General features: G+C 41.2%; 14 protein-coding genes and 1 long non-coding RNA gene across 34 annotated transcripts in view; 7 read left to right on the forward strand and 8 right to left on the reverse strand.

The window, feature by feature from the left end:
- Positions 1-3,432: 3,432 nt before the first annotated feature.
- Positions 3,433-19,150, reverse strand: LOC133410001 (E3 ubiquitin-protein ligase TRIM8-like). 4 transcript variants are annotated; one of them, XM_061690682.1, is made up of 8 exons: positions 18,850-19,150; positions 17,279-17,359; positions 15,839-16,468; positions 7,164-7,259; positions 6,248-6,481; positions 5,390-5,421; positions 5,126-5,241; positions 3,433-5,006 (listed from the first exon to the last, which is right to left on the reverse strand). In XM_061690682.1, exons 3-8 carry the CDS (start codon positions 16,430-16,432, stop codon positions 4,414-4,416), a joined length of 1,665 nt encoding a protein of 554 aa, XP_061546666.1. In that variant the 5' UTR covers positions 16,433-16,468; positions 17,279-17,359; positions 18,850-19,150; the 3' UTR covers positions 3,433-4,413. The 4 variants fall into 4 exon arrangements, with proteins under 4 accessions (XP_061546666.1, XP_061546665.1, XP_061546664.1 ...); XM_061690681.1 differs by lacking the exon at positions 17,279-17,359; XM_061690680.1 differs by lacking the exon at positions 17,279-17,359 and having other exon boundaries at positions 18,809-19,150.
- A 1,582-nt stretch (positions 19,151-20,732) lies between these two features.
- sufu (suppressor of fused homolog (Drosophila)) lies at positions 20,733-33,466 on the reverse strand. 2 transcript variants are annotated; one of them, XM_061690655.1, is made up of 12 exons: positions 31,472-33,466; positions 31,016-31,150; positions 30,562-30,698; positions 28,607-28,749; positions 28,052-28,137; positions 27,688-27,760; positions 25,740-25,893; positions 25,571-25,667; positions 23,632-23,766; positions 22,646-22,784; positions 22,092-22,160; positions 20,733-22,010 (listed from the first exon to the last, which is right to left on the reverse strand). In XM_061690655.1, exons 1-12 carry the CDS (start codon positions 31,618-31,620, stop codon positions 21,921-21,923), a joined length of 1,407 nt encoding a protein of 468 aa, XP_061546639.1. In that variant the 5' UTR covers positions 31,621-33,466; the 3' UTR covers positions 20,733-21,920. The 2 variants fall into 2 exon arrangements, with proteins under 2 accessions (XP_061546639.1, XP_061546638.1); XM_061690654.1 differs by having other exon boundaries at positions 25,740-25,896; positions 31,472-33,465.
- A 5,541-nt stretch (positions 33,467-39,007) lies between these two features.
- On the reverse strand, positions 39,008-42,755 carry mettl18 (methyltransferase 18, RPL3 N3-histidine). The gene is made up of 2 exons (XM_061689425.1): positions 42,407-42,755; positions 39,008-41,291 (listed from the first exon to the last, which is right to left on the reverse strand). Exons 1-2 carry the CDS (start codon positions 42,491-42,493, stop codon positions 40,356-40,358), a joined length of 1,023 nt encoding a protein of 340 aa, XP_061545409.1. The 5' UTR covers positions 42,494-42,755; the 3' UTR covers positions 39,008-40,355.
- A 76-nt stretch (positions 42,756-42,831) lies between these two features.
- Positions 42,832-51,771, forward strand: zdhhc16a (zinc finger DHHC-type palmitoyltransferase 16a). Of its 3 annotated transcripts, XM_061689422.1 has the most exons (11): positions 42,832-42,977; positions 46,356-46,616; positions 46,786-46,980; positions 47,062-47,150; positions 49,198-49,226; positions 49,303-49,436; positions 49,588-49,671; positions 49,772-49,854; positions 50,268-50,391; positions 50,497-50,567; positions 50,666-51,771. In XM_061689422.1, the coding sequence occupies exons 1-11, from the start codon at positions 42,945-42,947 to the stop codon at positions 50,766-50,768; spliced, it is 1,206 nt and encodes a 401-aa protein (XP_061545406.1). In that variant the 5' UTR covers positions 42,832-42,944; the 3' UTR covers positions 50,769-51,771. The 3 variants fall into 3 exon arrangements, with proteins under 3 accessions (XP_061545406.1, XP_061545407.1, XP_061545408.1); XM_061689423.1 differs by lacking the exon at positions 49,588-49,671; XM_061689424.1 differs by lacking the exons at positions 49,303-49,436; positions 49,588-49,671 and having other exon boundaries at positions 49,198-49,240.
- Positions 50,726-64,710, forward strand: ubtd1a (ubiquitin domain containing 1a). Of its 4 annotated transcripts, none has more exons than XM_061689428.1 (5): positions 50,726-50,807; positions 54,073-54,162; positions 61,627-61,854; positions 63,531-63,716; positions 63,785-64,710. In XM_061689428.1, exons 1-5 carry the CDS (start codon positions 50,798-50,800, stop codon positions 63,997-63,999), a joined length of 729 nt encoding a protein of 242 aa, XP_061545412.1. In that variant the 5' UTR covers positions 50,726-50,797; the 3' UTR covers positions 64,000-64,710. The 4 variants fall into 4 exon arrangements, with proteins under 4 accessions (XP_061545412.1, XP_061545413.1, XP_061545410.1 ...); XM_061689429.1 differs by lacking the exon at positions 50,726-50,807 and adding an exon at positions 51,464-51,540; XM_061689426.1 differs by lacking the exon at positions 50,726-50,807 and adding an exon at positions 52,251-53,704.
- Positions 64,711-65,026: 316 nt separating this feature from the next.
- On the forward strand, positions 65,027-87,980 carry rrp12 (ribosomal RNA processing 12 homolog). Its single transcript, XM_061689543.1, is given in 35 exon segments — positions 65,027-65,226; positions 67,206-67,435; positions 67,556-67,639; positions 68,819-68,895; positions 68,974-69,079; positions 69,157-69,273; positions 69,476-69,523; positions 69,525-69,615; positions 69,681-69,808; positions 70,819-70,917; positions 71,003-71,094; positions 71,830-71,941; positions 74,536-74,636; positions 74,737-74,851; positions 75,826-75,968; positions 76,050-76,171; positions 76,254-76,318; positions 77,154-77,316; positions 77,393-77,547; positions 77,649-77,716; positions 78,235-78,328; positions 78,403-78,561; positions 79,100-79,180; positions 79,255-79,360; positions 80,455-80,562; positions 80,802-80,959; positions 81,049-81,140; positions 81,740-81,895; positions 81,972-82,141; positions 82,856-82,966; positions 85,154-85,200; positions 85,298-85,373; positions 87,281-87,348; positions 87,437-87,519; positions 87,613-87,980. Coding segments are annotated over 35 exon segments (3,867 nt in total). The 5' UTR covers positions 65,027-65,087; the 3' UTR covers positions 87,716-87,980.
- A 622-nt stretch (positions 87,981-88,602) lies between these two features.
- antxr1d (ANTXR cell adhesion molecule 1d) lies at positions 88,603-126,716 on the reverse strand. 3 transcript variants are annotated; one of them, XM_061689545.1, is made up of 18 exons: positions 126,374-126,716; positions 117,399-117,470; positions 115,860-115,931; positions 112,773-112,854; positions 112,631-112,649; positions 112,479-112,552; positions 111,923-111,991; positions 111,761-111,841; positions 111,621-111,681; positions 105,625-105,723; positions 104,637-104,706; positions 100,878-100,956; positions 100,545-100,640; positions 100,415-100,453; positions 99,086-99,184; positions 98,839-99,003; positions 98,672-98,752; positions 88,603-89,965 (listed from the first exon to the last, which is right to left on the reverse strand). In XM_061689545.1, the coding sequence occupies exons 1-18, from the start codon at positions 126,532-126,534 to the stop codon at positions 89,690-89,692; spliced, it is 1,695 nt and encodes a 564-aa protein (XP_061545529.1). In that variant the 5' UTR covers positions 126,535-126,716; the 3' UTR covers positions 88,603-89,689. The 3 variants fall into 3 exon arrangements, with proteins under 3 accessions (XP_061545529.1, XP_061545528.1, XP_061545530.1); XM_061689544.1 differs by having other exon boundaries at positions 112,631-112,661; XM_061689546.1 differs by lacking the exons at positions 88,603-89,965; positions 98,672-98,752; positions 98,839-99,003; positions 99,086-99,184; positions 100,415-100,453 and adding an exon at positions 100,738-100,795 and having other exon boundaries at positions 100,572-100,640; positions 112,631-112,661.
- Positions 126,717-130,896: 4,180 nt separating this feature from the next.
- On the forward strand, positions 130,897-134,140 carry znf488 (zinc finger protein 488). Its single transcript, XM_061690856.1, has 4 exons — positions 130,897-131,010; positions 131,627-131,846; positions 131,917-132,145; positions 133,060-134,140. The coding sequence occupies exons 1-4, from the start codon at positions 130,931-130,933 to the stop codon at positions 134,130-134,132; spliced, it is 1,602 nt and encodes a 533-aa protein (XP_061546840.1). The 5' UTR covers positions 130,897-130,930; the 3' UTR covers positions 134,133-134,140.
- A 2,234-nt stretch (positions 134,141-136,374) lies between these two features.
- gdf10a (growth differentiation factor 10a) lies at positions 136,375-143,399 on the reverse strand. The gene is made up of 3 exons (XM_061690088.1): positions 142,895-143,399; positions 138,349-139,472; positions 136,375-138,258 (listed from the first exon to the last, which is right to left on the reverse strand). Exons 1-3 carry the CDS (start codon positions 143,133-143,135, stop codon positions 138,067-138,069), a joined length of 1,557 nt encoding a protein of 518 aa, XP_061546072.1. The 5' UTR covers positions 143,136-143,399; the 3' UTR covers positions 136,375-138,066.
- Positions 143,400-185,933: 42,534 nt separating this feature from the next.
- ptpn20 (protein tyrosine phosphatase non-receptor type 20) lies at positions 185,934-220,770 on the reverse strand. Its single transcript, XM_061689942.1, is given in 49 exon segments — positions 185,934-186,422; positions 186,511-186,573; positions 187,341-187,556; positions 188,046-188,380; positions 189,461-189,551; positions 189,640-189,788; positions 190,194-190,330; positions 192,152-192,234; positions 192,932-193,068; positions 193,158-193,374; positions 193,467-193,628; positions 194,336-194,397; positions 195,027-195,113; positions 195,335-195,372; positions 195,473-195,683; positions 198,176-198,350; positions 198,423-198,593; positions 198,739-199,489; positions 200,060-200,571; positions 200,671-200,769; positions 201,651-201,862; positions 202,723-202,894; positions 203,843-203,928; positions 204,198-204,291; positions 204,428-204,529; positions 206,082-206,290; positions 206,381-206,497; positions 206,574-206,681; positions 206,801-206,834; positions 206,836-206,879; positions 207,654-207,730; positions 207,811-208,066; positions 208,140-208,302; positions 209,495-209,710; positions 209,786-209,938; positions 210,014-210,070; positions 210,072-210,153; positions 210,235-210,370; positions 211,370-211,544; positions 212,893-212,964; positions 213,218-213,371; positions 213,509-213,584; positions 214,036-214,116; positions 214,915-215,038; positions 215,040-215,234; positions 215,949-216,014; positions 217,362-217,525; positions 217,650-217,798; positions 220,419-220,770. Coding segments are annotated over 48 exon segments (7,356 nt in total). The 5' UTR covers positions 217,774-217,798; positions 220,419-220,770; the 3' UTR covers positions 185,934-186,311.
- On the forward strand, positions 195,460-216,136 carry LOC133409639 (uncharacterized). 3 transcript variants are annotated; one of them, XR_009769436.1, is made up of 9 exons: positions 195,460-195,670; positions 200,185-200,309; positions 200,387-200,471; positions 206,604-206,735; positions 212,901-212,967; positions 213,046-213,134; positions 213,223-213,392; positions 213,998-214,127; positions 214,881-216,136. It is a non-coding gene; the product is annotated as an uncharacterized LOC133409639 (long non-coding RNA). The 3 variants fall into 3 exon arrangements; XR_009769434.1 differs by having other exon boundaries at positions 213,998-216,136; XR_009769435.1 differs by having other exon boundaries at positions 213,239-213,392; positions 213,998-216,136.
- Positions 220,771-220,801: 31 nt separating the features above from the next.
- On the forward strand, positions 220,802-241,703 carry mapk8a (mitogen-activated protein kinase 8a). Its single transcript, XM_061689940.1, is given in 13 exon segments — positions 220,802-220,921; positions 228,702-228,848; positions 228,850-228,869; positions 229,224-229,353; positions 229,730-229,788; positions 229,900-230,038; positions 233,858-234,023; positions 235,563-235,634; positions 236,737-236,919; positions 237,037-237,161; positions 237,248-237,311; positions 238,916-238,993; positions 239,222-241,703. Coding segments are annotated over 13 exon segments (1,404 nt in total). The 5' UTR covers positions 220,802-220,885; the 3' UTR covers positions 239,407-241,703.
- Positions 241,704-242,823: 1,120 nt separating this feature from the next.
- On the reverse strand, positions 242,824-253,188 carry arhgap22 (Rho GTPase activating protein 22). 4 transcript variants are annotated; one of them, XM_061690321.1, is made up of 10 exons: positions 252,008-252,112; positions 249,413-249,609; positions 248,956-249,043; positions 247,527-247,646; positions 247,124-247,334; positions 246,910-247,042; positions 245,648-245,721; positions 245,244-245,365; positions 244,233-245,151; positions 242,824-244,153 (listed from the first exon to the last, which is right to left on the reverse strand). In XM_061690321.1, exons 1-10 carry the CDS (start codon positions 252,090-252,092, stop codon positions 243,943-243,945), a joined length of 2,160 nt encoding a protein of 719 aa, XP_061546305.1. In that variant the 5' UTR covers positions 252,093-252,112; the 3' UTR covers positions 242,824-243,942. The 4 variants fall into 4 exon arrangements, with proteins under 4 accessions (XP_061546305.1, XP_061546308.1, XP_061546306.1 ...); XM_061690322.1 differs by lacking the exon at positions 252,008-252,112 and adding an exon at positions 252,784-253,188 and having other exon boundaries at positions 242,825-244,153; XM_061690323.1 differs by having other exon boundaries at positions 244,047-244,153; positions 244,259-245,151.
- Positions 253,189-255,015: 1,827 nt separating this feature from the next.
- Positions 255,016-260,946, reverse strand: si:ch211-223a10.1 (uncharacterized). Its single transcript, XM_061690325.1, is given in 11 exon segments — positions 255,016-256,590; positions 256,745-256,935; positions 258,312-258,394; positions 258,489-258,651; positions 258,760-258,833; positions 259,410-259,588; positions 259,871-260,003; positions 260,084-260,194; positions 260,273-260,408; positions 260,670-260,712; positions 260,714-260,946. Coding segments are annotated over 11 exon segments (1,671 nt in total). The 5' UTR covers positions 260,792-260,946; the 3' UTR covers positions 255,016-256,110.
- Positions 260,947-262,707: 1,761 nt separating this feature from the next.
- Positions 262,708-288,358, forward strand: part of wdfy4 (WDFY family member 4) — a 51,058-nt gene continuing 25,407 nt past the window's right edge. For 2 of the 4 annotated variants that reach the window (XM_061689457.1, XM_061689460.1), the window contains exons 1-37: positions 262,708-263,050; positions 264,033-264,290; positions 265,994-266,105; positions 267,918-268,027; positions 268,463-268,588; positions 268,683-268,872; positions 269,668-269,857; positions 270,046-270,206; positions 271,128-271,360; positions 271,436-271,575; positions 274,462-274,592; positions 274,794-274,895; positions 275,212-275,402; positions 276,531-277,222; positions 277,306-277,399; positions 277,470-277,684; positions 277,775-277,869; positions 278,723-278,951; positions 279,046-279,122; positions 279,210-279,428; positions 279,606-279,784; positions 279,871-280,102; positions 281,019-281,164; positions 281,236-281,347; positions 281,435-281,625; positions 282,950-283,102; positions 283,180-283,253; positions 283,571-283,732; positions 284,551-284,645; positions 284,723-284,819; positions 284,926-285,128; positions 286,091-286,257; positions 286,651-286,770; positions 286,855-287,016; positions 287,093-287,251; positions 287,534-287,660; positions 287,753-287,916. In XM_061689457.1, coding sequence (XP_061545441.1) covers positions 263,030-263,050; positions 264,033-264,290; positions 265,994-266,105; positions 267,918-268,027; positions 268,463-268,588; positions 268,683-268,872; positions 269,668-269,857; positions 270,046-270,206; positions 271,128-271,360; positions 271,436-271,575; positions 274,462-274,592; positions 274,794-274,895; positions 275,212-275,402; positions 276,531-277,222; positions 277,306-277,399; positions 277,470-277,684; positions 277,775-277,869; positions 278,723-278,951; positions 279,046-279,122; positions 279,210-279,428; positions 279,606-279,784; positions 279,871-280,102; positions 281,019-281,164; positions 281,236-281,347; positions 281,435-281,625; positions 282,950-283,102; positions 283,180-283,253; positions 283,571-283,732; positions 284,551-284,645; positions 284,723-284,819; positions 284,926-285,128; positions 286,091-286,257; positions 286,651-286,770; positions 286,855-287,016; positions 287,093-287,251; positions 287,534-287,660; positions 287,753-287,916 — 6,129 coding nt within the window. In that variant the 5' untranslated portion in view covers positions 262,708-263,029. The remainder of the gene's footprint in view (positions 263,051-264,032; positions 264,291-265,993; positions 266,106-267,917; positions 268,028-268,462; positions 268,589-268,682; positions 268,873-269,667; positions 269,858-270,045; positions 270,207-271,127; positions 271,361-271,435; positions 271,576-274,461; positions 274,593-274,793; positions 274,896-275,211; positions 275,403-276,530; positions 277,223-277,305; positions 277,400-277,469; positions 277,685-277,774; positions 277,870-278,722; positions 278,952-279,045; positions 279,123-279,209; positions 279,429-279,605; positions 279,785-279,870; positions 280,103-281,018; positions 281,165-281,235; positions 281,348-281,434; positions 281,626-282,949; positions 283,103-283,179; positions 283,254-283,570; positions 283,733-284,550; positions 284,646-284,722; positions 284,820-284,925; positions 285,129-286,090; positions 286,258-286,650; positions 286,771-286,854; positions 287,017-287,092; positions 287,252-287,533; positions 287,661-287,752; positions 287,917-288,358) is intronic. The other 2 variants (XM_061689459.1, XM_061689458.1) reach the window with 2 other exon arrangements.

A 288,358-nucleotide genomic window follows, 5' to 3' on the forward strand; every position in this document is an offset into this window, starting at 1 on the left:
ATTCGACTCGCACCAGGCCAGAGCCAAACGCCCGTACACACACACACACACACACACACACACACACACACGTACGCTGTGATAATGCGCACCTGCCCTGGAGCTTTCATTCCTGTAAGAAAGGTCATATGAAGCCTCCAATGAAATTCAATCTTTCTGCATAGAGTATGTATTTAAACCTTTATAAATGCAACACTTTAGTTGGACCTTTTTGAATTTTTAAAATGACAACTTTTGATGAGATCTTGAACCTTTTGAGAAACGATCCACCACCAGAATGGATTTGAACTAAAATAATATTGTCTCCCTGTGTCATTTCATATTATTACACACAACTTAATTCCTGAGCATATTTGTTCCACTTTCTTTGTATGTATGCATTACTTGGGTTGTTCCCAACATCTAGTGAAATGTTCACATCAATGGCACCGTTGGAAATATATATTAGTGAGAAAAACGGACCACTGCTTTCAGCAAGTGATTTTTTTAACACAAAAGTGCAATTTTTCTTAACACATTACAAAATATTTCGTTGTTTTGGGAGGCTGGAACAGATGAATTGCACTTCCATTCATTTCAATGGAGAAAGATGATTTGAGATACAAGTGATTTGAGTTACTAGCGTTGTCACGGGATGAATTTAACTCAGATCTCAAGGCAGCACTGTAGTTCTAAAACAATAAATGATGGATTTGGGCACAGTCCACGGCCTTCATCGTACCATATTATGGCCTGCCCATAAATATCCACTGTATGTTTTATTAACAACAGACTGGTGGAACAGTACACAAGAGGAATACTAATGGGCTGACACACACACACACACACACACACATGTGCACAATACGTGTCAGGTTGATGTCACACTGTAACTAAATCAGCCCCGCCCATTCTTTCGCCTCATATATATATATATATATATATATATATATATATATATATATATGTGTGTGTGTGAATTTGAATGAAGAGATAGGAGGAAAAAGGGATAGTGGGGAAAAGAACATTTTAGAGCATATGAATAAGTGATGTGTGCCATGCTCTCATCATTTTTTTCTCCTCCCCTTTCATCACTGTATGGAGGGGTGATGATGAAAGGAGGATGAGTGACAGATAAGTAGATGGGTGTACTAGCCGAGCCCTCATTAAAATGTCTACACCTAGATCGCCCGCCGGCTCTGCCCCTCCTCCTTTTCCTGCAACGAGGCCTAGTAAATGATACCCCGGGAGAGAGAATGAGAGGTGGGGGTGTACATCTCATCAGTTATTCACACTCTGACATACAGTAACTTGACAAGCAGCTCCAATAATGAGACTGAGACACGATTCTGCCAAGAGCAGGATGTTGGCTAGAAGTCCTATTTTTGTTGTTTTCACCTCCTAAAAGAGAGCAAGTGTTAAGGTGGAGTGACTTTCTAATGAGGCCAAGCAAGTCAAAATGGAAATGCCCCAGATAAATCGGAAATCACAGGCAAATCCCAAAGTACGCAAAAATAAAACTCCAATAAAATAGTAAAATAACCCGTAGAGTGATCGGGCTACTTGCCAAAGCACCCCTTCATGTCGGTGTTAAGACGAACATTGCGATGTGATACGACATTCACAAAGTGATTACAGACGAGTCTTCTAATAGGAGCCAGTGTGGTACAGTGGATATACAGTGGGTACGGAAAGTATTCAGACCCCCTTAAATTGTTCACTCTTTGTTATAGTGCAGCCATTTGCTAAAATATTTTAAGTTAATTTTTTTCCGCATCAATGTACACAAAGCACCCCATATTGACGGCAAAAAACAAACAAACAACGGAATTGTTGAAATTTGCCACTCCTTCGGTATTTTAGCTGTATGCTTAGGGTCCTTGTCTTTTTCGACGGTGAACCTTCGGCCCAGTCTGAGGTTCTGAGCACTCTGGAGAAGGTTTTCGTCCAGGATATCCTTGTACTTAGCCGCATTCATCTTTCCTTCGATTGCAACCGGTCGTCCTGTCCCTGCAGCTGAAAAACACCTCCACAGCATAATGCTGCCACTACCATGCTTCACTGTGTGGACTGTATTGGACAGGTGATGTGTAGTGGAGAAAGTGGCTTCCACTAAGAATTAAGGCCAACAATTTCTATCTTGGTCTCATCAGACCAGAGAATCTTATGTCTCACCATCTTGGAGTCCTTCAGGTTTTTTTTTTTTTGTTTTGTTTTTTTTACGCAAACTCCATGCAGGCTTTCATGTGTCTTGCACTGAGGAGAGGCTTCCGTCGGGCCACTCTGCCACAAAGCCCCGACTGGTGGAGGGCTGCAGTGATGGTTGACTGTCGAGAACTTTCTCCCATCTCCCGACTGCATCTCTGGAGCTCAGCCACAGTGATCTTTGGGTTCTTCTTTACCTCTCTCACCAAGGCTCTTCTCCCCTGATTGCTCAGTTTGGCCGGACAGCCAGCTCGAGGAAGGGTTCTGGTTGTCCCAAACGTCTTCCATTTAAGGATCACGGAGGCCACTGTGCTCTTAGGAACCTTAAGTGCAGCAGAAATGTTTTCGCAACCTTGGCCAGATCTGTGCCTTGCCACAATTCTGTCTCTGAGCTTTTCAGGCAGTTCCTTTGACCTCTATTTCTCAGTCGCTCTGACACTGTGAGCTGTAAGGTCTCATATAGACAGGTGTGTGGCTTTCCTAATCAAGTCCAATCAGTATAATCAAACACAGCTGGACTCCAATGAAGGTGTAGAACCATTTTAAGGATGATCAGAAGAAATGGACAGCACCCGAGTTAAATATATGAGTGTCACATCAAAGGGTCTCAATACTTATGGTTGTGTGATATTTCAGTTTTTCTTTTTTAATAAATCAGCAAAAATGTCTACAATTACGTTTTTTTCTGTCAACATGTGGTGCTGTGGGTACATTGAGGGGAAAAAATTAACCTAAATGATTTTAACAAATGGCTGCAATATAACAAAGAGTGAAAAAAATTAAGGGGGTCTAAATACTTTCCTTTACCCACTGTAAAAAGTCTGCACACCCCTTTTCAAGTGTTGTCTTTGGGTCAAACATACCTTTTGGAATTATGGCCAAAAAGTGCAACCTTGGTTCCCCCCCCCGAAGGTCAAAGACCATCAAAAACGAATCAGCCGAGCGTCTTCATGTCCATGTCTTACAATCAGATAGCAATTTGTGAGCTTAATGACTGGTAGAAAATGTCGATATTTCCAAGAAAGAAACATTGTGTCATATGCTGACATATTGACAAAATAACAGATCTTGAAAGTTCCCATCAGGGTCTTGATGAGCTTCTGTTACAAATGTATTTTTCACCTCCCTTACTAGTCAACCTTTCTTCCTCAAGGACATGGTCAGCTGCCATCAAAAACTAATCAGCTGAATTGGCAAGATAATGTTCGAAAAACACAAGTTAAGGAAGAAAATCCCCACACACTGACAATTGATATTTATTTCCACTGATTCTGGTTTCTTGAAACCTTTACAAATGTGTTCAAATCCTGACAAACATCTGTGGTCCATTGTTTGATTCAAGCCACGTGGACATTTTTTTAGGCACTGATGTCTGTTCAGTCACTGCAGTTTCTTTAAATGATTTCACCTCCTTTGACATACACTTGACTGACTGCATTGATCTAGGAATATATTATCCACATTATAATGTCAACATGAGTTGACAGTATAAGATAAAGCTGTAGATGGGAATAGAACAGATTTTAAAAATATAATAGGGGAAAATAAGTTTAATCATATTACTTTAACATAAAAGTGCCAATCTCATTACTTTATGTAATCATTTAACCATCAAACTGGGGACTTCAATGGGTACACTTGGACAATTAGAACCAGTAAAAATACTCCAGCCATCCTTTTCAGTACCGCTTGTTGTCATTAGGATACCGGGTGTGCTGCAGCCGATCCCAGCTGACTTTGGGCAAGAGGCGGGCTACACCCAGGATTTGTCACCAGGAAATCGCGTGACACATATGGACAAAGAACCATTCATACCTATAGACAATTTAGAGTCCTCAATTAACCTATAAAACAAGCTTTTGGAATGTGGGAGGAAGCCAGAGAAACCCCACACACGCACAAGGAGAACATGCAAACTCCACAGAGGAAGGTCGAACTACTGCTAATGATTTTAACAATATGTTTATTAATGTGGAGCATAAAATATTAGAAACATATACACATGAACATTGCCGTTCTACACAACTGTAAACTACAGCCACAATAATAAATATATTGTTAAATTATTAATTAGTGCGCAGTATCATCATTGTAAAAGCAGAATTGTTTAACCAGCTCTTATATTGGATCTCATTGGGTCGTGGATGCATTAATAAGAAGAGAACGCTGAATGTATTCTTAATCCAAAATGAAGAAAAAAGTGAAGCTCGTGTTGATTTGACCACATTGTTACTTGGTGCCGTAATGCTTGGTTGAAGACTGGCCGTACAGGCCAAAATAGTCAGGGCGCCTGGATGCCTGTGAGGCTTCCATCAGTCCCCTCATGGGTAAATGCTGCAGGGGCTGGCTGCCAGGTATGGTGCCAAACTCCTGAGAGGTGATGGGGGCGAACGAGTCATGTGTCGGGTAAAGGGGCTGGGCAGCTGCAGGCCTGGAGCACATCAAGACTTTCCTGCCGTCGTACACAGCCTGTTGGGACGCGCCGCCGCCGCCGCGGAGGTGTGATGGGAAAATGGCCTCAGAGTGTTGGCCCACCACGTGATGGTCCGAAGTGTCCAGGAAGAGACTGTGGCCTTGACCAGAGTGAGCGTTCTGCCCCAGAGCATCAGAGGAGAACATGTTTGAGCTGCGTTGGCTGTGTTCAGTCAGGAGAGGCATTTTGTTGGTGTAGAGCAAAGCTGGAATATGCTGCGAAGTGGCGTTTTCTGTGGCACTCTCCAGGAAAGCCATGCCATATTTCCTCTTATTGAGTCCGGAGCGAGCACCAACAGGGCTTAACTGTGTCTGGACTATCTCGAGGATAGACACCTCATTGACAGGTTCTGATAATGACAAGACAGGATTAAGCTATTTCGGTCAGACCAGACAGAAACCTAGGAATTACTTGCCAAAGAATATAAAAAAAAAAAAGAAAAAGAAAAAGAAATAAGATCCATCCTACCGTCCAGGATTTTGCGCAGATTCTTTTCCTGTGTTGAGAGGCCAGAGGAGAAATGATGAGCGCTGATTTGGCCCACCGAGACTGGAGGCACAGAACTGCTCAGCTGCAAATTGGACCTGAAATGATCATTTCAATTGAAATACCCAATTTATTTTAAATTAATTCTAACAAATGTTTTATGCTTTACTCTTTTGCTGATGCTAAAACAAATATCAACAAAACTATCCGGTATGGTTGAAACCAAATTGAAAATATCACGCTTACCTATCAGTTAGTAGTTGGTAAGGTTTTGTGTTCTGGAAAGGAAAATACACGTGTCAATTTGATAGAAAATCTGCTTTTATATTTTCAAGACAAATGTAAGACTGCAACGTGAGCAAGAGCATTGACTTCATGGCTGAATATGTTCACGTTTAAGACGATGTGAAGCTAAATTATGATACAACAGCAAACGATATGCAAACTACAGATAAAAGCGATGATGTGACAGGAAACAAAATGTTAGGACATGATGAAATTTAAGAAAGATATCACACAATATGAAAGGAGACCATACAGTGGGACCCAATACGACGGTATTAGATACGATAAGCAAAGAAAATATGATATATAGATAAAACCCGATATGAAACAATAAGGTAGGACACAATAGGATATGATACAATAGGATAGAATACGATGCGATAAAACAATACGACAAAATCGCATAAGATAGGAAGATGAGAGGATAACACTGTAGGAAAGAATATGACAGGATGATATGATATGATAAGGTAGGTAAAAGGTAAATTGAAGAATTGTAGGTAAATAACATTTCATAACTTTCATCTGGCAACTAGAATTAAAATCAATACAAGAGAATTAGCGCCAGCTCTTGCATGGTTTAATGGATTTAATTATGCAAGAGCATCATTTCTTCAATCATGTTGGCATTTCAAGTAGATACATAAATGAGATTAGATAAGAAAGACCAAGAGTTACATTCCTCATTTCTCTTAAGCATGCTCAATCACGATCTTGCTCGTCTTTGTTTGATGCCAAATGGTGGTTGCGACTGACACACACACACACACACACAAAAATAATTAAAAAAAAAAACAAAACAAAAAAACCGAAAAGAACCTTCATAAAGTTGATGTTGTCGGCTCTTTGAAAGAAGGCTTGAACTGAGCTCAGGAGTTTTTCCGCTTGCTGCCGCCGCTCGTTGAGGTGCAAAACCTGCTGGGAGTTTTTCCTCCTGTACGAGCTGTACGCTCTCTCCAGCATCTGAATACTTTCACACTGTTTGGCTTCCAGCAAGCTGTGCATCCTCTGGTACTGGTCCCTGACTCTCTCCTTCAGGTCTGAAACTGCGTCCTGTGGAGAGTTGACAGGTTGTTATTTGAGGCCATGGTGTAAAATGGCCGCGAGATGATAAAACACGGCAGAGCTACTGAGCAGTGCAAGCCATTTGTTTTTGTGATTACTTCATCACTACCATCATGACCAACTATAAAATACAGTAGCGCAGAGGAAAAATGAGACAGGTTGTATTCCTAAAAAAACATTTCATAGTTTTGTAAGCTACTGTAACATTGCGCACATTTTGAACATTAATACGGCGCTTTAACGTAGCAAAGACAATTTTAAATGGTCAATTACAATGTACTGCACATAGAAATAATACCTACATAAAAAGGTTTAAAAACAAACAGTTCTGGTTAAATGCAAATGTATTGAACTTAGACGTTAAATACAGCTGAACTGTACTTAGGCAGTGATTCTTTTGCATGAACAATAGATGGAGCCCATGTACCACAAGCAGTACTCGTACCACACTTTTGAGAATCACTGCTGTACTGTACGTAACAGATAGAGGTGCAATCAAGAAAATCTTGTCATCTCATTCAAAATTAACAAGATTCTTAGTCGCACCGTGACAACCAATTCAGCAAATGTCTTGTCATTCCGACAAACACGCAGGAGCACACACTAGGACGCCAAAGTGAGGACGTTGACTATTGTCTCCCCCCGTAGGAACGTGTGCAGCGTGGTGTACCTTCATCAGTGTCTTGTCGGACTCCAGCTTGGTAATGTGCTCATCGATGTTCTGAACACGACCCTCCAGTCTGTCTTGTTGTCTCATTAGCGCGGCCTGTAGAAAGACGACCAACAGGAGATGGATAAGACGGACAAATGCGTAATACAAGGAACCGCAAACGGAATCAACCCTTTCACCATTTGCTGCTTTAGAACCACAATCCGGATTGTGGTTTCATCAGCTATTTTTGGATTTGGATTTCTTCCTATTGCATTTCTCTCGTTGCACTAAGTTGATAATACAATATGCAGACAGCAGTGTTAACCTTCCACTTGGGTAGAGTACACACCAAGAAAACTTGCCCAGATTCTTCTTCCAGGTCATGTTTCAATCTGCTTGGCAGATCTCACAGGACACATACAGATAGTCATCGCCTCTTATATTTCAACATGGTGTGACCTGCCTAGAACTCAAGTGGGAATCATAATGTCTAAACCCCTCTCTGAGCTCATCAGTACAGCACTAATATTAGTCATTCTGTGCAGAGGATAAAGATTATATGACTGTGGATATTGTTAGGTTGTCTGTCTACATGTTATGTCAAACAGTGTCAAATAGACACTTTGCTTTTGTCTCCAATCAGTAAAAAAGGTCATAACTGTAACAATCCTCCCATAGATGTTCTTCACATACACAGACATTAAATACTATATGTACATACAGTACATATTGATTCCCTTTGAACTTGAGATAACCAAAAACAGCAGAACTTACCGCAGCACATAAACACTGTCACAGATTAATTAAAGTGCGGAGAATACTTCCACAGTATTAAAGATGATTTTGGGTTATGCGGCAGCAGGGTCTTAAAATGACAATTAGTAGAATCTTTGATTTGTGTTTGTCTGTGTTTATATTACGGCAAGCTACTGTACGTGACTTATTCGTTCCGTTCTGTCTGCGTGAGTTCCTGCCAATTTGCTGCATTTCTTCATAATAGTCATTTTTATCTTCTTTTAAACTCTAGTTTACTGTGACAGAAATTGTAACAACAACACTTTAAAGGCCTCCCCTATAATGCATTCATATGCGTCGTGAAAATGCGGTATTTTGAAACCCTTCTTAATTTTTGACAACGGAACCAATCTGAAAAGAACTAAACAGAACTGCCTGGCTTATGAGTCACATCAGCAACCGCCTCCAAAATCCCCAGTGGACAGAGGAAGCAACTGCTGCCAGGCACAACAGCAAACATTCATCTATGAGAACACTGACAACTGCACAAATCCACCTGACCCCAGCTGTCCACTGTTGGGAACCGTCCCACTTCCTGTGTGTGGAGTACAGAGAGTCCCACAGGGCTTGAAGAACTAAATAGAATTCTTCTCAGTTTAGTGCTGCAGATGGAAATCAATGTAGAGTCTCAGGCTGATTGATGACAGAGAGCATAGGGGCACTCTTTAATGATCTTGGTAGTGCATGGAAAAGCCACTTGTGCACAAAGTATAAGAGAGGGCAACAAAGCCTGCTGGATTATCTAATGTGCATGTGGGGGAGGAGACGCTCACTAGCCCCGCTCTGCTTTCTCCTCTCGCTCGCCACATGCATCGCTTCCGTCATTGTTGTTTGCATTGGCCTCTGCAGCAGCGACACAGTGTCACGTCTGTGTGCGGACCGCCGGGGACCAAGAGGGAAAGTGCTGAATGAAAGTGAGAAAACTCACAAAAAGGAAGCAAGGGAGAGAAGATTTGAGCTCAAAAATGGGAGAGAAAGAGGACATTCCTGCGGTTTCCAGCAAACGTTGTATCACAGCAACCAGCCTCTTCAGCTGCCTACAACAAGCCACTAGATTCAACTACAACAACACTGCAACTCATCTCAGTGATGACGAGTGCTTGGAGCGCTCCAAGGAGACTGCATTCACAAGTCTTTCATTATTTGAAATAAATTGCAGTTTGACAAGCAGGACTCAGGGAGAGCTACTCTCCTAGACAACATGCTACAACGTGCATGCACCTGCACAATCTAATGAGACAATTTAAAATTCTGTTGAAATATTCCAGCGGTTCTTAGTTAGCAGTGTTTCGAGTACGGTTATAAACTGGTTCTGGTTATAAGCTGTGATTACCAATTGACCACGGAGAGAGATGGTGATAGATAGAAAGAAAAAAAAAAAAAAAAAAAAAAAAAAGTTGGAAACGACCACACAGGCTACTTTATTAGGTACACTTGCACTATTGAAAATAATCTAATACAACTACACTTAATTCTTTATATCCTATTTAATTATCTTATTACACTAGGTTTTATAAAGTACAATATTATAGAGTCCTATTTTTCTTAATTAAAAACAAAAACAACCATTTGTGTTTTCTGGGGGGAGGCTCTAACGGATTGATGGCATTTCAATTAATTTCAATAGGGAAAGATGATTTCGGATAAGAGTGTTTTCAACTACAAACGTGGGGGTCACAGAACGAGTTCCACCCGTATCTCAAGGCACCACTGTATGTTGAAGTGATACATCTCGATCTTTGTGTGTCGGGGAGGGGCCAAGTTAAGCCTGGGCTGTTGGTGGAAATTACAGAGAGTCTCTGCCACATGGAATCCTAGTGTGTGGCATATGTATGGTTGGAAATAATAAAGTCAATTATACACTTTTCTAGGAGCCCGCGTCAATTATTCGCGGCACGGCTCAGGCCCTATCCCCCGCGAATTACAGTCAGTGTTCGCGCTGCCCACTCACTACCTCGCCAATGGCGAAATAAAACCGGGTGTGGCGATGTGAATATTGCCCACGTTAGCAATGCTGGGGAATCAATATCGCCTGCGTTAAAAACCCTGACAGATAAAAGTTAAAGTGAGCACGCTCATTCTGGCTTGTGTGGAAGTTATTAGCCACTTGTGGCTTTCCCAGCTGCAGGGAGCGGCCCATCGGGGAAGAGAAGACCCGATGCTGCCTGCTCGGCACTGACGTGAATCAAATTATCGCGACGTACATCTGAAGTGTTACTGGTCAGTGTGTCCTGCAATTCACATTAGTACTCGCAGCTAACTAGCTGCCTTCTTCATCAATGCGCGAGCCGCCAATCCCAGTTACGTTGTGTCATGGGGGTGTCACTGGCTATGTAATTCAGTGGAAGTCCAAGGGGAGGACCAGCGGGACTTTGTGCCCCTTAACACGGTGCTTAAACCACATACAGTATCATAGAGTAACCGAGTGAGATCTTGCAATGACTCAATCATGAGGAGTTTGAGTCACAAAATGGGAACAGCTTTTCTGCATGTCTTCCTGTTTCCTACAGTTCCCTTTGGTCTGGTATCGTGCTTGAAACGTAGCACAAGGTTGCTGATCCTCTCCAAAGCAGTGTGAAAGCCTACCTTTATCAAGATTAAATCCAACAATTGTCACTTTCCCCACTGTCCTATTAAAGCATCCGCACAGCCACCGGTTGCCAGGAAGCTCATGTTAAAATGCAGAGCCTCTGGGTCAATGAACAGAGAGCCTCTTTCACAATCAAAAGACAGCTGATGTCAACCCACAGACTGATTCATTGCCACGCACATACAAGATACTGGGGGAAAAAAAAAAAAATGTTGCCTGCTGAGAAAAGTAAGGTGCGGTTGCGTGGGAGGACTCCTCTGTCCCTGGAATGACATTAGTCTTTTATTACTCTGCCTTTCTTCTATCTAGCCACTCTCAAAGTCTCCTTTGAGAGCCGCTGTCCCAAAGATAACCAAAGATATGAACACAGTCACGTTGGTATTTCCATCTTTGTTTATCCCAAAAGCAACAAGGCAGCTGCCAAGGGAATTGGAAAGATTTTCTACCAAAATAGACCACAGCTCCCTCTAGGACAGGGGTGGGGAACAGTTTTCCTATCAGGGGCCATTTCAGTTTTTCCCCTAACAGGTCCTCTTAGGTTTTATTTGTTTTTAGAATTACATGGTAGGGCAGATCAAATGCTGAGGCGCCCTGTATATGGCCCAGGGGCTGTACGTTTTCCACCCTGCTCTTGGGGGGCTTCTTCACATGGATCCACTCCTGATACTTTATTAAATAACCCTGCGAGCAAAACTCCAACCTTTGTAGCATGTGACAATATCAGGACAGTGTTAATGTGGGAAGTGAATGAGCAGTGAATCCTGGACGGATCTCTTTACCGTTTAGCATATACAGCTGTGAGAGAATAGATGGTGTGCATGTGTGTGTATGTGTGTGTGTCTGTGTATGCATGCATGTGTGGTGAGCAGCTGTGGAAAGGGCTGAACAGACATCTTTTGTCCCAATAATAGCTCTCCGCGCCGAACAACAATTTGCACCAAAAAACGTCTAATTTAGAACTCTGTGAACTTCATGTGAGCCTGCGACTTTCTCATCAGGAATGGGGAAACCTGTCCCACCCCCATACATGGGTCAGATACTAAAACCAACCTGATTTTAAACCCAAATCCCCACTTTGGGCTTGTAGGCTGTAACAAAAGATCACCCAAGCCATCTTGTGCAGCTTTACGGTTTTGGTAGTTTGGTACATTAGGGCTTTTATTGCTCTCCCATTGTAAAGGGTCCCAAATATCAGACCTGAAGTGTTCCATTTTTCGAAAGGGTGACTGGGCGGAACAAATAAGCTGCATTGCGCCCTGGAAAACAACATTGCGGAGTGATCACATCAGAGTCTACTGGAATGTCCTTCAAGATGCTGTCTCCACCTATTTCCAAGATCATCTTTAATACTGCACAGGAAACTTGCTTTTAACAAGCCTTACGACTCCACACTTTCACAAAAATGTTTTTACTTTGGTACTCTTGATTTGGTTAGCAACAAAGTTCAAATTGTCCAAGCAGTTAAATATTCGTGCGTGTACAATAGCATCTATGGACTGAGGTAATTACAGTTATTTCAGATTAGAAAATGGAGGAGTTTGTTTGTCTTCAGTGGATGACACCCGAGTAGACTAATTGAGGCATGCGTGTGTATTAAAAGAACGCACATTATATGGGGAAACACTGTAGTTAGTGTCATAGCTTTCTATGTGTCATCCCTGTCATTGACAGGCTCTCAGTCCAGGCACCCCATCTGCCAACTCTAATCAGTTGGGAAAGCCTGAACATGATGATAGAGTCAATACCACTATGAAGTGCCTTTGGTTTCCTCATCAGAATCACTGCGTCATCCTGAAAATGTAGCTCCACGTAGATTGAAACTCTGACGTCTTATCATAAGTGGCCTAACATTTCTTTTTATTGAATGTATGTGATAGGGGCATTTCTCACACACTGCTCCGCTACACTTTTCCAGTGTGTGTGTGAGATAAGTGGTTAAATGATACTAAATCTTTTTTAACCTGGTCTTATTGTCCACAACCAGTTATTTGATAAAACAAGTCATTTTGATCATGCGTAATCTACTTTCATGATCATATTGAACATTTTGTGTGTCCCTGAAATTGCTGTCATTATGGGGTAACTACCCTCTTTAAGAAACCCTCAGATTTTTTCAGTGACATTATGACCAGTATTTTGTCTCATTAAATGCTAACATTAGCCAAAAATCTCCACCCTGTCATTGTCCACCCTGTCAGCAAGCACACATTTTCCTGTTTGCATGTACATTGTCTTCTTGCAGTTAATTAATGCATTTATTTTTTTTAAGTGTGGGAGCCAGATATACACGATATATTTTCCTAGAAAAATATTTTGATCAACCATAATATCGTTGTTTTTTTCTTATCCCGCTAAAATAATGAAAAATAAGGCCCGCAGGTTGCAAGACTGTGTGGTTGGTCAACTGAAGATGAGCCCTTTAGCTGTCAATCAAATATACATTCGCTAACTTCACTGTAGTCAACTACTGGCTGAATAACATGTGCCTCCGAGGTTATGCTTAAGAAACATTGACCTTTCCCGCGTTTGTGTTAATTGGGGACTAACACACAGAACAACTCGGAGTGAGGTACCACTGCTGAGGTACCACTGCGTCTCCACGGTGCAGCACGGTGTTTAGCTTCTAAGCTAGCTAGCCTGTTACCTCATAGGCTAGCGAACATGATAAAACAGTTAACTTCCCATTGTGTGTGTTAATTGGGGACTACACACACACACACACACACACACACACACACACAACTTGGAGCAGGGTGCGTACATTTCTTACGACGTCTCTGCGGTGGAGCGAGCTTTTCAACTGTTGGCATGTTAGCTCGCGGGCTAATTCATTAGCATGCGGGCTAGCAAACATAATAAACAGTTAACTTTCCCTTAAGTGTGTCTGTTGAGTGCTACGCACTGCACATGGAGCAAGGCTGTGGAATATTGGACAGAGCCGACACCCGTTGAGCAACATTCCATGAGCCCACGAGTGGCTAATGGCACAGCCGTCCCACTCTCCATCGGCTCACCACAACAGGTTCCGCGGTAAAACTGTAATTCGCAGTTCTGCTTTTCAATGTGTTTTTTTGGGGCGCAAAATGTGAATTTTAACTCGCAAACTGCGATGTGAGACTGCTTAATTCGAGCCTTGCACTTACAAGTTTTTTGAGATAGAGTAATTTGGATGATTTTTTTTGCTTTGACTCGCGAGCCCAGCTTTGAGATACGAGCGCTGGATGGTGTCAGTGAAAATTCAACTCACTTCACGATAACAGTGGACAATTCATAAAAAAAAAACATTCAAACTATTTACTCCCACTCCCAGTGTCCTTAATGTCAAACTTAACACAGAACAAAGAGAATTACATGTGTAGTTAAAACAACCACAGCTTTGCTTTAGGAAAGTCCGCTTAGCTTAATGCTAACAAACAATGCAAAACACCATTGACATGCTCATGGTTAGCATCGATAGTCATGGTTTTAGTCGCAACGGCTATTTGAACACAAACAGCGGAACAACACACATAGACAGATAATGAAGAAGCTCGCAAACTCCTCCATAGGATATGTCATACAGCGGCTAAAATAAGTATTTAACACCTCACCATTTTTCTCACTAAATATACATCCAAAGGTGCTAGCAACCTGAAAATTTCACCAGATGTTGGGAACAACCCAAGTAATCCATCCACATAAAGAAAGTAGAACAAATAATTTCAGACATTAAGTCGTGTGTAAAAATGTGAGATGACACAGGAAAAAAAGTATTGAACACAAAGAAAGGGATGTGCAAAAAGGCATGGAAAGCAACAACAACTAAAATCTATCAATAATCACACAGCAATCGAGCTCCATGTCAGTGCAAATGAATATCAGCTGGTTCAGTCCTAATTGATAGCCTACAAAAAGGTCTCATTGCCAAGGTGTGAGTCAAGACACATCTCATGGTGGGTAAGAGCAAAGAGCTGCCTCAAGACCATCACAAAGTAATTGTTACAAAACATAACGAGGGCATTGGTTACAGGCGCATATGTAGGCTTCTGAACGTCCCAGTAAGCACGGTTGGGGCCATAATATGTAAGTGGAAAGCTAATCATACCACCATAAATTTGCCTCGATCAGGTGCTCCTCGCAAGATTTCTGACAGAGGGGTGCAAAGAATAATCAGAAGAGTTGTCCAAGAGCCAAGGACCACCTGTGAAGAGCTTCAAAAAGACCAGGAATTAGCAGGTACTGTTGGCACAAGGAAAACAGTGAGTAATCCAGTCCGCCAGCCGCCATGGCGTGTATGCACGCTCGCCACGCAAGACCCCATTGCTAAAAAAAAAAAAACATCTCAAAGTTTGTTTAAAGTTTGCTGAACAGCATTTGGAAAAGCCAGTTAAATACTGTAAGAATATAGTCTGATGAGAGCAAAATTGAACTGTTTGGATCCCATAATGCACACCACCTTTGGAAGAGAAATGGCACTGCACATCACCCTAAAAACACCACACCAACAGTGAGGTTCGGAGGTGGGAACATGATGGTGTGGGGCTGCTTTTCGGAAAATGGTACTGGTAAACTTCACATTATTGAAGGAAGGGTGAATGGGAAAATGTACAGAGACATTCTTGACAAAAATCTGCTGCCGTCTACGAGGATGATGAAAATGAAACGAGGGCGGACATTTCAGCAGGATAATGATCCAAAACATACTGCCAAGCAAACTCTCAATTGGTTTCAAAGAAAAAAATAAATGCTAGAATGGCCCAGGCCAATCACCTGACTTGAATCCAATCAAAAATCTATGGAAAGAACGGAAACTCACGGTCCATAAAAGAAGCCCACAGAACCTTCAAGATTTGAAGACTGCTTGTGTGGAGGAAGGGGCCAAACTCACACCAGAGAAATGCATGCGACTAGTTTCTCCAAACAGGAGGCGTCTTGAAGCTGTCATTGCAAACAAAGACCTTTGGACAAAGTATTAAATAAACACCAGTTGTCGTGTGCAATACTTTTTTACCGGTGTCATTTTACATGTTTACACAAAACTTAATTTCTGATCTTATTTGTCTGTATGGATTACTTGGGTTGTTCCCAACATCTGGTGAAATTTCCATGTCAATAGCACCTTTGGAAATATATTTAGTGAGAAAAATGGTCACGTGTTAAATACTTATTTCAGCCGCTGTATGACATATCCTATCGAAATAGCATCTTCGTATAATCTTGACGCTCATCACTTCTGACGGTCGTGGAGCACTTCAAGCCTCGGCTAATGTGAAAGGTATGGGCGGCATGACCAAGGTTAGACGCGTGCGCTCTCGTGGGTGTTGTTTACCTGCATGTGCATGTGTTGTGTGTCCACGTCGCAGACCGTGTGCCTTTGGGCGCTGCAATGGGAGATGCAGCAGAAGGGACACAAAGCCACCTGCTCTTCCTCGCAGTGAAGCAGCCTGTATTCATCGTGGCTGGGACACGTCCAGGCGCTCAACTCCTCGGCATCCACCAGCAGGTGACCGGGCGCCACGCACGGCTGCTGCAGGTGCGTGTGCACATGCATCTGGCAGCATGGCTCCTTGCAGCGCAGGCACACCTTCCTGACGGGCAGCGGCGGGCCTCGTCTGCACAAAACGCAGTGCAGTGCCACCGGGGACTTCTCAGAGTCCAACACATTGAATCTCTTGACGATATTGGCCAATTTGAAGTTCTTCTCCAGTAACGGCTTCTGTTCGTACTCATGGTTGCATTCGGGGCAGCGAACCCCTGCGCCGTTGTCTTTGGCCCACGCCTCTGAGATGCAACCTTTGCAGAAGTTGTGTTTGCATGGCAGCTGGATTGGCTCCTCGAACACATTCAGGCAGATAGGACACAGAAGCTCCTCCTCGAAACAGTTCCTCCAACTCGCATCCATGGCTGGAACTGCTCCAAACATTGACGGCAAGTAGAGTAAGTTCCTTGGAATACCTCGCTGTTGTAAAAAGAAAAAATTATCTTATGACAAACATGAAAAAAACAACAACTCTGAAATTGCCTTTATCTCCAGATATAGCGACTTGGTAAAATAGAATCCCAACAGATTCCAGTAATTTAAAGGGTTGAAGGTAAGAAATTACTGTAAGTAACCGACGTTAAAACACAATTGAGTTTCCAAGACATTGCTCATAAATTTGTAAATCTGACTCGAATGTTAAAGCTTCACCAGCCATAAACATCGCTGCACATCAATGAATAGAACGCCAATACACTCCAGTAATTCATAAAATAAAGGGTCGATGGTAATAAATAATATACAGTAGGTAACTCACAATAAAACAATACAATAGAATAAGGTTTCAGTAATGCAAACTTCAATTGTGGATGGTAAGAAACTATCCAGGGAACCTACAATCAAATACAATAAAAATAAAAAAAAAACATCATTTTTTAGGAAAACAAAAAGGGACAGTAAGTTTTTAAGTTAGCAAGATTTTAATCTAGCCATTTAAAGGCAGCAGGGTATGAAACTATACAGGTAACCTATAACAGAATGTAATGAAATAGAATAATGTTGCAGTAATGCAAATTTAATGGGTGGGTGTAAATATAGTATCCATGTAACCCGCAATAGAATACCTGTATAATATCAGTACACTCCAGCAATGCAAATTTAAAGGGTAAATAGTAAGAAACTATAGCAGTAACCCACAATAGAACAGAACAGAATAGCAACAGACCTTTTTCATAATGTTTGGAAACAGTAGGACGCCAGGGTGGCAGAAAGCTATTGACAACTGCTCACCTGAACTGAAAACGATGACAAAAACTTGTGTTTGGGGTTACACCACCAGCTATTCCCCCAAAGTTGTTGGGCCCCCCCACCCTGTCAAAATGTTTTTGATTAATCCAGCGAAACGTGGGTTGGGAGGATAAATCGAGGAGATGTTGTAAATAGTTGTACATTGCAAGACTGCCTCAATGCTTCTGCCATCCGGAAGTACGTGTGTTGTCATGGTGAAAAGGCTTAAAGAATGTCGATATGTCCCAGTAATGCAAATTTAAAGGGTGGTTGGGAAGAAACTAATCATAACCAACATTACATTAGAAGAGAACAAAATGGAAAACTCACCATGCTAGAGTCATGGAAATTTAGTGGTTGGTTTATAAAAAAAAAAAAAAAAAAAAAAAAAAAAAAAAAAAAAAGGCTTCTCAAAACCTTGAAAACAAATCAGTTTTTCAATTATTTTAAAATAAATGAAGTAACTCCATAGAGTTAATGGTGCATTGTTGTTGGTTCAAGTGTCATTAGGCAATCCAAGCAGGGGTTTACCAAAAAAAAAAAATAAAGTGTCAATTTGCTACAAAAGCAGAAATGTCACGCTCAGCTATGCTGACATTTTGTTTGTTATTATTTGAATGCCACATCTTAGCTTCCTGTCAGCGAACATTAGTGTTGGAATTCTCCTGGATATAATCGATTAGAATTAAATGCCAACAATTTTCAATACTGTACATTTTAAGGAGTGTGTGGTAAGAAACTATAAAACAATTGTAGGTTACCTGGCCAGTAGAGTACTTTGTACTGGAACACATCACATTGCCATTCTAGGTTCTTTTTTCGGTTGTTGTTTTTAATTATACTTATTATAATCCCTCAAGGGGAAGAATGGCAGTATGTTCCAGAAATTCAGAGTTAAAGAGTGGATGGTAAGAAACTCTCCAGTCAACCGACACTAGAATAGCGAATAGAATGTCAATATGTTCCAGTATTTCCGATTTAAAGAGTGAGTGAACTTTGCCATGTAGCCCACAATGACATACAATAGAAAGTCCACACATTTCAAGCAAATTTAAATTGTGGATGGTAAAATAAGAAACTATCCACGTAATCCAAAATAGAGCAGAATTAAATTGAATAAAGTTCCTGCAATGCAAATTTAAAGGGTGTATGTATTGTATTCCCTATTCTATTCCAACCCAAAATAGGAGAATAAAACATAATTCAATTGTCATGCTTTAGAAGGTGGTTGGGGAGAAATGGGCAATGTATTTTCATAGCTATAAATACGAATCAAAGTATTTAAATTGTTATTTTTTCAAATGAATTATAGAACTACGTACATTCAATTAATGACGTATTTTGTTGGTCGAGTGTCATTAAGCAATCCAAGCAGTTGCTTGTCGAAGAAAGGGGGGGGGGGTGTCAATTTGCTTTCAAGCAGAAATGTCACGCTGGCGTTTTTATTTGTTATTATTGGAACGCCACATCTTAGCTTCCCGTCGGCGAACATTAGTGTTGCAATTCTGCTAGATAAAACCAAAAGCGACGTACCAACTATCGGCTTTCCATGTCCTCCGCACACTCCAGCTCACCTTCTCGGCTTCTACGCTGTCCAAGCCCCGCGAGGAGAGCCCAGCTCCCCCGCTGCCAAGATCGCAGTTCGCCCCGACCAAACGAGCACCAGCCTCGAGCTTTTGTTTTATGTATTTTTTTTTCTTTTGCAAACGACATCCGTTGCTTTCCTCTACGCTCTAGTAACTGTTGCGTTGTATCGTCAACAAACCATCAAAGAACACGAAACCCGGGGGGGGGGGGGGGGGAGAAGAAAAAGAAAGAGAGAAAAAAAGAGTAGTAATCGGAGCTCTATTCGTCCACGCAGAGCGGCCCCTCTTGCTAATGTGACCCGTCCGAGTTGATACATACACGGGGAGGGGAGGGGAGGAGCCTCGGAGGAGGGCGGGCGCAGAGCCCAGCAGGCTGGGAGTCAGCAGCAATTACTTTTATGAGCTGAGGCCCCCTGGGGCCCGTGAAATATTGACAATAAATTTATAAGCACAACATAAAGCGTGGCAATGTGTAAATCTCAAAGATAACAGAAGCTGGGCATATTTTTGCGAGGCTAATATTTGCAAATTAGTAATCATGCACGTTTCCTTTAGTCCGGAACGATTTTGCATCCACCAATAATATTTCAAAGTTGAACTCATAGCAAATTAATTGAACTCCCCCCCTCACCCCCCCTCATAGGTATGTAAGGGAAACCATGTGATCTATCTAGGTTGCAGTTTTGTAAGTTGCAACACGATTTCAATTTTCATTAACATTCCAGCAAACATCCACGGTACTGGCCTGGCTGATTTAATTAAGATCTGTGAAGTCTTGTGTTCTCTCTCCCTTTTTAGTTCGAATTGTACAAAAGTAGAATGCATAAACCGAAGGCAAATTCAACATAATTCCATTAATTACACTGGGGAACAATTTGAAAAAATTTTTTTTGCTGATTAAAACTAAAATTGGGATGCTGATTCCAAAATTGCAGTTAGTTTTATTCTAGCATTCTGGAGTTTTTTTCTCCCCAGTTTACCCTCCAGATAAGCAAAAATCCACTGATTAGCTGTAGTAAGACTTGCCAGCTGATTACGATTGGACTCATCGACAGCTACGTGCCAACTTGTTTGTGCAGTCACAATTGAGACAGTGCGGTGAGAGGTGTGTGCAGCTCCCAATGGTCAGTACTATCAATATCTGCAAACAGAAAGCTAGCATAGTAGGAATTAAGAGGATTTTTGCCATATCCATTGTAAAACATAATAGTGTTAAAGAAACATTGCAGCCACGCCTGTTTCTTTCATATTTCATTGTATGTAAATATTTGAAAAGTTTGATAAAGAAAGGTTAGGGTTAAGTACAGTATTTTTTCATATTTAAAAAAAACAAACAGGGATCTATAGTTCAAAAACTTGACGTGCTAGAGAAAAACTGAGATCAGTTTTGGATTCCGCACCAAAACAATTGTTAAAAACTGTCAGACTTGTGTTCCCCAGTGATCTGTAGTGTCTGTCCTCATTTGGATCACAAGGGTGGATTTTGTTGTTGGGATGTAGGGTGGCAGGGCACATAAAAACACATTCTCACTCACATTCACACCTATGGGCTATTTAGCCTTTAACTGAATATGCATATTTTTGTAAGTCAGCAGAGTACCCACAAAAAACAAGCATGAGAACATGCAAAGCCTGACCTTAATTCAAATTGTGAACCTTAGAACTGTGAGACATAAATGCTAACCGGTGGTTACCGTGCTGCCAGAAGAAGATTACAACAGCCTAAATTAAAGACCTTATTTTGTCCAATTGGAACATGGTCATGCCTAATATTTTAGCAAGCATATAAATCAAACCCATATAGTGCTCATTCTTTAACATGTGCTTTAATGATTGGTGTATTTTTAATCAGGCAAAAATATATCAGATGCTTGTTAATTAGTGTTCCATCTTTATTTGTGTAAATACCTACTCTGCATTTGGGATTATAATCGGCAAATTCAGTCCAATAAAATGGCAAATAACAAAACCATGTTATCTAAAATGTACCACTCAATAAAAAAGACTGACAAAAAATATATATATCATGTCATTACATACAGTATAGTGTAACAGTAAACATTCTAAAAAGACAATGTAGTAAAATTAGTCTTTTCAGTTTTGGTGGTATTGATATTAAAATCCAAGCAGTTTATGATGCTGTAACAATTAACGATGACTAAGTCAACATAGTTTAGTGTGTGTGGTCCTTTTCAACTCGAGGCACTGAGGAGTTTTACTCTAATTCATTGTCAAACTGCTGATACAAACGACAACACAAAAAATCCAAACCTTTTCATCTCCACTGGCCCCTACAGATAACGCTGGAGAGATTGCCATTTTAAAACACTAAAATAGACCAGTTATTACAAAATAAGTCAATGGAGACATTATAAACAGAACTGGCTCTATGTAACAAGATGAGGAACCTATGGCCATAAACAGTTTGATCTGGCAAGGCTCAAAACAAATCAAACCTCAGAGGAAATGCTTATATTTTGTACATTTAGGATGGTCCTTGGGAGGACTTTATTCAAAAGAAATATATAGATTTAAAAAAATCAAATGGCCCTTGATAAGAAAAAGGCTCCCCACCCCTGTGATGCATAATCTTGGCACAGGGGGGGCATGTATCTGCAGCATTAGTCAGATATACAAGAAAGAAATAGTTGAAAAGTTGGATTATGTCACTGAGTCAAAAACATTGGCATTGAATGACAGACATTACTTTGGCATCATAACAGGAAAAATGTCCAGCATTTGTTAAATGTACACATCAAGGCAATATCAAATAAAACATTTTTTTAAATTGATCAGTAGCTGAGTTTTTTTTCCCTCTTTAATGTGTCCACTGGAATAAATAGAACACAAGTTATTGCTTGTGACGTGACGACTGTATGCGCGACCACCGTTTCTAATTTGGACCTGAGACTGAGCGGCCCAGATCGCCTGATAGTCTTTTGGAGTTCACGTTTCTTTAGCGAGGACACCTCAACGTCACTGTGTCCTCTGAGCATGTGGATGTGCAGGTTTTGACATTGTGTTTTTTGTTTTGTTTGTAGTGATTAAGCATCTCTGCCTCATTGCAGAGGATTATCAAACACAGAGTCTGGTAGAACGGAGATCGTCAGCTTCTTCTCTGGCCAACTGTACTCCTTTGGTAGTTTTGTCTATCAGAAGAGGAAAAGTGGGTCAAGTCAGTCAAAACAAAACTAAGGCAAAAAAGTTGGAACTTGGTCAAATTTACCCACATCCTCACGGGTGTTAAGATCGTGTAAATCCCCGAGCATCTGATCCACAAACTCTTCAGTCAACAATATCTAAACATGAAGCACAGAAACTCATTCATTAAAATAAGCAATTTACAATATGTCAAGGTAAACTGGAGTTAACAACAAACTAAAAAAAGACTATTATGCCAAACGGGGGACAAACAAATTTAGTTACATAGTCCCCTAAGGAACATAAAACATGGATGGACACACACAAAATTGTGGAGTAATATGTCAGATTCTGCGGGAGCGCTAATCCTGATAAGAAAAAGTTAAAGATGTCAAAATGCCATTAATCTGTTCTAGACACCCACAAAAAAAATAATCACTTGTATTTTAATGAGAAAAATAGCACAAATACCGTACTTTATAAAAACATAGTAATGATAGAATTAAAAATAATTCTACAATTTTGTCACACTGGAGGTATCTAGGTTCCTCGGAAGGTGCTGCTGTTTTGATTAACAATGGAGTCCTAGCTACTAAATGGGCAATGGCAACTATTTGAGGAAAAACAATATTTGTGTGTGTACCTGAAGCCAGGGCCCATGTGCTGCGTATGGATGCTCCTCAGTAGCAAAGGCTCCCTCCACCCCCGTTGACACAAACGTAATGGCCGTGTCGCCATTGATACTTTTGAAAGTAAAATGTCTGCCGTGCAGCAAGCGGCCCCTGTAAGACATTCATTCAAATTCTGTTATGCAACTCAGGAAGCAGTGTGAACACTCAGACTAAGTGCACACATGGGAAGGCCTACAAGTAAACCTGAAAGCTTACATTTCTACCTTGTTGGATAACCATTTGTTTAATGACATTACGCACGTCATCGAGCTCATCATGACAAAACATTTTTCATGTTCAACTGCGGCACAAAATAGTGTGAATACACGGTGCTCTAATGCAGATTTTAATATGAATCATGTTTACATTTTGTTACTATGTAGTAGGGCTGTGCGATATGGCCTTGATATAAAATATTAGATTGTTTTTTCTACACAAAAACCCAATTTTAATAAATTTTGCCCCCTTCGCCTTACAGAAAAAGCAAACGACAATGATAATCAAGTTTTGCCTTTGTTTCGCCTTTCCTGATTTATTTCTCCTGATAGCCATGAGACAGTTTCCCCCCCAGCATCAACTTTGACAGAAATTGTGTCTTGGAAGCACACGCCTGGGATATAAAGGTTTCCATCATATCAATAAATCACTGCTTTTCTAATTGATAAATTGGCACCATGCTTTTAGAAAAAGCATTCTGACAAAAAAAAACAGAAAAAAACTTGAATTAATCACCCAGCCCAACTGTGTAGTTTACGTAATATACGTAATACAATAGAACCTCTAGACTGAAATGCTTATACAGAGTCATCAAATTAAGTCTTATGATGGTGACAGTTTGACCCAGAAAAAGTGGGCATTGTTTTTCATGAGGAAAAACAGATTTTAAATGAGAATACTAATTGAAAGTTGACCAGTATATTGGTACCAAATGTATTGCAACCAGGTAAATGTGAGGTACCGTAAGCAGAGGGGAAGCAGCGTGCCGGATTCTTGGTTAAATTTCAAATGGACACTTTCCAACTGTCGCGTTCGGACTAACTCGTGAGGAACGATAGCCGTTGAGCTCTCGCTTTCCAAACTGTCCTTTCGACTTCTGAGAACAAACAAAGACACAAAAAAGGGAAATATAAGTGAGGAAGTGTGATGTGCTTTAATAAACAGGGAGGAAGTTGCTGTGCGACAAAAACAACTTGTGTGCAGGAAATGCTCCTGTGCTAATGGGAATGTTTGATGAAATTTCCTGTAAGAAAGAAGCAATGCAATACAGTGGTGTCTTGACTTACAAGCTTAATTTGTTCTGTGACCATGCTTGTAACTCAAAACACATCTCAAATCAGCTTTCCACACTGGAAATTCTATTAATCTGTTCCCACCCCAGCAAAAACATAAAAAATTAATGAAAATTATCATATGGTATTTTACTTCATAAAAACATACAGAAATAACTAAATAGAATGTAAAGAATTAAACAGCTTTTGCTCGCATGCTGCCCTTTCGGAGTGCGTGCCATGGCCACCAGGGTGCAGCATAATGGATGCAAACATAGCACATGTAGATTTGATGATGAAACACAGAAGGAATAATAGTAGTAATTTTTCATCACAGTAAAGGCCTGTGAGTATTCGTATAGTGTTTGTCTATATGCGCTGCTGCTAATCCAACTTTTTCACTTTCACACTGATGCTACTTTCCTTAGCCCACCTTTGGCATTTCCCGTACAGTGTTAGGATGAAGCCAGTGAACTTTCAGAAGGCAAACTTAGGTGGTTTGGTTAAATACACGATGTGTAATTCTCTTTTTTTTGTAATGTTTTGTTTTATAGTAAACTTCAATTGAAATTGTCAAACAGCTTGAAGCAAGCACTTGGCCTCTTTTTTGAAAAATTGTTCACCATCTGCCAAACTGCTGCTTGTTGTAAAGTTTACTGCCACCATTTAACACTCGTAAAATTGTCCAACCGATGGCTCATATTGCGAAACACTGGAGTTGCAAATACACATGATGATGTCAGATGTCAGGGCCAGTGACCATTTGAAGCCTGCGAAAGCACTTGATCCAACCAGTCATGCAATACTAAAAACAAATACAATCTCAGAGGAACTGTGAGAACATTTAACCCACAGGTGCTCATAACATAGTAAATGGTTGTTCCATCGCTGCATCATAATGTTTCAATAACACTGGAGAACAATTTTTGTTGAGTTAGGTCTGCCAGCTGTTTTTAACAAATTTTTGGGGCGGAAACTGATCTCAGTTTTTCTCTATCACGTCATGTTTTTTAACTATAGATCCCTGTTTTCTTAAAAAATGTGAAACTGTACTCAACAGACGTGCTTATTTGATAAAACTTACTGTACTTAACCCTAACCTTTCTTTATCAAACTTTTCAAATATTGACATACAATGAAATATGAAAGAAACAGGCATGACTGCAATGTTTATTTAGCACTATTATGTTTTACAAAGGATATGGCACAAATCCTCTTAATTCCTACTATGCTAGCTTTCTGTTTGCAGATATTGATAGTACTGAGTATTGGGAGCTGCACACACCTCTCACTGCACTGTCTCAATTGTGACTGCACAAACAAGTTGGCACGTAGCTGTCGATGAGTCCAATCGTAATCAGCTGGCAAGTCTTACTACAGCTAATCAGTGGAATTTTGCTTATCTGGAGGGTAGGCTGTGGAGAAAAAACGGTGCTAGAAAAAAAACTGACTGCAATTTTGCAATCAGCATGGTAATTTTAGTTTTCATCAGTATAAAAATCTAACTCAAAAGAAATGTTTTTTTCAAATTGTTCCCCAGTGTATTTTAATATGGCCCTCGTAAGACTAGAAAAACTGAAATAGCCCTTGGTGTAAGAAGAGTGTGTGTGTGTATATCTATATACTCACTGAGATCTGTCATGTCTCTGGCTGCTGATGGGGGGCAGTGCTGCCTTGGTGTTAAACTCCAGGCCTTTCCTTAAGGTCTCCCTGATCTGTTCCGTGTCTGTCAATACACACGTCAGCATGGAATGATCCCATCATGCGCTGCATACACACTCCCAAGAACTGGAAGCACCTTTATCGGAGAGTCTGCGAGGCTGTGAGCCAATGCAGATGGATCGACTGTCCTCCTCGTCGTCGGGCGGTCGACTCAGGTCGTCCCACACGCACTTGGCGCTCACCCCGCTCAGGTTGGAGCCCTCTGTCTCGATGCCGTGGTCCACTCTCTCCTGCTTGGATGAGCAAGACAGACGCAATCATCAACACTAGGCCTGCAGGGTGGTTACAGCACCAACAGGGGGGGGGGGGGGGGCTTCAGACTCATAGATTCACAAACAAGGCTTGAAAACAGAAGGTGACCCTTTTTCCTATAAAGGGACCATTTCAGTTTTTATTAAGTCACGCTACATCGATTAAGCAATGATAAAACAATTTTAAAAAGCTTAATATTGTATATACTATCACCATTGGTGGGTTAAATGATTATGGCCTGTTTAAAACAGTTCCTCCAACGTTTTGTTTTTTTGAATGTATATAGTGAGCCAGATCAAATGCTTTTGCATCCTAGCCCCTGATCTGAGAGGACACTGAAACCCTAGCTTGAAATAGATGCTAGAGCCAATCTTCTTACCCCATTACCAAAAGTGTAAATGAAACAGTTCCCTACTAGGATACCAATACACTATTTCATAAGTTGTCTGTGAATATTCTCATTCATCCAGGTCATTTCATTTTCAGGGCACTGACTCGATCGATTCAATGCCCTGAGTATTTCACCAGTTCTATTACAGCATCTAAAAAGTTATAATTTCATAGTAACTAATGATGCGGTAGTGGTAAAAATAATACCACGAAACAGCCATTATGTAATAATCATTAAACAGTGAACCCCTGCCTATTACCAAAAGTGTAAATGAAACAGTTCCCTACTAGGACACCAATACACTATTTCATAAGTTGCCTGTGGATATTCTCATTCATCCAGGTCATTTCATTTTCAGGGCACTGAATAGATCGATTCAATGCCCTGAGTATTTCACAAGTTCTATTACAGCATCTAAAAAGTTATAATTTCATAGTAACTAATGATGCGGTAGCGGTAAAAATAATACCACGAAACAGCCATTATGTAATAATCATTAAACAGTGAACCCCCTGCCTATTCGTGGTTCACTATTTACGAATTCTCCGAAATGTGTTTTTTTTTCTTTGGAACCTACACCTCAGCTATTTGGTGAAAGAATCACCTATTTCCTCATTTTTGTGCTCTTTCTGTAAATCTCTTAAGGTGCCACAATTGATCTCAATGTAACCCACATACAAAAAAATGCAATTATGGTAAAAGTATTTATAAATAATATAAATCTACATATACACAAATACATACACGTTACATGTCACGTGACTAAACGATGCCTTCATGGACTTGCATGAATGAGAATGAATATTTATCCATCCATCCATTTTCTGAGTCGCTTCTCCTCACTAGGGTCGCGGGCGTGCTTGGAGCCTATCCCAGCTGTCATCGGGCAGGAGACTGGTTGCCAGCCAATCGCAGGGCACATAGAAACAAACAACCATTCGCACTCACAGTTACACCTACGGGCAATTTAGAGTCACCAATTAATGCATGTTTTTGGGATGTGGGAGGAAACCGGAGTGCCCGGAGAAAACCCACGCAGGCACGGGGAGAACATGCAAACTCCACACAGCCGGGGGTTACAGTTTAACTATAATTATTGCAATGTATTTATTTATTTTGAATGTGGGTATCAATTACTCGCGTTTTCTTTCATGCCAGGGCTCAGATCCTATCCCCTGCAAATAACAAATAGGGAATTAGGGAAAACATCTGTTCATCACAATAACCATTATAAAAAGAGGGAAAACTTGTACTTGAACGTTGACAGTATCAATAGCTCAACCTGTGAAATATATTACAATATACATATTTTGTCACACCCTTAATTTTTATATAACTCTTAATTACTTTAGCGAGTGGTCAGAACGTAATTAAGCCTTACTTGTAGGTGTGGATCGATGTCAAAGATGGTTTCCCCTCTCCTCATGTCTGTGATCAGCCAGGGACCGCCGGCTCTGTATACACAACAGCTGTCATTAATTAGTTAGACAACACAACATTTTTAACACAAGGGATGTGTTTTTCTCCACTGTGGTCGGAAAATGTGTGAAAATATAACTTTTGTTTTTATTCCCTTAAATTAGTTACAGTGGTTAAATTTAAATAACTTTATGCTACTGTGTCAAAACATTTGAATATTCTAAATCACATTGACTGGCAAAGATGGTCAAAACAATTTTTTTTTTTTTTAATTCCGTTTTCAGCAGAAAATGATGTGTTGTAAGCAGCCCTTAAGTTGAACTCACATTCCAACCCCTCGCATCAGTTCCAGGATGCCTTGGCCATTCCATTGCTGTGCTGCCTGCAACTCCTCTGTACAAACGCCAACAATCTGCAGGCGACAGTACAACATTTAAGAATGATGTGTCCTTAATGTTAACTCATTAATAGGCAATACAACCTTAAAATTAAATTTCTTATTCCCCCCCAAAAAGATTTTTGATTTTAATAAAATTTCCCCCCTTTGCTTTTCGAAAAAGCAAATTACAATGACAATATTCAAAACAAGTACCTGCAGTTCTGTTTTTTGTTTTTCACTCCTGGGATGTATTTATCAACCCACACAAAAGTAATATAAATAAATACTTTTTTAAATAAATGGATTACCCCTACCGTGCTCCTTTCTTTTCATATGCAAAACAATGTGAAGAGGATTTATATATTAACTTTTGTCTCATGTTCATCTTTTGATCTTGATCTTAGAACTACTGAAACCTAAAAAAAACCCTCTCTCTCTCTCTCTGACAAACAATTGATAAAATGAATTTATTGCTGATATGGTATGAAACATTTGAACCCACCTGCAAGAAGCTGACAGTGCCAAAAGGCGTTTGAATGGGATGCATTTGAGGGTCCTCTGTGAGCAACATATGCTGGATGCGAGACTCGCTGTTGTCCAGCGGATTGTGCCATGATATGTGGTCACCACTACAAAATGTGTTTTCTGTGGGGACATGAAAAGGTAAATTATAATCCCTCGTGTGTTAGTTTGGATTTGGACCACCAGTGAGAGGCTGCGGGCAAACTTCAAAGTCACCGTCTATACAATGCAGAGTAAAGAGGACAGTGAAAGTAAAGTTGACGCCTCATGGTGACAAGTGTCAATCTACATCTACATTTGCTTGGGAGGTAACATGCACCCAGTTTAGTTTGGCTGCGACGTACTCTAAATGTGTGTATGTTTGGTAGTGTGGGGGTGAGAAATCAGCTCAGACGCCAGGCCCACCCACGAGCAAATTGATCCCAGCTGGAGGGCTGAGAGATGGGGAGACTGGAGAGAACAGGCTTCTTTGAGAATTGATCAAAAAGTCTCTTAGTCCCTTCCAATATAAGGACATACAGTGCCATGAAAAAGTATTGGGCCCCCTTCTCAAATTCTTATATTTTTTGCTTATGTTTAAGCTCATCAAATGTAAATATCAGACAAATATAATTCAAGTGAACTTAAAATGCTGTTTTTAAATGGTGAGTTCAGCAAATATCGAGCATGAACAGCCTTTTTAAGGTAATGCCACTGCATTTTAATCGGATTCAAGTCTGGACTTCGACTAGGCCACTCCCAAACCATTTTGTTTTCACACAGCGCCAGGTTACGATGAATAGATTTTTTCCCTTAATACATGAAATCACCATGTAAAAACCTAATTTTATGTTCACTTGGGTTATATTTGTCTGATATTGACATTTGTTTGATGATCTTAAACAAAGTGGGGAAACTATGCACAAATATAAACATTTGAGAAGGGGGCCAATACTTTTTTAACAGATTTTAAGTCCTAAAAAGAGACCTAACTAAACAAATAAATACAATAATAATGATTTTTAAAAAACACTATAACTGTGATCCTATAGTGCAAGTATAGAAATCAACTAAACATAACAGACTACACTCAAATAGACAGTCTACTAACAAACTATACTAAAATAGAAACTAACTAATCATAACAAACAACCACTAAATGAAAGCCCAGTTCAGCACTTTTATTTAGTTTGGGTTGTTGAAAAGAAAATATGCCATAGGTGCTAATGTGGCTAATGCAATAAAAACTGGCACTGTGATACCATTATACATTTACAAGTGACGGTGTGTGAGGTCTTTAATAACATCACATGACATTCGTCATTCGTAATTACAGTGAATACTGTGTTTTGCTATTTTTAAATGTTATTAGGAGTGGTTAAATTTTTACACTTGTATGACAGTTAAGGATGTTAGTTAAATGTTATTTGCCTGTATAGTTAATAAAATGTTAACACCATTTAACACGAGAATGAATTACTTCAATTCCCATTACTTCCTATGGGAAACATTTTTTGTCCTGACAGTGTTCGACCTTAACCGTTCCACTACATTCAATAATAAATAAGTTACAAAAACCCTGACAGAACATTCATCGGAAGTACAGTAAATACAAAATTAGACTTCCTATTGGCAGTTCCATTTCCAATATATTCGTCTACTATGGAAAACAGAAACAGGCACTTCTACTCATACACATTTGGATGAAATAGAGACTGCAATTACAAAGAGCAAATTCTTAACATTTGGCAAAAGGTGACATGGCAACAGCAGTCAAAGGGAGGCTGTCAAATAAAGACCAGTGCGGGTAATAACTTACCTGACTACAGTTGAGCTAAAATAGTGAAGAATACCAAATAAGGAGAACACCCCAAAAAGTTTAACAATTTAGAATTAATGCATATTATTAATTATGCCTCATTGTAAATTCACTCATCAGTGTGTTTTGTTTCTCACCTGACTGGAAAACGTAGCGAGCCAACCCTTGCATGAGTTCAGCGGGCCAAGTCGGTGGGGCAGTCTCCCCCATCTCTCTTTTCAGCCTAAAGGTGAGCTCGAAGCCAAAGCCGCTGGGTTTGTCTATTCCTGTGAATCTGACCCAAATACAAATGGTGAGATGCAAAACAACAGTGGCGCTCTCATATGCATGCGTCTTGTCAGAGGCACAATGCTAATAAAAATAAACTGCTTGGGGTTAGATGATGAGGAACATGATAATTAGGAGGGCATAGGTGTTGAGAACTGGGGAATGATAGTAATGTGGTTGGGAGGATGTATGATGACATATTGACCAATTATACACCCAATATGTAAAATAATTTATGGGCTTAATCATTCCAACGCATCTCCAACGTTACAAGCCATGTTAGCACATGGCCAAAATAGTAAACAATGGTACTTTACTACTCACTCGTGGACCCTGTTGTCTCCATACAGGTCGCTTAGGCCAAAACTGACATAGTGCCAATGCTCTTGGACGTCCTGAGCTGAACAGCCCATATTTCGATACATACTAATGTAGTCTAACGGGTCTGGACCACCTAACCTGCACACACACACACACACACACACACAAATCATCATTGTCACACACTGCTCCGGCCGGGTTTACACTTTCACTACAAAGGGGACCAACACATATGATCATACAAAGGGCTTGGACAAACAACGAACCTAGCACGTTGTGTGTTGCACAGGTATTAATTGTTCGGCTTGCGTGAAACTGTAAAGTCCTACGCTCTGAAACAGCTCACGACGAGTGTGTCGCTAAAGTTAGCTTCGAAGCTAACTATTTTCATTTACAATCGCTACACACAGTTCAAGCAGAGTAAACATATCAACAACAAAATGGAGAGTGTTTACTTACCAATATTTTACAATGGCTGTAACTTGAAGCGGGTTTGCCTGATCGGGATAAAGTCGCCGACATTCCCCGTAGATAGCCTGCAGTCCTGGGGGAAACAGCGACGATAGCCCGTGCGCTTGGGCACCGCTGCTAGGCCGTACTTCGTCCATGCCACGGCCTCGAAACGAGCCGTAATTAACTACAATCCGCAACGGGAGTGCTACTATTCTCCGCAAACCACCTGTCTTCGCAGAAATCCGTTCAACTAAACCATAAGCTTCACATAAGCACAGCTATCGACCTAAACTGAATCGTTGTGCTTCGCCCAGATGGGGCCCGAGCCTGTTCGGCATCCTCTCCAAAAACGGTACCGATTGGTCAGGAGAGCATTCTGACGTCATTGATTGACGTCGTCATTAACCAATGAGGTCCGATTGTAGTTTTGCACTATCCTTACGCTTATTATTTATTAATGCTGATCATTTTGATCAGTGTAAATATTTGGGGGTGGTAGCTGTCCAACACCTACTGCATACTTTTGGGATTTTTAAGTTATTTTGAATGCGGTAGCACAGTAGCTAATTGCTTAGCACATCTGCCTCATGTTAGATTTATTGAAGACTATAAATTAAATTGTTCATTGTGTGAGTAGTAGTTTGCTTTGGTAGTTTCTGGTATGTGCAATATGTGCTGCCGCACAGGGCAGCAGCACCCCCCCACCCATCACCACCAAAATAATGCTACATTAAATAGTTTTCTATTGGAATCATGACATAAAATAAACGTTAGAGTATGTATGGAGAATTTGCATCCCCTTGCAGAGTCAATGTAAGGGTTTGTTAATGATGTCAACGGAAGTATGATATTTTCATTGTTCGAGATTCTCTGTACTTGGTGAGGAGCCAAGGTTAGCTAGTTGTTGGTAGAAACTGACTGAGAGTGTCACATGGCCATATGTGTATGTGGTTAATTAAAATCAAAAGCTATAATCAGCGATAGAGGTCTCGTTATTGCTTGGCAATTGACAAATCCAAGTTGGAATGTTCTTTACCTTTTTGGGTTCAAATGAATTGACATTAATTCAAAGCAACGGCAAATTAATATTCTCAGAAAAATGTCAGTAGTAGTGTGTAGGTCTACTTAAAGTTTAACAGTAAAAGTACTCAATGTGCATTTAAACGGGCCCTTTGTTTTACTGTTTATTGACACTATTCCTGTATTGATAGTTGAATTAATAACACATAACAACGTGGTAATTTACATGCTCAGTCCATGCATGTTTCACGTGAAAATCATATTGTATTTGAATGAAACATCAGGAGCGTTCTTTAAATATTTTTTCTGTCACTGAAGATGATGCATATCCATCTACCTCCACAGCTCATAAATCCTATTATTAAAATAAGGTTCCTGTTGTGCAATGCAAGAGTTGTGTTTTTTAAGGTCCACTTCAGTGTTTTCATCAGCGTGTGTGTGTGTGTGTGTGTGTGTGTGTGTTTGTGTGGTGGGGTGTATTGGTGTTGGGTGGGCACCAAAGAGTGGTCTCGAACAGGGTGAACACTTGCCCTAAGTGTCAGCTGGGATCAGCTCCAGTTCAACCGCGACATTAATGAGGACATAAGCGTACAGAAAGTGGATGAATGGAAATTTCATGTTGACTGATGGGTTGTTTTTCCAATGCAGTACAGTATTTTACCCAGCCACATTTCACAGACAATAAATACATTTGGTTACCACTTCATTATTATTTAATTATGAGATATACTTTATTATGGATGACGTGCGAATCCAGTATTAGGAATATTATTACGGAAGAGAGAAGACATGCATTTACCTAAACTTCCACATGTTGTTTAGATACATAAGAGCACCGTTTTCTTTTGAACGTTTGGCCCAGTAGCTTCACTAACTCAGTGGGTGTTGTCTGTTTATAATCTAGATAAATATACCCGGAGGCACGGTGAATGACTGCTTAGAGCGTCTGACTCACAGTTCTGAGGACCGGGGTTCAATCCCCGGCCCTGCTGTGTGGAGTTTGCATGTTCTCCCCGTGCCTGCGTGGGTTTTCTCCGGGCACTCCAATTTCCTCCCACATCCCAAAAACATGCATGTAGGTAAATTGATGACTCTAAATTGCCCGTAGGTATGAATGTGAGTGCAAATGTTTGTTTGTTTATATGTGCCCTGGAATTGTCTGGCAACCAGTTCAGGGTGTACCCCGCCTCCTGCCCGATGATAGCTGGGATAGGCTCCAGCAGCCCGCGACCCTAGTGAGGAGAAGCGTCTCAGAAAATGGATGGATGGATGGATAAATATACCCAACACATCACCAATTGCGCAATTTAAGAAGGCCGAATGGTTTCACTTTTAAATATCATTAAATCCTTTGTGAAACTTAAATATTGTGATAGTATTGTAAATTTCACACATGAGACAATCAAACGCAGAGAAAGTGATAACATTTATTTAACTAACATCAATATACAACAGATTATTACATTACTTCTATGGTATTTTTCGCACAATACAGTACTTCTATTGTGGATTTCCATTCTTTGCTGCCATGTAGTTGTTAGTGCCATGCCAAAAGAACTGAGCCCATAGATGACACCTGAAGATGCCACCATCTATGGAATTCAGTTCTCATAGTGGAGCACATTTCAAAATTAGGTCTTCATACATTAGATAACAGTATTTCAAGGTTACAGAGACAGTAACAAGATCAATAGTGCAGGTCATTATACATATGAGAGGTATCATAACATCAACAAAGAAATTCTTAAAAAAATAAATAAATACATTTGAAATTGATTGGCTCACGACCACTCCAGGATGTAGCCCGATTCTTGCCCAATGTTAGCTGTGGGTGGCCCCAGCTCACCTATGACCCTAATGAGGATAAGTGGTATAGAAAATGGTTTGATGCATGGACATTTTACCGATACGGTTGTCCATCCATCCATTGTCAATATCACTTATCCTTATTAGGGTGGTGGGTGAGCTGGAGCCTACCCAGTTTGATTTTGGGCGAGAGGAGGGGTACACCCTGGACTGGTTGCCAGCCATTCCCAGGATGAATTTAGACGAACAACCATTCACACTCAAGTTCACACCTAAGGACCATTTAGAGTCTTCAATTTACCTAAAAACATGTTTTGGGAATGTTGGTGGATGCCAAAGTACTCTGAGAAAATCCACGCAAGCATGGGGGAAACACGCAAACTCCACAAGGAAAGGCCGGAGCCTGCATTTGAACCCTCAACCTCAGAGCTGTCAGGCGTATGTGCTAACCTATCATCAATAGTGCTGCCCCATGTTTTCATGTGGAATTGAAAATTTAAAATTATCACACAAGCTGAGACAAGTAATACCTACCCTCACTAAACTGTAGGTCAGGGTTTCCTCTACATTTTAGCTGAAGACCTAAATTAAAGAAATGCTCTTCCTTTCCTGCATCCAAATTTACTAAATTATATCATATATTGCTATACGTTGACCATTAACTTATGGCAATGTTTTTTTTGCAACATGAATTGAAAAACACATTCCCAATACAATGTGTGCCTGATTGATGATCAATAAAAATAGTTTACAGCAGCCCAATAAAATCCTGATTTACTGAATATATCAACTAAATTGTGACTCAAAAGTGCCAAATAAATGACAATAAATGATACATTAAGTTGTATAACAGCCCTTACAGTATATTACACAGCCAGACTGTCATTTTAAACATCCTCATTTTAGATGTAAAACGAACGTGAACTCTAACCTCTACAAAGCTTACTGAGCGTGTTGGGATCAAGTGAGGAACCTTTTTCCTCTTTATTCCTTGAAATGGTTCACTAGCACGGAAAGGACGGTCTCTGCCTGACAGGCTGATACAAGCACTGATAGCACTCTCGTCACAGATGTGACTCACCAGTGGCAAGCACCTCACTCTCATTAACATATAATAAGGAAGTTTAAAATTTACAAACACTGCCATGGCTGCTTCTTCCTTCTTCGACATTCATTGACCTGATTGGCTTCAGAGTGATCTAGTTCCTGATAAAATAAGATTCATTTCAAAACACTTTTAAGTATACATTAAATCTATACAATTGACGAAAGGCCACAGCTGAGCATGCCTAGGAAACGACAAATATTCTTAAGCAGAAGTGACAAACAACCGGTCCGACTGCCTAAATCCTCTATGAGGACATTGGCAATGTGTCAACGCAGACGTCATGGCAAAGTTTATGTTCAGGCTTTGTATGAGCTCGACTGAACTTGTTTCTCTGCCTGTTTCAAATGACTGTAGTTTAGTTTTCACCCTTTAATACTTGCCTCTCTTGATCAAGTGCATCCTACTAATAATGTCTTGGATAGTCCAAAAATAAATAAATAAAATAAAATAAAATAAAATAAAAACAAATGATTATTTCAGTGCTCAACAGGATCTGCTCTCCAAAAACGAATGAAGATAAGCCCTCTCTGCGCCGTGTCCCAATGTAGAGAGTACAGTGCGCTGTCTTGACATCCTGCTCCGACCTTAAATAGCGTCATCTTTCACATCACCCGCCGGTTTACCTTTCTCCGAGCCCGCCCTCCTCGCAATCGGTTATTCACGCACTCCCTCCGTTCGGTAAACTCGCAAGTCACTTCCCAGTAAGAAGGAAACAGTGGGAGTCAGCAGCACGCCCCCACGCCATGAATCAACACATAATAGTTTCTGGCGAAAACCATCTGACTGGCCCTGCCCCCCTCTGTTCTCATAAAGCAAAGAAGGGAAAAGGCTGCGTCTAACGTCGGAGCCAGGAATTCCCCCACAGGCTTGCGTACAACTGTTGGCATGACGCAACGATGACGAAGCGGATGCAAACAGAAACTCGAGACTCGCGTTGGGAAAGCTACATATTCACATCGTGGCCATTTGGAAACGATAGCAGCCAATTGGACTTGTGTCATGTTGGCGTTAGCTTGGTCGTATGTTATGTTTTCGGTGAGGCGGGAAAGTATTTTCACGGTAGCGCTTTATGGTGGCAGCAAACTCAATTCAACTCGCATCACAATACGCAGCAGTTTGGCAAATAGTGAACAGTTCATCGAAAAAAAAAGGTTTCAAGATGTTTGATCTCATTCCCAGTTGAAGGTCACTGACAACCCAAACATAAGCAAGGAGATTTACACATTGTGAATTTTAAATAACTACATAACTCAGCTATTACGAGAGTCATGTTAGCTTAATGCTAACATGAATGGAAAATGCTGTTGACATGCTAATGTTAGCATTGGTAGTTGCAATGAAATGGATATTTTAATGCATATGGTGGAACAACACATGGACAGATAGTATAACAATACTCGCAGGCATATATTCTTCAGTTTGCTATGAAAAAATTACTATTACAGCAACTTACTGAGCAGTACAGTAGAAGAAGTAAATTTTTCTTTGTTAGTCTGCACGACTGCATTATGCAGGACTGCCTCCCGGTGGCCAAGGCAGGCACACCAGAAGGAGCAGTGCAATGAATTGGATGCAATATTAGATCATGATGCGCAAACTGTAAAATGATTTACATTCTATTAATTCATAATTGTATTCTATATAATCGAGTGTTATTTTTCCTAATTAAAAACAAAAACAAAATTTGGGTTTTATTTTGGGGGGATGGAACAGATTAATGTAATTTTCATTCATTTCAATGGGCAAAAATTATTTGAGATCTAGAGAGCTTGTATGTCAAAGCATCACTTTATATGATTGGGACAGTTGACCACCATGCAACCCAAGATAGATAAACATTTGTATTTAATAAATAATTTTTGGACAAATTAGGCGAATTCAGATAATTGTGGCACTGGCACCCCTGAAGCTCTCTCATAGCACAGTAATGCGCCACGCCACTCTTTTTGGCAAAAACTGACCTATATCGCAGCCTTAAGCTGGAATGTAGGACTAATTCAAGTATGTGTGATATGTGCATCTTTATACCAATGTACTCAATAGACCGAATTTTACGCCGCTTTTGAGACCATCAGCATAAAAATGTACTTCGCACCAGCTTTCTTAAATCTGATGCACTTATTTGCGGGTCAGTTTTGATTTGTACAGTACTAATTGTAATGTGCAGGCTGGGTGGGCGGATGGGATATTAAAAATCCATCCACCCATCCATCCATCCATTTTCCATACCGCTTATCCTCACTAGGATCGGAAAACAAAAATAATCTGCGCAGGTCTAGTTTGCGGTACAAAGAACAACATGTTGATGACATCAGGTGTGGAAAAACTGAGTTGCATCCATTCATATCTCTGCTTTGGCAGAACTCCAGCAGCAACATTATTGCTCAATATGATAGTGACATGGAAACAAGAATTGGTTAAGTTAAGATCATCGCCTGCCGCCGTGGGGGACCTAGGTTCAAGACCCCGACTGGACCATCCGCCAACATCCCCCGGACTCACGCCTGTGGTGTTCTTGAGCAAGACACTGATACCCCGAAATGTTCCCCGGGCGCTTCAGCTGCGCCCTGCTCCAGTGTGTTCCACTAACATGTATATGTTCACTGTGATGGGTAAAATGCAGAGAACAAATTTCATGTGCATGCATGGATTTTCATGACAATAAAAAGTCATTCTTCTTCTTCAGAATACCCAACAAAAATGAATTGATCCATAAATCTTAATCAAAAACCCATCCTCAGATCCTGAAAATTTGATCAGAGTAACTAAGTAAGGGTATCTGGTAATTATCTTCCAATGCCTTTTACACGGAACCCAGCAAAGTGGGTCATTCCTCAACAGTGTATACTTTTACACCGTGACACAGCATATCGTAACTAACGTCAGTGCCATCATCTCGTATGATGTGCTTTACTTATCGGATAGCTACGATTGCTTTTGACACAACAGGGTGAGAGAAGTGAGTATAGGTTGTTAAACTACACATCCCTGTCCCGGCATCCCTTATAAACAGGTGCCGTGCCGTCCCACCTATGTTAAGCCTCTATGAAGGCTGAATATTGCAGAGACGACTTTGTGCCTGCCATTTCTTGACAGGGCTGTTAAGACAGACCAGTAACCCATCACAAGGCAGAAAAAATACAGCTTTTGCGAATAAAATATTAGCCAGACAGCAACAGTATAAAGAAGTGATTCTTGAGTGTTAAATTTTACATCCCAGTCCTGACATTTTTTGGCTTAAACACATACAGTATGTACATACACAGAAACATACAGAAATGTGAACCAAAAAAAAAAAAAAAACAGTATTTACAGGCTGTATTGTTTTTTTATTCAGGTCTTGGTCACTTTTGTTCCCTATTAAGTCATATGTTGATTTTGGTATGTCAGCGGGACCAAACAAGGGAGAGGATTTTCAAGTCTAAAAACATTTCCTCATGTCTGTTAACAAGACCAGTCTTGATACGTTTCCAAACAAAAGGCTTTAACAGGTTACTTCACTGCATTTCCCGTTTGTCTATTTTGCAATTTTTCCAGGAGGTAGCCAGCATTGGCACGTGTCACATCTCGTGGCTTCTAAACAAACCACACCCAAAAATAGGGATTTTTTTAAACTTTTTATTTCTACTTTCTTTTTTTTCCACAGAAGCAGATGACGAAAAGCAGAGGTCCTTTTCCAGAATGAGACTTACAGAGACCCCACAGAGACCGACCACTGACGTACCGTGACGCCCGAATCCACTTTCAAGCTACATCCTCGGGCAGCCGGGATAAGTTGCAATTGACATTTCGTGTTGGACTTCAGAAACAAGCCTGGCTTTCATGCTGCTGTTTGAACACGGGGGAAATCACTCGCAAAGGTCACTGAGCCCATTTCCTTTTCTTTCCTCCCGGTGCGTCTAAATAGACCTGGAACAGCCCGCTTTCAACTGCTCCTCACTTACTGGAACATGTCTATATAGGGAGGAAATATGGAAGAAGAAACAAGGGAGGGATGAGTTTACTGAGGGATGAGAAAGAATTACTTTATTAATACAGTTTTAATATCACAGGCAGGTGAGGTTCCTTGTGGCCTTGAAACTTCAAGATGATGCAGAGAAAGGTCCATATCACTATTGTTAGTGATGGAAGGTCACAGCTGATCAGATGGTAACGATAAGCCACTCAATTTACTGTACAGTAAGTGCCAGACTAAAAATATAGCCATTTGCGGTATACACTACTGTCCAAAAATTCGGGGTCAGCTAGATAATTTCATGTTGTTTATTAAAACACACTATTGTGTTTATATACACACATACACGAGGTTTCAAAACTTTGAAGGTCACTTAGAAAAGTCCTTATTATTGAAAGCATTGTTTTTCTTTTTTTTAAACTACATTTACGATGTCAAGACCAGGGGTCACCAACCTTTTTGAAACTGAAAGCAACTTCCTAGGTACTGATTAATGCTAAGGGCTACCACTTTCATACACACTTCTGAAATAACTAATTTGCTTGAATCATCTTTAAATCATTAGTAATAATGATATCCATTTATGTGAAGACACCGATTGTGTTAATGATTTCTCACAAAGATCAACAATGATTTAACAAGGTGGGAAAGAGATGCAGTAAATTTCAACATTCAACACTGTTTTTATAAATCTCTGCAACTGATTACATTTTAGATGGTCATTTCTACAACATTGCATCAGTCACAATTTCTCATCACTGCTGAGCTATTTTGAGAACAGGTGCGGGCTCCCCATGTAGTACTTTGGGGCTACCTGGTGCCTGCGGGCACCCTGTGGATGACCCTTGGTCTAGCATGTATTTCTGATTGATTCTATGTCATCTTCACTGGAGAGAGAGAGAGAGAGAGAGAGAGAAAGAAAAGATTTACTTTCAACATTAAGGACATTTCCAAGTGACCCATAACTTTGAACAGTAGTAATTGGTATTTAGTTTTACTGGTTAGTAGTGTATTGACCCGTGAGCTAGTGTGATTATTTTTTTAAAACGCAGGACAACAACATGTCTCTGAAGTCCATCTTTGCTATCCCACAGGTGATTGATAGTGAAAACCCCCCTCTCTGCCACAAACGCCTCAAACAGGTGCAGACCGCCACCCACACCAAAGTAGTGGGTCTTGGTGGCCATGTAGACGTGTCCGTCCGATGCTAAAAGTTTGTGGAGGGTGTCATGTAGCGCAGGGTAATAAGCCGTGTTGTAGATCGTCTCTGAAGTCATGATAATGTCGTATTTCAATGGCGAGTCCTGACTTGAGGCCAAAGTAAGAAAGGTGCGCCAGTCACCAGAGAAGAACTGGCACCTTGGCAGTAACATATCTCGTCTGTCATGTATTGGTTTCATTTTACACTCTTCTTCCTTGTCGGTTGTTCCTTTACCCTTCCTTTTTCTGTCATCATCATCATCACTGTCATCATCTTGGCAATTGAGAATGACATTAGACACAGTGAGCTGCTCAATCACTGTACTGTTGTAGTCTTGGAAATGGACTTTCCTGGCTCCTCTTTTCAGGGACAAAATCCCCAAGAGCCCGGCGCCACAGCCGAGATCCAAGACGGCCTTGCCGCCGAACGTCTCGCCTTCCCTCTCGATTACCTCCAGGAGGTCGTATGTGCACTCCCACACCTTCAGTCCTCCCTCGTACACTCCCGAGATGAGGTCAGACCTCTGCTCGGCCGTGCGGGACAGAACGTTCTCCGTGTCCTCCCTCTCACAGACGGTCTTCTCGAAAATAGTCTCGTTGAGGAAGTGCAGGGGAGGAAGAGTGCCGATGTTGAGGGTTTCCCAAATGGCGTCATCGAGTAGGTGCAGAGGATCAGAGGGTGGAAAGTGCTCTTTGGCCTCTTTTACTGCAACTGCTGGGTTGCCAGTTTCATTCGCCTGAAAAGTCAAAGCAGTACGTCAGTATTGTGGAACATTGATTCAGTTCCAAGTCTCTTTTACAAAGCATTCCTGCAGAATTGTGGTAAGAAAAAGATAGATTCATTACTACTCACACATGAATTGTCTTCCCAAGACACAAAAGAGTGATTACAAATACAGGAACAGATTTGTCACATTAATAATTACATAATATGAATAATTTGTTTTATTATTTAATCATATTTTTTGGCAAATAAGATTTTTAAATGGACATATTTTCATTACATGCAAAATGTTGCACTTTTGCCACATAGTTTAAACCTCAGCAATATATAGTACTGTTCATCTTAGTAGGTATTGGGACAGGGGGGGCGATATACCAGTAAAAAAATAAAGAAAAAAAAATCAGAGTTTTTAGATAAAGGAGACGACTTATAAAATATGCATCAGGTGAATAAATCAAGTCAAGTCTACTGGTATAGACTCACCTGCAACTCAAATGATGAGTGCTATTGAAATGGATGAATACATGTTTTGATCACTTTAGGATTAACAACAGCATTACAAATCGTCCATGTGATTGAATGAATGACCAGCACAGTCAACACGTCACGTGTTGATGATTTGTCGACCAGTCAGAATAATTGGGATTTTTTTTTTTAATCCCTCATGACATCGATCCCTTCCAAAGAGAGTACTTGTCAGCCTAACAGTAAAATAGCTCACTTCCTCTCAACTATTCATTCATTTGATGCTTATCACGAGTCATTGACAGACACCTTATTATGGGGACTGGAGAGTATCTTGCAGGTTACTGACTGTGAGTGGACGCTCTCTACCGGATGACAGTTTAATTTGTGGATCTAAATATACACTGGAAATCCAATTGCAATGAAGCAATTTCTTTGTTTGGATTTAGTTAACATTAACAAGTCTAAAGATTTACTCTATTACAATAACATAGGTCTATCCCCACAGCCACCTTTGAACAAACATTTTAAAGTCAAAGACATTACAAGCACAGATTGCATAATGGGAATAATAAAAAAATGTATTCCACCTGGAAGGACACTTGTATGATACCAGTCAATCATATGCGAACAACTTAAAAAAATAGTTTGGATTTTACTTACGGGTTTAGAAACAATGTTTAACGATGCATTGCCCTGTACGTCGTCCGTGTTTTTTATTCCAGTTACGTCGAAATTAAAACAAAACATCTCTGACACACAAAGTTAAATTGGATCTAGAAAGCTACCTGGTTTGTAGCCACGTTACTAGCTAGCTGCACATGCCGAGCGAAAGCACGCGGCGGCACTTCAATTCCCAGAATTCCTTGCGATAATAGTGACAAATCCTGACTCCGCATATGCGAAATAGTAAAATACGTCGTTAGGCAATTCATGTAATACTTCGTTCGTATATATGTCAAGTTTAAGAAGTGTGTTGGTTCTAGTTGTGTTGAAATAAGGTCAACAAGACTGTACATCCGGACTCAAACGACCATAATGCTTTTCGCCGCCCTCGCCTCACTCTCGCGCATGCGCACTAACACACGGGCTCAAGCTCCAGCTCAACTGTCGCACGAGCTGTTCTCTATCTGACGCCCCGTCGCTTCTTCTATCAACATAATACTGATCTTGTCGCCCTTTTGAAAATGTCGACGAGAGGATGTATTTCACCAGGTTTTTCATTCATAAGAAAGTGAGTACACCTGCACACAAAAAAAAGGCACTTGCGAGACCTCACTATGCGCACCTATTTATTTGACAACACAAGAATGACATCTATAAAGAGGCCAGCGAGGGATTTGGGTTTACTGTAAAAATCTGCGGTAATGGCTTCAAAATGTTTTGGCTGTATGGGACAAAAGCAAAGCTGACCGCTTCCCAATTGTCATTGTAATTATCCAACTCTACGACTATAGTGTATTTTCATTGTACAAATGTCAATAGTCGGCCATCCTTCCAGGAAATTCTGCACAGATAACCGTAAAAGCCTCCGACCTCACCCTATCTGGAATGCTGTTAAACATGATGATGTCTTTGTCAGACTTTTGTTTATGTCATTAATGACCTCGCCCTACCACAGCCACACTTCATTTGATCATTGAAACCAGTGCTTATCAAACGTTTTACTCCAAGTAACACCTTAAAAATACTTGACCTCTCCAAGTATCACCATAATGACCAACATTAAAATACAGTACCTCAGTAGGTCTAAGTGGTCATTAAACGAGGTGGAGGTTTTATTCCTAAAAGGTATATCTAGAATTATTTTAAACCCCTGTAACATGCACAGTTTGAACATTAGCACTGTCCTTAACTATAGGAAGATAAAACAATTTACATCAGAAATTATTTAATTAAAATGTGTTGTACATTAATCAATCGATCCATTTTCTGTACCGCTTATCCTTACGAGGGTCGCGGGTGTGCTGGAGCCTATCCCAGCTATCTCCGGGCGAGAGGCGGAGTACATCCTGAACTGGTCGCCAGCCAATCGCAGGGCACATACTGTATAAACAAACAACCATTCGCACTTACATTCACACCTACGGGCAATTTAGAGGTTGCACATTAATATTTGTTGAAAAAAAACTGTTTTAAGAGATTGACTGCAAATATATTCATCCATCCAATCATTTTCTTTACCGCTTATCCTCACTAGGGTCGCAGGCTGCTGGAGCCTATATGTAAAAGTTAAATACAACGGAACTATACTTATTAACAAATGTACTGTACTGGATTAAAAACACTATGTACAGTTTGAAATTTTAATTCAGTGATGCTCGCACCACACTTTGCGAACCACTGATTTAAACAATATGTTTCGCAAACCTGAATATAGAATGTCACATAATGACTAAACAGGAGTTGAACCAAAACACCAAACAATAAAATGTAAAAAACAAACAAAATAACCAAATTGGTATGTGCCTCATCAACAGACTAATTTGGCATTGAGTTGATGATCAGTCAGTTGAAAGAGCTTGGTTCTGTCTTATTGATGTTATTTTAGAGACAATTTTTGAAAGTATTTTTAAGATGCTTCTTAGGGTTTAAGTAGATTTGGTGACATTGTTTTGAAAATCCACTTTACGACAGTGGCTTTGACAGTAGTGTCTGTGTGGGAGTTTATTTAAGACACTTTTCAACTGGTCTCAACTTCTCAAGGTTGTCAGGTTCTTTGCAGTGGAGCTCAAACACAACCTGACAAGTGAAAGCTGTTGAAAAGTTTATTAACTACACTGTGCAGACAGTGTTTTAAGTATCTTAATCGGAATGTTTTGACTCAAATACAGCATAAAGGTAGGGCGATACGGCCTTAAAATATTTTTTTCCCACAAAAAACAAATTTTAGTCATTTTATTCCCCTTTGCTTGTAGAAAAAGCAAAAGACAAATGATAATTACTTCATTTAAAACACATTTTTCTTTTTTATTTTCCAATTTGCTTTATTTCTCCTAATACCAAAAAAAACTCGGAAACCGTAATTTGTAGCTTGAAAGCTCAGGTCAATGGTTTCCAACATGTCGATAAATCACTGCAAAGTGTCAGCAATATTCAGCCTGATTGACTCTGATTGCCTTCCAGTGATCCTTGTGACTAGACTTAACACCGATCTGAACGGCCTGACCGGTATCGGCCGATAATTAGCATTTTATGCTGGTCGGCTTTAAAGTCATATTTCGCCGATCCGATCAATGACGTCATTGATCGGCTCCTCAAAAGACATTTACTCGGTGTCGCTATCGTGTACAGTATATTTGAATCCAAAAGCTATTTTTAGCCTTGTCGTGTGTCTTTCGACATAGTACTGTAAATCTCGGACCACCAATAAAGTTATTTAAAAAAATGTGTGTGACAGACAACACGTCTGAGACAGACAACATGAAATGCATGGATCAGACTACAAGACAAATTTGATCTTTCATGATTGCACTATGTCAGACTACTCCAATAAAATCTTGTATTCCGATACCACCGCATCCCGTCTTTTATGATCACTGGGCTTTATCTTGTCAACTCAAACGCGACCGGATACACTCGTTACCATGGCGACGACAACAACACTGGATTGCGTCATGTGTAATATAAGCACAAAATGGAGAAAAACGTGTGCTGGTGGTCACCGGTGCTCCGGAGAGGACTTAAATTCAAGGATTGTTTGGTGTATGTTACCGTACTTTTAACAGCACTCGCAAGCAGGCAATAAAACGTTATATAACCTAGCAGGCTAGTGCTAGCACTCACGGTTTGTACGGAAACACGCGTTATGCTGACTCATGCTCGAAAGTTTCGGTGTGTGTGAAGTAAGTTAATTGCAATAAAGTAATTTAATCACAGTAAGTTAAAACCCATTATTTCTGTCATGTTGGTTTGACCTGACTGATTAGAATACATGAACTGAATACAGAATCCCTTAAGATACTCAGTAGACAGTGAACAAGTATATACAGTAAATTAACAAGTAATTTAAATAGACAGATTGCTCCACCTTATGATCGGATCGGTTATCGTTTTTTTAAACTCGGTGATCGGCCCCAAAAATCCTGATCGTGTAAAGCCTACTTGTGATATGGAAAACAATGTGGAATTGATTAATCTGCCTCCCCTTGTCTTAAGGGTGCCATATTTTACCAAAGCATCTTTTTCTTGTTTTTGTGATGTAATATTGTCTATGGTGTCTCAGTAAACATGAAATATGAATTAAAATCGCTAATGCATTCCAAAGTGGCTACAAAACTGGCTCAAACAGAAGTAGCTGTCAGAGGGGCCTTTACTGGACACTCATATGACAAAAACAAGGTGTTGTTTGACACTTTTATACTAAGACCATGTTAGAAACTCACTCTATGGTGGTCTAAATAGCCAAAATATGGGACCTTTAATTGTCCTACGAGTACAAGCAGACATTAACCAGTCTAATATTGTATTTAAAATAAGAAACAACTCTAAAGACAGTCTCAAGCCATGGGAACAAAATCAAGAAGTAGAAAAGTTACCAAATAAAACCAGTAACATAATTAAATCTCCTAAAATAATCTCCAGTGTATTTTTGGGTGTTTCTTTCGTATAGGTGATTGCCTGTTACAAGTGCAGGATGCGGTGGTGGTGTCCCTCCTCTGTTGTGCACCTGTTGCGCTGCATGCTATTGCAGCTGTGTCCCAGGAGAAGGGGATGCCGGCTGCCTCTGTGGATGGCGAAAACCCAGGCCTACTTGAAACTGCTGCTGCACTCACTTTTCTATAATTCGCTCACGGACTCAGATGTGGTTTTTGACTCTCTGTTTGAGCCTTTGTTATGGACTGTGGATTATTTGACACGCTGGTTTGGGCTGGTAAATATGTGCATGCTCATATATTTGTATCCAACAAATACACTCAACTTAAATTTGTAGTGAGAGCTGTTTCCTGTTTTTGGTGCTGTTTTGTAGCTAAATTAGGTAATCACTAATAATGAACAACCGCAATAGGAAGTATTGGTGCTCTTGTGTTTTTGTACCATAGGTGTTTGTGTGGATGGTGGCGGTACTGACCACCTCCATCTTGCTGGTCATCTACGTTGTCCTTCTGCCTAACGCATTCATGACATATTCTACCGCGTGGCTTGCTTGGCACCTTTGTTACGGGCACTGGAACCTCGTCATGATCGTCTTTCATTACTACAAGGCCGTCAAGACCTCCCCGGGGTATCCTCCTACTGTAAGACTGACGCTCAAGGCACAAGTCATTTGTATTCATTTATTAGAGCAATCATTCTTGAATATCTTGGATTTCTTTTAGGAAAAAAATGACATTCCTTTTGTATCTGTCTGCAAAAAATGTGTCATTCCCAAACCAGCAAGGGCACATCACTGTGGTATCTGCAACAGGTCAGTCATTGTTTTATAAAGTACCCAAATACAAATACTATTATTAATTTTTAAAAATCCAGTAATTTAATTAGACTTTACATCGATCTGATCGGTTTGATCGGTATCGGCCAATAATTAGCATTTTATGCTGATTGGCTGATCGGCTTTCATGTCATAATTCGCCGATCCAATCAACGACATCATCGATCGGCTCTGCAAGAGACATTTACTCCGCGTCGCCATCGCGTATGAATCCAAAAGCTAATTTATTTTTAGCCTTGTTCCGTGTCTTGTGGCATACTACTGTAATTATCTGACGGCCAATAAAGTTCTTTTTCAATCTTGTCGGTGAAAAACACGTCGTCAGTTGTGGGAGTATTTTGCGGTGTCTCAGACAAATCACGGAAATTATTTGCAGTCTGTGCACAACAGAAGTACGTCAGCTAAATGCTTCAACACAACAAATTTGATCGGGGACCTGAAGAATGTACACAAGGAGGAGCATGCCACGTTCAAGCAATGCAGCGTGAAAAAAAAAAAAAAAGGGAAAAGCCAAACCAAGGCAAACTCTGGACAACACTCGTTCATATAGTCTGGACAGTGAGAAAATTAGAGTAAGCATGTCATTTACAATATTTGTTCAGGTAATTTCATTGCAATAAATAGGCTCCAGCACACCCGCGACCCTAGTGAGGAGAAGCGGCTCAGAAAATGGATGGATGGATGGATGGAAGTTAGCACCCATTATTTCTCTTATGTCGATGTAATGTTGATTTTACCTAAACTTGTGTCAGTGGCCAATCCTTCAATTCCCCCTAGAGGTCATTGATGTTTTAACTTTGTCTAAAATGCTAGAGAATACGTTTGAAGATACTCAATATACAGTACACAAGTATATACAATAAATGAACAAGTCATGTAAATAGACACATTGCTCCATCTTGTGATCGGATCGGTGATCGGTTATCGTTTTTCTTAAACTTGCTGATCGGTGATTGACCCCAAGAATCCTGATCGTGTAAAGCCTAAATTCAATAAGATTTGATTAAAATCCTCATAGTCCCTGTAAAGTGAAAATAAATGTTTTGTGAATTTGACATACCACAGAGAAAAGTGTTGTTACAAACCCTACCAAATGGGAATGATTAAAAAAAAAATCGCCCTTACCCTCCTCTTCTGCCTTTCTCAGCGTGACCTGCGCATGGTGCAAGGTGCGCGGCTGACAACGAGGCGCTCAAAAGCGCCATGCCAGCGTGAAGCTTTCCCACCCCCTTCGCTATTCTGCCTTTCTCTCTGTGACATACACACACTCACAGCCGACAACGAGATGCGATGCGGACAAAAGTGCTCAAGTTCTTATATAGTCCGTCACAGGCCCCATTTTTGCTGCGCCCCAAAAAAATCAGGAAGACTGAAATGGTGGAAAAACAATTTAACGTGATATCCCCACAATTGAGTATGACAAAGTTCTCAGTATTTGCACGTTTTCAACAATAATTTTTTTTTCAATTATTTGTTTTGGTATATTTTCAAATACATATAATATATTTAGAAACAAACCTCTTAATTCACTTTACAGGGTCTTTTATTTCCCTCACTAGAATCTATTCATATTAAATATCCATTGATATAAATTAAAAAATGAAATGAACAATGCAGTATTTTACAAACTGCAGTTATTCCGACTTCCTCCCACATTCTAAAGGTATGCATGTTAGGTTAATTAAAGACTCTAAATTGTCCATTGGTGTTATTGGTTGTGTCCACTGGTGACCAATCCAGGATGTACCCCACCCACCCTTTGCCCAAATTCAGCTGGGATCGACTCCAGCTCACCCACAAACCCTAATGAGTATAGGTGCTATTAAAAAATGGATGAATGGATGATTTATTTTCTATCAATCAATGCAACTTATATTTCGACACAAGCCCATTTGTGAGACAAATAAATTTGATATTATATTAACAATATCTTCCAAAGCCTATAAATGTTTGCTGTCATTCGCCATCTTATTTGATCAAGCATGAAAATAACTGAGACTGACATATTCTTTTCCATGTACAGGTGCATTCTTAAAATGGACCATCACTGTCGTATCCTTTCTCATGTACGTTGTTTAGCATCTTGCAGTGGCACGTGTTGTTTTGATCCTAAATGTCTTCCAATCAGCTTGGCTGAATAATTGTGTGGGTCATTTGAACCACCGTTACTTCTTTTCCTTTTGCGTCTTCATGACATTGGGCTGTGTGTACAGCAGCTTGAGCGGCAGAATCCGTTTCCTGGCTGCGTACAATGCCCTCGAGGTGAGTGCATGGCACTCGTAATGCGACGTTTCATCTTATTGAACTGCTTGGCGCTTGTGATTCTGTCCTGTAATGCTTTTCTATTGTTGCTACCTTTCTTTGTGGGGTCTCTTTAAACCATGCGCTTGGTGTACGTGGGCTGCTGCTGTAGCGTTTTAAGCATTTGGAAATGGAAAAACCGGGGGTACCCGTAACAGGGATGGGACCTTTAATAGGGCTTCTCCCCACTGGCCAGGTACTAACTCAGTAATAATATGTGTCTCTGATTGTATTCAGATAACTGATCCTACTGCTTTTATGTTTTTTTTTTTTTTTTGTTTTTTTTTTGTACTAAGACTGACTACGTGACACCTGCGCCATACTCTTTTAAGGAAAAGATCATGGATAAGAGCATCATCTACATGTGGGTGCTCACCAGGTAAAACATTTTCATTATACAAGTATTAAAGTAGCATTGCAATTGTTGTAGTGGTACGTTCGCCTGACTTTGGTGCAGCCAGCGTGGGTCCAGTTCTTATTCAGTGAAGGTGTGAATGTGAGTATGAATGGTTGCCCCTCTCCAAATGTGCCCTGCGACTGACTGCCGACCAGTTCAGGGTGTAGTCGGCCTTTCAGTGAGTGTAACCAATCTCCCCTCTCCCGGCATTATGGAATTCACCGACACACAGCACTTCTGTGACAACTCTACAACAACCTCAAAAGGTGGAAAATTTGCTAGGCCGACTTCATCCCTCCCTTCTGTGTCATTGCCATCTGTAGAAGCGCACGGACAAATACCGGCTTTTAAAGGCAGTGTTAAAGGGCTAATTAAAATGTGTTGTATAATTTCAGCACAGTGGCAGTGGTCCTGGGAGCACTGACTACGTGGCATGCACTTCTCATATCCAGAGGTGAAACCAGCATAGAAAAGCACACCAACTCAAAAGAAAAGAGTCGAATGGAAAAAATGGGACAGGTGAGTGTTTTGCATAATCGAGGTGTCGTGATGAAGCTAAGGGCTGTTTTTCCAATCGTTTAAATGTATAGAACTGTAAACGTATCTCTTCACCTTGTGTGTCAGGTTTACAAAAACCCATTTAACTATGGCAAGCTGCATAACTGGAAACTCTTCCTCGGCGTGGAAAAGAGACGGTGTGTTTTCGCTGACATTTTTATCTTCAGCTGCAGTTGTTGTTATTATTTGTATGAAACCATTTGATCTAACCTCTGTTTGCATGTCACCTTTGCAGTCACTGGTTCACACGTGTTCTGCTGCCCTCCGCTCACTCGCCACTTGGCGATGGCTTGACGTGGGACAGCTTCCCTGTCAAAAAGGAGCCAATACAAGTTTAAGCAGTCAAGCTGCTCCAAGCCTACTTGGCATGAAGTGGGGTACACACACACCAATTTTTACCATCTTAACTGATTTTCAAAATGAGAGACCCTACATGAAATGGGGGGGAAAAAATCACCTTGTGTGGTCTTACTGCTCTTATAGTTTGTGTTACACACATAAGAATATTGCTGTAGGGCTTTGCCATTTACCCGAGCCGGAAGGAAGTGCTTCGGCCCGTTTGGCCGAATGCTGAAGTTGGTTGCGCGTATACCGTATTGTAAGTTTCCTTGCCCAAACCAGATGTCTGTCGTAGTACCAAGACTCACCTGTGAGAGGTGGAATGGTGCCAGAGGGCATCCAGACTGCTGGAAAATGCAAAGAAGAAAGCGTAGTAGTAGTATTAGTAGTAGTAGTAGTAGTAGTAGTCGAAGAAATGGAGGAAGCTAAGCTAATTCTTAGCTTATCTGCTAACTCTATTGCGGTTGCAAACTCTTCGCTTTGTCATTTTTATTGCAATGAATGACTAATGAGACAAGTTATACAAACATTCAACTCAACAACTTGCTCCTCTATTTGTGTCCGGCAACAGCGTTACATTTACATTTCACATCACAATATTTACAATCGTAGCATGTTTAACATTTACGATTGTCATCCCCGACCGTTTTCGGAGAAGATTGGGAAGGAAAAAAAATCACTCGTAACACACAAAATGTTCAAATTCGGCCTGGCCTTCGGTATGTGTGTACCCCGCTGGCTTCAAGCTGGATCCTGATGGTAGTCAAGAAAGTGGGTGAAAACAACCTCCATTACCTCAAAAACACTGCGGAATCTCAACCGAGTTCGATATTTTATCAGTCGCTTTGATTGAATTGAAGCAAATAATTTAAGGACATTAACTGCTCATATTCTACCTGAGCTAATACTTGATGAGGCTGATCTACACCCCAGTAAACACTATTATTTATCTGTATTTTTTAATCTGTCTAACTTAATAAATCTTGTTTAATTAACTTCAAACGTGGTTACTCTTAATCAGATTCCCTCTAAATACATAACACGTGCACCCGGCCAATGGTAAACAACTGTGTCCTGCTTTTTATTTGGTTTCAGGGTCTCATCTCATCTGTTACATCACAACATTGTTTGGGCAGACTGACTGCACGCACACACAAGATGCAATGTCAGTCTGGGATTAATTCAAACGCATGTCAGATTTGAGTTTTATTTGAACACATGGTATTGGAACTAGCGGCACGGTGAGTGACTGGTTAGACCGTCTGCTTCACAGTTCTGAGGACCAGGGTTCAATCCCCGGCCCCGCCTGTGTGGAGTTAGCATGTTCTCCCTGTGCCTGTGTGGGTTTTCTCCGGGCACTCCGGTTTCCTTCCACATCCCAAAAACATGCATGGTAGGTTAATTGAAGTCACTAAATTGCCCCTAGGTGTGAATGTGAGTGTGAATAGTTGTTTGTTTATGTGTGCCCTGCGATTGGCTGGCAACCAGTTCAGGGTGTACCCCGCCTCCTGCCCGATGATAGCTGGGATAGGCTCCAGCACTCCCGCGACCCCTGTGAGGATAAGCGGCTCAGAAAATGGATGGATGGATGATATTAGAACTAAGAGATATGATGAATGTGTTGCAACAGATTTTGTCACTGTTGTCAAATATTTTGGCTTAGATGGGATTCTGAATGAATTGGCTATATAAGAAGATAAAATTAATACCTAACTTAATAATTAACAGGACAGGAATACAAAATATAAAATAAAAAAATTAAAGGTCTCCATTCTCCGACAAATGCACACACACACACATGCGTGTCATATGAATATAGTATATGAATAATTTCCGTATCGTTTATCCTCACTTGGGTCTCGGATGTGTTGGCTCAGCTGACCTTGGGCGAGAGGTAGGGTGCACCCTGAACTGGTCGCCAGCCAATCGCAGGGCACATATAGACAATCATTCACACTCAGATGCACAACTAAGTGCAATTTAGAGTCTTCAATCATGCATTATTTTAGAATGTGGGAGGAAACAGGAGCACCCGGAGAAAACCCACGCAGCATGGGGAGAACATGCAAACTCCACTCAGTCCTAACCAGTCGCCTACCGTGCCGCCATATACGGATCAATTACTGTTATTATAAACATTCTTTTCACAGTTCTGTAACCTGATTCATTCACATTTCTGTTGAGAATAATAATCTAAGCAAATAAGCGTAGGCCTAGCAGTAGTTTTAATCATTATCTGTTGAATTCACCCAAAAACACTGTCAATATTGTAATAATTGTTTTATAATATATTATTAGGTTTGATTATTATTACAGTAGAATCAAAATGAGGACTCCTTGCAGCCTCGAACGTGTGCATATAGCAGATGGCGTGCTCATGATGCTATGTAGAGAAAGGACAAATGCTACGTAATCAGACACGCGTTGCTCTTAAAAATAAGACTTCCAGTATGTAGTTATGAAATCAATACACTGGTAGGTTAACATATGCGCATTTTGTTGTAGTATGTCTTTATAGTATGATTATTTGTAATCTCCACCGCTTCGAAGCTACGTTCACGTTTGATACCTGGTACATTTAGTTAGCCATTGTAAGTTTTATTTTGAAAGGCATGCTGTTCTAGTTTCAGCGTTAACAGCGTCTGAAGAGATGGTCTTGGCAGCGCATGCGCGAAGGCTGATTGGGCTTTAATTCTCGAATGCAAACCTCTTGCACTCTTTCAGGTCTGTTTTGTTCTGCAGGATTCGGTGGTGAATTAATTTCCGTTTTTTATTCCATTATTTTTAATTGGTGGATAATTTATAGTGCTTATTGGAAGGTTTCTGTAGCACAACCGGACCTTTTTTGACAGTCGTGGTCTCTTGAGAAAACTCGAAGTTCGGATGTGGCAAGCAAACTGCCGACGAATGCATCATTTAGCAGATTGGATCTCAGGTGGGTAATTAGATAGAGGAACTTTAAAAAAAAAAAAAAAAAAAAAATTGCAATAATTGTTTTTTTCCCCAACACTCGTCGTAAATTTACAAATTAAATGTTTTTCTTTCCTTCTTTCTTTTTTAAATATACATCTATCATGTAATAATTAACAAAAATGATTGATAGTGGCGCGTGGACCTGGCGCGTGTTCTGGTCAGCTGGCAGTACACGTGACGTAAACATGGCAGATCTAGCAGGAACACGCTGAGCTGTCACAATAATTCCCTCACATAATGCTTTTATTTCACGACGAACACCTACCGTACATCGTATTTTAACACCGTATTTTTGTATTTATTTAGCATGTGGACGTGATTTATGTGCAGGTACAGTGATGGGGGGCTGCGTGGGGAGGAGGAGCAGGAGCGACGGCCACGGGAGTGTCCGTAGCTTGACAAGGGGCAAAAAACGTGGAGGTAAGCAACTACATTTGTGGAATATTCATATGCAGTATTAGGAGTGTCAAAGAGCAGAGCGCCGAGCAAGAGGTTATTTCCGAGATTCTGGTTTCAGGCCTTCCTGTGTCAAGTTGCATGTTCTCCTTCCTCCTACACCCCCAAAAAATACTTGCCAGTTTCACTGAAGATTCACAATTGTCCACAATTATGAATGGGCGCATGAATGGTTGTTTGTCTGCCTCTGTATGTGTCCTGCGATTGGCTGGAGACCAGTCCAGGGTGTACCTCGCCTCTCGCCCAAAGTCAGCTAGGTTTGGCTCCAGCTCGACCCCTGAGCAACACAGGCAATTGCGCTCGGCCCCGAAATTTCCTAGGGTCCACAAACATCTAAAGAAGAAGAAGAAGAAAAAAAAAAGATAGGTTTCTTCGATAAAAATCATTTTTTGTGTGTGTCTGAATTCACGCCCTTAAAAACACATCAAAATGCTTAATCTATTATGATAATTTCGACTGCCCAATACAACAATACTGCATGTAGTATTTATCAAAAAATGACTAATATTACAGCATCTTACTGAGTCAGTCACAGTGGTAGTCATAGTAGAGGTAGTATTCTTCTTTGTTTGTCTCTGCATGATTGTATTATCTATTTATATTGCCTCCCAGTGGTCAAGGTGCGCACCTTAAGGAGCAGCAAAATGAATTGAATTGCAGCATTAAATTATGATGCACAAAATAATTCTTTAAATTGCATTTAATTATGTTATTACTCCATGTTTTTATAATGTACATTATAGAGTGCTATTTTTCCTTTTTTTTTAAATCCCATAACACAACCATTTTGTTTTGGGGAGGCTGCAACGCATTAATGGCATTTCCATTTATTTCAATGGAGAAAGATGGTTTGAGATACAGTATAAATGTTTTGAGTTATGAGTGTGGTTACAGAATGAATTAAATTTGTATCTCAAGGCACCACTGTATTGCACATTAAAGTTAAATAAAATGTATACCTAGATAAGTTTTAAAAACAGTTAATGATTGATAGCAAATGTCTTGCACATAAAATATAAAAACAACTGAACTGTACTGAGGCAGTGATTCTTTCGTGTACCACAAGAGGCAGCACGCATACCACTGCCATAAAAAATGGATGGATGGATGGATGGATACTGCAATGATGAGGAAAATCTTTATTTTTATTATTATACATTAATGTCCTCTGAGGCTTTATTCATTTTTAGAATTGCACGTTTGGCTGGATCAAAGGCTCTTGAGGGCCATCAATAGCCCAGGGGGCGTAGGTTGCCCTCCCCTGATATAGAGGGTGTTTTAATCCTCTTGTCGGCTTGGCATCGTATTATATGTTGGCTGCATTCGAGTGGATTACTATTCGTTGTGTCTGAAGGGAGATTAGGACACTTTGAAGGGACATGTTGGTAGACATCATAAGAGATAACTAGGAGGTATAATAATATGTAGTAATATTATAATCTAAATGATGCAGATGGGAATGAAATACAAATGTGGCATTTACAAGTCTTTAAGTCGGAGAACAATGAGCACATTCTGTTGAACTGAATCAAATACAGTACGTATCCAAATACTGTATTTACAATTTACATCTATAATACCTTAGCAGGTAACACTATAGTTGGTTACAATTAAAAGTTACCCAGTTGAAGATGTAATAGTAGTGTAACTATTTCAATTACTCCCTCAAGGTAATATACCTACTGTAACTAATTACGTGTGATTACATTTCGAGTACTCCATTTTGAATGCATCAACGGGACCCTTAAATGTTTCCTAAAAAAAATAAAACAACTGAATTAAAACCATAGATCTTTATTTAGCCATATATTTGTTCTTTACACAAATAATTAACTATAACAAAAAATGATCAAATCTAAATACATAATAAAATTGTTGCATTATACGGCTACAGTATATACTGTACATAAACATATATGTGTACAGCATGTGGAAAACATAAAACTATGTTGACCTAATGTGCACAATTTAGACAATATCGCTTCATATGAGTGAATGTTCTATAAAAAAAAAAAGTCCAAAATTATAAAGATGAAACTTCTCAAAAGTCAATGTTCAAAAGTGTAACTAAAGTCCAACCATTTCCAAAATCTCAGAGAAATTAGGTCATATTTGGAAAAATATGCCATGTTTGGATTATGGCAAAATGGAACGTGACCAAAGAGAGCCAATCACAAGCGTCAGTTTTAGAAGGAGGAAGTGATATGAAAAAAAACCTGATCTTTTTTTCAAATGTACGGTAACTGCAATTGTAATCATGGAAATTTCCAAAAGCAGCTATAATTTAATCACACATTTTCTCCCCATAATGTAATGGATTACAATGACATAAATTCAGAGGTGGCTAGAGTAGCCAAATATTGTACTCAAGTGGGAGTACTGCTAATTTACAATAATATGACTCAAGTAAAAGTAAAAAGTAGTCCACCAAATATTTACTTAGTACTCAGTGAAAAATAAAAATAACTAAATATGAATGTGCAAATTCAGATACTGCCGAACAATACCACTTAATCTAAAAGATAAATAAAGTATTTATGAAATAAACACATTGCAAAAGAGATGTTCCATCTCAACTGATCTTTTACTTGGTTAAATAAAGTTAAAAAAAAAATAATAGTAATAAAATAAATCTGGCTGCACAAGGGCACACTCTCTCTTATAACTCTCATGTGGCTGTGTTCAGTAGTAACCAATCACATTCAAACTCATTAAATGGGAGTTCACACACACTTGCCAGGCTGCCACCATTTTAATTGTTAAGTTGTCCAAAACACATGCATGCCTTACAGAAACACTCTTTGCTTTATTTACTGAACTGACCAAATGTAGAAGCAATTTGTTGACCAGATCTATTAATGGTGTGTTCATGCATGCGTGCGTGCATGTGCATGCGTGCGTGTCCGAGCAAGTGAGGAAGTGAGAGATGACAGAACGTCCCCCAAAGACGCATGTTTTACAGTTACTTATGACCATAAAATAGGGCTAATGTTGCACAGCCAAAACAATAACAAAAACATCTGCAATTTACCCCAAGGTGTTTTCTCAAGTCCCTCCTGGAAGCCTTCACCTTATCGTGGTGGAGGGGTTTGTGTGTCCCAATGATCCTAGGAGCAAAACGTCACGCCCCTGATAGGGTCGCCCATGGCAAACAGGTCCGAGACCAGACAAAGCACGGCTCCATAAACCCCTACGAAGAAGCCTATGGTCACGAGCTATGGGTCGTGACCGAAAGAACAAGATCCCGGATACAAGTGGCCGAAATGAGTTTCCTCCGCAGGGTGTCCGGGCTCTCCCTTAGAGATAGGGCGAGAAGCTCGGTCATCCGGGAGGATCTCAGAGTAGAGCCGCTCTTCCTCCACATCGAGAGGAGCCAGATGAGGTGGCTGGGGCATCTGATTCGGATGCCTCCCGGACGCCTCCGTGGTGAGGTGTTCCGGCCATATCCCACTGGGAGGAGACCCCGGGGACGACCCAGGACACGCTGGAGAGGCTACGTCTTGTGCACCACCGGATTCGGATTCTAATGCGGAAGTCGAAGACTAAGTTTAAAAATAGATCGTGCATCCAATAATTGGTAAATAAAGGTAGAGAGCGGCATATAGACCATTCTTCTCAGCATATAACATTCAGTCATTCATTTTCCGAACCGCTTATAATCACTCGGGTCTCCGGGCGTGCTGGAGCCTAAAAAATATGATGCATTAAAACTACTTTGACAAGTACAATATATCCAGAATGTTACTTGAATAAACGGTGGACGACTGGTGTCTGCCTCACAGTTCTGAGGACCGGGGTTCAATTCCCGGCCCCGCCTGTTTGCACGTTCTCCCCGTGCCAGCGTGGGTTTTCTCCAGGCACTCCGGTTTCCTCCCACATCCCAAAAACGTGCATGGTAGGTGAATTGAAGACTCTAAATTGTCCGTAGGTATGAATGTGAGTGCGAATGGTTGTTTGTTGATATGTCCCCTGCGATTGGCTGGCAACCAGTTCAGGGTGTACCCTGCCTCCTGCCTGATGATAGCTGGGATAGGCTCCAGCAGTCCCGTGACCCTTGTGAGGATAAAGTGGTACAGAAAATGGATGGATGGATGGGTAACAATACCAAAACCACTGCTAAGATTCTACCGCAGATTTTAAAGACGGATGCCCACACTTACTCCAACCCACCCTCTTTATCCAAGCATGAGAGCGGCACAGAGTTAGGCTGGTTTGCCACGCCAGAGGCTAGGTTGCATGAATGAGTAAGGATATTAAAAGTAAAAATGGAAGTGTATTGGTACCCATGCTATTCTGACTGTTCTGAGTCAGGCCTCAAATCTGTGTCCTGATTTTCACTCAAATATCCAAAAGGTGTCTTCATGCTTGGATGTGTCATACATAATGCATTATGCTGAAGATGGAGCCTGCACAGAAAGCCCTCTTATCACTCCTAACCTACTCAGTGTCTAACAGTCACACAATGTAAATTTGAGAGACATGACGTCAAAGGCCCAGAAGTTAGCATTTGACAAGAATACACACTGGTGCTGGCTGTTCACAGAATTCCATCCTATGGAATGTTGACGGGGTTTTATTGGCTGCTAATAGGTTTGCCATGCTAGCAGCCTAGCGTCGGTCATTTTTATCCTTTCTCTAAATAGAAGTGATAGGATTAGGCCTCTTGTGTAGAGATACAACCTTCAGGACAACCAGGACCCTGGATTTACTCCACCCAGTTTGAACTCTTGTTCCATGAAGAGCAGGGAGAGGATATTTATGGTTTGTCATTAGAACACATAAGTGGAGGCTGTAGGGTGTTTATATCCAAGAACTTGGGTTAGGTGGTGGTGCACATGGTCAACTAAACAATACAGACCGATTTGTTGTTGTCAGACACGACTGTGGATGTAGCCGCGTTCACAATAACAAAACGGCTATGGGAGTTCCCAACTCCAGGGAATACAACTACTATCACTCTTCAAATCCACCTTTGAGGATACTGCTGACAAGTAAGTTGGATTGATTGATTGATTGTTTGATTGATTGATTGATTGATTGATTGATTGATTGATTGACAGCTGGGCAGATAGAGAGGTCAATAGATGGATTGATGAAATCAGGTTACAATACAAAAAGCTGTTTGCAGCTACATACAACGTTGTGTTTTTAAGATATGTTCTTTATTTTTAATTAAAAATTAATTTACAGATACTGTGCATGCTTTTTAGGCTACTTTGACAATTACAGTATGAATAGTGCCTATGACAACAAAAAACCTCTTTCACCTTGTTGACTCTTATAGAAATGTTTTATTTATGAATATCTATTCCCTCCTGTTCTGCAGAAAACAAACTCACAATTGCACCAATATAATCTTATTTCCACTTGAATGTTGTATTTATTTATGTTTGGACTCCACAGTCTTAGTTATTAATGTAGCATGTAATAACTCTTCTACAAGTAGAATGTCACACAGTAGAGCAAAGATCTCTTCTAGACAAACGTAACTGTGATCAGCACAAAATTGTACTTCACAGATGCACCTTTTACATTGCCTGAATTCAGTATTTCAGATGAATGCATTATTCATTGAGAAATAAAAGAAAATGTCAAATTGTGAAATGTTAATGGCTTCTTCCTCGCAGATTGCCAAACGAAATAGGAAGAAAAAATATGAATTTTAATATAATACTGTGGACGGTTATAGCTTTTTAAGCTCATCATGCGACACACAGACTAGAATAAGCCTCACAATAGGGAAACAGGTGGATAAAATAATATTGCGTATATTGTACAAATCATTTCAGCCCTTGCAGTACATGTGCTGATGTTGACTGTCATTGGCTGAAGTGTGCTCCTCTGTCCAGCCAATGCCCTTTGAGGATAGCCACAGAGAGCTAAATCCTGTTATGTGGCACCTGATTACCGCCTATAATCCAGCAGCGTCCACCCGTGTGTGGCTCACATGTACAGTATGTGTCACTACTCACGCTACTAATCCACACACATGAGAATGCATCACTTTAATTATACCTCCTATCTCGGTGTGAGTTAAATTAGATTTTTCTGTATACTCACGCCGATAAATGCTCCCTTTATCAGGTCTGATGAGACGAGCAGCTATGCGCCTCGTAGCACTGCTCACTGATCACAACATTAGGTTCACCTATGAGATCTTTGTACTGGCGGTATCAAATAATCTGCCTTTACAAAGATAAGGCCTATTTATTGATTGACAGGGTCAAAGAGGTACGGTATTCATTTAATAATGTTCATTATCTGTTTAATGAAGAATGTGTGATAGAGCTCTTCTATTTCTGTAGGTGGGATTAATTTTGTGTGGCTGTAGTAAATCAGTTATCAGATGCTGCAGGCTGGGAGGCTACCATGCTGGATGATTGAATTAAATCATATTACATTTTTAGCTTGATCTTTGAAATGAACTGTTACGCATAATTGTCGATTACTAATGAGATGATCCTGTCTATTTAATTGTATTGTAGTGGGCATATTTGACTCACCTGAATATAACCTACAGTACTCACAAAATGTTAGGAATGTTTGGCTTTTGGGTCAAATTTGAGCATGAACCTAAAATGCACTAGAGTGTAACCTTTCCAGGCCAACTTAATTTGACATTCTAATTTGACTTGCTGTTCTTTAACAAGGTGCAAAATACAGAACAGGTGTTTGATCCATGAGTCAACCATTACATTTCCTGATTCAATTAGAATGGGTATTTATTCAAACAGTCCTCTTCATCATGCTGCTCACATTTTGACATCACAAGATGATCAACAGTAGCTCACAACTGCGGGGCGAGGCTTCAAACAGGGTGTTCTCAAAGAGAGAAGTGGCCACAGTGCTTGAAGTGTCACAGAGTGTCATCAGCAGGTTGCAACAGAGAATCTGGAAGAGTCATAGAAAGGCGTAGAGGTGGGAATTTTCATGAATAAGGATTTAAACCAATGACGCTTCAGTCCCTGGACAACCCGTTCTACCTACTGAGCCACAGCTGCCCAGTAGGCCGTGCGGCTGTACTGAAACATTGAACAGACATGCATTAAAAAGTCACGATACAGCAATCAAACCTGTGCAAGGGTGTGGGAGGCGAAAGTTCTCTTTGCAATCTGTGTTGTCTTAGTTTCCCCCCCCCCAGTCTTTCTATATTTGGTTATGTTTGTAATATTGATAGTAGAGATTCAGGGGTAGGATTAAATGAAGTTTAATAAGTCTCTTAGCTTTTTTCTTTTCTTTTTATTTTTTTAATTCTTTGTTTTGGGGACTTATGTGTAATGTTTATAAATGAATGAATTCAAAATAATGCTGTTCAACTAAGAGTTACTGTAAGATTTTTTTTTTTTTTTTTTACTATAAATTTCATTTCAACATTCGTCATGATGAATTCACTCGTATTAACTGAAAGTTTTCTGTGTTTGCCTACAGGACGGAACGAACCTCTCAAGAAGGAGCGTCCCAAGTGGAAAAGTGAGTATCCGATGACCGAGGGCCAGCTCAGGAGCAAGCGGGACGAGTTTTGGGACACGGCTCCGGCTTTTGATGGACGCAAAGAGATCTGGGACGCGCTACGAGCGGCAGCCCTGGCCGCCGAGCGCAATGACCTGGAGCTAGCGCAGGCCATCGTGGACGGAGCCTGCATCACTCTGCCTCATGGTACGCACACGCGCCTCATGCGCCTCATCTTGCTCGGGAATGCAAAGTGTTTACATTTTTTAGCATGAGCGCATAAGTCGCTTGACATCTAAAAATGTCAGAGGGCAGTTTCCGACGGCCGGGCAACACTTGTTTAAAGATTACGGCACTAATAGTTATTACATAATTGTCCTGCATGACCACTGCCACTGGATTGGTTCACCCAGAGACATGGAAATAAAAACACTGGCATGTCAAGTGCATATTCATCTACAAACAAAAATTTATTGCTTGTTGGTAGAAGTGAAGAAAAATGTTATTTTATTTCATTTTGTTCTCTACTACTGCTCTGCTACAAGTATGGTTTGTCTCGTCTACTTCCCTGCACTAAGTCACAGTAACAATGCAAATTTCACCCAGGGATCTTAAAATATTCTGATTTTGATCCTGATTGTGAAAAACAGATTTTTAAAAAAGCCACATTTTTATCCAGATTTGCAGACAATTTTAATGGGTATGAGCTACCCCTTCACAAAGCTTGATAGAAATCAGTTGCCGTACTCCATCAAATAGGTGGTTTTGGTTTTGGCGTCATGTCCGCTTGATGCGCCACATGCATGGAGCTGAATGATTGAATAGTTATTATTACACAACTACTGGTTATCACATATTTAATGACAAAGGTTATTTTGATGTCAGATGGCGTCCCAGTGGCTTGTCAACATATTGACAGTGGAAACTGTCATGCCATGTCACCGGCTTCCTTAATGCGTTGCTGTGCATATACAGCAGTTCATTTGGCAGCTTGGAGATTGAAGTGCTTCACAGTTCACACTCACTGTTTTAGGCTCGAGACTCAATAAGTAGCCACTCCTTACTTAGCTCAGCTCCTATTCATCATGGAAACCCATTCCGTAGTCGACATTGGCCCAGGCGAACAAGTGAGTCTTTCGCATGAGACAGCTCAGGAGCTGTCAAAACAAGCTGATTTCAACAAGGCTAGAAAAATAGAGGGTGTACTATGCTGTAATACTTGATCCTTGGGGTATTTTGATGACAGAATGGCACAGACTAGGGACATTTTTTAAATGGTGAAGAAAAATGCAGAGTCCGGTGGATATAAAAGTCCACACACCTCTGTTCAAATGCAAGGTTTTTGTGATTAAAAAAAGAGACCAATATAAATAATGTTAAACCTTTTTTCACCATTAATGTGAGCTATAACCTGTACAACTCAACTGAAAAAAACAACAAAATATTTTAGAGGAGAATAGTAAAAATAACCAACTGAGAAAATGTAGTTGCAAAAGTGTGCTCACCCACTAATAAGTGCGGTTGTAGATGTGTTCAAAATTAACTAGTCACATTGAAACTCGTTAAATGGGAGTCAGAACACAACTGTCACCATTTAAAGTGCCTCTGATTAACCACAAATAAAAGACATCTGTTCTAGTCGGCTTTCTGTTGGGGTTTGAAGATTATTTGAGTTATGGTTTGTTAATTTAACTTCCAGATGCAGCTGTAAGTGAAGGAAATAAGTATGATTCCCACTACAGTATTTGCAGAATTAATACCTCAGTTTATTGTCATTTTTAGAAATGTCGACACTTTCACTGACATTCGTTATGTGGAAAATTATGCAATGACTTCTTTTCCAAAGTATTTGTATTTGAATCGTTTATTTTGTATCCATACAGGCACTCTCATGGAGAGTTACGATGAGCTGGGTAACCGCTACCAGCTTCCAGCATACACTTTGGTACCGCCAGTCAACCTGATCAATGAAACGTGCAGCGAGAGCAAAGTCTGTGAATCCACACAAAAGCAAATGCAGCCGCCTCCTTGCAGGCAAGAGTTCCAGCTGCGTGTGCGACTGTCCTCAGGTAAGAACAGAAGAGAAAAAGAAAACACGGTAAAAAGTAAGTTGATACACAACTTTTGTATTCTTTAGGCGAGGATGTGCGTCTGATAGCCAGCTTGGCTGACTCCGTCGGCGAGCTGAAGAAGCAGCTGGAGGATCAGGAGGCCATCGACGTGTGCCACCAGAGGTGGTTCTTCTCTGGGAAACTCCTCACTGACAAGACTCAGCTGCAGGATGCTAAAATCCAGAAAGACTTTGTTGTCCAAGTCATCGTCAACAAGAAGCCTCCACTTATAGCCAACTGAGAGGGGTGCAATGATTGGGGGAAGTCGCCAAAGAGAAAGATCGAGAGTGGGAGAGACAAAGAGAGAGAAGCTTAGCTTGAAAGGTTTATGCACTGGAACCTTCTGTACAATTTTCTATAAGAGTATTGCTTTTATAATGTTCCTGTTTGTATTTGTTCTCCCTCTTTTTCCAAATAATAATCCTAAATAAGCACTGAAACACTTTAGAGCAGGGGCGGTCAACCTACGGCCTGTGGGCCACACTGTATACAAAAGCCAAGAGCACTTCAACCCTCCAATGCCCATAACATAATCATAAACTTGGTTGCATCATAATCTGTTTTCATTAATTTAGTATGGCCCTCAGAGGACTTTACAAAAACTGAAATGGTCCTTGATAGGGCAGAGGTTTTCCACCCCTATGTTAGATGAAAAGCAATACCCCAAAATGCACATCCCTATTTGCGTAAGTGAACGTCTGATTTTCACCTCCACTGGTGACAACCCTCTTTGTTTTGTGTGTTTGTCTTTGTTCTCAGTGGCAAACTCAATAATGTTTGCTCAAGGGTCCAAATATAGAAAATCCATTCTCTCATTGTTTTTCATGTGTAATTTGAGAGGTTAACAGGGAGTGGGAAGATAAATATAAATATTTGTATCTTTGTGTGTTGTTTGGTCAATTGACTTTGTGCTCAGTCGTTGTTATTCTATGACTGTTTCCCAAATAAAGACATGAATACCATTTACTATCAGATGATTTGTTCTTTTTATACAGTCACTCTGAATGAGTCAACAAATTTTTAAACATTTAATGTACATTTAAAAATTTTTTTTACATGAAACAATCATTATGGAAATGTAAATGATTGTACACTAGGCCTTTGTTCATGAAAAATAGAGCATGAGCAATACGTTTACATTTTTGTTCAGTATAGAACTAAAAAAATATAACAAATCAGCAAGCTATCCATGAGGCATGCGGGAATGTTCATTTTAAGGTAGACAGCGCCCTCTGCAGGCAAAATAACCAGAAACAATGTGACGTCATCAGATGAGCGACAGAGTCATCTGGAGGTTGCGTGTACACAGCTGGCAAGGCGAGCGTGAAAATGGCCAAATCGGGGAAACTTCGATCTGGGACTGCTTCGAAACTCAAACGATGGAAGAAAGGACACAGCAGCGACTCCAACCCGCAGACGAATCGACATCGACATGCCGCTAAAAGTCGCTTTTTCAGCCGACCCTCCGGTAAAGCTCTCCATTTATGTGGCACGTGGGTTTAGGGGCTGGGCGAACATGAGCTAGTGCTAGCCAGTTAGCTTCAATTCACAACTTTGTCATTTATTTGCAAAGCCCTGGAAATATTATGCGTTAAAGTTTCCTCGTTTTATACACGGAAAGTCAGTACGTTAATGAGCTCAAAATTAAAATTAAAATGGTTTCGTATATAATTCCAACTCTAACAGACCAATTCTTAACACCAAGGTAACCAACATATACACATGATAGACAACATAAACATATTGCTGTAACAATATCAGAATCATCTTTATTTGTCAAGTATGTCCAAAAACACACAACAGACAGTCAATTGACAGAGAACACTTTGAGACATAAAGACATTGACAAAAAACAGTCAGGGTTGCTAGTTTTCTGGTAATGCCGGTACATTTTTATTTGACAATTGCGCATATCACATCACATGTGCATATTTATATGCTCATTTAATTGTGCATATATGGGTGACATATCCCACTCACCTAAAACTGAGCCTTATTATCTCCGTATAGGTAGATCAGTGCAAGTTTGCTTTGTGTTTTGGTCTGGTGCGTGTTATTTTCATCTCAAATTTCCTGCGCATATGGTGGAAAATTGGGAAACAGTACTGTGGTAATAACAGCGACCTGTCCATTTTGTTTGCTTGGTGCTTAGTGCATTATCTTCCTAAAATATCAGTGTATTTTGTAATTGCCACTATTTTTGTTTTCATTTTAATCTGTCATTTCACCTGATTTGTACAAATTAGCCATCCATCCATTTTCGATACAGTTTATCCTCACTAGAGTAATGGGGGTGCTGGAGCCAATCCCAGCTGACTGGGCGAGAGGCGGGATACACCCTGAACTGGTCGCCAGTCAATCGCAGGGCACATAAGGAAAAACAACCATTCGCACTCACATTCACACCTACATGCAATTTAGAGTTTTCAGTCAACCTACCATGCATGCAGGAAACCCACCCAGGCACGGGGAGAACATGCAAACTCCACACAGACACGGTCGGATTTGAACCCGGGTCCTCAGAACTGTGAGGCAGATGTGCTAACCAGTCGATCACCGTGCCGCCCTATTGTACAAATTAAATAAAACTGAGTGGTCGACAAATTCAGTTTACTGTCGTCACATTTTTTCCAACATAAACCCGCAGGGAGGTTTCATGCTTGCATTATACTGTACATTCTTTTAAATGTGTTACTATGATATAATGGCCTTAACATAAAATCTGATGTATTTTTTCACAAAAAATATTATCTTAATTAGGGCTGCACAGTATTGGAAATAATGAAATTACATTTTTTTTTTTTTTTAAATCTGCAATGTGAAGTAATACAGGTTCAGTGTTGGGAAAGTTCATTTTCTACGCCAACTACTTCAAAGTTCAGTTCACTGGTCCAAAAATTCTTTTTTTTTTCAATATGTTGCTGACAGGACTTTACCCTCAAAACACTGGCATTTCATTTCCCCATTGTTGCCACCCATCCAGTCCACACTAGTTGCCAGCTGCAGCTTTCACCCTACAATCTTGAAAACATGAGGACTGTTGCTTGTTTTTATTTTTATTTTTTTTAAATGAGGAATTAAATCAAAAACAGGACTTTGGTCCTTAATGTGCAAACAAAGCACACAACAAAGTATGACATAAATTTACATTTCTTGGAACTCTGGTTGATTATATTAACAAAGTAATTTAATCTATTTTTATATTACAAAACAAAATAAATTCCATATTATCACAGTGTCATCACACAGTGCTTTAACTAAAGCATTCTGATACAAATGATAATGTTCCTAAAAATAAATTATTACAATGATGTACTGTATTACAAAAGATCACATTCACTCCCATTTACGTAGTGTCCCTGAACAAACATTGCGCACTCACGCAGCTGCCCACATGCCTGCCTAGTTTAATTCTGAAGAGTGAATTTTTTCCTTTTTTTGTAAAAGGAAAAAGTGATCTGACAGTTGATGCGCTCAAGCTCCACAATGAGCTGCAGACGGGTCCGCTGGAGATCAAAACGGCAAGCCTGAAAGATGCATGCATGGAGGACGAGCCGGATCAGGCATTGTCGGATAGGACGTCGGGCACCTTCCTCAGCGGCCTCTCGGACTGCTCCAACCTGACCTTCAAGAAGGTACAACGCTTCTGGGAGTCCAACTCAGCTGCTCACAAAGAGGTAAGAAGAGAGGTGGATGGCTATCATCCAAAAGGAACAAACATTGTTCCTTGTGGATTCCATGTTGAGGTTTCTGTGATCAACTGTAACAGCAACATTGTTTCTAAATGTGTCTTGTAGATCTGCGCTGTGTTGGCAGCTGTTACGGAGGTGATTCGCAGCCAGGGAGGGAAGGAGACAGAAACAGAGTATTATGCTGCTTTGGTAATTGTGCTAAACTTTCAATATACAATGATACTTCAAAGGTCAACCGCAGCCCATGCTGTGGCACATGGATCAATTATCGTCAAACTGTTTCCATCGTATAACTGTTATTAACCGTACAGGCAATGTATTAAGTAACATTTTAACATTAACATTACTGTCCTTACAACTGTCAGCAGACTTTTCCAAGTTGAATATGAATAACTTAAGCACAATAAAACATGCTTTAAACAAGTGTTTTTGCGTGGTACGTGGAAAAAAAAATCACAGAATAAAATTTTCAAACTTTGCATATTACAGGGGCTTACACTTTTCTTTTTTTAAGTACAGTTTAGTTGTATTTAACTGAAGTGCAATTAATTTGCATTTAATTTTTTAAAAACTGTTTGTTTCCAAGCATTATTTAAATAATTTTTTTTCATTCTATATTTAAGCCCCGTGTTAGTTAAACACTGCATTTTGTTACATTGGATTACAATAATATTAAACATACTTTAAAAAAAAAAGCTTTTGCCTTGTTTTTTTTAATTTTTGGGGGGGGAACACTTAGGCCTACTATGCTGTTGTATTTGAATGTTCGTGATGGTGTTACATGAGTGAATTATTTGGTTTAAAAAGTATGAGATCCATTGCTTTCAACACTTGTAGCTATAATGATGAATGAGGAGGGTTAAAGATGCATAGTTCACATTTCATTTTTTAAAACATTCTAAAATAATATCAACCACAAATGTACTGCAAAGTTCAGAGTACTATAAGGCGCAACTTTCCCCCCCAGCTCTAACCCCGTTGCTTAAACAAAGATGCAAACAACATCAAACAAAAATTTGCAGATTTTCCCCGTCTTCATGGAGCTTCATGTTTTCATCTATATTTAGCTTCTTTTTAACTAAAAAAAACTAGTATTTAGTGTTCATGTAATTTACACCTTTGATCCTGGAAAAGCCACCTTTATGCTAAAAAAAGGATATAGAACATTATATAGTATAGTAATTGCTTTATTATGTGTTTGATTAGCACGCCAGTCCACACAATGTATGTATATAGGTACACACTTCTTTAAATGATACAACATGATGACTTATTGCGAATTATTTTGCAGACCACCAGTTTGAGAACCACTGATCTGCTGTATATGACTATTTGAATATCTTCAGCAAGTGTGTTGTGTGTGTGTAGATGACCACTCTGGAGGTGGTGGATTCAGCAGAATCACAGGCTGCAGTTGCGTACCTCCTCAACCTCACCATGAAAAGGTTTTCCCTTACACAAATGGACACATTCATGTCAATTTCTTGAAGAATGAAATCAATGAATGTATTGGCTGCTGTCAGGGTTCCAGCCCCAGTGCTCATTTCCAAATTCTCAGACACCGCTAAGGTTCTGATGGACGTGATGTCCCAGCAGGCCTCGTCTGAAAGCGCATCATCTCTCAGATGGGTGAATACATTCTCTTTATTTTTTCTTAATTGTGTCAAAACATATTGGATTGATTGTCTTGTTGTTGTCTTTGTTAGACTGTGTCATGTTTGGCCATTCTGTTGAGGAAACAGGACACGACTGTGTGGACTTACCCGTCCACTCTTCAGGCATACCACGGTCTGCTCAGCTTCACCGTGCACAGCAAACCCAAGGTCAGCTCGCTTCTCTCCTTTTTTTGTGTGGAGGAAACATCCATCCATTTTCTATAGCGCTTTTCCTTATTAAAGTTGCGGTTGAGCAGGAGCGAATCTGGACTGACTTTAGGCGACTGGCGTGGTATACCCTGGACTGATCTTGAGTCAATTGCAGGGCAACTGTTTAACATGACATTGCTATTTGTATATCTCCGTGTAGGTGCGTAAAGCGGCACAGCAAGGCGTGTGTGCCATACTACGAGGGAGCCGACTTCCTGTTCACAGACAAAGCACCCGCCCATCACCCCGCTGCCGCGTCCACGGCCAAGTTCTGCATCAAGGAGATGGAGCAGGCAGGAGGTAGGCTACTTCTTCAACCTACAGATTATAAACGAGTCTTAATTTATGCGTTTTTGTGCATACAGGGAGCAGAGAAGACACCACCACGCTCCACGTGCTGGGCCTCCTGAAGGAGCTGATGTTGACTTTCCCCCACGGGGCAATCAAGTCGTGTTGTGAGATGCTGTTGCGTGTCATGACGCTCAGCCATGTGGTGAGAAGGTGGTGGAAGCTGTTAAAAAAAAAGAAAAGAAACTGAGGGCTTGATTTACAAAAGGTTTGGGGACTCGGTTGCACGTGTAAAAAGATGTGGAAGCTGATTTACTAACAGGGTGCAACCAGGACTGCGTCTGCCAAACGCGCTATGTTGCAGCGCAGTTCATTTTGCATATTGTTGGAGGGGTATATGCAAATAAATTAGCGCATGCTCTTTGATTTGGTGCCAGCGTAGCGCAGGCAAAATGAGAGATGGCGGGGACAACTTTGTAAACATTTTTGAAATGCCAACAAAAATGATCACCGCATATCGTCTGTTCAGCAATGCAGTTTTTAAAATTACATATATTGAACAAAACTATATATTTGCAACACTCCCTTTTTGCTTTTTTATGAGCTTAACCCATAATCACCTATTTTCTGGGGGGGGGGGGGGGATTATTGCGTGGAACTGTCTTGACAAGTGTAGAGCTGTCAATTCAGTGAAAAAAGTCTGTTGACAAATTAAACAAAATATATAATATCTCTGTATTCTTTCTCAAGGGGATTGATGAAGATAACACAACAATAAAAATGAAAAAGGAACTTGATGACAACAGTACTCATTTACAGAGGAGTGCGGGACACTGAAGAAAGTTGTTTTAATATAAAGTCGGATATTTTTAAACAAGTGAATTTCAAAATCCTCCCAATGTAATGTATCCTTCTAAGACAAGCAGCTGCTTAATTTTCTTGTGAGGACTGAATACAAATACAGACGACAGTAATAATAAAGTCTTGATACTGATGACGTGCCAAAATACTGAATATTTAATTTTTTTATTTTCACTGTGGCCCTAATACCCCATTGTACACATCAATGGCAAAGTTCATAACATGTTCTCATATTAACAAGTTTTTTTTTTTTTTTGTACTTTACATTGATCGCAGATTTTCTCTATATTTGATCTACCGGTAATTTATTTTGATGCAACAAAATGACAAAAGCTGTCGTTTTTCTGTGTGCAGCTGGTTACTGCCAGCGCCATGCAGACCTTTCACAGACTCTTCAGCGGGAAGTCCAGCACCTCAAACCTGTCACCTGAACTCAATGCACAAATCATCACCGTAAGACTGGGGCAACGTTAAAACAAAATGTTGTCCTACTGTGGAATTAAATACGATTAATAATTGTGTGTGACTTTCTCTGTAGGCGCTGTACGACTACCAGCCCAGTGAGAGTGACCTGCAGCCTCTGCTGGCCTGGCTTGCCGTCATGGAGAAGGCGCACGTTCACTTGGCAAGGTAACACCCACTTAGGGAATGATCTCTGGCGTTTTCAAGTGTGTTGCCATTAGGGCTTTGAAAAATAAATCGGCTGAGTTGACCACAAAAATTGGTTGATGCTAAAATTTATCACTCGAGGCAATAAAAATATTAATAAAAGCATATTTGCGCTTCCCGGAACCATTTGGCCACTATCCATGTTTACCGTATGGGCATTTGTTGCAGACTGATGAGCTGTTGGGCCAGTGAATAACATTGCCCAAAACGATAGAGGAGCGTCTGTAAGTGATTTCTAAGACATTATTAGATGTGTAATGTACATGTATGAATGAGCTGAGTAGTAGTAGTTAGTGTTTTTAATTATTATTATTATTTTTTTTTTTACCTAAAATGAGAAACGCTAGCGCGCTAATTCTAATCGTGAATGCTAACCATTTAGCAAAGGCTAATTTTGTTGTCTCCAATTCTGGACACAGTCTATACCATACACTCATTACCAGCATATGCAATTTAAGGATATAAGTCCAGCCCTCATAAATGAGAATAAAATGCATGCTAGTAGCAGTAAAGGAAAAAAAAATATATATATTTTTTTCCTTTACTGCTAGTACTAAAAATATTTTTTTTTCGGGTGGGGGAGGCGATTACTTGAATACTGGACGTAATATCTATAGGATAATCAATTCTAATAAGATTCGATAGTGACACCCGCAGTTGCCATTGGGTTCAAATGAGTGAATGTCTTTTGTGCAGTTTGCAGAGTTCTCTGAGTCTGGGCCACCTGCCTCGCCTCTTCTCTGCTGCCATGTCCTGCTTGTTGTCCCCTCACATGCAGGTGGTCTCTGCAGCCGCCAGCATGCTCAAGGTAATGCAGTGTCCAATAAATGTTAAAACTCATCAATGTGCCACTCGGTTCATAAAAACACATTTGGTTTAATCACAGTATATAGGGCGCTCATGCTGCATTCAACACTGCCAGGAATTTTTGGAACTAAGTCATCTTTTATGGCAGACTTGATCATTTCTTAAATTAAACTTTATACATTTGAAAACATCTTGCAGAAAATATTTTGTGATTAATCTATGCAGCAGTTTCTCATTTAACTGCTGTTGCGTTAAGTGGTAGTACTGTAAATACACATTTATATAATCTGTTATGATACTGTATCCCCAGTTGCTCCTGATACTCCGTCATCAGTAGTTAAATGAGGAGACAGTGTTAAAGCGCTTTAAGTACCGTACGTAGAAAAGCGCTATGCAAGTGAAAACCCATTTACCATATAATCTGTTATATAGTAATTATTTTAGAGTGTCTCCCTTTTACGGTCCTCTGGTTTTTCCTAGTTGGACTTGGTCTGAAATATCTGTTTCCTGGAATGCAGTATAATTGTGACTGTTTTTCTCAATATCTTTATGTCTCAAAAGTGTTCTCTGTCAATTGACTGTCTGTTGTCGTACTAGAGCGGCTCCAACTACCGGAGACAAATTCCTTGTGTGGTTTTTGGACATTCTTGGCAAAGAAAGATGATTCTAATTCTCATTTAAATACAGTGGTTCTGAAAGTGTGGTACATGTAGCATTAGTGGTACGCATGGCTCTCTCTAGTAGTACACAAAACAATCACTGAAATAAATTTTAAAACTGCATGTTTTTACGATGGCTCAAACCTTATTTAATCCTGTACAGTACTTTTAATTAAAGTTAAGATGTATTATACTTTAAAGTACAGTACATTTGCATTTAACCTTTTAGAACTGTTTGTTTATAAAGATTTAGGTACAATTTTATTTAACTTTTATTTGCAATGCATTTTAATTGAGAACCACTGTACAATAATATTTTAAACGTTAACGTTCGACAATTATTGGTGTAAATTAAAAGATATTTTCCTAAAAGGCTGTATATAATGTCAGTTTATTGTAAAGCCATTTCATTATGAATGATGATTATTATTATTTTTATTGTTCTCATTTTTCCTCAATAATTCAAATATGTTTTTGAATCTTTATGAACGAATTGCAGTGTCCTGAATACTGACCGGCAGCACGGCAGAAGAGTGGTTAGGACTAGTGATGTTACGAGATGTGCCGAGTCTTCGAAGCGTGTGTCGGGTAATGAAGGGGGTGTTCCCGCAAAGCGTGTATCGATGCTTCCTTCATTTATGGGAGGAGCTCGAAGTGATGACATCTGAAGTCTCTGTGCCCGGCTGAACCACGTGATTGATTCGGAAAGTGCTTCAGATTTTGTCACAAGTTTTGACAGCAGTATAAATCCCTCATGCATTCAATTATTTATTTATTTATTTTTTTAAATAGCGCCGGGTTCAGCTCAGAGTTTGGATAAAGATGTTATACTTTGTATAGGCTACTAGGGTTTGGAGTGTGTTTATCGCGTTTGGAGATAGCTTGGACAGTAGAGAGAGTGAGTGACTGTAACGGATTACAGCTCACATGGTGCCGTTTCTCCTTGGAATCTTTGGAAATTGGCTGCTGGTCACGGAACCAGCACTGTGGGTAATAGCCTAGCGGTTGGTGGTTGCGTCAATTCGAGCTTCAGGCAGGACCGTGCTGGATAAATATCTATCACGACTTGAGGCTTATTAATTAGGTTTGTTTATCAAGTAACTGTATTTTCCACTGTTTATGTTCCAAGAAAATAGGGTACAATAAAACCTCAGTGGGAGAGAAAAAAATACTGTACCCCAAATTATATTATCTTGCTCTTGAATGAATCACTTTTAAAACAAATAGTGTTACTAAACAGTTATTTCTGAATAAGCACGTTCAAAGTCCTCCGCCTGCTTTTAAGCCCATGCCATTTTCTGTAAGTGACAGAAAAACATTATACAGCCTGCCACATCATACGATACATTAATGATGAATATTTTATGCACAAGGTACATTGAAAAATAATTCATTATACACTTTGTATGGAAATTACTTGGTCAAACATTGTTTTGTAATACATAGTTGGTCACAAGTGCCAAAAAGACTGCAATGCATGGTTAAGATACAGCTCCCTGTAATTATACACATGGCCAGCAGGTGGATTTGTGTGCACATGAAGCATCAAGAAATTAACTATTACTCGAACCAACTGACTGAAGTGTTACGATGCCTCATGAAGCTTCATCTCGCCATCAGGAATTATCACCTTTGCTTCACAGTGGTCGGTTCTGGCCTTTTTGTGTGTAGTTTGGATGTTCTCCCCACTGCTTGCGTGGGGTTTTCTCTGGGTACTCCAACGTCCTCCCACTTTCCAAAAACATGCATATTAGGTTCACTGAAGCCTCAAAATTGACCATGGGTGTTAATGTGAGCATTAATGGTTGTTTGTCAATATGTGCCCTGTGAGTGGCTGGCGACTAGTACAGGGTGTACTTCATCTGCTACCCTAATCAGGACAAATGCTGTAGAAAATGGATGGATTCATTCTGACTGGTTTATGTTCATGTTTCAGACGCTGTTGACTGAGTGTGTGGGTCCTCGCATGGAGGAAATTGGCATGGTGTCAGCCACAGCCTCTGCAGGGAACCCGTCCTATGTCTGCAAAATGTTCCGGTATTCGATTCGAGCTGTTTTCATTTTGAAACAATTTGCCGGCTGTGTCGCGATGCTAATATGTGTGTGGTGTTTGTGTGTGCGTGTGTGTTTGTTTCAGTATCGTAGAGGTAGGCTTGTCCTATCGCTTCCATGCCTCCTGGCCCTTTGTTTTGCAAATACTTGGTTGCTTCTACAAGGTTGCGGGGAAACGTGCGCATCCCGTCATGACCAAGGTACAGTCATACCTCAGTGAAAATTATCTAATTAAATTATATATATTTCAAAATTAAATTGTTGACGTAGACTGAGGGTAATTTAAGGTAATTTGGGCAAATTTGTTATTTAAGAATTACTCAGGACCCAAGAAGTAGCTCACTTTCAAAAATGTTGGTAACCCCTGCTATACAATACTACTATAGCCTCAATTAGACACCCGGTAGTAACTATAATATTTCAGTTCAGTCAGTTGCATTAGATGAATGAAATTGTGCAGTTTTATTGCATGTTATTAAAGATGTACTAATGATGCTCACGTTATGAGCAGATGGTGATGGTCATTAAAGATAATGACCTTTAGCATAGTTGCAGCTGCGATGAAAGATTTTAATTGTCGATTAATCGGTAGAAATAGAAAAACTTTTTTTTTTTCATCACGTTTATTCAAAAACAGGACATTATTTCAAATTGACAGTGTAGAAATTGCGCAAACTATGACCGACTCAGTTTGTTGGTTTGATCCACATGATTTGTTATTTTTAATCACTCCAAAGTGTTGTGTGTTCATGTTTGTTTGCATGACGTGTATGTGACTTCAGCTGCTTCTTTTTGATGCATTTCTACACAATATTAATTAAAATTTTCACATGACATAAATTGTAATACTACAGTAAAAATTTTCAAAAGTACTCCAAAAATTTCTTTGTACCGATAAAGGCCTCCCACATAATACACAGCTGATTCTGTGTTTGGGTAATTAAATATCGCTCACTATAGGAGGAAATGTAAATTGATAATCAGTATTTTGAGGGGGATCCAATGCTTTCTGGCAAGCTATTGACTCACTTGGTGATAAAATTTGTAGTCAATGTCCTTGAAAGTCTTTTGTCCTGGAAAATGATTCTCTTGGAGCTCTTCTTAAAAGGGCTAAAAATGCACTATACTTAATGTGTGATATATATATATATTTTTTTTTATGCCTTCCTTGTAGTCTTTGCAGTCTCTTGCCGACCTGCGTGCCACTCCTCGATTCCCATATAGTGGCGAGCTGGATCTGGCGGTTGGGGGCGCTGTGGAGAGCATGGGCCCCGAGGTTGTGTTGGGGGTCGTGCCTCTCAACATCACTGGTGATGAGTAAGTGCTCAATGCTCACACATAATATAATGTATTTTTTGGGCATAACTGCACTGTTTGTGTCTTTTTGGTCCTCACTAGCGATGACCTGGACTTCCCACGGAGCTGGCTTGTCCCGGTCATCCGCGATCATGTGAAGAACACTCATCTGGGCTTCTTCACTTCCTATTTCCTCCCTCTGGCCTCTACGCTCAAGCAGAGAGGTACATCTGAATCTCTGTAAAAAGATCTATAAGACACTTAAATATGACACTGGCAAATGATTTGCATCTCGTTGTGTTGTAGCTGAAGATTTTGAGCAAGCGGGTCAGAAACTGGAAGCCAAAGTCTATCAGACCTTACAGCTTCAGGTAACTCCTTTGGGATGCATTCAGGGAAAAAAAACACCATGTTATGCCCACTTTGTTGGAACATGGAGCAGTGAAAATTCAAAGCTAAATGTCATGTCTTAATGTTGTAGGGCTGAGAATGACAGAGTAACTCACAATACAATTTTATGCTAAAAAAATACAATATTAGACTCAAAGCATTGCATTGAAACCGGCATGATTCACATGCTATTGGCTAATTTAGTCACCCGATTTGACCTGCATTAATCAGTCAGCCTTTCAGTGTTCAGTCATAGCTCCAAATGTTACGTTCATCATCATCCAAAGTTGTTGGCGGTTGGTTTAGTAAAGCAAAGTAACAGCGATCGGCTCTGGTCTTCACTGTCTTCCGCAAAACAAAGTGAATAAGTCCCATGCAGTATATTGTGACGGTAAGGGTTTGATGGACACTTCAGTAAAAATATATTAATGGATCTCAATGAATAAGATTATCATGGAAAATGAATTTATTTCAGTAGTTCAATTTAAAAAGTGAGATGCACTATACACAGAGTGAAGTATTTAATGATTCAGGTATAATTTTGGTGATTATTTTGAGGCGGTGGTGTATTGTATTTGCTGGTTGACAAATAGTGTACCCAATTCACCAAATTTGAATACGACATCAAAAAAACAATAAAAATTAGGTAGGAATTGACCTTCTAAGATATTTTAATTTATTGAGGTGCACCTGTATGTTGAAAGCAATGATTGGCTGTTTGTCAATGCGTACGTAATAAAAATGTAGGACAATATGGGCATTAGTGAGTGCGTGTACAGTGCGTGGATGCACTTTAAAGCAGCATGTGCCTTTCAGATTTGGACCATGCTTCCTGGTTTTTGCATGTGTCCCGTGGACCTGGTAACGTCTTTCAAAGGCGTCGCCCGCTCCCTCGGCACGGCCATCAACGAGCGGCCCGACCTGAGGCTCACCGTCTGCCAGGCTCTGCGCACCATCATCAATAAGAGCTGCACGATTGGTGCGATGTTGTTTTGTGTGGTTAGTCTTACACTTCGGTGACACTGCCACCTCTGATCACCTGTCCATGTCTGCAGAGGAGGAAAAGGACGAAATGGGTCGTTTCTCCAAGAACTTCCTGCCCATCCTCTTCAATGTGTACAGCCAGCAACCTGCCGAGGGAGAGTCTGGGGCATACAGAATGGCCGTCTTGGACACCATTAAAGTCTACTTGACTATAACTGAACAGCAGGTTAGCTAAAATGCATACATACATACACGCATACACACACACACACACACATTGTTTTCATTATAGCAGCTCCTGCTAATTAAACCCTATATCACCCTCAGATGATCAACGCGTTCCTGCAAAAAGCCACAGAGAGATTGACTCGTGCAGAAAGCACAGAGTTCACACGGTAAGTTGACTATTATAAAATTATGTAATATTGTTTCAATTATGTTGTAAGAACATGAAACTACCGTGCCCAGTTTATTTACTCAACTGCAGATGACATATCTATTGGGGGGAGGCATTTATTTGTACAAACACATTTTTCTAATTTTAAATAACGTTAGGTGTATATAAAGTATCTACATTGTGCCCCGATCACGTCTGAGTCTACTGGAATGCTACTTGTCACTAAAGATGCTTTCTCCACGTACTCTAAGACTTGCCACACATTCATGGAAAGAGTTGCCACAGTCGGGTTCGGCCCCGTCGCTCCGTGTACGGCAGCCTTTAGATTGTCTTTAATACTGCACAGGGAACACATTTTTAATAAGAAGCCACAAACGTGCCTCGGTAGGTGCTAAGTATTTGAGGGATATATTTAATTGTTCAAGTGCATGAAGGACCCATCCACTAATTGGGGCACTGTTTGAGGAAATAGGCAATAGAAGATCAGGAATTATATCGCTGTCCACTACTTCTTAGGTTGTCGATGATGGACCTTGTTGTTGCCATGGCGCCCTTCTTGGATCAGCTAACCATGACGAAGACTTTTGAGCTCATCAGGCCATATTTGGAGGTTTGTTTGCACGTGCGGTCAAAGCTGTGCAGGCTCCAAACATTGTTCCTGTTCCCATCCATGCTCTTGTTCAGATTAAAGAACCGGGCATGCAGAAGAAGGCATACCGCGTACTCGAGGAGATGTGCGCGGGCGAGCGAGACGAGTGCAGCTCGTTCGTCTTGGCCAACTTTGAGACTCTGAAGGCGGTCTTGGTGGAGACTCTGAAAAATGCTTCGTCCCCAGCAAAAAGGGTGAGAAAAGAGTACAAAACACACTAGTGGGACATCACATTAGGCACACCTGCACAATGTGACAGCCCCCAAAAATTGTGCCTCTATAAAGATAATGTTGTGTTTTGATTCACACTGTCAGAAATGTGGCAATATTGATTATTGTGGTTGCCGTTCCTTTTGGTGGACAACTTGACTACTGAGGACTGTTCATAATATTTTGGTTACCTTTAGAGCAAACTAGGACAGCAACTACGATAGCTCTGTGTGATACAGTAATAATGATGTTTATTTACTTGTTTCATGCTACTAAATACAATATTACTACCAATAATAAATGAACATAATTATTAAATAAATACCACCTTGCCAGTGTCTATCAAAATGGAGCTAAACAATTGCAGGAAGCCTGGTGGGATGCATTGTTGTCATCATGCAGTTTTACTACAGTTTGTGTAGTGTGTGTGTGTATGTACCTAATTAATTGACCGATGAGTTCATTATTATCGATTAAGCCTCCTTGTAGTGATGTATAATGTTACACTATCGTTGTCCTCAGCCGCGACTGAAGTGTCTGATCCACATCATGAGAAGACTTGACGACGAGCACAAAGACTTCATTGCCTCGCTGCTGCCAGAGGTACCCAAACATACGCCAACATAGTGTCCCGGCACCGACTCCTGACATTTACACAAGGATGCTTTCTTCTTTAGGTGATCGTATGCACCAAGGAAATGTCAGTCGGCACTCGCAAGAACGCGTACACCCTGCTGCTGGAAATAGGAAACGTGTTTGTGCGCTTCTGTGGGAATGCTAAAGGTAAACGAACAAAGGCAAGAAAAGAACATTTGAGGAAAAATGGAGTGCACTACGTGGCTCCAACAAACAGCTGTTGATTTAGTCTCATTGACGTTTGCTTTCCAATGAAGTCCAACATGATGTCAACTACGGAAGCTGAATTACAACACACAAAATGACACAAACCCAGGAAGCATTATTTTGATCCCTATGATGATGAAACAAGAGTTTGGAACATTGAGATGCAATTAAATATATAATTAAAATTAAGTCATGGTTTGATTTTCCAGTAGTCAATGTAGTCAATGAAGGAATGAAATATAATCAAATGCCCATTCCTAAGGTAACTTGTTGTTTTTTTTATTATTATTATTAAACAATTCTTGCAAAATGTAATGCGTTGGATGGACAACAAAGTGAGTGTTCAGAGTGGCTTAGGTAAAAGATCTTAGTTTCTATAATATTCCTGAATTACATTGTTTTAATTAATAATCATAAAAATAGTTCAATCACAGGATTGGTGAAGCATTAACAATGTAGCTATCTAGAGGGAAAAAAAAAGCTTTTGGTGGCTGTAGTAAGTCACCAGGTTCGGAAAGAACTAAAAGGTGCAGCTCCATTAATAACCTTGCTGAAATATGAGCGTTTATATTGACTGGTTATAATTAAATTGAATAATAATGCTTAAATTAAGAAGGGAGACGCTCACTAGAAGGTAATGTGACGTTTTTAATCTCCACGCGTTTAACTTGTGGCAGTCATCCATGTCCACCAAAATAAAGAAATTATTTTCAAAAAATATAATGACTATGAGTCTCCTCAAGTTTAACCTTTTATCCGTAAATTTTACACACATTTTATAGCATTATTTAAAACATCCAATTCTTTTATTACTGAATTCAATAATCAGTTAATTGTATTGCTTAACATCTGGGATCTTAGGTTAGATAAAAAAAGGTTACTATACCCAGTCAGCTCTACCATTTTACTCAATCTTCCAGGTATTGTTGTCCTGTCACAAGCAAGCACCATAGCATAACAAACCATGTAGTTAAAATTTTTATAACAATACGTGTGTGGTTTTTTTCATTTTATTTTTTTTTGTTTTGTTTTAGAGGCCATGGAGCAGTATCTGGTGATGGTGTACGCAGGCCTCACAGGCTCCATCACCATGATCACCTGTACCGTGTTGGCCCTCACACGACTGGTGTTCGAGTATAAAGGTGGGACACGTGACATATAACCTGTTTGTATTTTTACTTCCCTTCTCTAAAATATTAGAGTTTTTTTCACTTGGGTTGGATTGGTTATAGTTCACATTTATGGTGGAAAAAGGTTTAGTTATTTATCTTGGTCTCTTTTTATATCACAAATACCTGGCATTTGAACACGGGTGTGTAAACTTATTATATCTACTGTATCGACTGAAGTGAAGTCTTAATGTTGTTGTTATTTCTGTCAGACTCCATTGAGGTGTCCACCATGGAGCAGCTTCTGCACAACGTGTGTCTGCTGCTGACCTCTCGCACCAGAGAGGTGGTCAAAGCGGCGCTGAGCTTCATCAAGGTCATCCTTTTTGTCATGGAGCCCAAGAGGTTGGCGTCGCACGTCACTGTCATGGTATGCAGCGGACATGCCGTGCATAACACACTATGAATAACATGGAGTCCTCTGTGGTAGACATTAGTTCATGTTTGTTTTCGTGCCAGATGGAAGGCATCGGGAATCTCACCGATGACGCGAGGAGACACTTCAGAACCAAACTCAAGAATATCTTCACCAAGTTTATCAGGAAGTTTGGGTAAGCCCTGGAGGAATCTTTCTTTTTTCCCGTGTGTATTTTCTCAATTAATGCAGTGAGAGCATTCCATCCTTGAAATTGGAGAACTGTGTATAGTGTAGATATTTCTGGGAAATGAAGAGAAGTGTACTCTTTGTACAGCTGTGTTTACCAACCTCAACTGTGCAGTCTCATACTTCAAATTAGAAAAACAATCTCACTGCACATGACCAAACTGTCTCTAAAGGTGAATACACAGGTTAATTGCCCCTTTTGCCATCTAATAGAAGAGTTAATTAATTGTTAATTGTTGTACGATTGATCAATCGATTTTTTTCGATGAATTGGGTAAAATAAAAAAGGCATAAGTTCTTTATCCTTTGTGAAAAATAGATATTACTGCAGCATAGTTGTGATCATCTTCATGTTACACAATCAAATGTAATATGTCTGTATTTCACTGTCCCCTGCTGGCCAAGGTGCATACACCAAAAGGAGGGCTTTTGAATTAAAAGCATGAAATTGTGCTGGAGCCCATCCCAGCTATCATCGGGCAGGAGGCGGGCTACACCCTGAACTGGTTGCCAGTCCTGTATGCTGTCGTGTGTAATTGTGTGCAGGTTTGAGCTGGTGAAGAGCATGCTGCCTGTTGAACACCACAAGGTTCTGGCCAACATTCGCAAGGCGGATGCTCATGATAAGAGAAAGAAACAAGCGGCGGAGCAGCAGGAATACTCTGACAGCGAAGAGGAGGCTCCTAAAGCTGCCAATAACAGGTACAACACCTTTTTTTGTCCATACGCGGCACTGACCGGTCTTTCAACCTGAAACCTTGTTGTTTTGTCTTCTCAGTATTGAGGACATCCTGGCAGGGTCAGACAGCGATCTGTCAGACGATGAAGGCAAGGCCGGGAGGAAGAAGAAAGGTGGGAAGCAGCAGAAGGGTCGGGCCTGGCTGAAAGAGGGAGAAGATGACGACCCTCTCAACTTCTTGGACCCCAAAGTTTCACAAAGAGTGCTTGGTAAAAGAGAAAATATCAATATTTTCATAATTTCATTGATGTATATTTTTAGGGGCAGTGTTTTGTACAGTATTTGTACAATGTTTAATGTATTTCTTTTAAATGTTGTAATACAAGTGGTCCCTTGAGATAGAAGTGAGCAGGCTTGCAAGTTTTTTTGATACAGGCCGATTGGCCGGTTTTTTTTCTTTCTCTTTTTTGCTTCAACTTGCGAGTGAACTCAACTCACTTCACAATGGGCAGCAGTTTGACAGATGTCTTCTAGCTGTTTATTGCAAAAGTTTGGATTGACAAAATGACTTATTTTGATTCAATACAAAGATAATCAGCCTGCTTTCATGGAAGACTACACAAATCAGAGAATTGACTATTTTAATTTAAACAATGCCTAAATGATTAATCGATTATCAAAATAGTTGTCGATAAATTTGATATTCGATAAGTTGTCGATTAGTCAAGTAATTTTTCCACCACTAAACACAACATTGAAACACGAACCATTGAAAATTTCCAAAATGCGCAAACAACATTTGCTCTGCATAATCTTCTATGTTCATAGTGGCGCTATGCTACGAAAGCACTTGGACTGGTTTTTACACAGCATAACAGAGTAGTGCACAATGAAACATCCAAACAAGGTGACCCCTCATTTAGTGCATGTACAATCGTGACCACTGGGATGTGTATTCAACAATATTATTTTCACTTTGGCAGCCACCAACCCCGAGAAGAAAAAGAAGAGTGCCAAGGCGGCGCACGGCTTCAAAATGACGTCAGACGGCCGGCTGATCATCAGGGGAGAGGACGACGAAGACGACCAGAAAGGTAACAGTCAGGATCTTTTTTTATTTGGAAGCACCCGAAAATGTCCTGCATACATGCAAATCAGTCGCCTTTCGGCGAAATTACCATCTTGAACTTAAAATAGGCCCTTTACGTGAATCGTACGGATCCGATGAGTTTTTCCTTCGGGGCGCCGTCATCGTCATCATAGGCTGCTTTCGTACTCCTCGAACACACATCCACCATCCACACACAGATGTATTTTCTGAATATTACTCTGCGGCGGACTAATATGCGAAAGCGCATCGGCCTGAGGTTCCGCCTGTGCGCTCGGGACCTGCTTTGGAGTCACAGGAGTTGACGACACCAGAAAAAACACGTCCGCCGCTTCAGCTGTTAAGAAGTAACTGTACTTTTACTCCGTTTCAATTATTTAAGTGTCGCTCGCTACTTTTATTTATCAATTATTTCTTATTTATTAACTATTTCGTGCAAGACTTCAACTTCCGCATTGGGCGCTGTTTGCGCCAATCCAGTTTAAGCGCTAGTGAGGGTTAAGTCTAGTTCACCAATCAAACGACTCAAGAAAGCCTCATGACCTCACACAACGTCTTCTATTGGGCTTCCCGGGCATAGGTATTAACACTGGATAAGCCAGGTGGCTAATTGTCGTGCCTACATGGCGGCCATTTTGGGAAGGTAGTCGTTACCATGAAGGCAACGGCGTGCTATTCGTGTTTACATTTAGATGCACAAAAAAACAGCTTTCATGTATTGTAGTATTTGTCTGGCACTATCTGCCCAAATGCACGGTAGAGCGTCAGCCTCACAGTTCTGAGGACCGGGGTTCAATCCCCGGCCCCGCCTGTGTGGAGTTTGCATGTTCTCCCCGTGCCTGCGTGGGTTTTCTCCGGGCACTCCGGTTTCCTCCCACATCCCAAAAACATGCATTAATTGGAGACTCTAAATTGCCATTAGGTGTGACTGTGAGTGGGAATGGTTGTTTGTTTGTATGAGCCCTGGAATTGGCTGGCAACCAGTTCAGGGTGTACCCCGCCTCCTGCCCGATGATAGCTGGGATAGGCTCCAGCATGCCCGCGACCCTAGTGAGGAGAAGCGGCTCAGAAAATGGATGAATGGATGGATATCTGCCCAAATGTGGATGTTTCAGCCCACTTATAACTTGAGAAAACACCTTGCAGTAAAAAACATTTTATTTTGATATTTTTATTATATTAATGTTCATGCTGTGGTTAAAAAGGAAATCAGAAGTTACTCACTATTTATACTCAATACTTGAGTAATTATTTCACTGTGTACTTTTTCCCCATACTAAATTTTTTTTGGAGAACTACCTTTTACTTTTACTTGCGTCACATTATCGTCAAGTAACAGTACTCTTCCTTGACTACAATATTTGGTTCCTCTACCCACATCTGTAGCGGACATCCTCTCTGCTAATCTTACGTTTAAGCAACATTTTTTGCTCATCAGATCAGCCAGTGTCGTATTTGTTGCGCTGGTCTTTTGTATTTTTGCATTGAGGTGCTGCGGGTCGTGGCCCTGGTTGTGGTCCCAGCGGAACCGCAAAGCACACGTAACATCGGCGACAAGAGTTGATCTGCTAGTACATCTTGTATTCATTAGGAAATGCGCCTACATTTATCTAATTAGTTTACGGATGTTAAAGTTAAATGTATTAAGCGACAGAGCAATGTTAGTGATTGTCACAATACAGAATGAACTAATTTAGCAATGGCCAAAAAAAAAAACCAAATACTTAATATTTTCCTGGATGATGCATTTGGGATTAGCCTTTGAAGTTGGTAATAGTGAAAAATGACGTGGAACAGGCAATGACTGTTGTCAATTCTTTTCCGGAATGAGAGTGCTTAAAGAGGGGGATGCTATTCATGTGGCACAGTTTGAAGCAGGCATCAGGTGCAGGTGGAGATGGGCCTGGCTCAAGTTGGAGGCCAAAACAAAAAAGCAAAGAAATGAGGCATATTTAATTTGAATCTTAAATATGTACATCAATCTACTTGAGCGGTGTAAATAAATGTTTTTCTGCTTGAAGTCTTCCAGATTTAATTTGTTAAAATCTAAAACATTCTCTGCGGGGGCCCGGGGATTCCCCCCAGACTCCCAATGTTTTTTTTTGGGTCTGTCACCCTTTTCATGCCTTTGGTGTTTGCATGTCTGGTCCTGACAACTCATCATGCTTCACAGATGAGGGCGAGATGAATGATATTCTGGAAGACGTTGGAGTGAAGAACGTGAGTCGTCTTACCAATGATGACCCTCCAAAGTTCAACACAATTGGCTATATATTGGTAATGTTCATTATGTTTTTCACTTTTTGTTTTGTTTTAGAAAAAGGCACAAAAGAGGAAACTTCGAGATGACAACTTTGACGATATGGACACAGAACCACAGCACAAATATAAAGGTACACTAGAATATAAACTACATGTAAAATTTAAGTAGGACTGCATAGGTTTAGGGGTAGGCGAAGCAGCAAGTTGGGAGGAGAGAAAAAATGTCCGTGAATTCGCGATGGTGTACTCCCTAATACCTCCCTGAGCGCCTCCATGGCATGTAACGAGTAACGTTTATGAAACTGTTGTCACTAAAGGAGGACATGAAGTAATTAACAAAAAAAAGAAAGATTCATCATCACCTAGTTTTTATGGCGACTTATCACAGTCTGCAAGTTGGTTGCCAGCTAATGGCAAGCAAAGATACGCAGCCAAGCTTTTTGAACACATCTTGTCCAGCCTGCAGCATCCAGGCCCATGTTAAGATTTTATTGTAAAAGATTTGTACATGCATAACAATGAATTCCTCATGAATTAAATCTAAATGCAACTTGCGTTTATATTATCTACAATATCATATATTACATGTATATTTATCCCGCGACCCTTGTGAGGGTAAGCGGCTCAGAAAATGGATGGATGGACATGTATATTTACATATGGAGTGTAGTCAAAGCTGCTTTTGTCGTTGCTATTTGTGCCTAATATGAATAATATTAAAGATTCAAGATAATTGTCATTCACAATGAAATTCCCACTTTGCTCATCTCCCTCAACTCAAAGATAATATAAAAATTCAATGAGAACACCATGATATTTGTCAAAATGTATCCACTTGTTAAGCTTAATTGCTGCGATTCAAAGCTTTCATCGAGCTTCAGGTTTCTTTGGTGAGCTCCTAGGATCAATCTCATCAACGCAACACCGTGCTACAATTACAATATTAACGTAAACAACAACTAATTCATAAATGTTTCCATGATCATTTTAACACTGACTTAACCGATGATGTCAAAACTTTCTATTATATTTGATATGCATATCTTTATCAGCTTCTGTTTAGTTAAATCTCTGTATTTATAAAAAAAAAAAAGTTTAAAACATCACATCTACCTACTCATGAGGTGCGAGAGTGCGTATTCTCGAGAATGTGACGTGCATTTGCCAGTTACGGCTTGTTACGAAGTTTCATTTACTAAGAAAACCATGCAAAATTCAGCAACGAAAAGCTACATATCGTCACTGTCGGCCATTTCCAAAATCACTACTTTTCAGGGTATCAATAACGCCATTTTGCTTGAGTTACCATTACCAAACACGCATCATTGAAGTTCGTATTATAACTTATATTGATATCATATACCGTTTTGCACCAACATCTGCACATTACATTTCAACTAAAATGAAGATGCCAATTTATATACTATGCATTTTCATCTATCAATCAAGGGAAATATTATGCTCGATATCCTTGAAAAGAATATTACTTAAATTACTCCTATGATTACTTAATTAGATTCTTAATTTTTACGATAATCTAAAATGATGCTACAAATTAATGCAACACATTTTTGGATCATCAATCAAGGAAATGTATTTGCCCATCATTATAGATGATAGGTATTATTTTAATTAGCAGTGATTAATCATAAAAACATTATTGCCGGTCATCTAAAAAAATACCGATGAACATTCTTGGGTACCTTGGTAATTGCTATATACGTACAAGTTTCATGTCTCTGTCAATTGACGGTCTGTTGTCGTACTAGAGCGGCTCCAACTACCGAAGACAAATTCCTTGTGTGTTTTTTGGACATACTTGGCAAATAAAGATGATTCTGATTGTATTATTACTTTCATCTTATTAAATAATAATCTATTTATTTATTTATTTATTTATTCTATGGGGGCAGTCTGGCTTAGTATTTCAGCTAATAATTTCTATATATGTTTGGTATTTTATATGAAATATTTTTTAAAATTAATTTCGATCACCAGAATTGATTGAATTAATTGAAGTTTCCTTTGTTTTGCTCAGCTGGTGGGTCGGGCATCCACAGATCTCTGGGAGGTAGCAGAGACTTTGGAGCAGACTACAAGTCCAAGGTGAAGTGAGCATCATGTGAAAACACAAAGATGGCATAAATATATGCATGGATACTGTATATATACTGTGTATATATATTTTTGACAGAAAGGGAAAGGGGACGTTAAGAAGACGGGCAAACTGGACCCTTATGCTTATATCCCTCTTAAGAAGGCCCAGCTCAATCGAAGGTGTGAACGTCATTTTCTAAACCATTTTGTTCATTGAAGATGTCCATTTTAGTAACATTGCGTGCACGTGTGTGTTTTTGTCTCATCAAACAGGAAGCGGGCCAAGCTGCAGGGCCAGTTCAAGGGCATGGTGAGAGGAGCCCAGAAGGGGGCGCTGTCAGGTAGAAAAATGCAGAAGAGTAAGAGGAGAGCCTGAAGATGAATCAGAATCATCTTTATTTGGTAATGGACTCTTTGGAGAAGATTCAAGTGTGTGTGTGTGTGTGTGTCTGTGACATTGTGTACAGCTTGTGTGCATGTCTAGAGGACATCAGTTTTTTTTTAAAACTGCCTCGAACTAATTCTGCTCTTCACATTGAGATACAAAGACAAAGTAACAAGTACTTCCTTTATCGCCCACGTGAGGGCAGTGTTGGGTTGTGGATGAGATCAAGAGTCAATAAAAGATACTTTAAACGAGACATTTGCAATTTTTTTTCACAAAACAGTTCCCATTTGTCTTACTAACATGTCTGTGACATGCTGTCTTCAAAATACCCGTGTTGACGACTTCACCCAGCAATAAAGTATGTCGTGCTTATTAGAAGCTAATCTGTGCATCCCCAAATACACTGCAGTTCTACTTACATTGTAGTTTTAACCATAACTCCCTAACATTTAACAACTAAAAATATGACTTTGAATACACTCCAAAATAATTACAAAATCTGACAATAAATGTTATGGATGGATTATTAGTGTCCTGACAGCAGTTAAAAGCCAATTTAATTCAAGCAAAGCACTGCAGCACTAAATAATAAATGTCATAAATCGTCTTGTAAGCATATTTCTGCAAGAACATCTGAATATTGCAGAAATTGATCACTTTTATTAGATGAAAGAGGTGACTCATAAAAAAACAAATTAGTTTATTGAAGTTGTTAATACAGAAATAATGCAGATGATCATTTCAGTCAGTAAATGAAGTGAAAGGTACAAGGCAATCTTTGGTACTAAACTTTTAAAAAGACCACAAATGGATATCAGTCTGAAGGGCTTGCTTGTATAATAATAATAATAATAATAAAAAAAAAAACACCTTGACATTCCCCGAAAAAGAAAGGCCCTAGTGTTGAACTCAGCCAAGGCTAATAAAATAAATAAAATCTGTAGAAACTGCCCTGCAGTTGCAAAAATAATTTTAGCAGGTTGTGAAATGTAAATAGGACCATGGGCCTAATTTGAAGCAACTCGGAAGGTAGTCTACATTTTTCCCCCAAAAAAATTCAAAAATCTTTTAATTACAATGCTCAATTATTATTTGATGGATGTTGGATACCCCCATTCAGAACGATACAGGTATGAGTATTCACTGATACCTAGTACTGACACCACCAGTACTTTTGCAACATAAAATTTCAATTAACACAATGACAGATAATTGTGAACAAATATATTCCTTTCTTTCCGACTCACATGATGGTTCGCCAATGTGTCAACCGGGCACAGTGTGGCGCCAACTACTGGCGAAGTGAATTTATTGTCAGATTTTTGTGTCGTATGTATAGGTGCTTGGTATCAGCAGCCTTCACAAGTACCGGCTACCTTGAAATAAGGCCAGTATCGGCCAGATACCTGGTATCAGTACTCGCCCATTCCTGTATTTAAAAAAAGAAATTACAATCTCCTGTAATAAAACCAAAAGCAAAGTCTACAGACAAAGTCTACATTCTAGAACATGGGTGGGGAACCATTTTGCTGTGAGAGGCCATACTGTCATGCAACAATACTATTCTTTATTCTTATACAGTATATTATAAGCATTGAGCAGCATGGTGGCTTAGTGGTTAGCACCTCGCAGTTCTGAGGTTCTTGGTTCAAATCTATCCCACGTTCCAAAAACATGCATGTTAGCTTCATTGAAGACTTTAAATTGTAGGAGTGAATGGTTACCCCGCCTCTCACCCAAAGGTCATATAGGTTCACCAGCCCTGTTCTAGAATCTAACATGGATCCTTACACTTCTACAAGCTTTCTTATTTCTATTAGTCACCATGTGAGTACTAAAGTAACAACATGTGGCTGATTTGCATGTGAGGATAAATATAGTATGTTTTTGCTGTCCAGCAACAAAGCCCACAGGCTTGCAAGAGTTGGACCACGTGTATCATCATCATCATCATCATCATCATCACAGCCTAGGAGGGGGTCTGGAAGGCGGGGGTGCACGGGATGGGGGCGGCCCGGGAGGGGGCGTGCGTGATGGAGGCGTGGCACGGGGCCCTCTGGACGGGGGCTTGGTGCGGGGGACCGAGTTGGAGACCAGGGGTCGCTGCTCGGCGGGCGCGGGGGGAAGGGGAGCGGTGGGAAGGGGCGACGAGGGAGGAGAGGGGGGTGCACGGGGGGCGGCACGGGCGTAGGTGGCCGACTCTCCTTCTTTGACCCTGTGGAAGCGAATGCAGCGACCCTGGAAACACAACAGAAACATCGAGAAAACAACACTTTTGTATCATCTAACTGCCTGTGCATTTGTTTATCATCTACTGTATTTGTCCCTCTGTCCTTCCGTCCGTCCATCCATCCATCCATCCATCCAATGTGGAATAAATAATTCTTGATCCCCTGCTGAATTTCTTTACTTTTCTTACTTTTTTCTTTACCATCCATCCATTTTCTGAGCCGCTTCTCCTCACGAGAGTCGCGGGCGTGCTGGAGCCTGTCCCAGCTATCATCGGGTAGGAGGCGGGGTACAACCTGAACTTGTTGCCAGCCAATCGCAGGGCACATACAAACAAACAACCAGTCGCACTGACATTCACACCTACGAGTGAATGACCGAGAGTCGTCAATTAACCTACCATGCACGTTTTTGGGATGTGGGAGAAAACTAGAGTGCCCGGAGAAAACCCACGCAGGCACGGGGAGAACATGCAAACTCCACACAGGCGAGGCCGGGGATGGAACCCCGCTCCTCAGAACTGTGAGGCAGACGGTCTAACCAGTCGTCCAGAGTGCCGCCCTTACTTTTCTCATTTACAAATAAATTAGCAGTTTCCAATTTTATGGTTATGAATTAGGGTAATAGTTGGAATATTAGTCAAAATCACACAGTATAAAAGCATTTTCAAAAAAGTATTTGATCCCATACAGTTGACAACCCACAGTTTGGCTGGTGCTCAACCAATGACCAACGCTCCTGATCTCATATCGTCATGCGTATTTTAAAGCCCAGCTGTTCTGGGAATCTAATATTACCTATAAATCTCTATACCACCATGGGCGACACAAGCAAGCTGTCAAAGGATCTCAGGGACAAGATTTTAGACCTGTGCGAGGCTGGTATGTGTTAAAAAAAAAAACTTTGTCAAATAGCACCCCATAAAACTATATATTATAAAAATAAGCAGTATTGACATAATTAAATAGAATTAAAAAAGAATTAAACTGTTTTTGTCACAGTGCATCAATTGAATGACCATTGTGTTGCTCATTCTGGTGTGCCCACCTTGGCCACCTGGGGGCAGTATAAGACATACAGACAGCTATACTGTTTACTGAGACGTCACAACTCTTCTCAACTCATCAGTACGGATCAAACATTAGTCATTCTTCACAGAGGATAAAGAATGTCTGTGAGTACAGTTATATTGCTGCACTGTCTCTGTTCAATCTGTTGCTGAAAGGGTTATAAAACCGCAACGTAGATACTAATTTGCATTAGCACTAAGCTAGCCGACTGAAGGCGAAGCTATATGGTTGCTTTAACTACACAAGGTGTAATAATTTTTGTTTTATGTTTAGGCTGGCCAGTAAACTTCAACTGGGAGTCTTTCACTCTGTCAAAGTGCTTCTTATTTGGAAGAGTTTAATTCACTGGCACCATAGAGCGCTCGTATCTGAAGTCTGTACTTGCAAGGCAAAGCAAAAAATTGGCTGAATGATGGCTCGTATCTTGAAAAACTGAAGTCAAGTGACTCGTATCGCAAGGCACCACTGTATTTCGATTATTTCTGTGGACGTTGAAGCGGGTTAATAATGACAAAACAACTTGTTTGGTATAAGGAGAAATAATGGGAATCCCAGAAGGGAAAACGAGCAAAACTTGTTTTAAATGAAGACAATTATTTTGTTTGTTTTCTTTTTTTTTTTTTTACAAGCGAAAGGGAAACATCGATTCGTGTCGAGATTTTATCTTAAAGGCCATATTGTCCAGCGCTAGTTTTGACATTCTTATTTGTACGCTTGTGTGACAGTTAAGAATGTTCAAATGTTACCTACATTCACAACAATTGCATTGTTTGGCATTTAAGGTTTTAGTGTTTTGCGTTTTTGAGTGAATGAACGGCGGCGCAGCTAAAAGACGGCCTAAGCGAGTCGTGTCCCAGCTTGTGCTGACAGAGGCGAGAGTGTTCGAGGGCGGACAGAGATGCGCCTGTCTTCGCTTCACACCTGCACCACTATAACAGGGATGCTCGCAACATTAGGCACACACACTTACACCGGCTTCCCCTTTCCTCCTTGTGCTGTGACACCAAACAGAAAGTGCTTTATGTCTTATTATGTGTTTGGAACATAAAGGGGCATTTCTAAATATGCCCACAATAGTTAACAGGGGGCGCTAATCATGATTTACAAGGCAGCAAAGAGTGGGTCGCTTCTCTTATTGTTCTCATTGATGGCTGGTTGCAAAGTCGGTGTTGTTGTGAAGGATGGAGAGGGGGCTCTCTGTGTCCTTGGTGGTCTGATTATAACACCTTATGAAACAGAGAGGCCCTAAAGTCACACAGGGGCCATTTAGATGGCCCGACCAGCAGTAGCTTTGTGGCTTGAGGGGCGCCATTGTGCGAGTGCATGTATATGAGGGGGAGGGGTGTGGGGGGCGTAATTGATTGGGGTCAGCCTGCTCAGGGAGAGGAGGGCTGTCAGGGGGGTGACTGCCGGGGTCTTGTCACCGGGCTGCGGAGAATGGGCCAGTTTGGGAGCAGCAGAGCAGCAGCACAAAACCAGTGAGAGCATATGGACACAATGAGAAGACAAGCTCATGAATATGAGTGTGAGCATGCCTCCACCACAACATATGGCCTGAATGGACCCTTTGGCTCATGAATAAACAGAGACAGCAAGGTTCGGGAGGAGGCGGTATAAAGAGCACTAAGAAAAAGAAATTAGTCTTTAAAAGAAAATTATTCATACCCTGACAACATTTTGAGTGAAAGTGAACTTTGTTGAATGTCTGGAAATGACACTTGTTCAAGAGATGATTGAACATTTTGAATATTGTGAAACAGTAATCCATGACAATATCACATCTTGGCTGGATTATTATACTGCACTTTATTTTGAAGTCAGCCAGTCCTTCCTCAAACCTCTCCAGTAGTCTTAAAATGCTGCTGCTCGTCTCTAACTGGAACACGTAAGAGGGAGCACATAACCGCTGGCCTCCCTGCGCTGCCTGCCTGTGCACGTTAGAGTTCTTTTAACATGCTTTTATTTGTCAGCTGACTAGCCTAGCTGCTTCTTGAGGTATCGAAGTCTAAATGGAAGTTCTGAGGGGACAGAGATTTTTCTGTTGCTGGTTCCACACGTTGGAATGACCTCACTCTGCACACTAGGCAACTCACCATTCATTTTCAAAACTCATCTTGAGCCCCATTTTTATTCTTTGCCTTTCAACTACGCATGAGACACTGCTTTTGTTTTTCTATTTTATTGTTTTTTTACTTCCATCCATCCATCCATTTTCTGAGCTGCTTCTCCTCACTAGGGTCGCGGGCGTGCTGGAGCCTGTCCAAGCTGTTATCGGGCAGGAGGCGGGGTACACCCTGGACTGGTTGCCAGCCAATCGCAGGGCACATAGAAACAAACAACCATTCGCAGTCACAGTCATGCCTACGGGCAATTTAGAGTCTCCAATTAATGCATGTTTTTGGGATGTGGGAAGAAACCGGAGTGCCCGGAGAAAACCCACGCAGGCTTGATTTATTGTTTTATGTTTTCATGTTTTATATCTCACGTTTGATTTTAATTTGTGTACAGCACTTTGTTTCAGCTGTGGTTGTTTTTTAGTACTCTATATAAAAAAAGCTGAATATTCACCATATGAACCTCAGAGGAACTAAACAGCTCCAAATGTTCCACACTAAAATAAATCAGTATTTGTAGTATTTAGTATTATTTTTATTATTTTCCCCCAAAATGAGTGGGTTGCCGCATCAGGATGGCCATGCGAGTGAGTGTGGCAAGCTAAAAGTCACAGCAATGTGTAATCTTATTAAAGTGGATTGTAATTCAATAATTTAATTAATATCTCTAAACACAACTTCTTACAGTCTTTCTTGTGATTTCCAGCTAAAAGACACCTATGCAGCCCATAAAAAATCATACATTGAGAATTTGAGCTCAACTGCACATCACACTATGCTTCCCTGTTGCTTTGTCAATGTTTGTCACAGATTTATTTCTCCAGTCTACTTCCAAATCTCAATTTGTTATTTTAGGAAAAAACCCAGAAACACCTCCAGCATTCCTCGCGCCACACAGTCTGTTTCCAGGCCTCAGGACTTTGTCCTTCACACATACATTCACACACAGGCGTGCACATACACACACACGTGATCCAGTCAATATGCTTTGCGTACACATTGGTGGCCATTACAGTAAAGACGAACTTGAGAGCGGAGACACGCATCTGACCTGACAGCTCTGCCTGTCACCAAGCATGCACGTAAGCAAGCTGTTCCACACTACACTGTACTGGCCTCCAACCTAAGATGACATATTTACAGTCGTGCTCAAAAATATTGGCACCCCTCTCGTTGCCGTTATTCATGTTTACATCCGGGCTTCTACTAGTAACAGAAAGCCCGGATGTAAACATGAACCATGAATGACAGCATTGACTCTGAACATTCTGTGGATTCTACAATGTAACCCCCCACAGGCAATCACGCTTGCGGGATATCAACCGATGCAGTTGGGAAGCCAGCATGATTGTCAGTCATGATTGTCAATGACTGTACAAACGGACAGACAACAGGTTGAAAGGACAGGCAGTTAGCAAGTCCACCTGTGTCTCCTAGCACCGTGTAAAGAGTGTGTTAAAGGTACCAGGAGACAGGCCAGCACACCAGTAGAGATGTAAAGCAACCCTAAATCAGTAAGTCCGCTAATCAAATGTGTTGGGCTCTTTTCTTTTGGCTAGCACAAATCCAACGTTGCACTTGGCATAACACTGAGAGGAGGTGGGCTAGACTAGTTTTGGTAATTTCGTGGACCGGCGTACACCCAGCGAATTTAAAAGTTGAACGTCTGCGCTGGGCTGGGTCCTACCTAATCGAAGCGGCTCGTCTCACTCCCTTTAAAAGCGTGGCGACATCTCTATATGCAGAAGAGATCCACGTGATCCGTACGTGACTGGAGCTTGAACGTTAGCGGGTACCCTTATTGAATACAGAATGAGCTGGTGAAAACCACTTGGTGACCTAAATATGTCCGCGGACCTCATGATTCTATCAATCACTACCTAAGTACAGTTCAGTTGTATTTAACTTTTAAGTTCAATACATTTGCATTTGATCGTTGAGAACTGTTTCTTTTTAAACATTAATATAGGAACAATTTTAATATTACATTTAAATTGAATCATTATCCAAGTACATTTTTGTAATTTTCCTATATTTAAGCTCAGTATTAATGTTCAAACTGTCCAAAATTCTACGGTGACATACAATAATAATAAATATACTCTTTAGGAATAAAACCTGCGCCTCATTTTCGATGAACACTTAGCCCAACTATGGTACTGGATGTTGGTCATGATGGTGATACTTGAAAAGCTAAGTATTTTTTTAGATGGTACCCTGTGTAAAAAGTCTGGGAACCCTTGCTCTAAGGGAAGCAGTCGCTGGGTGCGTGGAAATACGGTATGTCCATTGCCAAAGAATGATCTGGATCATTATGAGTTAAGCATTTTTTGAGTATCCAGAACCAAAATCAGATCATAATCGAAACTTAAACAACATTTCTTTTGGTTATGTGCAAATTCAAACTTTTTAAGTTACACGAGTAACAAACATAATGTACATGAAAGATTACAAAATTAAACACAGATTTGATGATGTTTGACAACTATCATTTAATCAGCCAATTGGGCTGGTTTTGTGATTGTCTAGCGAGCAGTCCAAAATCAGCTGGGAGAGACTCCATCTTTACCCTGAATAGGTTAAGCGATGGATGGATGGATGCTTTGGACGTGTGGCAGACATTAAAAGTCGGGCCTTAAACGCTACAAGAGGTGAGTGATAAAATGTGTTGGATGAAATTAGGGCGAAGTGAGGCATTGAAGCAAAGTGATTGGTTGACAGACAGAGGGAGGGGTAGGAGGCAGAATGGCAGGATGGCGGTGGACCCTCTGGTCTCTGCCGTGCTGTGTGACGGAGCATCCGTGCCATCAGCTGTGGGACAAAAGAAGGGAATCTCTTGTGTCACAATATGGCTCGTGGCCTTTAAACTGCCCATCTGTTTGTGTGACGCTCACTCGGCAGTGCTGACACAAAACTTACATTGACAAGCACACGCACACACACACACACGCACACACATATGCAACACAGACATAAAATGCAAAGACAACAGTGTGTGGCAGAAAGTGGCAGCACGCTGATGGCCGTTTGCAGATGCAGCGAGGTAAAAGTAATTCGGGGAGAAAGCGGGACAAGCACTCCCCTGAATAGACGCTCAATAATAGATCCAGTTTTGCTGGGCTTTTTGCCACCTTAGTTTATCCGTCTTTTAAAAAAGCCATCTTTTCACCAAGTAAATAGTGTCTGGGGGCTTGTGGAGGTTTCTGACATGTGCATTATGTGTGACTGCACAGGGTGGCATTACTTGGGGAGGGGCAATGTGTCCCAAAATAATAATAAAAAAAATCATTCCATGAAATAGTTTTGTATGGGGAATTTGCACCCCCTTGTGGAGTCCCGGGAACATTTAATTGGCCTCAGCATCACAAGCCTCAACCACACAGTTGGGGAGCACATATCATACAAGGACCTTATAGATAATTGTGCATCAAGCGAGGCCAGAAGGCAACACTTTGGAAATAATTCAACAATCTCATCAAAGAAAACAAAGCCAAAATTATTGTAATAAAGTTCCCTTCAGTTTTTTTTTCATTTGTGCAATGCAAGATGTTTTTTAAATTCTCTGTTTGTTTCCTTAATTCTGCAGTCATTATTCTTTGCTGTTGTTGTAATCTTATTTGTTTATAATTCAATATATTGTAAAAATAATATATGGTCCAGTCATTTTTTCATCTTCAGTATGTGTGTGTGTGTTAGTAGGTTGCGGGGGGAGACGTCAAAGGGGGGCCTCAAACAGCATCCCAATCTAGCCAGGACCACCGGTGCCTGGGGAATTTATTCAACTTCAGATTGGGACGGTGTTTGTAAAATAATTTTTGGAATAATATTATTTAAACAATGATACCCGTATATTCCAATTTATGTGTAAAAGTGGAACCTCGGTTTACTAAGGATGACGTTTTTACGAATGACGAAGTTAACAACTCAATTGTTGTTGTTGACACACTATTTCCACGAACAGTCTTTTCATAGCAGCGGAAGGCTCAGTTTTGCTTTTTCTTGCGCCGCGTAAAGATCATTGGCTCTGTGTGTCACAAATTGCAGGCATTTTTTTTTTTTTTTTTTTTTTTTGCTCTATATTAGCCCACAGTATGGCTCCAAAGAAAGTAAAAAACTGCTAGCAATAGGTGCTTTTGCAAGGCTTACCCGCTTTGAAGGGCCTCATTTACGGGATTGGTTCTGTCAGTGCCACAGAGAAAAGCTTCTATCAAAGAAGGAGGCACCGGTCCCAGTACGAGCGTGTTTCAGGAGAGATTAAAGTCTGCCCGGGTTCCACCTTCGGCTACGGTACGAGAGCTGGCTGGTGATAGTTAGTGAGGCTTTGTGGTCTTCGTGCCAAACATTGGTAAGCTATGTAAAATGTTTGGTCGAAATTTATTTGTGGTTAACACTCCGTGTTCACAGAAGCGACATTTTTTTTTTTTTTTTTTTTAAATGCATATATTTGTATAGAATCAGAAAGGGTTATAGTTTAAAGTAGTTTTGGTATTTGAATTTAATGCATGCAAGCGCTTTACAATGTCAGACGAATGTCGTTTAATGATTTTGCCGCCATATTTGTCACCACTCGACGCTTAACTGACAGCAGCTCTTTGAACAGAAGTCATTACAGTCTTCTATGTATGCTACGCCATTCAGCAGAATCCTGGTCTCACTTGCAGCAGAAGTGCACACCCCCTCCCCTTTCTTCTCCTTTTGTATATATGTGAAGAGTAGTTTCATTTTTCTCAGTTAATGGGGCATGAAGGCAGTTGTGCTCATTGTTGGGGAATCTCTGTGAAGTGACTGTGAAAACCTCTAGAAACTTCTGTCCTCACAAAGATGAATTGTGCAGCTCAGAAGATGGAAAAAAATGTGACAAACTGGGGATGAAGCTACTGATGATGACTTCTTTTATAGACTATAGACGCAGACTGTTACATGCTGAAGAAGAAGTGACACTGGGGACAAATTGATACATTTTCCAATGTTGACTAACAATGACACTATTGACAACTGCAGATGTTACGCCATGGCAACCACCATGATGTTGAAAACATGTCCTCAGGGTTATAGGGGTGCATTATGAGGGTCCAAGGTTAGAAAACAAGCAACGCTTTGCTCTAGCCAGTTGTGTTACACTTTTGTGTGACACACAATGATGTCACTGCGGCAATGGTGGCCGACAAGTATGGAAAAGCTTTAGAAATGTTAAGTAAAAAGTGAATGTTTTCACAACAATGGGAGCATTGATGACATGAGCAGGATCAGAAGGCCATTTACACACATTCAATGTGTAAGAATGAGCTGCTGCTGTTGTGTGTGCATGTTGCACACCGTCACATTGTCTCTCTGCAACGGGACCACAGATGTTGTCTATCTTTGTGAGCATGATGAAAACACTGTCTGCCGCAGAGCTTTTAAGTGGTTGCTACCCACCCCCCAAAATATCCATAATTATAGTCATGCATCAGTCATAATGGCTGTGTCTGGTGCACACATTTTGTTTTTGTCGCATGCTAAATGAAGAAGGAAAGCAAGCGAGCACTCACCTGGTCTCCAGGGTGAGGCCGCATGAGAGAGACTTGGTCGTAGCCTCTTCTAAACAGAGCCCACAGAGCGTCTAGCTTCCCCTGGAAGGGGGGAGGGGCACACGCACATAATTCATTAAAATACTAAACATGCCTAAATACAGTTCATGCATAATTTGAAGACAAACCTGAATGGGCGTGTACCACCTCCTCTGCTGGGTGGGCCGGCGGTTGGGTTTGCGAGGCTTGGGCTCATAAGGCTCAAATTCCTGCTCTGGCATCTTGACGACAGCGTTTTTTGGTTTGTCCAACTTCGCACCTTCCTCAGTGGAGCCCTTCTCTCCCCAGCGCACCTGCATGAAACACATCAACAACAAATTACATGCGTTACACCTAAGAAGTGCTGAATATGTCCAAGTGTGTATGTGTGTGTACCTCCATGCGTTTAATGCCCCCCACTCCTCGTCCTCCGTAGTAAGAAGCATCCACTGTAGGCCACCTCTTTTTGGGCATCCCATCTTCATCGTCCGATTCCTTTGAGAGGAAAACTCACTTATAGCATTCCCAAATCACAGTCTCCAATTAAATAAAATACAGTATGTTTGCGATAATCCTTGAATGTTCGAAAATTGTGAAAGCAGTGAAAATGAGCATATCAAGTCTTAAACGTCTTGGGTGGGGTAGCATTTAAAATAAATAGCATTTTTCTTTTATCATCTAACATTTTCCGAAAGTTTATGCCTATCCTTTAATAAGGCACTCACTGAAATACAAAGCGCCCGAAGATAGCTGGGACAGGCTCCAGCATGCCCGCGACTCTAGTGAGGATAAGCGGTAAGGAAAATGAATGAATGAATGAAATACAAAGCCCTATTCCAAAAGAGTTAGGATGTTGTGTAAAATGTTAATAAAATCAGAATACAATGATTGGCAAATCCTTTTCAACCTATATTCAACTGAATACATAGCATTCATTCATTCATTTTTCATACTGCTTATCCTCAATTGGGTCGTGGGCGTGCTGGAGCCTATCCCAGCTATCTTTGGGCAAGAGGCGGGGTACACCCTGAACTGGTCGCCAGCCAATTGCAGGGCACATATAAACAACCAACCATTCGCACTCACATTCACACCTCCGGACAATTTACAGTCTTCAATTAACCTACAATGTATGTTTTTGGAATGTGGGAGGAAACCGGGGTATCTGGAGAAAACCCATGCAGGCATGGGGAGAACATGCAAACTCCACACAGGCGAGGCCAGATTTGAACCCGGGTCCTCAGAATTGTGAACCGGATGTCCTAACCATTCGTCCATCGTGCCGCCAATACATAACAAATATAAGATATTTCATGTTCAAACTTAATAGTTTTTTTCTGCACATATTCACTCATTTTGAATTTGATGGCAGCAACACCTTAATTGGTTGGGCCCTAGTTTTAATATTACAGTGGTTAACCTATTTATATACTTGTACGATCCGTCAAATCCCAGCTCCGTGTGACTGCTGTCAAAGTGTCCTTGGGCAAGACAGTGAACCCTAAATTTCTCCCAGTGGGCCTGGCAGTGCCTTGCATGGCAGCAGCCCCCCACTGGTGTATCAATGTGTGGGTGAACAGGTGAATATGAGCCTCTATAAAGTGCTTTGGGCACCCTGATGGTGTAAATAAAGCGCTCTCCATTTACCATGTTCAATTGCACAAATAATAATAATATTTTTTTTAGATAGATAATAATAAGGATCAGCATACTGTATATACTTACAGGTTCTGGGGGAGGTGGTGGGGGAGGTTCTTTGATGACCTGAAGGTTAAAGAAATAAAAATCATATTAATGGAATGGGCCAAAAAGAGTTGTTTTCAAATGAAGCTAAAATGCTGATGTGTGAACTTACCACAGTGCAGCAGAGAGGCCAAAACCACCACATAAGCAGCAGGGCCAACAGCAAGAACACCACCAGCAGTGAAATCAGCACGATGGTGCCGTCAAACTGTACAAATAACACACACAGCACGACAGCGGTGCCATTAGCCCAAGAGAAAGTGAAATGGAGCCAAACTTATGCCGCTGTGCATTCTAGTACTCACAGCCTCCTCTGATGACACACGCAACAGAGGAGACGTCAGAAAGAAGAGAGGAAGAGGACTGGAGGAAATCCAAAAGAAGTTTTGAAAGGAAAAGTGAAGTTTATTAAATAATAGGTCAAAGGTGCGCGTAATGTACTCACACATTCAGTAGTTGTGATGTGAACCGAGCTGGTGATGTAGGAGATGCCCTCATTCATGCTCACCTGCAGGTAGATCACCCTGCAAAACACAGACGCAACACACCCATCACAACTAGGTCTACTGTTCATGCTTGTCTGAGGCACCCTGCAGATTCTACCAAGTGCTCTGTCCATACTTGCACTCTCTAAAACCCTGACAGGGACACTTTCCCAAAATCCACAAAGAGGTCAAGGGAGTTGTCTGCTTTACAGACTTAATCTACTCCGCACAGAAACCACAAACCTGAAATTTGAATGATGTCTTATTTATTTGCAGCTATGATATACTTTTGGGCGGGTGAATTAATGATTTATTTTTTATTTTTTTGCAGACGCTCGATCTTGGTGAGAATTTACGTATGAATGATGAACTAAAACTGTTCATCTTTAAGAATGGATTAAATGGCCTTTACAGTACAAGAGAATCATCCAAAATTCTGTCTTTGCATTGAAAAATGATCACCATTAGATTTGCAGTCTTTCAGATTGCCAACCTGCATTTTAGGACATCTAAATTTGAAAAAAAGGTCTTAATATTGTAAAACAAAATGATTTCAAAAAAAGGTCTTAATCCTATTTTGTTCAAAAGTATTCTGTGCATGTAAAATCAGAAATTTTATCCAGATTTGATCTAGATTGGACTAAAATTACAAATATGATTACATCCCAGGATGCACACTTACTTACTATATATAATGTATTGCTATCACAACCTTCATACATGAATGATAAGAAACATAAATGTAATAATAATACAACAAACATGAATCAAAAACCTACACAATTGTGTCTGCTTGAAAAATCAATAAAATAGCCTGGAGCTTTTTAAACTGACATTTAGAAACACAAATAAAACTGTCTAACGAAGTTTGTGAAACGATGTAGATTGCACATTAGGCAACAGTTTTAATATAATACAAACAATTGGATTCGACATTGAGAGAGAAAACACAGAGGTAAAACAAATAGCTCTTTTTTGATGGCTGAATGGATGGATTTGTTTGTCAGAGACCAAAACAAAAGATGCTAGCAGCCAAATTGACAAGTCGTGAAGGAGGCAGCTGCAGATTGTAGTTCTTGGTTAAGGGAAAAGAGGGGAGAAAGGCTTCTTGTGCCTTGCTTATGGTTTAGGGGGACAGAGACAAGGGGGGCATTGAGCTTTGGGTCCACATTTGAGGAGAGGGCGGTGATGTGGGGGGGAGGTCACTGCAAAGTGGGGTGTGGATAGAGAGCGTGTGGGGGGATGGGATGAAGAGGACCTTTTCTGTCTGAAATCCCTTCAGCACTATCACTCCCTTCTGAGACCCCATAAGACCCCCCTTTTCACCATCACCCATTGACTTCCTCACCCACCAACACTATGTTTGCCCTATACATACCCTCTATAAAACTCTGCCTTGACTGGTGCTGTCACCAACTTGAGAGGAGGAAATCGGCAGTGCAGGTGCCACTCCTAGATTTCCCCCGATCAAATGGTCAGGGGACATGCTGCTATCAATGTCTATCAATCATCATCTCCCCACTATACAGTATGTGTCTTTGCCCTGTGTTTGTGTGTGTGTTTGTGTCGTCGCATCCGGAAGGATTGCAGTCAACACAGATTTGTGTGAAGACAGCATCAATGACTTCATTCTAAGAGACAAGGCTCGGATAGAAGAGGAGATTGAGGGGCTTTGAGGTTTGGTTGGCAGCCTAAAGATCTTCCCAAAAGAGTGGAAGCGGATATAGCTGTAGAGGTGGGGACGTATTCATTCTTTCACTTCCTGTAGGTGAAATGAATCTGACTGCAGTTGTACTTAATGTTGTGAGAGCACTATGAGTATTCCTCCACACCCCATCAGGCAGCTGTTGGGCTCCTCTCTGGGCCCTTTAGCCATTCACAGCTGACTACCTCTTTAGAAGAACGCAAGGGTGTCAAACAGTGCTGACTGTGCACTAATGGGCTTCAGCTAAGTGGAAATATTTATGCCTTCAGGCAGTGTGTGATGACGCACCACATTCTCATCTGTTCTCCCCCCAAAAAAAGCTATTACGACAACAGTGGAAGTGGCTTCAATCTAAAGGCATGGTTATTTTCTGTCTGGCCATTTTTGTAGATTAATGTACCAAACAGAGTACTATTTCTAACAGCACATGGATATGTGAAATATATCTCGGTGTAACCTCAGTTCAATAACAAATCGTTTTATGAAAAATTTTTCGGGCAAATATTTCGTCGGTTCCCAAATTATGCTTCCTTACATCTATGTGGAAGGAACGCTCTCTTGTGCTTTCTCTCACACCGTGTAAACATCGTTCACTCTGCACGTCAGGTATATTAGTTTTTTTTTTTTTACTGGAAATTAGTCCTTAGTATGGCCAACAAGAAAGTGAAAAGTGCCACTGATTGTGCTATTAAGAAGCTAAAATTTGTGGAATGTAACATCTGCTAAAGAATGAGAGACTTCAGCTGCTGTGCACGGCTGGTTGAGAGACAGGAGTGTGAGCTACAAGGAGAGTCAACACTCACTCGACCAAGCCATTTAAAGGCATATCACGTCAATGTACTACAATGTGTGTGCGTGTGTGTGTGAGAGAGACAAAGTAAGAGAGAGAGACTTTTCTTAATTGCGCTTCATAAAACTAGTTTATTTCTTTACATTCTCTTGTGTGAATGATTAGTCACTGGTGCAGCGATTCATTTGGCCAACTTGCAGACTGTGTGGGATCAGCTGCCACTCTGTGAAGGTGCGAATATAAGTGTGAATGGTTGTCTGTCTCTGTGTGCCCTGCCATTGGTTGGCAACCAGTCCAAGCGGGCGTAGTCTGTCTTTTGCAGGATGTCAGCTGGGATAGGCTGGAGCCTATCCAGCCTTTGCGCGACCCTGAACAGGATAAGCTTCGAGGAATTGAACTGATCCCAAGTGACTTCTTTCACATTCCATGTGTCACATGTTAGTATACAGTATTATATACGTTAGTATAAAGTTTTGCAGTAAAAGACATATAATGCAGAATGTAGGAGTCTTCATGGGCCACAGTGAAAAATCTAATTTCTCTTTCCAATTTCAATGTGTGAGGAGTGTTTCCCTGTGAACAAACTACTTTGCAGACGAGCTCAAAATCACACAAGAAATCTGAGTGACAGCACCAAGACAGATGATGTCTGGGAGGTGTCTGAAGCCGCAGGGCAGCAGTGTATAATTATGCACAGGACTCCGGGGCAGCAGGGCTGGGAATGCTGCTGGGCCTCGGTCCACTTGGAGCTCAGCCCAAAGCCGAGCTCTGTCTTCCCCACTAGAAAATGTCCACTCGCAATCACAGAGGGCAGGGCTGCAAACGCTTGGAGGAAACTTTACACTCGCCGGACACCTCTTCTCACACTTTCTCTCTCCTTAAAGTGTCAGCCACAGTTTTGGGTTACTACACAGATAGGCACACACACTCATATTTACACACATACACAAAGGGGTGCTCTGAAGGTCTAAACCAGGAGGCGCTCATTAAGTCGTGTTCCTGGGCTCTCCTCCTGTGATTGGTGTCTGCCTTCGTTAGCTGTGACAAACTCTGATTGATCGCACACGCTCAGTGACTTTGGCCAAGATTTTTTGAAGGACAAGTGGTGTGGCGTCTACATCAGCCTCACGCAAGGAACTGGCAAAGATACGGATAGCTAAGTTTGGCCTCACTATATATATAAAAAAGTCTGAGGGAAAAAATCCCAAATGATGTGCAACTCACCTCCCCGCCTCTTCGATAACAGGAGCAGGACAGAGAAGGAATGTATCCTCTATTCCGGCTGGTCTCTCATCTGCATAGAAATTAAATCATCTTGTTTAGACAAGGAATATGTTCCCACTTTGCTGGTAGCCTACTGTAGGGTGAAAAATCCCAAATTGAAGGCCCTGAGGTTAGACTATTTTGAATTTGACCAAAGTTTAAATAAAAAAAAAAAAAAAAAAAAAGAAAAAAAACTTCTGAGTTCATGATGTCAAATGAGACGTTACCATGTTCCACAGTGAATTTTTGTGGCGCTTACTCCAAAAGATGGACTGACGACAACAAGGAGAACATTGTTTATTTATGTAAAGATGCCTGTCACCAAAAATATACCAACCTTTAACAAGGGAAATCATAAACAGCGGAAACCCGAAAATCTGCGAATAACTGATACTCATTTTAATTGCACTGAAAAAAAAGTAAAAAAAAAAAATATATATATATATACATACACACACACACACACACACACGCATATATATTTTCTTATCCACAAAAATACTTGAATAAACAGGGAAATGCCACCATCAAGTGTTTCTCATGAAAATCATGAGTTGGTCAAATAGGTGAATCTGTGGGTGCTGAACCACAAATATGCAGGAATCCACTCAAACAACCAACCAACAAACAAACTTTGGTGTATGTATGCAGGATCAGAATCTGACACTAAATTGAATCTGGATCTTATCCAGTTTAAATCTAACATGGAAAATCCAGTTAAGTGTGACGTTTATCATTGCCAAATCTCATCAGATTGTTGTTTTGGGAGTCTCTCCTAGGACCTTTTTACATAATGCTCCCGGATAAAAGATGGTGGTCTTGGTCCTAAATTGGAGCAATTGATTTGTTGTTTTTGCAGGTGAAAATTCATATACATTTTTTTCCCGTATTCTTTCAGTCATGCCCAACGGTGATGTTGACTTTGAATGCGTCTGCCACCACAACTTACCTACAGTGTGTGTGTCATTTAGTTTGAAGCTGCAGAGGACCTGGTCAATATTTCTGGCATGGAGAAAACCATTTCCTCTCACCACCACCTGAAAGCTCTCTGAGAGAAGAACACTGCCGTTATTTTATTTCATATACAGTGGGTATGGAAAGTTTTTCAGACCCCCTTAAATTTTTCATTCTTTTTTATATTGCAGCCATTTGCTAAAATCATTAAAGTTCATTTTTTTCTCCCATTAATGTACATACAGCACCCCATATTGACAGAAAAAAAACTGAATTGTTGAAATCTTTGCAGATTTATTAAACCTTGGCCAGATATGTGCCTTGCCACAATTCTGTCTCTGAACTCTTCAGGCAGTTCCTTTGACCTTTCTCATTTGCTCTGACATGCACTGTGAGCTGTAAGGTCTTATATAGACAGGTGTGTGGCTTTCCTCATCAAGTCCAATCAGTATAATCAAACACAGCTGGACTCCAATGAAGGTGTAGAACCATTTTAAGGATGATCAGAAGAAATGGACAGAACTCGAGTTAAATATGAGTGTCACAGCAAAGGGTCTGAATACTTATGGCTGTGTGATATTTCAGTTTTTCTTTTTTAATAAATCTGCAAAAATTTCTACAATTATGTTTTTTTCTGTCAATATGGAGTGCTGTGTGTACATTAATGAGGAAAAAACTAACTTAAATTATTTTAACAAATAGCTGCAATATAAAAAAGAGTGAAAAATGTAAGGGGGTCTGAAAACTTTCTGTACCCACTGTACATCAACAACATGAAGACATTTTTTAGTAATAAAAGAACTGAACAGTTCAGCAACTTAAGTTTTCAAAAGATTCAGGTTCAAAGGGAAATGGTCACTTATTAAGCTGAGTGCTTTCAGCCATTTCCTTTCTCTGGTGCACTCAAACTTGTGCATGCCTCATTACGGTTTGTTTATAAGTGTGTGTACGTGCAGAAAATCCATAATACGCTACAATGGTGCTAATGCTAAAACTTCTCCTATATTGTCTCCTATATTGGTGTGTGTGTGTGTATGTGTGTGTGGTAGCCACAAAGTGTGTGTGCATGGTGCGTGTGCGTCTTTGACCTTTACTTTGCCTCGGGCGCTGTTAAAGTGCACTGACAGGGCCTTGCCAGCATATGCTGCGGTGTCTATGTGGCTGCTTCTCAGCATACTGTATGTTGGCGAGCGGGAAAAAAAACACTTGGTTAAAAAACATGGCTGCGGGGCTGACAACAGCACAGTGCCGTCAAAGTGGGTCTGACCTTACCTAGGCCACCACGCATGGCGTCTTCACATGTTGTGTATTTGTGTGCAAGTGGCTTGTCCAGTACTTATTTCTTTGCCTTTTCCATCGTAATGTGTAAGCATATAGTGTGTTTGTGCACCTCTTGCATCCTCCCGGCTAAAAGGAGTGAACATCGGTCACACCTTTAACATTTAAAAGTGCCAGCGTGAAGATCACTGCATAAAAACACAGTAGGGTGTTGGCGTATACGTGACAGTACTTTTTGAAAGGTCACACCAGCCACTACACAAGTCTCTGCTGCAAATCGAGACATGCTTTAGATGTGAAAATGTTGATGGTTTTATACTACTGTGCTAATGTAAATGGTGAAGTTAAGTTCTATTCTATTTCGTTTTAACAGGCAGTTAGTTTCCTGCAATTTTACGTTTTTGTGCAATTTGTTTTTTGCCCAAGTTTTCAGTTTTCTTTTTTGATTCAGTTGTGTGTACTGTATCTCTGCAAATAGAGGATAGGGAAATCCATCCATCCATCCATCCATTTTCTGAGCCGCTTCTCCTCACTAGGGTCGTGGGCGTGATGGAGCCTATCCCAGCTGTCATCGGGCAGGAGGCGGGGTACACCCTGAACTGGTTGCCAGCCAATCGCAGCAATATTTATAAAAATGCATCTTTGGAGGAATATTAAACAATGTTACCAGTATATTAGGAACTGTGGAGAAATCCAGCAAAATGGCAAGAACCGAGGCAGACCATGGACGGAACCAATAAGCTGCGTAGATGCCCACAACATAAACTTGGATGTCAGAGTCTACTGGAATGCCAGTCATTATAAACATTGTCGCCACATAATGTAAGATCTTCCTTATTATTTCACATGGACATCTTTTACAACACGCGCTAAATCCATATTTGCATCCACAAGATAGCTTTTGCGCCTTAGTAGGTGTTGCTGTTTTGGTGAGCAATTGAAACAGGCTTAATGGTTAAAATTTTAATGTTTGTGTGTGAACAATAGATTCTATGAACTGATGTCATTACTTCCCCCTTTTAGTTCTCTGATAAAGAAAGGGAGGCATTCATTTTCAGTTCTCTTAACTGGATGACGCAGGTAGTGACTAATTGGGAGTACATGCTATACAAGTAACGTGAGGTCACACAAAACATTTGCGACTTTTAAAATTATTATTATTTTTTACTGTATTACAAATTGATACAACTCTACTAAGAAATACACCAAATACAATACACTGCGTCTCGATATATCCTTGCCAGGAAGCCAAAAGTGTCTTAGGCTGCTTAATTGAAGTTGAGATATCAGAGTGCTGAGGGAGCATTATACATAAACATATGCATGCACGCACGCACGCACGCACGCACGCACACACACGCACACAATTGCACGCAACACAACACATGATGCTCATTTCCTGTTTGGCCCGCCCTCCCTTTGGGCTCTATTTTAAGTTTAGACCTTAATCACAACAATCAGAGGCATTGCTGACCTAACATACTGTATTTGTACCAGATCCCTGGATGGTACTTAACAACATGACTTATAACACAGTAACACACAGCTGACTGACTACAGTAACTGGAGGTTTGTTTTTTCTTTTTCTTTTTTTATGGCTTTTTAAACACATCCCAAAGAGTGGAACATAATGGTACAAAGCATGTACCGCTCCAAAGATTGTTAAATATAATGAATAGTGACTATCCACAATTTTTTGTCATGATAATTTAAATAATGAATAAGGTATAATAGGTTAGTTCCCTGTATTATCACATGGTGAGTATATTAGTCTCCACACACACAAACATTCTGTCACATACAGTGGCAGGCTAAAAGGTTAATGTCATCACAATCATGGTGGGCCTGGACTGGTGGCACCCTGCTGACTCATAGCATACATACGGTATGTTGCTGCCCGCCACTGTACCCGCTTGTCCATGTCCAGCTTCACCTGAATGTTTGACGAGCATGTGTGTGACTGTCCACATGAGACATGCATGTTGTTTTTTTGGAGTTGTGATGCCACGACACTTGTGTGCGCAGAGAAAGTGGGGTAAGGCTTGTCCAAACGATGGCTCTTCAATCATGTTAGTGCGACGGGACAGCGAAAGGCAGGGAGGGGGCCATGCAGGAAGGAACAACGGGGAGGAACGGGTCAGACTCTAATGAAAGCAGCAATCTCTGCTGTCATGTTAAATCTCAGGTTCAACGTCTGCTTGAGTGTGTGCGTGTGTGTGTGTGTGTGTGTGTGTGTGTGTGGAATCAGTGCTGTCATGTCTGATAGTGTGGCCCAATGTTCACTGTCCAGTCTGATGGCCTGTTTGCAGGCAGCTCAGCCTGGTCACTTCACATCAGTGTGAGGGACCGTGTGTGTGTATGTGTCTGCGTGTGTGTGTATGCGTGCGTGCGTGTGTGCTTAAAGAATAACTATACATGTTAAAAAGACTGTCTTGCATACATGGAGACAATAGTATTAATGCAATATGTCGAGATGATGGTTATAAGATGCTGACCAGTGCTTGACAATCACATTATCTTGCATCACGCTACAACAATAATGTGCGTGTAAAGCACACATGCTGGGATTATTTCTACACGGCTTCATTTAATAACAAAGGATGCACACTGGAGTAATAAGCTCAGTGCATTAGAGTGGCTGCCCTTCATTAATTAGGCCAGAGTCAAGTTTTGGTTGGAGTGAGTTTCTTAGTTCACTGACCATTAAGATGCTCATCAATCGTATAACAAATGAGGCTGTTGGAAAATATTTGGGAACATGTCGGCTGATACACTGGCAACAACCCAAAGATAATTATCACGAGGATGCTGATTATTGTCCTGCTCATTGCTCTAATTATTGTCTTCTCCTCCTCTCTTTTCCTCCTTACTTAACCATTACTGTACAACAGTAAATAGTAGCAAATCACATTCATTACGGTTCCATTCTATTTAACTTTTAGAGAGGTGGGCTCCTGCAACTTTACATTGTGTGCAATTTGCTGTTTCATTGCTTGTATTACAGTATTTAGGTAATTGTTCACATTGTTATGCACAGTCCTGTTAAATGTTTCTGATGTATTTTATTGCATTTTTTTTGGTGACTGAGAAATAATTCCCTCCACCAAAACAATGGTGGATTGAATTTTGTTAGGATTACACAAAACCAGCACAACAAATTTTCCTGAAGCTTTGTGGAGGGTCTGCACGCATGGTGTGCAAGAACTCATTCAATTTTGATGAGGATGCAAATAATAAGAGTTGCATTTTGACCATCTACATTGGGGCCAATTAGGGCAGTGACCAACCAAATGTACCAAATGGAGCTGCATCTATAGCACTGGAGTAGTACAATATGGGCTTGCATTTCTTGAATTGCTACTGTCATTAAATATTAGAGATGAGAGTTAACTTTGTCATTGTGCACGATATGATATACAATATATATAGATCTAATGAAATTAACTAGAAGTTTAACCAGAAGTTCAGATGTAAGACCATCGACAAGTATCATTCAAGGTGTTCTATATACATAAAAACTGTAGGATACACTGCATATCGGGTAATTAAGGTATTATCCACATATCGTTGCTGTCGGGCGAAATTCTCGCATCTCAAAAATCTTGTTTTACAAGAAATAAAAAAAAAAAAAAAAAATTTTCAAGCTATTAAAATAGAGCTTTGATGAGTGGTTAGCACATCTACCTCACATTTCTGAGTACCGGGGTTCAAATCACAGCCTCGTGTGTGGAGTTTGCATGTTCTCCCCGTGCCTGCGTGCTTTTTTCCCGGGCACTCCGGTTTCCTCCCACATCCCCAGAACATGCGCAGTAGGTTGATTGAAGACTCTAAATTGCCCGTAGGCGTGAATGTGAGTGCGAATGGGTGTACCCCGCCTCTCTACCGAAGATAGCTGGGATAGGCTCCAGCACGCCCGCGACCATAGTGAGGATGAGCGGTACAGAAAATGGATGGATGAAGGTATATAATTCGCAAAAATAACAGAACAGTGTGGGTACTGAACAATAGTCAGCATCAAATTGACCAAATTTGAACATAGGTTTCCACCTAACAGCTACAATATGTAGGCTACAGTCATGTAAATGTACTAGGTGAATGAGTTGGTGCAAAAGTATGACCAATATTTAAGTGTGACAAAAAAAACCAAATGATTTAATGTACTGTCTCATAATGGAACATTTTCTCCATTGGTCAACCTGGTATCAAGGCTACTCTCCTAAGTGATTCCTAATAAGGTCATGTCAAACCTCATCCATCCCATGGACTCACAAAAAGGCTTTTGCACCATCTCATTTGGTATTTGTTGCCCTTTTCACTTCCTTAATGTGGCATCCAAAGGCCACCCATGCAAAGATGAAGAGGCCTAAGTAGAGGTTGAAGGAGCCAGACTGGCTATTTAGCATATACGATGTGGCAAACTAGGCCAGGGAGGAAGCCATGCTTAAAGATTCATGGCTAATTCCTCCGACCAATTCCAATTCCTCCTCCACCCCTTTTGGCCCACTTGCAGGGGCCAAGCGACTATGCTAATCTCCCCCGGCCGTGAATGACAATACGCTGTGTGTCACCGTGCGGCCATAGGCATCTGTGTGATTACTCAACTTCACGGTCCACTCCAGAGGCTTTGGATGCCTGTCATCTGACACAATCACACCCACACATTACTGTTTCAGTGTCTGAACGAGGGAACCTTTCTCACCGCACAGCCCTTACCTCCTGCACACACACTGGATGGCTCAGCTGCGAGGATCTCAATGCAGGACTTCTTGATGATCTAAAGTACGAGACAGTTTGACGAGATAACCCAATTTAGTGTGTTTCTTTGTGTATATACGTGTGTGTGTGTGTGTTACCGAATCAATGATTCCCCTGAGGGCTTGGAAGCCCCCCAACACAGGAAACACATGTTCCATAGTGTCCGCAATGGTCGCAAGCTAGAAAAAACATACACATAGAATGTTGTATTTGCTTTGTTACATGTTTATATACATTTGATTTGCTTCTGTGCTTCCTACCTGGGTCTGGTTAAACTCTTTGACCCCTACACAGTAAACAATGGCTCCCATAGACCTGGCCCTCTGAGCCTGTGAGGATGGAACACAAACAAAAAATGCAGTGAAGCCAAAAGGGACTCCAGCGGTGTTGCTGTGACTTTTGCACCACCTGAAAGAGCGATTAGAACCTGGAAGCGCCAAAATAAAAGGCTTGGTTGCTACAATGTTATAGAGGTGTCATATTGACACCTATTTATGAGTAAAGCAAGAGTAAATGACTTATGAAACTGCATGGAACCTACTGATTAGCTTCAGCAAAAAAAGACCTTACCATTATCTTTTGTTATGGCACAATTATTTGCTCACATGAGCATTTGTGGATCAAATGTTTTTGGGGGCTTTTGAAAACAGTTTCTCTGAGGTTTTATTTGTTTTTAGAAGTACATGGCAAACTGGAAATTAAATGCTTTCACAGGCTGCATATGGTCCGGAGGCCGTAGGTTACCTATTGCTCATATAATACCTCAAAAGTAGCTGTGAAATATTTGCAGAACTGCAACTCCTCATCCCATATTACCTCTCGTTGAGCCGTGTCAAACTGCCACTCGTTCAGCTCCCCGTCAGTCAACGCGATGATAACACTGGCTGTCCCTGTGAAACACACAAAGTTGAAGGTCTATGAAACAATGTACTTAAGGGTAAGGTACATTGGTAGAAGAAAGAGTTTACCTTGATTCTCTTGATATATCTGTGCATTTGCCTGCCAACACAGACACATGATTGGTCTGAGAATTTTACTGGTTGTGTAATACCTATTTAATTCTGTGCTATTTGTAGATATTGAATTAAATCATTTTCAAGTTGACGCTACCATCTCCAGGCCAAGGTTCATAAATGTGTCTCCTCCCGCAATCACACTTTTTAGAGCTCTGAGTCCTCCAGTGATGGCCTCCCTGAGGGGTAAAAAAAGAAAGTATCATTACAAATCACGCTGGAAGGAATATGAAAAACTCAGTAGAAGAAATTGAGAAATATTCCCAGTGAAACAAATGTGACCTTCTACGGTATAGAGAATGTCCAGCAGAGTAGGAGATAGGTGAGCACATAAGAGGACTACCTGTTGACATCAGGTGAACAGTGAAAATGAAATCACATTGCTTTCCGGCAAATGGCTACAATGAATCATTGCAGTGTCTGTAAGTCCTTTATTGCTGTTATGCTTTTGTTGGTTTAAGGTACAATGTACAGTGAGTACAGAAAGTATTCAGACCCCCTTAAATTTTTCACTCTTTGTTAAATTGCAGCCATTTGCTAAAATCGTTTAAGTTTTTTTTTTTCGTCATTAATGTACACACGGCACCCCATATTGACAGAAAATGTTTTTTGCAGCTTTATTAAAAAAAAGAAAAACTGAAATATCACACAGCCATAGATATTCAGACCCTTTGGTCAGTATTTAGTACAAGCACCCTTTTGAGCTAATACAGCCAAGAGTCTTTTTTTGGGAATAATGCAGATGCAAAGATTTACACAGCTGGATTTGGGGATCCTCTGCCATTCCTCTTTGCAGATCATCTCCAGTTCTGTCAGTTTGGATGGTGAACGTTGGTGGGCAGCCATTTTCTGGTCTTTTCAGAGATCCTCAATTGGGTTTAAGTCAGGGCTCTGGCTGGGCTATTCAAGAACAGTCACGGAGTTGTTCTGAAGCCACTCCATCGTTATTTTAGCTGTGTGCTTAGGGTAATTGTCTGGTTGGAAGGTGAACCTTCGGCCCAGTCTGAGGTGCTGAGCACTCTGGAGAAGGTTTTCTTCCAGGATATCCCTGTACTTGGCCGCATTCATCTTTCCTTCGATTGCAACCAGTCATCCTGTCCCTGCATCTGAAAAACACCCCCACAGCCTGATGCTGCCATCACCATGCTTCACTGTTGGGACTGTATTGGAAAGGTGATGAGCTGTGGCTGGTTTTCTCCATACATACCGCTTAGAATTAAGGCCAAAAAGTTCTATCTTGGTCTCATCAGACCAGAGAATATTATGTCTCACCATCTCGGAGTCCTTCAGGTGTTTTTTAGCAAACTCCATGCGGGCTTTCATGGGCCACAAAGCCCCGACTGGTGGAGGGCTGCAGTGTTGGTTGACTTTCTAGAACTTTCTCCCATCTCCCGACTGCATCTCTGGAGCTCAGCCACAGTGATCTTTGGGTTCTTCTTTACCTCGCTCACCAAGGTTCTTCTCAGTTTGGCCGGACGGCCAGCTCTAGGAAGGGTTCTAGTCGTTCCAAACGTCTTCCATTTAAGGATTATGGAGGCCACTGTCCTCTTAGGAATCTTAAAGTTCAGAGGACAAAGATTTTTATTTTTTTCTTGATAACTCTAGAACCCCTTTACAAACCACATCTGCCATTTCAAAGTGGTTATATGGCAGATATACAGCAGTTAAATTGATAAATATGATGCAGAATGCGCCTTCTGCTTTTTGCATCCCGCGCTTTCTGGTCTTCGTCTCTTTCCGGCTCTGTGACGTCACACAAGCCAAACATCCTGTTCATACAGCGTTGTGTGCTATTGTTACATGCTGTTGTTCTAAATTACTTGTTCATTTACTGTATATACTTTTGTTCTGTATATTGAGTATCTTCAAAAATATTCTCTCGTCAGGTCATGTATTCTAATCAGTCATGTCAAACCAACATTACAAAATGACAAATCAACATTACAAAATGAAACTAATGGGTGCTAAGTTACTGTAATTAAATTACTTTATTGTAATTAATTAACTTCACACACACCGAAACGTTAGAGCATGATTCAACAGAACGCTGGCATTATTACGTACAACTGTTAGTGCTAGCACTAGCTTGCTAGGCTACATAACGTTTTGTTGGCTGCTTGTGAGCCGTATCGAGCAATCCTTGAACGAAAGTCTTCTGCCGACCACCACCACCACCACACGTTTTTCCCCATTTTGTTCTTTTTTGACCAACACAATACATGCGCAATCCATAGTTGTTGTCGTGGTCGTGGTAACGAGTGTATCCGGTCGCATTTGATTTGACAAAGCCCAGTGACCGTGAATGACGTCAAAAGACACACGACAAGGCTAAAAATAAACTAGCTTTTCAATTCAAATATACTGTATATGACGGCGACACAGAGTAAATGTCTTTTGCGGAGCTGATCAATGACGTCATTGATCGGATTGGCGAATCATGACATTAAAGCCAATCAGCATAAAATGCTAATTATCGCCCAATACCAATCAAGGTGATCAGATCGGTCTAAAGTCTAATATAAATGTTATATTTTGGGTTATTTAATAATGAATAGTATGAAAAAAAATTACTTTAATTTAGATTGAGAAATTGTTCTTGCCATTGCCCAGTGTGCAATGTAATAACAACAAAATATAGCATTGTGCAGCATGTACAAAAGTTTGGGAGTGTGTCACTGGGGGTTGCAGTCAATTTAGAATATGATATAGTGTTTACAATTAAATGCAAAAACAAACCCAACCCATGTATATTTGATTCTGTGGTGCAGTTGGTTCTTATTTCTTATAGTGTCATGAGGCAACGTGTATCAGGCTTTTTGCTTTGGATATATTGTGAAAAAGAAAACATCTTTGGCCATGTTAAGACAGAAAAATTGGATGATTAGTGAAACTTGTGGTCAAGGGGCGAATGACTTCAACAGAAACGGGATGTCTCTCGCCTCTGAGCATTCCATCAGCTAAAAGCCAGAGGTTTGAAGAAAATGAAGGGGGGGCGGGGGGGGAGCAGGCCTGTAATTTGCTCAGTACCCAAAATGTATTAGACTCATTTTGGACTATGCTAAATCCAATTTTTCATGAAAATTGGCACAGTATTTTCTACAAAATAAACAAATGGCACAAAAAAAACACAACCCCCTGGGAGATAAAGCTAAACATACAATACAGATGTGTACTGTGTCTTTACCTGTTCTCAGTTAACTCCATGATGATTTTGCCATGTGTGGAGAAGACGATGAAGGACATTCTCAACATGGGGCTATGAACACACAGTTGTTTGACATTCACATTCTCAAGTCACAAATCTGACGCATTCCATAAATGACAATAATTGCATATATTGTGTTCAGAATTTTTTCATTTGTGACCCACAACCCTAGTGAGGATAAGCAGTATGGAAAATGGATGGGTGGATAATACAGAAGCTCCCTAAGGCCAAACTAAACAAAATGGATGCCCCACTTTGACCCAATGGACTCATGATTCCTTCCAGCTATTAAGTAAAAAATATAAAGGTGATAAAAATGCCAACACAATAATATGGTTAGGTTAAATAAAACTATAATCATATCATTGAAATGAAATTGTTTTTATTTAAATTATTGTAAATGCCCATGATTTTCCACTGTTTTGTTTTTATTTTTAGTCAGGCACTTTGGTGGATAGCTAAGGGTCCTAAAAAAGATGATTGGGAGGGAGTTGGTAAGTTTACTGAAAACACTCATCATAAAATTAATTAAATGCGTTCAAGAGCAAGTTAAGTACTTAACAAACTACTATTCTGAGAAATTGTGACTTTATTAAGCATTATGTTGTTTGTGTAACGATACAACTTATTGATTACTTTGATTTAATGGTAGTTCTGATGCCAGTCAACCTAATGCTATACAGTACCTCTGCTGTTTTTGGGCTCGTGTGTTGATGAAACCCATTTGAATTAACTTATTTGTTAACTGCATTGTCATTTTCATGTACATTTGGATTGTGCTGTATGATGTTTATTTCTTAAATGCTTTGAGTTCAATGAATGCACATACTGTAAATTCATTAAGACTGCACTGTATTACAGATGTGTTGATAACGGTGTGCGATACTGCCAGATTTGGTATCAGTCCGATAGCAATTGCAGGGGCAGCATCGCCGATACTGTGATGCTTTGATGAATTTCAAATTAATGTTAAGTGACTTTTTTATTTGGGGTCATTAATTAGTTAAACCCAACAAAGCATTTAGGCAACATTTACAAGTAAATAGAAAATACTTAATTAAATAAATTATTTCTCTGCAATCCTTCAGGTCCGTATTTTTATGTATGCTGCTGGCCGGGCCACGCTGGTAGAGCGTAGTTGTTTGTTGACCCGAGTCACATGACTGGCGGCACAACATCAAAACAAAAGATAAGGATCAATCTCATGACACTAATATCAAAACCAATGTTGGTATCTATATTATCAATATTTTCAATCTATCAGCCCAACACGAGTTGACGAGTTTTGGAAGTTGTACTCTAAATGCAAAGAGCACTTCTTTAAAAGTTGTTTATTTACATTGCCAGCAGATACCATTTTTGCCAGCAGATAAAATTTTTCTGACTTCTGTAATTAACATTCAAAAAAATGTGTTAAGTTTCATGGTATTTTTGACTGAGTTCTCAAAGGTTTAAGCCACTTTCAGACTATCCAGTGCTTGGCAATTGGCAAAGTGAAAGTGACAGTAATGACTGTACCTGATATATTTCTCTGCCAGCTGCTCCACAAAAGAGTAAATCTCTATCCAGTGATGCTTCACACTTCCAGATCTGTAAAAGAAAAAAAAACATACTGTTGGTAGGGATTTATTTTGTTCTAATGTATTTTTATTATATGGAAAACAACACAAATAGTCTATTATTCATAATTGGAAACACGCTTCCAATGAAACCTTAACCCACAATATTTATTCACAGAGACAAATAAAAAAATACAACTTCAGAGCAAATGTATAAACAATCGTTAGCATTAGCGTGTTTCAGTTTTGTATAATGCAAGACTGGTGAGACTGTTTGACATTCTTTGGTCACATTCCATTATGTTGCACTGTAACCTGTTAGCCTTGCTCCTACACCTGCTATATGCTGCTACTGTTTACATGACCATCTCCTTAATGAAGCCCAGTCCCAGGGGGCTGCTAATGGGGGCTAATTGCTGTCGGGCCAGAGGGTTGAGGTTAGACTGGGACAGATGCACCAGCCTGTAGCAGTGAACATGTAGCAGGCAGCTGGCCTGCGTCTGTTCATGCGCATGTGTGTGTATGCCTGTTTGGTTGTTTGTGTGTGGCAGTGAGGGGGAACAGATGGTGATAAGCACAGGCAGCCCAACAGCAGGTTGAGGGAGTAAAAAGGCAGTGACATGAACAACAGAGGGGTGCACAAGTAGCACTCAGCAGGGGGTTTGCAATGACATCAAACAGCAGACATGGACAGAGGATGGTGGTCTGAAGAGTGTAACAGTCTCATCAAATGAAGAAAGGTCCGAGCTGTTTTGATTCAAGATGCCTTTCTTTTGTGCCACCTGTTTAACCAGTCACTTCCTGCTCCACTTATCCTTTCTCTAGAAAAGGAGGACATGCTAAAGGATTCAAGAGGGGTCTGCCAAGGACGCAGTCTTCACAATACCATATAAGGGTTTTGAAGTCCTCCTTCCGTTTTAAGATTCAGAATCACCTCAAATAAACAAAAGAGACTCAAATACAGTACTGTCTATTTGTAGGCAATCATCTCTGCTGGTACTTAATTCGTTTTGGATTATAAAGCAAAAGCCAAGCATTACTTTCTAGTAGCTTCTCAAAAGTCAGGGTTAATGCAGTTAATACAAGTATGCTAATGTTAGATAGTCAAACATTAAGGCCTTCATACAAAGAACAGTTTTTTAAGTCAATGTTTTAAAATACAGTGGAACACAAGTCTTACAATTCAGAATTTCAGCCACAAATCTGAAAGTATAATTAAAGTTTGAATTCCGAACACCTCAGCTCAGGAAGCATCAAAGGAGTCATTCTTGATGTTTTCTGCTTTTTCTTTGGATTTGTGTGCCTTTTTTGCAACACTTACTATATTACAAAAGGAAGGATCAGCCTCGTAAAGTGGTTTTATGAGAAGAAGAATGTGAGAAGACAAGAGAGGAAGAAGACTATATGCCTGAAGTAAGCGGATTCGAGTTGTGTCCTTCCTTACGGGTTTAATTCGTTATATAACCAAGCTTGTAAGTCAAAACACTCGTATATCAAATCATCTTTTCCCATTGAAATGAATGGAAATGCCTTTAATCCGTCCGAGACCTTGTTCTCCTGGTGTGCGCACCTTGGCTACAGGAGGGCAGTATAATCCAGTCATATAGACACAAACGAAGAAGAGTTTCACAACTAAGTGAATCAGTAAGTAATATTTAGAGTTTACACCGATTTTATTGGGCTGCTCGGTATCGGCCGATATTTAGCATTTTATGCTGATCGGCTTTAATGTCATAATTCACCGATCGGATCAATGACGTCATTGATTGGCTCCGCAAAAGACATTTACTGCGCATCGCCGGGTGAACAGTATATTTGAATCCAAAAGCTAGTTTATTTTTAGCCTTGTCGTGTGTCTTTTGACGTAGTACTGTAAATATCTGATGGCCAATGAAGTTATTTAAAAAAAAAAAAAGAAAGTGGGTCTTTTGACGCAGTACTGTAAATATCTGACAGCCAATGAAGTTATTAAAAAATAAATAAATAAATAAATAAAATAACGTCGGCGGTGTGGGACAGACAACACGTCGGAGACAGGCAACACGTAATCAAGACAAATTTGCTCTTTCACGATTGCACTGTCAGACTACTGCAATAAAATCTTGGTTTCCGATACCACCGCATCCCGTTTTTTACGATCATTGGGCTTTATCTTGTCAACTCAAATGCGACCGGATACAATCGTTACCGTGGCGACGACAAAAAGAGTGGAGCGCGCCGACTTTGTATTATAAGGACAAAATGGGGAAAAACGTATGTTGGTGGTCACCGTTGCTCAGGACAAGAGAGGACGTTCGTTTAAGGCTTGCTTGAGGTATGTTCACATACTTTTAATACGATACCGCTCACAAGCAGGCAGTAAAATGTTAGGTAGCCTAGCAAGCTAGTGATACCACGAACGGTTGGACGTAAACATGCCGCCGTTCTGTCGAATCATGCGCTAAGGTTTCGGTATGGGTTAAGTAATTTAATTAAAAATAAAGTAATTTAGGCAAGGTGAACGACTGGTTAGAGCTTCTGCCTCACAGTTCGAAGGACCGGGGTTCAATCCCCCGGCCCTGCCTGTGTGGAGTTTGTATGTTCTCCCCATGCCTGCATGGGTTTTCTCCGGGCACTCCGGTTTCCTCCCACATCCCAAAAACATGCATGCTAGGTTAATTGAACACTCTAAATTGCCCGTAGATGTGAATGTGAGTACAAATGGATGTTTGTTTGTTTCTATGTGCCCTGCGACTGGCTGGCAACCAGTTCAGGGTGTACCCCGCCTCCTGCCCGATGATAGCTGGGATAGGCTCCACGACCCTTGTGAGGATATGCGGCTCAGAAAATGGATGGATGGATGGATGGATGGATGGATGGATAAAGTAATTTAATTACAGTAAGTTAGCACCTATTATTTCTGTCACGTAATGTTGGTTTGACCTGACTGATTAGAATACACGATCTGACGAGAGCAATGATTTCCCACCTTTATGGCGCCAAGGAACATATTTTACAATTGAAAAATCTCACAGCACGCCAACAAACAAAAATGTCACAAAAAGTGGATACATTAATTACTGTATTTACATCCTGCAATCAAATAGAAGACCATTCATTTGTTCTGGCTGTCACTATGCCTCACTGGCATAAATAGGGGAACAAAGGTACATTATTTATTGTAAATATAATTATTTGAGCAATGAAGTACACAAATATATACAGTAAATTAACAGGTCATTTAAATAGACACATTCCTCTATCTTGTGATCGGTCATCATTTTTTTTTTAAACTCGCTGATCGGCCCCAAAAATCCTGATGGTGTAAAGCCTAGTAATATTAGTCATTTTTCGCAGAGGGTAAACAAAATATGCCTTTGAGTATTGTTGTATTTTCTGTCTATATGTATTGTTACACTGTTTGTGTTCAAATATCTGTTACTTAAAGCGTTATGACACCGCTACATAGATGCTATTTGTTAGCCCACCTATGGAATTTTACATTTTGTGTTAGCATTATGCTAGTGGCCATTCAAAATGATGTGATTGTTTTAAATACGTAATGTGTAACTCTTTGTTTTATGTTAAGTCTGACAGTAAATGTCAACTGGGAATGGCAAAAAATGTTAAAGCCTCTTTCATAAAGAATATTTCACTATGTACCAAACTGCTGCTTGTCGAGAAATTAGTTGCGTTCGCTGCCACCATCTAGTATTTGTATCTCATCTTTTTGCCTGCAAATCAAAGCAAAGAAAAATCTGCAAAGCAATGGCTCATATCGCTAAAAAACTCGTAAGGTACCACTTTACTTTTACCCAGGGTACGTCATCACTTGACACAGTTAAGATTATTATTATTATTTTTTTAGGTTTTACAGTGGTTAGCTTCTTTTTACACTTATATGTCAAATAGGAATGTTAAATTCAGATTAATCTTAATAAGTTTATTGATTTTGTCTTAATAACAGTGGTTAGCTTATTTTTACAATAGTATGGCAAAAATACAGTTAAAGGTGTTTTTAGGTTAACACTGACGTTGTAACAGATAAGTGCCAATTCCATTACATCCTTTTCGACATTTCATGACAAAATCAGAACAAATCACATGTTGACTGGTGTCATGGAATGGATTGTGTTTGACCTTTGAGGGTCCACTTAATATTTGGCACTAATCCCATCTTCTCTCTACATGCTCTGTGAAGGTTCCAGGTGTTCCACATTATTTCCATCAGATTTCCATCTGAAATACTAATCCTAAATCTCTTACCCATATTCACACACTTTTACAAAAACAACAGATTGAAGGTTTTTAGTACTTGAGCACAAAACTCCAAATTCCATCACAACCGACAACACTCATTACTCTATTTGTGGGTTAGAGAGGAAATAGTCAGACTGCTATTTGGTGTAGGTTTGATATTGAGTGTCGGAATGCAGGAAGCTAATGGTTCTTTTTTCATTTTGTCTATCTCGATCTAGTCTCGCAACATGTTGGACGCCATAGTTCTCTCCCACTGAGGCACTGCTGAATGGGTCACCGTGTGGCATTAAAGAAGGGAAAAAAGGCCAATCAGATGGTTGGGGGAAAAAAGAAGAGCAGCAGCTTCCTGGAGGCCTGTGGAGACATCCAGAAGTCCAAGCACCGGGAGAACTGGCCATGCGTGACGCACACTCCTCAGGCTCCTCTTAAACTTTTGGAAGCAAAGGGTAAAGAGTGAAGACCGGCTGACAGATGTTGCCGTGGACGCCCCAAAGAGTGAAATGTCATTCAAAGTGTTCGCTTCACAGCTCCTATGGTGAGTACAAGGGAAACTGAGGACATGCAACAACAAGTTACACAAATCACTAGCTGGCTGCTTAAACAAAATTAATGCATAACTTACGATTTACTCTGAACAAATAAGAACATGACATTTAACCATATACCCTCTAAAGTCTTATTTGCACTCCGGTCTGCTAGTAGCATGTTTTGGCATGTCTAATCGCTCTGCAGCCCTGAGCATCATTTTGCAGTTGGACCCAAGACATGACAAAAATGTCGATTATCATGTCTGAGCAGCTCCCAATGTCCACACTGTCCTATGCACACTTGTACAGTAAATTACACAACTCCTACAGTAAACGGCCAACAATATCCTTACTGGCCGTTTAACCGAAAGAAAATCATTCTGTTATGGCACAGAATAACAGTTTGTTTACTACAGCAGTGGTTCTCAATCTTTTTACACAAAGTACCACCTCAAGAAATACTGGGGTTCTCCAAGTACCACTATAAGTAGCATAGTCGGCCCAAGTGGTCATCAATAATGAGGCAATGGTTTTATGCCTAAAAAAGTACAGTTAATATTATTGTAAGCCTCACTAGCATTATGCATAGTTTGAACAACTTAAAAATAGGAAAATTAAAACATGTACTTCAATTATGATTCAATTAAAATGTCATGGACACAACTTAAATAAGAAAAAATAATAAATGACAGGTGAAGGTCAAGCAGGAGGTGTTTTCTGTGCAATCAGTCGACAGGGTTAGCACTGGGTCATGAAACCTCTTAGCCTATGTGGCTAAACAGTATAGAAATCTCCTACCCACACTTGTGTGTAGTTAGCCACAACATCATGTGTGTTTATGTGGCTGAACCTTTCGTCGCACGTAGCCATAAGCTTTAACGACGTGGGCCCAATTAAAACTACCAAGTCATCAATCAGGAGTAGGGCTGAAGGATATGGGAAAATACTCTTAATTGCGAGGGTTTTTGTTTGTTTCTTTTAAACAAATCCTGCCATTGCGATTTAGCATCTGATTTTTCGAGGAAGTTTGTTTTCGTCAGCATTATTCCCTAAATACAATAAATAAATTATTCTAGAGTATGACCAACACAACACTGGATTTAGCCCAAAAATAAACAACTCTTTTCTGTAGGCCAGGCCTAAATTTTATGATGAATTGATAGGAAGAACCAATCTTTATTTTATTATTGAATTGTAAAAAACTAAATGCTTCAATCACAGTAGAATATTGACTTATTTATTTAACCTCATGCCTTGTAAAAATGTAATACTGTATAATGACACTCCTCCCAGTAGCAGTAGCACTGTTGTCAGTGTCAGCTGAGTACAGAAATAAAGTGGAGAGTGACATGAGTAACGCTTTTCATCACCAAGATGTGAGTATAAAAGCGGTTCAAATAGTAAACTATATTAAGTGTTAATTATTGTTCTTATCTATTACAGTTAAAGTGTTAAATTTATTCACTTGTTATTTAATAAGCCTCAAGAAGGATCTTAAGGACTTTATATAGAATTTTCTCAAATTCAAACTTTTTAGTTGAAGATAAACATTAATTCATTCATCTTCCGTTCCGCTTATCCTCACTAGGGTCGTGGGCGTGCTGGAGCCTATCCCACCTATCTTCAGGCGAGAGGCGGGGTACACCCTGAACTGGTCGCCAGCCAATCGCAGGGCACATAGAAACAAACAAACATCCATTTGCACTCACATTCACATCTACGGGCAATTTAGAGTGTTCAATTAACCTACCCTGCATGTTTTGGAGATGTGGGAGGAAACCGGAGTACCCGGAGAAAACCCATGCAGGCAGGGGGAAAGCATGCAAACTCCACACAGGCGGGGCCAGGGTTTGAACTCCGGTCCTCAGAACTGTGAGGCAGATTCGGTAACCAGTCGCCCACCGTGCTGCCAAGATAACTATTAATATTCTAAATCTTTGGTGGTAAATATGAGTATGCTAACTAACTGTCAGATAATTGTAACAGATTTCAAGACAAAGTTGTCTAAATGATATAAGTGGGATGGGGGAGGCCCTGACTATGTTTGCTGTGGGCCCCCAAATGACAAGCTAGCTGCGTACGTACATTTTAAATGTGCAAATCTTTATCAGCTACTGTTTACTTAAATTTACAAAGTATTTATTTAAAAAAATATATTAAAACATCGCATCTGCCTTTGGGTACAGTACTCGCTTATGGGAACCACCATTTTCAGGAGTGTTCACTCTCACGAGAGTGCGAATTTGCAAGAATGTGACATGCATTTGAAAGTTCCGGCTCATAATCAGCTTTCTTGACTAACAAAAAAAATACAGGTTTAGTAAGTAATCAGTAACGACAAGCAGCTCCTCGCATCTCCATAGTCACTACTTTTCAGGGGAAATAAAAACGTCATCTTGCTTGAGTTACCAAACACCACACATTGTTCAAGTTGGTATATATATTTATTCTACCTTATATTGCTATCATATACTGTTCCTCAACAACATCAACACCACCCCTAAATCATTTTAAATCACTAATCTAATGCAGAAATTGATTTAAAATGGCAGAATATGGTGCTGATATCTTACATCATCTTACCAAACTCTTTTCAAACGTCTTTGAGTCTTGAGTGATGCAATAAGTAAAATGATGTGTTGACGAAGCACTTCATCCATCCATCCATCGAGCATGAGGCGGGGTACACCCTGAACTGGTTGCCAACCAGTCGCAGGGCACCATTAAACAAACCACCATTCGCACCAACGGACAATTTAGAGTCTTCAATTACCCTACCATGCATGTTTTTGGGATGTGGGAGGAAACCAGCGTACCCGTAGAAGACCCACGCAAGCACGGGGAGCACACGCAAGCTCCACCCAGGCTTGGCTGGATTTGAACCCCGGTCCTCAGAACTGTGAGGCAGATGTGCTAACCAGTCGCCCACAATGCCGCCATGAAGCATTTTAATATAATGAAATGAATCTGCACGCATGTACCTTTGTGGCTGACACTTCACTGTAGCATTACAGTGAACCATTTATAACAAAGCAGTCTCAGTCAAATGTATCAACCTACAAATGTTCACTTATTATTGTATTAAAAAAAACATCCAGACTCTCAATCTTGAGGCGACAATCAAGCCGTACACAGAACTCTGCAGACTGAGGGAAGAGACAGTTTTACAACACACACACACACAGACAGCAGATAGTTCAAAAGCATTAATGGATTGTACCAAAGCTATTTTCAACACATTAAAATGGTTAATAACGTGTATAAATAACAGACGACGTTGGTTAGAAAGCAATAGAATAGCATCTTCAAAATCACTCTCTGCAATTCAATAGGACGCCTTTTTCAAAGGTAACTCTACCAGCGTCTATCAACGTCACTTCCGGTCTGCGGTGCTAATGATTTTGCCCAAGCGGCCCCCTTTTGTTGATTAATTATTCTGTTTAAATCTTATTTAACGAATGCAGTGTTAATCAGAATAGCGTGGTTTGACTAGTGTTGGTGCATACAATGTATTCTTGCTTTAAAAAGTTTGTGTTTATGTTCCCCTCTATGATTGTTCTGCTGAATAAAAACAAATATTTCATCACTCTAATGATGAGAAATGTGAAACATTTGTCAAAATTGAAAATTTTAGCCTGTGTTAATATATCTCCAGTGTAGTTACAAATGTAAAAAAGAAAAAGTCTTGAAGCATACACAGAGCACAGAACAGAACTTGCATGTGGCTGCCTGCAGCTGTGTCCGCCAGGCAGGCAGGCAGGCAGGCTTGAGTTTCAGGCTGATGACGCCTCCCTGCCTGCCCGGCCCAGCCCACATCCCGTGGCTCTGCTTGCGCTATGAACCCGGCTAACCGAATAACACGACCCAATTTAAAAAAACAAAAAACACATCAAGTCTGTGCAGAAATGCGCACTTGATGATCCGACGAAGTCATCTTCAACGCCTGCCCAGCTGAGCGCTTCATTGTTTTGGTATCATTGTCATTATTCATGAACAAACAAAGGGACTTCCCAGTTCGGCTCAACTGTATCCTGATTCGCATTCGTCTAAAAATGACGCCGAACCACCAGGCCGGTGTGCCACGCGTTTCCCAGCCGACGAGGCGGTTGCGCGGCAAAGCGCAGCCATGAGAAAGTAACAAAAGCCATAAATAATAAGAGACACTCACTTGTCGAGGACAAAGTAGAGGTCGAAAGCGCCCTGACAGGACCTTTCCTCCTCACCCTCCTCCTCCTGCTCCTCTTGTTGCACTCCTTTTACCGACATACGGAGGAGGAAAAGTCCCAGCAGAAGCGAAGCGAGGAGCGTGTGGATGCGCCTCCTCGCCATCTTTCCCCGCTTGTCTTCGAGCTTTCCAGCAACAGCGCCGCTAGTCGCTGCAAGTCTTCACATTGTCCCTCCAACATCCGCTAATACGTGATCGATGTGTCTCAAGTTCTGCTACGTGTGATCCGGGTCGTGTCGCCCCGCACAGGCGTTGACTGGAAGCCGGCCTCCTTAAATCTTGCCTCTTTGGGTCGGGGGGTGGGGGGGGCATGAGGCTTATACAGGATGGAAGAGAGGAGCGACACCCGAGGAGAGACTCCAAACTTCACTTTCCCCCGCAAGGAAATAGAACAGTGATTAAATAACCTCAAATCACAATACTTTATACTTTACCCTGGAGAGGAAATCTGTGTTCTCCAGCGAGTCAATGCGGGGACGGCAAAGCAACAAGCGAAAGCTATGGGCCAAGTAAACTAATCGCTTCGTATAAGAGAAACATAAACAAGACCAAATGGTTGCAATTCTAGCCCAAATGTGTTGTAAAAGCTATCATAAAATGCATTTTCTATGCTCAGTACGCCAGAATTGTGATGCAGCATAAATGCAGTGCAGTATATAAGCACACAGTATATACCTCATTCTAAACTACAGTAGCTCTAAAAATATATTCTAATACAATACAAATCACCATGCAAGTTTTGTTAGTAAATTCGGATTTCTTGTCATGTAAACCATTTGTGTCACTTTTAATGTATCATTAATTTGATTTAATGTGGCTATTGGCAGCTGGGGACCCAAATTTTCCTTTCTTTTAGTTGCGACCTAAATGTATTCAGGTTAACAACAATACAAATGTGTTGTTCAAAAATAGCCTTTGAAAACATATTTTTAAACATAAATACACTATGCTTACATCTTCAAAGTGGCTTTCAGTGCACCTTATTAAAAAAATGAGGATTAATATGATGACTGCACATGCGCACAAATGAATAAGAGTAAAACTAAATATCACAACTGCACAAAATACAGTCAAAAAATTTCACTTGTATTTTGGGATTGATCTCTTCTTTTTAGTACAGTACCCTTACCCAATATTTTCCATGTACAATGCCAATTCCAATGAAGTTGGGCTGTTGTGTTAAACATAAATAAAAACAGAATACAAAGATTTGCAAATCATGTTTGACCTATATTTAATTGAATACACTACAAAGACAAGATATTTAATGTTCAAACTAATAAACGGTATTGTTTTTAGCAAATAATCATTAACTTAGAATTTTATGGCTGCAACACGTTCCAATAAAGCTGGGGCAGGGTCATGTTTACCACTGTGTTACATCACCTTTTTTTTTTAACAACATTCAATTAACGTTTGGGAACTGAGGACACAAATTGTTGAAGCTTTGTCGGTGTAAGTCTTTCCCATTCTTGCTTGATGTACAGCTTCAGCTGTTCAACAGTCCGGTGTCTCCGTTGTCGTATTTTACGATTCATAATGCGCCACACATTTTCAATGGGAGACAGGTCTGGACTGCAGGCAGGCCAGTCTAGTACCCGCACTCTTTTACTACGAAGCCACACTGTTTTAACACGTGCAGAATGTGGTTTGGCTTTGTCTTGCTGAAATAAGCAGGGGCGTCCATGAAAAAGACATTGCTTGGATGGCAGCATATGTTTCTCCAAAACCTGTATGTACCTTTTAGCATTAATGGTGCCTTCACAGATGTGTAAGTAGTAATCCATAATAGTCCGGATGGTTCTTTTCCTCTGGCCCGGAAGACACAATGTCCACAATTTCAATTATTCCACATTAACGTACACACAGCACCCCATATTGACAGGGAAAAAAAACGGAATTGTTGAAATTTTTGCATATTTATTAAAAAAGAAATAACTGAAATATCACACAGCCATAAGTATTCAGACCCTTTACTCAGCATTGAGTAGAAGCACCCTTTTAAACTAATACAGCCATGAGTCTTTTTGGGAATGATGCAACAAGATTTTCACACCTGGATTTGAGGATCATCTGCCATTCCTCCTTGCAGATCGTCTCCAGTTCTGTCAGGTTGGATGGTGAACGTTGGTGGGCAGCCATTTTCAGGTCTTTCCAGAGATGCTCAATTGGGTTTAAAGTCAGGGCTCTGGCTAAGCGATTCAAAAACAGTCACGGAGTTGTTCTGAAGCCACTCCTTCGCTATTTTACCTGTGTGCTTAGGGTCATTGTCTTTTTTTAAGGTGACCCTTTGGCCCAGTCTGAGGTTCTGTGCACTCTGGAGAAGGTTTTCGTCCAGGATATCCCTGTACTTGGCCGCATTCATCTTTTCTTCGATTGCAACCAGTCTCCCTGTCCCTGCAGCTGAAAAACACCCCGCAGCATGATGCTGCCACCACCATGCTTCACTGTTGGGACAGTATTGGACAGGTGATGAGCAGTGCCTGGTGTTCTCCACACATACCGCTTAGAATTAAGGCCAAAAGTTTCTATCTTATTCTCATCAGACCAGAGAATATTATGTCTCACCATCTTGGAGTCCCTCAGGTCTTTTTTTAGCAAACTCCATGCGGACTTTCATGTGTCTTTCACTGATGAGAGGCTTCCGTCGGGCCACTCTGCCATAAATTTTGTCAGGTGCAGCGAGCAAAGAAAGAAATGTAAAATAACGATATAGAGGTTTATATCAAACAGTAGACATTTTTACATTGTGCTAGAATGTATCATAACACCGCACAGCTCTACAGAAGAAAAAGAATATGTCGTCACACGCCACAGAAAGGCATACTCAGTTATCACCATATTTTATGTTTTTCCATTTAATAGTTTTATATTTATGGCCTAGAAGAAGAAGAAGAAGAAGAAGAATCATCTTTTATTGTCATGAACATGCATGCATGCACACGAAATTTGTTCTCTGTATTTAGCCCATCACAGTGAACACAACATAACAAGTGTTTACTGTAATGTAACGTAATGTGTTAGTATTAATCTGTGTGTTAGACTAATGTGTATTCTGACGTCTGTACAAATTTGGCTTATATGCTACCGTGGAAATGGAACTCCATCCATGTTTTGTTGGTTGGCATAACACTGATTGTGCTTTCATCCATTTGTATTCTAAAATGTTTTTTAAACATTTCTATGATGTCAGGTGGGATACATCATGCTCATCGAGAACCTAATATTTCTAGTTTGTTGCACGTTGGAATGTAAGATGTTCATAACATTTCAGGCACTTTGCCCCCTAATCAAATTTCATAGCACTGCAACAACAAAGCTGAATTCTATAATGAATGCTAATAATTTGATGAAATATTATCAAGAACTATCAAACCCTCTTTCTGCTTAACTGAATTTGAGACCCTCTAACCACTAGTATCTCTATCCAAACCGACGTTGTGATGCAGAATAATCCATTAAATGCTCATTAGACAGAAACGTTTAGACTTTATGAATATTAAATTCGCCCAGTGGCAAACCTGACACACATCGCATCTTGCCATGCATGAATGTAACATTGCCAAATTTAAAGGCTCAACAATGCAAACTAGTCAAGTCTTACAATATGATTCGGGCTTCCTTGTAATAGCTTCCCTTATGGTTTTTAATATGACACTGTTTATTATCGTAGTGTAGTGGTTACCCTGTTTAGCTATAAATGAGAGGCACATCAGAAATAAATCTCAGTAGTTCCAATACTGCTGATTGGCAGTCAGAACCACTCCAGCTATGGTGTTCCAAGTGCCCAATTCCAATTAATGACTGTTTCCTTTTTTTGTTTTGTTTTTGTTTCAAGTGACATATCATTTAATATGCTTAATTAACTAATTCACTGCCATTGACGGCTGTTGAATTCAAATATCCATGTTAACACGGAGGACTGGCAGTGAAATATGTTGCCGTGTATATGATCCATTGTAGTGAAACGCTTGACCGTTTTAGTCTAAGTTTAACTTCTTTGTTTGTTTTGAAGATGCGGCAAGTAGTCATCCAATCAGCTATCCAACATTTCCAAAATCTTTCGAGAATTCTATTCCCTTAACATGGTCTTCTTTTGGTACAGCTAAATTACCCTAGAATTAAATTTAGACCATCATTTCATGTGCCACATGCTGCATTGCAGTCCAGCACTACAGTACTGCAAATCTAAATAATAAACACATTGTTAGAGGAATACATAAAAACTGAGCATTTGTATCTTAATATTGTATTATTTCATTCGGTGCCCCAATGTTGTGGGCTGTGACCTAACATCACCATCATATGATTGCTTACTATTGGCCACTTGTCTCCTCCTCCTGGAAAGGCACACAAACCAATCAGTAGATAATTTGGAGGAGGGTGGGTTGTGTTGGGAGTGAAATCGTCTGCGCGTTTGCATCATTGCGCCACGCACCAGCGGGTGTCGTGACGGACCGTGATAAGTGGGAGTGGGATCTTGGAGGGGCGACAGTGCACATGAATGCTCGATCGGATAACTTGCTCGTCGTGGGACCACCAGGGAGCACATCGCCACAGAACACCATCATGTCCAGCAGGTGAGCCACGGACCATCTGCACACTTTTCCTCTTTAGAGAAAATTGTCAGTGTGTATTTTATTATTTAATGTATGCAACAACGTTTGCTATTTTTCCAATATGTCTACTGTCAGAATGCTGCCTTTTAATATTATGATTTTTGCGAGGAAACCTGCAATTGAACTTAATGCGCGCACAGAGGAGACAGTTGACGGCAGATGGGGGTGGGGGGTGGGGGTGGTTGGGCGCAACAGAAGGAGAAACCGAGTGAAAAACCTGAGACAAAGGACGTTAGTCCTGAATCATTTCGTCTGCATCGGCTGCGACTGCTTGATTCAATATTGACGAGCTACATACGACAATTGCACAAATATGACCAATGGCTCAACATCGCGTCTTTTCACCATTGCAATCAGTACAGAAGATGTCGTATAGGCCTATCGATATGAATCACATTTTTTTTTCTGACATGCTAAAGGAACTTGCTTAGTTTTGATCAAAAACAAAACAATTGTTGATTAAATGATAAGGCTTTACATATTAATGTGGAAAGATATGCGTGCACAAAAATGACCAGAATGTTGTGAACCTGCATTTTAATCTATAATGTTTGAACTTTATTTATTTATTTCACAGTTTAACGATGGATCACGCCTTTGTAGCTCGGTCCATGTGGCCGGTTGACGGTAAATTTGTCCAGCATCCCACCGAGCTTCACACCAGCGTGGTGGTGACGCGCAGCATCCCCGCTGGGACCATCTTCGGTCCGTGTGTGCTCCAACACACTTTTTACGACACCATCGCTTTCATCGCGCAGAAATCCACTGACATGAGATCCAAATCCTGCGTATTCAGGGTGAGTTGGCTTTAAAATAAAATCCAACACAGGAGGCTTTTGTTGTGTGACAACTGAATCGTGCCAACAGGTGGACCCAGAGGCCATGCGTAATTCCGCGTTGGTACTGTCGTGGCTGCGACTGGTGCAGGCTGCGCGCAACGGAGAGGAGCAGAACACCGAGGCCTTTTTAAAAGGAGGTCAGCTCTACGTGCGGACCACCAGAGACGTCCACCAGGAGGAGGAACTGCTGGTGTGGTACGACCAGGAGCTGTGTCATCTTCTGAGCTTCACAGACACGAGGAGAGGCTCGAGTGAGGGTAAGACATATGAGCCTTGGCATTTCCATAACACAAGACATGCAGGGACAGGCATGTCAAACGATTATGGCGTGTACCAACCACCCAATCAGCTCTTCACTACTATTTTGAATGCTATCTGGATGGCAATTATATGTTGGGATGTAAAAAGTATCCCGAATTTGATTACAGCATTTTATCGGTATTTTGTATTATTCACAACATACATCCATAACACAATTGTAATTAGAAATGTAGTTAGTCATTTGTATAGCATAACGTTCCCATTTCTCAATGGATACAATTCAATCAAAGAACGAAACGTTTTTGGTTTTTTTAAATCTCAAGACGTATTAGATATTACTTTTCTAAATCGAAACTCAAAAAGACACGAGTAAATATATAATCTGCTCAAAATGCTGCTGTGCACCTCTTAACTGGAACATGTAAGAGGGAGCTTATAACTCAGATTTTGGCAACCCTCTAATGGCTGCTTGTGCACTTTAGAGTTCATTTTAAGATTCTTTTATTTGTTTTTAAATCTCTAAATGGTCTCGACTTGCCTTACCTCTTTGAGCTGCTTTACCCATACGCTCCGACCCGATGGCTCAGGTCCAGGTACCAGGGTCTAAGCATAAGCTCAGAGGGGAGAGTTTTTTCTGTAGCTGGTCCCGCATTTTGGAATGACGCCGCTCTGCACATATTTTGTATTCTTTGGCTTTCAACTCCGCATGAGACTCTGGATTTATTGTAGTGTTTTATTGTTTTTAATGGTTTTATGTTGAACTGTTTTATATCTTCTGTTTAATTTTTGTGTACAGGACTTTTCCACTGTGGTTGTTTTTTTAAAGTGCTCTGTAAACTAAGTTGAGTTGAGAATTTGTATTGTATACTTTAATTGTAATAGATATACCTCCATATTTGTGTGTTTGCAGAGTTCAAATGTGTCAGGTGTGAGCAGGTGTTCAAGAATGAATATCCATTCCTGGCTCATTGCCGCTTCCTGTGCACGCAAATCAAGAGCAATGCGTGGAGCCGCGACGTTTACGACGAGCACAAGCACGTGGAAGTCAAGAGGCCGCGTCGTGTAACAGATTTCCACAACATCGCCAGAGATTTGGAACACAAAAAAAGTGATGCTGACGATGATACTTCTCACGAGAATAAACGGAAATACCAGGAAACTGTTTACCTCAAGGGGAGGAAAACAGTCCTGTTGGAAAAAACTAATATTTCAAATGATGACAACATTACACAGGATTCCAGGATTCAGGATGAGACTGGAGGAGATGAATCTGATTCAGCTTTTAAGTTCAAAGGTGACAGAACCAAAGTAGATCATTTGGGATGTAAAAATGCATCTTTTGGAGAGGCGAGGGAAGCCAAACTGACTGTTACGCATAATATGTTGATGGACTCGGAGACAGGAGAGAGCTCTGGTCTGCGCTCGAGCAGTGGTAGCGCTTTTTCTTTAGTCCACTCTGACTGTCGAGAACAGAGAAGTGCTTTTTGTAAACCCAGTAAAAGGATCTCTGCAGGCGAACTTCATCACAGTAGCCCAACGACGGCACTTCTAAGCGGCCTGGAGGTGATGAGAGACACCTTCACGCACAGGACTGTTTCAGGATACAGCAACCTGATGGGTCCTAGCATCCTTAGCAGTGACGTTCACACGCTTCCTTCCCCGGTCACACTAAACACGGCTTTCCATTACACACCTGAACACTGGTCAAGAACCGCTCAGGTCCAGTCCACCTCGGCTCTGACAGTCCTCCCGCCCACCTTCACCTCCTTTGGTGTGTCGGTGCAAAACTGGTGCGCGAAGTGCAACCTGTCTTTCCGCATGACCTCTGACCTCGTCTTCCACATGCGCTCGCACCACAAGAAGGAGTTCGCTGCAGAGTCCCAGGTGAGGAGGAGGCAGGAGGAGAAGCTCACCTGCCCCATCTGTCACGAATACTTTCGAGAGCGCCACCACCTGTCCAGACACATGACGTCACACAACTGAGACCTCAAATGGCAAAAGAAAAATGTATTTATTCTTTAGGCTTCTCTATTTAAAAGTCTTAGAATCCTGGATTCACAACAAGACTTCGATGTTTAACAATGAATGTAGGTAGCTGTAATAAAATAGCAGATGGCTAATACAGCCATGCCCACTAGGGGACGGCAGAGGTACACGGACCCTGACCTCGAAGCCGCTTGTCTGTCCTTCAGGCCTGTGTGTCGATAGTGTGATGATGACTTTGTGCCTTAAGGAACTCAGGATGGAAAATAGATGGGAGATATTCAGGACAGCTCATGATTGTCACGCATATCTCCAAGGCGTCCTCTTATTATTATTTATCCATCTGCTTTGTACATGCAATGTGTGTGTTTGCACCTTTACAAATCTAACTTGTCAACATGAAATAAGATGTGTTGCGTGTTTTTTAAATGTTTTTTAATATACATCTTAGTTTTGGATTTGAAAAAAAAAAATCATTGCATCTCTAAGAACCATCAATAGGACGAATTAAAATTCGGGACACCTTTCTTAACTAACACACTGCTCTAATTGTTATGATGTGGCACAGATCTAAAACAACCTGTACCAAAATGCTGAAAATATATTAACTTGATAATACATTAATTAGGTCTGCCTCAACCTCAATGTGATAAGGTTCTGGGTTAAAATCTCACCTCTGGCCTTCCTGTGTGGAGTTTGCATGTTCTTTTTGTGCTTGGAAATAGAGCCCTGTTTAATGCAGTGCAATTCTACACCAAACTACAACTACAATAATAGACACATTTTATACGTCTTTGAGAGTATCAATACAAACTCTGCATTAACTTTGTAAACGTAGAGTTTTATTTTTATTTTGTATTTTTTAGCTCCTTATTGGAAACCAAAATACTGTATGTACTGGGTGATGTCCGTTACAATCTGATGCTCTCATTTTACCACAAAAAATATGAAAAAGTAAATTGCCATAAGGTGAAGCTGAAACAATCCTGATTTCCGGCCTGCGTAACTAGGCCAACTTCTGGGTTAACTAGTTTAACAGTGATCATTCGTCTGCAAACCTGAATCAAATCAGCACAGGCCCACAGTCGTATATTTATATATTTTTCTATTTCTTCCCCTTTACCGGCGAGATTACAGCAGGCTGCGGACAAGTGGACATAAATAGGGGCCTCTGTGTCAGGTAAACGAGGCAGGAAGGAGGCCTTAGTTTGAAGGGAAAGTTAAATCCTCCAGCCTGTTCAGTGTCTCTTATAAGATGTAAAGCTTATATAGAACGGTTGGCGCTCACTGATTTGTTGTACTACAACACTGATAAGTTGATTAACCAGCCATGGAGTTTGTTTCCTCTTTTTATGAAATTAGAATTGGTCACAGATGCTTTTACTGATGAAGAGCATTTGGACATTAATGCCCATCCATCGCTCTTCGTGCAACGAGAGGAGAAAATCCCACAAAATACTCCAAAACTGTACCGCTATTTCTTGGAATACTTCTCCCTCATCAATATTGTTTTAGGAATAGTTCAAATCTAAATGTTGTTCAGTAACAAGTAGGTTTTTTCACATCGTTCTGTAAATTATAATTATAGACTAAGGTTTTCGTTATTAAGTGGTTAATCAGCTTCGTCCTAATTTCTCTGAGCTCAGCTACCATGTGAGGTATTAGCATTTCAGCCCAGACAGAGAATCCTCTGTGGGCCTACAATGGCTTTATTTCTCTTTGTTTAATTGAGCAGTCATTTTGGGGGAAAAAAACAAATATTTTCTTCTGGTTTCTGACTTGGCTCATTTCTTCTGGCTAATAAATATTGAGTTCTGAACGCAGGCACCGGCTGTAGTTTTGTCAACTGGAACTGACCACTGTTAGTTCTCCCGTATGACTCTGATTGTGGTTGAGACTGGGTTCACGTAATGGCGAACTGTGAGTCCAGACTGTAAAAGGGATCAGTCACGAAACGTGGGGAAAAAGTGAAGCTGGATGTGTTATTCATATAAGTTGGATTTACGATGACTGTCATTGCTGTCATCCCAATAATTTAAACACCATTTAAACTCCCAAATTTCAGCTTTAAATTAACAGATTTAAAAATTCACCTTCATCCAGAGAGCTAAAAAGCTTACATTTCCTGTGAGGTTACATTAACACTTTAGTCTCTATGCCGCTATCACACCATTACAGTACTACCATGCTAAAATAATAAAATTACCAATTTTAGACAAAAATACATACATTTTTATTCCAGTACAATAAAATACATTGCCCATTTAAAACAACACTCACACGATACTGTGTATAGTTTGATCTATACATAATCAAAGGACACTTACAAATACATATGTGCATTGTTTTTCTTCCTCGAAAAACCTGCATTGGAGCAGTCTCTTGGTATCAGGAGTAAATGTACACAAAGGTTATTGACTTTCCATGGTATTTGTATGGCTCTCTTTAATGTGGAGTATTTTTCATGTTCAGTCTGGTATTAAAAACCACAGTAAGTCCCTCAACTCCTCTTTGACAATGTAACAAATATTGTCGCACTCTATGTAGGTTGTTGAACAACATTCAAAAAAGCAATACACAACAGAAAGAGTTTGCTTTTGAGGTGACAGCAGTTAATGTTGCTGGCAAACACTGTTCAGATTTGCACACACACACTTTCCGAAAGAGCTCTTGAGTGCAGTAAACAGAACTGTCTGTCCCCAAGTGCTTACGACATGTCTTTTAGAGACAAAATGACCATCCAGTGTCGGCAAAGGGAAACTTCAAAGCGCTCTATTGTTGCAAACAGATGTGCAGCTCAGTGCCAACTTTTGCACACCGACGGCAAAGCGACCGCAGTGTAATAATAGCTGAACAATCAAGAGGTACCCTCTGTTATTTAATCGACAGTTTCAGACACGAAGGCTCCCTCTTAAAAACAAATTCTCAAGATTTTCTGCAGTCCATCAGATAGTCCTTTGAGGAGAACATCCTGTATTTAGAACTGGGGGGTGCTTGTGGTAGTGGGGATCCTGGGTTGGAAAGAGGAAGTGCTCCACGTTTTGAAGTTCAAGTGGCTGACATCTTAATTAGCGCATGCCTGTTTCCTCCATCAACCATTAATCCACCACGGCCACATCAGTCACATTATTTGGTGGATAACAGACGTTGAAGCCTTTGGTGGGGGCAATAATAGGTCAAGAGGCTTGGGGAGGCCGGGGGAAGGGTAAGGTATGTTTGAGTGGAATCTTCCTGCCTTTGTAGTCACTTCTTTTTGAACAGTGGTGCCTTTTAGGTTTGTTTTGACAAAATGCCCCCCTTCCCACCAACCCAGTATATAGCAAATAATAAGACGGACAAAAATATATATTTAAAAAAAATTATACTAGTGTTGGATTAAATTACTATTTTATTCTACTTTATAGACAGCTACCTTTTAGCTTTTCATAATTTAAACACATATGTACAAAGAAACATCTAAACAGCCCATAGCCTCATTACTGGAACAAATAAGAAAATATTTCTGCTTTCATAATACTTTAGAGGTGTTATGAGAGGGGATGCTGTGAGAAGGAATTCCAGATGTGACCGTTCAATTTTTAGTACATCACAATGTATAATGCCTTTATGCCACAGGGGTAGCATAAGAGAGCCTTGAAATAGGTACAGCTGTACAAAGTACACTAGCATAAATAGAGAATAGGTCTATAAGTTATCTGTGTGAACTTCTCTGTGATTCTTTCATTAAAGTTTTGTCTCCACAGCAAATGTAGCGATGATAGAAAGAGTCTGCAGTCGCTGGACAGACAACATGGGAATTATTGTTCTTCAGCCTCTCTTCCTGCGCCAATAACACCAAGCCAGAGTGACTCCAAGTTATTTCCTCCTCTCCATAAGTCATTTTCCTTCACGCTACAACAGTCTTGTTGTGTAGTGTGCCTTTATTGTTATGATTTTATCTGCAGGAGCAGGACTTTACAGACATGTTGGGGTAAATCTTGAGCACCAGATCCTTGGATTCTTCTTGGTAGAGGACTGCCAGAGGACTCATCCTCTCAGGTACGCAGCAGGGCTCCGGAACCCCGGAAATAATCCCGACAGCTCGGACTATGCTTTGGATGGTGGCGTGGTTTGAGGGCCTCACCACCTGGTGATAGTTAAAGAAGAGGTTGAGGTAATGTGGCTAATATTGGACCAAATGAGACAAAGTAGGCCGATTCAGTGTTTGTGCTCTTACCTTGGGCATAGGAAATCCACATGTGCCTGAGCAGTAGTAGGCGTCAAAGGCCTCGGGTGCTATGACCCACTCGCTCCAGCCAATGTCTGCAAAATCCACTCTGAGGTTCTTTCTGGAGCAGCCGTGGTGCCGAGTGTTTCCCCACTTCTTTCTTCTGGCTTTGCGCATGGTTTCATCATCAAAATTCAAAACAGGTAAGCGGGAGTGATGAGCACTTCCCTTATTGCGCTTCCTTATGTCCCTCACCTCATGTCTCTGCTCTTGCCTTTGACTGTCTACCACTTGGGTACGACTATCTTTGTGTCTTCCCACAGCTGCATCTTCAGCTTTAGACCTGTCTGACGTTCTTTCTGAAGATTCTTCTCTATCATCTCTGTCACTACCATTCTGGCCCCCGTCGTCGTGGTTCTTTCTTTTCTTCTCCTGCTTTCCGACTTTCAATTTGGGATACCATGAGCTCTCCCAAAGGTCGTCCTTCCTGTATCCATCAGACCTGTAGTCAACCTCAGGCAGCTCATTGTTATGAATGGAGTCTGAGAGAAATGTTGCTTCCCTCCTCACACGTCCTTTCAAATCTGGTGAGAAATTGTGTCCATACAGGAGGTGGGGGGACTGAGAGGGCTCTCCACCCTCAGAGAACGGGTCATACCTCTGAAGACCCAGGGACACACTGTTAGGTTCTGCCAAAGTTAGGTCATCTGCGTAGACTAACAGGAAGGCCATGCCTGACTCTTCTGCTTTCCTCTGGTACTGCTGGCCAAAGTCCAACTCCACTGACACATGGCGATGACCCTTGTCCCTCGCCTCCTTTATGACCTGGGTCACGTCTTTCATCTGCCACACCCCTCTCCTGTGGGGGTGGAAGGTCACATTGCCTAGCAATGACCCGTTTGACCCAGAACTGTCTCCCGACCCTGAGGAGACAGCACGAAGGAGCAGGCTGACGGACGAAGATGGCTGCATGGCGGAGGACCGGCAGGATGCGCTCTTGAAGCGTTTACAAATCCACGCTTTTTGAGGAGGGAGCTGTCCGAGCAGGAAGTGGAATGTGGCTGACAGGATCATCTCAGAGTCCTGGAGGGTCGTAAGGTTTAGGTGGTACACTGTCCTGATATCAGAGGGCACTGCAAAGACAATCCATCAATCAGTTTGCATGTCAGTGTCAACACTTTACATCTTCCTGCTTAGTCGAGTCACTTTATCAGAGCAAAAACTGCACTACCGAAAGCTCAGTGTGGACTCAATAATTGGTAGTCCTTTTGAGAGTAGACCAACATTTCTATATAGTACTGTTATTGATTCTGCTATTGATACCTTATGTATTGTTGTCACATACCATCCCACCATTCCTTCATCATGTATCTCTCTGTACAGGGTGTTTTCATTAACCACAGAGTTTCGTTCCTATGACGGTGAAGTAACCCATTGTTGGATTTATCTCACCAAACATTATAATGAATAAACACAAAAGGAATGAAGACGTTGGTCATTTTACTCATGAGGAGGGCGCATGGGAGATTGTTCAGATTACAGCCTCTCAACACGCTCTAAACAATCTCTCCCGTCGCTCCTGCATTTATTTGAAAATAGGGAGGTTTCTAAGTTTACAAGACATAACGTACTAAGCTACAAGACACAACACACTAAGGGTAGGGTTTCAAGGTGAAAACATGGCACCTGCCACGTCCCGGCCACGTCCTTCTCTCAGATGATTCCTGCTGAGTCATCTTCTTGAAGGCGAGACATCTTTCTTTCTAAACATTGTCCATAATACTAATGCAAGCTAAGCAAATAAATGATAACTTCTACAATATATCTAACACCCATATTGGTACATAAGTCAGAATGCACCATATTCCATCACTAACCTACGTTAATGCAAAAGTAAAGTCATGATTACAGTACCTATTTGTAGGAAAAACACTACTAGACCATAAATATAAAACATCAAATGAAAAACAGCAAGACTGATAGTAACTTCTGGTGCTGTGTGCTGTGCAAACTTGTTCATTGCACGCCGTTTGCAACCTAAAAACAGTGTGTCAGGACCGTCGTTAACTGAGGATACCCTGTATTTACGCTCTCAGTCAATGGGTTGAGTCGGCTGCCTCAAAATGGAGCTTATACTTTCATGTGTCGCCAAATCCGCTATATGTGGAACGTCACGACCAATGCAGAAATCAGGATAGCTGACTACCTATGTATGCTATGCTAACGAGCAGAACTAGGTTTGATGACATCATTGTTTGAAGCCCAACTTGCAAAAATTGAGTGTTCTTTATGGCTGGTGTCTTCGGACAAACACAAATACATGTATATAATTTATTTATGCAAATAAAAGACATTGTAGACATTTAAAGTTCCCACATTTGCTTTGTCACAGCCTGCTGTACACCCCCCTTCGTCGTTCAACCCAACCGGGAGGAAAAGCTTGGACCTATTTTGCCGAATGAGGAAGTAGGTTGCACATATACTGGATTACTTTCTCTTTTTGGCTCTCCTTAAAAGTTGTTCTATGTGAAGTGTTGTGATATATAATTTTCTGTAAAGTGGCTTAAAATACGTATACACTGTAGATAAATTATATAAATATAAACAGTATCATACTGGAATATGTTGTTTTCCAACTTACGGGTGCTTCCATGTTTTTGTTTCAACATGGCCCAATCAGTCAATATTGGTTTCATACTTTCCATCATTCTTGAAAGTTAGTTTTGGACAGGTTCACTGTGACGGTGAAAAAAAACAACGTTTTGCATCAGTAGAATGATAAAAATCTTTTCCAAAACAGGAATTGAATGGTGCCTTGCGACAGAACCTCATTTGAACTTTAGTTTTGACTGTAAACGTTGATAAAGTCATGTGAAAATACAGGAGAGATCTGTAAATCGATAATAAATTGTGCTTCACACAATCTGAAGTGGTGCAATTAAACACGTTCTCTGTGTTACGGGAACAGACTTAGTGGCTGCGACGTGCCTGCAGAAGCCGCCCTATAAGAGGAACCAGACTCTGTGGGATGTTGGTGGCAGGGGTGGAGGTTCAAGCGGGGAGCTCTCCAGATTCATGATGAACATTAACTGCAACAGCAGACTTATTGTTCATTGTTCAAGAGTTCAACGGAAGTATGGACTGACTCAGGAGATATACATTACCTCAGATTCAGCCTGCATATGGAAATGCTTACCTCAAGCTTCGCTCTAAGCCTTTTAATACAGCCTGCACCCTCTACCCATGCAGGCACCGCGACACAATCGACTGTTTTAACAGCTCTTTCATTGTTGTCAAAAGTCCCTCACATCTCTCCTTAGATTACACCAGGCCATCGCAGTCAAAATACAAGCCTGTTATGTTACGCTATGTGAGAAGTACACAGGATATAAATGAGTTATAAAAACAGCATCAGAAGTGCTGTGACTAAGCTACCCCCTTGGCTCCGTGACGTGGAATCACACATGTCCTGGAGCCACAACACAAGCACAGAATCCATGACAATGACACTGAGGCGCCACTGCGGTTTGACCAGACATGAAGTCGGTGGCTTGCAGGGTATCACAGGCATTTTATTTTTTTATTTTTTGGTCTGTGGGTAATGGATCAGACCCTCAGCAGAGGGGAGGCAGCTGCTGCAGCGTCCCAGCATCGTTTAAATGCATTCTCAGACTGTTCCAAAACAATCACACCTATTTAGATCGCCTGGCTGAGTCACGGAGCCCTGCTGAAAGCTTGTAATATACACTGCCCAGCCACAAAATTAGGTACAGTTGTACAAATTAATGAGAGCCAATACAACACCAACAAACTGAGCTCATTTTTGAGAGGTGTGATTATAAACTGTGAGTGTAATGGTCGATAACTTCAATGCACCATTCGAATATTCTGTTTACCTCATTTTTCTGTATGAGAGTGAAAATGTTACAAACATCTCCCACTATGTTGCACAACTTCTCAACTGGAAACTACAGCCAATATAATAAACACACTGTAAACTGTTACGTTATTCTGCTCTTGTCTCGAGTCTGAATAAATGATATGCATGTTATGTTAGGTAATTAGTGGCACGGTGACCTAATGGTTAGCTTATCGCTTCACAGTTCTGAGGTTGGAGGTTCAAATCCGGCCTGTGGCCTTTCTGTGCGGATGTTCTCCCTGTGCTTGCGGGGGTTTTCTCCGGGAGCTCCCACATTCCCAAAACATCCATGTTAGTTTTATTGGAGACTTTAAATTGTCCTTTGGTGATAATGAGTGAATGTGAGTGGTTGTCAAAGTGTACCCTGCGATTGGCCGGTGACCGATCCAGCTGGGATAGGCTCCAGCACACCCGCGACCCAAAGGAGGATAGGTGGTCTACAAAATGGATGGATGGATGTTAGGTAAGTGTGTATTTTAATAACGCGATGATACAGTGACTATCTGAAGTAAATCAAAGTGAATGCAATTATATTGATTTCTAAAATATATTATGTACTGTACTTTTATTTGTATTTGTTATTTTGTTTTTCATGTTTTCCTGGCTATTCAATATTGCATTCGCAATTTCACACACCTTGGCTTGCTCTGAAGCTCCTGGCCGTGTTGCCCTCTTTGAGACGCTGTTCCCTGTTGCATCTCTCGTACAGTTTGGACATGTGTTGGAGTAGGACGTCCTGGTCCAGGTCGCCTGAGGAGGGCGGCCGAGGGAAGCGTGCTTCTTGCGCGCTCGTGGAGCCCGCTTGCTGCGCGAGCCGAACCGATGCGACACCGAGGAAACACCTGAACACCAACAGGGGCAGGTGCGTGGATAACATCGTTGTCGTAAATTCTGGAATAATTAGGGGAGGGGTGGGGGGGATCCTTGAAAGAGCGAGGTCTCAAAGGGGAAAAACTGTCAAAACGTGGACTCCAGTAGTGCGTCAAGACCACCCTGCGTAAAAGCTCCACGCTGTCCTCTCACTTGCAACTCGTTGCTTCATGAGCCTCCGTGTGTACGCTGAATGTGTAAAACGGCTCCAATAGTTCGAGCCGCTACTTTTATTTCCACGTGTGTGTGTGTGTGTGTGTGTGTGTGTGAGGTTTGCCGAGCTGCTGACGTACACTCCAGTGGGGCCAAAGAGCTCTCTGTTAAGCCCTGTGCAACCAGCGGTGGAGGTCATGATGCTGACACCCCGCCCCCTTTTCTTCTCTTTTTCACATGTTGATGATGTGTTCTTCGCGTCGTGGTGTAGCTGTGGTACCATAATACACTAATAGTGTCCCACAGCACAATTTGTTCTAATTTATTTAGCAGTGCTCAAACAAAGCCAGTGTTGAACCTTTTTTATTTATTTTTTGTTGTTGTTGTTGGCAATTCCTCTTCAACATTTCCAACACGCCTTACTATTTCCAGTAAAAGCTTTTGACAGTGTGCAGTCGCACATAATTAGCATCGAAACACCTACAATAATAGTGGCGGCACCACCACCCAAGCGCTATTGTTCCCAACAGTCATCATGTGGTGTGTAAATGCGGTTTGTTGTGAACGACTGCGGTAGGATTACACTCTTTAAGGGGAATTTCTGTAAATTTGTCAACGGCAAAAATTTGCGGTCATTTTATTGCTTCCTTTGAACTAACCACAATTTAGTACACTTTTTTTGTGCCCCTAAGTTATTTTCATTGTCTGTGAATGAGTGTATGCAATGTCTGGAGTATTATAACGACAATGCTTGTTTTGTGTAAGTGGTGGTCTCCAACAGAGAGGCTGTAACCAGCTGGGCCTCTCGGGTCACTCTCCGTCACCACCGTGAGCGCACACATACACACACACACACACACACACACGCACGCACGCACATACGACTAAGTAGCACTTTTCTGGCCCCCAAATACAGTATGTGAATGTGTGCGTTTGTGAGACACTAGAGTTATGGTTGTAGTGTGACTGGCACCCAAACACAAGGATATGTTGCCTCCCTACATCCATGATTGATGACCATGTGGTTACTTCAACTTGGATGATATACTGCCGCCATTTCAAACCTAAACTTGAAATTTTAGCTGTTTATTTGGAAGAACAGTAACAGAACAGCCTTGCAATGAAATTGCAGGAAAAAAGTCCTGACCACGAATGTGTTATGAGCCAAATAAAAAAAGAACACACAGAAAGCAACAAAAGAAAGAAGCCACAAAGCCATGCATGCGCCTTGCAGCTGCATCGTGGCTCTAATGGCAAACTAAATAGGGAAAACTGATATCGAGAACAACAGCATTGGGATCATGACAAAAACCCATTGGGAGTCTTCCAGATTTAAGATTAAGCGCTATGATGACATTGTGATTATTGTTTGACCTCTAAGCCTGAATATGTAGGGCGGTCCAAGATTAATGCTGGGCTTTATCTACTTAAGATTATTGCTCTCTTCATCATGACTTTATGGAAAGCAGCTGAGACAAGCGTCATCATGATAAAAGCAGAATTTCTTCATTTACACGCAAAACACAAGCATGCGATGCACAAAATGAGATTGCATTAATTAGAGAAAATGTCAACATTGGAAACTTTCCATGGTAATAGGGGGAAAAACATTTTATGGGAAAAAAATTTCTTGGATCATAATATTGCTTAAATCAGCCAAATTTAAGTGTGTACACAGCACACTTACCTAATTACTGCAATAATTAATTACTGCCGTATGGTGTTTATTTGATTGAGCACTCACATTCATTTTGTTGTTCAATGAAATTCCCTTATTAAAGTACTATTTTAAATTAAAGCATAAAAGGAATCAATAATAAAAACTACAAATATCATTTAAAGTATTCTCATTCAAGTGAAAAGAGTCCAACCTATTTGAATATTTCCAAAAATTCTCCAGCTAAATTTGCATGGACAGATTCTTGGTATGCGACCCTCTCTCTCTCTCCCTCTCTCTCTATGTATATAGTGTTTTGCAATGATACTTAAATATACCGTACTTATAATTTCATATGTACCTGTGGCTAAAAACCAAAGCGTGGAGTCTCTTGTCGCCGAAATGCACTCGTGCAGTCAATGAATGGGTCGCAGTCAATGATTAATTGCCAACAGACTCTGAAATGGCCATACTCTCTCTTTTATTTCTTGCCCATTTACTCTTTCAATAATATAGCTACCAATCCTCTTCATCCTTGACAATTGCGCCATGTTGTTTGTGGGTCAATAAAGAATAATACAGTACAGTATATGTAGAGCCTCAAAACGTTACTTCCCGGTAAGAACATCGGGGTTTTTCTGTTGGAGAGGGGCGATCTGTTATTGATTAGCTATGGTTCATTTCAGTCACGTTTGTCGCTTTGCTTGGTGCGCGGCGGCCGTTCAATCTTCATCTCACCTCTTGAGACACGTGACAGTTGTATATTTCTAATTTTATAGGCTCCAGCACGCCCGCGACCCTATTGAGGAGAAGCGGTTCTGAAAATGGATGGATGTTAACACTTTGAGGATGACACTTTTCTGTTGCAGCATGACTGTGACCCAGTGCACAGAGCAAGGTTCATAAAGGCATGCTGGGATTTGATCTGGAAGAACTTGAATAAAACCCTGACCTCAACCTCACCAAAACCATTTGGGATGAAATAGAACAACCATTGTGAGCCAAATCCTATCTCGGGTCCAAGTAACACTCACAAATGTTCTGCTGGATAAATGGACAAAATTTCCCACAGACACACAGTCTTCCCAGGAGAGACTGGATCATTTATTCTATTTTCACTTCATCTGGGTTGCTGACGTACTAATACAACATCATACATGAGGTTAAGACAGAACATAATCCGTCATTTCGAGGATGACATGCTGGACCACTAAATCCAGAATTCATGGGATGTGAATGCTTGTTGCTTCCCGCTGATTCATGCAAAAATTCAGCAATGAAGTGTGAGTCCGGTTGTATCTGACCACTCAGACTGTGTTTCTGGACACTGGTGTGTTACAGCTTGTTCAACACGGAGGTCTCCTTGTAGGGCCGTCCAAGTCAAACAGGACTTGCTTTCTGCTCTCTGCGGGGGTATGGAGAAGCGTGAGGAATTAACATGTGCGTGGATCTGGAAATTCTCCTGCTTTAACACCTAAGCATTGCAATGAGTGAGACATGTCTAGAAGTCAACATCAGTGTTGGTGCGTAGGCTCACAGAATCCAAAACAGGTTATAAAAGGAGCCATCATTTCATCACTTAGGTTGTCTCGCTCTGACCAAACAGAATAGGTCTCACGGCACAGTGTGTAAATTGGGGGATGGGCTCACTTGGGAATGTCTTGAGCTCATAAATACAGTATAAAGAGGTTGTATTTTGTGCGAAATGTTGGCCTGTGGTGTTGTGTACCCTCCAGGATGTTTAGAAGAGTTTACCCTAGACATATTTTATATGCGGCCAAAACAGCAGGATGCACACAAACACGTAAGAGGTTTCTCTGGACTGGAAGCACCAATGATTAGTTTAAAGTTTTTGTTTTGGGTCATTAATGGCCTTTTTAAAGGTACAGTAACGTGACTTATTTGCAGAGCTGATTCCTTTGTTTCTGCGCTATTGGGATGTTTACTTCATCACAGTTACAGCATTCCTCAATTACATTTAGTACAGCGTTTCTCAAAGTGGGGTCTGCGAACCATTGGTTAATGACTGAGAAACCCCAAGAGGTCATTGAGAAACTTTTAATTTTGATACTCAAACATATAAATACTGTACAGGGAAATGTTTAAGTAACATTTTAGCATTGTTGTCGTGTTAATGCAAAAAGAAGGTAAAGCAACTAAGTGTTGTTAATAGTAAGGCAATACAACTTGGAGGAAACCTAGCAGCTTTTGATGCTAGGCTCCTTTTCCAGTATTGTTGTTCTCATTTTCTTTTCTGGTTTATTGTCAAAGGGGGTTTAACGCATGAAAAAACCCCAAAGAAAACACAACAAATCCACGAGGAAATACTGTAAGTGCTCTTGACCTGTCGTCTTTTGGGTTCTGGACTCTGAAAATATCTGATTTACCAACTAGAGGACCATTCAAGTTATGAGTGGAGTTGGAGATAGTAGGCAGGCCTTCTGTTTTTAGATATATGGAGACGAGGCAGTCTTTTGTTGGTTGATGCAGTGGTGGCCATCAGTAGTTCAGTAGTTCGCATAGCTGACTTTTTTTTTTTTTTTGCAACAGATGTCATGGGATACAATCCCGGTCAATGTTCTATTCACAGTGTGGTTGACCGGTGGTCAGTCCAGGGTGTAGTCTGCCTTTTGCCTTAAGTCAGCTGGGTAGAAAATGGATGGTGTTGGTGAATGAGTTAGTGCAGAGGTGTCCAAACCTTTTCCTACGAGGGCCACTTACAGAAAAATTGAAGGATGCAAGGACCAGTTTGACATTCTTAAATTTTTTAAATGCACTAAAACCCAATCCATCAAGTAATTATAAATGATAGGGTTTTTTGAGAAACTGCTACATCACAGCTTTCTGTCAAAGCTGAAAAGGTAAATAGTTGTGTAGTTTTCATGATTATGGGGTGACTTGCAGCCCTCTGTCCCACTAGATTAGGCCCCTGCCCTGAGTAGATCTCCATATTCTCAACCAAAGCAAGCGTAATCTGTAATAAACTGACAATTTTTAAAGCAGTCTTTACTTGATGATTATGTTTAATCAATAGGTTCATAAATGTAGACCTTGACAAAGACAAAAATGTTTGCTTCTAAAACTGATTTATCTTTATTCATGGGGCATTATAAAGAGAAATGTCATTCCCGTTTTAATTGTAAATAGTTTCTTTGCATATTAAAAAAAACTTTTATAAAACCAATTTATTATTATTATTCATTGATCAATTTTCAGTTTCCACTTATCCTCACGAGGGGCGTGGGCGTGCTGGTGTGTCCTGTATCTCAGCTGACTCTGGGCAAGAGGCGGTGTACACCCTGAACTGATCGTCAGCCAATCACAGAGCACACATAGACGAACAACCATTCACACTCACATTCACACCTATGGACAATTTCTAGTCTTTAATTAACCTACCTTGCATGTCAATTTACAGTCCAGTATGTGATATAGTGCTGACTTTTCCCAAATTATTTCCTACAAAATCCATTCTCTGGCCTCTAATGCAGTTTGAGAAGCCTGCAAGTGAATGCAACGATCTGGTAAATTATTAACATTTACAGCTGAACATTTATGCTTTTATTAGTCAGGTTCGGAAAAGAGTTTTGAGGTAATGAAAAACCAAGAATCCAACCATGTGCCCGTCATCCCTTCACCTTTATATGTGTGTACGTGAAAAGGGCAAAAGTGTGTTTTTGCATATGTTTGAGTGTGTAACTATGGAGACTATAGTTATGGTACGGGGGTAACTCTATGACCCATTCACATGGTTAATAAAACATTCATAGAAATAGAGGAATGTTATGGTTTGTGTGTGTGTGTGCGCGCGCGTGTGTATGTGCATACATGCATGTGTGCAATAGCAGGAGAATGTGTGTGCGTGTGTGTGTGTGTTCTTTTGACTGTGATGTTAGGCTTCCTGCAGTGACCCCATGGAGTGCACCATTCTGTTAGCAAACAAAGGGCAGGCTGTTCCCCCACCCTCTTCAACCGTGGACCGTTCCAACGCCGCTGACTGTTCACCACCGAGCTAACCAAATATTTCTCTTCCTGCTCTGAATTTGTCTCAATAAATAGGTTTATGTTTTGGGGTTTTCTTTCTCCTTCGGCTCTTTCAACTGAGCGATCCCAAACACTCAGGTGGCCTTCTAATATCAGGCCTTGCGGTGCTGGATGTGGCGCCTTTTTGAACTGGGACGAGATCCGCGACATCCTGACTTTTGTGTGGAATAACATCCCAGAGTAAACTTTCTGTGGGAGTATTATTTCATCTTTCATTTACACTTAACCGATTCCAATTCATTTTGGTTCACTTGTGCATTCAAGGGATGTGGAAACATAGAGAGATGCATTGTGCTCAGTCGGAGTGAGTGAGTGTAAAGTCGACCGGCAAGGAGATGTCTGTGTGACTCAGTGGTCCACTACACTCCAGTCCAGACCTTCCAAATCAAAAGTTATCATTTTGATACACTATGTGCCATGAAGTCAAATCGGAGCCCAGATGAAAGACTGATATTGTTACCTATAGAGGTGGGACCAAGTCATTGTTATGCAAGTCACAAGTAAGTCTCATGTCTTTGCCCTCAAGTCCTGAGTCAAGTCCCAAGTCGACACATGCAAGTCCCGAGTCAAGTCGCAAATCCTACACTTTGAGTTTTGAGTCCTTTCGAGTCATTTTACCAATAAAATAAAAACATTTTAATCTCATAATATTTATATTTGAATAATATGTATATATTATACACTGCTTTTATATATTTAATATATTTTAAAATACCTATTTATTTATCAAAACGAAATTTTATAAACAAGTGCATTGAACCTTTATAAGAAAACTAAGAGGCTGGTCAAAACTTTTGCACCTTCAAAGCCAGTCGTTCATCAAGTCAAAGTGAAGTCATTGCTGTTCAAGTCCTAGTCGAGTTGCAAGTCTTTTAACATATTGTCAAATCGAGTCTAAAGTCATCAAATTCATGAATCGATTCAGACTTGAGTCCAAGACCTCCGGTTCACTACAGTATATTAGCTTGTTTGGTAGCTATTAATGTAATAAACAAAGCCACTCACTCCTTTGCACATATTTATGTAACATGCATCCATCCATCCATTTTCTTTGCCGCTTCTCCTCACTAGGGTTGCGGGCGTGCTGGAGCCTATCCCAGCTATCATTGGGCAGGAGGCGGGGTACACCCTGAACTGGTTGCCAGCCAATCGCAGGGCACATATAAACAAACAACCATTTGCACTCACATTCACACCTACGGGGAATTTAGAGTCTTCAATTAACCTACCATGCATGTTTTGCGGATGTGGGAGGAAACCGGAGTGCCCAGAGAAAACCCACACAAGCACGGGGAGAACATGCAAACTCCACACAGGCCGGGCCGGGGATTGAACCCCGGTCCGCAGAACTGTGAGGCAGACGCTCTAACCAGTCGATGCCGCCCCTTATGTAACATTGTTTGGAAAAATTATTGATCCTAGGCTGACATGTTGATCACAGTTTTGGTTTAAGGTTTTGGTGGGCCTTAGAATTTCAAATTGGGCAGACATTAAATTTGAACTTGTTGGGAATGACTGGGTTTGTGTTTGATTCCAAACATATCAGAAAATAGGCAAAAATGTCGATCGCTTTTCCAAAAGCTGAAGTCCCTGAATGTCTTGTTTTGCTTAAAACACAAAGGTAACTTTGATAGAGGACTAAGGAAATCAGAATGTAGTCCAATTTCACAAAAAATCTGAAGCTCTGAAATCTTAATTTATATTTAAAAATAAGTTCAGTTTCTTTTCACTTCCTTTATCTTGTGTCATTATTGAACAGTTAATTATCTCGCCAATTGTGAACTAACTTTATTGTATTTTAACTCAGTAGAAGTCTTTTCATTTATGGATTTTTATGATAGTGGTTTGGTAAATTCAGTCAAGATCAGGAGTGTTATGAATGTATTGTTGAGATTTTTTTTTACCATCCTGCAGGACGTAAATTTAATTAATGTGTTGAACTTTACACTGTAAAAAACAAAATCAATATAATTACAAAATCAATATAATTACAAAGTAATTGAGGGCAGAGAAGCAATGCTTTGTGTTGGCTGAATGCAAAAACTAGTTGTAATGTGCGCACAAAATACTAATTGGTGGGTTTGGTATCATGCCGATTAACAACTAACCAATGGTGCACACCTTTGCTAGAAACTGCAATTCTTGGTGTCCTTAAGGCAAGTGTCTTTTCTTTTCTGTTTTCACGAATAGCCTGCAATGCTATGCTATGGCATTTCAAACTCTTGTTCCATGTGTCCCCCTTTTAACTTTGAGCACCTTTGCGCAAAGGTTTCTGCACACCCCTGGTGGCCAGCATAAAAACATTATTAACTGTACAGGCAAATTTAAGTTTAAAAAAAATGAACATTCTTAAGTCATAAAAGTGTGAAAATAAGAAAAACGCTATAAATAGTAATACAATAAAACACTTAGGACTGTAATTTTGAAGCAAAAATGGTGGCGCCTCTTTATTTTGGTGCAAACGCAAGGCTCGCTGGCGTGTTTGCCAATTTGGCAGACGGGAATGCACCAAAATGTGTGTACTGATGCAACGAGAGTGACTCCTTTGACATCCACCCGGTGCATGTGACAATTTGGTGACTCCAGGTCAGTCTAAACTTACAGCTGCTCAGACCACATCTAACTTTTGCCGCAAGGTATACTGCTGGTCTAACGCGAATTTGATCGAGGTGCAGGCAGACAGATATACGAGCTCTGTGGAGATGTGTCAGACTTATTTATAAATATGCGAACAGCGTACATCGAACCCTCTGAATCATTGTAGAGAGCAATTCATTGAACCCATTCTTCTTCATCTTATTATTATTGTTATTATTATTATCCATCCATCCATCCATTTTCCATGCCACTTTTCCTCACTAGGGTCGCGGCCGTCCTGGCGCCTATCTTAGCTGACTCTGGGCGAGAGGCGGGGTACACTCATAACTGGTCGCCAGCAATTGCAGGGCACACATAGAAAAATGACCATTCACACTCACATTCATACCTACAGACAATTTCTTCAATTAACCTACGATACATGTTTTCGAAATATGAGAGAAAACCGGAGTACCTGGAGAAAACCCACGCAAACATGGGGAAAACATGCAAACTCCATACGGGGGAGGCGAGATTTGACCCCGGGTTCTCAGAACTGTGAGGCAGATGATGATGATGATGATTATATTTTTTAAATCATCCCATTGGCCGTGGCACAGCTGTGTGTGTATGTGTGTGTGTGTGTGGGAGAGGGGGGGGGGGGGGGGGGTGGCACGTGGACTCAGACAATCGGGGTGGGGGATGGCGGTCTCCAAGTGCCCACTTCACAGCATAGGTCTATCTCCCAAGCCAACTTTTACTGCGTGACAAGTGTACCACTTTTAAAGGGAATGAAAGAAGACGCTTTGATGTGACATGATTGAAGTTGGCTATGTTCATGCCCACACAGCGCAAACCTCCCTCTTTTAATTTCGCTGCCTTGGTGCTCATCTACGAAATTAGAAACACCCTATTTTAAGTAACAAATGACAAAGGTGATGGTGGCCATCGCAAAGGCGCTTACTGTATCTCATCTTTAAAAAACACTCTTAACTATCACACAAGTGTAAAAAGAAGTTCACTGTAGAATGTAATTTTGATACCAAGTGTACATAAATGTGTAACTTCCTGCGTATATTCTGCTCTGTTCATCTTGTTGTTCTCTGAACAGCCCTTGTTGTGGTTTCGAATTCGTTTGGAATTCAGTGTTGCAAACAAAGTACAAAAGGCCAAAGAAAAAGGAATCATGCTCAGTGAACTGAAATGTGCTTTATGCTGATGTCATTTGTGATGAGATGAATCAAAATCAGCACCTTTGCCTCACTTCAGAGGAGTATTTCCCCCGCAAATTCCATCAAATTCCAAACTGTACCAGCCAGGAGTGTTTGCAGAAGTCATATGATCCAGTCTTGAGTGGTGAACAGCAACAACGAACCCACTAACCAAGTGAGCAGTTTTTACAGCCAATGCAGAGCCTTGCAGGGCGAGTGTGATGTGAGCAATAACTGCTGGTGTAGTGTTTACTCTAACGCCCGTGATATTCATTACAGGCTGAGCAGTGTGCTGCCACTTCCTGAACATGTCCCATAGGTCCCGTGACCTTCCCTTACGTGGGCTGCCCTTAAACCCCATTGGGCTGGGGCCAGGATGGAGGAAATTACACTGCGAGATTGATTGGCTAAATCCTTTAATTATGTGGATTTCTCAATGTGGTTTGTGCTTTCGATGGTTGTTAAACAACGTTATAAAAGGCTCAAACCGCTTGACAAACCGACCCATGTTTTATTGTTATGATTCACGTTAAGTCTGACATTTTATTTAGTGAGATGGACTTGTGGCGATTTCACAATATTGACAGAAAACAAAACAAAAAAGCACAAGGGAATCAGCAGGAGTAATTTAACTTTCAAACAATATCAAACACTTCCTTGACACTTCACTTTTCTTGTATTTTGTGGAGGTCTGACATGGGAGAAATGTGTCATTTTTCCAGTGGGATGTGCTAATTCCGTCCTGTTTTATAGAATGTGATATGCCCACACACATTCAGTGCAATATCCTGCTGAGATTTTCACAAGGTTTGTTTCTGTTGGGCCGAACCGCAGCCAGTGGCCGCAAGTCTCATTAAAACAAACGTATTATCAGCGTAGTTTGAGGGGAAAGCAGATACGTAATATGAATTGAGAATATGACGGGAGGTTCTTCAATCCTCCATCTTTATGGACCTGTCAGATTAACCCTTTACTCTAATTTGCTTCTGTCTCTGTCATTTAGAGAGTCAGGGTGTGAATTTAGCCTCAGAGCAAAGTCATAATTACAATATCTATTTCCCTGTTTAGTTTGGGGCGGGGGGTTCAGCCCTCCTGTCGTTCTCCGGACTCTAATTGTACGTGACCGTTGCCGTGGTGAAGTCATAGTTGTGTTGCTTGAGCGGGTAAAAAAGCCTGCGAGTGACTGAGTGACTGGTAACTGAAGGTCAGGAAATTAAAGATTGAAAAGAAACATTTTTCAATATTTCCAAGTCTTGTTGAATCAGTTTGATATTTCTTGATTCTGGCAATCGCTGACACAAAAGCAAACATTTCCACCAACTGAGTTTAAATGGGATCTGTTTTCTCTGGCAGGGTAGCCTACAGAGTAAATGCACAGTTCGAGAGATTGGTGGTGTACATTGTCGACCTGCAGAAAAGGTTGCGGTAAAGGCCAGAGCCGTGACCACTCTTACTGAATGGCCTTTGTTGAATACTTCCCGAGGGAGAACAATAGTAGCTCAAACTGTCAGAAATAGTGGTACAGTAGCCGTCCAAAATGTAGCCCATTGGGATAATTGATACAGAGTCATGGCTGAATCAAGATTAACTTTAGTTTTCAATGTTTTGGACCAACATGAAAAGATATAAAATATGCAGTATATACAAATAACAAATTTAAAGCCGAAATCCACATCTACTTTTTGTTAAAAGTAAATTTCACCCAAGCCACTACAAGAGTAAACAGTATGACAGAATGCAGATTAAGCCAATCAGCTTCTGACACATCTTGCTATATTTTTCAATATTTTTTTTTATTTATAATTAGTGACTATCCTATACATTCCCGCGCTGGATCACTTGGTGGAGCTTTAAAATGACATAGCAGAAATGACGCATTTTACCAACGAACGGGAAGGCCCATATATGGACAGCGCGCAGGTCGACTGAATCATAGAGAAAGGACAAAAACAATTGAAGCAACATGTGGGAGGAGAACTCTAAAAAAAACGTCAGAGAGAAAAAGCCTGCTCGTCGTCCACTTGTTTTTCTTTCAAAAAATTTGAACATCAACATTTTTGAGATGCGCTCTTGAAGACACAGTGGGAGGGAGGAAAGGTAGTGCAAGGTTGGAAGGACGAGGTGGAGGCCGGACAGATAAACTGTATGGAAAATGCATGGATGGATGGATGTCGAAGCGACGAAGGCTTTGTTGTAATGCTGAATTCCAGTGTAAGGGGGCGCCAGAAATAATGGATTATAGCTTCTTCATTTAGAACTATGAAGGTTTCAGGATTATGCAGTCATTGATCCCAGTATCCCTTACTGCGTTTCCACATAAGCTGTGAATATGATGTATGAATAGTCTTGTAACTGGCAGGCACAAGCTATTAACATTCAGCTTTCTGTCAGCTGAAACCTCAGTCGTGGTTCGAAAGCTTTCTAATTCATAAGGAAATGAATGACTTGGTGGGCACAGCGGGGAAGCGGTGTGGGATGTTTCGACACATGTTCATGCTCATGTTGTGCATGAGGACACTAGCTGGTTGCAACATTAGGTACACCTGCATAAACTAATGCAGTGATTCCCAACCAGGGTTCTGTAGCACCCTATTTTGCCATTTGAGCTCATTAAGTCTGCCGTGGGAAATAATTTAACTCCACTAATTAGTTCAAAATCTTTTTTTTTTTTAATATTACAAATACTGTAGGATTTTGTTCATCTATTTATGCCAGTGACGTATAGTGAAAGGGAGAACTATTAAATGCTGTTGCCATTCATAATAATTAATGGCTTCCTGTGAGTATATGTGACATGAGATTATTTTATTATAAAACGGGTGCCTTTTCTCATTAAAGTTTGTGAAACACTGAGCTAATGCGATCCAATCCAGGCGCATCTGCAACAATAACCAGAAATGATCGATTGGAGACGACCACAATGCACCCCAACAAACATTCCCATCTCTAGATTGTGCAAGTTTACCTCATGTTGTAGCTTGTGTGTTATGAATCCCTTCTGAAATGTATTTATTTTTTTTTCAATCTCCCCTGTAAACTTGTAAAGTTGTCAGTGCTGTTTGAGCTGAACAAGACTCAAGTATTCTTTAACGGCGACTGCGCTGCCCCTCACGCAGTTTGCCTTTGTACTCGAGCGCAACCAACGCGCGCTGTTTTGAAAGTGTGCTGCAGTTCTCCTCCAAGTTGGGGGTGTCGCTACGGCTGGTATTGGCTAGGACGCTACAGGGTGGATTTTCCTCTGCATTTTGTGGCCATTTCCGGTAGCCGTTTTTACTTTCCTTTCCGTAAAAAGGAACAAAGCAACAACAATGGCGACCGTGGAACATGGTCTGCTAGAACAAATGGACCTAGATGATCAGATGACACGTTTAATTATGCTGCAAAATCGATCGAGAAGGCGGCGGCGTAGGTGCTATGTGGAACCGGGAGGAACGCTGATTACATCATCAGCGCATGTGACTAAAACGGACCAATCACGAGAGATGATCTCCGCGGCATTCTACACGCAGCAACAATTTTTGCCGTGTGCGCGTCAAGCCACGCAGAGGGGCCGTGCGGGCCAATTCATCGGTTATGTGATGCAATGCGGGCTTTGTCGGCCGTGCGAGTATAAAGCGGCCTTAATGTATACCACTATGAGGCATATGATAGAATTGAAAACACAGAGGTGATGTCATGCTTGGCTATATAGCGGCAACAATATGCCATCCAAACGTGTGTTTGTACTGAACTGTGATTCCAGTGGAACTGGAAATAAACGAACATGTTGGATGCTGAACCTCAGGGAGGTTCACCACTCTCTAGGAGCAATAACCTGATGCCATCATTTTTTTTTTTTTTGGAGGTCTGCCCTGGAAAAAGCCATTTGGATCAATTAAACGAGCATTAAGGGAGCATGCGTAAGTGTCGGCCCCATTTATGATCTCATCTACACATCTTTGTTAACGGCGTGGGCCCACGTTAGGGAGATAAAGTTGTAAGGACGCAGCAGATTGGGTGGTAAAAGTGTCAGGGGTGAGACATGTGGCACACACCAGAGGATGTCTGCTCACACCCAGACGCCTCGTGTGCCACACAGAGCTGATTGTTCCACAGCCACCGAGGCCTTCAATTGGAACTCCAAAAGCCTTGTGTGGTGAATCCTGGCCTCACAGAGGACCCACACCCCCGGGCAGCTAATGCTGAATGACAGGCAGATGCTGATCAAAGCTGTTTCTGGAAGCTCTCCTGTCAACGTTTGGAAGGGGGCAGAGAGGGGTTGATAAGTGGGGAGACAAGAGCAGTATGCCTGGTCTGGACCTGGGCCAAGGATCAAGGATCAAACAGCATGACTGGACTTTATTAGCTTCAGTGCAGACAATACACTCACCACAGTGGACCTCCGCTATTGCCAGATTATCTCATCTCTTTTTATATGCAAGTGACACAGAGCAAAAACCCACTGGAGTGCTGGAGTCAGGAGGTGATTAGATACTTGGATTATAGACGTTTGAGTCTGACTCAAAAGTTCCACCTAAATTTGAACGTTGAATTGACTTGTCAGTCAAAAAGGAGGTGGTTTTAAGGCATTTATTTCTTACGCAAAGTGTAGTGAGCGGCACCTCCATATGTTTTTTGTTGTTGTTGGTATTTTCATTTTTTTGCTGTCTTAGTCAAAGAGGACCTGCAAATAGAAGAGTGCCATCTAACTATTCTCACACAACTTGAATCAGAAAGTTGGATGCTAACCAACAAATGGACAGCTATAACCTAAGATTGGTACACATATACCAACAACCTGATCTAATTTGAGCATGCTTCCTCCCTTACATACTATGAAAGTCAACAAAGGCCAGATTCTCAGATGTCTCGAAAAGATTATCCTGAGCAATTATCCTGTGGTGTGGGGTATGTTAAGAGTAATTTTTCTCGTCCCCGATCTGCTTGGAAAGCGGTTAGGGCCAACAATTGTGAATTTTAAACCCGGTCAGGGATCTTGTTCGATGTGTGACCCGCGTCTGAGATGCACTAAATGAGCAAGGACGAATCTGCGTCCACAGATGCACAGCATTGCTTACCCACGTACTATATGTGTGTGTGCGTTGCTGAAGTGTTTCAGCGAATCATTATCCACTAAAAGTACAAGTCCTGTCTTGGTGCTAGCCAGTAGCCAATCAGAGGCAGAGTAGGGTGGGTTATCATTCCATAAATACAACGGAGACTTTTTTACGGACTCGATAAATTGCCATTGTTGTGGTAACACGTGGCGCGCCGCTCACGAAAGCAGCGAGCCACCGGCGGAATGGCGTTGGCTCCGTAGATGCACACAGGTGGGACACTTTAGGGAAAGTCAACTTTTTATTCATGGGTTAAAGTACTCTGGTGTAGTGGTGGAAATGCGGCGTATGATTTTGTTGACAAAACTCACCCTATGTATGTGTGGGGAAAAAAAGAAGAAGCTCACGTGACGTGAGCGAGCGCGGCAGATAAAGGTGTGCGTGTGCTGTAAAAATGTTTTCCATACTATTTGTAATTGTACAGTTATAGTTCCTTCTTACTGCTACTGAGGAGGAGTTCGTTCACTTGAGGTTTTCCTCAGGCTTGGTGGACAGTCTCACCGGCTTTCACACGCGGGGAGCCTCGCAGCCACGAGCCTCGCAACCGATCGGTGAAGAGAAGCCTGCAGGCCGGGGGAGCCCGTCTCTGCCTGGGCAGCCCACAGTGGCCGGCCGGGTCGCAGCTCGGTGCCGAAACGAAGCATATAACGGCGAGGAACGTTTGAAGTGTAGTACAGCTAGCCGGCTGGCTCGCTGGCTAGCAGCCTTCTTAATCAAAGTACAAGCAACAACTCCAGTCCACCTCCGCAATAAGTGAAATTCGTGAAATAGAAATACCCTATTTAAATACACCATGTTTTTGTTGAAGTTACAGCATTTGCATTTTTTGAAAGACATAATCACATATAAAACAATACAAACACATTTAAAAACACAATATATTGAGAGAGAGCAAGTACAATGTCCATCCATCCACCATTTAGTGAGCCGCTTCTCCTCATTTGGGTCGCGGGAGTGCTGGAGCCTATCCCAGCTATCATCGGGCAGGAGGCGGGGTACACCCTGAACTGGTTGCCAGCCAATCGCAGGGCACATAGAAACAAACAACCATTCGCACTCACATTCACACCTCCAGGCAATTTAGAGTCCTCAATTAACCTTCTGTTTTTTTTAGGCATTAAATCTCTTTACAAGATCACACTGAGGAGACTCAACTCTGTTTTGGGTGCAATAATCAACATCCTCTGACATAAATCACATGTACATGTAGTGTGACATCTGTTTGTGAGGGTTAAGGTAAGGTTTATTTAGGTTTAGAGTCGCGTGGTCACTGTCTGTGAGAGTCAGGCTAAGAGTTTGTTGACACTACAACAGAATGGGAAAATAGCATTTTGGAGGCTAAAGCTTTTGCTAATAGTCAAGTTTTTGAAAATGAGACCATTATGGTTTCTGAGTAAACACTGAAAACCTTTAAGGCATGCACATAAATAGCAATTGTCGTGTTCATGTTACTCTTAATAAGTTTGTTCACCTTTTTACAGAAAAGTGTACATTTATAACAACCATCGGCTTTACTACATTACTTGTGTTGAATTTTAAACTCATATGTCTATGAAGGGTATTCATAATTTGGACAAAACTCGGCAGGATAAAGCAGTTGTTGCATATGTGCCAGTCTGGCATGTATATTTTAGTATTTTTAGTGGGTCAGTATGAACATGAATTATTGTGTCCGAGTAGTCATCTTTACTTAAAACTTTTCATAAATGCAAAAGACATTTCTGTATTTTTTTCCATGGTAAATCTCCATAAAATGAATATGAAATAATGCCCTCTGATTTGCTGAAAAATAAAATAAAAATTAAAAAAGGATCTCAAAGCCAATTCCTAAACGGGTTTTGACTTTACCTTAAACATGAAGTGACTCGAACACATCATAGTATATCCAGAGAACATAGATTATTTTTCTCCCTTGTTAGCCATGCTGATTGGAGCCAAGGAAAACTATATGCTGCCTTTTTCCATACATAGTAGAGGAAATGAAAATGAAGAAAAAAAAAAAAGTCCAATGATAGAGTCTGAGGGTTCAACAGTTTGCAGATCTGACCTTCTTGGGATGTTTAAAACATATAGCAGGATTTGTTGTTAAGGCAGGACACCACTGGTCTTCGCATGCTGAACAAAACACACAATGGGGGCCAAGTTGCTCCAGCCAAGTTTCATCTTGCTTTGATGCCTCCTGTTTGTTCCCACCCCCAAGTTAAGGTAAAGACGAAGGAAGTATTTGCTGATTTCTTTGCTATGTGCCTCAAGGCAGCACCCAACACTGAAGAAGCTCAATGGAGTCTGATGTTCTGTGAGAGCACCAAACAGACTCCGAATGGGTTTCTGTTTGCCACATGGTCAATACACAGCTTGAGAATGATTTTTCTTTATAAAATTAATCAGTGAATAACAATCAGTGGAGCAAACCCAGCGCACGACACAGTGATACCTTGACTTCCGAGTTTAATGTGTTCCATGATGGCACTCGTAACTCAAATCCTTCGTACCTCAAATCATCTTCAAATTTGAAATGAATGGAAATTCCACCAACCACCAAAATTTCAGTAGTTTTTTTTATAAGAAAAAAATATAAATAGCACTCTACTGTATAGCACTCTATTGTATACAACAATAACACAATTAAATATAACGTAAAGAATGAAACAGTTTCTGCTCATATTTTTCATGCTTTGTTTCAATGAACATTGGGCTGTTCCTTTTTGGGCTGTGTGCCTTGGCCACCAGGGGGCAGTAAATACATACATACAATACAGATATTTGCTGGTGGACCGAGGAAAAGTCTAAGCTGCAGTCATGTTTTTTTTTTTTTTTTTTTCACAGAGAATAAAAAGTAAATGCCTGTGAATATTGTTATATTTTCTGTCTACGTGTGTTGCGTTATGATTGAAAAAATTGGCCGTAATTCAGGTGACAAGTAAGTTGAGGTACCACCGTATTTAAATTTGTTTGTCGGTTCGTATGTTAGCAGGCCATTTCCTGGTTCACGGAGAAATATGGAAAACAAGAGGATTGTTTTGATTGTGGGGGAGTGGGAAATGTTTCCATCAGGAATTGAACGTCAAAAAGAGAATGTTTTTGAACCACGTTGACAAAAGAGTGAAATGCCATGTCTGTTTTGCTTCGTTTGTTTTGTATAGTGCAGTGGCTCTCAAACCTTTTACACCCAGTACCTCCTAAAAATCCTTACCTCTCCAAGTACCACCATTAAGAGCCACATTAAAATACAATACCGGTAGCGTAGTAGGCCTCAGTGTTACACATCCCACACTATGACAATCGTTAGTCTAGTTTGTTAGCATGGCTAATTTCTGGTTGCAGGTTAATCATGTCATATTCTAAGAATAGACATTTGGTACTCTACGATTTGCATTCTGGGATGGGGGAACATTCTGTTGTTACTTAAACAGCAAAAAGTGAAAAAATGCATTTCTATAACAAAAGTGAAGAAACAGTGGATGGCATATTTGTTTTCGTGAGTCAGTTTTTTTAGAATCTTACTTCCTGGTCCAGGGAGAACGACATAATACGTGAGGATCCGACAGACGAGAAATCTGTTATGCGTGCCCAACAAAAAATCATTACACTTTGTGGAGGGGTGTGGTATGAGGCAAGGAAGAGCCCATTAAATTTGGCTGTGGATATGGCTAAAGGTGAGGATCCTTGCTTTTTAATTTTGTTTTAATTTTAATTAATTGTTTTTCTTTTTTTTCTTTTTGTTTTTCTTTTTTTTGGCAATTGCTAAATGGTTTGTAACTGCCCCTGCCTCCTATGAGACTGAAGCAAAACAGTCTTGACTGCAACTTTTGCCTGTTTGAATTTATGACCATGCACAGATAGTTATACAGGTTTATAAACTGCTGAATGATTTACAGTGGTGTTGAACTGCATTGCATCATACGGGGGGCATTTTTAATATTTTGGTTGTCTTATTTCTAAATCTTGTAAACATACTTCATGACGGATACTATAAGTAATCAGCAGCTAAGATTAATATGTGCTTTTTTGTTTTGGTACAAGTAATGACCCTTTTTGTTGATGGGGGTCATGGGCCAACATGGTTCCATTTAGTGCATAAACAGGAAACAAAACCATCTTTCAAAGATGTAAAGCTGTGGTTGAAAATTCCCTTGACCTCCCAAAACTCCCACCTCCTCCTCTGGAGGTAAATGCAATCCAATATCCTGCTTTCTGTCTCTCAACATATCTCAATATATCATTTTGATTTGTGTTTGTGTAATTATTCCCCCTCTTTATGGAGCCAGAGATGTAGTTCAGTGTTCTAATATTGCATTTGATCTGGAGCTCTTTAAAAGTGTGCCCATAAATCTTGAAATGCAAATCACGGGCCCCAAGGATTGCTATGGTGCCTTGAGGTCTGAGCGCACTTTTGATGGGGTGAGATTCAAAAGAATAATCACGGTTTGGAGGAATTAAAAGTGAAACCATAGCCGAACAGGATCTTCTCTGAAGTGCTTCCGCATGGCTCCTCAGTCGAAAAGGTCCTCGATTCCATTGTCCTATCGGCCACTATGTTTTCTCCACTTATCCCCTTTTACTGTGTATTATGATCCACCTAAAGCCACCTCATTAAAACTGCCTCGACTTGCTTGACTGAATCTAACAGTGACTTGTTTAATTTCAAGCTCTGTGTGAAACAATCAGACTCTTGTCTGTCATGGAGGGCCCCCCACGAGCCCGCTCGTAGAATAGCACTGCAAGTGTCTGCTCGAACAGCATGAAAACACATGTAGCAAGTTGCTGTGGAAGAGTTTGGTCTGACCACAACAGTCAGCTTTGAGAGAATGTGGGCACGGACGGCCATGACACCAGAATGTATTTTGGTTGTTCAACATTTGACTTGAACTGAGGTACAAATATGTCAATGTGTGTGTTCTTTCATCCAGTATGTTGTATTTGATTGCATTTCTATGGCTGCTATTTCTCTGGTGGAGTATAGTTTTTAAAATTATTTTTGGAAATGGTAACCTTTTATATACACTGACAACCAAAGTGTCTACCAGTAGGACTATAGGCTGATCAGGTGCAATGAATTAATGTATGCTCGCAATATAATTTAGTGCAGTTACAGTATACACTAATACAACCACAATAATAGACATATTGTAAATAGTATATACTGTGTTACCTCTCTGAGTCCAGCAAAACTGAACAATTCTTTTTAAATGCAGAATTTGTGATAGAGCAACAAATAAAAAAGTAGATGGACGGCATAGTGACTTGTGGTTAGTAACTTCTTTTGACGTTCGCCTCACATTTCTGAGGTTGAGGTTTCGAGTCTTGGCGCAGGCATTTCTGGCATTTCTCATCATGCTTGCATAGATGTTCTCCAACCTCTTCCCATTTTCCAAAGAACATGTGTTGTAGGTTCATTGAATACTCTAAATTGCCCAAAGGTGAGAATGTGACTGTGACTGAGAATGGTTGTTTGTAAATGGTAAATGTGCTTGCACTTACAGCATTTTTTCGACTTCAAGGCACGCAAAACACTTTAACACAGTCTCCTCATTCACCGACTGATGACGACGAAGAATCAGGAGCAACTGGAGTTTTAGGTATCTTGCTCAAAGACACTATGGCAAGGTAACACGAGTGGCTCAGGCTCAAACCCAAGTTGAGAGACGACCACTCGACCACCTGGCTGGCAACCAGTACAGGGTGTACATGACTCGACCAAAAACTGCCAAAGGTGCAGGACACATCGGGCTGACAATGTTCACCCACTGCCCATCTAGAGCTGACAGCAGATCATCGGTTTGTTATGTTCCAACTAACAAAACAGGAACAAAAAAAACAAAAAACAAAAAAACAATAGATGGATTGAAGTTGGGGTTGATTGCAAATTGAAAAGGTCACTACCATTATCTGAACGCATACACATGCCTACGTATATAAACTCCAACTAGATTTGAGTCATACATGCATGCTTGTTTTAGGTGTCCAATCCAGTCTGGTTTCCAATAAAGTTCCATTGAATTGATCAGATTTATTACATTCTTCTTTATTACATTCAAAATAAGACCCAAAAGTAGCTTTGGAGTTAAAACTGTCATCATTCATGACGTCATTATGCGAGCGATACATTGGCCCATCTTGTGAGACTTCAGATCATTGAGCATCTAAGGACCGCCGCACACCGCGCGACGCGGCCAAACCCAACTTGGAATGGACCGTCGTAAAAAAATTACAGTTGGTGACTCACACCCGTACATTGAGCGATTGGATTGATGGACGCCCAGCGACAATAACTGGCAAACCTGTATAGGCTTTTGAGGCTGCACATACATTACATTGTACTTTATCACTTTTATGAAACCATAAAAATATAGAATGACAGTCAGGGAAGAAGCGGGTTGCTACAGAGGAGGACGTGGGCGAGAATAAAAGAGTGGGGATATATTGAGAGGTTCCCCAATTGCCTCCATTCACTTGAATTTACCCAGTACGGTCCGTACATCACTCTTGTGCATTTTGGTGACAGAGACTGCAAACTTTGCCATTTCATCCACAGATACAGGTAAATATGAAATTGTACATCTAGTTAAGTTATGTTTTAAAACGCAATATATGTAAACTTGATATACAGCTTGATGGCAGCCGGCTGGGTCTCGCTATCTTAAAATCTGTAAATGTATTTTTAGCGTGAAAGTTTATGTGCATTTTGATTCGGTGTAATCTGCGACATTGCTACATCGTGCAACGGTAATTCAAATTTTGAATCGCCACAAAACCAGTGCCCGAGGGATCGAACCTGCAGACGGCAGAAGAGTACAGTCGGGTTTGGCTGGATTGCTCGGTGTGCGGCAGGCTTAAACTATCAGACCCGTAAGTGCGCTTTGCTTTTTTCTTCATCTTTCTAGCATTATTTTCTTAAGCCACCATAAAAGTTTGAGGATGACCAAAGAGCCAGAAGTGGAGGTTATTTTCATTTTTTTACAAATCAGGCAGCTTCCTGCAACCAATTATTTTCACATTCCGCTGTAATTTTGTCATTTGGGTGAACCAGCTAGTCATTCATAATGTTTAATACACAGTGATGAGATGACCTGAAGTAAGCATCATTTGATCAAAGGCCAGAGCACTGGGCTACTCCCTCCCCTTCATGGCACTTGACCAGCTGAAGGAAGTCATCTTTTTGCACATTGCACCATTGCTAAGTGTGTCTCTTGCTGTCAGCCTGGCCGCAGCCACATATCAAGCAGCTCGCAGCATTCCGCTATTATTCTGAAGCATCACATGGGTTTATGATGAGCACCAGAGCGTCTTTCTTCTGAAACCTGAGGAGGAAGGAAGATGACAGCTGACTGATACATCACTGTTGGGGGTTTTGATGCTTTTTGGAGCACTTGGATAGGAGGCGGTGACTCATTACCCGCTTGTCTTCTTCTCCAGCTGTGCCTTGGTCCTGAGGAGGTTTTGAAGCACATCTTCAGGAAGAAGAAGAAAATGAGAAACAGTGTGTTTAACGTGCACGTCTTGTATCTTCTTTCTGTGCTTGAGAACTTTTGAGGCCTTTTGTGGTGCATCGTTTGTGTTCCCATGGGAATGGTGGTACCATCCGGAGCCACCGTGTCCCGTTTTCGAGCTTTACTGCAAAACCTACATGACATGACCCACAATTAATTTGGATTCCCGAAAACACAGAAACCAGTTCTTTGTGTTTTATGTTCTTTTTATTCTCTTCTGGGGAGTTGCTACTGAGCGGAGGAGCTTTATCAGTCTTGCTTGCCTGCTGGGGTGATAAAAAAAAGTGCAGTTGGGCTTGTTGATTTATTTCAAGTCCTGCTTCTTTTTCTGTTCCTTGGGTCAGCAGAGTAGGGAGGAGTAGATAAAGACCCCCAAACATTCAGTTTCTCCCAGTGGCCACTCTCACCAGCTGGCAGTCTTGGACTCAGGAAAGAATTGGGCTTTGTGATGGAGGCCTGCTGAGCCCACTCAAAACACACCCACAGGGCTTCAGGATAGTGGAGCTGGGAAAAGAGAGGACTGAGAGAAAAGAGAGGCCTCCAAACAGCAGCCCCCGGCCTGATGAAAACACTTTTGCTTTATTGCACTGACACCACCAAGGAGGAGAAATATCCCTGTTGCAAGCTTTGATGGACCAAAGTGCGACTTTCTCTCGAAAATAATTTGAACTAGGATTTCACTCAGTACAGCGCGGACCTCCACCAATGTTGAATTGTTGTTTAAAGTGGGACAAACCAGTGGGAAAATGTAATCGTTTTTCCATTTCTGCAATCAACAGTGTGTGCTCTGACAAGAATGAGGCTGTTGATTCCAACGAATGCCTTTCATTATGAAAAGACAGGGGTAGCTATCCTACTAACAGACAGATAACTCATTTAAGCACAACACGAGGCCACATAAACAACAAGCCTAACTCAATTCCACATTGCATAATGTGCTGAAAATATGATCTCTATTTAAATGTTTATTCGGATTGACACCAAAATTCAATGTGTTCACCTTTTGACACATGCCTTCATAAAGTTGAATGGAAATCGGTTTTGTAGATGTAAAAGAAACAAATGAGCATCAAAACAACACCTCTTGCCCTTGTGTTTTTACTCTTGGCGGAGGTAATAATGGCGCGGCGTGGTTCCTCCGAGATCACAAAAATGTCTTTTACGCCCCACTGTCATTGTCAGAAAAGAGTTTGAAGTTTTACAGACATTTGTAGCATGCGGTGGGGCACCTTGACATCTTAAAGCAAAGCCAAATAAACTGAGCGTTGGTGCCAAATGTGCAAGTGGATTTAAAAAAAAGACTTCATACATAATTCAAAGGTTAAAAAAAGAGCGCACACAACATGTAGAGAAAGAATAATAAACAGAAGGAAGCCCAAGCCAAACTGAGAAAGGATTGTCAGCTATATTGACTGTGTAGAGGGTTGTGCTAAAAAATGACAAAGATTGATGAGGTGTCATGGCAACGGTATTGTAATAGTCCAACGTGGTGTTGGTAAGATCCAAAAGGTGTGTCTTGCTAAAACTGGGCTCATCTATCCAATCTCAGAGCCAAATACCAAACTCAACTAAACCCTAATATTGTAGCTTTTTTTTTTTTTTTTGGTCGGATATTGCTGACATCACTTGTACAAGTAGGAATAATAAAGTACCTTTATTCACTCCCATCGCACTGTAAAATTGACACCGATATGACCATCTTTGCTTCACGCTTTACAACAAGGGCGCAAAAGAGTAACTCATAAACACTGCTTAAGCAATTTTAAACCTTCAATAATAGAAGGTTAATAAATAAATAACGAAACATAATGCTGAGGAGGTATGTGCATCGCCCCACTTCTAGCTCCAGCTCTTTGCTGGGTTCTTAACTGATGCCTATTAATGTGGCAAATTGTCAAAGAACTGGCATGACCTGTTTCATTGACTGGAGGTCCTGGAACTTTCTCTCCTTGATTGGCAGAGCACATGGAAACATTCTTATCCATGCCATTGGCTCATTTGGCACCTGTACCCACTGTGGCAGAGTCCTCCAAGAGGGACAGCTTGAAATGGACCTTGCCTTCGTTACTAAATTGAAGAGCCCGCAAGTCATGCCCAGTCGGATCTCCAGCTTTTTTGCCAGTTCTGATGCTAATGAAGTAAGATCCATTCAGTTTCAGGAACTCATCATCGTGCTTGAGCACCTTCACATGGTAAGGTGATAGTCTGAGTCTTGCAGTCTGAAGCATGATGACGTAGTCTCTTGGCGTGAAGAACTATTTTGCGTTCAATAGTACTATGCATGCTGTCACACTCTGTTTGTGTGTGCCCTGCAGCAAGGTATTTCTCTGTTATTAGTACGCCATATTTCCTTGAAATCTCAGAGAATGCATTGCGTTTCTGATATCCGCAACCATTGCTCCACACTATGATCTCCTTGAGTTCTGGATGGTTTTTAATCATACCTTTTAATCATACTTCCCTACTGAGGTCGCTTTCTGATTCGTCCCAAATGTAGCAGTACCCTGCCTTTGATTTCAAGTTGAAGAGGGTGAACTTATGGACCTGTAGTTTTGTTTTGTAATACAGGCTGCTAGCTTTGGTTTTTGGGCACAGCAGCACAGCTTGCAAGTCCATTGACCGAACAGACTTCTCATTATTTGCAGAATCCTTGTCACAGGATGTCTCTTGCCTCGCTTCATCTTTCTTGGTGACATGTGCATCATATTTGGCCTCGCTAATGTTACCATGTTTGAATGAAACGCAAACATCACACTGATCTTTCTTTGGAATTAATATAGAGTAGTTCTCTTCATGGAACACATTTGTGAAATATCAAATTCCAACTGCCCTCACTCCATCAATTGCAGCTGCCTGTTGATATTCCCCATTGTAGATGGGACACGGTTGTGCCTGGATGAAAGAACTTCTTGTCCTTGTAGGTCTCTCTGCTTCTGCAGTAGTGTGACTCAACAGTGGGCAGGTCCCTCAACCAATCCTTAAGGAAATCCTTGATATCAGTTTCAAGCGTTGCATGCTTGCTGCTCTTGGAACCAGATTTAAAGAGTGGCGTTGCCGCTTGTTCATCATGGTTGATAGTGTCTTTGTTCAGCCAGTGTATAATGGTTCTTTCAAGGAAACCAAGTGTAAAGGAAAAAAGTGCCTTGCACACTTTGAGACTCGTTCCATCTTGAAGCTTCAGTTGGTAGGACAATAATGAATTGCATCGGGATCCCTCAGCAACTTTCTTTTGCTTTATGTTAACCTTTGTGACCAGAGCGGTGACATATAAACGACGTTCTTCCCAGGTGTTCATTGCCCAAATCTTCTGAAATATCCACTGCCGCTGGTCTTCTGTAATGACTTGGCAGTCTTGGATTGAGACTCACTGACAGAGCTTTGAGTTGCAGGGAGGATCCATAATCTTTGCACCTATTTCTATACCACTTTTGCACTTGTATCACACTCCTTTGACAAATGTTTCTTTTTTTTTTTCATTTTGGTTCCATGTTCTAAGGTGTTTATTTTTTTCCCTTTTGACCATATTGTTTAAATCAACATCTTCATCCTGCTGTTGTGGAGTTGTTTCCACCATGGTTAGGCTGCCTTTTATTTTCAGGGTCAGAGGACTTATCACAAGATGGGATATAGTCTGGTTCACTGATGACATCATCATCATCACATATGTCTTCATGGTGTGCATGTGTCTGCTTGGCATTTGCAACATCAACGGGAGTGTTTAAGGGATTGTCTGTGTCATCTGAAACAGAGTCTTGGGCTGGTACATGCTGCTTCATCTCTTCGACAATAGTCTCATTGTCATTTTTGTTGGATGAGGACTGATTGGTTTTAGAACTATCAAGTGCGTCACCTACCAAAAAGGAAAAACATTTAATGGATCTGAGATTCATTGTCACGATTGTGTGATCGTTCTGATAAAAAAAAACATTACTTGGTATTGGTATGTGCACAAGCTGCAACTAGACACTGCACAACAGGAATACTGGTCAAATGCCAATATTTTGCTCAAGTGAAATTTTTGTTAAATAAAAACACAAGCATTAAGACGATCCTTTGTAATTTTTGTTATACACATAATTACTCGCTGTTAGATTACAATACGGTTAAATGCGTGTTCACTAGGTCATAATGTGGAAAAAATTAGTACCACATATTACTACATTTTGCTTTGAGATGGTATTTTAAACTTGTGCTTCGATGAATAGATGCTTCAGCGCTGCACTATATGCAAATGACCTTTTTTTTTTTTTTTTTTTTTTTTTTTTTTCCGAGAATCCCATCGCAGTGACTTTTGAAGCAAAGTTTAACGCTGAGCATACCAGTCAGAGTCTCCTCACTTATCTATGCACTGGCGTAAGCATTGACCTGATCACTGACCTTTTAGCAACCTGCACCGCATTTCAGATATCCATTCGCGGTCAAGGTAAAGTAGCATGTTTGGTCAAATTAAATTGTGTGATTAATCTGAGTTAATAAATGATTAATGTGATATTTTTTTCGTGATTAATCATAAGTTAATGCTTTAACTTTGACAGCCCTAGTGGTGTCGTCAACCGACCACACCGTAATTTTTTACTACCTGTCCACGACCCACTTTTTTTGTCCTGACCCACCAGTTGAGAATCCCTGATCCAAACCAACTCGCAGCTGCAGATGTTCAGTCATTTATTTTGCAGGTAAGCCATTGGTAGGTTCTGTACAGTATGTGCTTACTGTTTTATCCTTGAAGGACTTTCCCTTCCAAGTACGGCTGCATCTTTGATCTACTTGTGTTTCCATAGTCTTAATAAGGATATATGTAGTATAGCCTATCAGCCCATAATTATTGCCAGGCTCTGGCCCAAATATCAGTCAGATTGTTCGAGCACGGCAGTCATCCATCATAGCAAAAATAGAATGTTGCCTTTTGCCTAATTAGCTATGACATCAACTGCCGAATGATCCATGATATTCCATGACACAGTTTATCCTGCCAGTCAAGATCAGAGGCGACTTGAGTGACATAATGGAAACTATTAGTGTAGTAGCGTTGTGCTTCAACCTCAATGCATTTCTGTTCTAAATCCATCATTATAGCCGCTATAGGATTCCATGAAATTCCCATGTGAGAAGGGGGGAAAAAACACCCACACACTCCCCTCAGCATTGTCTGCCACCCCACACACTCCCATGCAGATTTTTCCACTTCTCCATCGATGGTTTCCATAAACTCCCTACAAACAACTCTTCTTTTTTTTTTTTTTTGCCACATTTAGAAATCAAATGGCACAGAGGCTTATTTTTTTTCAAACCTCTCTCGTTAAAAGACTTCCTCATTTAAGTTTCCAGCCCGTGTACACTCTAGGGTTTGGAGCTAGTAAACAACAGAAAGGTCTAAATCAGTGGAAAAATGTGTCTAATAGCGTCAAGTGCCATTCGCCTATGCCCACCGTAAAGGCATTAAACAATACAGCCATTATCAAGCTGGGATTTAAAACAGCAATAATGAAGTGAGGGTCAAAATATAAAAATGTAAATGACAGAGGGCCTATTGAGAGTAGACAGGAAGTCTTGAATTAACTGTACTGTATAAATCATGCAATTCCACCCACATTTTGGGGAAAAATATGTCATAAATATGGATTTAAAGTTACACCAAAGTTTGGCTTTACTGCTTAACATATTTATGCTCATTTTTAACAAATCATTTGTGTTTACATTATGCCCTATGGTAAAAAACAAACAAACAAAAAAAACATACTACTAATCCGAACAAATAAGAGGTCCACCAGTGTCCTGTAACTGCAGAGTTTCAGTGTACAGACAATGACTCATGAATTTAGAGTTCTATGTTAGGGTCCTCAAAAGGGTAGCGGATGAGTAGCAAATCCCATTTTTGGGGCATTGGAATGGCCTGAGATTTTATGATCATCCGGAATTGCATTACCTCATTTGGCATGTATTCTGCTGTTGTACTGTGTTTCACATTTTTCTTTAGTTCCTGCCTTTTTACAGGGTCTCTGACTGTACCCAATGGGGGTAGTAGAAACTCAGTACCGTCATTGGCTGGCAAATCACTGAATGCACACTCAGCGTTTGGCCAATCTACATGGCAAACCTTATATGTAGTGCCACTGATTGTTTTGTTTCGTTACCCAATCTGGATTTAAACCTGTACTTGGGATTGAGATGGGCCTATGAACATCCAGGATTTGATGACTGCACTCAACGTGTGACCCCAAAACATTTTGGGGTTTGAGATGGGTCTGGATTTTATGATCCTCCAGGATGTTATTACCCAAGTCGATGTGTTTTCTTCCCTGTTCATCATTCAGCACTGATTCATGTTTCTCTTTCATTCCTCCCTGCTTACAGGGTCTCTAAATGTAAATACTCAGTACTGTCATTACTCATTTAGCCATAGGCCAGTCCAGATGTCAAAAATTATAGGCAGCACAATTGATTGCATGAATACATCCTGACAGGTATCATAGTTGAATTAACCCGAATTCGGTCATTCTAAGAGTAGAGCTCACCTCTCCTTGCCCTGCCATTTGTCATCTTCACCATTACTTACCCACCAACTTCTTTGCGCTCTGCATGCAAGCGCGTCACTGTCTATTAGTCTGAACCTGAGCGAGTGCATATGCTGGACGGAGGATGTTGAGGAAAGCCCAGGTGAGATGTTTTCTCACGGAATCCCTCCTCCACGTGCCGCCAGCTCATTAGAGTTTCCAGCCACACCGTCAGATCTCCACATAGGCACTCACACATTCCTGCTTAAGCCACCTAACACCAAGGCTCCAAAACATACAAGACCCTTTTATGAAAACAGGGCATTAATGTTCTCTAATGTCGTCAATGTCAGTGTGTTGGCATGTAAGGCTGAGCACAATCAAAAAGCAATTTAAGAACGCTTTAATCGTAAAGTTAGCTGGAGCATTGTTTGGAAGTAAAATGGAAACAGTTGAAACGGGCCTTGTAAGGTGACACACTCCAAGTGGTCATGGCTCAATAATAGTTTTAGGACTTAAAATGGTTGATTGATGTCGTCCAATTTTAATGTCTCCGTGTCGTGCTGCGAGTTAAATAGACTGGAATACGTCTTTGTACTGTACCAAGACCGTGACCGTGAGTTAATATTTTTGTTTCGTTGGAAAATCTGACTTTTCTGCAGGGATTATGAATATCACCGCATCATAATGTGACATTTTTAGGTGGTAGTGTTTCAAAGGGGACTCCATACTTCAGGTTCAGTGGCCAGCAATGCGAGTCCATCTGGCTCCAAAGGAAATTTGATTGATCACGTGTGTGGGTAGAATGATGAAGATGATGAATGTGTCACCTCTGCATCCTTGACATGTGTGGGAACGTGTCAGAAAGTTAAGACACAGTCACACACCCACAACGCAAACACACATATATAAATGCAATGTAATTTGCATTATTGTACTTGTATTTTGGTGCAGCAGTATAGAACTACACTGCAGATTCTAATATTTTGGTCACCTTATTTAGCGTCACAAGAAAGCAGTATGAGAAACAGTTCTCGGTCTGATGCAGTGCAGTTCTACACCACTACAACCACAACAATAATCATTGTTAAATTAATACACAAAAATGATCACGATCATTAAAAAGGCCTACTCTGATACAGCTCTTAAGTTGAATCTCATTAGAAAGGTGTACCTAATGTCGTGGCTCGTGAGCCTGTGTACTTCATTTGTATCCTCATGTTATCGTGACGATGTGAACAGTTGAGTACATAGCGGCCTCAGTATGAACACATTTTTAAACGCTGTGACATAAAACACAATTCCCAGTACAACACTGCACAAAAAAAAACCACACACACACACTCCCGTGCCATTCACATCTCTATCTTCACCAGCCTGTGCCATGGTCATGCTGCCCCCGCTTTGTTCTCCAAACAACGTCTTTAAAGAAAGCTTATGATGGGCCTCTTTGACATGTATTGTTTGGGGAAGAGAATTTAGACCCCTCAGCCCCTGAGCCTTGGGCCTCATCTGCAAGGCAAGGCTGCCACTGTGACTAATGCCCCATAGTCGAGCCTCTGGGCGTGTACTGTGTGTGTGTGTGTGCGCGTAGTGCGTGTGTTTGCCTGTGTGTGTGCGCACGCGTTTGAGTCAGGGAATGAGAGAAAGTGTGACTAATGTCTACAGAATGGTATTTATACATTAGGGAGCCATTAGTAGTTTAGGCTCCTGCATGGAACAGCAGGGAGGGAGACAAGCATTGTCGTGCTCCCGGTAGCCCCCCCCCTCCCCCCAACATCATCTCACTTCCACCATCCTTACAGCTATCATGTCGGAGAGAGTTGGACTAATGAGTTCAATGCAAATCACATGATATTTGACTGAATTGTAAACAGTGTTTCTCAAGTTACTTCTGCAATTAATGACCTGGGGGCGTTAATGTATTCAAGTGCAGATGGGATAAGGCATCTATTGTAGGGAGACCTTTATTTGTACACATATAATGCAGTGAAACATCAAGACAAATACAGTAAGTCACATAACATAAACATTGACACATACAACATAGTGAATTATGATGATGATGTCAAAGTCTACTGGAATGCTAATTCTTGTTAAATATGCTGTTTTAGCACAATGTAAGATAATACTCACTGCTGTGTAGGGAACTTGTTGGCCCACTGTAATTAATCAGACTGACAGCTTCAGTACTGCTGTTTTGGCTAGCAACAGAATTCAAAAGGGTTCATCATTTAACTTCTCTCAACATTAATGTTAATTACTGTTCTTAAAAGTTTTCATTCACATCAGACATACACGTAGTGTACATCGAATAAAAGGGTACTCAGGATACATTTATTGTCAGGGAGGATCAGAGGTTGATGATCATGCACTTAATATTTCTTTAGTGACATCACCTCCTATTCAGTGTTTTCAGTAAGTTTTACTGGTCATTGCGTACTGGTATTGTCCATCCAATTGATTTTTTTATGGCACTTGTCCTCATTAGGGTCACAGGTGAGCTTGAGCCTATTCCAGCTGACTGTGGGCAAGAGGTGGCATACACCCTGGACAGGGCACATAAAGGCATACAACCATTCCCACTCATATTCAGACCTATGGACAATTTTAATGAGCATAACAAGCATGTGTTTGGAATGTGGGAGAAAGCTGGAGCACCCAGAGAAAACATGAAAAAGAAAACCCCGCACATTCCGGCTGAGATTAGAATCCAGAACCTCTCAACTGTGAGGCAGACGTGCTTAACACTGTTTCATCATGCTGCCCTTGACCACATTGTTGGTATGTGAAAGTTGTTGTGTGAATGTAGAAATGAAAGAAAGTACCCCAAAGCATATAAAATGATTATAAAACAAGTTTCTTCATGCTCATACATTGTATTTCTATGTTGTATTAATTCTAAAAAACTAAAACAGCAACTGCATTGGTCACCACAGCTGTTTACATGAATTGGAACGTACTGTATATATGAATTGTAATCGCTTCTCATAAGGCCTCCAAGTCTAGACGGACCCAGACAAAGAAAATATTACCTTTCAAAAGTCAAGGAAAGGCCTCAATTCATATGTTATTTAAATAACACAGAGGAAGTCCCCGGTGGAGCGCCCTAATGGTACCAGCAGATAAACGCTCTTCAAACACAGATAAGCGATTACTTGGGGGGGGGGGGGGGAATAACAAAGGGAGAACTGCATTGATAACATCAACAAGCTCATTTTGTCTTATTGACACAAGAACCAATTGTGACATTCGGGTTTGCGAAAATGATAAATGTCCAAGTGTCCTGTTCAGGGTGTTGAGTGAAAGCATCAAGGCCAAGGTTTGCCCTTCACTGGGGGCACAGCGTTGTTGTGTGTGTGTGTGTATAAGAGAAGCAAGGTGTAAAAATACCACACCGCTCCAAGATAAACCCTCTCTCCCACGGTCTGACATTTACAGAGGCCTGGAGCGTGGGAGTGTGTGAGGGGGTTGCCCTGTGAGTGGGTGCTTTTGTGTGTGTTTAGGAGGTTTCCCTTCACCTAGCAGAAAAGCTCCATTGATGTTGGCTGTCACTCCTCTCAAGTGCGGACACAAGGTCAGAGGGAAGCTCTTGGCGCTTTTCCATGTAGCAAACACTCGAGCATGTTTGCATGTTTTCCCCGTGTTTGCGCAGTGTACGACATTTTCAGGGTGTGACTCATGCATAATTGAGAGGGGAAATCTGTTTTCATGTGGCTGAACTTTTAAGATGGAGGTGCACGTGGCACTGAGGAAAAAGAAGCATGCTTTGAAAACTAGTGACTCAGTGCTCTGAGGCTCCTCCGTGGACCTTGTAATGCGCAGCGTGACAGGTGATAATTGGTAATAATTTGTAAAACATAATTTGAGCTTCCAAAAATATGTTTTCGGATGGATGCATGATGAAATTTCCAACCAAGTGGAAATCAACTTATGTTAACTGGCATTTAATGACCAAAATTCAGACTCCAAACAAAAGTGGAAGTAGTAAATGACAGCATTTAATTGTGTTTTATCAAAGTTATTATACTATATTAATCCTACAAGGGGAAATTCTCCTCACACTTGGCTGTATTTTTGTTGCATATCTGACATGCACATGCGCGCACACACTTTTCACAGTCATGCGGGCAAGGGACAGATGTCAGAATGAGAGACCAGCTCAACAGTGGCACACCTGTTAGCAGTTTTAGGAGGGGTTGGTGCCTTGCTCAAGGGCCCTGCAACATTTCTTAGAAAGCATACTGGCATTTTCCATATTTTCCAATATCAAATGTCTATATTTTGGATCAGATGTTTAACTGAATATGCACCAGGACTAGGGTACCATCGAAGGGCTAATTGTCTGTCTACATGTGTTGCTGTGCCGTTCGTGTTTAAAAATCCTTTGGTCAAAGGGCTATAACACTGTGACATCGATTCTAGTTTCCTTGGCCCTTCTATGGCCTTTTGCATTGTGTGTTAGCATTAAAATAGCAGACATTAAAGTTACGTGCTTTGGTGAAATACACAACATGTAATTATTTTTGTTTTATGTGTCGATTTACAGTAAACCTCAACTGCGAGTGGCAACAAACTGCTTGAAGCAAGCGACTTGGTCTCTCTTTCCAAGAATTGTTCACTATCTGCCAAACTGCAGCTTATTGTCATTTCTGGATACTGGATTTCCAGCATGATGGTAAAAACAAGCAAAGTAGCGTTTTCCAGTCTTCTCTTTGACATTTTCACAAGCAACACAAACAGCCTCCAAGCAGCTTTCAGCTGCCTCCTCCTCAGCCTCGTCAGCCTTTCCAGCCGGGCCCTGCCAGCGACATGTCAGGTCAATAAAATACGACCTTTGGCGGCGGGCATCCGATAAAGTTCCTCACTTTATGCGGGGACAGCCCGCATCGAGGTAATTTACCATGTACTCCAATAAAGGAGCACTGGGCGCTTTGTGACAGGCGGCCAAGTGGAGGAGCGGCTCAGCCGGTGAGCCGCCATGTTCGGTGTTCATCACAGTGACCGTGACCTAACTGACTAGTGCCATCTCATCTTTAATGTCAAACAAATCACTGACTGACATTTGGAGAGGAGAAGGAAAATAAAGCTTGGTCGATATTAGTCAGCCACGATAAAGAATGAACTGAGCACGAGTCTTGAGCGGGTGGTGTTTGGATGTTGTCTTTCAGGATTTAAGTTTATTTGCTCACTCAGTGCGCAGCCATCAAACTAACGTCTCAACTCGAATCTGACACAGATTGATGGTAGCCACGCAAGACGCGTCTGATGCCTAGCGAGCAGGTCAATGTTGCAGGCGGTGACCCGGAGCAGAGGTTCCGTCGGAGGCTGTCCCAGTCTGAGGTCCCTCTGCCTGCCAGAGTCACATTTTAATCACAAGCATAATTTGAATCTACACTAATGAATACAAATGACTCCCAGGATGCCGCACGATGAGAGTGATAGATCATTATCGCCGCTAACATTCGCATATCTGACGCCCCTTTTCAATTAGCAGCCCCCGTGGAGATGATCACGGAGACCCCCCGCTCAAATGAAGACAAACGACGGCACTCGCCGCGCCGTGTATCTTCCCCGCTCCTTTAATAGCTTTCTAATTTAGGAACATCTTTGACATGACGTGATTTGGCGTCAGACTTTTTCTCTCCTCCATTCTCGAACGAGAAGTTGATGAGAAAGTCACATAATAGAAAGCAGGTGTTAATCAACCTTACTCGGATGTGACACGCAATTCAAGAGGGAGTTTGACAAAGAGAAGCTCGTCCTTGCCACTCAGTGACACGAAGCATTCACTTCACAAAGACGCTTTCCTATCCATTTAGTCATACATCCCACTTTTTCCATTATCTCTCAAATTGGCCTTTAAAGTACTGTGGAACATTTTACAGTTCAAAACCCCTTATCACATAATTTGGAATTTGACTGATTGTGAATGTGTGAGTAGTACTAGTAGGAGTTAGATTATTAATGCAAGTACAGATAAAGACGGAGGAAGAATGTATGACTTGACTTACGACTTGCTTAACCCAAGTAATGACTTGACTTGCTTGAAGTGTATTGTGGGACTCGACTTGGTTGAGTTGTACCACAGTGACTTAGGAGTTGCATAAAACTTGAAGGTCAAGACTTGAGACTTATTCATGACTTGCATGTATGTGACTTGCAATCACCGCACAGAGAGGAAAAATATACACTGGAAGTTACATTAAGAATGGCTGGATATAGTAATTGATTACTTGATGGTGAAGAATCTGGTTGATTTTGTGCAACTGATAGTTGATGAACAGTGATGCTGTTACTTTGTAACGCGTTACTCCAGAATGCCGCCATTTTGAGTAACTAGTAGTGATGTTACGAAATGTGCCGAGTCTTCGAGACGTGTGTCGAGCAATAGAGGCGGCGTTTCCGCAAAGCGCGTAGCGGGGCTCGCTTCATTTAGGGGCGGACCCGGAAACATTTGTTTATAAAAACTGCATTTTCCACCGTTTCATATTTTATTTATGTTCACAGAAAGTAAGGTAAAAATAAAACCTCACTGGGAGAGGAAAAATGACTGTACCCCAATTTCAAAATCTTGCTCTCCTTTAATGCATCACTTAACACAAGAATGATGACAAAACTGTTATTTCTAAATAAGCACTTTCAAAATCCTCTGCCCTCTTAAGCCCATGCCAACTTCCCAAAGTGACAGAAAAACATTATACAACCTGCCATACTAGTGATGATGAACATTTTAAGCACACAGAATATGTTTTAAAATACACTTTATGTTGGGAAATGACTTGGTCAAACATTGTTTTGTAATACATACAGCCAAAAAGAACCAAAAATGCAAGGTAGCAAATAATGCATGTGGTAAAGATCCAGCTGCCTGTGATTATGGTTTCGTGTGCAATGAAGCATCAAGAAATGAACCATTACTCGAACCAATGGCTGAAGTGTTACGATGCTTCATGATGAAGCTAGCCAGCACTAGTAACTAGCAAAGTAATGTGTTACTTTCCCCGGGAGAGTAATCAGACGACAGTGATTTTTTTTCTAACCAGTAATAGTTACTTTTGAGTCATCGATGTAGCTCACCGAGCACTGATTTTTGGCTGCTGACTTGAAAATTTGCAGTTCAACCAATCAACAGCATTGAACTGTTCACAAAGACCACTTCTTTTTCAATAAGGGAAAGCGACTGGGATGCGATTGTTGATTCTAGAATGCACAGTAACGGTGCAGTACCATAAAAGTGCAAAGAAATGCACGATTTCACTATCGCCATAGTTTTGTTATTTTCCTTTGTAAAAAGTGTCTTTGATTGTTGTTACTTTTTATTTACACATTAAGAATACAGTTTTACTGGTGTGTTAAGTGCGCAATGCGTTGTGGTTCATACCTAAGTGCACGGTCATAAATCGGTCACGGAGGTTAAGGACTGTCTCACCGAAGGAGTTACAATACTTATCTTAAATAAGATTTACAATGAAAAGTGAGAACTTTCAACTTCATTGTAGTCCGGACTGTGAGCTGGTTTAACGCGCTGGACGGGGCTGACGTCACGTAAGTAAATGCTAAACGCTCCCCCCCCCCCCCGTTCATCACCCACAGTTTTGCTAGTTAAACAGTTGCATAATCTTTTCTTGTGCTTCGCATCAAAATTACGATGGTGGGAGCAATGGTGTGTGTGTGTGTGTGTGTGTGTGTTTGTATGCCCCCAATATCAAACCGTCACTCCCTTTTATTCATGATTAGCATTTTGTGGGCTTATAAATTAGTGATCAGAAACAGGGTGGTCTTTCTTTTGTGGTTCACACACCTTTGTTACCTCCTTTTAAAGTGTCAGTATCAGTACAAGCAACGTTTATTCTCACTGACAGGTGCTCATTTATTCTGGCTGCTAGCAGAGGTCACATCATAATTATGGTATATTACAGTCAACGCTCTTCATTGACTCTGAAGTGGCCTGGAGAACACCGAGACTATGACATTGTTAGCTTTTTTTCCATTCTATCCAAGGTCATCTCAGCAATTTATATTACCTAAAGTCTTTTGATTTGATTTTATTACAAAACATGAATGCTTTTGTGCAAACTGCGATGATGAATATGCAGTACTTTACATCCTGGCCTTGTTTGAATCTAAATGATAGATCATATGTGGTCTTCAACATCATGTGACCAGTCTACCTTGTAATTGAATCCGCATGCCTAATCATTGACTCGCAATGTTTCATTTTCATTTAGATGGCAAATATTTGCAGACTCATTTCTCCCGATTAAAGATTTTATAGAATGTTGAGGAGGTCTATTTTCCAATTTTATCTGGTGTTGTTGCCCCCCTTGAAAATATATACAATTTGTAGCGGGATATGTGATGAACAAAAATAATCCGCTTACGCTTTGGCAGTAAACCTTGAGGAATGAGGAATTTTTGTTTCATCTTTTTGGTCCAATGTTGGTATTTATTGGATTTGAGTTAGATGGGGTTGACATACATTATACAATTTGGTCCAGATGTACAAATTGAAATTATTTTGTCTTTATACACCACCACAATTTGAAGAAAAAAATAATAATAAATTTAAATCAGGATGTGATAGCTCTGACGACTTACATCTTTGATTTAAGATGTTTCACAAACACACACAAAAAAATGCTGTTTACCATTCAGAAATTACATGTGGAAGTATTTGGACGTGGAAGTATTTTGTCATTGGACAGACTGTAATTGTAAATAGAACCATCATTTTCATAATAGAATGCAAATACTTGAGAGCCTTAAGTCTGGAACCTATGGACGTGACTTTCGTCCCTGCAGATGCTTTGCCAGGCCTTCATTTCCATCCATTTTCTGTACCGCTTTATCCTCACGCGGGTCACGGGCGTGCTGGAGCCCACCCCAGCTATCTTCGGGCTAGAGGCGGGATCCACCCTGAACCGGTCACCAGCCAATCCATTTGTTTTCAGTAAGTAAAAAAAATGTTCTATTGGTCAAGAATATTGAAGAATATTCCCTCCTTACTTCAAAAAGTCTTGAGTTGGTGATGTTCAGATTTCTGTCAATCGTGCAAAAGATTTCAAAGCAAATATAACAAAAATATGCTTATGTTTACAATGGTATTAAACATTTTTGGAGCCCCTAAAGAGGCACAGCACTTTTTTGACATAAAGTGTGAATGTGAGTGCGAATGCTGGTTTGTTTCTATCTGCCCTGCGATTAGCTGGCGACCAGTTCAGGGTGTACGCCGCCTCTCGCCCGAAGATAGCTGGGATAGGCTCCGGCACGCATGCGACCCTAGTGAGGATAAGCGGTACAGAAAATGGATGGATGTTGTATGCTGTAATTCTTGAATAGTAAATGCCATATTTTAGTGAAGCCACTCAATAAATCTGCGAGTCTACACTTTTGTCAACAAGTAAGTAGTACCTCCTAATTGTAGTCTTGGAAATAAATAAATAAATCTAAATCATAAAAACTGTCACTGTCCAACTTCTGTACTTAATGTCATAGTTTGGCAATTGAACCATTACAGCCCGAACACCGAATGAAGAACTGCCTGAGTTTACTTTGCGTTGTATTGAGTCATAGGGTAATATTAGACCCCACTTGAAGTCCACCACAGAACAACCTGATCCAAAGCTTTTCTAAAAGCAACTGGCTTCCAAGTGAACATGCAGGAGGAGGCCAAAAATCATCATCGGTTTCCTCTGACAAGTGTGTGGTTTGTTCATGGAGAGGGATGAATGGCTTCTCTGTGCCTCTGTCAGTGGGATGTCATCACAGACGAAACTGTGGGGGTCACGAGCACCCTGCGTGGTTATGACTGTCAGCCCTCTTCAGCTGAGCGGTGGGTGGGAGGGGGTCGTCTCCAAAATCTTATCTTAACCCACAAAGTCTGGTCAAGGTCCTCGTGTTTGTGCAAAAGCAGACGGAATGAAAAGAAAATATGGATTTGATGACAGCCTGTATGCTCCTCCTTTAGTTCTCACACATCAAGTACACAAACTTTATTTCCCTCATCTCCAAACAGATAGAAAAAGTGTCACAATCAATTTTATCTGTTTAAATTCATTCAAGATGGATCGGTGATGCAGTTTTTAATACTTGCAGTATATAATACTTTGCAGACCATATGCAGCATCCTGCTCACAAGACAAATGCCATTTGAACAGGGGTGTGTAGACTTGTTATATTCACTGTTCACTCAAAAAGAGCACCAATGGCAATACTATAGGCTTGCCGTAGTACTGTGGTTGCCAAAAATCCTTCATGGGTGCAAAAGTTGAAGGATTTTGTCCAAAAGCCTTAATTGGGGAGGACACGGAAGTGCACGATAGGATTTCCAAATAAAGCCACACATATGTTGATGATTTCTTGTTTGCATCGGTTACCGCCATTTATGTGGTCCGTAACCATTACACCCCTCGACGTGGTGGTAAAGGTTGACAGGGGAGGAAGTGTGTGCTAGACATACAGTGTTACACTGTGTGGCCAATAGGGAGCTCCATGATTTACGCGTGAGCTCATTTCAACACCTTCCTCACGCCCGCCTTTAAATCACAAATCCCCCATTCAATGAAACTTCCTATAAACATCCTCGATAATGCTATATTTCCCGGTGCTATTTATTTATCACTTCTAGCATTCCATGCATGTACCCATGTGAGAAGACCATAATGGAATATTAAGGGTTATACAACACTTCTTAATTGAACTCAATAGATAGTTGTAGGCCAAAACAGCAGAACAGTGTTTGACGTGTTGCTTGCTAAGTAGTGACCTCCCCCATTTAAAGTTCAGTTGTACTTTAAACATTGAGCCCACTGACTATCTACTGTATCCAGCCACGCATCTATCTATCTATCTATCTATCTATCTATCCGTCTAATGTGTCAAAAGCTTAAACATGCTTAATAGTGAGCCCACACACACTTATATAAATTTATGATTCATGCACTTATTGATGTCAAGGTCATTATTCAGCATGTTATATAGTGCACTTACCCAGTGTAGCTGTGTTTCAATAATTTATGGAGCCTTTAAAATGTAATTATTAACCAATTTCTACCCAATAGAATAGTACACTTTATAAACAGTGGTCCACGTTCAGTGCACAGGTTTGTCATTAGCAGCCTATTGCTCACCAAATAGTGAGCTCACATTTAGTTTTCCCTATCTGTCTTCAATGTCATTATTGAGCATGTGAAATAGTGCGCTCACCCAGTGTTATTATTAATAAACAATTTGTAAAGCATTTATAACATCATTATTTGCCAAGTTATCCCTAATTCAAGGATGCATCTTTTTGAAAAGTCGCCCCTATTCGGGTGCACGGGCTTGCAATTAACATCCTGTTGCTTGCCAAATAGTGAGCCCACATTTCACTTTCTCTATCAATCTTTTAATGACTAATGATTTACATTTTATTGACTTTTATGCCATTTTACAACAAGTAGTGAGCCCACACTTAAGTACTTTATAAGTTTATTCATGATTTATAACACATGTATTAGTGTCGGTGTCATTATTAACGAATTATTCCACCCTCTTTGTAAAGTGGTGCACAGGCTTTAAATATTTGCCTGACTAGTCTGACTGCAGATGAATGATAGCCCGTTAGTTGTACACACAGGCAGAAAGTGTGGGAGTCTATCTGCTCCTTGGAGACCCCCAATCCCTTCCAGCATTAGGTTCATGTGTGTGGAGAGCGTGCAGTGTATTTCCATGCTGTCACAAAGCCCTCTGTGAGAGCGGCTTATTTACCCTGCAGTAAAAGCCGAGAGGGAGTATAGGCTGCAGTAAAAGTGGAGAGGTGCTCAGTGGAATTTGATTTAGGGCCTCCTCCTCCCTTGTGCTCTGTGTGTGTGTGTGTGTGTGTGTGTGTGCAAGCGAGCGAGCGAGCGCCTGTTGCGTCTTTCGGGGTGAGTTATGCTGTGTTGGGCTGTTAAGGGGTGCTACAAACACACGAGCACGTCTCAGAATAGTCTTTAATCAGAGAGGTGGTTCCAGTCAGGGGTTACATAGCGGCTGGTGCAAGGGACAAGATATCCATTGATAGCATAAATATGCAGCAGTGCAATTAAAAATGATTACATTTCACGATCCTGTTGCTCAAGCACCTTTCTTCAAAGTACACGATGCGTTTCTTCACAGACGGAACCGCAAATGCTTCTGTGTTCAAGGCTCTCAAAGGGAGAGAACACGTTAAGCAGCGTTGAGGGAAAAGCATTCACATTACAGAGAGTGATGGCTCTCGAGCCGCCACATGGACCGAACCCCAACCCCTAAGCCCCGCCCACACCCTCCCCTTCCCCTTGGAGAGTATTGCTTTGCTTCGTTACATTCCACATCGTGTTCAAGTCAACTCCTTTGAGAGTGTGCATGCACTATAAGAGCTTGTGTGTATATGTGTGTGTGCTTGAATGTGTTCCCCTGTTTCACGCAGAGATCCTGTAAAATTGGCTTAACAGAACAGGCTTTAACACAGAACCCAGCAAAGATGGGATAATGTCCCAACTACGTGCCCTTTCACACAATGATACCCATTCCACGTCAATGCTGTTTCCACATAAGTTAGACCGAAAACAGATGGGATAATGCCATCTTTTACAAGTAGTGTAAAAGTGAGGGCTCTGATACTCGCTCAACAGAGGGAAAATTAGAGCAATTCCGTGTCAATACTGCTTCCATCGGGGATGTCCAAACTCTTTCACATGAGGGCCACATACAGAAAAATGGAAGGAAGAGAGGAGCTATTTCAGCTTGTTTGTGAAACATGGTAAAACCAATCCAATATAACGGAGGTCAACATATGCTAAATCTATGCAAAATCTCAACTTGGTGTTATCGGTGACAAATCAATAAGTTATTCGTGTTCTGTAAGTGTGATTTATCTTATTTTAATTAAAAAAGTGTGACTTTTGTGTTTTTAGTTTTCTTTTTTTTACATTGCCAATATTTTGCAACATTCCATTTACAAAAAATGTACGACAATTTTTTATTCATTTTATAATTTAAACTAAAGTGTGATATTTGGCAACAGTCTACTTTGTTTTTTATCATTTTTATTTGAAAATAATTGTGCAATATCTCAACTGTTACTCCTAACCATTTTATGCGGGCCTTGTTTTACAATTTAGAAATAGAATACGCAGTAGGCCATAAAGTATATGGCCACCGGGCCTGACTTTGGACATCCCTAGTTTTTACAGAGTTGACGATACTAGCTCAGAGGACGGAACACTGCCGGGTTGACTTCATCCCTCCCATCCATGTCAGTGCTGTTTTCTACATAAGTTACACCAAAAAAGGTGGGAAAATGCCATATTTTACAGGTGGTGTAAAAGTAGACACTATGATACAACCTGCTAAGGCAGAAAATTGCTGGGTCAACTTTGTACCCCTATTCCGTCTCGGTGCCGTTAAAAGAGAACAGTGACATGGAAAACGAGGGGTATATGCCAGCATTTCTTGGCATGTGTGTGTGTATACAGTATGAGTGTGTTATAGCAGCGAGAAGCATCCAAAAGTCGAGGTACAAACCAGCAGCTATGTTGTTGCACTGTACATTGTGTAAACCTCTTATTCATTAAGTTTTGCATTTTGGCTTTCTTTGTATTAAAAAAGCCAGTGAATACAGCTAGAGGCTATTATCACAAATTCAACCAAAAAGCCCAAATACCACATTCGCAACAATGGGCATTGAAGCCTTTAGCAAAAAGAGTGAATTGAAAATGTATAAATGTATTCAAATTTGCTATATGTTGCTATCTGCAGGGGGTTTAAAGTCTTTTTTTTTTGTCATACAAAACAGGGAAGTGTACCATCTGTACACTAACTTAAGGTAATATGTCATTGTCTTGCCTGTGACTTGGAGCAAGGGTACATCCACATTAAATAACAAGTGCACATTCAGTCAAACGTCTTGCAAGTGCTCTCAAACAGTGCTGCGCTCCTTCGGCCCAACCACTTGTGACTATAGCAGCTCGGGGTTGATTCCAAGGCACTTGATTCTTTTCATTTCTTTAGGAGATTTACAGAATTAATAGTGTTGCCCTTTCTCTCTCTCGCTCTCACCCCCCCCCCCCCCTCTCCCCTCCTCTCTCTCTCTCCCTCCAGGGTTCAAATGCACTTAATGAAATAAAAACTCACATTCATCAAGTTATCAGATAATAAACTTTGGTAAGATGATCTTATGTGACCTTAATGGCATTCCTACCAGACAAAAAACTGTTGGACTATTATGATGGCAATTTGCAAATGAAATGCTATGGAAAGACTTACAATGAATGCAATAACATAGGCATAAGGCAAATCACTCAGCCTGAAATACGCAAGGATTCCCTTAAGAGATCTAGGATAAACAAAAGTGTATTTTCTTCCTACATACATCTAGACAGCGCACTGTATGAAAACAGACAAGAGTTCAAGAAGAAGGTGTTGCCAGTGCTTGTGGACACACAAATGCAAACAATCAAACTATTTTGTGGTCTTGGGGACTTTCCGGTTGCCACTGGGTACCATGGAGCTGTAAAATGCCCTGTAAAACCTCCAACCAGACTTTGTAGCAGAAGACGTACTGTTCCTGAAACCAAGACAGAGAAAAAAGTCTCGGTTTTGGAGGCTGGCTTGATTTAAAGCTTGAACTTGGAAGCCCCCCCGTTAGCACTGACCTTGGTCTGAATCATCCCATGTCGCTGAAGTCTCATCTCCTTTACGATGTTGCTGACGTTAATCTGAGGACAAGAAGACAGATGGCTCATGCATGGGCTTAATCATGCCTATTGTTTCTTTCCTCTACCAAATAACATACACTAGTGCCTTGAGATATGAGTGACTCGACATACACCAATTGTCATTTGGCAGATTTTTTGCTTAGACTCGCTAGCAAACAAATAGAGATATGAGTGTTGTATGGTGGCATGGAACTCAACTGACAACAAGCAGCAGTTTGACACATCAACAACAACAAGTAAACAATCCTTTGAAAAACAGACTTCAAGCTGTTTATCGCCACTTCCAGTTCAAGTTGTCAAACAAAACATTAAACAAAGACAAGTACATGTTGTATATCTAATATAACGACATGTGTTTAAGTCTGCTTAGCTTAATGCTAAGAAAAAATGCAAAATGCCATAAAGGCTAAGGGGCTAACAAATAGGATCGGTTTTGCACCCTTCAAGTAATGGATATTTTTAACACAAACAGTGGAGAAACACGTGCACAGATAATATAACAATTCTCACAAGAATACATTCTTCATATTCTGCGAAAACAACTCATATTACTGCAGTTTACCGCGGAGCTGTGATCTTCATGTATAGCCGTATGTCTGTATTATATTGCCCCCATGGTGGATCAAATGTTCTCACGGGTCGTATTTAGCTCAAAGGTCGTAGGTTTCCCACACCTGATTTAGTCGGCTACTAGTAAGTGTGATTAATGACATTGAGAATAAAAGTGAAAACGACACTACGCAACTTGTGGAGTGCTTGTCACTCACAGGCAAATCCCTCTCGATGAGGCTGAGGATAATGTCAGTACAGATGAGAACACCCGAGCGTCCGATGCCGGCGCTGCAGTGGACCGTGACGGGCCCCTTGCGGTGCACTGAGCGCAGGTACCGGATGAAGCGAACCAGTTGCTCGGAGTAGCGCGGAACACCGTGGTCGGGCCAGTGTGTGAACTTCAGGTGATGGACAATGTGGGTCTCTGCTGTCTGGAATATTCAAATCAAAGGATGGATTCGTTAAAGTAGAATGTCGGATTAAAATATAGTGGTACCTTGAAGTTTGAACACCTCAAAAATGGGTACAATTTTAAGTTCAACCAAAATCTTGGTGAAAAATATGCCCCAAAGAAGCGTTTTTAGAGTTGGAACCGTCCCCATACAAAATGACAGCATATCACCTGAGCTGTCATCCCGAGGTCCCAGATTGAGCCCAATAAGTCCCTAAAGAGACCTATGTGTAAAATTAAGAGAATAAAAAAAAGGACTAGAATAGTCCAGCATTACCAATGGTTCAGTGCCATGACAGTCAGTATTGAGTCTTGTCTTGTGGAGTTAATGACATTTTATTTTCTTCCCGCAAACAGTAATGGCGACCCTAATGAGGAGAAGCGGTATAGAAAATGGATGGATGGAAGATGACCAAATCAAACTTAGAGGTACCACTGTACATATTCAGAGGCAGGAATGCCTTCTCACCTCTGTTTCCACCATGCGGATGAGCTTGATGTGGAAATATTCCAAGTACTGCTGGTTTTCCAGGTGGACGTTATACTTGCCCATGTCCAGGGGCTCATCTGGCTTCTCGGGACAGTACTTGTGACATTTCACCTTTCCTCGTTCTACTTCTTGAGTCATCATTGCAATCACGTCCGATTTGTTTTCCCAGATCATCTGCCAGAACGCAGCCACTGTAGAGGGTAGGGGTCCTTGGCAGGAGATGTAGGAGAGTTCCTCAACTCCGGCTTGCATGCGGATGTAGCTGGCGTTGATGTAGTCGTGCTTCTCTCCAAGGGTGACGCGAGTTTTGTCGTCTGTGGATGGAAAAGAGGACACACAACCAGGGTGAGTGTGTCCAGTTTCTTGCTTGCATCACTAAGTGTTTCCGAATTGAAAAAAAACCAACACTCCTGCAACAGATCCTTGATAGTTTCCTGGGTTCTGTCATCTTGTTTTGCCAAAACTCATGCAATAACTAAATAAAACTGTGCAAACAGCCTTGAGGTCTGCAACAAAGTAGGTTTGTTGGTGATGAGAAGACTAATGGAATCAAAGTGTTTACCCAAAAATCCCCCCCACCTACTTGGAATGTTCTGGAAAATGGCTGTTTAAATACAAGAAATTGATTTAGTCAGTAAGTAACATGCTGTATGCGCAAACAGTAATGGCAGAGGGCATATGGTGAGGGTCAGTCGTATTCCACTGAGGCTCACTATCTTTGTCAGCATGCTCATTTATCTCTGGCTCCATTCACCCAACCTAAAAAACAGTCCTCTGGAGACTATAAAGTAAATGTGCTCCGTGTTTGTCTTAAAACGGATGGACAAGTGTGATTTGCTTTCTTTTTACTCCTAATAAATCCCATATAAAAGTCCAACATGTAATTATGACATACAGTTGTTCATTTCTCTGTGCATTAGACATTCATCGTTGTGTACAAATACTGACTGATAAACATCAGGGGGCCACCTTTTGACATAGTTGGGCCTCTTCTCATTAAAATTTAGCGGGATTTCCTACCAAAAGAAAGCACTATATTCTTACATGTGGGGAAAACGCATTTTTCATTATCATTATTGTAGTTTATAACCTTTTCACTATTACACTATATGAACATCAAAATCTTTTGTGTATCTTATTAGTTATTGTATTGTCACACAACGACTTTCTAACTGTGAGGCACATAATTGGAATGACAGCACGTAATGTCTGCTGTCTGTCTGCCCTTGAAGCTACTCCATCTATAAAAGACATTGACCTACATCTCTCATAGTAATTAAAAAATGTTTTGCTCATATTCTTGGATGACATCTAGGATAAGCATCCCAGAATTATAATTTGACTGTGGCGGCTTAAGCAAATGGTGAAAACTAATTGAATGGTGAATGACTCACAGGGCAGGATGTCTCTGTAGCGGTTCTTGTCTCTGTTCTCGGGGGCTTTTCCCACCATGCAGTCATCAGAGGGCTTTAGGTGCTCCAGAGCCTAAAGTCACATTAGTGTGTAAAAATGTCACTATGCATGTAATGTCCCATTGAGCAATATGTGCTGGACAACGTTCACTAAAACCCACCAGGAATTCTTTGACCAGTTCTTGCTGGTCTAGTTGATGTTGCAAAATCTGGATAATGGCTTTGACCCTTGAGCCTGAATACTGGCTGCTTCTAGATGGGCTAATGAGGGCTAAACTGCACAGTTCCTCCTCTGATATTAGGGGTGGGCCTAAGCAATAGATAGAAATACAGATACAACACAGTCAAACAGGATGGGACGCGGCCCCTGAGCATTGTGTTTCACTGAGTGTCATCAGCAGGTTGCAAAAAAGATATATACAGAGAGACTAGAAGAGTCACAGAAAGACATAGAAGTGCACTTAGAAAATGTTTTGGTTGATTCATGGATCAAACACCTCTTGTGAATTTTGCCATTCAGCTCATTGTTGCAGAACAGCATGTTGTCCAAAAAGAACTGAAATATTGAACAGTTGGGCATGTGCATTCAAAAGTTTAGATAAGGTAAAAGTTCACCTCTTAAGGTTAAAATCCATTTTAGGTTTCTCCTAAAATGTCACCCAGAAGCTGGAATATCCCTAACTTTTTGTGAGTAGTTGAGTGGAGGAATATAAACCTGTCTGTGTTGAGGTGTTTTTGTGAGCAGTGGCGTCAAACACATCGTCTTCTTCCTCTTCACTGCTCCAGCCATCTGACTCTAGTTTCCGGATGCTTTTGCAGGATCGGTCCAACAGTTTGGTCACAGTGTGTTTCCTGGGGGAGTCAGGGGGCAAGGGGGGAGACCACACCATTTTTACTCTTCGGTAGGTAGGGACCAGTTGAGATCATGCAAGGCTGAGCTTCCTTTCCCTGCGACTTTTCCACCTAAAATACAGTATACGAGACCATGCGAAAATATTTATTGCTCATCAGTCGGTTATTCTTTGTGGGTATTTGAGTACAAGGTCCACATGGTGTTGCTCAATAACAAGACTCGTGCTCTTCTCTTGGGATACTAATGAGGTCCAATTAAAGAGTTGCATCAAAAATTATGCTTTTTACAAAGATAATAGTGCTTAGTTATGATTAATCAAATGCTTATTATTGTGGTTCTAGTGGTGTAGAACTACACTGCATCATACAGGGAGGTCTTTATAAGATTTTTTTCTGTAATTAATATTTTGTGATCTTAATTTATCTATAATTTATTGATTGCAGGGTACATACAAACAATAAATGACATGTATGCACAATTTAAGTCCTCAATTAACTCAACAACATGCATGTTTCTGGAATGTGGGAGGAAGCCTGAGTACCGGGAGAAAACCCACGCAAGAAAAGGGACACATGCAAACTCCACACACGAGGGCCCAAGATTTGAACCCTGGACCTCTCAAGTGTGATGCAGATGTGCTAACCAGTAGGCCACCACCATCATAATTTTAATTTTGTTTCACCTCTACATAGGTGACTTGCTTATTAGTATAGGAGCATAAGTAGAGATTCGTCATCGCCCATTAATTCAAGCATCTACTTTCCTCAAGGTGGCCGTTTTATTCATTGCTCTCTATTCCCTCCTTGTGGTGAACAAGGGAATTCCAGCACAGCAAAACATTGCGGGCCTGATTTAACTAAATGTGTGTGCGTGGAAAAACGGGTTAAGACTTGATCGCTCATGCAAACAGATGTGGAAGCTGATGTACTGACCCAGCGCACCCAAAATTGCATCTGCCAGGTCATTTTGCACATTCTGGGAAGAGTATTAGCAAATAGATAACTTCAGCATGTGATTTATGGAATCTGAGATAAATTGGGATGACTGATTTTTCATCTTTAAATACCGTGTTTGACGTTGTCTATTCAGCAATGTAATTTTGCAGCTTCTGAATGATCTGACTTGGAGCCACTCGTCTTTGACAAAACTCCTTTCAACTCTGCATTTCCTTACACCTGGGTCATTTCAGTGCATGGTGACAATTGGCTGGTGCTGGCCTTTCCCAGAGTAGTTTTTGGGTATGGTGTCCCAAGTTTTAAATGGAATGTTACGCAGGATGGGGTCTCAGGATGAGTTGAATCAAACAAAAGAAGGCTTTGACGAAGTTGCTGGCTTCCCCCCAAATTATCGGAGCGATAGATTTATTTTCTGTCCCTCAGTAATATGTTTGTTTGTCTTCCACTGACACTTCCAATTCCATTACTTCAAACTTCCTTTTGTGCTTGTGCTGCTCTCCAAAATGTCCTATAATGAAAACCATCAGCGCGACCTAAAACACAAAACCCTTTTTTTAAATACCGTGGTCTCCAACACGTTTACGCTTGTTGCCAACAGCCCGCACAATCTGTTACATAAACGTGCAATGTAGCCCCCACCGTTTGGTATCTCAGTAAATCAGGCCCTAAAGGTAAAGTGGCCAAACTACAAAGAATGTACAAGTTTCAATCTTATTCCTATCTACCACTAACCAGTAAGGTTCCATACTGTTTTTTGTTTGTGTGTTGCAGAATTAAAATTAACTAAAAAAAAAAGAAAAACAAGATGCAAATGAAATGTGGGACTATATGATACAAGGGAAGAGGAGTTTAGGAAGTTACTACCTGTCAGAAGCTCCATGCAACATTTCAGTGACATTCAGTGACGGGCAGCAAGCTTGATGAGAAGGCGTGGTGTCACAGCTCTCCTAGCCCACAAACCAGCAGGCAACCATTAGTGAAAAGGACAAAACATACGGACAAACATACATACTTTATGTATAGTGGAACTGCCAAAGTCGTGAAATGTGCATCAAAAGTCAAACACAACTATCATCATCATGTTTGACGTTAGCAAATCTTATGAGACATCAGCTCAGTCAGCATTTCAAGGACTAACGTCTTTAATAAATGTTAATGTTAGTGCTAATAATAGTTTTTTGTGATGCTATCACAGAAGAGTAACAGTGATTAGAGGAAAAAGTGTAATGATTATAATAGAATCAGAAATTACGATATGATTACAATAATGGAGAGGGTCTTCCATTTATACAAGACAGCAAACTCAATATTAATTACATACACAAATTAACATTTACCAAGCAGATGACATGATGAACATACAATTACTGTACGTACCAGCTGACAGACACACTTATTTAAGTCTAGCCATACCTAGAAAATGTGAAAAGGTGTCAGTGTTGCTCTGCAAGAACCTATCAGGGGTCTTTAAAGGATTTTAAAGGATCGTATGACAGTCAAGAATGTTAAAATGTTACTTAAGTAGTGTTATTTTGTATGGAAATTGTTTTAAATGAGAGCAACTTGGAAGTCAAACAGCATCACAAAGCTGATTGTGTTTGACTTTGGCACTTCCGCTGGGTGTTCATACTTTATGTGTGTTACCTGATTGACTGGAGTTTCATCCATTACCACAGTCAGTTGTCGTGGAGTAGGAGGTGGTGTTGTGACTAAAACACACGATTCATTAAACACCCATTCTGCAGTCGCCTCTGAAACAGCATATAAAGAAAAACATGTTATAGTGCTTAACGGATCTTGGCTGGACAAAAAACATGCACAATGCACAGATCCTACCAGGGGGGCGCTGCGCTGGTTTATTTATCATAGGCGTCAGGAGAGGAAGAGGCATCCGAGGTGGTAACTGGAGCTGGCTGCTCTGCCAGGACAGCCTCGGCGCCCGTGGCCATGTTGGGTGGTGTGGGTGATTCAGAATAGGTCAAGGGCAGGATGTCTCTGCAGATGGTGAGCTGCACTGTGCCCTCAGCTTTACGCAGAATATCCACCACTTTATTGTGGCTCAGTCCAGAGACAATGACACCGTTCACCTAGTTTAACACAGTCGGGATCTATGGTTTTACCAGAGGACGGGAAAAAGTTCAAGATATACTGTATGGGCAAACGTCATTGGTAATGTTACCTCTAGAAGAATATCTCCCACTCTTAGCCTGCCATCCTGCTCAGCTACTCCACCAGAACATATTTCTTTCACCCTGAGCATGCTGCCATTAGTCCCCCCAACCAGCGCAAAGCCAAGGCCGCCTCCTTCTGGTTTGGTAAACTCTACTTGCATGATGCAACTCTGAAGGGACAACAATTGTTTTTTGTCAATGTCTTTATGTCTCCAAAGTGTTCTGTAAATTGACTGTCTGTTGTACTAGAGCGGCTCCAACTACCGGAGACAAATTCCTTGTGTGTTTTGGACATACTTGGCAAATACAGATGATTCTGATTCTGATTCTGATGTGACCAAAGGACAGAGGAACTGTTTGTAGCAAGCATCAGAAATTGTATTCTTATGTACTTTTAAGTACAGAGTGAAAACACCATTGCCTCTTTTCTTCTGCGCAGTACCAGTTTGGCTCACCATTGTTCTACTCGCTATTTCCACAGGAAAAACCATGTACTGTAGGCCTACTACTATTTACAGTACCTGGTCAGAAGGGGTTCCAAATGTGTCAAGTCGATCACATTTGAGAATATATGGCTAAAAAATGACAAAATAAACACAAATGCGAATGCAGTATTATACTCCACAATTCTCTTCCATAGTTGTTGATTTGTTAGCGTTTCTCGTTCTGACTGATGTGTTCAATGTGCTGTGGTTTTTGTAGTTTCACGCAGTAATACTGGACGGTGAAGTGGAAAACCTACTGCCCCAAACCAAGACGGTACTATGCATTGGAAAAGTGCTATTAGTAATCTCATGTTACATTATGTGCTACACACACAAAATTATGTCTAGTAATAACACAATTTAAGTGTTACAAGAAGAAGAAAAACACTTACATCCTGCTGTTCGGCCACAGACAGACATCTGAAGTTGCCAAGAGTTCGACTGACAACTTCAACTGCAGGGGAAAAAAGAGCAATAGATTAGGTATGAATCAGCAGAAAATGGAGACAAAAGCACCGGCACACAAATATTGATCCAGTTCATTTGATCCAAGCTAATTAACATCCAAAGTTCAGCACCTCATGTGGCCCAAGAAAATTCTTCTTGCTTATATACTACCATTCATTGATTTGAACCAATTAAAATTGCAGAGTCAGAGCCACAAAGAACCAAAACAAGACATACCCATCGCCCCATCAGTCATTCTAAATGTGTTGATGACGATGCACCTCTTTTATGACAGGCGAACAAGAAAGGGTCTTTTCAAAATTACACTCTCCACTGTCCCCCTAGCATCCGCGACTACTGTCAGCAAGCAACTGAATCATCTGTACAATAGACCACCATAGACCGGGACTGTGTGAGTGTGTGTGTGTTCCGAATGCTGATAGACAGAACTTGGGCCCTCACTGCAAGATAAATAATTAGCAAGCCTCTGGCCTCCACTGGTGTATTGGACTGCAAGGCTGTTGGCATCAAACACACACTCACAATATCTCTCTGTCAACCAAACTCATACAAAGCAACAAGATTGTGCTGATGGAGAGATATGGTGGGATGACAAAGATAAGGAGAGTATTTCACCATCTTCAGGAGGTGATTCTTTGTCAGGAGAGACAGGCTCTTCAAAACGAGCAAAGAATTTCCTGTCCTTTTTCCAGTCAAACAGACCTGTAAAAGAAGTACCCCATAAACAGGTCAGACAGATAATGACGTCATTCTCCTCCAAACCATTTTGGTAATGATTGAACTTAAATGATAATTTAGTTAAACACAAACATATGTGGTTTCCCAGCATCTGTGTTTCTAGCAACCAAACTCTTCCTCGTGTTTGTCCTTAGGTTTACTGAAGCAGATGAAATCATCTCATAAATCTTTCACAGACTCCTCACCGTTCCATTTGGCCTTGGGCGTCACTGGCTGGTCATCTCTGGAACATAGGAAAGACACAAACAGCAGAGTGAGTCAGTCAGTTTTCTGTCGCTTGTCTATTTCTTTCAGTTTGATTTGGCCCCTGAGCAAACACACACCTCAGGATTTTGAGTTTGACTTTACGCGGGGCGATCTCGCAGGCTTTGACAGCGTCTTCCAAGGTCATCCCTAAAGTGCACCTGCCGCAAATGTAGAGGATCTTGTCATTAGGTTGGACGCTGCCCTCTTCACTGGCCGGGGAGCCTGGCACTACCTCCAGACAGTAAATGCCCTGCCATTTGCTGCCAATGCCACCGGTAAGTTTGATGCCTGGAGGAAATGTACAAAAATGCCAGTCAGATTTGAGATTTTCCACTCCACAGATGTGTTTAGCTCAACCTGATTGGTATAAGTTGTTCGATTTTCAAAAAGCAAAAAGAACGGACCACTGCAGTAACGTGGAGACTCTGGAGTATAATACTGCAGCATCCTGAGCTAAGGCACAGCGACAGGGCATGTTCCAAATGTGTCTGTAATTTCTATGTATTCTCAATGGCGCAACAAATGTGTTCAACAAAAAGAGACTAACAGTCATTTATGTCACCCATATAGTATCGGTCAGTTGTGGCAGAAGTTCTCACAGTCTTTACTGAAGTGGAAATACAGACTAAAAAAAGACTGATAAAAGTAGAACTGATTTGACTCCTTTACTTAGCTAAAAGTAAAAAAAAAAAAAAAAAAGTACAGACTGAAGTGTACTGAAGTACAAAAGTAAAAATGAAGTGATTTTTCTACTGTCAATTATATACAATACCCATTTTCATAACTTAGCACAATGCAAAATGTGCGTTAATGCTCCCTGGTTGACATTCCTCCATCTTGCTCCTATCTTTGGTTTTTTCCACCTTACAAGACCTCAAGATCTCAGTCACTCAAGATCTCAACCATGTTTGACTTTACCTCTCTGTATTTATGCCTCGTCATCACCGAAGGTTGAAAAAAGTAACAACTCTATTTTGACAAAGTAAGGAGCGTGTTCAAATATAGGGTAAAAAAAGTAAAAGGTCGTCAGAAAAATATATAGTATTCAAGTCCAGATACCTGAAAAATCTACTTAAGTACAGCGACAAAGTATTTGTACTTTGTTACTTCCTACCACAGGTATTGGTTCAGCACACTCTGAACCTGTGTTGACCAGGTACCAGGGGCGAGTCTCGGTCGAGTACTTTGGGTAGGCTGAGCCCATGACCTAATTTTGGAAAGTACACTTCTGAAATTTCATCGAACTTTTTAGACCTGGAAAAAGACCATTTGGTGGACGACTGAAACTAGAGCTAGCCTCGCCACTAATAGATAATAAAACATAAAGTGTCCTGTCGTAAACTAGCATTTAACTAAATTTAGCACATGTAGTTATAGCAATGAAAGCGACCTGATACTGCAGTGTTTTTTTTTTTAAACTGAAAATAAACACCCACACTGCAAAAACCCAAAACCTTAAAAAAAATAAGACTCATCACCTTGTTTTTAGACAATTTTCACTTGTTTCAAGCACATTTTTACTTGAAATAAGTAAACAAAAAACTTGCCAGGGGAGTAAGTTAGTTATTTTTTTATACTACAATGACATTTTAAAATTTTTTTTTACATGTGTCAAATTCTAATAAGTTTAGACTAGAAATTAAATATTCTTGGTAAGATTTTTTGTTTTTGCAGGGCATGTCATCTTTTTCTGCCCCATACTCTAAAAAACAAAACAACAACAACAAAAACTAACACCATAAATGAACACGCCCTATCTTGGCATAAAATACTTCACGGACACATTTCATATCGTATCAGATACACTGGGTAAAAAGTATTTCCAATTCAATTAGCAAAGCGATATGTCCAAGTGCCAAATTAGCTTATTAGCTAATAGCTACGCAGTACGCACCATTACAAGACCCTGCAGAGTCAGTGCCGACACATAACATAGAGCAATTCAAGAGGAGGCCTTGAAGCATTGCCGTGTGGTCAACTGTCATTTCATGGATTGTGTCAGGGTTGTAAATCAAGCATTACCTGGTCATGAGTGTTAACACTGCTGCAAATGTTTGTAGCGGTTCTGACCAAAGATATGAAGACTATATGCCAGCGCGGTGTAGCTGCCCGGCTAACCGACGTGCCTACGTGGCGGCCATGTTGGGAAGGTCGATGTTCCCTTCAAAGGCAATGCATGGACAATGAAATTAAGTCATAACTTGCTCATTTCTCAAACGGTTTTCATAAGGTGTACTTTTTCTGTCAATGCCAAAGCGTGTGATAACACAACAGAACAATTAGTTTTTAAATACATTCATTAATTAATTATGAAAGTAAGTAAGTAAGTAACTAAATAAATAAATAAATAACAAGGGTTTTTTACCCCCCTTCAAATTAATTTGAGGACAAATTCGTAGGGTAAGGCAAGTTGTGGGTGGGCTTGATCCCGCCCAAAATAGGACTGGCCTCACCACTGCCAGGTACTACAAATAGTAGCTTGTGTTACCTGGTTTTGCCAATGAAAATGTATTCATACCAACTACAGCCATGGCGAGCTTCGTCAGTCCCATGCAGGTGATAAGGAACACTGAGGAGAATAGAAACTTACCCAAAACCCATGTTGAAACCTACAAATCTTCAGTTGACCTAATATAATGTCTCTAGACTATGTGAAGAAGCCCGTTTTGACACTGGGACCTTCTTGCTGTGAGGTTTGAATCGCAAGGCCACAGTGCTTCCCTCTCCATATACTGTAATAATATGGGCACAAAAGAGTGAAGGACCCGCAGTAGTCCTACCGAGTTGTCCTGAAGGTGTCTTGTAGAGGACAATATCAGGCAGGCTGTCACAAGAAGGGGGTGCTACTAGGTTGGTAACAGCCCTGCCCAGAGTCATACTGAGTCTCCTGGGAGAAGACCTGAGAATCGTCATGGCAACTTCATCTGCCACATTGGTAACATCATGTCCATTTACCTGGAGACGATTGACAGGGAGGAAAATAAACAACAAAGCAACTAACACGCCTTCAAACAAGCGGGCATTTACCGTGATAAGCCGGTCTCCAGCTCTGAGGCGTCCGTCTGCCTTTGCTGGGTTGTCCAGTATTTCCTGTATGTAGTAGCAGTTGTCCAGTTTGCTTCGGGTGATGGTGAAGCCAAAGCTTCCACTCCTGGACTTGGTCAGAAGGACCGTCAACTCAAATTCTTTTACCAATCCCTGCAAGGCACCAAACAAACGACCAATGACCAATAACCAATGAAAAAAATCCACAGACGACTCCACATTCAGATCTTTGTTAAAAGATGATGTTAGGTGTCTGTCAGACTATGAGAGTGTTTTGGAGACAAGGGAACAAACTGACCTTTCTTCGACTCTCTTCTTCATCCTCTTCATCATCATCCTCATCCCTGCATTCCCTTTCTTTCTTCTCCTGCTCTTCTCTCCGCTGTGCATGACTCTGGGAAGGTGGAGGTATTATTATGGGTGGAAGGGTGGGAACAGGTGTGCTGACATAAGAAGGCGTTGAGGAGATTATCTGGGTTGTGATGGGGGCTGCCGGCGTAGCAGGATTTTGAGGAAGACCTGCAGCAGGCTGACTGTTCTTAGGGAGGGCTTTGCATTGCAGTGGAAGCTGCAGCCCCTGCTGGAGTGGGTGGTGCTTGGCTTTGCATGGCTGGGTTGTGAGTGGCTGAGAAGGGTGTGCCAGTGCACAAGTGGTCAGGGTGTCCGATGAGAGGTTTCGAGGTGACATGGTAGTATTTGGATTCTGTGAGCTGAAACTAGTCTGAGAAAAACTAGATGGATTGTTGGAAGTTTCTGAGAGAGGAGTCGCAGTGATAGAAGTCTGAGAGAAACTTGATGGCGTGGTAGAGGTCTGTGATAGACCAGACAGAGTGTTAGACGTTTGAGAGAAACTCGACGAAGTGGTCGGGGTCTGTGAGCTGGGGCTTGTGAGGTTTGATAATGGCGTTTGAGTGGCCTGATTGGACTGAACATTTTGTTGAGGTTCTAGGGTCGAACTGATGGTCAAATACTCCTCATCTGCCATGATAGTAAGTCCATTTCCCACAAGACAGTAGGTCACACTTCCATCTGCCTCCTCTCGAACACCACTGCAAGGAAAACAATCAATTTCATCCTCTACTAGAAGCATCAGTTCTGGCTACTTAATCCCGAGTAAACCAACAGTCAACAAGGAAAACAGACAAATTAGAGAAGCAATTGGCTCTATAATTCGATCTGAAGTCAATCCCCTACCAACTCCCATTGCTAAACCTTTGGTCCAACATATCACCCTTAATAATAAGCTTGTGAGGGTCTGGCTGAGTGTATAATTTAATGCTGTCAACAACAGATAGATAGATTTTCAACATGGCCTACCCTGTTCAGGATGTAAATGTTAAACCAGCTGACTTTGAACCGGGGGAACCTTGGACTGATTATCCATCATTCAGGCAACCATTTACATGTTTATTCACGTCTACGAACCATGAAGAAATAACCAAACCTTTTAGTTCAGCGAGATTCCAATAAAAAAAAACATACCTTTGACGGGTGTCAAATATACAGTATATAGGCGTAAGGTAAGGTGATCCCGGCTTGCCGTTTTGTTAATTAAGCCACGAAGAAGTTCCAGAAATAGTTACCATATAATACAATGTTGTTTTGGGTCATTTTCCTACCTGGCATACATGGAGTTTGAAGCTGTCTTAGGGAAGACGTCAAGTATCGCGGTGGAACTTGTTGCAACGGCCTCTTCCCCATCCTTGCTTGCCTTCTTTGTTACTCCTTCCTGTTGTTCTTCTAGTTTCCCGACATTCAACTGCGACTCTTGATGAACTGGTCGAAAGCAGACTGGCGGTGAGCTGGGTGACGTGGGAGAAGCAGGCGAGGCTGGCGAGATGGGCGTCGGAGGAGACGTGGGATAGGCGGGTATGGGATGTGATCCCGCCCGAGGTGATGATGGAGGAGTCTGTTCACCTTGAACCTCCCTCTCTTGTCCCTCAAAGAATCTTGGAGCTGTAGGAGAGTCTGGGCTTTTCTCTGCTGGGTCATTCAGCTCCTCCTCGAGGGTGGTTGCCGTATTCTGAGCAGGTATGTTGACATCAAATTGAAACTTAAGAAGCTGGCTATAGTCGTCCCCTAGACGGATGTCCAGAGACCGAGATCGGATCTCCCTGGTGGGTGCAGGGCTCTTAACACAGAAAGAGAAGATAATAGTAATAAATAATAATAAAGTCATATCAATACATTTTTGACAATGAGATATCCTTTAAGATATATCTATACTCACCAGTGTGTTGTCATCAGCATCGTACAGCACTCCTGGACCGGGTCGACAGATCAAGAGCTGAACTTCAGAAGGGGCACCTCGTAGCAGGAACAAAACCCTCTAAGATAGCGAAGATAAAAAGTGTGGGTAATTCAGGATAGTCTTCATGACCTGAGATGTATTCCAGTGTTTGTGTGACGGTAACTCTTTGGCAGAACACACTGAAACACTGTGACACAACCAGCTTGCTATTTGGGGTAGCATTAGATTAAAAGATTAGTGAACCAATGATGTAGCCATTCTGCACTCCCTGGTTCTGGAGCCCATTCACATTTTTTTCCCGCACGTCTGACTCAGCACTTTCTCTTCCGCTGACATACTGTAAATGAAGAACATCAAAATCATTACCTCTGCTCAGCGCAAAAGCACGAGAGGTATTTCACATTTCAATGATTAGATGTGTGAAAAAAATCAAACAGCGCAATTGCGTTTAACACAACAGGGCAGGAGATGTGAGTGTCAGGTATTAAACTTTACACCCCTGTTGCAGAGTTCCACTATTGCCATTCACATACTGTAGGTTCCATCCTGCCTGTAATACTACCTCAAAGGTGGGAAATTTCCAGATGGCCTTCATGCCCCCATTTCATGTCTGTACATTTCACCCAGAATAGCGACACAAGGATAAAGCTGGAAAAACGACCAACTATTCTTTTGTGAAGGCCAGGGATGAAATGTATGCCGTTTGTGAGACTGTTATCCCCATCAGGGAATGCAATTGACCCAACCTGTCATATCCTGTTTTGTTTGCTTGTTTCCTGCGTGGAATTTTCCTTTGTGTTGCCGTCCCTGGGTGCTGGTCGGTGGTTGGAGTCTCCCGCGATGCAGCGGCTGGTGATTTAAGTACCTGTTTGCTAGATGGTTTTCTATGCTCTCCTTGTGCCTTTCTAGTTTTATATTAATTAATGGACAAATGACATTGCAAATCAAGTTCAACATACCTTGTAGGAAAGGTCCTTGACAGGCTCTTTGTTGACAGACAGAATGATGTCTCCTTCTTGTAAGAGACCACTTTCATGGGCTGGCTGACCGGGGAACAGACGTTTGATGCGGACCACGCTGCCATGGTCTTGTCCCGAGTTAAGTTGGGAAATATTAAAACTGAAGCCTAGACCTGACAAACTCTTCTTCAGGATGACTTCATGTGTATTTTCTAGGAAGAGTTAAGGAGAGTTAATGAATCATGTTATTTTAATTCTGGTACGAAATGTTCAAAAGTTACTGTATGAGTACTGTTCTACTGAAAAGGTCTTAAGCCCTCCTAGGATTGTTGTTTCAATGAACAGTCCTTTTGACAAAGTTAAACAATGGGAAACATACAGCAAAGAGGTTAGCGATGACATTAATTAGGGTTTCCATTTAGGATTAGGTTTAAGAAAGGCTGAAGCTTTACGAAAACACTAAACATCTGGCACTTTCGCCAACAGACAAGTGGTTTTGGATTTTATATGCCATATATTTTGTACACCAAAAAGTCAGCTGGGATAGGCTCCAGATCACCGTGACCCTAATGAGCACAACAGCTATAGAAAATGGATGCATTGATGAATAAAATAACTAAACTTGTTATGGTATGCAGTGGTCAAGGTATGTCAATGCAGTGAACTGTCCTTTTATGTACCAGCATTACCAGACAACTAGCAACCCTTTATTGCTCAGTGACTGTTTTTTTTTTTTTTTTTTGTCAATGTCTTTATGTCACAAAAGTGTTCTCTGTCAATTGACTGTCTGTTGTCGTACTCGAGCGGCTCCAACTACCGGAGACAAATTCCTTGTGTGTTTTTTTTGGAAAATACTTGGCAAAAAAAGATGATTCTGACTCCGAAGATTCTGATTCTCATTTTAACTAGACTTGGACTGTGAAGGTTCTCGGGGGAACAAGGCAACGTCAGCCTTGGATAACTCTGACAGCCACCACAATGTAACTGTCAGATGACTCAGAGTCACCTCGGGCCTGTTTGTGCCTGTGTCTCTAATACTCTTATGTTTTCTTTGGTGTGCACACACACTCACCGTCAGTAACAAAGCTGTAGTCCTTGGCTCGGCCATTCAAGGTTGTTTCCAAGGAGACCTCAGTCCTGGGGGGCTGAGTGTGTGATGAACTGTGGATGGAGGGTGGGTGGGGGTAGTTGGTTCTGGGTTCCATGATGCTTGTTGGTTCCCTCTCTAGCAGCAGGTTCACCACCTATCACAACAGTTTATTAGTCCGCACTTTGTATACCTTTTTCTTGTTTATGCTGTGTGATACGAGTCACTGGGCCCTTAAAAGTCAACAAATAAATCAAAGTATTTTTTTCCATTATTATTATATGTATGATGCTTATCTATCTGTGTGTGTCTTTTCTCCTCTTTGAGAAATAAAACCGAATTGGCCACTGTCAGACTTGGGGGACCAAATATCTTGTCCACTGAACCTTTGTGTATCATGAAGGATACTTTCCAGACAATAGCTGAAAATCCACGACATAAAGAGGCCATATAAAATTTTTTTAAAATAGTTTGGTCCTCCCACATGCTTTAAACACATTAACTTATTTAAACACACATAAACCTATTAAAACACACTTGAAATACATTGTAAATGTATTTGAACACACACTGCAAGCATAAAATGTATAGAAAATACTGTAAGTATTGTAGTGTCTGTGTGTTCGATATGTGACTTTAAAAGTCGGGGCCTGGTGAGGTGGCATGTGACATGGGCAAGTCTGCATCATGTCTGAGTGTGAGCTGTGGCCGAAAGTTGCTGTGTGAATGTGCTCATTGTGTTTAAGTGTTTAAATCCATCGGTGACTGTGGTTCTCCTTTCCCACGTGCGAGGGCATTACAAAAAAGTAACAAAAAAAAAGACCCTTGAAAAAGGGTCACTTAAAAAAATGTGCGATACAGCAGGGCCGCGGACAATGAACCAGTGTAGCGGGGGAACACTACAATATATTCAGTGATGATGACGAGTGTGTGCTTGTCTCCATTACACCTGATCGACCACAGTCATATTTTGGGGGACCAAAATTCTGGTCCCCACTAAAAACAACATATTCAGTGACAAAACGATCAGTGGGATGCCCTAGTGAAGTGTATGCGGCTCCGTGTAGGCAAGCTACTGTGTGTGCATGTGTGTGCGCGTGCCGACCTCCTCAGTCCGCTTCAGGCACTCGACAGCTTGTTGGTGTGTCACAGCCCTCAGGTTAGAGCCATCAACCTCCATCAACCTGTCACCTGTCATATGCAAACGCACCAATCGCATCTTCGTCATCATTAGCAGCATCAGTACATCAGTGTGTGTGTGTGTGTGTTTGTGCGCAAGTGTGTTTGACAGACATGTCATCAAATCCGAGGATATCCTGTTCAGTGGAGCATGAACAAGCAGAAACACAATCTCTTTGGCCAAATGTAAACATACATATGACCCACAAAAAAAGTAATGTCATACCAAAAAAATAAAAATTGTGTGTTTAAGTGGACATTACGTATAAAAAAAAAAATACCAATTCGAATGCGACCGTCCTGCTCAGCAGCACCTCCAACCATCAGACTTTTGATGTAGATGCCGCCATACCTCACACTTGTGTGTATTCCTCCCTTTTTTAAGAAACAAAGAAATCATTAGCCCATGCCACACAGTCACACTGACTCAATTGTAACATTTTGTTTGCATAAAAAAAAAAAATAATGTTGCTTAGAGTTCACAAAGTTTTTTGTTTGTTTTTTAACTCACAGCAACACTAAAGCCAAGACTCCCACCACTCTTCTTCAACTCCACTATAAACTTCTCCCCGGTTTTTAGACTTAAGATAGAGGGAGACCTGGAACACATGTCCTGAAAATAAAGAGGGAAAAAAAAATTGTATTTTGAAAAACAATTAAAATTATTATTTAGGTTTTCAAAAAACAGGATGCTTTTTTTAAAACTAAAAGGGACAGTTTGTATTATGACTATCCATCCATCCATCCATCCATTTTCTACCGCTTATCCGAGGTCGGGTCGCTGGGGCAGTAGCTTTAGGAGGGATGCCCAGACTTCCCTCTCCCCAGCCACTTCATCCAGCTCTTCCGGGGGGATCCCGAGGCGTTCCCAGGCCAGCCGTAGGACGTAGTCTCTCTAGCGTGTCCTGGGTTGTCCCCGAGGTCTCCTCCCGGTGGGACATGCCCAGAACACCACACCAGGGAGGCGTCCGGGAGGCATCCGAATCAGATGCCCCAGCCACCTCATCTGGCTCCTCTCGATGTGGAGAAGCAGCGGCTCTACTCTGAGATTCTCGCCCTATCTCTAAGGGAGAGCCCGGACACCCTGCGGACGAAACTCATTTCGGCCGCTTGCATCCGGGATCTTGTTCTTTCGGTCACGACCCACAGCTCGTGACCACAGGTGAGGGTAGGAACGTAGATCGACCGGTAAATCGAGAGCTTCGCCTTTCGGCGACTTCACCACAACGGAACGATACAAAGTCCGCATCACTGCAGACGCTGCACCGATCCGCCTGTCGATCTCCCGTTCCATTCTGCCCTCACTCGTGAACAAGACCCCAAGATACTTGAACTCCTCCACTTGGGGCAGGATCTCATCCCCGACCTGGAGAGGGCACGCCACTCTTTTCCGACTGAGGACCATGGTCTCAGATTTGGAGGTGCTGATTCTCATCTCAGCCGCTTCACACTCAGCTGCGAACTGGCTCCAGTTAGAGTTGGAGGTCACGGCTTGATGAAGCCAACAGAACCACATCATCTGCAAAAAGCAGAGATGCAATACTGAGGCCACCAAACCGGACCCCCTATACGCCTCGGCTGCGCCTAGAAATTCTGTCCATAAAAGTTATAAACAGAATCGGCGACAAAGGGCGGCCTTGGCGGAGTCCAACCCTCACCGGAAACGAGTCCGACTTACTGCCGGATATGCAGACCAAACTCTGACTCCGGTCATACAGGGACCGAACAGCCCGTATCAGGGGGTTCGGTACCCCATACTTCCGAAGCACCCCTCACATGACCCCCCCCCCCCCCCCCCCCCGAGAGACACGGTCGAACGCCACTATTCTTTAATTGTAAAATTTTCCCAGGCATGCTCCATATTTGGCAGATTTTTTTTTAAATACACCCTAAGAGATCAGTGGTGCTGTTATCCTGAGTGACATACGGGAACGTCCAAAGATTGCGGTGTCTAAAATGCACAAAAGCGGCACCATACGTAAAATCTTAAAGGAACTGTTATAAACAGCCACAAAACATTAAACCCATCATGATCACAATAATAAACATGTTGGATCACGTCATCATGGCGATCTGAGGACTTGATGAAAACTGAAGTAGCCCCTGTTATAAAAAAGCGAGCCATCACCTAGTATAAAAGGACAAAAACACCTTATCGTACTAACCTGTACATCATGTATTCGCACCACAGGGATGTGAAGCTTTCTGTTTTGCTTGGGCGTGGCCATGCTGGACCACATGATGGCCTCCTCCAGTTCATCCATGGCGTGTCGGTACTCTGTGCCACTCAAGGTGGTCTGAGAGCCAAAACTTCTCTCCAATGCCAAGCCCAGTGTGCTTTGGCACAGGGAGTTCTTGCTGTCTTTCAGACACTCTGGTCATAGATAAAAACAACCACATTTACTCGAGTTCTGATCCATTTATGAACAATAACTTAAGTCTGCGTTCAATAGCTTTATGTTACGTTTGGGCTGTGACACAATCAGCTCCACTTCCTCAGGACTACTCTGTAAGATGGCAGCAGCATCGCTGAATGTTACCCCTTCCAAACTGGTCTTATTTAGGGAAATGAGACGCCCACCTGGGGGGAAAAAAAAAATCATTTCGTCTCCTCTGGTTTGTGTTTGAAGGAAGTTGCATTTACTTTTAAGTCCTACCTGATTTGATCCGTCCATCTTTGTCCGCAGGTCCATCTGGCACAATGGAAGCAATGAATATACCAAGGTCGAGTTTACCTGTATTGTCCTCGCCTACAATCACAAAGCCTGCCACGGGACCATAGCGGATGCGGAGACAAAAGTCCTCATTTAAACAATTAGGTACGTGTCTCTTCTCATGAATTTTACTTGACAGCTCACGACTAAGTGTTGCATGGAAAACTCACCAAAGCCAAGTTTGGGATCCTTCTTGAGGCTTACTGCAAATAATTTCTCTCTCTGGTGGAGTCCTGGTTGGTGTGTCAACTGTAAATATTGAACAGAAACCCTGTTACGCTTGTATTTGACAGGTGGCAACTCTAGATGTGAGAGTAACCATAACAAAGTATCACGTTCAATTAAATGTTTGAGAAGTGGCAAATCAGATTAGTAGTCAACCACTTAAAAATAAGATTGAATGAAGGCTTTCCAAATTGGTTATTAACTAGCTTTTTAATGCTTTACAAAGAAATCTTGTGCGATATTATGGAAAAGTGACTTTTTTGTTTGTATACAAATAGTTGGGTCTCTGGCCACATAAATGTTTTGGTATCTGTCTATTTCTGAAAATATGTCTGGGAGCTAGCTTTTCTGCACATCCACCCCACAGTTATGTAACCGTTGTGGTAATTTACATAATAACACCCACCACACCAATTTTCCCCACCCATGACTTGGCAGCAATTCTGGGCAAAGATCCAGAGCCACTTTCAAGGTGCCGATCTATAATCTCCGAAACACTACATACAGCCAAAAGCAGAGCTGCGCTGACTTTTGTTGGATGTGCAGATTAGCATTAGCTAACAGTATTTGTTTCTGTTACTATATTGCTTGGTGAAGTTGTTGATGCAGTGAGGCCGTGCACAATTATTAGCAAGTGTAATGCAGCATCTTGGAGAAAGTTCTTTCACACAGTGCCTCTGAGACAGTTCTGATACTCCCGAAATTTCTTGGGCGCCTTTGTACCCCTGTTTTGTTTCGGTGGCTTGCAAGGAGAACTGCAACTTGGAAAAAGCCATCAAAATAGTTACAAATGTTCACCTCGTATAGAAGAAGAAGCATCCGAGTCTTTCTGCAGGGAGACACTGGACATCATTCTTGGAATCGATTCTGGGGTGCTTTAAAAATCGTGTAGAGAAAATAAACTTTCATAATGCAAATAGACTATGAGTGATATTATCTTACACTATGTCATTACTTCCAGTAGGGACGCTCTTTCAAACCCCTGAGTTCCCCAGTTTCCGGCTGCTCCTTGTTCAGTTCCCTGCTCATCTCCCGCCTCATCTCTCTCTGACGGCGGAGTCGAGCCTCCAGCTTGACGCTCAGATCCTCGCAAGATTTGGACAGCAGATCTGGTTGACCCGGGGCTAAACCGACATGGTTCAGCATGCCCTCGGAGCATGACATCCGCTTCAGGTTCAGGTTACAACCCGCATAGACAGACATGTTTTCATCTGGAGGGGTGGACAGAACAGTTGGTGTCACTTTAAGAGCCATTCTTATCTGCTTGTTCACGCGCTCTTTTACCTGGCATCATACTGTGGTTAAGTTGCCGTGACGTCATCTCGCTGTGGAACTTGTGCTGCGCGGAGCAGAGGTTGAGGAGGTATTGTGCTATTTTCGAGCTCTCCGTCATAAAGCTGTGCTTTTTACCACTTGGTCCGCCACATTCAATGATCAGTTTACGGCGCTGGGGAGGGGACACGATTTATCACACACTAGGAATCATACAAGAATGCATTTTATGTCCGTAAGTGCAAGAATGCTAATAAAACAAGCATGCAGGGCAATGCTATTGTGCTTACACTCGCTGTCAAAAAAAAAAACGTATCTCAAAGTTTTATTTAGTTTTTTTTTCCCCAGAGACTCATAATTTTGGGGGTTATTTTTCCAGATACAAATCAAAAGAAATAACATACATTGGTGCATTGAGATACAGCTTGAATTTGTTCTGTGACCACTCTCTTAACTCGAAACATTTGTATCTCAAATTCTTTTACCATTAAATGAATGGAAATGCCATTAATTCGTTCCAGCCTTCCACCAAATGACAACAAAAAATATTTGTTATGTGTATTTTAATGAGGTAAATAGCACTCCATAATACTGTGCTTTTGTGTTCTAAACAATTTTGGTTCTTCTAATGCAAATGAAAATAAATGTAATTGTAATGTAATTTAAACAAAATGCATATATTATGCCGAGTTGCATGTTTTTTTGTTAGACAAAGCGGGGGATGACTGGTTAGCACATCTGCCTCACAGTTCTGAGGACCTTGGTTCAAATCCGGCTTCGCCTCTGTGGAGTTTGCATGTTCTCCCTGTGCCTGTGTGGGTTTTCTTTGGGCACTCCAGTTTTGACCAAGAACATGCATTGTAGGTTAATTCAAGACTCTAAATTGCCCGTAGGTGTGAACGTGAGTGCGAATGGTTGTTTATTTCTATGTGCCCTGCGATTGGCTGACGACCAGTTTAGGGTGTACCCCGCCTCTCACCCAGAGACAGCTGGAATAGGCTCCAGCACGCCCGCAACACTAGTGAGGATAGGCGGTAAGGAAAATAAGTGGATGGATATTCCACTTGTGGTGACTCAATTAACAGAAATTTAACCCTCAATTGAACTAATTCAACAAAAATTGTAGAATGCAAGCATTTAATTTTCTCAAGATGAATTCTGAAATTTAGGATTATCATTTCTTTGACTAGATCAAAATCAATGCAGAGTAATGTATTGCGATGACATACGACTCGGCCAATCACTCTGATGTCATCCCCTATACTTTTCATAGCCATTGCAGGGCATATTTTCATTCATACTGTATGTGGCTATTCCTATGATGACCTAACCAGGGTTATAGTCTTTCATTAAATTCTTGCTTTCACATTTTGTCAATTTGTACAATTTTACATACCCCAGGTGGAAATGGAGTCTGTTTCCCTCCAGAGGAAGCGTCTGGTGACTGTCCGGATCTGATTCTTCATCTCGTACACGATGATTCCTTTGGCACACACTCCCAAAACCAATTCACCCATCAATGGCCTTTTTTCTCTGCCCACACGGTGGAACATAATCCCGTACTCTGGTAGTTGCTGGGCAATCTGATTGGAAGCGATGTCAAAGCTAGTTAATAAAAGCAGCAATATTGTCAAGCCATTGCTTCAACTTGAACGCACTTTGAGATACTCTGTTTCCGCCTCGTCGGGTCCCATCGGGGCATGACTTGCATGCAGTCTTGGCAGCTCATCCTTCACGTTGGGCAAAGCCAGCTTGTCAAGCATTCTCTTTGACACATAGTGCTCTGGGTGGTAGTAACTCTTCCCATACAACTAGCAGAAACAATGCGCTTATATGACACTCAAACCGAAATGGTACACCAGAAGTGTTGTGGTTGCTTCCAGTACCTCTGGCATGTAATCCCCAAATTCAGCCTGCAGACCTAGAGCAGCCAGATACAAGCTCCGTCTCCTCGTTGCAGTAGATGCGATCCTCTAAGATATCCTTCCGCATCTGCAAGTAGTACTGGTGGCGAGTCAGTGTGTGTCTGGAGAAAAAAAGAAACAGGTGAAACCCTGCATAAAAGAATCTGAATCCCGGCGACTTCACACTGCACCACAATACTTACAAAACAAAGGCAATATTGTCGACAAAAAATTTGACTCGAAGGAACACCAAAAAGGAAAGTATTTGCCCTTTTTTCCAACTATCGGGAGCAACTTTGGAGATTTTTGTTTCATGGTCCAGAAAAAAATATTCATCATCTGCAGAATGGAAAGGAGATACTTAGAATATGATGCAAACAAATCTCTTTCTTTGTACACAATTCTCAACAGTGTTGGGAAAGTCACTTCCAAAATGTAACATACTGTGCGGGCCAAAAGTAAGTAACTACCTGGACCACCCAACAGCTGATGTAATGAGATTTTTTGTTTTTAAATTAAAAAACAACCAACCAACACAGTTAAGTCATTCATTGCCAACCCTCCAAGTTACAATGCATATTTGGCATCTATAATTAAAACAAAATGCACAAATCTAAAATGTGAACCAACTGCAAGCCTGCTTTTAGCCGACCCTGTATTACATATTACCAGTTTCTGTCATTTGAAAATATTTACTTAAGATTACAATATTTCTGTCTCTGACTTGTTCTGCGTTATACTACTTCTGTGTTGCTTTTGGGTTACTTTCACCAGAAATATGACACTTACAGTATCTTTAATTGATTGATGGCGTTTTAGAAGATAACAATGCCAAAACAAGAGATTTCGCGTTCTAATAATACTTTTGAATATGTAGTTATACTTCTTCATTGAATCGTTGACTATTTGTGTTTATCGTCACAGAAAGGGCTGTTGCTGAAAAAAAAAACATTGCTTTCAAACCTCTTAATATGCACTTTTAGAATATTTATTTTAGCCAAATAGTCTAATTAATTGTTTTCGACAAACACAACTAAATATGAACAAATACAAAAAAAACAATCAGTGGTGCTGTTATAATGATTGACATGCCCTCTCGTCCACTGAGTGAAAAGCGAGTCAACGTCATCGCCATTTTAAAATGCATTGCAAGGTGTGTTACTTAGAATGCAATGTGTATAACATGAAAGTTTTGATATCAATGCCTTATTTTACTGTGTTAAAGCAAAAAAACAACAACAACAACATTACTGTAATTACTTCCTTCCATTCATTTTCAATGAAAGATCCATATCACTGCACATTCCGCAAAGCTACGAAATGCATGAGGACTTGTACCGTCGAGAAAGGCAAGACCGAAGTAGAAGTGCTCCACTAAGTTAGCGTGAGCCACCACCATGTCAAACACATCCCTCGCACGGGACTTGATATCGCAGCGGACCGCCACGTACTGTCCGCTCGGCAGCACCACCGTCACCTCCCTCTGAGACGAACACAAGCGGCCCTTTCTCGACTGCGGAGGAAACACACAACATTACCACTAATGGGATCCAACGTGAGCGCTTAGCCTTTTATAGCGATTATAACGTTCGCTTTTGATTGATGTTGTCACAGAAATATTCTGTTTTATTACTGCCATTGTAATAAAACATTAAGTAAATAAAATGAATCAGTTTGCAGTAACTAGTGTGGAAATGGCTTACATCATACAGAGAGCTGTTTCTAATATATTGTTAAAATAAAATACAATTTTGTTGTTAAAATAAAATTGGATTTAATAAAACAAATTACACCAAATGAAGTTATTAGTTTGCAGTGCTGTTGTTTCTAACATTTGGTTGTAAATAAAATACCCAAAAGACATAAATGATTGGTTTTAAATGGAGGTTTTTTGCTTTTATTAGTTAAAGTTATTTGTTCTTAGTAATTTATTACTTTGCATTTGTATAGAACTTCCCTAAATCAAACCAAGAGGTACTTTGAATACAGCGGTTCCTCGATTTACAAGTGACCCAATTTACGAGATCTTCGAGATACGAGCCGTCATTCGGACGCATTTTTTGTCTTGAGTTGCCAAACTACCTGGCTTTGTCTTACGAAAGTCCGCTCGCTTAAACCACAATGCAAAATGCCATAAACGGACAAATGGAATCAATTTTGCTGTAATTATAAACCTTTAAACAACCTATATTGGAACACGAATGGTAGCAGCACATGCAGACAGGGCATGCAATACTCACAGGCATATATTTATTTTCTGCGTAAAAAATAACAATATTATTACAGTTTAGTTGCGATGTTCTTCTTCTGTGTTTCATCATCAAACTTACGTGTGGTATGTCTGTATGTGTTATACAGCCCCGCGGTGGTCAAGGCAGGCACACCAGAAGACACAACACTATGCCCACTGAATTATTATTATGCACAAACTGTTTATTTACATTCTATTTCTGAATGTGTTTATAAAGTACAATACTTTAGAGTGCTATTTTTCTTATTAAGAAACAGATGACTATTTTTCTTGTTGGTGTTTTTTGGGGTGCTGGAATGGATCTCCATTCATTTCAATGGGGAAAGATGATTTGAGAGAGATGTTTTGAATTAGGAGACTGATCACGGAACAAATTGAATTCATAAATCAAGGCACCACTGCAATTTGTTTTAAATAAATAAAAATAATAATAACAATTAAATTCATTAGCAGTAGTTTGGAACCGCACAACATCATACTGATAGGCGTTTCTAATATTTTGGTCCTCTCTTGTACCTAAACCAAAATATCGGCGCAACATGCATTGCACCCAAATGGAAGTGAGTGTATATCATGCAACTTATATCGGAAATATAATGAAATATTTTACCACAATAGATCCTGGAAGCTCAAGAACAATTTGCTGTTCGTCAGCCATTCGGATAAATTCGGGACCCAAAGCCTGGTAAGAAAAAGAGCAGATGATAATAATAATAATAAATGGATCACACTGACTTTGTGCTTCTAATATCCCTAAATCCAGTTTCCCACATGCATAACCCCTATTAGGGTTACCCACGATCTCCACGTGACAACAGGAATCTAATAAACAGAGCTTTACCAGATGTTCATGTATGTCCTCATTTAGAGTCTCCTTGCATTGATGTATAGTATATTAGCCAACGAACTGGTTTGATACGTTTATGTGTTCTTACCTTAGCTTTCCTCTGGCTCAGGCTGATGGAGGACTCGCTGAAGGTGATGGAAGGACTGTGAGACCTGCCCGATGTCTTGGGAGAGACGTCGTGGTGGGGGCTCCGGCCGAGCCAACTGCAGGTGCTGTCCCTGTGACGAGCCCCTCGCGGGAGCCTGAATTGAAGGAGGGGAGAGGTACGTGTGGTAAAGCTGAACAGATGCAAGGTCAAAGTCACCACAGACACGCATTCGAGACATCCAAAATGGAAAAGCGCTTATGTTTGAGTGCATAACAGTTCTACAGTACTCGCCTTTCCAAAGATGACTGGTACAAAGGTGTGGGTGAGCTTCTTGGTCGATGTTTCCAAGATCTCTGAGGTAAACACCCTGGAAGAACGGCTTCATGTTGAAGAACACAAAATTAACGGGTCGCATAGCACAGGCAGCGTGTTCCCAGAAATTTGATATGGTTTCATAGTCTAATAATTTTCACTTCCAGTAAATGATCTCAAAAGTTAATGAGGTGTGTAAAAATGAACAAAATATAATATTTTACTATATGTCTTTTTTCAGGGTAAACAATGACATTAACAAGCACTAAAAATGTATTTTCTGTGTCAGAATATGCTCAAACACGGTCAGACAAGAGTGTGCAGCGTGCATTTTCAAAGAAATATACCAACTGGAAAGCAGATTTAGCGTACTGTACCTTTACCTTACTTATACATTCACATAACACATGGTTATTATTTTGTGTGCCGTAAGTAATTCCGTACTTTGGGATTTTGATGTGTTCGCAGATAAATAACATTGTCATCAGTGGACAACATGAACATACCTGACTTTGAGTCTGAGTCGATCGAGTATCTTCTCCTTTCTGGACAACCTTCACTGAAGTCTGCAAATGGCCCTCGCCTTCCTGTCAAGCGGGTTAGATTTCATGATGATGATGACGATGATAATGGTGGTGATGATGATGATGATGAGATGAATGCATTATTTGAACGTAGGTGAGGCTAAGGACGACGGTCGGTATCTGATTACGGTCTCTGGCAACAATCTAATCCCAGACCCGTTTTACGTTAAGATTTTAATCCTGTCAACCTGGACACTAGTTTGGCTAAGACCTAAATGTGAAAAATGACAAATTTACTTGAGTTCAGGTTTCTGCAAAGTTTATGGAAACGCAACCATCTTTCATCTCGTTTTCCATCACACTATACCTCACTATCAAACTGCTGTATTACTATTGCAGAGAACAATGTGGCTCGAACCCAAGAGTCTTCTTTGCCAGAGAGGATCTAACATTTTTCTGTCAACATTCTAAAATGTAGACAGTTAATCGTTCAAGAACTGCCTTTTTATCAAACGCTTATGTTTGGTATCATGATGTACAGATTCAGACTTCCTTTTTGAAGTTGAGTTGTGACTAATAGGTTGTCCGTCACATTAATATGGTCAGACCATCTGACTGTGGTTAATTTTCAAAGTGACGTTGTACCTAACCGAACTGAGGTAGAGAGATGGGATATTCCATCATATAATTCGACTATTCAAAGTAGTTAGATGATTTAATATGATTAGTGGTTTCAAAGTCATTGTACCATATGTATCTCACTGTTATTATGTTGTTTATTCATTTGTTACTTGGAATGTACTGCATGCTTGGCATTCTGATCTTAGATTCGCCCCTGATCCAATTCCGCCAGAGACTCACCATGAAGCCTTTCTCTGATCATCTGGCTCCGCCCGCTTAGAGGCAAGCTACTGTCAGAGGCATGGTCCATCTGCGGGAACAAGGACCTGTGAACAACAGGCACTGCGAACCCCCCCAAAAAGGTCCACGTGTGCACTCACCGGTTCACTGAAGACCTCCTCTACCAGCTGCCTGATGACGTCGGCAGATGGCGGCAGGCCGGAGGCTTTCTGACGGCACTCGCAGGCTTCCAGGATGGAGGTGATGGTTAGCCTGCGATGGGACACGTCCTCACACATGCTGAGGAGGAGGCTGTTGAGATGGTCGCTCAACTGGACTGGCTGAGATGGCACGTTAAAAATAAAATATGTTATGATTGTACAGTACAGTTCATCTGGAAAAAATCACTAGTTCATTTTTTCCACATTTTATGTTCCAGCCTTATTCCAAAATTGATTAAATTAAATTCTAAAAACACCCCATAATGACAATGTGAACAAGTATTGAGCAAAGGCTGTGAATACTTATGTACACACTGGTTGTGTAGTGGTGCATGCTGCTGACTTTCATGCAGACAGCTCGGGTTTGATTCCCGGTCGGTGCCCCAATAAACAGCCGCGGTCGGTCCCAAGCCCAGATTAAAAACTAAAAAAAAAAAAAAAAAAAAAACAACAACAACAAAAAGCGGCTGCTTCAGGAAGGGAATCCGGTGTAAAAACTGTGCCAAACAAATCATGCAAGTTACTTGCTGTGGTGACCCCTGATGGGACAAGCCACAACAACAATTACTTACTGTATGTACTGTACATGTGATTTCTTAGTTGTTGTTTTTTTAATATTAATACATGAAAGAGAAAATTCAAAAACACTTTTTTAAAACGTTCATTATACTGTGTGTTGTCTTTAGAATTTTAAGGGAAACATTAATACACCTTGACTCCATTTTAGGATAAGGCTGAAGCATAACAAAATGTGAAAAGGAAGTGAAGCGCTATGAATACTTTCTGGATGAACGCTATTTGATCCCAAGATTTGGTTAGATGAAGGGAGCCCACCTGATTTTGAGGTAGGTGAAAATCAACTGACCAGTAGAGTGTCATACCCAGTGAATACACGAGCATCTGTGTAGCAAAAATCAACAAGAGGAACAATTCTTACATTTTCAGTGTTTTAACCCACAGAGAATTAATTGTTGAAGCATATTATTTGCAATACATGATGTCTCTTTACTAACTTCTTTAAAGAACTCACCATCAGTATGTTTCTAAAAAAATATTAATTAGAATAATGTTACTTTCTTTTATTAAATTCATGAGAATGTTTTTAATTATTATCATTCCCTTTATTTGCTTATTGGCCGGCCGAAATCACACAATTCTATACTACCTTCTAGTGAGGCTTGTAGCATCCATTTTGTTTAAGTTACCAAATATGGTTCCCTGCCCATAGAGCAGTGTTTCACAACCTTTATTGAGCCAAGGCACACATTTTACAAGAAAAATCTCACATCACACCAAACAAAAATGTCACAAAAAGTATACAGCGCACTCAGACACACACACACACACACACACTATATCACTGCTTTGGAGCACTGAGGTACCTACAATTAGTTTAAACCCAAAATTGTTCATGAATTGAAGTAAGTGCTATTTTGGTGAATTTGGTATATTTTAGCTGGAATTAACACAGGATAGTGAAAAAAATATTCACTATCCTGTGTTAGTGAATTATAATTATTATTATACTATTATTACTATTATAAAAATGTTTTATAATTTAAATTATATATTTCGTATTTGATATCTCTTGATGCAACATCTTTTGCCATTTTCCAATTCATAAAAAAATAAATCAAATTTGGACCGAATAATTTGGGGATTAACTGTGCAGTACATAATGTATTTGAATCTGGAACCTTTTTGCAATGGCGACTAGGAAGCGAAGGATCCATGTTCGGCCACTAGATGGCATACAAATGTATCTGTCTTCTCAGACTATGGTGGTCGTCAACATCCATCCATCCATCCATCCATCCATCCATGCATTTTCTTTACCGCTTATCCTCACTTGGGTTGCGGGCTGCCGGAGCCTATCCCAGCTATCTTAAGGCGGGAGGCGGGGTACACCCTGAACCGGTTGCCAGCCAATCACAGGGCACATAGAAACAAACAACCATTCGCACTCACACCTACGGGCAATTTTAGAGTCTTCAATCAACCTACCACGCATATTTTTGGGATGTGGGAGGAACTCGGAGTGCCCGGAGAAAACCCACCCAGGCACGAGGAGAACATGCAAACTCCAAACAGGCGGGGCCGGGACCTGAACCCCGGTCCCCAGAACTGTGAGGCAGATGCGCTAACCAGTCGTCCACAGTGCCGGCGGTCGTCAACACGTTATGAAGAAATAATAATGCGATGAATATGTCAGCAGTGATGTGAGGTTTCATGATGACATTCACTGACCCTCTCTATGGCAGGTTTGGTTGAGCTGGCATGGCCCTGCAGCATCTCTGGAGCAGTGAAGGTCGACGCCTCCTCTGATAGGCCACAGTTCTTAAATGCTAAGCTCCCAGTAACTGACAGCAGCAAGGAGGCGGGGCTTATGATGTTACACATATTGTTTTGACCTGGGGAAAAAGTGCCAACACAATTCTCATTCCTTTGTGCATAAGAGAAGTGTAAGAGACGTAGTGCAGGTGCACAGTGGTGCATGTGCAGTCATGAATAATTTCCATTTGGATGGCGATTTACCTTTATCGGCGGCGTCCACTAAACTAGCTGCTGTGGCCAGCAGCAGGGCCCACACCTCCTCCTCCAGCAGAGGCCCCCCTCGGGCCTCCAGTACTTCCGTTAATGTGACGAATGTGCTGCTCATCCTGCACACATTCCAAATGTGTCACCTGCGCACACACGCACACAAACACAGTCCTGATCCACAATGACATGACCCAAAAGCGCATTTTAGCGGCGGTATCCAATCTGCCCTTGCTGGACATCCAGGGCCCCCCCAAATGCTCAGGGCCCTGGGACAGTTGGCCTCTTTTCCCTCCCAGGTTGACGTGCCTGTCTTAGCACCATTGAAGAATGTGTGAATGGTTTTTTGTCCAGATGTGCCTTGCTTTCAGCTGGCCAGCAGTCAGGGGAGTAACCCACCTCTCGCCCTTAGTCAGCTGGGACAGCCTCAAGCTCACTCAGGAGGTTCAAACCCCCAACCTCAGAACTGTGAGGCAGATCTGTTATCCACGAGTTCATGAGGCCATGTCTTGATTGGTGATACCGTTCTCTGGGGCTAATTTTATTTTCATTTCCCAGGGGGAATTATTTAGTCAATTCGTGGGGGTCACATGTGGGACCCTTAAAATGTATGTACTGTATTTTAACCAGGGTACAGATATGTGCATAATTCGCTGAGTCACTTTAAAAATGGCTTCAACATTGTGCAAATACCAAAAACGTCAGTTATTTGCCAAAATAGTACAGTAATTCAAAGACAAAACAAAGCACCTCTGTACTTGGTTGCTAAAAGAAACCTCAGAATCACAGCTATTCAAAGCAAAGCAAAGCAAAGCAAATGTATTTTTATAGCGCATTTTATACACAAGGCAACTCAATGTGCTTTACATGATAAAAAGCATTTAAAAACAAAGAAAAAACAGCTTATGAACATTTAAAACAAAGAGAACAAAATTAATGTACAATTCAAACAGCATACAGTGCAAGAAATATTTAAAAGTGGAAATGCTCTAAAAAGCATCCATCCATCCATTTTCTGTGCCGCTTATCCTCTCAAGGGTCGCGGGAGTGCTGGAGCCTATCCCAGCTATCTTCGGGCAGGAGGCGGGGTACACCCTGAACTGGTTGCCAGCCAATCGCAGGGCACATACAAACAAACAACCATCCGCACTCACATTCACACCTACGGGCAATTTAGAGTCTTCAATTAACCTACCATGCATGTTTTTGGGATGTGGGATGAACCCAGAGTGCCCGGAGAAAACCCACACAGGCACGGGGAGAACATGCAATCTCCACAGAGGTGGGGCCGGGGATTGAACCCAGATCCTCAGAACTGTGAGGCAGACGCTCTAACCAGTCGTCCACTGTGCCGCTTCTAAAAAGCATGAGGGGGGAAAAAAATGTTTTTAGCCTGGACTTAAAAACATTCACACTTGACATCACGTCTGTTGGCAACTTATTCCATTTGTGTGCAGCCTAATAGCTAAATGCTGCTTCACCATGTTTGCTTTGTGCTCCACTATTTGACCTGAGTCTGTCGATCTCAGAGCCCTACTGTGTTTATATGCCATTAGCATTTATTCAGGACCTAAACCATTTAGTGATTTATAGATCAGTAGCAGAACTTTAAAATCTATTCTAAAGCTGAGTGGAACCCAGTGTAGAGACTTTAGAATTGGAGTAATATGCTCTGCCTTCTTTCTTCTGGTCAGAACCTGAGCTGCAGCTGTTTAATGCTCTTTTGGGGGAGTCCAGTCAGAAGACCATTACAATAGTCAAGTCTACTTGAGATAAAAGCATGAATGAGCTTCTCCTGGTCTGCTTGCCACATGCAAGCCTTCACTCTGGATATGTTCTTCAGATGGTAGAAAAGCCACAAATATTCATAATTTATAAAAAAAAAATTCTGATAAGTATATCATATTGTTTCATATATTTACTGTGGCCCTCAAAGGACTATTAAAAAAAACTCAAGGGTCCCCTAAAAGGAAAATGGTTACCCACCCCTGTCTTAATCTATTAGTTTCACTGCCCGCTGCTGTCCCTGCTTGTCCCAAATCCTAATAGGCTTTCTTGTGACCGCCGGCTGGCTGTGAGGGAGGTGAAGCTGTGTGACATGATCCCATGGTAGCTTGCTCTCTCGTGCTTGTAAAGCAGTATCCAACACTAAGAAATGAATGGTTAGCATTGGAATGTAACATAGCATAATTAAGTAATTATAACAATTTCCTATTGTTCTTAAATAAATCAGATCAAATACAATACAAACCAGAGATAGGCGTGTAACTTACATTTCTTTGCTTGACTAGTGGGGAAATTAACAAAATTGTAGTTTTATTCTTAGGTAGACAATCTCTCAATGTTCCTTTAATGCTAACCTTTTAGATCAAGACTAAAATAAGAAACGTTGGTACCTTCCTAGAACCCATACTTAAACCCCAAAGTATGTTGAGTATTGTCATAGCGTTGACATAAAGTATATTGTGATTCATGGCACAGAACGTAAATGTATTACAATCTAACATGAGTCAAAAAGCAAAGAAATGGATGTTACTAATTGATGCTCAATGGAACAGCTTGCAGCCACACAAAGGAGAAGTGCTGCTGTTCAAATGGAAATGGGGACTATCTATGTAGGTCCTCTAACTTTCTAATATTAGTAACAATCTATGACAGATAGATACCACAACAACATGGGCCTGACGGCAGTGTCGTGCTTCCAGGTAAATCTCACAATTTCAAGTGAGATGCCCACAGTCCAAGACCAATGCTACGCAGGCTTACCTGGTCACATATGTAACCCAGCAGTGTTGCTGCGTGTGTTTATCTTCAGTGCTCCCACCACCAAGTATCCAAAATAATCCTCCCGTTCATCGCCTCGCTGCTTTGACGTCTCCCGGGGAAGAGCCACTCGTCCTCGGCGTGGACATCCAGGCTGGCGGCGTCAAAGCGGTCATGGAGCCCCTGTTCATTTGCTCGCTTACCGCCGCCTCCAAGACCTCAAACTTTTTTTTTAACCTCTGATTTGCTCTATTATTAGCGCCTCGACGCTAAACGCATAATTGGATCAATCCTCGCGGCTTGACGGCGACAAATCAGGAGCACCAAGTGTGGGAGGCGAGAGATCACCCACGCCGATGTCACTAATCCGCCTGACGGCCCCGCGGTGCAGAGGATCCGCGGTACCCGAGCCACCGGGAAAGACGAACCAGCTCGGCCAGAGGCTGCCTGCGTGCGTGCGCTCCGGCACAATGATCATAACACTGCGGACTCTCATGGAACAAGGGGTAAGACAAGACGGCTCCTGCTGCGGGAGTCTGCAACGGGACGTCCAGGTGGCGCTCCTATGCGCCTCTCTGCAGGCCCTGCAGGGGCATCGTGCGCAGCGGGCACCGGGGGGAGATTCAGGTAGCTGCAGGGATGATTGGACGATTCTGCCGCGTTCCATACACAGATCTGCACAATGCAGATACAATGCAAGAGCCATATATTGAACTACAGTATATGTATCGTATAGTACATAGTATGTGTGTGTGTGTGTGTGTGTGTGTGTGTGTGTGTGCGTGTGTGTGTGTGTGTGCGTGTGTGTGTGTGCATGTGTGTGTGTGTGTGTGTGTGTGTGCGTGTGTGTGTGTATATATATATATATATATATATATATATATATATATCAATACACACATTTTTTTCTTAGCTTGGGTACTGTGTATCTGGATTTTAGTATAAATTAATGGTATTTATCATCTTTCGTGAAATATTGATAGACTTGACAGCTGTTGGGACTTTGACCTATTGCACTAAAACTTTAGTGGCCATTGAGCGGCAGTTATACATTTCTGAATCCCTCTCCTGCAAAATAAGAGAAATAGAGTCAGCCCACTCTAGTTCTCAGCTGCGCAATCGATCGATAGTTATATACTTGCGTACCAAAATGTTCTATGGCTTCTCATTTCAAACTCAATTTGTTGTTCACAATATACAGTATTTAACAATCAACTGTGTATACAGTATGTAATAATATGATGTGACAATCACAGTCATAACAGCCCTGTGAGGGAAACCACAACTACGATGTGGCCCGCGACAAAACATGAGTTTGACACACCTACCTGTGTGACACTGTCAATCAAAACTACACATTTTTATCATTGTGAAAGCAGTCTTTTCTTCCTTATAGCTTTTGCATGACATATCATTAGATCAGTGATTACCTACCACTGTACCACAGAACATTACCGATGACAGCTGGGATAGGCTCCAGCACGCCCGCGACCCTAGTGAGGAGAAGCGGCTCAGAAAATGGATGGATGGATGGATGAATCTATCGGTGACCTTGCATGAAGGTGTGTGTGTGTGTGTGTGTGTGTGTGCGTGTGTGTGTGCGTAGAGGGTCAGCAGTCTTTCTGTTTGTACTGAACTATTTTGCATCACGGACACATTGTGGGTATAAGTGGACATCTTGCATGCCCGATAGATTGTAGTTTTGCACAGCAAGGAACACAATGCAATTTCCATTAAACATTGTTTTTAAATTATCTGACATAAGTGAGCATTATTACTTAATTTGTAAAGGAATGCTTTTTTTTTGGGGTGGGGAGTGAGAATTCGTACATTGAATTTCATTAGATTATGAAGGGGTACCAAATCTGATAAGATAATATAACATTGTATAGTGGATTAATGGTTAATATGCATTTGGTGTTACAGTTAGGGTGCAGTGCACAGTAAAGTGTATTTTGTATGACAAATGATATAGATATGTCTAATAGATAGATAGATAGATAGATAGATGGATAGATGGATAGATAGATAGGGCGGAAGGAAGAGCTGATGGAGGTGGGTGCATCTCTGTGGAGTAGTGACGTGTTCGTGTCTTGCGCATGCGCAGTGTGTATCCTCGCTGCTCCCCGGCCTGTCAATAGCAGCAGGCGGATGGAAACGTAGGCAAGTGGCTCGGGTGAGGTCATGTGTTTTTAAGGCGCCCAGCGGATTCAATCAGTGTTCACCGGCTGCACGCACGCACAGCCCGCTGCTCCGGAAAGTTCGAGCGGCTCGTCACATTCGGGCTTACACGACCGAGGTAAGATCGGGATCCGAAGCCCCCCTCTCCGGCTCCTGCTCCTTACTCGGACGTGCTTATTGTTTGGCCGTGGGGGGAGGGTCGTGTGTCATTTTACGTGTTCAGACGCTGTTGTACGACGTCGAGATCCTCGCCTATTCTCCTTTTAGAAGATTTTGTAGCTATACCCGTGAACCCAGCATTCGCTCACATGAAGTTACGCCCGTTAAACAGACAGGCCCCGTCGTACGCCGACATGGGAGTCATTACCTCGGCTATAATGTCTTCCTGTGCGCGGTCTTGCGTTATTATGTGTGCTCATGCGTGGCTCCTGCTCTCTCGCTGCGGTTTGGCTGCAGCCTCCTGTGAGGAGCTGCCAGTGGGGGTCATGTGGCCAAGGTTAACGCGCAATGGAAGTTTCTCTTTCTCTTTCTCTTTCTCTTTCTCTTTCTCTCTCTCTCTCTCTCTCTCTCTCTCTCTCTCTCTCTCTCTCTCTCTCTCTCTCTCTCTCTCTCTCTCTCTCTCTCCCCTTGCTAATCCATGTGATGAAGAGGAGGCCATTCATTCTCCTCATTCATTTTACTGCGGATAGATGGAAATATATGTGGCTTAGCGTTATTCTCTTCCATCATGAATCATAAAAAAGTCATGCATGGCTTGCTTTTTTTAACATTATCCACAAACAAACAGTGTATGATGCCATCAATATCTACTGTATGTCATGTCATAATCACCATAGTGGGTGTCTCTAAAGGCTGGACACCGGACAAAAATGCAAATTTTCAAGACAATGTTCAATAACGGTTAACAAATGACTGTTAACAATGAAAGGTTGATGCGAACTTGTTGCAATAACTCCACATTGCCGTCCATTGTCCAGACTTTCGGGACACCCTGTACACTGCAGTGGCGTCAAACTCATTTTTGACGCTATGGTTTCCCTCAGAGGGCCGTTATGAATGTGAAAACCATAACAAGTACTGTATATACAACTCATCATATTATTACATACAGTATACACAATTTCCCCTGCAATCGATTGTTATATCCTATATATTTTGTTAACCACAAATTGAATTTGGAATTAGAAGTCATTGGAATATTTAAGTATTTCATTATCGTTCGATTTATTGTATGTTAAGAAAGGATTCAGTGAAAAAAAAAAATACTTGTAATAGCTGTTAAAATGAAGAAAAATTGCAATTTGGGTATAGAGTTTGTACCAAAATGACAATAACAAACCCATAGCAAGAAACATAAGGTGGGCACACTTTATTTGCTTCAGCGGGCTACATGAATTGATGGACCTTGAATTTGTGGTTGTCTGTGCTGTATGTGATTATTCATATTTAGTGGTCTAGCACTGGACATGCATATGCCACAATATTAGGTAAACTTGCACCATATAATGAGATCCAATACAACAATGTCAAAGAGGTGTTCATCCATTTAACAATCGGTTTATTATTGTGGTCTTACTTTGGAGAAATGGGCAAAAAAATGGCCATTGTTAGTATTTGCTATACCACCTGTAATTGGTTGGCGACTAGTCCAGGGTGTACCTTGCATTTTGCCCAAAATCGCCTGGGTTGGGCTTCAGATAATCCACAACCCTATTGAGGACGAGCGCTATAGAAAATGGATGGATGGGTAGTTTGAACTACATCCCACTGAGAGCTCTTTCTAATAGTTTGGTTACATAATTTAGTTACACAAGTGGGTCAAAATATTTGAAATGGCTCTAAATATGATGCAGTGTGATTTTACAATAATGCTATACTAATTGGAATAGTATAGCATTATTGCTATACTAAAATGAATGAATTGGGTTGTACGTGTAAGAATTTGAAATGGCTGTTCGTTCATACTGCGATTGGTGAACGATGGATGGATGGATGGATGAACAGATATCAGAAATGGTTGATTTGACTAGGCATGATTGGGTGGACATTTCTGGAATGGTGTTAATGTTGAAAAAAATGCCCATGTAATAGGACTTTGAAGATGTGAGAGAGATTTGTGTAATTTCTCCATTCATTTGAAGAGAATTTTTTTCACTATTCATAAAATTATCCCATTGGCCTTGAATGGATTTGTAGTAGCTTGTCCATCGTTGCCACAGATGTTTTTTTTTTTAATTTGGAAACTGTTTCCGTGTTCATAACAGTACAAACGAGATTGCCCAAAATCTTGGCTTAATGGATTTTGTCATGGACGTCTCGTGTAGTACATTGTGGTCATCTACAACCCCAAATCCAATTAAGTTGGGACGTGGTGTTAAACATAAATAAAAACAGAATACAATGATTTGCAAATCACGTTCAACCTATATTTAATTGAATACACTACAAAGACAAGATATTTAATGTTCAAACTGATAAACTTTATTGTTTTTAGCAAGTAATCATTAACTTAGAATTTTATGGCTGCAACACATTCCAAAAAAGCTGGGACAGGTGGCAAAAAAGACTGAGAAAGTTGAGGAGTGCTCATCAAACACCTGTTTGGAACATCCCACAGGTGAACAGGCTAATTGGGAACAGGTGGGTGCCATGATTGGGTATAAAAGGAGCTTCCCTGAATTGCTCAGTCATTCACAAGCAAAGATGGGGCGAGGTTCACCTCTTTGTGTACAAGTGCGTGAGAAAATAGTCGAACAGTTTAAGGACAATGATCCTCAACGTACAATTGCAAGGAATTTAGGGATTTCATCATCTACAGTCCATAATATCATCAAAAGGTACAGAGAATCTGGCGAGATCACTGCATGTAAGCGGCAAGGTCGAAAACCAACATTGAATGCCCGTGACCTTTGATCCCTCAGGCGGCACTGCATCAAAAACCGACATCAATGTGTAAAGGATATCACCACATGGGCTCAGGAACACTTCAGAAAACCAATGTCAGTAAATACAGTTCGGCGCTACATCCGTAAGTGCAACTTGAAACTCTACTATGCAAAGCAAAAGCCATTTATCAACAACACCCAGAAACGCATCCGGCTTCTCTTGGCCCGAGCTCATCTAAGATGGACTGATGCAAAGTGGAAAAGTGTTCTGTGGTCAGACGAGTCCACATTTCAAATTGTTTTTGGAAATTGTGGACGTCGTGTCCTCCGGGCCAAAGAGGAAAAGAACCATCCGGACTGTTATGGACGCAAAGTTCAAAAGTCAGCATCTGCGATGTTATGGGGCTGTGTTAGTGCCAATGGCATGGGTAACTTACACATCTGTGAAGGCACCATTAATGCTGAAAGGTACATACAGGTTTTGGAGAAACATATACTGCCGTCTTTTTCATGGACGCCCCTGCTTATTTCAGCAAGACAATGCCAAACCACATTCTGCACGTGTTACAACAGCTTCGTAGTATAAGAGTGCTGGTACTAGACTGGCCTGCCTGCAGTACAGACCTGTCTCCCATTGAATGCCCATGTGTGGCGCATTATGAAGCGTAAAATACGACAACGGAGACCTCGGACTGTTGAACAGCTGAAGCTGTACATCAAGCAAGAATGGGAAAGCCTTACACCTACAAAGCTTCAACAATTGGTGTCCTCAGTTCCCAAACGTTTATTGAATGTTGTTAAAAGAAAAGGTGATGTAACACAGTGGTAAACATGACCCTGTCCCAGCTTTTTTGGAACGTGTTGCAGCCATAAAATTCTACGTTAATGATTAGTAGCTATTTTAGTTTTTAAAAAATTATCTGCTTCTTATGATACCGTATTTATGTTGAGCATTTGTAGGTTGAATATTATTATTTTTTTTAAAATAACTTTTTCTCTGTTATATTAGTTTTAAGAATTGCTTGGCAGGAAGGATCAGATGCCAATGATTGTGCAAGTGTACCTAATTCTGTGTCTGCTAAGCGTGTGTGTCGAAACCCCCACTGTCGCATCACAATATGCCCTATGAGCAGAAGGTCATTAGTGTGATAATTGCAGGCAGATGCATGTAGCAGGAAGTGTGTTCCATGAAGCAACCCAGGCCCATGCATTTAATATATGTCCCACTGCAAAGACGTCCATGAAATCCTGATCACTTGGCTCCTGCCCTTTTGAGTAAATTTAGATGCGTCCGATAGATAGATAACATGCAGTTTTATGTGAAAATGTGATTCATATCAGCAGAAGCGTGTAGGTTAGTCTACCGCTGCTGTCTCCCTACACTGACCTGACTTTCAGTCACTGTGATGGATTGCCGTTATTCCAAACGACGATAATGACCTCAGTAGTAGTAGTATTGGTGCAGGCTCCTCTTCCATTGCGGTGCTGCAATGCTGCATAATTGTTGTCTTGTGTTACACAAGCATGTCTATTTTCATGTGATGAGCGAGGCGGATGCTGCAGACGTCTTTGTGACGTCGAATGAACAGACTGAAGGCTGAGTCATTTTTCTTTGGCAATTATATCCCTCATATGGACTGTGTGTCGGCTAGAGTGGAGGAGCGGGAAGGAGGGAGGGGGTGTTCTTAGATTACAGGGTTCCATCGGTGCTTTAAAGTCTTGGAATTTGGCATTGTTGATGTCTAGGAAGCGCTTGGATTTTGGACATTGTAACCAAAAGCAATCTGACTTACTGTAATAGTTCCCTTGTTAGATGGAGAAACAAACAAACATAAAAAAGCATAAACGTGCAAAAATGTAAGTACAGTGGAACATCTAATTTTAAACAATGCATTCTGGTAGACCTCCCGATTTTGTTTCAGAACAATTTAGAACAATCATAGGGAGAAATGACATTTGTTGATAAATAATATGTTCCAGGGTTAAACTCGTGCCATCATAAACCCTTTATTAACTGTACAAGCAATATTTTAATCATTCATGAATCAAAATCTCATGGCTTTTGGCTATCGGTGACAGGGCTCGGTCCCTATCCGCGCAACTATTGTATAAATGGGAAAATCCTTACACCCTAGACCTAATTTTTTGTGTCATATTTTCTTGTGGCACTAGCAGTATTTTCAGTTCTGTGTTACTTTGTGCTATTTATGCTTGTGTGTATTTCCTCCAGTAATGTTGGTCGTTTTTGTTTTCTCCCATATTTGTATGTTTAATATGTGCTTCTTATGTGTGAAAAAAACTTATTTTTTAAAATGTATTTAGTCGAGTGCGGCCGGTTCACTTAAATTCAGTAGACCGATTTTTATAGTTGTTGTTTTGACTTTTGGCTCGTCTCATCAGGGGCCGCCACAGCAAGGCACTCTCATGATTTGTTTGGGACAGTTTTCAAGCTGGATACCCCTCCTGACTTTTTTTTTTTTTCCTTTTTTTTTAAATCCAGGTTTTGGACCAGCAGTTGCTGGGTATTGGGGTACTGGCCAGAAATCGAACCCAAAAGCTGCACGAAAGGCAGCAACATGCACCACTCTGCTACCAGTGCAGACCCTTTTACGTTAATACTAAAATGTAAAAATTAAAAACTTGATCTTAACTAATGAATGATGTCTCCACAAGCATCTCGCCTGACATGCAAGTGTAAAAGGAAGGTAACCATTGTTAATGTAAAACGAGTTGACGCTAGAGTCTTACAGCCTTGCATGTGATCCCGCTGACTTCACGTGACACCGGGTCATGGTATACACTGGTAATCTTCTCAGGTTATTCTTTTCTTAACACCCCTTGTTGAGACTGCTCCTTCTTTGAAAATGAGTGTTGTAAAAATCCCCCAAAAAACGAATACATGCATGCTCATTTGATGCTCGCCGCACTGAGGTCAAGCTTGATATCCAAACTGGCAGTTAGGTGAGTTTTGTGCTAAAAGAGGTACTGAGCTCAGTTGTGGGAGTGACGGAGTTGACCTCGCAGTGCTTTGCCCTTCGGCTGTCACTGTTGATGATATCAAAGACTTTCATTTTACTGGGTTTGCTGACCAGCCAAGGCATAAATGCTGCGCTCGGCTCCCGTTTGTTATTCTGCAAGCTTTGCTTCAAAACGGCTTCCTTTGCTACACAGAGCGTAATTTCTCTCCTTCCTTTACTTTATTTGCCTTATGTGCTCACAGAGGAAATTTTTGGATGCACAGAGAGCAGTAATCGAAGATTTCGCCATGAATAAAAACAAGAAAGAGAAGGAGTTCTACAGCCTCGACGTCGGAGACTCGACGTTCACGGTCTTAAAGCGCTACCAGAACTTGAGACCCATTGGATCCTGGAGCACAGGGAATTGTGTGGTGAGTGTTTGTTTACAGTCTCAACTAGTTTGCTTTCTAAAAAAGAACCACATGAAATAGACTACGGGGAATTGCTTTACATTCACCATCCACGCTTTGTCACAACTGCAACAGCTATTCTGATACATGCAACACTGCCATAAGAGCAGGAATTTAGGGCATCCATCCATCCAGTTTCCGTATTATGGTCCCAAGACAACATTCTCCCATTACATTAAAAACAATATTTAAAAAACAATCGTGTAATTTAGTAAAATGCTCATCCCTAATGTTGACTTGATTTAAGAGACTTCTGTTACCGTATCATAATAGAAGTGACTTGAGTTGTTTCTGTGTGTCCTTGTTGTTCTTTAGCTCTGCTTATGATCAAGTCCTTGAGAGAAATGTGGCAATCAAGAAGCTGAGCCGACCTTTTCAGAACCAGACGCATGCCAAGAGGGCGTTCAGAGAGCTTGTCCTCATGAAATGCGTCAATCACAAAAATGTAAGTATGCAAATGCCCTTATGACGTGTCCTCCTGCCATTTATTAATGATAACCACCACATAGTGCTGTAGAAACAGGTCAAAACAATCCACAAAATTAAAGCCAACGGTACGCTTGGATGCATAAACCATGAACGTGTTCACAACCTGTGGTGAATAATAAATGTGCTGTTACTTCCTGCTGATTAGTAATGATAACCTGCTGTTTGTATAATAGTGAAAATTAGCAGGAATACTTGAAATAAGTTGCGATAATTCACTGTTGTGTTGTGCACGGGCGAGTGCAAATGTCCTTTCCTTGAGACAAAGACGGGGCCAAATGTGATTTATTGCAAATTCTAATTCATACAGTAATTCATGTCTTTTCCACCCACAGATCATCGGCTTATTAAATGTTTTCACACCCCAAAAATCATTAGAAGAGTTTCAAGATGTGTAAGTGGCTCATTTCTTTTATTTATTTATTTTTTACGTTAAGTGGATTTGTACAATTTAGCAAAGCTTAGCAATTAAATTTACCCCTTAATTCATTTCATACATTTTCAGCTACTTGGTAATGGAGCTGATGGATGCCAACCTGTGCCAGGTCATTCAGATGGAACTGGACCACGAGAGGCTGTCTTATCTGCTCTATCAGATGCTGTGTGGTATCAAACACCTCCACGCCGCTGGCATCATTCACAGGGTAAATGTTGGCCAATCAGAGCTCTGAGAGTGCTTTTCACACCGCACAGAGCAAAGCCGTTGACAACCTTATTCATTGTGTATGCCATGGTGCACCAATGGAACGCTGTGTGGCGCCGCCTGGCGGCCCGGGGCGCAGAGTTTGCCCGGATGGACAAGTTTTCACTTTGGGTGCATTGCCGTTGTGGCATCATATGGCACATCCAACAGAGAGGGTGGCAGAGTGATTTCAGAGTGAAAAGAGCAAGATATCCATCCATCCATCAATTTCCTTTACCGCTTATCCTCACTAGGGTTGCGGGCTACTGGAGCCTATCCCAACTATCTTCGGGCGGGAGGCGGCGTAGAGCCTGAACCGGTGGCTAGCCAATCGCAGGGCAGCGCAAGATATTTTGGCGGTCATTTAGGCTATTGTAAAAAAAAAAAAAAAAAAAAAAAAAAAGCTTGGAGAAACCTGAAAAAGCCTAAAGTACACCCCGAAGCGGTTTCTAGAAAGCTGTAGCTCATAGAGGACCTTCTTCCTGTCACTCCTCATCTCCTCCTCCTCAAAGTAAAACCAGGGCTTTTCCTTGAAAAGGTGTCAAATCCATATTCCCCAACTGCAGCCAACTTCACTTCCTCCCCCTGTGCTCGACCCTGTCGTGAATGCTGCGGAAAGCAAGGGTGGCGTAAAAGCCCCTTTAAAGTATAGTGTAGGTCCCTAGTTCAAATCTGCTGATGGGTTAAAAATTTAGGTTTAATTCCTTTTCAAACGGTAAAACTCCCAAGCAAACCCGAAAGCATTATCTCACTCTTATTGGTCAGTGCAAAAAAAATAATAAGCAGCTAGAATGATGTTGATGAAAAGAAGCTAAGGAAGAAACAAAAAATATTTTAAATAAACTTAATATGTAGTACAACAGTAAAAGTACTTATTGCTAAGAAAATAAGTGTCTACTTCTCTGTTCCTTTCCACTTTGTGACGTAATATCAGAGCGGAAACGAACTGATGCTAGCCATGCTGGTTAGCTAGTTATCTACCTCGGTAGCAAGACTGGTATTTAGTTCACCAATTGTAGACACGCTAACTGTTCAATTTGTTAAGGAGTGATGGGTGGCGCTCATTTAAATATGGTATTGTATTGGAAGTATTGCCTCCTTAGCAGCCACTTTCCGTAAACATGTTCTACATATACTGTACTTCCTCTACCAAGATAACAAAAGAGCCGACTTTTTCGACAAGAGAATAAATCGTGGGTTCACACAGTCAGGAAGGGTGCAGCAATGCTATGTCGTATCGTATCATGAAGTCTAGCGGAAGGGAGGGTTGATTACCAATACTTGCCAAAGCTTGCTACAATAGAAGTTGCGCAGTGTGAGTGTGCCCTTGAATCCAAGGCAATACTTCAGACACAGCTGACCCACTGTTAGATGAATATCCTCCTGTTGGTCTCCCACTGGGTGATTCATATTTTTCCATGGTGACATTTTTTTACTCATAGGTTCAATGTCATTCAAAAGACAGAGTCACATGAGCTTAGTTCATTACCAGATCCTGCTTTTTTTATTCAACGACATTTTCAGTAATCCCTCGCTATTTGGAGAGGGACCGAGCCCTGCCGCCAATATTGCAATTATTTGAACCCCCCCAAAATGTTTGTAGTTGTCTATTCTCATAGTTTAAACCACAAATATACAACAGACTTTGATCCCAGAAACACTTCAATATCATTTCAAACTCATCTCACAATGCTACTCTTAAAAATAGATGGCTTTTGCACCTTACAGTAAGTGTGCGTGTACATGCATATGGTGAACACTCTCAGCAACTTCCACTAACAACCCAGGCTAAACTTAGCTCCTTCCCCACATACAGAGCTAGTTTCTCAGTTGAGATGGATCACGTCAACATACTACTGTAGCGTATATTGGTTGAATAAAAATGTAATTAAATTAATAGAAAAGTATAAGCCGGACGCAACGCTTGCGTTACTTCCGGTTTAGCGTAATTTTTAGTTTAATCGTTAAAATCAAACTAATATGTCTTGAAAAGGGGCACCACATCACTTTTTATGTGGATAAAATTTAGGGAAAGTGACGAGAAACCTTTTTATCAGTCTCGTAATCTGAAGGTTGCTACACTTGAAATTGACATTTTGAGTTCCAGATGACAGAAGTTTACTTAAACACAGAACACACACAAAATACAACCAAGAGTGGAATTGTATAGTATATTTAATGACATCTACAAGGGATCTAGAGGGAAATGCACAAAGGGGTCTAACTAAAGAAAGAAAATAACACTAATAATGATAAAAAGAAGGAAAATAGGCGTACGAAAAGGGAAATATGCCGTCCAGTGCGGACGGGAGAGAGAGAGAGAGGGGACAAAGTTGAGATTTTGCCTAAAGCGAGTAATTTCCCCCGAAATTATTAGGCACTAATATTATACAGTATGGCAAAAGTTTGCCGTGTCTAGTCACGAGCTTCGGTTCAAGCTGGTGGGTGGTAGTCTCTCTCTGGGCGTGTCTCGGGAAGCTGGGAGACAGATTTGTTTTAAGACAAAAAAGATGTAGAAAAATTAAACAAGAAACAAAAGAGGCAGAAGTTGAAAAATGGTTGGTCGTCACGCCTCATAGGGGGAAAATGACCGTGTCTCTTCCTGCCTTTCCCGCCGGCAATTTCGGAGCGATCACGCTTGGTTGGAAGCGACCTAGTACCTTAGGAGTGGCTGCTCTGATCGCCTAACGGTGGCCCAAGGATAGGCTGGGAAGCAGAGTCTCCATCCCCAAGGCTCGCGGTTTCCGAGCAGTGTGCCCGAGCAAAAGAAAGGGGCGGGGTGGCCCGTGGCCGCACCGTGGCTGGGAAGCTAAGAAGCCAGCCAAAAACACAAGAGAGCAAAAACACATCAGGGTCAGGGTTAAGTACCCCAGGGGCGAGTCGAAGAGGGAAGGAGAAGACCACACCCATCAGCTTGAATCTTGTTTACAAGTTTGATAAAATGGGTTTAAAATCAGCGGCACGGTGACCGACTGATTAGAGTGTCTGCCTCACAGTTCTGAGGACCGGGGTTCAATCCCCGGCCTCGCCTGTGTGGAGTTTGCATGTTCTCCCCGTGCCTGCGTGGGTTTTCTCTGGGCACTCCGGTTTCCCCCCACATCCCAAAAACATGCGTGCTGGAGCCTATCCCAGCTATCATCGGGCAGGAGGCGGGGTACACCCTGAACTGGTTGCCAGCCAATCGCAGGGCACATACAAACAAACAACCATTCGCACTCCCATTCACACCTACGGGCAATTTAGAGTCTCCAATTCATGCATGTTTTTATTATCTTTTGTAGCACTGCGGGCCCTTGAGTACCATAATTTCAACCCTCCGTATATGTCACGCATATTGAAGAATTGACAATAAAAGCACCTTGCACCTTGAAATATATGCAGTATACTGAAATAATAATCATCTTGTGTCCATTAAGTCACAAACGTACTGCAGTGTGAAATCTGAGCCTGTTTTGTTGAACACAAAGCTATTATTCTGTTGTATGAATGGCAACAGGTTAATTATATCTTCTGCAATCTAGTGGAATAGCATTTAATTGTTCTGCCTTTCACTATATATCATGGGCATTAAAAAAACAACAACATTATTTGTACTAAATAGTATATTTCAGACCAATTAAGTGAAATTGGATGATCTCTCACGGCACATAGTGGTTGGGAATCACTGGTATACAGTACACAGTAGTATCAACGCATTGGGAGATGCCAGTAGTTGGTTTACTCCAACTATGTCGTTCTTTTGAAAGTCACTCGTTGACTGACTGTTGGTCGCTCTCTTTAGGATCTCAAGCCCAGCAACATTGTGGTCAAGTCAGACTGCACACTGAAGATTTTGGACTTCGGCCTGGCTCGAACAGCTGCCACGGGCCTCCTCATGACGCCTTACGTGGTGACGCGTTACTACAGAGCACCCGAAGTCATCTTGGGCATGGGCTACCAAGCCAATGGTATGTCTACTCGGCTCGGCCCCAGTTGGTTTTCCTGGCATTAAAAGTGAATTGCATAACATAGTATTCCATAGACTTTATTGATCATGAATTAATTCTTTGTGCTTTTGTTTAGAAATGTGCCCTTATCTCACTAACCAGCATCAGTCTAACCTGTTGTCGTTTGTTCCTCTCACCTCTTTACTGGATATGTTAACCACTAGTGGACATTTGGTCTGTGGGCTGTATACTGGCTGAAATGGTTCGCCATAAAATCCTTTTCCCAGGACGGGATTGTATCCTTGTGGCTTTCTATTTGTCTCTTCGCGCTACTATTCTTGTCAGTCTTTGTCAAGTGTTTTATTAAAACTCATGTGCTTTTTTGGCATCAATACTAACACTGAAAATACTAAAGCTAACCGATATTAAATACCTTTAATATGCTTGTTCTTTGTCTGCCAAGATATTTATTCTTGCCAGGCAATTTTTCTGTAAGAGAATGTCACTTTCTTCAAGCATTTTTCCCCCCATAAAAATCTTTTAAGGCAATGGTCCCAAACCTTTTTTGCACCATGGACCGGTTTAGAGTGGACATTTTTTTTTTTTTTTCACGAACCGGCTGTCAAGGTGTGGCATGCGCATAATATATATATATATATATATATATATATATACACACACACACACACACACACAGTGGGTATGGAAAGTATTCAGACCCCCTTAAATCTTTCACTATTTTTTATATTGCAGCCATTTGCTAAAATCTTTTAAATTCATTTTATTCAACAAAGTACACACAGCACCCCATATTGACAGGAAATATGCCATGAGCGAGTCGGCTGGGAGCGGAAACGGAACTGCTGCAGCGTTCTGTGCAGTCTTTACTCAATTGCGACGCGCAGCTGTTGCAGTGGAGAAGAGCCGGTCAACTACCGGAGACAAATTTCTTGTGTGTTTTTGACATACTTGGCAAATAAATATGATTCTGACGCAGGTTTTTCAAAATAAAACACATTTGACACGCGAAAACGCAATACAACAGAAATTATATAAATTGGTCATTCCTTTTATGCGACCCGGTAACAAATGCCTCACGGACCGGTCCTGGTCCGCGGACAGGGGGTTGGGGACCACTGATTTAAGGTATTATAACTTATTAACTCATTCACTGCCAGCTTTCCCAGTTAACATTGATATTTGACTTCTAAAGCCGTCAATGGGAGTGAATGTGTTAAAATTGTAATGCTGTTCATGATTAAGTTTATTGTAAAAACAAAAGGCAATAATTCTGTAAGTGTAGGTAGTATAAATACATTCAGTTTTTTACGCTAGCTCTGTTTACTTATTGCGAATAAATTTTTCCTCATTTTATTACTTTTTTCCCTTGTTTTCTAAGCTGTTTTTGCAGCATAGTAGTAGCATGGCTGTCATTACTGCACACCATGTCAAAGCCCTTATCGTCATTCATCTCGTTTGCTTATTTTGTTTATTTATTTATTTACTGTCACTCCTTTGTTTGCATGGCAACCTCTGTATCATTTGAATGTCCACCCCCAGTGGATGTGTGGTCAGTGGGCTGCATAGTGGCCGAGATGATCAGGGGAAGTGTGTTGTTCCCCGGCACTGATCGTATCCTTCCCCCATCATTTGTGCTCCAATGCGTCATCGCTTCATTCAGTGTGAACAGATCCGACGACATTCCCTCCGACTTTCCTTGACAACCTCTCAACCCTTTGCCATCCACATCTACATTTTTACTGTGACTGTCACCTGTGTGGAATTACATTGTCATACTTTAATAATAAACAATATTACTGTAGCGTTATATTACGATTGATGTCCAGCGTACCGTGATAGTGCAGTTTAAAACAAGGTAAGGAGGATTGCTATGGAGAAATGCTGCAAAATGGAAGAAGAAGGAGTTGCGTAGCTGCCCAGATCATAAACCTGGATGCGCACAAGATTGTGGAGTTGTGCCATGCGCCATTTAGTTGTCGGTTCCATCATCCGCTTAACTTGGATAAACGCTTTCCCATCCAGACTACATTTACAATCTATTGATTACTTTGCTGGTATTTCAGTTCTTAAAAGCTATTATTCACACACATTAAATAGTAGTTTGAGCATATGGGCTAGTCCATATGAACGCCGTTGCTAAAGCCATTGCTGAACAAAACAGCAGCACCAAAGAAGCAAAACAGCAGCACCAAAGAACCCAGACCTTTGACCTAAACTGTCTCTCAGATTAATTAAATTGTGGAGATTTACCGTGTGCTGTAAACTAGTTCGCTGTGAAGGATTAAAGATGATTATGTAATGAGGAGACCACGTCTTTAAACCAGATTAGTGTTCCCGTAGAGTCTGACGCAAACACTCCACATGTTTTTGTTTCAGGGAGGTGAACCAAAGAGCTCATTTATTCTGACCAATCTGCCTTGTTTTTTGCCATTTCTCCATAATAGTTTTTTTATTTTTTTATTTTATTTTTTGCTTTCCACTCAAGTTCGACCTGACATACGTTGTAATAATGCACACCAGTAATAGTGTTTAATATAATTCAAACAAATCTACAAATGTAATGAACAAATAATGGCCGCAGCCCAAAATGAGGCTACTCCAACTGCAGTTGAATAAATAAACACCCCCGGCTAATATTTTCATAAATATGGTATGTGTGCAGCAGTGCAATGAGTTTGTATGTGGCCCTTCTTCCTTAATGTAAACACATCAGACATTGACCAATGGAACAAAGTCATCGAGCAGCTAGGCACTCCATCTCAGGACTTTCTCATGAAACTGAACCAGTCGGTAAGAACGTACGTAGAAAATAGGCCACGCTACGCTGGATACACCTTTGAGAAACTCTTCCCGGACGTTCTCTTCCCTGCTGATTCCGATCACAACAAACTGAAAGGTACTGCTTTCTTCTTTTGCCTGTTATCGGCGCATCAGCAGTCGTTTATCAAAGCAAAATGTTCACCTTCATGTGATAAGTAGTGCAACAACTAGGCGATCTGTTTCTTCCACTCAGCGAGCCAGGCGAGAGACCTGTTATCCAAGATGTTAGTGATCGATGCCTCCAAGCGCATATCTGTTGATGAGGCCCTGCAGCACCCCTACATCAACGTTTGGTACGACCCAGCTGAAGTGGAGGCGGTATGTATTACTGCACAGCACGCATTTGTATTATTGTTTTTAATTTTTTGATTATTTGTACTGAGCCTTTTTTTTTTCTCCCTCAGCCACCGCCCAAGGTCCTCGACAAACAGCTGGATGAGAGGGAGCACACTGTTGAAGAGTGGAAAGGTGTGAGAGGTCAACTTTTCAAAACCCTTTCCACCACTGTCAGGTTCAGGCAGAACAATAGGTGTCACGTGTGATTAATGATTTCAATACATCATTTCTGAAGCATGTGTATTGATCACTATACAGTGGAACCTTCAAAGTCAAACACAAGCCATCCCATCATGCTAGTTGTTTAATTTCAAACATACTTTTCCCATAGGAAATAATTTGACAATGCCTGACAAACATAATGGACTAGCGCAGTAGTTTTTTGGCAAGCTTCTCTGGTCAGTCAGTGGTGACCAGTGTTGCCACAGTTACCTTGAAAAAGTAATTTAGTTACTTTACTGATTACTAGAGATTAAAAGTAATTTAGTTACTTTACTGATTACTTGATTTCAAAAGTCACTAAGTAAGAATAAAGTAACTTTCAACAGCTGTTAAGTGGCAGGTATATCACATTCTCAGTACACTTCTTTCAGGAATCCTAACTGATAGATAGATAGATAGACAGACAGACAGACACAGACTGTAGCAACCCTGCATATTGTGTGGGGGTCCATGAAGGCAACAAACAAACAACCATTCGCACTCACATTCACACCTACGGGCAATTTAGAGTTGTCAATTAACCTACCATGCATGTTTTTGGGATGTCGGAGAAAACCGGAGTGCTCGGAGAAAACCCACGCAAGCACGGGGAGAACATGCAAACTCCACACAGGCGGGGCCGGGGATTGAACCCCGGTCCTCAGAACTGTGAGGCAGACGCTCTAACCTGTCGCTCACCGTGCCGCCCCCGTTTATAAATATTTCACCTTTTTTTTTTTTTTTTAGATTGTAGCTAGTCGTCTTGTGCATTTTAGTTAGGGATAGTTAAGAATATAGTGTGTTTCCTTTGTTTTATTAGTCATTACTAAAACAAAGGCTGAAAATTGGTCTACACTTAAGACATGCACCGTGGCTGAATCAAGTGTCATGGTTATTGACTTGCCTCATGTTCCCAGTCATTGTAGTTTGTTCGTTCAATTATCTGTAGTTGTCAAAGCTGTAATGTTTTATAATCAAAAGCATATTAAGATCTGGATCTCATCAACAAAAAAGTTACTAACTATTGGCATAGATATCGAAGTGACTGTAATCTGACTACTCCTCTATAACAAGTAACGCGTTAGATTACTTATGACGTCACCGGACCACATTTTTTGGAGTAACGCGTGACTGGCATCATTGTTGGTGGGCTAGTCATTAGCCATTATGTTTTCATCTACATGCTACAATTTGGTTGAAGTCCAAATTGGGCCACTGTGGTCTGTTTATCAGGGTCTTATAATAAATGTTTTTAGTGTCCTCTGTGAGTGGGGCGGTGAGGTACTGAGGCGGACGTAGCGGTTTTCTTTCGAGCGTCCAAGATGAGCTCATGCTAAACTCTACCAGGTGATAATGACCCCACACTCATTTTAGAAGCGTCACTCCAGCACACGCCCTGTCCAAATTAGAAACATGATGCTGTTTGGAGCCTGCAGAATGCAAGACACACTGGGGTGGATGGAACGAGTACTCGGCAGTGGTCCAGATGGTATCAAGTACAAATCAGTTCTTCCTCTCTGCTTGGCCCTATGTAGGGCTGATCTATAAGGAAGTGAGTGACTGGGAGGAGTGGTCAAAAAATGGAGTGATCCGAGGACAGCCATCTCCTCTAGGTGAGTCATCTTTATAACTTAGGTCAAATGACTCTATCATTAAAATGTGTTTTATCGTGGTGCTGAGGCGCCTTTGAGTTACGGGCGTGATCATGGAACAAATTAAACTCACAAGTCAAGGCTCCACTGTAATGTGTAACTTGGACCTGCACTGACTGTGGTCCAGTCGTCACAGCATCTCCTGTGCTCCGATGAAACCTGTGCGTTGACGTGTTTTTCGCAGCACAGGTGCAGCAGTGATCGACAGCCCCCCTCAACCTTCCTCCTCCTCATCTTCCTCCTCGTCAGCCAACGATGTGTCATCCATGTCCACAGAGCCCACTGACCCGAGCAGCGATCCCACGGTGACCTCGGAAACAGGCAGCAGTCTGGATAGCCAGACCTCTCTCGGTGCTCTGGCGTGTTGCAGATAACACAACACACACACACATTTATTCAAGCATAACCTTTCATCAGTGCACCTTATACAGTGTTTGAGATGGGAGGGTTTATAGGCCAATGGAAGTTCTCATGTTAGTTTGTAGAGCTGCGATTTCAATGTACAGTTTGTTGTTATTGCCTGATACTACTGTAAATGATTGTGGTTTTAAATTGTACCATTATTATTGTATTTTTGCTGAGAAGAATCAAGAGTATGTTTTGATGTGAACATTATGTTTGTAATGAAAGGGAGGCGTTGGAAATTCTGCATCAATGTTTTTTTTAGCTCCAGCGACACAGTGGGATGGTACACTGCTAGCACAGCACTGTTACTTTTTAATATATTTTTGAAATGCTGATGTGGCATTTTGTATTGTTTTTTGGGTGGGTGGGGAGGCGAGACATTTGAATGAATCCGCTGTTAACTAAAGGACTTTTTTTTTTTTATGTGGATATTATTGCATACAGGAAGTCCTCGACCTACGACGTTTCGAATTTACGACGCCCGTACCTCGTCCGCCATTTTGTCCCAGCACCATAGTGTTTCTGCTTAGCTAGTGCATAGTGCTTGTCTGTGTTTGTGCGGCGGGAGTATCTTTGCCTTTTCCGCCCTCCTTTTTTTTTTTACACTCTCAGCAGTAATGGTAAGTACAGCATCTTATTTTTTAATTTTAATTTCTTTATACGAAGTGTTAACCTTTCTTGTTACGGTCACCTGACCGTGGTCGGGAGACGCAGGGGTTAACTCCCTTCTCTCGTTGCACAGCTGAGCTGTGTGGCGGCAACAATAAAGGCACGAAGCACCGATTTGCTGCTTTAATGGCGTTATGAGCTCCTCTGCACATTCAATGTCAACGGGTCCTCCGCTGATCGCTACTCTTCCCCGGTCGCCGTCACTACACTTGCCTGCCACTGTACACACATCGCACCTGCGCGCACTCCTTCCTCCTTGGCTGTCCCGTCCCACTCACACATCGACGCACACGCCCGCACACACTGAGCTCGCTGTCACAATCACGTGGGGCAATAGCCGTAACAGAAGTGTTTCGCCGTAAATTTAGACTTTAACGGTGAAATCGGACTTACGCGGAAATTCGCGTTACGTCGCCAGCGTAGGAACGGAACTCGTTCGTAAATCGAGGACTTCCTGTACTTGCTTTATGTCATCTTCCTTCAAGAGTTTTCCTTCATCTTATCATGTAACCTAATTCAGCTGTTCGACTTCTGCTGGTTTTTATTTCTTTTCCATCGCATTGAGTTTCAGTTTTTCAGTGTAAATCTAACATTTGCTTATTTAGCTGTAATTTCACTGTTAAAGAACGGGGTGAATGTAATTCCAATACAGGCCAACTCACTGGCTCAAAAATTAGCGTGTAATTATGAATTTTTAGCAATTTTGTTTTTTTTTGGGGGGGGGGGGGAATTGCTCATAGATGTCTGGTATGAATTATATATTATTTAAGTGCCCTTACTTAGTTCACTGATTTTTAAGTCCTCTCTGTGGCGGAGTTGAGTTCTACCTCTCTCACACAAACACCTACAGTACTACACAGACACATTTTTAACGCTACAGTATGCATATCACACAAACAAACGTTGAGGGAAGATTTACTTTTGTCCTGTATATATTATTTATTTATTTATTCCAAGTGCAAATGCATTTGTTGTATGTAATGTACATGTAGCTCAGAAGTGCTGTTTCTAATGCATTTTGTTTCCTATTCTTCATTGCATTGTTTTCTGTGCAATACGATTGGTAGATTAGCGTAGTCAGTGGGATGTATATTATGTAGATGTATGTATGGGAGTTAGCAAACAAGTCATTTTCAGGCCTCCACAGTCCCTTTAGATGTGTTTGATGGATCAAAGTTCTGAGTGTGTCCCTTCTTTACAATGATCATTTTTGGGCACTCCAAGCAGTAATCCCACTTCCTCCCAGAATGCACTTGGAGATTGTCATGCATGTCCTTGCACTTTCTGGGCCATATTAAATGACTGTTGTGGCTGCCTCTTTTATTTAGTTAGTTAGTTAGTTTTGTTACGTTTATCTCTGTAACAAGTATAAAGTAGTCTTCACACATTGGATTAAGTGCAGGAACAAGAAAGTCATTCAGTGTTACTGGGATGATGTGTCAACAGAGTTGATGGGTTGTAAAGCACTGGCGACAAATTTTTGAACCTCTTGAGTTTTTTTAATGGACAATTGTGTGGAGCTGTCACCCTACAATACATTAAAAGAGCAAAACTGTCCACCTTCAACTCAAGCAAATAAAAGAGTTGAATTTGAAAACCTGTCTGTCGTTTTTATCATTTTCATAGCTTAGAATACCTACTTCAATGAGCTTAAAGTATATATCTGTGTTTTGTGACTAAATACATTAAATATGTTTGAAGTGATGAAAACATATGCAAAGACTTATACCTATATAGTGCTGAATTGTTGAGCTATAGCTGAAGCATCTTTTTCACTGTTTGAATTTTCCTGATTATGTGGGCGAGGCTAAAAGTCAGGCTCGTGACATCACAGAGCTGGGGCGTACACTTTCCAGCACCAGTTCCCTCCCTCCACTATATAAGGACAAAGTCACATCATTTCGTTTGGCTGCTCAGTTGAGTGTTTGCTGCGCTTAGCTTCCATAACAAGACCCAGCGTGCAGTTAGCAAGCTAAGGCTGGATGCCTCAATTTACAGAACAGCTCGGTGATGTTTTTTTAAGCTCCCAAAAAATGAAGAAATAAAAAAGCGATGGATTGACTTTTTAAAGACACACCCAGATGGCGAGCTGAACATCGCTACCATCCGACTCTATGGTGCGCATTTTACGATGGATAGTTTTGTAAACTTTGACCAGAGACAACATGGCTTCGTGGGGAACTTGATACTAGTGAATGGGGCAGTGTCGACTGTAACTACCTGGGCTTGTCGCTGTCGTCAGGTTCTGTGTTAGAGTGTGACATTATGTCACCAACAACGATGGTACATTGACTTGTGTGCTTATTTTTATGATTATCGTCCACAATAACCATTTAATCCTAACATAATTTTACATCGTATAAGCTATCACCCCAACAGTATGTTTGATTCTTTTTTGTGCAGCCATTCGCCACGCCTACAGTGTCTGAGAGCTGTGTCTGAGAGCTGAGAGGTGGCCTTTATTATTCAAGTTTTAAAACCTGATTTTATATACTCCGCGATTTTTCTTTTTATTCATTCAAATTTGGCAGGCTTGTTAACATTACACTTCTCTGTGGTGTGTCAAATTTACATGACAGTCTATGGGCTGCTTAGTGCCACTTTAATAGGGTGTGAATGGGCAGCATGGTGGGTTAGGGTTAGTGTTTTGCACAGTCACGTCACAGTTTGGAGGTTGGCTGTATCCAGGCTGTGGCCGTCCTGCGTGGATTTGTCAGTATATGCCTTGCGATTGGCCGGCGACCAGTCCATGGTGTACTTTGCCTATCGCCCAAAGTCAACTGGGATAGGCTCCAGCTCACCTGTGACACTAATTTGGATAAGCGGTATAGAAAATTGATGATTGGGTGTGAATGCTTAAGAACGCCTATTATTAATAAAGCTTATTTTTATGGTCTTTAGTGTGCTTTCCCAATAGGTAAGAACGTGTTACACAACAAGACACAAAAATAATTGAACAACACAGAGGAGATACATTTTTGGCACCCTAATATAATTGTTCAGTTGAGGGAAAAGTGCCATGACAATACTATAATATTTTACTCAATAAGGCCACCCATAGCTTTGTTTTCACAGTAAATAGAAGGATGGATCCAATTGAAAGGATTGCACACAAAAAAACGAGTTCCACATAAACAGGTAGTGTATGGGGCAAGAATGAACCTATAACATTTTGGTAAACATCAGGATAAAAGTGCAAATATGGCACTTTGGCATCAATGGAACCATTAACCACCCGCCTTTATAATAGCACCGCCTGGCTGTTATCTGCCATAAACAAAAAGTAGCCTCATAACTAACTTGGCTCTCCAAATTGTTTGGCCTTGGCACAGGGCTACACTGTATGGAGTGGCATTCACCTTATAGTAATTGCAGCATTGCAAAAACATCAAATGTGGTGGTCAGAGGCTTTTGCACAATACTGTACAACAGTGATTCCCAATCACATATCCAATTTCACTGAATTGGTCAAAAAGCAATTTATTTACAACAAATCATATCTTTGTTCATCTATATATGCCAGTGACATATACTGACAGGCAGAACAATGCACTTGATGGCAGAAGGTACAGTTAACCTGTATATCCAGCTGTTGCATTCATACAATAGAATGATAGCTTTGTGTTCAACTAAACAGGCTCAGATTTCATATTGAACAAGTAGCAACGAGATCCTCATTATTTCAGTATATTGCATACTTTTTGGTAATGTGAGATTTCGCTCATGTAAAATATGTGAGCTGACTCAATATGGATTGGGAAATTCTGCTGCTGCTGTACAGTATATTTGGTTTTCAAAGCCTTGGCTAAGACCAGATGATGTCAAAGTTGTCTGGTCTAGCTGGACTTTGTTGTCAGGTCTTCTAAAGTTTTGAGGAAGTCTTCCATCTCCCTCTGGAGGAGAACGTTTCGGTTCTCTGCATCTTGGCGTGCGCGCTCTGAGTTCCTGAATCGGATCTCCAACATGTGGTACAGCTTTCTCTCGTGGTCGAGCTCCTCCTCAAGAATGTTTACTTGGGCCTGGTGCTTACGGCAGGTCTCCTCCAACCTCAAGGAGATAAATGTTCAGAACATTTAGCCGTAATGGGCAATCATAGATCACGATCCTGAAAAGAAGATAATCTTACTTGCGAATGCTGCATTCAAAGCTCACCCTCTGTGTCTTCAGCTCTTGTTGTAACTCTACTGCTATGTTTGCTAGCGCATCATCACCAGCGCAACTTTGATCATGATCTACAGCAGTTGTATCATCGCTCAGTGGTCTTCTTTGGTCTTCTGGCTCAGCCAATGAGATATCAAAAGCAGTCCAGATGGAGGAGGTTTGAACAGGCAAGCTTAGTGTGGAATGAGCGACATTGTCATAGGCGGACAGTCTGTGCGACTGGTGGAAGGCTCTCTGAGAGGGCGGCGTTCGAGAGGCGTCCTTATCTGGCTCACTTTGCAAGTCCCTGAGTGATGCTGTTGTCTCTTTAAGGGAGAGGGTTGAATCCTTCAGCGACGTAGCTGAGTCTTTTAGTTTTTCACCAGATGAGGCAGTGCGTCTGTGAGCTCGGAGGGATGACAGGCCATTCATCAGCCAGTTACTACCACCTGCAGACACATCCCCTGCTGATCCCCCAATGTTTCCCCTTGACCCCACAGAACTGCCCTTAAAAGAACACCTCCAAGCAGAGAGGACCCTGGGCTGCTTTGTGGGACTAGCTCGCCCCTCTTTTTTACAATTTGTTTGACCATCTTCATTCTCCTCTGCCTTACTATTCACTAGAACACCTTCATCCTTCTCAGAGTGAGCGATGGTTGGTGTCAGCTTATTGTCCTTAGGTGGGGTAGAAGGTTGAGGCGTTTCCTGAGGTATTTCAGCACCTGTGCCAGAGTCCGCTCGGGGTTCGGCGGCCTCTTGTTTAAGCCATTCCACTTTGCCCTTATGGAGAGAATGGTTTTGACGCGGCGAAGGATTCTCGCTTACAGTATTAAGGTTTTCGAGCTGGTAAAGTCTGGCGTGTTCACTGATCAGCACAGTCATCAGGTGTTGTACCTGAGAACTCCCTGTTTTCAGTTAAAAATGAGTTATCATTAGCGTGAAACAACATGAATCAAGATGGATGGTTCGATTCTACAGTCACAGCACTGTCACCAACCCTCCATCATGGTAATCGGATCCTCCACTCTGGGCCGAAGCACGTTGGGTCCAAACACAGTGGCGAGGTTCTGAACGCTCATCTTATTCGCATCAGAGTAGGACTGGACTTCATCCAGAAACCTGAGCACACAGGAACCACAGACGTATGTGGTGTCATAAAAATATGACATTGTTTGTACGTGTGGCTTAAATTCTGAGTCATGATGAGAAGCTGAGTCATGTGGCTGACCGACGTGTGGGCTCAGTTTGCAGGGGAGACGTGCAGATTACGTATGTGCACAATCGATGTGATGTCTCTTCCATAGAGGACATCGCATGTGGGTGTGATGAATGATCAATTCCTCTCATCAAATAGTGAATTATGAATGACAGCGGCACACACAGTGTCACCGTATGACTTACCTACAGATGTATTCAAGGAGGTTATAGTTGACCTTTGGAAGAGATTTCACCTGCTTGCCAAGCTCTATGATACCCTTTGAAAAAAGAAACATTATTTTTATGTACAGTGGTACCTTGACTTCCGAGTGCCTCAATTTATAAATTTTAGAGTTACGAGGCTTCGCTTGGTCAATATTTTCCTTTGTGCTGTGAGTCAAAATTGGAGTAATAAGCGAGCTTCAGATACGCTGTCGCTTGAGTAAAGTGGGGGGGAATGAAGACGTTAAGGTACTGTAATGCTCTTATATCTGGCCCAGGAGAGCCACATACGGTGATGTACTTTCATCCATTTGGTGCACAGGACAGTCAAACTCTCAAATTTATAGTGTTAACACTTGTAGGGAGCTGCTGAGTAGAGTAATTACTACATGTTCAAATAAAGTGCTTAACTTCAGAATAATTCCTTTGAAAAAAACTAACAAAATACAGATAATACTTAATTTTTTGATCATATGGGTAGAAGCAAAATCATGCATTGTAAAAATGCATTATAAATAAGTAGAAGGGTTTTCCAGAATTTTGAGGTCAACTTTGGGGGTGCGTATTATACATGGGTGTGCATTATACACGAGAAATTGCGGTAAACTAAACTAAATTTGGACAATGACGAGTCTTCATTTCAGAATAGCACAAGGAATAATGATTCAATTCAGATTCGTAAGTCATTCAATACTGTCAACACAAATAGAGAATCGGGATTTAGAGGGTGAGTTCGAACCCTTGTCATTACACTTTATAAAACCAGCTTATTCTTTATATACTCTTATTATATTTTGCACAATAAGTGGTGTTTTCCTTTATTAAAAACATGTAACAAAAATGGTGTTGTTTTTTTGGGGGGGGCTGGAAAAGATGAATAGCATTTCAAATTATTTCATCCACCCATCTTCTATACCGCTTACCCTCATTAGAGTCTCTCTGGGCAATCACGGGGTACATAAAGACAAACAACCATTCACACTCATATTCACACACATGGGCTATTTCCAATCTTCACTGAACCTAACATGCATGTTTTTGGAATGTTAGAGGATACCGCAGTACCCAGAGAAACTCGCCGCAAGCATAGTGTTCCATACAGGAAGGTCAGAGCCCTGATTTGAACCCACAACCTCAGAACTGGACCCGTAAATCAAGGTACCACTGTATGATGTATGTCCAAGTCACACGTTTTTTTTTTTTCTTTTATTAATTTAATAAAAAAAATATTTTTTTTTTTTTACCATTTCTCTGTCCTTGGTTAGTAGCAGGGCACAAGAGAGAAATTGTGCATACTTGGTGAAAGGGATTACAGGCTCAGGTAGTTCCCGTAAATACAGTTTCAGGAGTGACGCCACTGTGTGAACATTGGTGGCACTGAAAGGCACGATAAGTAGTGAGTCACATAGGTTAATGCCAGACTTCAACAAATACTATATCCAGTCCAGTTTGACTCACCTGGCAAACAACAGATTCTCACCACGGTCAAACGCATCCTGCAGTTCTCGAACATGAGTGGTCTGTCCAGGGGTCCTGAAAAGGCCTTCCTCTTTAAGGCCATGGTCCCGTATGAAACACGCACACCGTTCAACCAGTGCAGGCACCCTTCGCTGGGGGCCACATTGTCCCTCATTAAGCATAGTCTCCTCTAAGTGCTGCCCGAAGATACCTACAGCAGCCCAACCAAGGACAACACATTTTCTTCTGCATATTTGGACTACATTAGAAAGTGTCCCTTTTCCATAAAATGTCAATATTATGTTTTGTGTGTGCTACTGTGAAATTCCCGTGGATATGGCCATGCACAGAAATTGTTGAAGTAATAAAACGTGCAGTGCACACAGGATTTCAAAAAACGCACCTCCTCCAAGTGGGGCCCATATTGCTCTGTGTATAGCTCTGACCCATTCTTCTGCGTCACTTTCAGAGTTAGCCATCAGCAGGAACGATTCATGGTTCCGATCGCGTTCTGCAGCACCCCCTGAAAACAAGCCACATTTTGCACCTGTTACAGATGCCTGGATTCGTAGTAAAAGAGTCCAAGTACTAGACTGGCATGCCAGCGGTTCAGACCTGTCTCTCATTGAAAATGCATGGCGCATTATGAAGGCTTTTTTTTTTTTTTTTAGGGCAATGTTAAATTAGTTTGAAATTACATTTAGTGTTTTCAGATCATAGTTTGGTCTGTAGCTATCTTTTATTAATATTGGCTATTCAACAAAAATTTAGGCTGGGCCTCTACAATGTTCGAATGTGGGTCTTGTTGCCTAACACCCAAAAAAACAGGGAGGGATGCCGTATAAGTGTTGTCTGTCGTGGTTCGTCTAATCTAACGTTGTCCGGACATATCTACCGTGCATGTATTCAAACCCAACACAAACATGATTTCTCTGAATGAAAAACAACAGCAATACTATAAACAGCAATTGTATTGTTGTATTACACTACTAATTAAATAGTAATCGCTGTTCTATGAAATACGGTGCAAGAAAAACATGTTCACAATTATTTTTGTGAATGCTAAATTAGCATTTTTATGATGCCAGCTTTACATTTTAATTGCCAAATGCTAACATTTAAAATTATAGCAGCCTCACAAAACCTTAGTTTACTACTTGACTGTAATGGTGGGGTCACTGACTGGTACACTTTCCCAACTTGGGTGCAGAAAATGAGGGTTTATTTCCTATTCAGTGATGGAGTAAATTGTGTGAATGTGAATGGTTGTTTGTCTCTACAGTATACAGTATGTTCCCTGTGATCGACTGGCGACCAGTCCAGAGTGTCGTGTCCAGTGTTTCCCAACCTTTATTGAGCCAAGGCACATATTTTAACAATAGAGAAATCTCATTGCACACCACCAAACAAAAATGTCATACAAAATGGTTAATTATGTAACTTCTGCTACAATTGTTATGCCTCTCTATATGTTCCTGGCATAGATAGTTCAATAAAGATGCATTATTTGTAATAGCTAGATTTGTGGACAAGATATTTTCCCGCGGCACACCTGATGATGTCTCACAGCTCACTAATGCCACAGCACACTGATTGGGAATCACTGGTGTAGTCTGTCTTTGACTCAAAGTCAGCTGGGATAGGCTCCAGCTCCCTTTGACCCTGAGCAGGGTAAGGGGTATCATAATGGGTGGATGTGTTGGTGCAGTCCTCCACAACAGTCCAAAATTATTTACCTGCCGCTTCCACGATTAAGGGCATGGTTTAGTTTTAGTTTTTGCAGAATCACTTTCATACCCATTTTCTAATACATTGTTATTATGCCTACCCACCTGGAACAATTTCAAATAAATGACGACCTGACTCATCCCGATTGGTGGGAAGCTCATTGACTTGGCTGCCCTTGAGAGGAATGTAACCCTGGTTAAAGAAGGCAGAAGGATGCATTGGTATGACAAAATGCAAGGTTGGTGAATCTATTACTAGATACATTCTAGGACCAAGCAAGGTTTTTTTCACTGGGATATTTCATAAATGATTGAGTTTGGACACAAAAATGTTGAAAGCAGAGGAGGTGAACAAGTAGTTTTAAGAGACAGCTGCTGAAAAGTCTCTAAATGGAGTCATCGCATCACCACTTCCTGAAGCACTTAAACTACAGTTGCTTTACCTTGAAGCATGACACTATGAGGTGAATTCATAAACCTTGCTTATGTGTATGTGGACTCAAAATGGAAGACAATGGTAATGGAAAATTACCTTAAAGGAGATTAAACACTTGAATATTACCTGTTCCCTGGTCTCATCCTGGTCTTTGTAGAAATACAAAGCTTCAGCCTTGAGGACAAACCATCGTAGTTGCCAGTTTTTCATGATAATACGTTGTCTCTTCAGCCAGCCTGCTTTCAGCACCTTCTCCTGGTCAAGAGGGGAGCAAGGCCTGGAGACCCGAGACAACTCTCCAAAGACCATGCTCTTAGAACGTGCTGTTTTAGGATAAAAAGACACATTTGAAATATCGGACAAGACAAATTTATAAGATTAACTAACATTTTGCACGAGTCAAATATGACAACCACAACACGATGCAAAACCGCTGCTGCAATTCGGCTTCCTGAGAAGACCAGCAAAGAGATATCACCGTGAAATTTTGCATTGACGTTGCTTTGACGTTTGCTTTGCTTTCCCAAGCAGGACTTGTAGGGTAACCTGCCCTACAGTCCTCAATATAGTGAGATTGGGGTTCCCCGACGGGGATGTCTGTACATGTGCCTGCCTGATGTGCCAAGAGAAAAGCAGTCTATTTTGATTTTGTTCTCTGCTGTTCGTTACATCCTCAGCTACAGTATGTTACAACATTCAACACAGATGAATCATAGGCGCTCGTTTGACTTGTTAATTTGCCTGTTTGTACCAGTAAAGAAGAAACCAGTCCTGTTTCAAGCCGGGACCTTTCGCATGTAAAGGGAATGTGACAACCACTACACTAGGGGACTAGCTCGCTGTTGATCCTTGCCGAACGCTAGTGGACAGTGGGCTTGTCTCATTTCTGTATGCAAATTTCTAGGTCCTCGCTCCTGTTTACATGTTAGCTCCTCCCACCGGAGAGCCCATTGAGGAAATGAAGAGATAGACAGCGGAGCGAAGCAGAAAGAGGGACAAATAAAAGATACGAGAAGAGCCTTCTTCGATGATGTCATTTTTTGGAGACGACAACTAAAGATGACGTCACGTCATTGATGCATGTCACGTATTTAACTGTCTCCGTGGCTGAATTGTTACTATCACCACACATAGCCACTTTATGCTTTATGTTTCAAGTGCGATTACATTACAAAACACTATTCCTCTTCACAACTTTGCAGATGTAAAGACAAATGTGAGCGGTCTTCCCTAGCCCCTCACCACGCGCCCCCCACACCCCTTGACTTGTAAATATGTATACAGTGCTGATATGTTGCTTATGTATTACATTGAATGCAAAAACAGTGAATGCAAACAAATGTATTTGTGATCAATTGCATTTGACAAAATGGCAGCCTAATTACTACAGACCTTAGTAATGGGTGGTGATGAGCCAGTTTCATTAAGTCATTTTAGTATTAAATACTGCCCAAAATAGAACATCACTCAGCAAAATCTTCTTTTCCTTTCGGCTTTTCCCTTCAGGGGTCGCCACAGCGCGTCATCCTTTTCCATGTAAGCCTATCTCCTGCATCCTCCTCTCGAACACCAACTGCCCTCATGTCTTCCCTCACGACATCCATCAACCTTCTCTTTGGTCTTCCTCTAGCTCTCTTGCCTGGCAGCTCCATCCTCATCATCCTTATACCAATATACTCACTATTTCTCCTCTGGACGTGTCCAAAGCATCAAAGTCTGCTCTCTCTAACTTGGTCTCCAAGACATCGAACCTTGGCTGTCCCTCTGATGAGCTCATTTCCAATTTTATCCAACCTGGTCACTCCAAAAGCGAACCTCAACATCTTGATTTCCGCCACCTCCAGCTCTGCTTCCTGTTGTCTCTTCAGTGCCACTGTCTCATCATCATGGCTGGCCTCACCACTGTTTTATAAACGTTGCTCTTCATCCTAGCAGAGACTCTTCTGTGACATAACACACCTGACACCTTCCTCCACCCGTTCCAACCTGCTTGGACCCGTTTCTTCACTTCCTGACCACACTCACCATTGCTCTGGACGGTTGACCCCAAGAATTTAAAGTCCTCCACCCTTGCTATCGCTTCTCCCTGTAGCCTCACTCTTCCCCCACACTATGTTACAACATTGAACGTAGATGAAGCACGGTAGCTTCCTTTGCTTATTTGTAATACAAAAGAAAAGAGCATTAGAGGTGTATTGCACCTGGTTTCAAACCAGGGACCTTTCATATGTAAAGCGAACGTGATGACCACTCCACTATGGAAACTGCTATAGCATCTGAGCTTGGGAACTGGCTCTGTAAACTCCCTCTGATTGACTCCATGAGCTGTTCCTCTGACTTACAAGTATGCAAAGAAGCAATGACAGTTTTAAATAAAGGAACTGCCGTAATACTGTATTATGGAAACTGCAAACCTTGTCAAGTTTTTTTCATTAGCTCCAAGCTTCATAGTAGATGAAGCATGATAGCTCACTTGACTTGTTGTTTTTGGTGTTTTTTTTAAACTTATTTCTAACGTAAAAAGAAAGCATTAAGGGGTGTTTGCACCCGGAACCTATCGCATGCAAAGCGATCGTGATAATATTGGAACTGGACTGCAACCTGGAAACTATCTCTGAGTGACTCCGTGAGAGTTATTCTGTTTTGTTTTTTCACTTCAGAGTATGCAAAGAAACAAGAGCAAGAACTGCACACCATGTAAAGTTTTTCATTTGATCGAACCTTTATGTTTGTTGAATCGTTTCACCATTTGTCTGTTGGAACTTGCCAAACGCTTGGACTCTGCTCGAACCCGCAAGGACAGCATCACTTGGCTTGGCTAAACAAGAAAGCTGTAAGGGCTGTTTCCACCTGATTTTGAACCTGGGTAGGGACCTTTTACCTGTAAAGCAAAAGTGACAACCACTATCCATCCATCCATCCATTTTCTGAGCCGCTTCTCCTCACTAGGGTCGCGGGCATGCTGGAGCCTATCCCAGCTGTTATCGGGCAGGAGGCGGGGTACACCCTGAACTGGTTGCCAGCCAATCGCAGGGCACATAGAAACAAACAACCATTCGCACTCACAGTCATGCCTACGGGCAATTTAGAGTCTCCAATTAATGCATGTTTTTGGGATGTGGGAGGAAACCGGAGTGCCTAGGAGAAAACCCACGCAGGCACGGGGAGAACATGCAAACTCCACACAGGCGGGGCCGGGGATTGAACCCGAGTCCTTCAGAACTGTGAGGCTGACGCTCTAACCAGTCGGCCACCTGTGCCGCCTGACAACCACTACAGTATGGAAAATGCCTTAGTCACTTTTCTTGGAAACAGAATTGGTAACCCACATCTGAGCGACTGGAAGAATCTTAAAGACATTTTGATGGAGGGTGTCATCAAGAGATGAGGGATTACATCATCCAGCATGTCAACCGTCAAAACATTTGACATAAAAGGGAAAGTGAAGAAAATGTGTAAATTTGTTGTCAATGTAATTACAGAAAAATGACTCTTACCCTGGCGAACCTGTTTTGTCTTGGGACTCAGCATGGTTGCAGATCACATCCCTCTGTTCATACACACTTATGCGGATGCCTCGCCCTTTTACATCCCCTTCCAGCATCTCTCTCCCTGGCGTTCTGTCTAGCACTTGGACAGTTTCCGTTTGATGCCCGGCACACTTACAAGCACTTAACCCTTCACTCTCCTCTTCCGTCAATCTCTCTCCCACTATATCAAATACTCTTCTTGGATGCCTAAAGCACCGCCACATCCCTCCTTCCCCTCCTTTGACTACACTCACTTTGGTCACAAATGCATTTGCAGTGACTCCCAGGCATTACTGTACAAGTCTACACGATTAAGCCTCATCTGTTAATGCAGTCACACTCCCTGTTTTTCACAAGAGGATATCTTACATTCCCCAGCAGCCATCGAAAAAATCTCATGACGTCAATGCCTGTCTCTGCCTCAGGAAGTAGGGCAACTTAATAGAGAAGTGAAAACTGCTGATTTCTGTATGCGCATACTGTATCTTTCTCTGACAGATGTTAATGTGAGAATTATGAGATCTGAAAGTGATAGGGAGTTTTCCAAACATTCTAAAAGTTCTTAAAAATTTAACTATCATCAAATACCAGAGACAAAACTTTAAACAGATTAAATTGCAGATTAGGAGGATTATTTCAAACAGTGCATATTGGAAATCATACATACATAGTACTTAGACTTTAAATAAGGTAATGTGATAATTTCTGCAACCATGGCACCAGATGAGGAGAAGGACCGCCATGACGGATAATGCAGCCAATTTCACAAGGCTGCCTTTAACATTTATTTAGTCACTTACTGTGAGTAGGTCTTGGTATGAGGTCGATGTATGTTGATGTAAATACACTACAGTATATTGCCAAAAGTATTTGCTCACCTGCCTTGACTCACATATGATTTTAAGTGATACCCCATTCTAAATCCATATGATTTCATATGATGTTGGTCTAAACTGTAACAGCTTCAATTCTTGTGGGAATGCTTTCAACAAGGTTTCGGAGTGAGTTAATGTTATTTTTTTGTTGCCCATTCTTCCAGGAGCATATTTGTGAGGTCACACACACCTGACTCACTGTCCACTCAAAATCAACCCAAAGGTGTGCTATTAAGGGCAGGACTCTGCAGGCTAATCAAGTTCATCAATACCAAATTCTCTCATCCATTTCTCTTTGGACCTTGGTTTGTGGACTGGTGCACAGACATGTTGGAACAGGAAGGGGTAATCCCCAAACTGTTTGACTTTGCAAAATCTGAAGCAATCAGAGTTCCTTTCACAGGACATCAAGGGCTAATATTTTGGACAGTTCCAACTTTGTGGGAACAGTTTTGAGATGGCCCTTTCCTGTTCGAACATGACCATGCGTCAGTGCACAAATCAAGGTTCATAAAGACATGGATGAGAGAGTTTGATGTGGATGAATTTGACTGGCCTGCGTAATCCTGACCTCAACCCTATACAATACGTTTGATGAGTTAGAGCAGATACTGAGAGCCAAGCCTTCTCATCCAACATCAGTCTGTTACCTCACAAATGTGGTTCTGGAAAAATGGTCATAGATTCCTATAAATACACTCCTAAACCTTGCGGAAAACCTTCCCAGAGGAGTTTAAACTGTTATAACTGCAGAGGGTGGACCAATGTCATATTAAACTCTATGGATTAGGAATGGGATGTCACTTAAATTCATATGTGAGTCAAGGCAGGTGAGCGAAACATTTGCCAATATAGTGTATGTTTTGTGCTAGTCCTTGGCATCCATACACCTTTTCCAGCTCAAATTATGACAATTTCAAGATTTTGAGCAACAATTAATAAAAAAAAAAAGTTCTGTAAAAGTAGTGGGAGGAAAAAATTACAACTGGTTAGAGTGTCTGCCTCACAGTTCTGAGGTTCGGGGTTCAATCCCCGGCCCCGCCTGTGTGTGGTTTCCATGTTCTCCCCGTGCCTGCGTGGGTTTTCTCCAGGCACTCCGGTTTCCTCCCACATCCCAAAAACATGCATGGTAGGTTAATTGACAACTCTAAATTGCCCATAGGTGTGAATGTGAGTGCAAATGGTTGTTTGTTTGTATGTGCCCTGTGATTAGTTGGCAACCAGTTCAGGTTGTACCCCGCCTCCTGCCCGATGATAGCTGGGATAGGCTCCTGCGCTAGTGAGGAGAAGCGGCTCAGAAAAGTGATGGATGGATGTGGAAGCTTTTCCCTGAAAAATTTAATTTTTTGCTATTTTTGCTTCTGTCCAGGGCCCTTGGTGTGGGTGTGGACGGTTCGCCAGAACTACAAGCACCAATACAAACCCTTTGACTTAAAGGTTTTTGACAATAAACCATTCATTAAATACAAATAACTACAGTACAAACAGTACAACACATGCACAACTTGACATTGCAGGAGAAAAATACATTACAGGATGTGACAAGGCCACTTATGGCGATAATATGGTCAAATGTATGGTGTGCTCCAGTGTTCCACTAACATGTGTATGTGTTCACTGTGATGGGTTAAATGCAGAGAACAAATTTCGTGTGCATGCATGCATTCATGTTCATGACAATAAAAGGTGATTCTTCTTCTTCTTAACATTATAAACAACATGAAGTACAGACAGCTGGAAGGAGGTCATAGTATAGCTATTAATATTAATTATGAAAGACTATTGTACTATAGTGGTACATATATATTTTTTAAACCTGAGTATATTTTAATTTAAAATTGTCACTGACAGGGAAAGAAAAATCAATCAAGTATTAATGCTCCCAGTAGTAAAATATCAACACACATGCATGCATGCATAAGCTTTGAGAGCCTCATTACTACTGTAACTGACAATATCCTGGAAAATACTCACAGGGAACGTCAATATGTGCACCCATGGATGTACGTACCTACTAGATCTCACTGTATGCATACGGTGAGCTCTAGCGCAAAAGCTGTAACCAAACTCTGCCTTACAAAGATAATAACACTTCGTGTTGACACTAGCCATTCATTTAGCAACATGCTGTTGTGCTTTGAGGTTGCAGTGGTCTAAAACTATATTGCATCATGCTGAGAGCTACACACACACGCCGTATATCAAAATCAGGTATACAATGCTAAATGAATTCCTCTCTCTATTGTGCCAAACTGTTGTTTGTAAAGCACAATTGTCAATACATCTCTTGTATTCCATCTCAATACATTAAACTGATGTAAGTCATGAAGTGTCCATGCATTTTTCTAAGGCTGACTAATGGAGTAAATTATTTACTCAGTGCAGATGGTCAGAAAACTAGATACAAGGTGTGACAGTTTTAAATGTCTATTGCCACATTGTCATCTCTTGGATGTCCACTGCCCACCCGTCTCCGTCCCTCAAGCAGAAACGTCACCACCGCAATGCAGCGCTGTCCAAGTGACCTGTGTCGCCTCACATTTTCATAGTGTCTGAAGTAAGTTGTCGTTGCCATAGCGATGGCATGCAACTGCTCTGTCAGCAGCCACACCTCCCACAAGAGTGTTAAGGAATTCATAACCACCATCCCAGTGACCCAGAACTCACTCCCCAAGAACGTGAGCCACGACAAGCTGCTGGCTGACATCTTGTCGTACAGGTAACTTGTTGCCGTGGCGACAAACAAGAAGCGGCCTGTCATCGTGGAGAGGATGAAGATGAGGAAGAGGCGATGGTTAGCCTGGCCAATGCACCGCTTTAGGAAAAGGCAGTGGTGGTCGTAGTCCTGAACGCACACATCGCAGAGCTTGCAGTGTTTAGTGTAGTCAGGCTGGAATAACTGTGGAGGGAGACCCAGGAGGTGATAAATCTATTTGTGAGGAATAATAAAGGAATGCTTTTTTTGTCCCACCCAAGACTAAAAGAAGAGATCAAGTCATTTCTAGAGCAAGACATTCATGTCATTGTGACCCATGTCATGTGCCACGTCTTACCTCACAGTAGGGACAGAACCTGTGAGGGCTTTGGTTCTTCTCTACTAGGTCAGCGATGCAGGAGAACCGAGGGTCTGCATCTGCGCATTCCAGTGTCCCAGGGTCCTGAGTCAGAACCTTACAGAACAAACCGAGGACTAAGCAGAAGTGGACCGTCGACACCTGGACCAGGGCACTGCTCGGCCTCACACATTCATTCGGTTAAGGATGAGGCTTTAGATATATTCTCAAAAAGCAAAGATTATACATGAGTGCTAAAGTAGCAAATAACTACAATGGAACTCCTTAAGCCGAACACCTCTGTGGCCGTACAATTCGGAATTTGCCTCTAAAGTTATAAAAATCATAGGTCAAAATACCATCATGCATTACGTCAGAATATAAGACATATGAACATGGACAATGTTGGTATTCTTTTTTTTTTTAAAGAAAAAAATCCCACAATCTTCTTTCTTTAACAAAAGAGTACCAACAATGTTGCCTGTGCTGTGTGTACAAAGAAGAAAATACTGTAACTACTGTGACGCAAACAGCAGGCTTACTGTAGTTACAGTATGTTCTGCAGCTGCTTTGTTAAATCTGGCACAGGGTGTCTTGAACTTGTGCTGGGTGCAAAGAAATCTCAATACCATCAAGGCATCCTAGAGCGAACTGTCCTGCCCCATGTCAGAAAGCTTGGTTGTAGTTTCAAGTCATAGGTCCTTCAACAGGATAAAGACAACAACACACAGCTAAGAAAAAAAACAAGAAGGGCTAAGAAAAAAACATCTAAATACATAGTGAATAGTCCTGATATAATTACTATTGGACATTTGTAGAAGAAGCCAAATAATACAATCTGGAGAAGTCACCCTTCAAACCTGAGAAGGTTGGGGCACTTTGCTAATGACCAGCGGGCCAAAAATATCGGACGAGACATGCTAAAAGTCTCATTGGGAGTTACAGAAATTGCTTCATTGCAGTGATCCCCTCAAAAGGTTGTGCAACTAAATGTTAAGGCTATCATCGTTTTTGCACAGGTAATTTTTATTCGTCTGATTTCCAAGAAGATTCTGTTAGACCATGATAATGATCACAAAAATAAAACAATGGCAGATTTTTATTACGTTTTTTTAATTTAATTTTTTATTTTTCATGTATTATTACTTTTGTCAGTTTGAAGTTATTTTTGTGATCATTGTGGGGTTTTCTGTCTCTGATGGAAGGATCCCAACAATTTTGTCCACATCTGTAAGTTCAGCATGCAGTAAAGTGCTTACTTTATTTAATTTTTTTTGTAACACTTACTCTTAAAGATGGAGCGCTGTCAGCGTATCGTGCAAGATCTCAGCACACCTCACAAGACCTTAGTTGAGTGATTATGAAAGCATTAATTGCGGATATTTCGCTTGGTGTGATTTTTTTTGTTTGAAACTTGTGCCCTAAGAATACGTGACATCACAAGAGATGTCAGTATATTGCACTAGAAACAAAGGATTAGCGCTTCACATCCTCATGTCTCATTACTAGAGCATAAAAAGTCTCTCAAGAAGCATGCGAAATGTGATCTGTTGTAGTGGAAGGATATTAGGTGCTAGTTTCCCATAAAAGCAAACCAGGGAATGGAGCAAGCCTGCTATGAGGGTTCCCAGGTAAATAGGGTTGGGTAACCTGGAATGAAGATAGCTGCTATCTGAACAAAGAGACGCAACACACCATAATATGTGTTGGGAATATCACACATAGTTCAATCAGTTTGTCAAACCTTTGGTATGTGGCCATGCGGTGGTACTGAGTGAAGATGCTTCTGGCCAGCCAAGGGAAGAGTAAACCACAAAGGACACCACCATAACCTCCCAACATGGCTGCTATCAGGAGAATGGTGGCTCCGCTCAGGCTTGGAAAAAACAGTGTCCAGTAGTACAAAACTGGCATTAAGGGACACAAACAAAATTCACAGAAATGAATGTATGCACATCTTTTATACCTGTGTTAATTGTGCTACCCCTGATTTAAACACTACAGATGATATTTACCATGAGACTCTTTGGGCTTGTGGTGGATTGGCACGTTCATATACTGGCTCAGTAGTTTGGTGAGTTGTTGATGCCTGCAAATAAAAGCACAACACAGCAATGTGTACAGTGATCCCCACCTATTCGTGGTTTGCAATTCACAAATTCATATGTTTTTTTGGTTTGTTTTTTTGTCCTGTGGTACCAATCCTCAGTCATTCACGGAAAAACTTGCCTGATCACATTTTTGTGCTTTTTCTGTAATGCCCTGAGATGCCGCAAGATGCCAATGCCCTGGCTGAATAGGAAAGTAGTAATTGGTGTCAACACAGTTGAAGAGAAAAGTCTCTACTGAGAAACAAGCTTTGAATGTTTGGGAAGAGCTAAGTTTAGCCTGGGTTGTTATTGGAAGTCTTCGTACATGTGCACTTCCGATGTATTTTTTCAAAATAAAATAACATGTAAATCATTTATTTTTAAGGGTAATGTTGTAAAACGAGTTCGAAGTGATATTAAACTGTTTTGGATAATAATGTGTGGTATAGTCACAGTTCAAAATACTAACATAGGCAATTCTAAACAAAAATTGCTACTACTGTACTCACAAAATATATAAAATGAATACCACTGATGGAAACTGTGTTTTTATCAAGGTTTTGCGTAATATTCACCGAAATGTTTTCCCCTGTTTGCTGAGGTCCAGCGGTTTGAGGCCGCTGAGGTTTTTCTCATGAAGGGCCCTGCACCCAGCTTTTTGCAGCAGAGTCCAGCACACCTCCACGCATCCTCGCTCAGCCGCGACATGAAGTGCCGTCGCCCCCTGTTGCTCGACAGCATCCACAGCACAACGCTGAAAGTAAAGTATTAATTTTACAGCAGCAGATATCCATCCAGTTTCTATAGTGCGCGTCCTCATTCGGGTCACGGGTGACCTGGGGCCTATCCCAGCTGACTTTAGGCGAGAGGTGGGGTAAAACCTGGACTGGTTGCCAGCCAGTTGCATACTGTAGTAAGAACTATAAACAGTTAAAAGCTATTTCACAGCAGATTCAGGAGAACGAGTTGCCTTTGTAATAATGATCACCCATTACTATTGTCATGTAAGAAATACAAAATAAATGAATGGTATTACCTGGTTTCTGAGGAGGTACTGGACCATATCTGTGTTGCCCGTAGATGCCGCCAAATGAAGGGGGGTCATCTGGTGCATGTCTGTGTCAGTGAAACGGAACATTTCCGTCTCCCACAAATAGTGCACTGCAACGCTGGGTAAAGAATGGTCAACACATGCATGCATGGAATATCAAGTTGTGACAATTTGACTTTTGTTGGTGACTTCACTCACATGCTGCCGCCTGTCACCGCATGATGCAGAGAGGATTTTCCTTGCAGATCTCTGACACGCAGGTCAGCTCCATGCTGTATCATTTTATGAATGATGTCAATGTTTCCTTGCCTATGAGGAGACATCATAAGATCGCCAGTTTTTCAATGGAAGAAACATACCAAACCTCAGAGACCTGAAGTACTCTACCTGCAAGCAAAGTGCAAAGCCGACTGTCCCGCATCGCAGGTGAGGTTGGGGTCTGCGGCGTTGCTGAGGAAAAGGTCAACCAGGGCACGGTTACCATGGAGGGCAGCGTAGTGCAGGGGAGTGAAACCACCCCAGCCTGGATACGCAAAATAAAACACACACAAAAACAGATTTGAACATCTCTGTACGCCATGTTATTATGCTCGTGTCATATTAATATCAAAATGTCTGGATGGATATTGAACTGCTTAGCGAAAACACTAGCAGTCAAACTGTGTCCAAACGTTTGGGTGGTAGTGTACGTTCGATACAAAAGATGAATAATATCAAAGTGGCGCCCGCATCATTCCATTTCATTAACCGCAAATCTAATGAAGTTGATTTATTTTGTGCTTACCTTTTTGCCTGAGGACTGCTCGGTCATTTTCAATGATGGCTTTTGCAATGCTCAAGGTTTCCTCTCTGTACAAAGTCAAATATGTCCCCGTTTTTCAGGGAAGGTGAAGACATCGGATGCATTATTGTGGTTTCACAAGCGCAGTTCTGGCTTGTTGTATTCCTACAGAAGAAACTAAATAAAATGACTCTTTTAGATGAATTGCTTTTATCTCGATCTTTTTAATGCAAAACGAGATCACGAAAAAAGCGTATTTTGCAACGCGAAACAGATGTAACGGTACATTGCCGGAGACAGCTGACCACGCCCAAGGACACCTAATTGGTTGAAACCTCCCACATGAGCAGTGACGTAAAATGGAAAAAAAATAAAAAGGAAATGATACTAAATGTTTTACATACTTAGTTTCGTTCGTTTTTTAACGTAGGAATATATGTGTTTTTATTTATTTATAATTAGATACTATATTCATGTTGTTTTTAGTTATTGACGTGATCCAGTAGGGGGCGGTAGTGCTCCACGCCACGGCAAGCCGCCGGTCATTTCACCCAACAGAAAAAGAAGCAGGTTGGCAGCAACCAGGCGTCTAGCGGCTATATAATGCTGTACAATAGCGTGGGAGATGAGCCACTTTGCCATTGTTTTTACTCGTAGTTGAACCCAGGAGAAAGAAAGCGAGCACACATGCAGGTGACGTGTGACTCGTCCGGGGTGGTCTCCAGTTCTCATTCTTCAAAATCAGCATCCTCCGGCGATAAATGTTCACAAATGTGCATGTTTTAACTTCTGCTCTTCGTCTAATATGAAATTAACAGTAAGACCCAAGGACATAAAACTTTTTTTTAACTTTTTGCAAGATTTATTGTGCGCTTTCGAAACATTTTTGTCTGATATGGTAGTAGTGGTAGTGTAGTATTTTACCACCAGATGGCACTGTTTGTTAGGTTTGCGACGTTATTTTATCTTTTCACCGCAGGAATTCTACGGTTATCTGGTGGAATGGTTAAATGATGGGACAATTGTCAATTATTGTATGGTATATAAGCATTTGTGGGTTGAATGTTTTTGACATTTTTCGTAACAGTTCCTCTAAGGTATTATTATTATTTGTTTAAATGTTCTTTGAATACTCACACTGTAGGTTTCTCACTCCTGCTTTACATATACTATATGCTCTCATCTTGTAATCCTTTATATCTTGTTAGAGCTTGTTATCACTGCAATCGCTGCTCCTGAAAATGTCATCCATTGCTAAAACTCCCAAATATAAGACGTAACTTTCAATGTTGTTTATACAGCCCACTCAGTAATACGACCCACTGAGCATTTACATTATCAAGAGTCTTATAGTTTTGCTTTAATTCAGAAATGTTTTTCCTCTGTAACTGGTTTATTCTTGTGGCTCTGACCTTCCAATTCTTCTTGCTGATGAGTGGTTTACATCTTGTATGCATCTTTGGCCTGTATATTTCTTGTCTCGAAGTCTTCTTCGAACAGCGTATTGTGATACCTTCAACCCTGCCCTGTGGAGGTTTGCAGTGATGTCACTGACTGTTGTCTTTGGGTTTTTCGTCACAGCTCTCACAATGTGTCTGTCATCAATTGCTTTTGATACCCTTGGCTGACCTGTTTGATGTCTGTTGCTCCGTACACCAGGAGTTTCTCTCTTTTTCAGGACATTCCAAATTGTTGTATTGGCTATGCCCAATATTTGTGCAATAGCTCTGATGGATTTTCTGTCTTCTCTGAGATTCAAAATGGTTTTTCCCATAGACAGCTCTCTGGTCTTTATGTTTGCTTAATAGCAAATGCAGTTTTCACAGGGGAAACCCAAAGCCAAAAACAAGCACTAACATTAGATATGTTTAAGCAATCAATCTAAAAGGCCACACCTGAGCAACAAGAAACACCCGTCAGTCACATGTTCTAATACTTTTGCTCACTTGAAACGTGGCTTATTCATGGGTTGCTGTCATAGCGAGTCATATCATGGCAGCCAGGCCTGACAGGTCTATAAAAAGCCCAAGCGACTGAGCTGTGGTGGGAGGGCATCATCCATTTGGCCCAGCAATACTTTTTCACTTCTGCTTCTCTGGGGTAGTTAGAATGCACATGACCTGAGCCAGCTGATACGAGTTACTCCGCTTGTTCAAAGTCCATTCTACTTGCTGTAGATTAGTGAGGGCGGGCTGTTTTAAAGGAGGTTTCATACAGTGAAGTAAGCGTCAGTCATGTTTTAGCAGGTCTCTACTTGCCTTTGTTGCCTTTGTCTGACATGAGAACGTGGACGCAGTAGGAGCTCAGCTGGACTCCCGCAAGTCACTTTCACATTTCCTTGTTAAGAGCGTGGATAGTCACACATGGCTCTTACACAAACACAGGTAAGAACTTGTGTTGTACATTCTGTAATTGATTATGTTTAATTGAAATGGTGATAAGAAGTGTGCATTCCACACACACACACACACACACACACACACACGCACACACACACAGAAACAAAAGCTTCTCACATGAGTGATGTTAAATAATCAGTGCTTTGGTGAGGAATGTGAGCTGTCTTTATCTAGTTCACTTCCCGCTTTGTAAATCACAAGCCTATTAATAGAATACGCTCAGAATGTCGTTGCTGTATAAAATCAGTGCTTTCAGTTACTTCTTGATCTTAAACGTAAGTTCGAATCCAAGACTTTCCTGCAATTCATTAGAAATATGACTGCAAAAGTTGTCAAGAGTGCTGTGTGATGGATACTTTATAAAAAAAAAAAAATTAAAAAAAAGTCACTATTACAGGCAACAGATGAGAGGCCTCACTCATGGGGCACCCTTGGGTCCGACAGCATTTCATGTAAATTTACAGTATTTGCTAGTTAAATTGCTATCTTTTGAGAATTGTGTGGAATTAATTGTCGATTAATCACGTCTTGACAAAAATTCTATGGCACAACTATAATGGTAAGTGTAAATCCACTCAATAAAACACTTGCATTGAAACAGAAGTTTCAAAAATTGAGCATATCTTTGTTGGTCTTTGTTTATGTAAGTCTTGTGGGACTCCACTACCCTTCGAGGATTTGCGGAGTTGTGTAAGCAATGTTGCCGGTCATTTTGTGCTTCCAGTTATCCTAATTGGAATTCCGCGAGTCACCAATTCTATGCAGATGTGGGTGAATGACCAGTTTAGTGGCACTTAACTGCTTGTGGTTTTGGACTTCAGTGTGATAAGGTTGTTTTTCAGCACAGACTGTATCTTATTTGGAAAATTGTGTTTGTCAAGTGAATGCAATTAAGTAGAGAGAATTTTTCATAACGAGATGGGGAAGGCTGTGTATTTCTGAATGTTGTCTTTGTGTTCCCCTCCAGGATGACGGAATAAAAGGGGAGAGGGTCAACAAAGAAACAGGCGAGCTGAGTGCTTCAGGGGAGTTATCGGTCTCCGTGCAATTGGATGTAAAGAAAGCGGATGTCCCCTGTCAAGATCGTCTGCTCTCTGACTTGCTAAGTGAACAACTGCACGAACTTGAGATTCAACAATGCTCAAGTTTGGATCACAGAGGGGATGCGGCCCCTCCAGAGAAGCTGCATGAGTATCTTGTCAGAGTCCTGCCTCTCTACATACAGGTATTAACCAGACTTGCATATAGTCTCCTTTGCCTGTCAGCTAAATATTAATATGGAAAGTATATTAAGGAATCATTACTTGATAGGAACATTTCAAGTCTCGGTGGCTCTTTAAATCCTGTTAATAAGCATTGTTACAAAGGTTAAAATAACAAGATTCTGGAATCAGTCCAGATAACATCAGGTGACAGTCAGATGTTAGATATTGGTTTGCCTTTAGCCGATCCCATCACTCATCCCTTAAACAACGCGTTAAGAGTTCCCTGTATTTATCTCTACTATTTGCTCAATTGTCACATGGAATTCAAAAGCCTTGGGGGCTTTGCTTAGATGTAAGTGTGTGTGTAGATGTATACAGTGCTATTTTCATGATACCCAAATTTACTGGGAAAATTATGAGTTCAAACCATTATCGTGTGAGATGTCAGCAAATCTTGTGGAGTAAATCTTGAAATGCTCACTGAGCATTTCAAGATTACTCACAAGTGTGTTTTCCTTTGTCCATTTGTTTTCTGTGTATGATTTCACCACAGAAGGATACTAGTTATGACCAAAAACGTTCGATGATTAAAACTTATTGTGACAAAGGAAAGCATCTGGCTGCTCAGTACAATATGACTGTCACATCCATCTGTCCATTTTGTGTACCACTTAACCTCACTCAGGTCAGCTGGAGTCTATCCCTGCTGACTTCTGGCTGAAGGCGGGCTCACCCTGAACTGGTTGCCACCCAATTGCAGGGCACATATAGTCAAACAACCATTCACACCTACAGACACTTTAGAGTCAGGAGCATGTTTTTGGAATGTGGGAGGAAGGCGGAGTATGCGGAGAAAACCAATGCAAGCACAGGGAGAACATTCAAACTCAGCAAAGGAAGGCCGGAGAGCGGATTCAACCCCCAACCACAGAACTGTGAGATGGATGTGCCAACCAGTCGCCCACAATGACCAAAACCATTTATTCAATTTCAAATGCCTCCACAAAATAATTTTACTAAGCAGAAACCAGTACGCACACTGTTGATATACACACCCACTGTGTGATATACACACCCACTGTCATTTAGGGCAGTGTTGCCCAACCTTCTTTGCACCGCGGACTGGTTAGAAGTTGCCATTTTTCTCGTGGACCGGCTGTGGTGGCGTGTGAGTGTGAGTGAGTGAGAGTGAGAGCGTCAGCCTCACAGTTCTGAGGAGCGGGGTTCAATCCCCGACACTGCCTGTGTGGAGTTTGCATGTTCTCCCCGTGGGTTTTCTCCGGGCACTCTGGTTTCCTCCCACATCCCCAAAACATGCATGAATTGGACACTCTAAATTGCCCGTAGGTGTGAGTGCGAATGGTTGTTTGTTTGTTTGTATGTGCCCTGCAATTGGCTGGCAACCAAAAAATCTAGCGCGGAATTGAACGAATCAAGCCTTTGAAATCGGTCTGTATTAGTTTGCATAAGAGTGTGCCTTATATGTAAGCCTCATGACCAGCATTCAGGGATTTACATAAGAACAGCACACTCTGTGAAATACGATATCCTATTATGGAAGTGAAAGAGAACATAGTGCTCGCGGTTTAAGTACCACCTCCGAAGAAAGTACCTTTGTTTAGCTGCATCTTGTCAAGTGGGGGCAGTGGAAACTTCAAATTAATGCCTTTATCTGTTGTGTGTGTAATCAATATTATAATTGACTCGCTTCTCTTGACGGCAGGTGTGTGAGGAAGGTGGAGGACTTGAGGGGCTGGACTTAAAGGGACTCGCAGCTCTCAGCGCTGACACTATCATCTATAACATCCACAACAGGCTTGCGGAAAGGCCTGCAGGTAAAGTCCCCTGGCTGGCACCCTCCCCCCCAAGCCCTTCCCACACGTGGGCCATCGTAGTTAAGTTGTGATTTTAGGGACTTTCTACCTCTTGCTTTACTTCTGCTTTTTATCTGTGCTGTTGTACTTATCCACAAAGCTGTAGTGCCTTTTACTATTAAATGTCACTCATGCTCCTCAGAATGGAAAGTCATCGCATTTCCTTGCTTTATAGTTACAATGTATGGATAAAAGGATTATGACACACCTCTTACATAATCAAACAAGAGGATCGATCTTATTACACCTGGTAATGTGGTCCATAGGCAAGCATGTTAGGATGGGTTTGGTGTGGAACAACGTGACCTAAACTTCATCAAACACCCTTTAGGATGAATTACAACAGAAGTCCTTGCTCAGGTCCAAAATCAGTGACTTCACGAATGCGCAGATTCCCACTTAAGAATCATGGAGACTAGCACTTTGCAACCTTTTTAACAAACCTTTTCCAACTTTTGAAGTGCCACCTCGAAATACTTAGCTCTCCAAGTACCACCATGATGACTAATATTAAAATACATTAACGTGGTAGGCCTAAGCGTTCATCCCAAAAACAAAAAAAATTAAGTGGCAAAGGTTTTGTTCCTAAAAAGTATACCAGTATTTATTATTGTAGGTCAATATAGCATATAGTTTGAACGTTAACACTGCCATAAAATATAGGAAAAGAAAGTACTAAGTACTTCATAATGATTAAAATCAAATATGTTGCCCATACAAGTTAAATACAAATTGTACTTCAATAAATGTTTAAAAACAAATAGTTCTTCAAAATTAAATTCGAATGTATTGTACTGAACTTGGAAGTTCAATGCAACAGAACTGTACTTAACAAATGTGCTGTACTTGAAAAGTAAAAAATATACTGTACATGAAAAGTAAAAAAATGCACTGTGCTGCATTAAAAGAACGGTTTAAACAGGCTATATGAATATCTAGTAGCTTCATTAAAATTTCTTTGCTTGAATGTCATGTTATAAAGCCATTAAAAAATTAAAAATTATATTTGTATTGAATTCAGTGATTCTTTTGCTAACAACTACAGAGAGCTCACGGCCCACTAGTGGTGGTCGTGCCACACTTTAAGAATCATTGACGTCGACTATTTCTGGAAGAGTGAAAGCTGTTATAGCTAACTCCACATTTGCTTCTATTTTCACCTTAGTAAGTGTCCAAAATTGTTGTCCAGGTTGTGCAGGTTATTGTCTTATTGTCCATCTGACCACTGTCCGTGTTTGACTGTTTTTTCTTTCCTTTTTTTGGAATAAATAACCAGTGACAGCTCAGCAATGCAATGCCATATCCATCTAATTTCCACAACAATAATACTGTTTTGCATTTTTATGCAACCTAATAACTGAAATACTATTGAGTTTATATTTTTACTATTCGTTATCTTTTTCAGATAATGTTTAGTGTATCTTTAAATTTTGTATCTCTTGAACCCCTTATTTCTGCATTGTGGTTCACTTAAGAGAGAAATGTTTTTGTTTTTTTCCACAATTCTCTAGTTTTCTAATACATAACTGCTGAATTGACAACAAAGCTTCTGGAATCTTGAACCTGTTGCGAAAACATTTCTACCTTTTTAGGAAGTCCCAACATACTCCTCCTGGCTTTGTTTTTCTCTAAATGAGAGCTTTTTACCATAGCTGTTTCTTTTTTTAAGTTATTGCAAAAGCCATTCTGTTTCTTCTATATTTGAAGGAGTCCTCTGAAAGAATATGCTTTGTGTATTATTTTTATGTCACGTTGAGTCTTTTGTGTTCTTAGAGGACGCCCGTGAGGAAGTTGTGCGATTCTTCCAGAGGGAACACAAGGAGACAGGCAGTCCAGGATGGCTGCTGCTGAAATCTCTGTTGCTGCTAACTGCTGACAGCTCGGTGAGTTTATTGAGTTCCTTGTTTGCGTACATCATCTGAGAGAGATGACTTCCTTATTCACGGAAGTTAAAATACAACCACCAGACATTTATTTATGTGATAAAATTGCACAATCGAATACAATGCAAGTCAGGTTGTTTTTACACGACGCAAAATGAAGCATTTGCAGAGTAGACATTTAAATGGAAACAATGCATTAAAGAAGTGAAAACCACAGTGACAGTTTAGTTATTGTCCAATGCAAGAACTTGGATTGAAAATTCATAGATTGTCCAGGTGTACCTAATGAATTGTCCAGTCAGTGTACCTCTATATTCATTCTAGCAGCATCACACATATCGTCACCCTAATCAGATATAATTTATCAGTCGACAAATGCATACAATCAATAAAAAAAAAAGTTTGGATTCCTTAACACTACATTTGTATTTGTAGGTGACATTATCATCTATAAATCCAGGACTTCCTGCTGTTCTTGTGAAATGTTTGTACCTGCTCGTGTGTATCCCACCAAAGGAGGACTTAACCATGAAAGAGAGCTTTCAGGAGCCTCTAACACAGGTGAACATGACTTTACTCCTCCCCCTGACATTAGTGTGTTTATGACTTTAGACTACTCTTCATAATACTCCTCAAATACTTCCATATTTTTTAGGTTCTCCTTCAACTATGTAGGTGGCCAGGGAATGTAGAGCGGCTGGTAGAGACCCAGGAGCTGCAGTGCCTTATCATCGGACTTACATCACTTTGGGACCAGACCTGCATCTCATGGAGGCATCAGGCCTCCCGGTTCCTTAAAGTGGTTTCTGCTGTAGCCACTAGGAACACTGTTCCAAACCTGCTCGGTGAGCCAACTGCTGAAGTTACTTATGCTTCTATTTTACACTCAAAATAATTAAATACAGTGCCATGAAAAAGTATTTGCCCCCTTCTCAAATTCTTCTTCTTCTTCTTGCATAGTTTTCTCACGTTAATATTTAAGATCATCATCTAAATGTAACTATCAGACAAAGATAACCAAAGTAATCATAAAACACCGTTTTGTAATGATTTTTATTTATTTATTAAAGAAATAAAATATCACAAACTACATGGTCCTGTGTGAATAAGTAATTGCCCCCTAAACCTAAAGACCAGTTGGGCCACCCTCAGCAGCAACAACTGAAATCAAGCATTTTCTATAACTGAAAATGAGTCTTTCACGTCTCTGAGGAGATACTTTGGCCCACTCTTCCTTGCTGAATTGTTTTAATTCAGCAGTACTGGAGGGTTTTTCGAACCTGAAAGGCCTTATTAAGGTCATGCCACAACATTGCAATTGGAGACCAGACTTTGTCTAGGTCACACCAAAACCTTCATTTTGTGAATGTAAGCCATTCAGAAGTTGGCTTCTTGGTATGTTTTGGATAATTTTCCTGCTGCAGAACCAGTCGGCCCCCCCTTAATGCAGATGCCGTTATTTAAATTTTTTTTTAAAACAGATTTTCTTTTGGGTTTTATTGAATTCTGCAGGAGTACCAACTGAGTATTGTTACTGTTCAAATGAAGTGCTATATTGTAATAGTTGTATCAACATTTGTAACTGATTTGATTTTAAATGAACATTTTACAAATGAGAATCACACTGGCTTCCTCCTTAGGGAAGAACTGCGTTCGCATCTGCATCCAGAATCTGTTGCGCATCAACTCAGGGGTGTCTGGCCCGCTATTAGCTGAGGTGGCCGTGGCTGTGTTCAGCTTCATTCGAGACACATACCCTCTCAATCCAGCCCTCTTCACCGAGTTTGACTCCCACAATGGCTATAAAGCCCTTGAGAACATTCTTAAACGGTGAGATGATTGTTTTATTTCAGCCCATGTAGAATTTATTTTAGCGGTGATCAATTCCACATTACCCGCAATAATGTGGAATTTCAAGGTGTGAAAAAAAATTACAATCTCATAAATTTATATCGTGATTTGCCCTTTGAGTTTTTCCATTCATTCTTTTTTTATAATTGCTGGTCATTCCATGAAAGTTGTGAAGGAGGCGTGTCAGAGGATCAGTTCCAGCCTGTGGAGGAGCTGCTGGCGCTCATTGCCTCATTCACCCTGCTTGGCAAAACGGAGCTCAAAGTGGTTCTTTGTGTCAGCCACCCTCAGCCTCCAGGCTTTAAATTTGAGCCGTCCCTCAACAAAGGTAAGGCACAACGTAACGTCCTGCTTTGTCACCTACCTACTCACATGCTCAAGTCCATCATTTCATTTGACTTGGAATGGGCGTCTGCTCACTTGATTCCTCTTTTATACCGTTGCAACTGCTCGCCTTCACGCTCCACTGCCCCCAACTGTACCCCACTGTGGCATGCCATGTGCCGCGGCTTAACAGGAAGCTGAGGTGATTATGTCTGGGATGATGAAGTGGCAGCTTCCCTTATAACAGTGTTAGGATGCCCCACATCTATTCACCACTGGCCTACAACAAGCGGCCATCTATCATGGGTCCACACACCCCCCCAGAGCCAAGACTCACAAATGTGACACACACACACACACCTGCGCACACACACACACACACACACACACACACAGCCATCCATCACATGAAGGAGAAGCTCTCTTTCCAGCACAGGGATCGTGGAGTCTCCTCTTGATCTTATTTGGTTGTGATCCAATTTAACTTAAGCGTGAACATGAATCCTATTACTAAGCAGCTCTATATTTATCCACAACACACTCCAGTGTGTTTTCTGGCTAAATTTAATACCTTCCATGTTCATATTTTGACAAGGTTGCAAACAAACTACATCAAGGCAGATTATGCTCTTTTTCATTTGTATTCATACTGTATGTGTTATGGTGTTTGTTTTCAATCTATCCATATATGTGCAACTTGATTTGTTTGCAATATTGAGCGTCTGCTTGATGTCAACCGTTCGTTGTAACATATTGGTTGTGCTTTCTCTATTAAATTGACCTTGCCAGAGAAAATATTACAGAAAGATTTTATTAATAAACTCTTTTGACTATATTAACCTTGCGCAGCTCCTCATTGAAATAAATATGACATAACCAGTACTGATGCATTTTTTTAATGTCAATTCTTAACTTTTTGTTTCAGGTTCATCAGTAAAGAACTTGCCTGCCTTCCATCTGCTGCAGGCCTCCTTGCTGCAATCGGAGGATTCACTGCTGTGCTGCCAGATCCTAAGAACGCTTCAGATGATTTGGGAGAGAGACAAATCCAATTTCTTCCTCCTGGAGTGGACCGCCCAGACGATGGCCCAATTAGCCGCATGCGTGTGCCGCAAACCAGCAGCGGTCCAAACTATGTTCTTTTCAATGCTTGAGATGGTAAGTCCTTTCACATAGTTTTTCTGTATGTGTGATTTCTCCGCCAGTACTGAGCCAATGCTGGGTCTCCTCTAGGTAATCTTCAAGATAAACTACATCCCCCATGAGGCTCTACGCATAGTGCTGGGCATCCTGAAGCAGAGCTTCTCAGGTTCACTGGCTGTTGGAGTGGTGGGAACTGAATTTGGAGTGGCAACTCTTACAAGTTTTCACAGGTAAGCAGCGCTACTTTGGAAAATACACTATAAAGACAAACATATTCGGACAAACATGAGTTGGAAAATTTATGTTTCATATATACCACATATTACTTCTATTAGTTTTATACAACCTTCACATGTTCCATAGCTCTTAGTCAGCACAGTACTTATGTGTGTCACAAGCCATGTTGTGACTACTTGCTTTTTTTCTTAGTCTCTGCATGTACCCATTCCGATAAAAATAAATTTGAGTGCAGCTGGACAAAGGTAATTGTTTTCTTTCCTTCTCTGACTCTCTCACTTTTATATAGCGAAGGTGTTTCTTTGCTTGCGCTTCAGTAAGGGCTAACAACTCGTGACGATTTGTACCTTTTCCTCTCTTTGCAAAGATTTCTTCTTTTTTATAATAAAAACCCACAAAGACAACATTGCTTCCTTACTTATTCTGTCAGAAAAATATTTGCCAAAACACATGTTCATCAAGCAAGGGTCACTGGAACTCTTAATCCCGTTAAATTTGACATCTTTGTCTTACAAAGACTCGTTGGACAATTGCCTACTAAAAGTATACGAACATTGTGGTGAGCCAGAAGGTTCCAATCTTCATTCATTAATGCATTTTCGATACCGCTAATCCTCACTTGGGTCCCGGGCGTGCTGGAGCCTATCCCAGCTGACTCTGGGCGAAAGCCGGGGTACACCCTGGACTGTCACCAGCCAATCGCAGGGCGCATATAAACAAACAACCATTCGCACTCACTTTCACACCTACGGGCAATTTAGAGTCTTCACTTAACCTACAATGCATGTTTTTGGAATGTGGGAGGAAACCAGAGTACCCAGAGAAAACCCACGCTGGCATGGGGAGAACATGCAAACTCTACACAGGCGAGGCCGGATTTGAACCCGCGTCCTTAGAACTTTGAGGCAGATGTGCTTACCAGTCGTTCACACTGCCGCCGACTTCAATCTTGAAGTCAAAAAATAAGTAATTTCAGGAGTTACCAATGCTGTGAAACGCAGCTGTGGCATGAACCTGAGAGAGTATTTTGTGGTGGTCTAATACATCTGTTAAACAACTTGATTTATGCTGGAAAATATACTTAAGCTATGATGATCCCACTCCTGTAATGCCACTTAATCTTCTTAAAAATTGAGTTACATCATCAATTGTTAATGTGGTTATTGAGAACTTTGTGCATTCACCGGCCACAACATTAAGTACACCTCCACAACTAATCATACTGTATACAGTAAACCACCGCTATATGGCGATTCATACTTTGCGGTCCTGCTGTATCGCTGAATTTTTTTTGTAAGTGTTAATACAGTTGTTACTCTATTTGTTATTTGTGTGAATGTTTAAAGCTAGTTAAACATTAGTTTAACTAGCTAGTTTTTAATACTCTTTGTACAATATTTTTGTGTTCTTCATTGCTCTAGATCTCTCAATATATTGAAGGTGTTTCGGGTATAAATCTGTAGCAAATATGTATGAAATAAGAATTGTAATTAATTTAGGATTGCCTTACTTCCGGTTTATCGTAAAATTTGATTTGATTGTTAAAATCCAACTAATGTCTCGAAAAGGGCACCACGTCAAATTTTTCAAGTTTAACTTTAGGCGAAATGACGACAAACCTTTTTAAATCAGTCTCATGATCTGTAGGTTGCTACATTCTACGACATTTTGAGTCCTAGGTTACAAAGGTTTACTCAAATTCAGAACACACACAAGATATGACCATGAGTGGAATTTTATGGTATATTTAATTAAACAGGCGGCACGGTGGCCGACTGGTTAGAGCGTCAGCCTCACAGTTCTGAGGACCCGGGTTCAATCCCCGGCCCCGCCTGTGTGGAGTTTGCATGTTCTCCCCGTGCCTGCGTGGGTTTTCTCCGGGCACTCCGGTTTCCTCCCACATCCCAAAAACATGCATAAATTGGAGACTCTAAATTGCCCGTAGGCATGACTGTGAGTGCGAATGGTTGTCTGTTTGTATGTGCCCTGCGATTGGCTGGCAACCAGTTCAGGGTGTACCCCGCCTCCTGCCCGATGACAGCTGGAATAGGCTCCAGCGCGCCCGCGACCCTAGTGAGGATAAGCGGCTCAGAAAATGGATGGATTTAATGAAACACACAACTCCAACTGCAAACTACAACAAGAAAATAACACTACGGGTAAACGAAAGAGAGAAAATAAGAGGTATGAAAATGGAAATTAGGACATCGTGTGTGTTCGCTGGGCTAAACTAAATGAGCGTGTTATATATTATCAGTATTATCAGTGGCATAAAAAACATCAACCATTCTATCGTTTGTCGTGATAGTTTGGGGAAAATATATCGTCTTACAAAATTTGCTATCGTGACAGTCCTAAACACATATAATATATTGAGAGAGCGCAAGAGCAATGGAAGACACAAAAATATTGTACAAACAGTATGAAAAATAAAGTAACAACTGTAAAGCAAGTACCGTGATATAGCGAAGGATAACTGTATCTGTATTCCTTGATGATAACTTGCAGGGACTCATCGGTACTCATCCATGACATGTGCATCCAAGGACTCACAGAGTCTGAAGTGTAAAATAATGTTTGGAATATCAAACATTGCAAAAGTTCTTATAATATAGAGCCCATTTCAACCACTCCAAGAGGTCATATATTTGCTTGAACTGACCTTCAAAATTTTGTAAAAAGTCTTTCATTTGGCTTCCTTAAACCTGTAGCTACCCTGTGTTAGTGGCTGCAGTGGTTTATGGTTGTGGTTGTAGTAGTGGTTTGCATACTATGAAGCCGTGCAGTTCTAAACTACTGCAAATTACAACAACAGTAATAATGAAACCATAGCTATCTTTGAGAATGGAGACATAATGAGATGTTGGTCTCGTTTGTAGGATGACGGTGCACAGTGGCATGCTCACTGAGGTGCTGAGTGACTGGGGCCTCTTGGAGTTGCTGCTCGGGGAACTTCGCAGGAGAGCAAAGATCATCCGGAAGGCTGGAGTTGTCTCCTCTCCACAATTATGTAGGAGACAACATATGTGACTCACTCCCTGGTGTCATTTGAGTACACTTTATAGCCAGCAGTGCATGGTTGTGCATTGAGCAACATGTACAACAAGGATTCACTGCATGTGTCTGTCATTATGAGTCATTTTAACATACAATTAGGAACTCTTCTTGTCCTGTATGTCGACTCTGAAGCACTTGGTCTTGTGTTCCTTAGATGCAGAGCACCAGCCACACGCAGAGGATGGCGACAAGTTACTCACTACTCGTATGCTGCAAGTTGTGTCTGCCCTTACTCTGCGCTCAATCAAACACACAGGTAGAAAATGTTCCACTCGACCCTTTAAACATCACCTTATTTGACAAAATTTTGATAGAAAAGCCCATTTGAATAAATGCATTACAAAATGGCTAACAGCATTTGTTAACCATGATTGGTTTGATCAATTATTCAGTCATTTATTACTGCACAATTCATTTGTGACAATTTAATCATTAGGATTTACAGGTTTAAAGTTTACATTTACTAATTCACATACAGCGAAAGTGTCATGGCCGAACGTCTTATGGATTGCTAAAACGCACATTGGTCATTCAGTACTCTTTTAACTCAGTTATTTACTTTCATGTTTCAGTTTCAGTGCGAGAGCTTGGTATGGTTCCTTACATTAAGATCTTCATGGATGAAGCTCAGTATCGAGGTCCCACTCTATGCATTTTGGAGCATCTTGCCGAGCTGAACCCCGAGGAGTTCATGAGTACTGCCATAGGAGCGCTCTGCTCTTCCACACAACATGAGCTGACTTTGAAGCGGGACATCTTACAGGTACTCGCTCCCAACATGCACCCAAATGAGACACCGATCCTTGCATGATCTCAGCTTGTAGTCCTCATCTCACATCAAATCATAACAAATTGTAATGCACTTGAAATATAATTAGCAAGTGAATTTATTTTCTTTACATGCGGGAAGCTGATTAGATTATTGACAAAGCAGATTGATTTGCTAAACCAGGTTTAGCTGTTAACTCTGGACCGATTTGATTAGCCCAGCAGCATTGTGCGGTGCTGCTATCCGATCGGTGAATAGGCCTGAGATCTGATTAGGCTTAACAAGGTTACACACGGCGGCACGGTGGACGATTGGTTAGAGTGTCTGCCTCACAGTTCTGAGGACCGGGGTTCAATCCCCAGCCCCACCGGTGTTGAGTTTGCATGTTCTCCATGTGCCTGCGTGGGTTTTCTCCAGGCACTCCGGTTTCCTCCCACATCCCAAAAACATGCATGGTAGGTTAATTGAAGACTCTAAATTGCCCGTAGGTGTGAATGTGAGTGCGAATGGTTGTTTGTTTGTGTGCCCTGCGATTGGCTGGCAACCAGTTCAGGGTCCACCCCGCCTTCTGCCCGATGATAGCTGGGATAGGCTAGAGCACTCCCGTGACCCTTGTGAAGATAAACAGCTCAGAAAATGGATGGATGGATGGAGGTTACAGACCTACTGTATGAGTCAGATTTTTATAGATGGCAATGAGAGGCGCTCTTACTTGCAGATATTGTGTGTGCGTCGGCTGGTGTGTGATTCTTGTGCTGTGTGCTGTTTGTGCTAACGTGGTTAAAGCAGGTGGCAATCAGATTGGCTCTGACCCGTGCTGCCAAGTGTTCAGAGCCATTGTGATTACTCCGGTTTCACTTAATCGCATTTGCCCCTGCGTTGTGCCTCACACTTTACCTACCTGATGGATTAGCTCACCAAATTAAATTAAGATAATCTGATTTAGTTGACCTCCAAAAACTATTACCAGAAATGATTTATGATATATCTATATGTTTCATCTATTTTTCATCGCAATGTTTTAATTGACTGCAGCTCGTTTTGAAAACTTTCTGTCTACCAGACTATTTATCCAACTGCTCACCAGCTCTTTTTGTCAAATGTCTCTTTCCTGGACGTCAGTCTATGTTGAAGGTGCTGGAGAGTCCAAATAGCTTCGACGCTTTCCGACGGGCCGGCGGCTTCACTGGACTGCTCTCACTCGTGCTCGACATGGAAGGTGCTCTGGCCGACCCTCCACGGGGAGAAGTGTGGCGGTCTGTCGGTCATCAACAGTTGCTCGACCTCCTCCTTCTCGCCCTCCACATCTTGTTCTCCGCTGTGCATCTGCACGCGGTGAATGCACACTTTTTTCAGACTGGCGGCTTTTACGAGAAGATGGCTGAGGCTCTCCTCCAGCTGGGCTGCTTCCACTCTGAGAGGAGCAGGTGGGAGCCAGACGAGGGATGCTTTATCAATACTGTAGAAGACCACCAGCTTCTTGGAAGAAGCTTCCATCAGTTTGTTGAGTTAGCAGAAGAGGCGCCTGCATGTCACTCCTCCCCATCTGTCAAACTTTCTGTCACTCTTCAGATTTGCATTAGGCTCCTTTCCTATCTTGATCACTTTGCTACAGGCCTCCACTCCCCTCTCGATTTTAGTTTTGGCCTAGAACCTGAGAATGGGTGTGAAGGAGACCGAAAGAAACTAACTGGAACAGTACGGCATGAAGGGATGCATTCAATGTCACCTCCTGCCCACGTGGGGCCAGTGCAGCAGGAGACTTGTAGAACCACAGGAACGAACATCTCCACAGTTTTAGAGTCCCAGTCGAGGTGGTGCTTTTCACTCACGTCATACACAAGTTGTTGGAGGAAGATTTGACATGCGTTAACAAGATTTTCTCTTTGACGTACAGTAGGTTCACTTGTGATCATGTTATTCTTCACCCTGGAGCTATTCGAGTCATCATGACTCTCCTTCCATTCATCTTTACACCCGAGGACATACAGGTATTTTTTTCAACCATGATGTCACAAGGCCATGCAACATCTCTACTTAATTCCGCTCCTTCTTTCTCAGCTTTCAATGGAGGTCCAGCTTGCAGTGGCGAACCACATTCAGTCAGCGGTTGAATCAGAACGAAATCGTCAGATCATGTGTGAGGGGGGGCTTCTCTCCACACTCCTGACCCACTGTCGCAGTATGCTGCTCACTCCAAAGGACCCGTTACATCTAACTGTTACACGGATCCTGGAAAGGCTCTCCTCCCAAGCCATTACAACTTCAGACTTCAGGTTAAATACGTCTTGTCTGAAATAATCTTTTCAATATTTCCCGACATTTGAGCCAAAAATATTTGATCACTTTGTTTCTGTCTTTTTCAGAAAATTTCTGTGTTTAGCAGACCCTCTTATGTGCTTGGCAGACAAGACTGGAGTGCCATCAAAACCACAATGCCCCACAACAGGAGAAGCAGCTGGTACTATACTTTTGAGAACATATTTGCTTTATATTTAACATACAGTATATTGCATTTCCTCAAATAGTATTAGTCCCTATAATAGAAGCCATGCGCCAATTATTCGCCGAGTGGGGTCATCCACTGAAATACATAAACACCTCCCTTTTCCATGATGAAAAAAGCTTAGGCTCAGGTATTTCAGATAATAAGCTTTAATGTTCACACACAGACATTAGTTAACTGCTGATCCCAGTTGAACTGCTTTGGTAACCAAAAACAGCAGCACTGAGGTACATAAACAGTTTTTCAGATGACTGTGTGTTGAGCTGTTGTAAACGAGTTCCATAAGCAGTCTCAAATATGATCTTGCATTATGAGGAGATGCCATCTTTAAAGGCAGTTAGTATTTTCATAGACTCTAGAATGTAGTCACTCCACAGTGTTGTGTATGTCCATTTTTTAGTTTCTGGTGAGCTAAGTGATTTAGTTTTGTTCTGCCCAGTGTGCCTCAGTTCTTGCAGTTTCTCTACATTTCTCCATAACAGTCCTATTTTTTAATTTAGTTTTGGATTTCACTGTCACTTGGCATAAATTATAATACACACAACAGTAATATTATTTAATACATTTTTTAAATTCATTTGTACAAATAAAATCGACATCCCCCAACTACAGTTGAGTAAATGAACATCCCGCAGGCGATACCGTTCCCGATACAGTAACTTCCCTATTAGGTAGAACAATCACACTCTAATGTGCTATATTGGAATGCATTCAAGGTGGTGTGTGGGATACATTGTGGCAATCTCCATTTTGATTTGCTGTTTCAAACACAGTAACACTAGGTTTTCTTTCCTGTTGTTTCCTCCAGATCTCAGCACAAAGGCAGACACAATAACAGGGTCATCAGCTAAGACACTAAAGCGTAACTTCAGCGTGTTACAGTCTACGACTTGCAACAAATCTTCTGCTGGTTCCACCATTCCTGCTCACCAGATCATCAGTGTGGTGTCCATGACGTCACCCCGCACCTTTCGGCCACATCGGATCTCCGCTACACCGGCCTTTGTAGAGTTTGACATGAGTGAGAGTGGCTACGGGTGAGACGTTACCTGAGCTAGATCCCATTAATTGTATGAGAATATGTCTGATTAATAAATTGATTAAATGCTGCCACATTGTTGTGCTTTGCAGCTGCCTTTTCCTGCCTTCACTGGCCACAGTGAAGGGCGTAACAGCCGATTCTATCTCAACTGGTGGAATAGGAGGAGGTAAGAGTCCAAATGTTCAACAGACGCATGTATTAATAAATTAAAGCAAGATGTCTTCTTATCATCGCTTTCTGTTTGTTTCGTTAGACTGCCGTGGTTTCCCTCCCACAGCCGGTCTTTCCTTTTCCTGCTGGTTTCAGATCAACAGGTTTAGTTCAGCGTGTGATTCCCACCCAATCAGACTACTGACGGTTGTTCGGCACATGTCGCGGACAGAGCAACAATACATCTGTTTCTCTGTCTCCTTCTCAGCCTATGATGGCTGTTTGGTCCTCTCCACTGAGGAGGAAGCCTTTACTTACTTAGGTAAGAAATATACAGGTTTGGATTATTTGTAATGTACTGTACATACCTGTCACAATAGCTCTTCAAAACTGTCCATTTAAACATTGTTACGCTATTAACCCTGTATCATCGGTCCATCACCGGTTTTCTCTATGTAACGTCGACTGTTTGAATGTCTTTCATCACGTTGGAAAATAGATATGATGGAGCCAGAGGTGAGCACCCCGACCACTTTGCCCACCTCGCTGAGGTTTCGTTGCTCCAGCTTGCTGGTCCCGGGTCAGTGGCACCATCTTGTTGTGGTCATGGCCAAAGATGTAAAAAAGAGCTGCATGGCTTCCGCCTACTTTAATTGCAAAGTACTAGGGACTGAAAAGGTGTGACGACTAGAGAGAGCGCGATATACATAGAGAGAGCTGACATATAATAAAATGAATTAAACATACTGTATGTTCTCAATCAGATGAAATATATTCAGCCGTTTCCTGGAAAGTGTGTCTACATGGACCCCACGGCTGTTATTGACGTGTACGCATTGATCGGAACGCCGTCTCTTTGGAAGGACCACGCTGCTCTGGTGTGGCGTATTGGACCGTCTTACCTTTTTGAGAAGGCTTTGAGCCCTGAGCTTGTAGGTGTCATATACTCTCAAGGAACTGCCTATCTGGGCAACTATCTGGCTTTGCGTAACAAAGGCAAGTGTATGACATTGTGTCCATTTATTTTAGCATTTCTTTCTTGATTAACTAACTTTCCATGAAAAAAATTAGACTTATTTTCGGTTACATCACAGGTGTCAAACTGGTGGCCCAGGGGCCGGATCCGGCCCGCAACATAATTTTATGTGGCCCGCGAAAGCAAATCATGTCGACTTCATGTTTCTTGTGAAAATACCAAAATTGGTGTCTCGTATAATGTTGAGATATTGCAAGCATTTTATGTTACCAATCACCTTTTTGAAATAACTGTAATAATAGTTGAACATTTTTTATTGGCTTCTGATTTTAAAGCTAGTTATCCATCCATTTGTTGTGTATATGTCATTATATGAGACAATATATGAGACGAGGGAAGCCATAACTACAACGTGGCCCGCGACAAAAATGAGTTTGACATTCCTGGGTCACATCATGACTGTCGGTTACAGTAGAATAAAGAATAAAGCTTCATTAGTCCCACAATGTGGAAAATCTGGATATTTTTAGTAAAAAGTAAATTGGGATCTTTACAGGCTAACCCTGCATCATGCTCATTAAGTCAAAACACGTTTAACATCACTTGTTTTCTTTTAGTTAATTTATGAAGACAACAGTTTACAGTAACATATACAAGTGTATGCAATTCTCACTACAATTACTTTGGTGTGGAGAGTAACAATTTATAAAACAAATGCTTATAGGCTGGTCCAAAATGAGCACAACAAAGTGAACAATCTGGGTATATTGGAGAGGTTTATAATGGGAATATCGGTATGTCCCATATCCTAATTGTTTTATTTGATTCATTATATAACTTTTTATCCTTTTTATACTCAACAGCTCAAGACTGATTACTTTAATCCAATTTATTTATCTTTCAGAACTGGTTTTATTTCCCCTCATTTGTTCCCAGATCCAGAAGCAGAGTCTTTCCCTCTCCGGTTGGTTCCTGAGGAGAGGATTACGTTTGGTATCAACCTAGCAGTTTCCACATTAACAACTGTTGTGCACATCAGAGAGAACTACAATGAGGTGGACTGCAGACTGATTGCTAAAGAGGTGCGGCCAGTCCTGTCTTTAATACCCATTTGCTTTTAGGTACATTATAAAAGTCATCCATCTAATTCCAGCTAGGGATAACCTCTCGAGACCAGTCCACTCCAGTGTTCCTGGCTCATAACATCAGTCAGCACCTGAGCGGCACTGCACGCACTATAGGAGCAGCACTGATTGGACATTTTGGTGAGTAATGTACATTATTTATTTTTAATGTAAAGTTTCTTGAATTCCTGCAAGTGCATTTTAAAGCACATTACCTCTTTATTGTAGGTGTCCGCACATTCATCCCCAGAAGAGCCTCTGATGGGTTTCTGTATGTGGGTGGGCCTGCAGTTGTTCTCAGTCTAATTGCAATGGCAGCAGATGACAGCTCCCTGTATGCAGCGGTTAAGGTGCTTCTCTCTGTTCTGGAAACGAATTCTGCCATGCAGCAGGAAATGAACCGCATCTGCGGTTACAAGGTCTGTTCCAAATAACTAAGTACCGTATTTTCACGACCATAGGGTGCACCGTATTGAAAGGCGCAGTCTCAGTTACGGGGTCTATTTCTGTATTTAACACATACATAAGACGCACCGTACGATTGGACGCAGGCATGGTCAAACATACGCTAGCTTAAAACATACGGTAGCATGCATGCACGCTAAAACAATGTTTTTAAAAAGACAGTGGGAGCAAAACTGAGTTCGGTTGTACTTTATTGAAGTATTTAACAATGTGCTCACATTCTTTTTTTTTTTTTGATCAATCCTCATCCACAAATCCATCAAAGTCCTCATCAACCAAAATGAACAGCTGGGCAAGTTCTCAATCAAACATGCCAGGTTCGAGTCAGTCTCGTTGCCGTGCGAAAGCTCGAACAACAGTGCAAGCAGACACGTTAGCCCCAGCATCCACAATCCATTTACAAATTGTGGCGTAACTCTTAGTAAGTCTTAGTAAAGCTGTGTTCGCCATCTGTCATCCATGGCTCCTACGCCGCTCACTTCACTTTGAACGCCCTGTTTTCACGGATGTCCAGCGGTTCGTCAAGCCTCCCAGAATGATGGCAAGCCCCGGGTTATTGCACTCAGTCGAATGGTGACTGTAGAGACGATTCTCCCGGCTGTTCTTTGCTCACTAATCCATTGCTCGAGTTGGTCTTCCAACTCCGGCCACCTCGCCTTGTTTCCGCGTTTTGTTTTTCTTTTTTTTCCGCGGAAACTCAGCTTCGTCTTCTTGACTTGGCGAAGCTCGTTTTCCTGCTTCCTCCACTTGTGAACCATGGATTCGTTGATCTTGAATTCTCTCATGACTGGTCGATTCCCATGTTCCTCCGCGCAACTGATAGCTTGCAGTTTAAACTGTGCTTCGTAAGCGTCTCTCTTCGTAGCTGACATTTTTGGGGGTCCTTAGCCAAACCAATGTTGTTTTGCAGAATGCACACCCCGGAAATGCTCCCAGTCAGTCAAGCGGTAAAAAAAACCAAAAACAAAAAAACAAACCTACTTCACACACCCTTCCCCTGTGCTCAGCCACGTCCGTTTTCCTCTGTGTAAGAAGCGTGTCGGCAGGAAATGCTAAAAAAAAATAAAATAAATAAATAAAAAAGTCAAGCGGAGCGCTCATCACACAACAACATTTATAGATGTTGGAACTCGGTGCACACATACGGCGTGCCGCATTATAGGGCGCCCTGTTCATTTTGGAGGAATTTTAAGACTTTTAAGTGCGCCTTAGTTTCGTGAAACTACGGTAGCTCAAATTTACATTCCATTTCTTACATATAATTTTACTCTCTACCAGCTGCTTGCTTTCTTGCTGAAAATGAAGCGTAATCTGGTCCGCCACAGAACCTTTCAGTTGATTCTGTACCTCTCGAGTTCCATGGAGCTTAGCTGTGGCTCGGACTGTCTGCAGAACGAAGCTGCTTTCCAGGATCTGCTATTGGACCTGGAGGTACACATTTAAAGATAACCCTACTGGTCTAAGGAATATCATACAAATCCATGACTTACACTGTCTCATCTTGTCAGGTGTGGAAGAACACGTCTGAAAATCTGGATATCTCAGTCCTGGGCCACTTTGCAGAGATCTTGAAGTCCCCAAGGTAGTTTCCATGGTCACTCACCATGTTACCAGGCAACACAGCATTAATAAAATCTTATGATTTACTCACATGATGACAAGTTATGCAACTACTGGACACTGAAATTAAGAGACTCTTATTCGGCATTGACAGCAAATCTTGTCGTCTACACTGTCAACATTTTGCAGAAGCCTGTCATTAATATCATGCTTGTGGATCATGGGAAAGTCCACCAGAGATAGGTTTACAGTCTGTGTGACAGAAGAGCCTGGACTGAATTGAATAAGATTCACTGTAAATAAAACAGAATGTGACAGACGTTATCTCTGTATCCTCAGCAATGAGAGCAGGATTGCAGCGGTCATGTGCAGAATGGGCGTGTTACCATATCTGCTGTTTGAGCTGTGTGACCCTTCTGTGACTTATCAAAAAGTCAAGGTTGTTTCTTGTGTCATCACATGCCTCCTGAACGCTCACATCACTCCTCTGGATATAAGCAGGTACTACCTGAACGCATGCTAACTGGATGTTTTCACAATATATCATTATAAATGGCCATCGTTAGTTCAGTTTTGTGTAGAATGACATGATAAACCATAAGTGGGGATATACTGATGATTTGTCACCCATCCGATGACAGCTTAGAAATTGTGGAGCTTTATTCTGAGTTTTAGGTCATTGTTTAACTTTCTTCCCGAAAAATGAAATGTTTTGATTCACCCTCCCCGTCCTATAAACTAGCTCTTTTTAGGAAAATAGCATTGTGTATATATATACAGTATACGTATACTCACTGGCCGCAATATTATGTTATGGTGTGATATTTAGCTTCATTACAGTGACATCAGATCAGCGTGATGCAGTCAAATTGTACCACACTGCAATCTACATATTGTACATGTTTCCTCTTTCTGACTTTGCTAATCGAAAATAACCAGGATGAAGTTTTGGATACAAAACTCTAGTAGTGTAGATATTGTAGATTGTGTCTGTGCACCTTACGTTGTGGTCAGTTGGAATAATTTGGAACAAGGGTCTCCAACAGGGAGCTAGGTTCAGCCTCTTGGTGTTTTACAATTCAGACAATCCCACCTCAAATTACCACAATATACATTACATTATGTGTTTGGTTGACAATCTGTTATACTACTGTACAAGTACTGTAAATGTTAGAAGCTGTATAAATTAAACACAAGTTGCTCTCAGCTGCTTTTATTTTTTCTCTCTTAGTGTAAAAGGTTGGAGACCTCTGATTCTGTAAGATAAAAAGCTATCGTTGATGGCCAGTCTGTGTGAAAACTGTTGCATATTTTGTCAGACTTGGGCTCTTCCTGATCTACACACTCCCTCCTCTTCGTAATGCGGTTGAAAGCCATGGCATGTCTGACTGTGATCTTTCCCAAGATACAGAAGGTAACACATGACAACCTCTTCACGAAAGACACCTTCTGACTTGTAATGACCCAGATGCCTAATCTATGTTATCTTAGTTAAAGGTTCTGCTCCCGTCAGCCTCATGTGGATCCGCAACCAGCTGTTACTTGTTCTTTGTGACATCCTCAGCTCAGACAGCCCTCTGATCAAAGAGTAAGTTCCATGTGTTACTGCTTTGCAAAACCAAAACAGGATGTAATCAAATTTGCCATAATGTCATGGAAGAAACTGTAACTTGTGCTGTCTTGTTCGCCGTAAGTCAGCAGAATACAGTCTATGATGTCCTGGGCATCGATTGGTTCCTGCTCTTCCTGAAGCCGCACCTTCACTCTTCCACTGTGAAACTGGGTCTCATCCTGCTCACACGCTTCCTTTCCTGTCCGACGCACCAGAGCAACTTCAGGGAGGCGGTGCTCCCCGGAAGCCTCATAGACTGCATGAAGGAGCCCTTTGTCATTATGAGTACATATTAGTTCAATAATTACTAGAAATCAGATGAATACAATTGCGGCTTTTTTCATTAGATTTTTGTTTTGATAAGAATGCGTGTGGAGCATAGGGTCGCAAAGGAGCAGAAAACAGCTGGTAAAATTTTAGTTGGGGAATTTGGTTAAATCTCCATACAAATTTAATGTTTTGGTTTTGTTTTGTTTTTTTACATCACAGATATCAACATTGAATAGGCTACACATATTTTCTGTATACTGATTTTAATTTCCGTTGAATGTTTTCAAAATGCCGGCACAGTGAATGACTGGTTAGCACATCTCCATCACCGTTCTGAGGACTGAGGTTAAAATCCCGGCCCCGCCTGTGTGGAGTTTGCCTGTTATTCCCTGGGTGGGTTTTCTCCGGGCACACCGGTTTCCACCCACATCCTAAAAACATGCGTGGTAGGTTGATTGAAGACTCTAAATTGCCCGTAGGTGTGAGTGTGAATGGTCATTTGTTTCTATGTGCCCTGCGATTTACTGGCGACCGGTTCAGGGCGTACCCCGGCTCCTGCCCGAAGATAGCTGGGATAGGCTCCAGCAGCCCGCGACCCTAGTGAGGAGAAGTAGTAAAGATAATGGATGGATGGGTGTTTTCAAAATTAAAATTAAAATTTTTTGCAACATTACCAGTGCCCCACAGATCCAGTCGACAGCATTGTTTTTAATTCCATGGTCTATTTTACAGTATACCTTTTTTTTTTTTTTTTTTTTTTTTTAAAGTTCTTTATCTGAATTATTTTCCTTCGATTGTGCCTGTTTGACTCGTGATGTAGTCATTTTTCTCTGTCTAGAGGCCCAGGTACATCACCCCTTGGTTGGCCATTTTAATAGTTAAGGGGCAGTTATGTGCCCTAAAAACTCTGGCAACACGTGGCCAGGAAAATGTGTGACCCAAAATTAGCATATCCCTTGTTTTCCTTTTCCCCCCAGACAACCTTCGTGCTCACTCTTGGTCATATGAATGTTCCAGTGCTGCATGCCCTGGTTTTGATGTTCTCCAAGGTCTTCTGGTCAGACATTTTCAGCTGCCGCAAGTCTATGAAGCTTTGGCTGCTCTGCTGCTTGGAAGGAGGGTCAGCCACTCTGCAGACAGAGAGGTGAGTATTTTTGCTTGGATTGACATAAATGGGGCAGCACAGTAAATAGTGGTCAGCGCATCTGCCTCACAGTCCGTAGGTGTTGGGTTTGAATCTTGGCTCAAGCACTCCTGTGTGCAGTGGCCAGTGTTTTCACCGGCGACTGCGGCTTCTTCCCACCTTCCAAAATATGCCATGTTAGGTTAATTGAATACTCTAAAAAAACTCTAAAAATGTGAATGGTTGTTTGTCTATATGCGCCACGCCATTGACTGGGGACAAGTCCAAGTTTCAGATGATCACTCAGCTCTAGCTCATCCTCGACCCCAATGAGGAAGTGCTATAGAAAATGGATCAATGGATTGATGATATATTTGTTGATGACATCCAAATCCTGCCACATGTAATGTACAGGTGAACTTGGATGACTCCCTCCAGTCATTGATTGACAGCCAAGCACACACTCCCGCCCCACAGCTCTGTGTGGAGGCCGCAACATTAATACTCGAACTGGTCAAAATCATCATCACGCAAGTAAAAACATTAAAAATGCAACTATTTGTTACTTCTGAATTACATTTTAAGTTGAATCAATGACAGACTATCTTTCGAACAAAGCACCGACCATGCACTGATGCATCATGGGCGTTGCAGCTCCTAGCCAATGTGATGCAGTTCTTCTGCCTACTGCATAACCTTCGACCCCGAGACCCACTGTGGGCATCCACAGTGTTCCTCCATGCACTTGTTGCCGTTATGTTCCCCTGGCAAAGTGCTGAGGTCTGTGCTTTAAATTTGCTTTATTTTCTATGTCATTTGTACCTGGTCTTTTTGGCTGATTGTGGCCTTTTTTCAGGGTGAACTTGAGCTGTGTAGAATAACCGAATGTGAGGATGAACTCAGAATTCATTCACCGAGGAAGCCAGTATGTGACTTTATCCGTATTCTGCTGATGGACAGTCTTCTCAATGTGTCTGGCAACAGCAACACACATCCTTTAGTGTTACTGGTGGAGGTAAATAAACACAAATGATACAATAGCAAGCTATTGCTCTGAAAATCACAGCCATACATTATGTGTACACTTTTTGTTGCATGTTAAACCTGCAAAACTATTATTTCTCCAGAAGGTGCCACTATTTGCTTAGGTACCGATTAAATAGGGCAGAGCATTGGCACTTATGATGGAATTACTGTACTTAGAAGAAAGAATAAACACAGAATGGCTGTGTTGAGCATTTTCCAGTCTCATGTTGCAGGAAGTTCTAAAATATAATAATACTCATAAATATTATAGTTCTGTCCAGATGGTGCAACGATGGAGCAGAGGCAGAGTTTCCAGACTGAGCTGCTGGAGTTCATCATGGACGTCATCTACATATTCAGCAATGATAAAGAAAACAACACTCACCTCATATCACAAGGTAACATGAGCATGTACATTATCTTTATTCCTAAATGTACCTGTTTATTCATTTATTTTTGTATCCAAATGTAATATGGTATTACAATACAGAATATAATTTAGGCTCCAAAGACAAGAGACCTGCAGACCAGATGTGCACGTTAATGGGTAATGTGCTGCTCTTCAGTAAGGTTCTGGTACAGGCACTTTACAGCGGAACATTCCTGGGGGCCTCAGAGACTTTGCTCAACTTCCTTGCAGATCAGATTGTTGTGGTGAGATGAGCGCACACAAACATACTGTATGCTCATGCTCCTTATCTAAACACTCAGCTGTGGACAAACCATGTCACGCTGTATTCAGCATGCTAAGACCAGCACACCGAAGCATTAAAAGAAACATATTGCATTTGCAGGATTTCTGTAAGCGTCAATCTGAACATCTGTTTACATGAAATAATTCCACAAATGCATTAATGTTACATTTTATTTGCTAAAGGGAAATGTTCTCCCAAATGTGTAGGAAGCCTATGCAACCTTGAAAGTGAAGTTGAAAAGAAATGTAAAATGTGTAATTGTACCTTAATAGTTTCTGATATTTTCTATTGAGAACACTGGAAGCATACATTGCAAAGTAACTTAATTTACATCATATTTAGTTCATTAAATCTACTATCTATTGTGATACATAACAGGAAAGAATGAAGTACCTCTGATA

The sequence above is a fragment of the Phycodurus eques genome, chromosome 11, assembly GCF_024500275.1.
Source record: "Phycodurus eques isolate BA_2022a chromosome 11, UOR_Pequ_1.1, whole genome shotgun sequence".
Classification (NCBI taxonomy): Eukaryota; Metazoa; Chordata; class Actinopteri; order Syngnathiformes; family Syngnathidae; genus Phycodurus; species Phycodurus eques.

Coding starts and splice junctions, on each gene's coding strand:
- sufu (XM_061690654.1), bottom strand. CDS start 31,620: ATGGACGAAGTACGGCCTAGCAGCGGTGCCCAAGCGCACGGGCTATCG. Junction 27,761..28,051: donor CTGATGCGAGGGGTTGGAAT/GTGAGTTCAACT, acceptor TTGTGTATACAG/AGCCGGCGGTCCCTGGCTGA. Junction 22,011..22,091: donor ATCTTAACACCCGTGAGGAT/GTGGGTAAATTT, acceptor CTCTTCTGATAG/ACAAAACTACCAAAGGAGTA.
- mettl18 (XM_061689425.1), bottom strand. CDS start 42,493: ATGTTTTGTTTTAATTTCGACGTAACTGGAATAAAAAACACGGACGAC. Junction 41,292..42,406: donor TAAACATTGTTTCTAAACCC/GTAAGTAAAATC, acceptor TTGACTTTTCAG/GCGAATGAAACTGGCAACCC.
- arhgap22 (XM_061690321.1), bottom strand. CDS start 252,092: ATGCTGTCCTTGCGGGTTCGAGCAGAGTCCAAGCGTTTGGCAAGTTCC. Junction 247,647..248,955: donor TTTATTTGAAATTGTTCCAG/GTGGGTAGGCAT, acceptor GCTTGTTTTCAG/GGGGTGCTGCAGAACGCGAT. Junction 247,043..247,123: donor GAGAATCTGTTGTTTGCCAG/GTGAGTCAAACT, acceptor CGTGCCTTTCAG/TGCCACCAATGTTCACACAG.
- antxr1d (XM_061689544.1), bottom strand. CDS start 126,534: ATGGCGAGGAGGCGCATCCACACGCTCCTCGCTTCGCTTCTGCTGGGA. Junction 115,932..117,398: donor CTGGCAGAGAAATATATCAG/GTACAGTCATTA, acceptor GTGTGTTCATAG/CCCCATGTTGAGAATGTCCT. Junction 105,724..111,620: donor ATCCAGTGTGTGTGCAGGAG/GTAAGGGCTGTG, acceptor TTCTTCTCTCAG/AGAGCTTTCAGGTGGTGGTG.
- ubtd1a (XM_061689426.1), top strand. CDS start 53,653: ATGTGGCAAGCAAACTGCCGACGAATGCATCATTTAGCAGATTGGATC. Junction 53,705..54,072: donor TTTAGCAGATTGGATCTCAG/GTGGGTAATTAG, acceptor ATTTATGTGCAG/GTACAGTGATGGGGGGCTGC. Junction 63,717..63,784: donor GCGTGTGCGACTGTCCTCAG/GTAAGAACAGAA, acceptor TGTATTCTTTAG/GCGAGGATGTGCGTCTGATA.
- zdhhc16a (XM_061689422.1), top strand. CDS start 42,945: ATGTATTTCACCAGGTTTTTCATTCATAAGAAA. Junction 49,227..49,302: donor TAAAATGGACCATCACTGTC/GTATCCTTTCTC, acceptor TCTTCCAATCAG/CTTGGCTGAATAATTGTGTG. Junction 49,437..49,587: donor CTGCGTACAATGCCCTCGAG/GTGAGTGCATGG, acceptor CTGCTGCTGTAG/CGTTTTAAGCATTTGGAAAT.
- LOC133410001 (XM_061690679.1), bottom strand. Junction 5,422..6,247: donor ACAACATCAACTTTATGAAG/GTTCTTTTCGGT, acceptor TTTCCTTTCCAG/AACACAAAACCTTACCAACT. Junction 5,007..5,125: donor TCTGCGCAAAATCCTGGACG/GTAGGATGGATC, acceptor TGTCATTATCAG/AACCTGTCAATGAGGTGTCT.
- znf488 (XM_061690856.1), top strand. CDS start 130,931: ATGAATGCTCGATCGGATAACTTGCTCGTCGTGGGACCACCAGGGAGC. Junction 131,011..131,626: donor AACACCATCATGTCCAGCAG/GTGAGCCACGGA, acceptor TTTATTTCACAG/TTTAACGATGGATCACGCCT. Junction 131,847..131,916: donor CCAAATCCTGCGTATTCAGG/GTGAGTTGGCTT, acceptor TCGTGCCAACAG/GTGGACCCAGAGGCCATGCG.
- gdf10a (XM_061690088.1), bottom strand. CDS start 143,135: ATGTTATCCACGCACCTGCCCCTGTTGGTGTTCAGGTGTTTCCTCGGT. Junction 139,473..142,894: donor GAGCTTCAGAGCAAGCCAAG/GTGTGTGAAATT, acceptor TTGTCTTTGCAG/TGCCCTCTGATATCAGGACA. Junction 138,259..138,348: donor GTGGATTTCCTATGCCCAAG/GTAAGAGCACAA, acceptor AACTATCACCAG/GTGGTGAGGCCCTCAAACCA.